Source organism: Onychostoma macrolepis, chromosome 11 (assembly GCF_012432095.1).
Source record: "Onychostoma macrolepis isolate SWU-2019 chromosome 11, ASM1243209v1, whole genome shotgun sequence".
Taxonomy (NCBI): domain Eukaryota; kingdom Metazoa; phylum Chordata; class Actinopteri; order Cypriniformes; family Cyprinidae; genus Onychostoma; species Onychostoma macrolepis.
The window spans coordinates 23399909-23688266 of NC_081165.1; the positions used below are offsets into that span (position 1 = coordinate 23399909).

Consider the following 288358-nt stretch of genomic DNA (forward strand, 5'->3'; position numbering starts at 1 on the left):
AGGCCCAGATACTTTATTTACTGTGTTCTGCTCACGTCTTTCAAAGTACTCCATTGAAAGCGATTGTGGATGAACACTTTCATAATGTGAACTACACCTAGTGGACTCACTCATACATGCAGTCACCCACACAGACGGGAAAAAAAATGCTGGATATCACATCCGTGAAATGTGCTGATTTCAAAAACAGTCCTTGAGACTCAGTGGAACGTATAGTTTGGGCTTTAGTTTATTGTGTAAGATAGAATTTTTTTTTGCAGTGTTACATTCTTACCTGAGATCCTATTCAAACAGACTCCACATACAAACAGACAAGAACACGATGAAGGCTTTATGCTTCTTTTATTGATCAAGAATAAATGAAGTCACCTTCAAAAGTAGTCAAACCAATAACATAAAACCACCCACTCCAAACAAATCTGCAGTAGGCAAAGACATTATATGAATCCCTTTTACAGACAAACGTGAAACATTTGTGACATAAGTGTAGTGACTAAAAAAAAAAATGGTACAAGCAACGGAGACATTATTATTAGCATGACAATCACAAAGAGGAAAATTACAATATTTACACATAAATATAGACAGAAGGAAAGGTTTACATATAGAAGTGATTCTGGAGAATAAATATGGCAGGTAGACCGCAACAACTCTCTTTTGACTTGTAGAAACCAATACCCCTAAATCAACAATAAAAATCACTTCTAAAAGTATGCAAAAATGTAAGGCTGCGTTTAAACCAGACCTTACAATGGCAGCTCAGTGCATTTCCACTTATATGCAACAGCTAGATGTGTATAGCTTTATAAAAGCTGACAACTAGATTAGTTTAGATTTTATTATATTATCTTATAAAACATTAAGAAATACTTTCAGTGGTTAATAACTGTGTGAAAACTCTACCCATCTTATTAAAATCAGAACCTGTCAGTTATGTCTCTTTAATGTTAATTAAATGTGACCAGACTTTGACATCAACACAAGCTGTCCTTCATTTGCTGGGTTCTGGACCTGTAAATTAAACCCAGGTGGGGGGCTTGGGCTGGAGGCGTCGGGCAGACGTGGTACCGTAGTGTGGAAATTAATTACAACACTGGACGCAAAGTTCAGAACAGGTGAGTTGTGGATCGGCTGAACGTATGATACTTCCTCTCAAAGGCGGAGGACAGGTTGATCATAGATGGGGAATGAGCAGCCTGGAAAAAGAAAACGGAAAATAAAGATGTAATATAGTGATGAAAGGAGAGTTTTAGGGTTATTCTAGGTTATTTCCATTCTAGTCTGTAATTAGTTTAAGACTCGAGAGTGCTGAATTGTAAATGGTGGATGTGTTAACCTTTGGTGCATTTTCATACCCAGAAGACCTTGTTAAAGTTTCAATGCGGAGTTGAAGTGATGGTTAAAGATGTAAAGCACTTAGGGCTCTTTTTACAAACTATTTATGCTGGAGTCTAGGAGGGGGCGGTATGAGCTTAAAAAAAAAAAATTCATGATGCGAGTAATTTTAACACACCATCATTATACCATGATATAATTCAAATAGTTTATACATTAAATACCCAAACGCTAATCCCTATATTGGACATTCCAGCAAATTAGTTCATTTACGCATGTAAGATATTCATGTTTTAAAGCTTGGATGCAATCTAGAAGCTTATAAAAATTTAATCTGGCATTACTATGAAAATTTCAATTATGTAACATGACTTAAACAACTTAAAACAGCAAAATTAACATTATAAAAACCGATCAATCTAACCCTAAATTCTGATTAGTTGAGCTCAAGTTTTTGTAAAAGCAACCAAGAATTGAACAAGATTAATTGAATTTATATTGAATCTATAAACTGAAATATATAATAATGTGTCAAGATGACATTTCTACAATCACATGGAATCTGTCTCACTTTACTTTTTAATCGTCTTTTAGAGAAAAACATTAAAGTGAATAAATTACAAAATATTCAATATAACTACAGTGTCATTTATATTGGCATGTAATTTGGCAATAAACAGTTCACACACAAAAAAAGTATAACATTAAACTGTGAAATATACGTGTATAATATATATATATATATATATATATATATATATATATATATATATATATATATATATATATATATATATATATATATATAAATAATCTGTCAATATTTTGGAATTAATATATTTTTAATTTTTTCTTAGTATATAATTTACATAAACATTCTACATTGTTAGTGCATTAATATCAGTTACTTTTTACATTTCCATCAACAGTTCACTCTCATTATCTAACTATCATGACAATGCGCCATTTACATCTAGTCTTCATTTCCAACCAACATTTTATCTGTAAATTTGTTAAAGAATATATTTAGTGTCACACCGCCCTTCCCTGCTGAAGTCTACACGACTACAGCTCTTCTTCATGGGTTTAGGGTAGGAACTAATCATTAAACAGCTTTGAGATTTTCTGTCTTTTGACCAAAAGCCAGCGTTGAGCCTATTTGAAAATGGAAGCATTCTCGCAGAAGCCTGAGGTTCACAGGTTTTTGTGGGAGTTTATTCAAAAGAGGTGAGAAGAGGCGAGGAGAGAAATCCATGTTAATGATATTGGCTTTACAGCTCGCTGTGATAAGAATGCACACGATTGACCCTTGTTAAGTGTTCACCATTCAGAACCGACAGCATTACCCAAAGGAGTGTTAACCTCCAAGCAGAGGATAATACTGTATTCTTCACTATAAACAGAGATGTGAGGGTGAAAACGAGGTTAGCAAACCACAAACCCAATTTCTTTTGTTTTACTCTTACTCACAGATGTAACAAGCACCAGGCTGCTTTCACACTCGCACACCAATAATCCTATTGCTTAGCATTGCTTAATAAGAGTTAAGGTGGCCTTGCACTGCTGTTGGAGGCCTCAAGATCAATAAAGGCGGCCAATGGCAATGAGTGGAAAAAAAGCCATTTGATGAATTGCCTTGAGTGTGCGAAACGAAACATTAAAACGCTATGAAACGCACACACACCAGTATACGGATGATAGTTAATGGGATCAAATTAGAAATAGGAGGAGATTAAATCACGGTCATAAGCCAAATTTACGGCTGTCACACCCATAGAATATGCCAGTACCACAGTAAAAATATGAGATCACATCATACACCACAGCAACAATTACGTCTTTATATAAGAGCCGTCATTATACTGAGAATTATAGAACTATAAAAGCATCTGAGATCTCATATTTCACCCTGCATAAATGATCTGATGTCAGTGTTAAAGGGACGCTTCACCAAAAATAAGTCACATTACTTCACACTTTTTTGGTGAAGCAAAAACTATAGTTTTTATTCAATGGAAATCTTGTTTTTAGTTAGAACAAGTTGGATGACAATTTTTTTTTTTCTGAGTGAACTTAAATTTATTTTCTTTTAACCCTCATGTCAAGCATGAATGATGTTTTTTTTTTTTTTTTTAATTTTGAACACTCTTTTCCATATAATGAAAGTGAATGGAGAATTAAATGAAGCATTATACAAATACTGTTTCGGTATTATAAACCGTTTCATATGACTTATGCTACAGTTAAAATTAAGTAATATAATCGTTCTGAGCTAGAAACAGACAAATATTTGAGTCATTTTGACAGTTTTCCTCTGCTGTCCAAATCCCAGAGTTGCCATGTTAAACTATTAATCAATTCATTTAAACAAAAGAAGTTAAATGAAATTTAATTATTTTCAGCAGCATTATTTTTTGGGTAACACTTTAGTATAGGGACCAATTCTCACTATTAACTAGTTGCTTATTAGTATGCCTATTAATGTGTGACCCTGGACCACAAAACCAGTCTTAAGTCGCTGGAGTATATTTGTAGCAATAGCCAAAAATACACTGTATGGGTCAAAATTATTGATTTTTATTTCATGCCAAAAATCAGTAGGATATTAAATAAAGATCATGTTCCATGAAGATATTTTGTAAATTTCTTACCATAAATATCAAAACTTAATTTTTTATTAGTAATATGCATTGCTAAGAACTTCATTTGGACAACTTTAAGGGCGATTTTCTCAATATTTTGATTTATTTGCACCTTCAGATTCCAGATTTTCATATAGTTGTACCGCGACCAAATATTGTCCGATCCTAACAAACCTAACAATTTTGAAAAATTGACACTTAAGACTGTTTTTGTGGTCCAGGGTCACATATATTGGCTGTTTGTTAGTACTTATAAAGCACATGACCATATTCTACATCCCTAATCCTACCCAATACCTAAATTTAACAACTACCTTACTAACTATTAATATGCAGCAAATTAGGAATTTATTACGTCAAATGTCGTAGTTAATTGTTTGTTAATAGCGAGAATTTGACCTTAAAATAAACTGACCATTTTTTGTTTAAATACTTAATAATAAAAAAAATAGCTAAATAGAAATAAATAAAAGCACATAAAATTATCAAAATTTAAACTAAAATTAAAAGCTAATTTATAACATTAATAGATACTATAATTTTATACAAATCATTCTAAAATAAAAGCAACAAGTCAAATTTGAAGACATGACATTGATATGATGTGGCCACATGGCGCACATTTGTCAATCACAGCGTGGCAAGTGTGAATATGCAAAATACAAATGAGATTATAGCTTCTGCGTATAAATTGGGTGAGGATAGATTGTCAGTTTAAGCTGAGTTACTATTATGGAGCTTTATTTGTCATTTGATGGATCCCCATTCACTTTCATGATGAGAAAAATAGTGTAGTACTAGTAAATTTCTCAACTTGCTTAAAGTCATTCTTAGAAAGGCCAGCATGAGGATGGGTAAATGACATAATTTTCATTTTTTAGTGAATAATCCCTTTTGAACAGGTCTTCAGATCATCTATAAATGAGTGCCACCACAGCCCATCCGTGCGGTAGTGAATTAGTGTCAACACCGTCCCCAGATGTGAGTTAGTAAGTCACAGTGAGTCAAGAGGCAGAACTGCTGTGCTCACATTTAAGAGTCCTACAGGAGGGTCTCCCGCCGCGGGGACCCAGGGAACCTGCGCTGCGGCTTTGGGGGCGCCAGCAGCTCTTGGCACAGAGCTACGGGCTGGGCCGCTGGGAGGGACAGGATGGATGGTCTGAGCTGGGTTTCGGGAGCCGCTGGTTCATCAGCCCTCTCTGGACTGCACGGAGTGCGGACACACACCGGGACCCTGGGCCGCGGGGCATGGTCCAGAGAGTTTGACCGCTGAACCACTGCGCTTTTAATAGAGCCCGTCAGACTGAACGTAGAGGCAGAACGAGACATCTACACTCACATGGAGGGAAGAGAAAAAGAGAGAGTGCATTAACCTCGTCTTGCACCGCCTTTATATCGCACACCCTCACAATCATTCACTTTAAAATTGAAAAAGGAAGTGAAAAATTTGAGCGTGATCTCGTTACGAACGTAGGGATTTCTCAAATATTTAGAAGTGCATGAATCACCTTAATGAAAAAGGTAAAAATATCCCTTTTCAAATGGAACAAAGAGCACAAGACCCCTGATGCTGAAGGAAAGAAAAGCATGAGTGAATTACAGAGGCAAACTGCAAGTCCTCTGAGAGGGAAATGCAAACCAACCAAATTGCCAAAGGTTCAACTGTAGAAAATGAGATTAAAATGTGCAATTTGACTGTATGAGAGATTTGAATTCATGCAAATGCCTGTTTAGACCAAGTGTGATGTGAGTGAATGACAAGTACGCAATAATTGAACAATTTACGTGGCAAAATTATTCTCTACAGTTCAATGAATAGTCATCATTCTCTGGGGGAAAAAAGGTGCCTGAATAAAAGAAGGATCATTGTAGTTTAATAATTTGGATTCAAGGCTTATTCACACCAAAAGTGAAAATTTGCCACAAAAAAGATTTTCAGTGGAAACAATACACTCCCTGTGGACCCATTCACACATGACAGAATTTTATTTTTATTTTTTTCCTTCGTTTGACAAAAGAAAAGCACCTGCCAATAAGCTTTTGGGTCATATGTCTGGCACTGGTATTCACTGGTCTCACAGAGCACACATATACTATCATTAAAAAGTTTATGGCGAGAATGTTTTTTATTTTTTTATTTTATTAATACAGTAACACTGTATTTTAAGGTGTCTTTGTTACATGCATTACATGTACTTACTATTATAAAAACTCTACATTATGCATAATTACATGCAAGTAACCCTAAGCCAATCCCCAATCATAACCCTCACCATTTAGTAAATACATGTAGTTAATTAATATTACTCAGTACAGTGTATAATTAACAAGGACACCTTAAAGGGGTCATATGATGCGATTTCAAGTTGTCCTTTCCTTTCTCTTTGGAGTGTTACAAGCTGTTTGTGCATAGATAAGATCCCTGAAGTTACAAAGAGATATTCTTTATAAAAGTTAAGACTCGACCACGCCCCCCTAAAATGGCTCATTCAAACACGCCACCACATGTCTACGGTGTGGGAAGATTTGTAAAACACCACTCAAATGTGGAAAAGAGAAGAAAATGTGTGAGAGCTTGTGGACTCACAGCCAGTGTGGCGCTGCTGCACATTCGGCCCATGTGATCGGCATCTGGGCCAGGACTCCTCTCATCTGGGGTACCATTGGCTAAAAAGGCCCTCTGGAGCACACGCTTGGGGGTTTTAGTGAAAGAAAATGCTCTCGTGACCTAAAACACAAACATGCACAATTAGCCTGTGTTTTCTACTTTATGATGTCATTTTGAAGAAAGCGCCCTGAACGTTGACATCAAGACCAAATCTGTATGCGCATGGTGTCATTTTCGATACTTTCAAGTTCCTCTCCCTACCTTCTTTGACGTTTTTTTGATGGCCCTGGACGCTCGGCTGAGCGTGCTGTCCATGTCCTTTGTGCTCACTTGGACAGAGTCAGGATCGGTGCTTTGAATGAGATCTTCCTGTTTAAGACACAGAAAATTAAATAAATACACAGCGATACTGCTGGCCTGTCAAAATGCAAAGAGAAGCATCACTGTTCAGCCTTCCAAACAGCTGGGGCTTCTTGATATTCACAGGAGCAGAGAGAGAGTGTGGCTGCATTTCACGCCGGTGACGTGTGGGTAGGTCACCACCTCATGGCCAGTGGGAGAACTGCAGGCCAGGCCGAAATGCATTTAGCCGCAGGGTTTGGTCTGGATGTTTAATTATAAAGGCAAATACATGCATCCGTCTGCCTGCGCCAATTACATGTGCCGTTTCGGAAGGCCTGGGCGGGACCTGCGGTTCTGCAGCATGAAGATAAAGACGTCTGCGTCTGAAGTGTAAAGTTCAAGTACAATTCCACTCTTAATTACATTAATCTGCCTCCCAGTTTAACCACACAGGAGCATCTAATAGGATTAGCCAACACCAAAAGGCCCACACAAACCTCCTAATTTATAGCCACAATAAAAAGAAAGCAGAGCTAATAAAATAAATAATTGAGTTCTGTTCCAGACCTGAGGGGGGATGATCTGAGAAGGAAGTGGCCATGTTGCTATGTATGTGTGTGTGTGTGTGTCCGCTCACCGCATCAGCTCGGCAAATCGTGTTGGCCACTTGACGACAGAGAGTTTTGAGCCAGGCAGATTTGAGCGTGTCTTCGGCCGTCAGCTGGAAACTGAATAACAGGTTCTCCTGTTCCGTAGGAGGACGTACCACCAGGGCAAAGGCGTTCTGACACTCTATAAAAATAAATAAATAAAAAAAAAAAAAAGGAAGTGTCAACTGGTGGAGTTTTTACTATACCATCAGCTGGCTACTCATAAAATTATGCTCTTTATGACCTTTCAGCTTCAAATCCGTGTTTTGATCACCCTGTCAGGTTTCATTTTCTGATAATGACCAGCTGGCTGTACATTAATACTTACATTTTATTTGTGTGCAAAACCAAATCAAATGAAATGAAATTTCTTTGTAAAGCATTTAATTCAAACATTTTAAAAGCTGCCTATAACTACATGGTTATAAAACAATTTGGGGTAGAATTTAAAAAAGGTAAAAGATAATGTAATATCATCCACCAAACCTATATAAATGACGTTTTTATTAATATGCATTTGTTTATACAAATGTTAATTGGTTTGTGTCAAAGCCAACATAAAACAACATTCACACGCCGTCTTGAATTTGTTGTCTTTCCAATTGAAACAATATTCAGTAGGAAACAATGTAGGGCAGGAGTTCATTTTATCCATTGCGATTTGACAGGATCACCACAAGTGCACTACAGGGAAATTAGCTGATTTGAAACATGAAATGGTTTCCAGTACAAGGAGCTGCTCTTGTGGAAGCACAGATCTGAATCAGAGTCAAATTTCCAGGCTTCACAATGTGATCTTCATCAATAATGTGCTATTATGGTGTAAAATTATTGCTTTCCTGTGTCTTTAGCTCATCGAAATCCGGTAAAGTAGGGCTGAGTGATATATTAAATATGCACAATATATTCTGCTGGCAATATAAAATAATTCTGTGAATATTGCTAGCTAAGATATTATGGGCTTTTTATGTGGCCATTGAATTTCCTAAAGACCATGGAATCATTAGTTTTGAGATTCTTTCGTTTCCTTGTTTGGCATGAAAGTGGTAAGCCAGACGGTTTAATAGCATATCTGCTTAAGACAATAACAAAAACCCTGTTGGACCTGTTTAAACAAAAACACGATTCTTAAACTACACTGAAAATTACTGTAAAATTTTTTTTTGATTGAACAAGCTTAAATTTACAATCAAAACCTGTATATTTCATTAATCGATACACTGTTAAAAAAAACCTACTGAAATAATCTGTTTTAATTGCTGACAACCACCAAAGCGCAGATGGAAATGAGAAAGACACATGATAAATCAGAGCTCATTACAAGTAGCTTTTCCACAAGCTGAGGTTAATATTATTATCAGTACACAGGGTGCACACGGTGTCACGCATACCAATACAAAACACCATCATTATAACACACCACTCTAAAATCATGTAATAAGTACTCATTTTAACAACAGACGTAACATAAAACCCTAATGTACAAAACTGACTAAAAAGAAATTGGTTATTTCAATGAAAAACCTTCTGGGAATGTCAATTTACGTTTTTGTTTGTTTGTTTTCCCAGTTAATTATAAGATGGCTTCTTATTTTTCAATTCTAAAAAATGTAAATGTAACAATATTTCATAAAATGCCCCGTTAGATTTATTACAGTAAGGGAACTTACCATTAACCAATTTTACCAAAGCATTTTTACAGTCTTTTACCTTTAAAATGATGTTAGAATTTTCTTAGTGTGTATCCTCCTGGGCAGCTCTAAAGTGACACACTTACACATAAACAGACTTCACCTCCCTCTCCAGGATGCTAATTCAGAACACAAAACTAAAAAATGCATGAGTGCACTTGATGGGATGCATGCAGCATGCCATGTGGTCCCCTCACCTTCTGTGTCTTGGATGTCAAGGACTCTTCTGATCTGGGACAAAGGCATCAAGGCTATGTGTTTGAGCTGGGCGGGCGGCCGTGTCTGACCCAGTGGACTCCGGAACGTGGTTATCACCTTGTGTCTCTTCCTGGCGATCTGAACATGAAGACGCAGAAAGGAAAAAACAAACACACAATTAAACTCTTAATACATGCATCTTTCTTCATAATGCAGGAATGTAAAATGTTCTCTCCTGTGCTCTGGTGGAGCAGTGGGGAGACCTTCAGGTGCTTTAGAGGAGTCGAACTATGTAATGCATATTGGGGTGACATATGCATGCAGAGGACTTCCTAAAATGAATAATTGATCACTCCGAGTGTTCCCTTCTCCCTGCTCTCATTACCAGCCCAGAGCCAGCATTGGGCAAAGAGGACCACAGCCGCGTGCCGGCACACGCTAGCAGCCCCCTCCACAGTGCTTAAACGCATCCCCTCACTAATTGGGGAAACAGGCCAGAGAGTCGAGTCAGCAAGCACAGATTGCACACGCATTAATTATTCCCTTTTACTGTACACCCATGAACTGAACAAACAATTGTTGAGGTTGCTGAAAATTTGAAGACGACGACGGAAGGAAATTTAGGGAGGAGACAGAGGGAAGGGAAAACCTTGTCCACTCAGGTCTATGACATAAAGGACCCTAAAATTTTTAAATCAATTTTAAATTAAGTTGTGGCTTAATGGATAGAGAGTCGGTCTTGTAACCCGAAGGTCGAGGGTTCGAGTCTCAGGTCCGGCAGGAATTGTCAGTGGGGGGAGTGAATAACCAGCGCTCTCTCTACCTTCAATACCACGACTGAGGTGAGACCCTTGAGCAAGGCACCGAACCCCCAACTGCTCCCCGGGCGCCGCAGCATTGGCTGCACACTGCTCCGTGTGTGTGTTCACTACTGTGTGTGTTCACTACTGTGTATGTGCACTTGGATGGGTTAAATTCAGAGCACAAATTCCGAGTATGGGTCACCATACTTGGCCACACGTCACTTCACTTTCATAGCATTTGCTAGTTTCTCAGAAAGGTAATATTTCAAAATGTTCATAGATTTATGAAACATTTTGATTTAATGAAAAATGTCAAATGGTGTAACCATCAAAATTAATAACATTTTTCTGACACGCTGAATACATGCGTATATCAAGTATATCAATTTGTTTTCAACATTTTAAAAGTGAAAAGTATTTTACAACTATAAATACTTCAATCATGAATTTTCTGGTGTTTTCTTGGTAAATTTATTCGATTTTGACATTTTAAGAGACTTTTGGTCTTTTTTTTTTTTTGGTCAAATACTTCATGTTGGAGGAATAGGCAAAATATTAAAAAGGTGCAGGACTACAAGAAAACAATTATATAACATAGAATTTTTAATAGCCAGAAAGCATTTTAATTAAGAAAAACATGATTATCACTGAAGAGGTGTATTCAAATTAGTGTCAGTATTAATTTCTAAGTTTTTATTTATTTATTGTATTTTTTTTTTTAATATAAAATGTAAACTGAAAACGACTGGAAAGATCCAGATACATAACAAACAATAATAAATGTCGCTTAATAGCTCTACAAACCAACTGTGAATAGCTCCAAAGTGCAGTCAATCTGATACTTGACATTCACTTAAATTAAATCAATTTAATCGTTTATTCAAATGCAATGTGGGTGTAATAACAACAACAATATAGAGAAACTCTAGCTAGCAGCTTGACATCATAAGGCTTTCATTAATCTAACACCATAAACAAGACCAGAAATCAAGATTAATGTCTTTCATATAGTGGCACTGCTTTGGGGAACCTGATGGAGAATTTGCATTATGAAGAAACTGGGTGGGTGTGTGTGTGTGTGGGGGGATGGAAATACTGCCCATCTGTAGTATTTCCAGAAACACATTGAGAAGAGTAGTAATGGTACAGTGACAAAGACTGAGCTTTACCTCCAAACAGTCGTTGAACAGAAAGAGTGTGACGTGTTCTCCCCGATCGCAAGGTTTGTCTCCCAGTGCAATGGTTTCCACCCTGTGAACCAGACTCCGGTGTGACGACAACAGATTGGCCTGCAGGCGCACACAAACATACTAAAAAAATCAGTTTCCACCTTGCAAAACATTTGCAAGCTTTTCTGCAAATGAATTAATTATAAGTGGCTGGTGTGCAGAAGTTTGTTCAACCAAACACAGCGCCCGATAAACATGCTGCATTTCCTGTCCCTGAGCCTGCAGATTCCTCAGAGTGCTGTTCCTGGATCAGCTTCTGCTGTGTCCATGCCGATTCAGTTCCCACGAGCTACAAAAGCCAAACTGATCCAGGAAAAGCACTCCCATCTGCGGGCGATCATTGGTTTGGCAGCCCCGTCTCCAGACGTAGCTGTTCTGGGGCGAGTCTGACAGGAGACAACAAGAGCTGACTCACTCTGATCCATTTAGTATTGAGAGAAAGTTTCAGACAGCACGTCTGCATCTCTTACCGCAGAGAGAGGAGGGACTGCAGCCAACAATACAGTGTCACACTTTACAGTTTACTGTTAAAATAGCCACATTTGTAGCATTTATATTTAGTCCACTTATAAATGTTAGTCAAGGTTTCTAGCAGCAAAAACCGTCAAGTTAGTTTTACATGACCATTTAAAAACAGGCTGTTTCTGCTACTGTAGCTTTAAATACACTATAATCTCTCTCCTATGATTGGCTATCTTCGGTTTCAAAATTGTCAAATAATAAATGGGTATCAGGGTGAAAATGGACAGTCGTGTGTTATGCTTTCTGACTACGATGATTTCTGAATGACCTGTTTTCATGGTTGGGGTGGACTGGCGAGGGAGATTTGCTTGGTGAATGTTGAAGTATGCTTACATCATACTCTTCTTTCAAAAGGGCAAGAAGAATCCCATTGGTCATAATATGGTCACTTCAGTTCGTTTGGTTGGGGCGTAGAAATTACGTGAAGCTATTTGAGAGCTGTGACAGAGGGTGACGACTTTCAGAATATAACATCTTTTATTGCGATTTGTTGACTCAAAGACTTGGAAAATTGCACTACTTATATAAAAGGCAAGCAAATTACAGAATTGGGTGAATCATTTCTTTGAACTCGACTGAGATGTGTGTAAATCTAAGATATTTCTGGAAAAATGAAAACAAATTACTCACAGGGCAGCCGTCCACCTCATAAACAACATCAAAAATCTGCTTCTGTCCCTCGGTTTTCCTTTTATCTTCATTTATGTGGCTGTGAAAATTAAAAGAGAGAGAAATAAAGAAATCTTTGTATAAACGTCACCGTTTTAGCACTGAAAAGCTCTTTCAGCTAAAACTGAAAATACATTTTCGGCCAAATATTTTTGGTTGCATCATTAGTTTATGTTAAGGAAAATTTGAAATCGCAGAACTTACGTCATCACTTCCTTGAGAGACTCGATGGCCTTTTCCAGGGTCACTTTATCAGGGTTGTCATCTGATGTGTGTTTCTTTATATCTATAAAGAACACAATTCACTGTAATCATGTTTTCTTTCATCAGCATACAGAGGTCAAATATAACGTGTTAGTATTTTGATTTTTTTTTTTTTTTCCATGTAATGGAAAAACATTCATTTTTAAAACTGAATTGAACAAACTCCAAAGTATCTTTTTAAACTATTTAAATCACCTGGAGTCAGACAGCTTTACTGAATAGAAACAGCTCCAAGCTCGAGCTAACAGCCATATTTATGTGAATTACCGTTCAATAGGAGGGCAACACTGGGCAGTCTCTGCACAGGACGAATCAAAAGCTCAGCGAGAGTCTGACGGCCACACTCAGGTTTAGCCTGATTAATCTGGACAACAAAATCAAAGAAAAGATGTGAATAAACGACATTCACAAAAAATGCCCATACAAACCCACTCAAACATAGAAAAGGTTTTTTTTTTTACTGTTATCTCAAAAAAAATATCAGAGAATAGAAAATGGGCACCCTGAGGTTGAAATTCCATTAATTTGGCTATTTCTGGCAAATATATCACTTTCTATATAAAACTGAAGTCTTTATACACACTAAAAAGAGAAGATAGTACCTTCAGGAACGCATGAAACCTCGGCTTCTGTCTCTCACATCTGACTATAGTCTCTTTGCTCATCTCAAAGAAGTTGACAAATGGTGGGTAGGCCTTCACCAGCTCTCCAGACTGAGAGAGAATTTTAAAAAATAAAGAGAGATCACAAAAGCTGCCATTCAGTCTTTGACGGCATTGTGAGCTTCACGCCGGAGGAGGTCGAGTTCAAAGAGTCATCACACTCACATATTTCAGGATAATGTCTCCTACGCTCCTCTCTTCAGACCAGTTCATCACCAACTCCTCGAGATCCGCCTGTCAAAGCACATTTATCAGCCAACACGTTCAGCACAACCTTTACTCAGCGTTTTGGAAAGGTTATTGCCTACCTTTATTCTCGTGTGCACGTCATAGATGTCCGGAATACTGCCAAAGATGGTCTTGATCTCTTCCTGAGCTAGAATGGGGCCGCCCACCTGCCCCTCTTTGTCCAGGGGGTATTTGAAGAGCTAAAAAATAAAAAAAGAACAAAAGGAAATTAGATCACCAAGCAAGAATGGACCCCGAGACTGACCAGCGGCGCAGGACTTGACAGCAGTGGTCTGCATTCCTACGGGATCACTAAAGGACCTGATTAGATTTGTTGCAGCGCAGGACTAAACCTCTGATTTGTAGGCATGGGAGGGTGCTATTTCTAAGAGATGTCAGCCAAAGCAGACAGTTTGATAGTAGAGTGGAATGGTAGTTTTAAGTATTTTTCAGCCTATTTTTTTCAGACATCATAAAATAAACCCTACAACAGAAGTTTAGAAACTACCCCCCAAAAGCTGGAACTGTTAAGATTTCTTAAAGTTTTTGAAAGAAGTCTCGTGTTCACCAAGGCTGCATTTATTTGATCTAAAATAGTCAAAACAGTAATATTATGAATTTTTTAATTTGATCTATTTTAATCTGGATATACTTTAAAACGTAATTTATTTCTGTGATGGAAAAAAGTTTAATTTATCCAATCAAAGCAGCCATTTATCCAATCTTTAGTGTAAAACATCCTTAAAATCGTATTAAGGATGAAAAATGTATTATATCGTAAAATAATTAATTGTAATGATTATAATTATTATCCTTTAAGAAACTTAAAATATAAAATAGTTAAATATTTAATTAAAACATACATATACACACACACACACACACACACACACACATATAAACATGCAAGTTTAATAAACTGCAGAGAATATTCAAAATGGAAACAAAGTACAGTTCTGCAGGAGTGGAATGAAATCATGCAGATCTCTACTTGACAGCTACTCCATAAACTTAATGAAGATCCAGTGGACCACAATGGAAAGGTCAAGCTATTCAGTATTGCCTGATGATCTGACTCCACTGTTCAGTGAAATTTGCTGGGCTCTGATTGCAGGCATATGATGTGGCATTTACTACGCAAGCAGACACAGAAGTATGTGTGTGTTCGTATGAGCTCCACATGTAGGGGTACAAAGCAAAGCTCAAATGTTCATGGCATTGGTGTCCAAATCTAATTTGTTTTTCCACCCTACTGGTCAGAGGCACTGGCTCAGTTTGATAAGGCCACAGCCAGGTACTGTGGATTGCCACTTTCCTATGTGTGTGTGTGTAAGAAGGAGAAAGACAGACACACACACACACACACACAGAGAGAACACAAACCTGCAGGACCGTGGCCAGGATATCAACGTAGTTGCTTTCGGTTTGGTAGAGCTCCTTGGAGACCTGCCAGCGCGCGGACTGCTTAGAAAGGGCAGGAGTTGAGCTTTTGGGAATTTTGGCATTCTCTGAAACATATAAGCAGAGATTCAGGGATAAGCAGCTGTAAATCGCACACTGTTACTTCTTATCCTCAGATGTGTTTCATCTCTTTTCTCAAAATATCTGTTCGAAAATCTGATAAAGGGAAAAAAAATAAATAAAATTGTAATATAAATCTCGTGCCAAATTGCGCAATGTTTCAAGTACAAAGGAATGATAGAGAAATTAAAAGCAATGTCCCATGTTCAACAAAATAAAAAATAAAAATCAATCAAAAAAAACTTAATTTTGAAGAGAAATTGACATGAGCAACCATTTCTACATTTAGTGAAAAGACTACGTTAATGGCATAGATTAATGTTTGTATTCATCCTGAACCCTGAGCTAAAGTTACCATGAATATCACCTGTCTGGTCTGTTTCCTTTCTGCACACAGGAGTGCTGATACGCTGCAGTGGCCTCTCTTTCTCTGATCTACTCTGTCTGGCACTCCTCCGCCTACCGCTGCTCCTCCTGCGCCTGCGCTCTGCAAAAGACAGCGGCCTCACTCATCTAAAACACACTCTGACTGCTCTCCTGGTTCATCTCAGCCCTGGCTGGGATCACTCTGGACCTCTGAGATCAAAGTCTGGAGAGCTCTGGAACACTCTCACATAATGCAGTGGGAACTCTGCAAACTTTTCAGACAACCAAACCAGTATTTTTTCTGAGAACCGAAGGATAGAACATTCTTCTGTTCGTTTGTCTAACCCAGGGGTGTCAAACTCAGTTCCTGGAAGGCCGCAGCCCTGCAGAGTTTTGTTCCAATCCTGCTCCAACACACAAACCATCTAGCCTGAATGACTCAATTAGCTGGATCAGGTGTGTTTAATTAGGGTTGCATCTAAACTCTGCAGGACTCTGGCCCTTCAGGAACTGAGTCTGACACCCCATGGAAGACAGGGGGAGTGTCATATTATTTGGTTGCTATTCACAAGTCATATCAGAACATTCATTTCACCTCCGCTGGATTTGCAGGTGTCAGGTGTGTTGGAGATGTCCAGCAGGGAGCCCATGGAGAGGGAGTGTTCAGCCGAGGGTCTTTTGCGTGGTGGGAAGGGAGAAATCTCAGTCTCCTTGGTGAGCTGAGCCAATGTTTCTCTAAGACGGCGACGTTTCCGGCCACTGTTGGGTGTCGTAAGAGACAGCAGAGACACGGCCTTCTTCATCGCAGGACTCTCCGGCTGAGAGGTAGACATGGTGATAAAAGATATGAGTGTATTGCTTTTTATGAAGCTGTAAAAATTTTTTTTTTTTTTTTACCAAATCTGACCATAAATTTAATTGTATTCAGAAAACCAAATACTGACAAAAAACAAACAGATTATAACTATTAGTGAATTTTTTTTTAAAATTCCTTTAAATAATTCTTTTAAACCTTTCACTTGGTCTAAACTTGTGAGCTTCTTTCTTCTATTGAGCACGAAAGATGATATTTTGAAGAATGTTCTATGGAAGTCAATGGCAACCATCAACTGTTTGGTTACCAACATTCTTCAAAATATCTTTCATGCTCAACAGAAGAAAAACTCAAGTGGAGCATAAGTAAACAACAGCATCTTCCCTTTTATGAAGTGCAACATGGGATACTTTTTAAACTATACTTAAAGGTGGGGTATGTATTTTTTCAAAAACGCTTTGGAAAACTGAGTCGGGGTCAAGTAGCAAAACAAACTTCAAGCCAATCAGCAGTAAGGGGCGTGTCTACTCATGATGCAGAGGAGAGAGCGCTCAGTGCACATGACGGACATTAGCCAAGCGACGACAGAAAGATAGAGATGGTGGATAAAAAAAATAAGAGGAAAACATCTGCAGAACAAAAGACGACACACCGTGTCTACACCGGACGCGACAGTTGCCCTGTCGTGGTCCGTCTACACTGGATGAGACAAAACGACCATTGAAAATCATTTTAAATTTGTCTCAATATGTCATAAATAGAATGCGGCAGCAGTTTACTGTCAGGGATTTGTCGTGTCCCATCCAGTGTAGACAGCATCACTGATTATAATAGGGCTGCAGCTAACGATTATTTTTATTGTCGACTAATCCATTTATTATTTTCTTATCAGTTGATGAATTATTTAGTTAAACTATCAATAAATAATAACAGTAACTTCTGCAATTAAACTTTTAATATTTTATTCAAATGTTTTCTCATAATTAATAATTTACAAAAATAAAAGAAAGAATAATAAATACAAAAAATAAGAAAAACAACAAGAGAGAAATTAATAAAAAAGAAAAAGAAAATAAATAATAAGAAAAGAAAGAATAATATTAATAAATAATTATTATATACTAAGAAAGAAAGAAAGAAAGAAAGAAAGAAAGAAAGAAAGGATGCAAGAAAGAAATAGGCTAACAATAACAAGAAAGAAAGAAAAAGGAAATAATTACAGGGCAGCGATACAAACAATAGAAATGCACTTTATGGCTGCATTCACAAGTTACTGTTTGGGACTGACAGCATTTGCTTACAGGTGAGAGACTTTAAATGTTTTATTTATTCAGCAGATTAAAACATATGCTTGAATATCTGTATGAATGAACAGCTGAAGTCACAACCGCATTCAGGACACTAGAGCGACAGAATCAAAAATGATGTCCTAACCCCGGGAAGTTTTATCACAGTTGACAGCCTGTTTTTAAATAAATGAGCCCAGTCGAGGCTTGTCCTATCCATCACAAACTTAAACAACTTACAATGACTTTAAATGCTTTGTTAGCGAGTGCAGAGAGCGCGTTTGGTGCGCGCGTCTGAGAGCTCGCGCAATCGCGCCCACGGCACGGTTGTGAATCCTGACAATGTAAAGGCGTCAGTTTGGCTATATATATATATATATATATATATGGTTCTGATGGTCGTATAATAATAGAATGCTCCATGTACGCAACTCTATGAAGTGATGTCGCCATACTAGCCTTTACCTTCTGCTCTAGTGTCTTGTTTTGTGTTAAACATGACAGAAAAACAGTCTTAAGTAGGGATAACTGCACATTCACGCAATGGGCGTGGCTAAAGGTGTGACTCGTCGACGCATTCCTTGCTAATCAACTTATTTTCATAATCGACGACGTCGACGAATCGCTGCAGCCCTACATTATAATGAGTTCTATAGTATTTTGTTGCGCCGCGATACTTGCATCCGGTGTAGACACGGTGTTAAGATAAGGCAAGAAGTAGGACCTGTGTAAATATCGGATCAGCTTTCCAGCGCTGGAGAGAACTGAAGGAGCGGGAAGGTCTGCGATCGGGCGCCGAGGTTGCTTTGTTTCTTCTCGATAGGAGAGTAACATTGGTTTTGCTTTGTTTCACAGAACTAATCGTTGCGGTACGCATGTGTGGGGCATAGCTATCAAAATAGGGGTGAGACCCTTTTGGGGTAGGCGTGTGTTTGTTTTGGTGACTTCAAATGTCAACACTGGCTTCCAGAAATCACTTACCCCACCTTTAAGGAATAAGGTCCATAATTTTTGTCTTTAATTAAAATTTAAGTTTTGCATTATTATGCAGAAAGAAAAAAAAAATTTAATTTGCTTTTTAGTTTATTTCCGCAACCCAAATGCTGTCATTTTCCTGGTTTCCTCACCTTTTCGTAAGAGTACATGGTTTCCCCAGCACGGGCGTCCATTTGTATACTGCCCCAAAACCACTGCAGAAAGACACAGAATGAGAAATAAAATGAGAAGGTAATATACATTCATCTAAAATACCTTTTATTAAGACCTTTAAATACACACTGATGCATTTATGATCGTAACTGAACTACTAAATCTCCTGACGTGTGCCAAAAAAGACTCCCACTCCTCGCAACCTACCAGATACCAGACTACAGACAGGTAGCAGTGTAAAATAACAGTTTTTTTTTTTTAAACACTTATTAAGGAACCACACAAAGCCCAGTGTGTGTTTCTGTGTGTTAGCTTGTGAGACTAAGTCAAGTTCATACCTCCTGCTTCACTACATAGAGTCTTTTGGAGGGAGTAAAGGGCAGTTCTTTAATGGAGTTCTCCTCAACTACCAAGTGGGTGCACCTTTCATCACCCACCGCCTGGAACCGTCCACCTGGACAAAACAAGCAGCACACAATCCTTTAAAAATCCCCCTCAAGCAGAAGACAGGGGTCATTTGCTTTAACAGAGAAGGTCTAGCAATAAAATACAGAAGTATATCCTGGGGTCAACATCTCAGATGAATAAGAGTGAAAGGCTTTGGTTAATCGAGAATTATTTAAGTAGAGGTTTTTTTGACATTTCAAAACATGAAACGTTTCAGACTTGTTTCAGAAAGGACACTGATACATGAGAGTTCAGTACCATGTTTCTGTGTCCTCTCCTCCATGTTGGTTCTGTCCTCTTCAGAGAAGCCCAGAAAGCTCAGCATGCAATCCTGGAACGGAGGGACTTTAAATTCTGTGCGGAACTCCTCATTGCCTGCATGGAAATTACTAAAGCAAAATAAAAATCAATCAATCAATCAATCAATCAGACACACCACAAGACCAAAATATGCAACAACAAAAAAAAAAAAAACCTGAACATAGTTTGGGGAGTTTCTGAAAACAATTCTGACTAATAAATTTGAGCAGTGTAATTTTGTTTTGTCACAGTTCTATTTATGCAACTTAACATGTGGCACAGACGCGCTATACAATTATCGAAATGGACATGCCACATTAGAATGAAGACAGACCTGAACCAGGATACGAAAGATGAAAGCGATGCTGAACATCCTGACTCTTCTTTTTTAAAATATATAATTTAGTGTTATTGTTAAAAATACAAACAGCAAACTTTTTAACACCCAATTATGAACCCCTTGTGAGGAGACCACTTTGTAAAATACAAAGACAGCTACATATTTTCATGTTTATAGATGCGTTTATATTTTATACAGCGAAATATTATTATTAACTTAATATTAGTCAATTTTATCATTAGTTAATATTTACATTCATAATATTGCTGTTTGCAAATTAAATTATTGGGCAAATTAAAACATTACTGTATTTAAGTCAGAGCAAATGTTTGAAAATAAAGATTTTGTAAAGCTTATGGTGGACCGTGGATCCCCTAGGAAAATAGTTCCCAAACTTTTTGAGGCCAAAGCCCACCTTTGTCCAAGACAATATTAGCACTGCTAATATGTACCAGTACATTTGTTGCAATAAAAATAAACAAAAAGGATGCCCATTTAATGTTAGACATCTCTAATTTTAGTGATTAAACATTTTAATTAAGATTGTGTTAATATAACTGCATTCAAGTCATTTTAAGACTAATTGAGGCCCCTATGGAAGTCAGATCCCATTTTTAAAAAGCCCTAGCATTAAACTATAACCAAATAAATATCTGGCTTTTTTAAGGTTTCTGCAGGTTTTATGAAAGCAAATTTAATAAGTGTTCAGATCCCAATTACAGATTTGAATTTCTCAGAAAACAAGACTTTAATTTAATTTAAAGATGTTTAGATATTTGTATTGGAAAACAAGACAAATACTGATGATTTTATTTATTAATTTTATTTATCATCAATTCAAGACTTTCTGCTCTGATTTAAGACCTTTTAAAAGGCCTTAATCGGTGAACAGGTGAATTAAGACTTTTTATGACTTGCAGAAACTCTGTTGTTGGCCAACAATAACCAATAGCCTGTGCAACGTAGGTAACATCATTCAAAAGGGAGCCATTTCAGAGGAAATGTCATTTTGACGAAAGATAAATTTTTTTCCCCCCTATGGAATAACGTGCACTGACGCACCATGAGACCAGAAACAAGGACAGTACAAGGTCAATTTTGACTTCGAATTGACTTCAGTCAACGGTGGCAGGTCATTAATGTGAAAGGTCAGGTTCAGTGTTCAATACATGTGTGGAAAATGTCACAACCCGAGTGCAGCGGAAACCGTTTTAATATGGAAGCAGGGAGGCGTGTGCACCAGCGGCTGGACACTTCAGCCTCATCATTCACAGTTTTTACTCCTCTACACTCACAAAGCGTGGGGGATTGACACAAGGGGTAGTTTTATGCCTCACACACACTATCTTACATGTCATCTCTGTGCTCCCATGCCTTGTGTATCCACTCAGGGGTGAGGATGGGTGTGCCCATGCAGACCGCCAGCTAAAAAGAAAAAGAAAGAAAAAGCAGTGAATAGCATCTGGAGGGAAGTGATCCTCTCACCAAAGCCTGGTCCATGCATTATGCATGAGACTAATGAATGATTCAGCCCAATTCAGCATGCTGTGAGGAGAGATACATGAGAACTGTTTTAATCAAAACCTCTCTAAATAACACAGACACGTCAGCTGCAGACAGTAGACCCTGTTACGGAAAGCACACCTGGGGTTGGAGGAACCACCAGGAAATGGCCATCACTGACTAAAAGACAAAAGACTCTTCATCTAGACTGATTTTGAAGAATTAATATATTATTAATGAGAAAATAAAGGTCAATCACTTAACAGCTTTGGTGACTGACTTTCCTCAAACACAGAAGACTACAAAGGTTTCTGGGATTCGAAAGTGAGATGGAATTTAACCAAAATCTACTGAAGCGGCCTGATCAAGTTTGTTTTAATATAGTGTTCAGGGGCGGGTTAATTATTATTATTTTTTTTTAAATATTCACATGCCAACAATATAGAAATCAATGGAAAAATTTAGAAAATGTCTAGAGACTATGTAGAAAGAATTTTTCCATTTCATTAATATAAAATAAAATTCTCAGTATACTTACGCCAGTCTTCTGTGTCACATGATCCTTCAGAAATCGGTTTAGTATGCTAATTTACTGCTCAAGAAACATTTCTTATTATCTACGCTGAAAACAGCTGCTTAATATTTTTGAGGAAACCGTGATGAACATTATGAATGCATTTACTGTCACACTTGATCAATTTAATGCATCCATGCTGAACACTTAATTAAAAAAGAAAAAAAACAAAAAGAAAAACCTTACTAACCCCTAAACTTTTGAACAGTACATGTTCCCATGCTACAACTTACAAGGACCTCAAACAAAACTCAGGACATCAGAACAGTTCCTCAAACTGATTTTCATCCGCAATATCAAAAAGCACATTTATACATCTGTATATTGCATGCACATATACTGTCTCTTACACTTTTATGCATATATTTCGCTCTCCTGTAGCGAAGTGTTTAACTCATCTTTTACTCTGGTGGATATGGTGGAGTAAATAAGTGATTTGATATGATATGATATGATATGTGGCAAGTATAGCACCATTACAACAGGGTGAGTCAGAAAGAATTTCACAACTGAAAATCTGTTTCTTTTTGGGGTTTTTTGATTCACTATACACAAAAATCAGTGGCTAGTAAGGATGATGTATACATGTGGATGTGGATGTGGTGGATACATACTCTGTACTTTTCACCATGTGTTGAACGGGCAATGAGGTGTGTGACTTTAGTGCTGTCAAACTCTTTTCGGATGGTGCCACCCATGTGATGGACAAGATTTACCAGGGTAACCTGAAATAAAGCACAGTTAATTAGAGCAAGTAATCTGACAGTGATACTATGAGCTGTTTTTGATTCAGACGGGAGGACATGCAGAACTCACCACTTCATCTTTTTTACGGAATCCAGTGAAGCAGAGAGACAAGTTGAGCATGGTCATAGAGTAGAGAGGCCTGGAGGAGAACGGCAGAGGCTACAGACGAGGACATGGAGAACATCATTAATATGCATCAAATCAGAGCACAAACCTGAGAAGTGCACATAACAAACAGACTGAAATCACCAGATCCAGATTTGAAGGTTTATCAATCAAAACAGAAGGTCATTTGCATATAGAAGTCTTAAAGGTACAGTAGCAGAAATGAATTACAGCCAATGTTCCCTCTCAGCAGACACTTAGTTAATAATTATATTTTTTTAATACAGAAAAAAAAAAAAAAAAAAAAAAAAAACTTTAAATGCAATGAAGTTTCTATTCAGCAAAGAATCCTGGAGAAAAAATTCACAAAAATATTAAGCAGCAAAAACATTTTAACATTGATAAGAACTATTATAAATAACTGAGCACCAAATCAGCATATTAGAATGAAAAAAATAAATAAAAAAGGGATACTTCACCCAAAAATGAAAATTAAGTCATTATTTACTCACCCTTGTGTTGTTCTAATGTTGTACACCAGTCTTCCTTTTTCGGACTACAAAAGGAGATTTTTTTTATTTATTTAATTATTTTATTAATCTTGATTTTTCACAATGTGTGCTGTTCCTGGGTGAGTTTAGAGTGAACAGCGGCGCCAACAGAGTCTAATGAACGTGCAGTCATGCACACAAACCGACAGCCAAGTCAGGATATTCAATACTTTTGCATCTTTTTTAAAAGCTTGATGCCATTATACAGACAAGCCATGCCATTACTCTACAAAAAAGAAAAAAGGGCATACAGCATTAGAACAACATAAGGATGAGTAAATGATTACATTACCATTTTTGAGTACTATCCCTTTAAAACTTTTGCCTGCCAGTGTAAATATCATTTTATTGCTTGTATTATTTTTTTATAATACATTTACAGATTTTTAATTCTATATTTTAAATGAATATACCTATGAATAAAAATCATATGTATACAAAAATACCATTATTCATGAAAAATATTTACATTTAGCTTGTGTATATGAATACCATGTGTGACTTCTCACAAGGCTAGACTACGCGCAGTGGCAGCGAAGCTGTGCACCACAAGATTTAACATCAATAAGACAAGGCTTCATTTCTCACTGGTGTGGAGTGTTGTGTAGTCGTATCTATATTCTAGTGTTCGTCAGACTTAATCTTTCTGTCTGGTACCAATCGCTGGCCAGCCAAGTGTTCATTTCACTTTGGAATATCTGAGGGAGTCAAGCAGACACTCCTGCGTACACTCAGATAAGCCAGCGACATTTTTCAGGCTTTACAGGAGCAATCAAAGCTGCTTACGAATCCGTTTCAGTTGGAAAAACAACTTTATTTCAACAGGCTTTTACTCAAGCCGTGACGGCATAGTAGTATCAAACTTTTTCACCGCCTCGGGGAGAAAAAAAACCCGCGAGATGGCTGTGATTCTGTGTGTGCTTGCGATGTTTTATTTCAGGTCTTACCTCTCCCTTGCTGGCGCAGTGCATCACGGCAGGAGGCCCCAGGATACGGTTGTCATTCTTGTACAGGAAGCTGTATTCGGGAGCCAGGAAGTCTTTCAACACAAACACCGTCTCGAACTCGCAGTTCTCGCCGTCACCAAAATCTCTGACATTGTCAGTCTTGATATAGGGGGCGTCTATATCCTAATAGGGATGAAGAGGAAGATTCATAACTAAAAAAAAAAAAGATGACAATGAGAATCTTAATAAACACATTAGCTGGATTGCGATTAGTATTTCTCTCCTTTCAGAGATCTCTCTTATGGTAAAAGAGATCTCAGAGATGTTAAAGTGTTCTGACAGATGATACGCTGGTGAAAGACGGCAGTCATTTGTCCAATGTAGATTCAGCAGTTACAAACACAAGTGTCAGTTCAGGACGGTTCACACAGGACAGTTAGATGATACAGTATGAAACCAATCACACTGTATCCGCCAATATAGGAGATTTACTCGTACATGTTTATTTCTGCCTATTTTTACGTTTTATTTTCTTTGCCATTATCAAGCACTCACTTACTCTTTTTTTTTTTTCTTTTTTTTTTTTAATACTAAAAGTTCTAAAGCCAAACTAAATTAGTACATCTGACATATTAAATATTTAAAATGTTATTTGTTTTTAATTTATATTTAAAATAAGTTAATACTTTTATTCAGTTAAAGACACAGTAAAGACATTTATAAGGTTACAAAAGATTTCCCTTTTTATTATTCTCTATTAAAAATATCAGTTTTCCACAAAATTAAGCAGCAAAGCTATTTTCAACATTTCTGTTGAAATGATAAATTATAGTAATTTTATATTACAATACTACTTTTTAAACTGTATTTTATGCAAATAAATGAATCCTAAGTGAGCATACGAAAGAATACGTCCGCTGTGAACAGCCTGTTAAGTTTTTTTTAAGGGAACTGAAGGGAGATTTGTTAGTGCAGATATTTCCATTAATCCCATCATTCGATTATTATTGTCATTTAAATTACTATTGTGACTTACCTGTATGTGAAAATAAAGATTAAAAGAAAAAAAAAATTAAAAACAGGGGTTAATCACCAAAGGATTGATAACATAACTAATTCTTAATTTAATGGATTAAAGGCCACCTGCTGGACAAACACAGAAAAAGTTGTTAGAACACACTGTTAGAACTTAGTCCAGACCACCCATGTGAGAGAGTTTGATATTAAACAGCACAGTGCCACACCGAATCCCCCCTTAAAACACCATGCTGTAAATCCCCCGGTGCTCTCAAGCATGCAAAGATTCCAGGTGCCGAGACGTACCATATTGACTATAGATTTTATCAATTTCTCACACGCCTCTGTGCCCGGCTGCCCTTCTTTAATCTTTACCACCGGTACTTCCATTATTGTGATGGCCTGTAAAAATGAAGAATTCGACGTCAACCTGGCAACCCAAAGCTTAAATTTCCCAGGCAGGAGGGCCTTACAACCTGTCAGAACCGAGATGAGAACTTCAAACAAATGTCAAGAAAAGCCCAGGAGGAAGTTCTGCTATGTTAAGTTGCGTAAGAGCAGGGAGAATAGATTACTAAAAGAAGCAGCTACATCTGAAGTCTTCTCACATCGTGTCAAGGGCAAAGAGAGGAGACTTTCAGGAACATCCCCATCCTCCCCTGAGCACTACATGAGAAGTTTTCATCCCAAATACACACATTTAACCTCATTTATCAAGCTCTGAGCATAAATGCCCCATCACTGACCTGCGTTCCCTCCAAACGCAACTGTCAGAGCAAGTGAAGGAACATTCATAACCTTTCTTTCGCCCGTTAACTCCCAATAGCCACATACCACATGTCAGTGGAAGAATGTGGAGTAAAATGTATATCAGCATCAGAGAGAACACAGTCCTCAAAGCTGCTGTTCAAGCTACTGACACACACACACACACACACACACACATCTGTTCAGGACTCAAACAGCTTAATCAAACATTGCATAAAATGAAAAAGACCTTCTAAATGTCTACTGTTGTATAATAATCATAAAAACATACAAAGCATAATAAGATAAAGGAGAAAAATAAGTAATTTTTGTTACAAGTGGCATTTCAAGGAGCCTGATTCAATGATTTATCACTGCATAACAAAAAACAAATAAATGAATAAAAAAAATAGCAAAACAATTCCATTGTCATAGGCACATATGGGAATATTTTTAATTATAATTTACCCACCATTAGTGGGTGCTATAGAAACTGCTAAAATGAATACACTACTGTCAGATTTTGGGGTCAGGAGGAGTTTTTAGGGGGAAAATATTATTCAGAAAGCATGCATGAAATTGATTAAAAGTAAGACTTTTATATTGCTACAAAAACTACTTTAAATAAAAGTTATTCTTTTGAACTTTTGATTCAACATCACAGTTTCCACAAAAATATTAACAGTTATAATTGCTCAACATTAATAATAATAATAATAAAAAATAAACTTTAAAAAATAAAATCACCAAATTAGCATATTAGAGTGATTTCTGAGGGATCATGTGACACTGAAGACTGGCGTAATGATGCTGAAAATTTACAGGGGAAAAAAAACAAACTTTAAAATATTCAAACAGAAAATAATTGAATAATACAGCCTTGGTGAGCATAAGAGACTTCTTCCAAAAATATTTGAAAAATTGTACAGACCTCAATTTTTAACGGTAGTGACATTTTTGCATGTACACTGCCAATATTTTTGTAGCTCAGGTAAACTTTAATCGGTCAAGGACAGAAGCGATTCAGAATTTAAACTACTGTTTTATAATTTTTTTTTTTTAATGCCAAGTCAGCAGCAAGACTTCTGTCTTCAAGGCAAAAACAGAAATAAAATTCAGTTAAAAAACAGTTTCTGTCAGGCAAACGGAAGGATTTCATTTGTATCTTTTGTGTACCAAGCACTAAGCTGACCAGCACAAAACTTCCTTCCTGTTAGCAAACTGATTATTTTTAATCAGATTAGAAGATTTTAAAACTTTTCTTCTCCAGCTGAACTCACAATGAACTTGAAATACTTCAGAAGGGTCTGATATATTATTTTACCTCATTAATGTAGCTCATCTTGCCTCAGTGCAAATCTATATAAACTCAACTCTCTTCTTTGGTACCTGAAGAGCTTTCTCGAGTTCTGCAATGTTGCCGGCCTCCCCCACCAACACCACTCTGGTCTCAACTTTGGGCAATACATCTGAAAAAAAAAAGAAAATAAAAAATAGAGTTACAAAAGACCACAGGCAAAGGTGAACCTCTATGGAAATAGACAAAATAGAGTGAGAGAAAATAACCTCTTTTGTTATGCTCAGTAAAACAGACCACCCTATGGAAATGTCAGTTGATATAAGGTTGATGGAGATGGAGGGTGGTTCACTTACCCTCTGACTCGTCTGCCTGTAGACCCATGAAAAATTGTTCCTTTGAGGTCTCAGCCATCCGGGAGTCGTATACGGAGGAGTCCACCAGCAGGCTGCGGCCCGCCCCTAAAGTAACTATGCTGCTGTCAGCCATGGCGCTGTGACAAGGGGTGGCGACCCAGTCCTGTCCAGAATATCAAAAGCTGGAGGCCAGAGAGAAAGGAGTGAACAAGTGCGGCACAGAAATAAGAGACAAACAGTTGAGTTTCTAGGAGGGAATGATGAAGGTTAAAGGGAGGAGAGAATCATACATATACATATATACACATATATATATATATATTAAATCTACACCGAAGTTTATCAGAGTTTACTCTTTAAGGTCTTTTAAAAACACTGCAGCTGCATAAATGCAATGAATAATTAATCTGAATGCAACATTACATTAATAAAAAGCAGTTGCAGTTCATTAACGTCCAAATGAGAAACAAAACATTAAATATGTCTATATGTATGCATTAGAACGCACATTTTGACAGGTAAAATGAAATAAAGCATCAAGTATTGTAAAGATCGGTCAGGTTTTTAGAGAGCAATGCGGTGACAGCTGATTGATTGGCAGATGCAATGCGCTCCAGTGTTAACGTTATGGGGGCTAGCTCAATAACGTTAGCTAGCTAACTTCTAAACAAAAGAAATTCTTTCCAACAGAGTCTTGCATTTAGAATTAAGCAGATGCGTGATGAAAACTCACCGTATGAAAATCGGATAGGTCCAGATGCTGGAAAGGTTTTGATGAATGAAGAAACAGACTTCAGCTGGCTGTTGAACCAGCTGAGCAATCTGGTTTTATGTCAGCCGAACTATTGATTAAAACTAAAGTGTACGCACGTAAACACCGCTGTCCTCGCAATGACACGTAAAGTTTGTCTAAAGTGCAAAATAAAACGATTAAGTTAGGAAAATAAGTTTTGATAGAATATTAAGCCCATTGTATGCGCTCTTTTGATAGGCGGCTTCGTTCAACTCACTCACTGAATTCAAAAAAGCAAGCAAACATAAGAGCCCAAAGCCGATTGGCCGAGAGTGAAGAGCTCGGCGGAAGTTCTAAAGCGACGCCTCTGATTGGCTGATGAATTCAAACGGCGATGCACGCTGTGGAGTCAGCAGCTCTGTCCGTGAATGAATGATATACATGTTTTAGTATTTAACGTTATGATTAAAACACAAGATACTGATGAACACACTATACTGCAATGCGACTCATAAAACATCCAGGAAAAAGTTACACGCGAATTAAATGAGAAATTTATTATTCGTCATCAACGTTACGTTAAACAGTCTCCATCGAAATGCAATTATTGTAAATTGTCATTAATATAATATAATAATGGGTTTTCAAGTGTAAAAGTATTAGTATTATAATTTATTATATTATATTATGCTTCCACACTTGAAAACCCCACGGTATTTTAATCATATATAATACGGGATTTTCAAGTATAGAAGCAGCATTAGTAATTTATATTTATATATTAATTATATTATATTTTTTATATATAGTTATTATTTAATTATTATTATTATTTTTAATTGAGATTTATAAATCATCTGAAAGCTGAATAAATAAGGGCCATTCCACTGAATGAGTGCCATTTGTGCACAAACATGCATAAAAATTAACTATAAACTACATTTTACTATTAATAAAAGTGTCCTGCACATTAATCTAACAGCAAATTTAAAATATATAATTTAAAAAGTTATTAAAAGCTACCTAAAACACTTGTACATGTATTTGTACATGTCCCCAGTGTCTAAAGCTACATTTTAACGTGAAATATAATGTTTAAAATCCTTCAGAAATCATTTTTATTTTGAATTTTTGTGTACCTCCATATCCCCTCTGTGCTTTAAATACATTTATTTCAAATTAAATGTATAATATTTTGTATAAAATACACATTTAATCATGTCCCCAGGTTTTCCTTCAGTCCTGTTACCCTAAAACATTCCCCCCTCTAAAAAACTGGGAAAATTCCACAAGACACATTTTCAACATAATATTGCAACATCTGGATCTTCTGAAGGCAATGAAATAATCGGAAGCATGTGGTCTTATTTTCTTTTCTGTATATTTGATGATATTGTAGCAGTGGCTAGGTGCGTCATTATAAATATACTGTCCTGTTATCTAAATTATTTCTTAGATGTTACTTGTTTATTTTAAAAATACAAATCTTTGGTGAATCACTATAATTTGCTGAGTATTCTCATAATATTAGCATGTGGCTAGATTATATGTATTTGCTAATTTTATCCTAAAATCTCAATCCTGTTACTTTCAGTCCCGTTACTCATATACTCATATATCCTATACTTATATATAGAAACTGAGTAATAGTAACAGGAGTGAGTAGTGTCATCAGATTTATTAATGTAAATATTAGGCTACATCCATACTAATCTGGATAAATTTGAAAATGCATCTTTTTCTCAACGTTTTGGCCTTCTATCCACACTGAGACAATGCTTTTGCCCAGAAAACCTATGGTTGTTCCTGCATTGTTGTTTTATATTACATTCCTGCAAGTATGACAGAAAATGTACTTTGTACTGTCCTGTGGCAATTATGTATTAGACTCATTTATGGAATGGTGTTTGTGAGTTGCGCTAAGAAAACAATATTCACAGAAAATGGAAAAGTTTATTATTTTTAATATCAATTTTAATGTAATATTTATTATTTTTTCATTATTTATATCTTATCTTATAACCCGTCCTCTACCCCTAAACATAACCCTAACAAAAACCACTAGATTTAAATAGAAACATGATTTGACCTTTTTAAGCAGTGAGGTCAGCTCACTAATCGATGTTCAACACTCTTCACTATATCAGTGAAGACATTAACACCTCACATGTGTAGTCAAACCTGTGTACTAATATAATGGATACTCCTTCCTGTTACCCATTTCATTCCTGTTACTAAATAGTTTTTTCTTTAAAATAAAGTTAAACCATTATTTTTTAAATTAAGTTTGGTCCATAATTTATCCCATTGTTTAATAAATGAATAGAAAATTGATAAGCTTGAGATCTGAGTCGCCATTAAAATGAAAAACTGAGTTCATGTACTTGAGAAAAATACACCTTGTGTCGGTAAATAGTGTTTTTTTATTTATTTATTTTTTTTTAAATGATAAAAATAATATTTTTTGACCAAGAAACCAACAATGTCTTTAAAATAAACACTTGCCTGAGGGGGAAATGAAGGAATTTGTTGACATATTTTTAAACATGCTTTTTAAAAGACATTAGAGTTTTGGTAACAGGACTGAGAAAAATGCATCCATCTTCCACTTCAAAATTGTGTAAAAAATAAAATAAAGTTACCTGAGATGGTTCAATACAGATTTTGAATAGCTACAGTGGGGCAAAAAAGTATTTAGTCAGCCACCAATTGTGCAAGTTCTCCCACTTAAAAAGATGAGAGAGGCCTGTAATTTTCATCATAGGTATACCTCAACTATGAGAGACAAAATGAGAAAAAAAAATCCAGAAAATCACATTGTAGGATTTTTAAAGAATTTATTTGCAAATTATGGTGGAAAATAAGTATTTGATCAATAACAAAATTTCATCTCAATACTTTGTTATATACCCTTTGTTGGCAATGACAGAGGTCAAACGTTTTCTGTAAGTCTTCACAAGGTTTTCACACACTGTTGCTGGTATTTTGGCCCATTCCTCCATGCAGATCTCCTCTAGAGCAGTAATGTTTTGGGGTTGTCGCTGGGCAACACGGACTCCAAAGATTTTCGATGGGGTTGAGATCAGGAGACTGGCTAGGCCACTCCAGGACCTTGAAATGCTTCTTACGAAGCCACTCCTTCGTTGCCCGGGCAGTGTGTTTGGGATCATTGTCATGCTGAAAGACCCAGCCACGTTTCTTCTTCAATGCCCTTGCTGATGGAAGGAGGTTTTCACTCAAAATCTCACGATACATGGCCCCATTCATTCTTTCGTTTACACGGATCAGTCGTCCTGGTCCCTTTGCAGAAAAACAGCCCCAAAGCATGATATTTCCACCCCCATGCTTCACAGTAGGTATGGTGTTCTTTGGATGCAACTCAGCATTCTTTCTCCTCCAAACACGACAAGTTGAGTTTTTACCAAAAAGTTCTATTTTGGTTTCATCTGACCATATGACATTTGCCCAATCCTCTTCTGGATCATCCAAATGCTCTCTAGCAAACTTCAGACGGGCCGGACATGTACTGGCTTAAGCAGGGGGACACGTCTGGCACTGCAGGATTTGAGTCCCTGGCGGCGCAGTGTGTTACTGATGGTAGCCTTTGTTACTTTGGTCCCAGCTCTCTGCAGGTCATTCACTAGGTCCCCCCGTGTGGTTCTGGGATTTTTGCTCACAGTTCTTGTGATCATTTTGACCCCACGGGGTGAGATCTTGCGTGGAGCCCCAGATCGAGGGAGATTATCAGTGGTCTTGTATGTCTTCCATTTTCTAATAATTGCTCCCACAGTTGATTTCTTCACACCAAGCTGCTTACCTATTGCAGATTCAGTCTTCCCAGCCTGGTGCAGGTCTACAATTTTGTTTCTGGTGTCCTTTGACAGCTCTTTGGTCTTGGCCATGGTGGAGTTTGGAGTTGGACTGTTTGAGGTTGTGGACAGGTGTCTTTTATACTGATAACGAGTTCAAACAGATGCCATTAATACAGGTAATGAGTGGAGGACAGATGAGCCTCTTAAAGAAGAAGTTACAGGTCTGTGAGAGCCAGAAATCTTGCTTGTTTGTAGGTGACCAAATACTTATTTTACCAAGGAATTTACCAATAAATTCTTTAAAAATCCTACAATGTGATTTTCTGGATTTTTTCCCCTCATTTTGTCTCTCATAGTTGAGGTATACCTATGATGAAAATTACAGGCCTCTCTCATCTTTTTAAGTGGGAGAACTTGCACAATTGGTGGATGACTAAATACTTTTTTGCCCCACTGTAAATATGTGTATTACCAGATTCAGTCTTTAAAAATTCAGTCTTTTTTTTTTTTTTTTTGAAGAGTTTTGGAAGCAAATGGCACCCATTCGGTGGAATGGCCCATAAGCTTTCCATGGATGTAGGATTTGTTAGGATAGGACAATATTTTCTACCTAGAATCTGAGGGTGCAAAAAAATCTAAATATTGAGAAAATCGCCTTTAAAGTTGTCCAAATGAAGTCCTTCCTTAGTAATGTATATTACCAATCAAAAATTAGGTTTTGATATGTTTACGGTATTTACAAAATATCTTTACGGAACATGATCTTTACTTAATATCCTGATTTTTCGCATAAAAGAAAAATCGATCCTTTTGACCCATACAAGGCAATAGTTGGCTACAAATGAAGAGTTCAGATGCAAAAGCGCCATTTGAAATTTTCTTCTAAAATGAGCATTTTTATCAGGCTCCGGTGTGTAGGTTCAGTAATTTCACTTTAATGGCAATGAATAGGTTCTTTGCATTGCCATTAAAGTGAAAAAACTGAACATAAACATAGGAGCCTGAGAAAAAAATGCAAATTTTAAAAGAAAATTTCAAATGGCACTTTGAGGCTTTTGCATCTGAACTCTTCAAATATACCTGTGCTACTTATGACTGGTTTTCTTTACTTCTACTCTTGAAAACCCCAATTTATTATGGTTTATTATGGTAGCAAATACTGTAGTAACAGTAATATTTTAATGGAAACTATGATTACATGGAGTGAATCATACAAAATAAAGTCAATGTTTTATTGAACAAGTGAATGCATGATTTAGATTATTTCCTTCTCATTCATTCACATCTTAAATCTGAACACTCTTGTCCAAAAAAAGCCATGTTCTAAAAAATAAAACCCATCATCCTGCACTGTCCCGATGTGATGTCACTCCATTAACTTCCATTGAACCCGAGCAATGAGACTCAGCCTGCCCTCCGTTTATCCAAAAGAGCAGCCCCTTTCCCGCCGACAGAAGTCTCCGTCTTTCTTCTGCCCGGCCTGCTTTCAGCGGACAACGACTCATGATAAATAGACTGCCAGGTGTCTTCAAAATCTTTAGACACCTGAAGCCAAACCCAAGGACAAAGTGAAGGCAGTGCACTTTTTTAAAATTCAGTTTCAATGCTCGTCACATCTCCCCGGGTCTTTGTGTCCTGCTCTCTCCACTCTCTTTCCTTCTCATCTGCTTTACTCTCCTGCCGCCCTCAGGAGATTTTGGGAGTTTGAAAGACACCCTCTGTAGAACAAAGCCCAGTGAATCTTGCCTGGCCCTCTCTCTCGTTGCTGTCCTCCTCTTTCAGATGCACACTTTTGTGTCACAAACTCTCTTAAAAAGCTTCTAATTACAACCAAAAACAGCCTGATGGACCAGTTTTTGGAAGAAGTCCATGGAGAACATTTGAAAGATTTCATTCCATCTTCATGACATTGCTAACCATCTAACTTATGTTTGGTTGGGTTTAATAGTCTCCATATGCAAAGTCACAGACATTGTTTTATAATGAATGTATTTCATTATGCATTTGGAAATGTACAGTTATGTAATACATATTCACATCAGCTGGAATACCGTCCGTAAGGAAGCTGTGAAAAGCAAAATATTCACATAAGCCATATATGAACAGAACGATGATACTACCATGAATCACATCAGCATTCAATATCAAATCTTTGTGCTTAGATATTTACATTTAAGAACCTATCGGAAAGTAATTAAACTATCGTTAAATCGCAATCATATGTGGATATTGACGGTTATGAGACGAAACTTTTGGCATCATTACTACATTCACTGTCATCCAGTTCTTCATGTCAAAGCAGGAAGGATACAGTACATCTGATTTCTGTATTCGTTTTAGCACAAACAGACAACATTCATGAGCAATACTGTAAAATAACAGTAGCAGATGCTTTTACAGTACAGCTGGAATATTTATGCTACAACAATCATATTTTCTGAAATGCATATAAAAACATCTCCGGAGTAAATATCCCACGTTTTTACTATGTTTCGAGATTATTTATGTACAACCAGACCATGATAGAGATTAATATATCAAGTAGAGGCAAATATTTGAAGAGGATTAAAGATATTACAAACAGCGAAGGAACGAAGATTTACAGATGGCTTGTACAACTTTCATGTCAGAATATAAAAGAGAGTATAAATATTGTACATTACATTAGAGAATATTAATTCATCAAAAGTGCTGTGTTTCTGACCAACAGTCTCATAAGCAAACAAGCAATAAACAACAAAACAATCAAGTATATTTAAAGGAACAGTTCACCCAAAAATGAAAACAGTTGCTGGTAGCCATTGACTTATACAGTACTGGGGAAAAAAAATACTATGGAAGTCAATGGCTATTTCTTGAAGAAGAAAAAGTTCATAGAGGTTTGGAATAACATGAGAGTGAGTAAATAATCAATTTTGGGTGAACTATCCCTTTAAGCATTTCAGTGAAATTTTCAGCAGGACAGAAAAGTCTCGAGTCTCTTCTTCTCAGTGTTTTCAAATGACAGCCTCGGTGCAGAATCAGCGTCCGGCGTTCACAGAGATCCAGATATTTATTTTCGTTTGCTGCTAAGGCACAGCAGAGTGAAAGAACGAAGGCTGAATGCTGTATTTCTGACTCACGACTACAGGATGTTGTCAATGTTATGTCAGCGCTGGAGAAGGCCAGAAATGACTGGAATACGTTCTGATCGGTCAGTTCACCTATTCCTTCAGCGGAGCAGATGTCTGTGTAGTATTACAAAAGATATGGAGCTGTTGTCGAGTATGGTGTAGAAGCACGGCGCTACGGCACGTTCAGCATGCAAATCTGCCGTCCTGAGCGGTGCTGTCGTCTGCCTCCTCTGTGTCGGTGAGGGCAGCGGTGCAGAGGTCACTGAAAATATCTAAAAAGCAGAGAATGAGAAGATAAGTAATGTAATATACAGGTTTTTTTTTTTTTTTTCATCGAGAGCAACAGAACACGGGTGGCAAAATAAAACCAGACCTTGCAACAGCCCTCAATCACAGCAAGGACAAGATCCGTACAAACAAGACAAAAGAAATGGCATGACAAAGACGCAAACCTTCAGAGTCATTCCTGTGCTTTACATCTTTTTAAATGGGATGAGGGTGTTTTGTTTCTGCCAGTAAGCACAGGTGGAGAAGCGTGAAGCGCAACATGAAAAGCATACAAACACAATCATATATTCAGCTCCAAACAGCTGCAGGGCTCAACAATAAGGATGAATCTATGAGATGATAAGGATGAAGCAATAAAAATATTTTTGTAAAGAAAACCCAACTTTAATTTTAGAAATATTTTTCATTTTAAAAGTATATATATATATATATATATATATATATATATATATATACTATATATTCTTATATATTAGTTTTAGTATCATATTTAGGAAAATGTTAGAAAAATATATACATTTTATGTATAATATATATATATATATATATATATACACTAAAAACTAATGGCAAAATCACAGGAATTATATATATATATATATATATATATATATATATATATATATATATGGAATTATACAAGAATTATATATTAATTATATGAGTATGTGTGTTCTGTGAAGAAAGCGTAGCTTTTATTCTGATTAAAATATCAAAATATATTTAAATGTTTTTCCTGTCACACATATAATGTAATACTTTTTTATAATGTAATATAATATTTTCCCCTAACACACACACACACACGCGCATTTTATTATTTCTACATTATTATAATAAAATATATATGCATCAATATTATCACCATTTATACATTACACTACTGTTCAAAATGTTTTTTGCATAAATTAATAATTTTATTTAATAAGGATGCATTAACATTATTACATAAGATTTGTATTTCTAAATAAATGCTGTTCTTTTGACATTTCAGGTTTTACATAAAATATCAAGCATTTCAACTGTTTTCAACATTATCAGCATGATTTCTGAAGGATCACTTGACACTGAAGACTGGAGTAATTGCTCCAAAAATTTTACTTTATTTATTAATTATTATTTATATTATATTTTATATTTTAAATTAGAAAACTATTATAATTAATTATATTTTAAAATAGAAAACTACTCAAATAGAAAATATCATTTAAACTGTAATAATACGTTGTATGCATGTCTGTTGTATATGTAAAATGCCAGCAGGGCAAAAATCCTTATAGTTGAGTCCAGAGCCTCCGCACTTAGTCAAAGCTTTAAAGGAATAAGCAGAATCTTGTTATTATTGGAGAGCAAGAGTTTGAGAAAACCAGACAAACAAGACCGAAAGTGGCATTGTGAGCATGCCAAGTTTTCATGGAATGAAGTGCATGCCAGTGGAGGTGATGCCATGCACACCTCTTAAAAACTGCAGACTGTCTCGCCGTCTGCTGACCTAGATCTCAAACTACAGCCGGCTTGTCTCACGACGGTGTCTTGTGTGCAATCACATGTAAGGTACAGTATGTGTTTGAGTGAGAAGGGACTGAGTGACATCAGAGGTCAAAGTGCATCATCATCTAAAGCAGATGTAATCCACATATAGTGCAGCAGCAAGCAGTGTATGTGTCCAATAGCTATGAATGAATTTTATGGTGACCATCTGTCCAGACTAAGTGTGTCCAGAGTGAGGATGTCAGTCATGCCCTTCTGCTGCTCGTCCTGGGATTGGTGTGCGGTACCAGAGTTACTGTAAAGGTCTACTCCCTCTGCTGTGGACTGCAGGACAGTGGGCGGCACCAGTCCTGTCTTCTGAGTTCTAAGGTTCTTGACTAGCCTAGAACATGAGAGACAGTGTTCATCTTCAACGGCAGCATGAACTTACAGCTTTGTGCTAGAGAGGGTTCAAAATGATCGGCTGACTGCTTGGAACTGTAATTCAGACAACAAAAAAAGGTTTGATGGACCCGTTACATGTGCTGGCCGACAACACAAAACAATATACCAAACAAAAAAAGTTCAAAACACAACAAAATTAAGCCGCAACGCTACTGAAATGCAACCGACCACCAAGAAGAGTCGCTATGGAATTGGAGGACAATAGTATCCGTATCTGATCCAATGGACAAATTAATCTATAAACTTAAATCTATACTATTGATTTTACAAGTTCTGAAAAATCTTGATTTTCCAGATTGAGACTGCCCTCTTGTGGTCAGGAGTATTTCTGCTGTTCTGTGGCTTAATTCCGTTGTATTTTGAAAATGTCTTTGCTTCTGTAAATGTTGTGTTGTGCACCATTGGCCACCATAGTTACACGTTTAGCTACAAGTTTTATTCACTTGTTATGGAGCACCTAAAGGGACATGGAAATGGAGAAATTAAATGAGAGGAAAATGTCCAATTCTATGCCATTGCATTTTCTTGCAAAACCTTCACATTCCTAACACTGCATTTGCTCGCAAAACGGTCACATTTTCTTGGGAAACAAATGTTTGGTGAGAAACACAAAAGCAATGAAATATATATTTTTTTATCATCATGTACCCTTAGAGGCTCAGTAACTTTTACCTGAAGAAGATACAGAGAAAATACGAGCGATTATATCGTAAGTAATGTCATAACGTGTAATAAGTCAATAATGTTCTGAGTACTGCAAAGTCAATATTGTAAATTAAATGATTACACTTGATGATCTCCATGCTAATTTTTGAAATGGTGCAATTACATTTCAGAGCTGATCATAAAATAGCTTGTCAATTAAAATAATTGCTGATTATTCCCTGAATTTTCAGACCGGATCTGAATAATTTTCCAGGACCACGACAGATTGATAATACAAGAACATATCCTACTCGGGGGAAGTTTGGTGCACTGTGAAAGTTGAACAAGTTTTTGTAGGGTAAATCTTTTAGGTTTATTGGTTATACTGTGGGACGCTGGGATTACGTTGTGATATTGGTGATCAGTATCAATGCAGAAAAAACAGCACAACCACAACCAGTTTCTTGACTGTATATATTATATCGCATATACTCCTGACACAACTGAGCAAACTCAGTGGCTCAAGACGTGAAGCCAGCTACCTAAACTTTAGCTCAGCTCTGCACAATGTCAAAACATCCACATCCATGAAAGCTTGAAAACTTCTTATGAAGGGTTTGAGGGGGTTGATTGGTGAGCAAAGAAAACTTTGAAACACTTTACAAAGCAGAAACTCAAGCACTGAAAATGACTGGAGACAGTTTCCAAGATTAAATATGTATGAGATACTTCAGCATACTGCTGGCTTTTTCATTTCATTTTAGAAATGTTACTAAGTGCATATTAGGTGGTATTCAGCATCATCAGACCCCTGTGAAACCTCTATTTCATCTTGGCTTTTGGAGACAACTGAGTAAAAGAAAAGAGTGGCCATGATGGAAAAAAATAATAATAATAAAGCATGTGCCTTAGTTCTTAGAAATGCACTTTTAATGTGTTTATGAAAAACCTTTTCAATTTAACAACTCTGAAAATGTCATGTGGCGTAATAACACAACATACTTTCATTACACCTTATTCATCTTAATGAATTTTTTAAAATATATTTTTAAAGATAAACAACAAAACTTATATTATGAATTATTAATTCACAAATATCATGTTATTTGGGGAGTCTCACCACATGATATTTTACAGCATGAACAACCTTGCCTTGACATAAAAAGGTCAAATTATATCTTCAGGGATTTTAGATGGTCTGCAGGGGTCACTGTGATATAATTTCCTGTTTAATGCTTTTTTTTTTTTTCACATTTCTGCATGTTGATTTCTGCAATACATGCCTTTGGGTTTTTCCAAATATTAATAAGCAGTGAAGCAGTTTTGGTAAAATATTTATTCCTGAGGAATGATACATCATAATGCCCAACTACTTAATAAGGTCTTCTTTTTAAAAAGCAAGAAAAGTATTATTTTAAAATGCCTTTTTTTCTTCAGTATGACATCAGGACAGCTGTATCACCCTGACAAAAAATTATTTTCATACAGAAATTGACAACAGACTCATTATAAAAGAGGTGAATTCAATTCATTACATTTTTAATTTATTTTTGAATAAATTAAAAAAGAAAAAGTGACACAAGAAACAAATCACATCATTAACCCAATTTCTAAGTTGTCCAATAAGCCATCTTTTTTTAGAAAATAAATTGGTTGAAATAAATCAACAAAATAACTGATTCTGATCCCATTTAAAAATTGTGGGGTTTCACTAATGACTGCCAGGTCTTTAGGAAAGGCCTCTGACTGCAGCATGTGACACCTGCAGGAACATACAGTATCTGGATGAAGACTGTACTCAATACTCACCAGTGGCCATTCTCCGACTCTTCTAGGAACTGTACTAAATCTCCTGCCTCGACGGAAAGTTCCTGAGTGGTACCTGACTCGTATGTCAGCTGCACCTGATAGCGATTATTATCCCCCTTAAGAGGAGGAAAAAAAAAGAAAAAAGAGCATGATTTATTTCCGGGTCATGGCACCAATTTTTGGCTTTACTTGTAACAGGACAGATATGGGTAGGAAAGTTAGATTCAATCAGGGATGTGTGTGTTTAGTCAATAGAAATCTTATCTGTTGTTTATTCAAGGATGCCCTCTGGTGGTAGGAACCAAGTACGTAACGTTTAAATCCCTCTGGCTGCTGTTAAATAGGTTCTGACTGAATTTGCTCTTCATAGCTGTTATTAAGCCTCTTTACTGAAGCTCCTCTCATGCATCAAGCAGAAGGATTAAACAAAGAAACTCCTCGGGGTGTTTAAGAGTCTAAAATAATCTGACCACCTTTCTGTGTTAATTGTCAAACATTGCTAGACCTTATCTTTTATCTGAGCTCTCGTAAAATCGGTCAGATCTCTCAGTTGTGATACTTTTTTGTTTGTTAGTTTCTTACCTGAAAGGGACATTTTAACCAAAAGTGAAAATTGTGTTACTATGATTTCAAACTATTGGTATTCTTGCAAAAAAAAGAAAAGAAAAGTGTATTAAAGAAAACTTAATAGGCTATGAAAAGATTTAATTTGTGTGTGAAAAATAATAATAATAATTAAAAATAATTATAATAATATAATAATAATAATAATAATATATATATAACATGTAAAATTTATACTTTTAAAATGAAAATGTGAAAGTATAAATATTTTGAAGAAAAAAAAGAAAGGTCAAAAAGACAAAAGAGTTGCATGTGTGTGAAAAATATTAAGTAATTCAAAAATATTTAAAAATACATATTAAATAATAGTACTTTTAAAATAAAATTAAAATGTAAATGTATAAATATTTTTAAAAAGAAAATTGAAATGAGGTCCAAATTATGGTGGACCTGGAGACATTTTTTCAAAATATCTTTACAAACTGTTAAAACTGTATAATTTCAAACTATCGGTATTCTTGCAAAAACCAGAGCAAAGAAAACATAATATTCTATGAAAGTATTTAATGCGTGAAAAAGTAATTTACAAATACGTATGAAATAAATGTAAAAGTATAAATAATTAAATTATTATTATTATGGTTATTTAGCATTTTACAGAAGAAAGTCATAGTTTGGGATGGCATGAGAGTGTTTCCCCCTCCATATGAATGAAATATGTGGCCAGAACGTGGATAAAGACGTTGTAGACCCAGACACATACGTTTTTGTTCTGTCCTTCATCCTCTCCGTCTGAGGAAATGGAGAGTTCTTCAGCACTTGATGGAATGGTCTCAAAATCCTCAGCGTCCATTGATGGCAGACGCCGTTGACTCCATCCTGGAAAATAGTACACATGAGTTAACATCCTTCAGTAAAAACCTTATGAGAGATGATGCTCAGGGAATAGTCTAGTGCTCGGGTTTGCCAGAAAAATCTTCTGTGAAAGGAAGACAAGATGCTGAAGTACTCAATGAAAATAACTCTGACGGATTCTGTCACCGTCAGGCATCGAATGAGGAATGAAAATAGACGAAAACACCCACGAGAACCCAATATGATTGGCATATCACTGCCTCTTTTCACATGATTACCTGGTTGAGATGCAGACCTCGGCACAGCGGGCTTGGTACCGGCAGTACCTTTACTTTTGCTCTCAGCGGGAAGTGCACCTCGCATGGTGTCTGTGAGGAAATTCACTGTCTTATCAAACATGACCTCTTTAATGGCAGCATTGCAGGTGAAACGGAACCTCACATTAGCATGCATGAATCAGTAACAGCCAACCGCTGAAAAAATAACCACAGGACGTCTCTCGCACCAATAGAAATCTACATACAGCCTTATCTGAACAAGAGAGAGCATGATAAAACAAGGTGCAGCTCAAATTCAGAGGGAAAGGAAACAGGATAGATTTGGAGGATGATACATGCTTTAGATGAGCTGAAAACCACCACCACCACAGTGCAAGAACACGGAATAGATAAACAAAACAAGCATCAAATGACATCTGGTAGCCTGATGGTTAAAATTAATGCAGGTTCAGCAACACATGATACGAAATTGGTAAGAATGAGCTGGAAATGACAAATCATTAATGTATACCAATTTATGGCTGCCTTGCAGTTTCTTGTATAATTATACTAACTGTGGAGTTTAAACCTATTAATTAATTTATTAAAGTAAACCTACTATTCAGTGACAGAAAAAAAATGATTAAAAAAAAAGTAAAAATATATATTAAAATGTAAAAAATACATGTAAAATGTTTTTCAAATGAAAAAGTATTTATAATTTTTTTTATTAATAATAATAATAATAATAAAATGATGAACACTTGCTAAACTAATGCATGTTAAAATATATAAACATTACATTATTAAAAAAACATTTAAAAATATTTTTGAGCACTTATGTATATGAAAAATATATGAAAAAGTAATATTTACAAAATTATTCAAGAAATAAATATTAATAAATGTGAAAAATATAATTTTAAACTAATAACAATAATAAAATGATAAACACTTGCTAAATAAATGCATGTAAAGATAAATTAATAAATATTACATTATCATTAATAATATAATAAAACAAACACATTTTTAAAATCACACATTTGCATTGTACCCTTATCTCCAAATTGTTCCAGAACAATTGTCCTTGCAACCAGTGCAACCGCTTTGAATAAAAACCATCTGGCCACTTATTATAAACAATAAATGAATAAAAACAAACCCACAACCATCTTACAAGAACTATGTTCAACATGCAGCATGCCGTACTGTCCACGTGGTACCTTCAAAGCCAAAGGGTGTAGGGTCACTCTTGATCTGATGCCTCTTGCTCTTAAGGCTAGAGGAGAGAGGAACTAAGCACAAACATGCATTTCTTTTAGAAAAAAAGGCCAGCTCATCTATCACAATCCCTCAACCTATCAATCCAAGATTAATTATCACAATAATCTTTCATTATTCCCCTGCAGTTTCATTACAATAAAAGGGAATAATGAGGCCACAAGAAACAAAAGGCTCATGTGCATCTAAATTCTCATTTACATTCCCAGAGCTGTGCAGCAGCGCTACACTGCTAAATGTCACGACACATCCCAAATGTCAGCTTATCAAGTCAGTATTTATTATTCAATGCAGCTGTCCCTTCATGTTTTTAGGGGATTCATTTGCTGTGAAGTGCACAGTTTGATTTCATATGAGCTGTAATGAAGAAGCTTGGGATGTCAAAGGTTCATAATAAAATATGAAAAATGTAACAATGCCAGTCTCTGTGTAAAAGGTCTGGGTGTAATGAGCACCACACGACTTTCAGGGCAGGCCAGAGAATTGGGAAACTGAATGCTCAGCTTTTAAATACGCGGGACAGGCCCACCCCGACCTCCTGTGGAGCAGGACATTCAGTAACGGTACACTGTTAAAAAATAATAATAATAATAAAAAATATTGAGCAAACATTTAAGGCAACCAGCTTCAGCAGAACTTTTTGCTGTATAAACTTAAATCAACAAGTTGAGAAAACTCAAAAATCTGCTGAAGCTGGTTGCCTTCAACTTTTAAGTTTGCTCAACTTTTTTTTTTTTTTTTTTTTAGTGTAGTATCGATAAGAGTTGAACAATGACTATATTTGGAGTGACAGGTGGCTACTTTGAATGCTCGCAGTTTCTCTACTTGTTTAAGGTTTGGGGTCGGTACGATTTATTATTTAAAAAGAAATGAATACTTTAATTCAACAAGCATGCATTAAAGGGGTCATATAATGGTACATGCACTTTTACAAGTTGATTGTACTGAAATGTGTGTTAGCAGTGCCTGTACACAACCATCATAAAATGATAAAAATCCATCCAGTGTTTTTTTTTTATCTCCTTATTTGTTTTACCCTGTCTCAAATCAAGCCGTTCGACCGTGTGACGCCACACGGTCAGACGCCCCTCCCACGATGGTTGATTGACAGCAGTGTTTCAACACAGACCCGCCCTTGCTCGTGAGCGAGCTGTCAATCATAGTCCGCGCGTCATTGTTGATATACGCTGGAGCTGTCTATGAGCAGAATGGCGTCTAAGCGATTGTGGTGTTCTGTTCTCGGGTGCAATAATGAACACAGCAGTCATTTTGATGTTCCTAAGTCCGAACCGCTGAAGACACAGTGGCTGAGTTTTGCTTTTGAAGGGAATATTCCCCACGAGCAACGTCAATGTTTTCATGTTTGCGCGAATCATTTTCACCAGACTGCTTTATAAATGAAGGTCAGTATAAAGCTGGTTTTGTTAAGAAGCTGCTCCTGAAAAAGAATCGGTACCAACTATTCGTGTTCCTGCTGAACCTCCAGAAGAAGTGAGTGTAACGTTTAATTAACCTTTATATTAATCTTTATATTAATCTTTGCAAATCGCTAGCACGCTTCACGATGTATGTGGCTAATGTTTACATTCAGGGTACATGCATGTTTTCTATTTACGACATTCTCAATATAATTAATAATCCCACGTTTATAATGAACAAAACGTTATGGTTATTGTGTTATTACAAACTGTGTACGCAGGTATTAAAGTTAACATGATAACACTACACTAAGCTTACTTTTGTAGATGGTTTATAACAGTGTCTGTGAAGAAGTAATGTAAAAAATTTAAATAAATAAAAAACAGTTATAACTGCATGAAAATTAATGGTAACACAATACCTGCAAAATACTGTTTACATCCTGCAAATGCATATGATCCAAGACTATAAATACTCTAATTGATGTTTTTCAATATTATGCCAGAATAAGTTATGTTATCTGATCACATATTTACTTTTGTATAGGCAAGCACATCTGAAGAATCAAAAACACCCCACAGAACAGAGGGGCGGGGCGAGCAAAGCTCATTAGCATTTAAAAACACACGCACTAAAACGGTGTGCTGAAAACAGAGCTGTTTTTGAGCAGGTAAAATGAGTGTTTTCTTTCAATACTAATGAGAATTTTTAATTAAAGTATATTACAAACTTTCAATTTAGACCCTAAAGAATCATATTAGCTTGTACAAAAATGGCATTATATGACCCCTTTAAACTAATGAAAAGTGACAGTAAAAGCATAATGTTACAAAAGATTTCTATTTTAAATAAATGTTGCTCTTTTAAACTTTCTATTCATCAAAGAATCCTGAAAAAATGTATTACAGTTTCCACAATAACATTAAGCATAACTATTTAATATGCCGCACAAAGTCAGCATATTAAAATGATTTCTAAAGGATTGTATGACACTGAGGAGTGGAGTAATGATGCTGAAAAATATATTAAAATAAAAAAAGTTATTTTTACAATACTGTAAAATTGACTTGGTGAGCATAAGGGACTTCTTTCAAAATCTTTGTTACTGTATTATATGCTGTATTATTGTATATATGAATAAAACATCAATACTGACAATAAAAAAGAGAAGATTACTCTTAAACTACTAATCTTAATTGATTCATTTTATTTAAAATTGAGGTGGGGGGATAAAATGTCACCTGAACTGGTATCAAATACTTTTTGGTCATTTTGTTATTATGACCACAGAATAGGTTTTATCAAAGAGATTTAAAGCGGCATGCTAACAAAGCAGCAAGCAAACTATAATACGCAAACATTGCACGCTACTATTATAATGGGAGTGCTCTACGTTGTTGTGTCACTTGTAGGGGTTTTATGTCTTCTGACCCCGCTAAAACAATTTAGAAACATGCTTAGAGGTGATCCTGCACCAAATTAAAACCACAAGCAGTACCTTTATTGCGCGGTGCAGAGGCGGAGCTGACAGTCGAGGCTAAAGAAAAGCGGCGTGTGGCCTCTGTCTCCTTAGGTGTGGGTTCTAAAGTGAAAGGCAGGGATGGGTTAGTAGTTAGTCTGGTTAATATGAAAACAAGATGAAGTGGCCAGATGAGAGACAGAAGGTTGATTGCGAAAACCTATTTGAGGTGAACTGAATTTAACTTTGTTTAGCAATCAGTATTGTCTCTAATTGCTTATTAATTGCTAATAGATAGATAGATAGATATATGACAGACGGCTAGACAGATAGATAGATAAATAGATAGACAGATAGATGACAGACGGCTAGACAGAGATAGACAGACAGCTAGACAGACAGACAGACAGACAGATAGATAGATAGATAGATAGATAGATAGATAGATAGATAGATAGATAGATAGATAGATAGATAGATGCCAAAACACTGAAACACATTTGTAAGCTTCACTTTGGCCTTTAGGCAATTCAAGTCAATGGCACCTATGAATCGGGTGAACATCCTACTCGAAAATGCCATTACTGTTTTGAAAATGTTGGTAGAATAGTGTAAGCTCAGTGTAACACTACACTATGATGTTTGCTTGAGCTTGAAGTGTCTCAGTTCTTGTGTTGTCTTCAGTGGAGGCTGACCTGCTTTACACACAATTCAGATTCCTCTGAGAATTCAAATATTCTGCGATGGCAAAGCTCTTGAGGGTCCCACGTTTCTTTCAGAAGTCACTCACGTCGGAAAAAAGGCTCAAGTGATCTCGGAGACGACTGACAGAGTGATGACAATGAATTTTTAACAACAGGGACAACAGGCACACACCAGGATGAGATGATGGATGAGTCTGAATAGAGACGAGCCATGATGCTGTGCTGTTACCTGCAGGGAGAGACCTGCGGTTTGACAGGCCCTGTAAGGTGAAGCGCTTTCTAGCGAGAGCAGATCGCTCCGAGCCGAGGCTGGCGGAAGCGTCAGCTAGAAGAGGAGAGGAGCACAGGGCTGCGGTTAAAGCAGCAGGTAGAAAATGGTGGAGGGTGAGGTGAACAGCAGGGAAAAGGATCTGTCATGAAAAATAATCGTTTTGTCTGTGACGGAGTGGCCCATATATGCTGTTTATGTTGTATTAACCCCTTCAGGTGATATTGGGTGTTATGTTGCACCTTTTATCCAGCTATTAGACCATCTTGGAAACAAAACAAGATTCAGGATTTCATTCTACATGTATAAGTCATGTCATACTGTATACAAACCTACAGCAGAAGACACATAATTGACATATTCAAAAATAAAAGTTCCTGGAGGTTTGATTGAACGATAAAACTGGGCTCAAAAAATAAGTAAAGACATTTATTATGCTACAAAGTTTTTTATTATTATTATTATTATTATTATTATTATTATTATTATAAATACTGTTCTTTTGAACTTTCTGCTCACCAAAGAATCATAAAAATAAAAAATAATAATAATAATATATATGTATATATATATAATGGTTTCTGCAAAATGTTAAGCAGCACAACTGTTTGCTTGATAAAAATAGGGACATTGATAATAATAATAAACATGTCTTGAGCAGCAAATCAGCACATTAGAATGATTTCTAAAGAATCATGTGACAGTGAAGACTAGAGTAATGACACTGAAAATTCAGTGTTGGCATGACAGAAATAAATTATATTTTAAAATGTATTAATATAGAAAACAGTTATTTTAAATTGTAATATTTCACAATTTGCCATTTTAATGCATTTTGATCAAATAAATGCAGTATTGGTGAGCTTAAAACACATTTTTCAAGAGCATTTAAAAAAAATTACACTTTTAAAAACCTTTATATTTTGATTTTAAGGATTAATAGCAAATAAATAGTACGCTACTTTATCTAAAAGTACAATTATCCTAAAACATATTTAAGTAAATAAATATCTCATGTTCATTTCATTTGTGTGATTAAATCGTACAATATCTGCATTACATTTATGCTCTCTATATATTGCAGTGGCAGCGGCCTTTGAAAAAATCATCAATCTATACCATAATGGATGTATCAGAGGCATCAAGGACTAAGGTGAGACATGTTTAGAAGTGTAAAACATCTCCAGCTCAGGTCAGAGACTCATAATCCTCTGCCTCCAGGCTGGGTTTGTCAGGGGCGCTGGGTCAGCACAGAGAGGACTTCTATCCTCAGAGGAACTAAACACCTGTCACAATCCTTTACTCACTCAGAATCTGCAACCTGACAGGACAGCAAGACCAAACAGAGCGATATTTACCCCAAACCACCTCCACAAGAGCAGTCCAGGTCAGACCGACCGACAGACACAGCAGAGGACTCAATAAGTTCGTTCAGCATTATAACGGAGCTACATTTCAAAAATACCTTGCCAAGGGGAATAGAGCTTTGAAGTGCTTACCAGTAACCAATTACCCGTTGGCAATTTTACAGCCATTACAGCAGAGATTAGAGATAATGGCCCAATCAAGGAAAATGCACTAAATGGTTAAAAATTAAGTAGGAGAGAAGAAGACCGACAACACCCTGTGATAAATAACCTTTCACTACAAATGAGTAGTGAACATTATAGTCCTTGTTGACCGCTGCAGGCTCTGAAGGGTAAATACTTCTGCTTGTTTGGTTGGTTAGAGAAACGGTAGGCTTTATGAGAGATTTATAAGGGCTCTCACCTCGTTTCTGACGCAGATTTGGGCCTGCATCGCTCCGCCTGTAGCCTGTTTCGGGACTGGAAGAGTCAGACTGCCTGAGAGCTGTTTTGCGCATATTTCTGTCAATAAAAGCAAAGTCAGCAGAACACAACGGTAAAAAAACAGATGCAAATGTCACAAGAATAAGCGTATGCATGCTTACGGTGGCCCCATGCAGAAAGAGAGCACAAGCAATTTTCAATCAAAGTATTTCACCAAAAAGTTGCATTTAAAACTATATATGCATATGTTCACAAGTTTGGGTTCAGTAAGTTTTTTTTAAATGAATACTTTTATTCAGCAAGGATTTATTCAACTGATCAAAAGTTATGAATAATAAATACTTCTCTTCTGAACTTTCTATTCATCAATGAATCCACAAAACATGAAGCAGCACAATTGTTTTCAATACTGATAAGAAGAAATGCTTCTTGAGCAGCAAATCAGCATATCAGAATGACCTTCAAGTGACCTTGAAGACTGGAGAAATGATGCTGAAAATTCAGCTTTGCCATCACATGAATATATTATAACATGTATTAAAAGAAGAAAAAACTTTTGATGTTTGGTTGACAAGAACACTGACTGCATTTAAATACACAAGAATATTTCAATATTAATAAGGATTTAGTCATAATCTTACATTATATCAAGTAAATGGATTAGCCAAATTTCCATTAAACAATATTGTAGTTTGTAGAAATCTAAATAAGACAGATGTGCTTAGTACAGCATTAATCGGAAGTGTGAGTCACAAACACTCCATTATATCGACCATAAGTAAATATTCATATGTTCGCATGAACAAACAGAGTAATTTGGTTTGTTATTAGATGCAGACAGCTGTGAAAATAAAGCTACCGAAAAGAGACATTTTTGGAGCGAAGAGGAGATAAAACTACAGTATTATAGCAAAACGATATGCTGTTTAAAATATACAATTATTTATTAAAACTTTCTGGGTGTCAAACTTTAATGTGAAGAACTACACCCATAGTTACTCAACTACTATGGTTACTCAACACTTATGTGTAAATATAAGGGAAGTTGACTTTATAGTACATCCACTAAACACCACATTGGGGCCAGTTAGATAAAAGCAAATAAAAACAGCTATAAAAATACCTCATAGGAGCATGGTAGATGTTCTCTGTAATCTTCTGATGGAGTTGACTTGCTTCTATGCCATGTGAGAGAGAGCGGGAGAGAAGAGGTCACACAGAGGTTATTCAATGTTCACACAGCACACAAAACACCTCCAGGATTCGTTTGGTCTTTGATGTTGATTTCAGTGCCTTTACTAATCAACCATGAAAGCTAAAAACTTGAGATAACATCATGTCATCTCCATCCCATAGACCCACATCACAGCCCAATTCTCTCTTTAGGTGTTTCGAAGCTCTGTGTAAATATGTTTATGCAAAAACAGTTAGTTGTTTCAGTCTGTCATTGTGAATTCACGATTAATTTTGGCTGTACGTGGCAGATGAATCATGTTTTCTCCAGGGTAGTTTGTAACAAGTTTTTTAGTAGACTGAGTTTGCGTGAAGGGAGAGTTTAAGGAGGTTTGCTCAGAAGTACCTCGGCAGGCTTCCAGCTGGCTTGTTAAGACTTTGCGGATCTCTGACACCCACGTGTTCTTCACTTCCATAGACGGGGCCTGACAGAAAATTTAGGACACGTTATAACAATGGGAACCTTTCTGCTGTGGGACAACAGTTCCCTCTCATGGTCAACAGATGGAACAACACGGTGCTTTCAGAAAATACAATAGATTAGATGAAATGATAAAGGCTGACAGGGCACTTCTAAAACACACAGGAATTTTCACAACAGCATACAATATGACAATAGCCTCACATTTGGTCAAAAGAAACATTTTTATATGTTTGGACACAACTTTGTATACTCAAAATTATTTATGCTGTTAATAAAACACAATTTTTTGTGTCCTGTACCTGAACGATGTAAACTTCCTCTCTGCCATTGTACCAGATTTCAAACTTCTTGATGTCTCCCTTTACATTTTCTGTGATTCCCACCGAGCTCATCTGAGAGAAAAAACAAACCGCTGATCAGTTTCTCAATTTAACAAATGTAATTCCTGTTGAAAAAAACCTCAAAAGCTCAAACCAGCTACCAAGCTTCAAAACATGCCTAACTAGCTTATGTTGTTTTTTTTCCAACAGGGATATGATCTAAAATGTATTTATTTTTAGCTTGCCCCAAATATAATTCACTATTCATCATTTTGATACATTGATAATGATGATTTAGAATAGATGAATAAAATTTTTGCTCTACAGGTAAGTCCTGCAGGTAAGTAAATGCAAACAAGGCCACTCTACAGGGAATTGTTTTTTTAATTCATGTCAAATGTCACTATCAAGGTGTCAAATATTTGCTCTGAAAATAAATGAGAACTTAGAGCAAATAGGAAGTTGCCACGTTGTTCAAGGACAAAATATGTCTTCAGTGTAAGATATGAAACTCATTCTGTATATTAACCATGTTAACCATTTCATTACTTCCATGCATAAATCTCTGATGGTGTCGGTCCCACCTTTAATGAGTGTTTGAAACTGTAGGAGGGGGATTTCTCATGGCCATCAGATGTCTCCTCGCGTTTCTTGCAGAACAAAAGCATTTTGTGGTAGAGGAAGAGGTGTCTCTGCATGGGTTTGAAGCGTGCCAAGTCCTTCACTTTACTGTGACCTTTTTTATGGTCTGTCCAAACATTAAACGACCCCTGCATAAGCAGTTTTCCCAAATCATTCAGATTGCCCTGTAATCACATATAAGACTTAAATTAGCACACACACAAAAGCAGGTGCACAACATGCAAAATACTGACCTTTAAATACCGTATCTGTTCAACATGCAAACTATTGTGATATGCATAATGAGATGTGCAGAAACCTCAAAACCAGTAATGGCGATCTGATGCATGGAGTCATTGACTGATTTGATGATATCCAGCATTGTGGCCAGAGCTTCCTCCAGTTCTGCGGTGCCCTCTGAGTTCTTACTGCACTTCAGCATCTCCTGTAAAATGAGTGGATCGAGAAATGTGTGTGAAAAAGCGATGTCTTACTTTACATGTAGAATGGGTGAAATTTAAGGGTTAGTTTATTAGCGTAATTTAAAATCAATAAAAAGTCAACTGAGAGATCTCCACCTTGATATACAAACAAACAAACATATGCAACAAACTGGAAAAAGATGAGGAAGGACTTACCTTTAACATCAGTTGGTACTTGGTGATTCTTTGCACAGGCTTCAGCAGATACGCATCTAATGAAAGCTTGTGGTCCAATCTTTTCTGACACTCCTACATCCAAAAATCATTAACGATTCTTTTAACATTTGAAAGGTAGCTAGTTTTCTACTACTATAGAAGGGACTATTGATTAGTTAAAAAAAAAAAAAAAAAGGTTTGGGGTCAATAAATAATTTTTTAAAGGGGTCATCGGATGCCCATTTTCCACAAGTTAATATGATTCTTTAGGGTCTTAATGAAAAGTCTATAACATACTTTGGTTAAAATTTCTCAATGGTAGTATAAAAAACATCTATTTTCCCCTGTCAAAATCAGCTCTGTTTTCAGCAAGCCGCTTTTTAGTCCATGTTGCTTTAAATGCTAATGAGCTCTGCTGACCCCGCCCCTCTCTTCCCTGGAGTGACGAGCAGACTTTAAACTTCAGCCACGAAACTGGCTAACTAGAACATTATTAAGAAAGGCGATTTGCAAAGATTCATAAAAAAACGTTATACTTCATGTTCTTCTGTACATGAAGCTGGATCACAAATGATTTGCGTGAACATAGACGCATTTAGGCAGATCGGGGATCGGCGCATTCACTTAAAAACGAAAGCAACGTTAATCCTCTGCGTCTTCAGTGGCTCAGATGTCGGGAGTAAATGACGACTGCTATATTCATTATTACATCCAACAACTAAACACCTCAATCACTTAATCAGAGACATCTTGTCTTCCCCTGCACCGGAGTCGACAAAATGGTGGACAGCTCACAGCTCACTCAGGGCGGGTCTAAGGTTAGACGGCCCTGTCAATCAACTATCGTGGGAGTGGCCTGTACAGAACCACATCATTCTGACAGGAATCTCAGAACAGCCTGATTTGAGAAAGGGGATTTTAAAATAGGGATTCAAAAAAAAAAACACTGGGTGGATTTTTATCATTATAGGATGGATGTGTACACACACTTCCAACACACATTTATGTTCAAACAACTTGTAAATTGAATTTTGCATCCGATGACCCCTTTAAAAGAAAATGTATTTTATTTAGAAAGGACTGATTAAAAGTGACGATATATATAGAATCCTGAAAAAAAAATTATCACTGTTTTCCACAAACATATTACACAGCACAACTGTCTCCATCACTGACAATATTAACAATTGTTTCTTGATCAGCAAATCAGGATATCAGAATGAACCTGCAATACTAAAGACTAGAGCAGTGATGCTGAAAATTCAGCTTTGCATCAGAGGAATAAATTACATTTTAAAATAGATTTAAATAGTAAACAGTTATTTCAAATTCTAATAATATTTCACATTATTACTGTATTGTTGATTACATAAATGTAGCCTTGGTATACAAAAACATTAGGAAATCTTACTGACCCCAAACTTTTGAATAGTATACTGTGTATATAGGTGTGTTTATATAAGCCTCACCTGAAAGAACATACTGTCCCCACACTGCCGCCATAAAGCCTCCGATCGTGGCTTATTCTGACAATATTTCTCATAAATCTGTAACTCTTCCTTCTGTAAGACAGCAGATGGAGACAAGCCTTAGAATCCCATTTCACATACTGTAGTTGTACTGTATTTCAAGTTTAACAAAAATTACATGTTTAGGGCTCAATGAAATGTTTTATTTTTTACAACCTTATGTTTTATTGTCACCAAATTTTGTGTTTTAGCATTTCTAATTATTTGAAAGCATAAAAACAAGTTTCATTTATTCTTACAATAGCCTTATGATTTTTTTTCATTCAGAAATTCTTTGTGTATTTACATTTTTTAAGGCATAAAGCATTAATTTAATTTATCTTTTAATTAATGAAAATTAAACAAATTTTATTTTGTGGAAAATAAAGGAAATTTAATATTACAATTAAAACATTGAAGAAATATTGTATGATTATTCCTTAAAAATAAGGTTTTAATAATTTTAATACTAGTAGTAGTAGCCTATTATGTACATTCTACTGAACAACAGTAATGTAATTCTGCCCCGTCTTCAAGTTAAACCGAACTTTTATTTTGACGGGTTGCCGTGAATACCTTTACATTTCTGTGTGTATATGATATGAGGCTAGTTTTATTCAAATGAAATGGTCAAATGCTCATGAAGCGACTCTCAGAGCAGTTCTGGAGATGTTGTTCATGTACTTATGTCCTCATTAGTGAGACAGCAGACGTTAATATCACCGGTAGTGTGAGTAGTAAACAAAACCACGCGTCTGCGCCATTAATTAACACAGAGACACACAGAATTCATATTTAAATAGTAATGACATGCCGTCGTGTAAATAAGATAAATAACATAAGGCTATTTAGTTTGTTTAATAAAAGAACAAGGTATAGATCTGTTCTATAGGAAAGGCAACGTTAAATGACTTCTGTTGTGATCTGGCGCTATAGAGAAAATAAAATTAACTTGACCTTCAAGGGGGTCAACCTTCAATTAGGTCCCCCTAATAAAATGGCAGGGGAAACACTGCAGAGCACATCAGCATAATGTCACTCACCCGCTTCAAAAAACATGTTCCTACTAACTCCGGCTTTTCCGCAGAGTTTTCTAGCTCTTTGAGAAAAGTCCTGTCAAAATATAATGGAACAAATAAGTATAAAAACAAATAAATGACTGAAGGTAATGAGAGGACAAAAGGCAGGGAAAAGCAGTCCACACTACTCTTTTCCAGGACCAGTGGACCATATTATAATATTTTAAGCCTAATTTTTGGTCACCATTCACTTTCATTATATGGAAAAGCATAGCATTAACATTCTTCTAAACTTCTCCTTTTATTTTGCATGAAATAAAAATCATGCAAGGAATGACACAAGGGTGAATAAATGATGAAAAATTTTCATTTTTGTGAGAACTATCCCTCTGCTCTCCTTTCACTGAATCATTACATGATTATTTCTAAGAAAAGCCTGTTCATATTTCATCTCTGTCAAACAAATCAATACAGAATATCCAATATCAACAACAAACACAAAAGCCTTTGAGGACTCACGCTTTTCATTACTGACATGATGACATGTTTCAGTGATTGTAAAAGCACAAAAACAAGGCTACAGCTGGGAATGATGGGCAATGATAAGCGGCTGTTTATCTGCACTCGATTGACGCGGTAGAAACAGGTGCTGAGGAAAGACATATGGAGAGACACACAAACCCACTATGGGGGTTGTTATAGTCATAATCCTTGACTTTGCTGTAACTCGACGCCAGGTGGGAGACAATGAACTCTACAACAATAATCAGAAGCATGAGGCCAGCCGAACAACGGGCCAGCCAACCCCTATGGATTTTTAGTGACAATCTAATATCACAAGCCACAAAACCCACCACACCCCCCGTTCCCGGCACACTATTGTTTGTCTCTGACTCACTGTACAAAAAAAACCCTTTCGGAATAAGATGATTTGGGTGTGAAGTTTCCTCTATAAGGAAGCATTGGAAAAGAAACTAACCTAACCAGTTGTCCTAAGAGCCTCGTCAGGAATGTGGGGTCACGTTGGGGGAGGGTCTGGCTAATACTGGACATGGGAACAGTCCCTTCTGGAAAATCCAGCTTGAGCTGCTAGCGGGTTTTGAAACATGGCAGCTGGTTTCTACGTAGCTGGTGCAAACTTGTCATAGGTGGTCTACCTTAGTTCTGAGCAGCTAGAAACTGCCTATAATGTCCTTAAATTGGAAATTACGACATGTGTCAGAAAATCAGTCTCCTTACTTCTGGTGAAATTCATAGATTTCAGTCAGATTTCCGAAGAGTACTTCCTTCTTGTTTTCCAAAGATGGTGGGATCAAATAGATCAGCTCGGGGTCATCCAGTGCAGCGGCATAACCCTGCACAAAAATAAACACGACAAACAAAACCACAGTCAGATATTTCAACACTGCACCACAGATATTTAACTGATACAATTGATGCACTTGTTTCGACATACATTTTCATTACATGAACAACTGAACTTCAGCAAATACTTATTAATCTCACAAATCACAGACTAGGACCGACTGCTACAACATTTTAATGTTTTAAAAATGTAATTTATTCCTATGATGCAAAACTGAATTTTCAGCATCCATTACTCTATTTTTTCGCGTCACATGATTCTTCAGAAATCATTCTAATATGCTGATTTTCTGCTCAAGAGACATTCTTATTAATGTTGAAAACAATTGTGCTGCTTCACATTTTCGTGGAAACTGTGGTGCATTCTTTTTCCATGATTCTCAGATGAACAACGACAACAACAACAAAAATCAAAAGAAAATCATTTGACTATACTGTCAATGATCAATTTAATGCATCATTGCTAAATAAAAGGGTCCATTTCTCTAAAAAAAATCTTACTGACACCAAAATTTTCAACAGTACATTAATTTACAATGTGTGCCAGCCAAATTGCAACCACAGTTGCCAAGTCCGCGTATTATACGCGACTTTGGGCTTCTTTTTTTGTAAAGTTGCGAGGGAAAATCCCTGGTCGCGGGTTGCGGTTTTTTGGGTTTATTTAAAAAAATATGGTTGCTTGTTAGGGAAATCTGACAAGAAACTTTTTTTCTTTTTCCCCCCCCCCTGCCGTATTCTCCAATGCATTGATTGACATTCTGTCTGCTCGCAGTTAATAGCCAACCAGTGCAATAATATAAGTGCTGTAGTGTAATGTGCCATGTGTTCCGCCCCCTCATTGGAGAAAAATCACATTCAAAAAGAAGGCGCGTGCCGCTGTAATCCAAGCGCTGATAGAAGGAGACGTAGAGTGGGATGACTTTCTTTTAGCCTAATTTTTACAATGTTTTTGTAATATATTAATTATCACGGGCTGTAATAAAAAAAACAAGTAGTCATATCCTAATACTGAGTAAATGCATTTGGTTCTAATAGCCTGGTATGGCAAGATGTCTTAAAATGTATTTCTTGTTTTAACATTTAAACTTAGACCACATTAATAGATTACCTTTTGACAAAAAAATATTGGGCTTGTTTTTGAAGCTGCAGTTGCTTATTTGTCAAATAAGCTTGTTGCTTATTTGGTAACTGTGATTGCAACATTTCCTGTTTCTTTCATTTCAGACACGTGTACCTCTATGATGCTCTGCAGCTCTTCCACGTACAGCCTCTCCGTCTCAATCAATTCATTCATTATGTGGCTGTTGAGAAAGGGCAAAAGAAAAAAGCTTTCAGTATTTTGGCAAACAAAAGTCAGAACTTTGGTGTGATGAGATGAGATACACTTTGTCGCTTAGAGGATTAGAACGTTCAGTGCATCACGTGATCAACTGCTGAATTCAAATCTGCTTTCGCGAATTCTCGCTTTGGTTGGCGCAGAGCCAGATCGGACGCGCTGAGCGCTTGTCATATTATCACAGATATTCGGTGTTTTCAACCATGTAATGCTTATTTTAGTTTTCAGACATTTAAATACACATAAGTACTAGATAAACCAAACATTTATAGTTTGTAAAATACACGCGGATGTTTATGGAAACAGCAATAATGATCGTTACAAATATAATCTTGACGACATGTTTTATTGATATCATATACAGATTGTGTAGGTAACTATAAAGTTTACTCTGCTCTTCTCCCAGTTTACCGGAGACTTTAACGTGTTTCGGGAGGAGAGGATGAATTTACTTATTGTATTCAGCGAACTAACATGGCGGCGCCCATTACCCAACTAACACGGTCATTATAAAAGTGTTAAACACTGTACCAAATACATTTACTTGCACATATTTCAGAATCGGAATATCAGATATTTCATAATAACATAATATATGTTTGTGAATATTACTAATAAAAAAAGTAAAAACGATCCATGTGTTTTTGTTTGTTTGTTTGTTTTTTATTTTTTGTTTGTTTTACTACAACAGAACTACAACAAAGAAAAATATACAATTATATCAAGACATCCAAAAAAATAAATAAAAAATAAATAAATAAACGTGGGTTTACAGCCTACATTACAGAAAACGATCCATGCGTGGCTGCGGTGCGTCACATGACAAGCATGACGAGTCGCCATGGAAACAATAAGGCTAAACATGTAAGGGATAATCAACGGCTAGCTGTGCATTAAACGATTTGAATGCACGACGTGGAGGCGAAGAACCGCCCGACGCGCAGCAAGGTGAATCAATGAAGCTACCCGTTGATTATCCCATTTATACCATGGTCATTTGCCAGCATTCACATATTAAAGATGTTAATAATATTTGCGCTTCAATATTTGACAGGAACGATAAAAATGATGTAAAAATAGCGTTAAAAATAACCGATAAAAATGACGGTTATTTTTGTCTGTATTACTATTTAACTGTAACTGTATGTTACTATGGTTACCAATGTTTATAGGAAGCACATTAATATACTCACAACCGGCGCAACGTCATAGAATGTCTCTGAACAGGTTCACGCCCACTTTTGGGGGGAAAACAAACCGCCATACGCACTACCGGCACATCCGGGAACTTAACTGTCAATTTCGTCACCGCCCCTTTTTGGGGGAAAACAAACTAGACTTCCCATAGGCTCCAATACAAAATAGCGGCAAAAAGCAACGTCCGTACACAGCCGACAGACGTGAATAACTTAAGAAATCACTAGGATTAATCATGTCAAGTAATTATGTCCACCCTGCCTGCCATAGAGCGTGAAAGATACATCCACAAACTTAATTTGGTCAATTTAAAAACTCATTCTCCCAGCGTCAAATTGGTGTAACAACCCCACCCAGTGGCCAGAGGTGTCTTACCGGACATTTACTCGTACCTAATCTAATCACCAGGTAAGCCAGTGAATGATTTTACTTCGTTTGAAAGTAAACATCTTTAAATGTATATATTATGTCCTTATATTTAGAGTACCGAGTGCACTTTTCTGTCCAGCCATACAACTAGCCTGGCTTAGCTTTCGATAGCATCATCCGTAATTCATGATATTTCCATAACAGCAAGATATGGATGATGATGGCAGGTAGCCTGGGCTAAATTTGGGTTTTTACAAACATTATTGGTGCACCCAACCACACAACAACTCTTTGGCATGTTGTAAGGTTAGTTCACTTCCTCGATCCGATGCTGTATGGCGGTTTGTTTTCCCCTAAAAGTTGGCGTGAACCTGTTCAGAGACATTCTATGACGTCGTGCCAGTTGTGAGTATACAGCATCGGATCGAGGAAGTGGACTAACCTTACAACATGCCAAAGAGTTGTTGTGTGGTTGGGTGCACCAATAATGTTTGTAAAAACCCAAATTTTGCCCAGGCTACCTGCCATCATCATCCATATCTTGCTGTTATGGAAATATCATGAATTACGGATGATGCTATCGAAAGCTAAGCCAGGCTAACGTTAGTTGTATGGCTGGACAGAAAAGTGCACTCGGTACTCTAAATATAAGGACATAATATATACATTTAAAGATGTTTACTTTCAAATACGAAGTAAAATCATTCACTGGCTTACCTGGTGATTAGATTAGGTACGAGTAAATGTCCGGTAAGACACCTCTGGCCACTGGGTGGGGTTGTTACACCAATTTGACGCTGGGATAATGAGTTTTTAAATTGACCAAATTAAGTTTGTGGATGTATCTTTCACGCTCTATGGCAGGCAGGGTGGACATATAATTACTTGACATGTTTAATCTGAGTGATTTCTTAAGTTATTCACGCCTGCCGGCTGTGTACGGACGTTGCTTTTTGCCGCTATTTTGTATTGAAGTCTATGGGAAGTCTAGTTTATTTTCCCCCAAAAAGGGGCGGTGACGAAATTGACAGTTATGTTCCCGGATGTGCCGTTAGTACGTATTGTGGCTGCGGTGCGTCACATGACAAGCATGACGAGTCGCCATGGAAACAATAAGGCTAAACATGTAAGGGATAATCAATGGCTAACTGTGCATTAAACGATTTGAATGCACGACGTGGAGGCGAAGAACCGCCCGACGCGCAGCAAAGTGAATCAATGAAGCTACCCGTTGATTATCCCATTTATACCATGGTCATTTGCCAGCATTCACATATTAAAGATGTTAATAATATTTGCGCTTCAATATTTGACAGGAACGATAAAAATGACGTAAAAATAGCGTTAAAAATAACCGATAAAAATGACGGTTATTTTTGTCTGTATTACTATTTAACTGTAACTGTATGTTACTATGGTTACCCATGTTTATAGGAAGCACATTAATATACTCACAACCGGTATAGCGTCATAGAATGTCTCTGAACAGGTTCACGCCCACTTTTGGGGGGAAAACAAACCGCCATACGCACTACCGGCACATCCGGGAACTTAACTGTCAATTTCGTTACCGCCCCTTTTTGGAGGAAAAAACTAGACTTCCATAGGCTTCAATACAAAATAGCGGCAAAAGCAACGTCCGTACACAGCCGACAGGCGTGAATAACTTAAGAAATCACTAGGATTAATCATGTCAAGTAATTATGTCCACCCTGCCTGCCATAGGCGTGAAAGATACATCCACAAACTTAATTTGGTCAATTTAAAACTCATTATCCCAGCGTCAAATTGGTGTAACAACCCACCCAGTGGCCAGAGGTGTCTTACGGACATTTACTCGTACCTAATCTAATCACCAGGTAAGCCAGTGAATGATTTTACTTCGTTTGAAAGTAAACATCTTTAAATGTATATATTATGTCCTTATATTTAGAGTACCGAGTGCACTTTTCTGTCCAGCCATACAACTAGCCTGGCTTAGCTTTCGATAGCATCATCCGTAATTCATGATATTTCCATAACAGCAGATATGGATGATGATGGCAGGTAACCTGGGCAAAATTTGGGTTTTACAAACATTATTGGTGCAACCACACAACAACTCTTTGGCATGTTGTAAGGTTAGTTCACTTCCTCGATCCGATGCTGTATGGCGGTTTGTTTTCCCCTAAAAGTTGGCGTGAACCTGTTCAGAGACATTCTATGACGTCGCGCCGGTTGTGAGTATACAGCATCGGATCGAGGAAGTGGACTAACCTTACAACATGCCAAAGAGTTGTTGTGTGGTTGGGTGCACCAATAATGTTTGTAAAAACCCAAATTTTGCCCAGGCTACCTGCCATCATCATCCATATCTTGCTGTTATGGAAATATCATGAATTACGGATGATGCTATCAAAAGCTAAGCCAGGCTAACGTTAGTTGTATGGCTGGACAGAAAAGTGCACTCGGTACTCTAAATATAAGGACATAATATATACATTTAAAGATGTTTACTTTCAAATACGAAGTAAAATCATTCACTGGTTTACCTGGTGATTAGATTAGGTACGAGTAAATGTCCGGTAAGACACCTCTGGCCACTGGGTGGGGTTGTTACACCAATTTGACGCTGGGATAATGAGTTTTTAAATTGACCAAATTAAGTTTGTGGATGTATCTTTCACGCTCTATGGCAGGCAGGGTGGACATATAATTACTTGACATGTTTAATCTGAGTGATTTCTTAAGTTATTCACGCCTGCCGGCTGTGTACGGACGTTGCTTTTTGCCGCTATTTTGTATTGAAGCCTATGGGAAGTCTAGTTTATTTTCCCCCAAAAAGGGGCGGTTGACAAAATTGACAGTTACGTTCCCGGATGTGCCGGTAGTGCGTATAGAAGAACATGATTAAACTGTCCTGGAAGTTCAACGAATTTAATCAACACCTGCCAGCCAATCAGAATCGAGTATTCAGACAGACCATGGCATAATCTAAAATAACCGTCGCCTAAAAAAACTCCCCCTGGGGTCTCAGTATATCTTAAACTCACATGTGAAAGGGTAAAGACTGAAGCTTCAGTATGAACCACAGACTGTATGGTATGAACATGACTCTCATAGCCATTCAACTATATAGCAGAAGGTAACATTTGTAAAATATTTTAACTGTTTGGCATTTTTGCAAATTTGGAGCACTGAAACATCTCTTCCATCTTTATTTGAACCTCTTAACTCTAGCTCTCTCTATTCTAATTATATTCTTAAAAAAAAAAAAAAAAAACTAACACTAGCTTTTCTAATCTTTTTGTATTCTATCTATATGTTTTCTTTTTATTTATTATACGATTAACAAAATCAAAAAAGGCCTCTAACACTAGCTTGCGCTATTCTTTTTCTATTCTATCTGTTTTATTTTTATTTATTATATAATTTAATAAAACAAACCTTGCTATGTGTACTGCATTAAGCTAACTGAGACTTGTTATAGCACTTGAATATCATTGCTCTTTTGTTGATTTTGATTACTTCCATTGTCCTAATTTGTAAGTCGCTTTGGATAAAAGTTTCTGTTAAATGTAAATAAATGTAAATGAAACATCATCTGGAAATAACAAACAAAAGGGCAGCTCAGTTTTCACTTCTGTCTCAGTTACTAGTCTTAAAGGGATACTCCACCCCAAAATTAAAATTGTGTCATTAATCACTTATCCCCATGTCGTTCCAAACCCATAAAAGCTAGGTTTGTCTTCGGAACACAATTTAAGGTGATGCAGAGGAGACGTTACGGTGCCTAATTGTTGAATAAAGTCGTTATTTTTGTTTTATTTTCTTACAAAAAGTATTCTCGTCGCTTCATAACATTACGATTGAACCACTGATGGCAGATGGAGTATTCTGACGATGTCTTTCATACTTTTCTGGACCTTGCAGTGTAATTTACTTGGCAGTCAATGGAACAGTCACAAGCCTCCTGGTTTTCATCTAAAATATCTTAAATTGTGTTCCGAAGACGAACAAAGCTTTTATGGTAAGTGGGTAAGTGATTAATGACACAATTTTCCTTTTGGGGTGGAGTAACCCTTTAAACATTTTGTTCTTTCTATAACATCTCAAATGACCCTTCAGAAATTGCATCTTATTTGGTCTTATCCACTTCTCTAACACAGATGAATTGCATTTATTGTGCTGAGGTGTAGCCTGCTTATGTGAATCAGATGACCCAAATTCCACCATTCTGTCAGAGAAGTCTCTCTTTTCACAGCTTGTTCGTATGATAACGTTGGCCAATGTTTAAAAAGAGGCATGTACTTTTACCCCCTCCCCACCCATCAGGAAACACTCCCATTCAAATACAAGCTCCACCAGCAGCTACACACTACTGCTTTCAGTACAGCTGCCACAATACAGCTGAGGTCCAGGGCTTAAAAACAAATACTTTTGCACATTTACTACATCATGGATGGGCCTCAATGGTAAGTCATATGTTTTTGGCTAAACAGAGTTTCTGTGTGGAGATCTTTCTGAAAAAGAGGCAAGAAATTTAACTTTTGGAAGCCAAGTACAAAATGTCTTTCCACTGGTATGTCGAGCCTTAGAGACCTCATGCTAAATTTACACTGTTACAGTGGAGTATGAGTATTGAATGTGATTTTTCGGGGGAGAAAAAAGAATGATAACACTAAGACTTTTTTCCGATGAAATCAGTCTGTTCTTTTAAACATGCTGTCAGTGTCATATGATTGACTGTGCTTTTAAAATATGAACTGGAGTGTTTTTCATAGGAGTCACTTAGAGAGTGTTTTATGACATTTAAAATGCAAATGAAATATACACACAGCTGAGAATAGTTATTGATAACATGTCGAAAGAGACAGATTGTGATCACTGCGATATAGTGGGAGAAACTGTTAGCTAAGGTGATGTATTATATTAAACAGGTCATAAAGATTAAATTGACTTTTTAAAGGCATGTCAGCACGAAACAATGTTGAAAGTGACTGCTGAATAAATTCACATGTGAAAATGAAAATAAAGTGATGGTTAGAATAAAGAAACCAGTTTCACTGGTAAAGCTACATTAAAAATCTACATTAACAATCTTTTTACATATAACTTTATTTGTAATACATAATGAAATATACATATTTCATTCTCAGGCAAGTTTTGATCAAAATGACTAACAATGGGATGGACGGTCATGCAGATTAATGTGAAACTAATAATTGCACCAAGCGGCTGGTATGAGCAGGTGATCCAGTTTGTCAGATGATCCCTTCTGCTCCTGGCACTCAGCTGTTTAGGGTGTGGGATATTATGACATGCATTGTTGTTGTGTTGCGCCTTTTGAGTAGATTTGCTGCTGTAATGATCTTTTTGCGGTCGTGAATGTTTTGTACTGCACTCAGCACATCAGCGTGTTCAGTGGTTTAAATCCTTTTATTCAGTGTAGCGCTGAGTCGACGATTGCTTTCATTCACAAGATCGATTCGCCGAGTCTCCCCACATGGTCAAGGTTTTCAATGAGCTCTCGCAACAAATGATGCAAACAGGCAGCATTTGTTAAAGAGGAATGTTGTTTTGAAAGCAAATGGCTTATATGTGACTGATATGAAATTTTTGTTGAGAAATTAAAACTTCTGTTAAGCAAGGATGTATTAAATTGATCAAAAGTGACAGTAAAGTCTTCAAATGATTTCTAGTTCAAATAAACACAGTTCTTTTGAATTTTCTATTCAGCAAAATATCCTGAAAAAAGGATTGAGAATATCAGAAATTATTTCTGAAGGATCAAGTGACACTGAAGACTGTTGGCTGCTGAAAATTCAGCTTTGCCATCACAGGAATCTAATATATATATATATATAAGAAAACAGTTATTTTAAATTGTAATATTATTTTAGTTTATATTTTATGTTTTTACTGTATTTTTGATCAAATACAAGCAGCCCTGGTTAGCATCTAAGAAGCTTCTTTCACAAAAAAAAATCTTGTAAATACACACACACACACACACACACGTTTGTTTTTGTGAAAAGTGGGGACATTCCATAGGCGTAATGGTTTTTATACTGTATAAAATGTATATGCTATTGCCCTACACCAACCCTACCCCTAAGAAACTTTGTGCATTTTTACTTTCTCAAAAAAACTCACTCTGTATGATTTATAAGCGTTTTGAAAAATGGGGACATGGGGTTATGTCCTCATAAGTCACCTTCTCCTTGTAATACCTATGTCATACCCATGTCATTATACAAATTTATGTCCTCATTTGTCACAAAAAAACGCGCGCACACACACACACACACACACACACACACAGACACAATGTTTAGAGTTTAAATATATAATATATACATTACATTTTTATCATTATTTTTAGTTTTAAATTGTTGCAATCCCTGTTTTTAAATAAAAATTGTCTTCTTTCTTTACAGAACACAAATGCAGTGTTAATGCCATACAGTGGATTTTCTTGACCGACTGACGTTTTGTGTAAAGTGTAAGAAAAAGGACACAAAAAGGCAGAAAATGTTTTGGGTTTCCAGCACATCTGCACTGAGATGACTACAATGGAACTCAGGCAAACCCAGTCCTGGAAAATCATCGAGAGCAGTACATCTGGATTGCATTACTGGACTTGACAAGAGAGAGGGGTTGAGCGCGTGCGCAGCTAAGCAAAATGTTCATGAATTGCAGAAGGGTGAGAAAATGGCATTTTCTACAGCTTGTCTCCATGTGCTGTGTCATGTCAGTCCTTATGGTTTGCTGGGACCACGTAGATCACAGCGTCGTGAGCCACATGAAGTCATACTCCTACCGCTACTTAATCAACAGCTACGATTTCATCAACAAAAGCCTCAACGTCAGCCCAAAGGAAGCCGCCAGATTTGGTAGCTTCCCTTATTTGCTAAACAACAAGGATGTTTGTAAAGACAAAGACGTGCTGCTTCTCCTCTTCGTGAAGTCCTCCCCTGGAAACTTCAGAAGACGACAGGCCATTCGCTCCACTTGGGGCAATGAGTCCTACATAAGCCACGAGCTGGGCGTTATCGTAAAAGTAGTGTTTGCTATGGGAGTTCACCCTGTGGTGCCCTTTGATAGCTCACTGCAGAGTAAATTGCACAAGGAGCACATGAACCACGGTGACCTGGTTCAGCAGGACTTCCTTGACACATTCCACAACCTCACTGTGAAACTGCTGCTTCAGTTCCGCTGGACGCATGAAAACTGTGCCCATGCCCGCTTCCTCATGACTGCGGACGACGACGTCTTCATCCATTTGCCCAACCTGGTGCACTACCTTCAGGACCTCAGAAGACAGAACGTGCGCAACCTTTGGGTCGGCCACGTTCACAGGGGGGCGCCTCCCGTTCGCCGCAGGGACAGTAAATACTACATGCCCTTCGACATGTACCAGTGGTCTTCCTACCCAGATTACACCGCCGGGGCGGGGTACGTGGTCTCTGGCGACGTGGCAGCCAAAATCTATCAGGCCACACTGTCTCTGAACGCTTCTATGTATATCGATGACGTCTTCATGGGTATCTGTGCCATTGCAGCGGGTGTCTCGCCTCAGGAACACATTTATTTCTCGGGTGAGGGGAAGACGCCCTATCACCCGTGCATCTATGAAAAAATGATCACCTCTCATGGACACGAGGACGATATTAGGTATCTGTGGAAGGTTGCGACCGCCCCGCAGGTAAAAAGTATTTCGTCTGGACTGGTTGGGAAACTATATTGTACGGCTATGAAAATGACACTGCTTTGTAAGCCGTACTTTACAAACACGTATTCATGCATGGCAGCTTTTACATGACGCACTATGAAGTCCGAGCAGTATTTCATTTTTTTGTTTATTTTTGCTTTAAATGTTAAATATTTTGTCAGTTCCCAATAAAGTTCAAAGCTGTGCGCCCTATGCATTTGTTTCGCACTTTTCTTTTTCTTTTAATTTATTTATAATAAAAAATTACTGAGTAAACATAAAATACAAATGATAAAGGGATTCTGAAAATATTAAGACTTTTCCACCACCGACCTTACTACCATAATTTACTCTGTATTGCAATACAAATAATGGTATATTATTTAAAAAGAATTTATATGTCATTGTAGAAACAAATTGTGTCATATTAATATTGTATGATTACAGTTATGAAAAATATTAAGAATTATCATGAACTGAGGCTGAGAATTAAAAAACTAAAAAAGGATAAGGAGAAAATGAATAATAGCATTTAATTAATACTTAATACTAGTAAAACTAATATTAAAAGCAATATTAACATTTAATTAATTCATTAATTTTTTTTTGTCATCATGAACATACTGCCCACTTGGCAAAAAAAAAAAAAAACATTTACGGCCCTAATAACAGCCATCATTTTAGCATATTCTTAGTTCAGTTCCTATGTATTAAGAGTGTATTTAGCTGCTAGGAAAGTATATGTTTCACGGTGGCATGCTATTAGAGAGAGTGTCTTAACTTTCTTTCATGTTGCAAATGTCATATGCTTCTGCTTAAAGCTTTAAAACATTTTAATGAACTGATGGTGCTATTTGTGAAGGAAGATTTTAACAAGTTACATTTTGCTAAAATAAATCAAATCCTATTGAGATTTATTGCATTGTGACATTATTACCATGACAACTAACCCTCAATCTCATCAACCAAATACAAACAATATTATTCTTCATACTGTAATGTGAAATTACTGTATTACAGAATATAATAAGAATCACCACTGAGAATAATTAGAATAAGAATGAAGCTTTAGAATGAGAAAACACTGCCAAAAATGTACATTGCCATAAGTGTTTTTATTTACCACTATCATTCTGAATTAAAATCAATTATAAGTGTTAGTTCCATCATTTTTAAAGCAGTTTGACTCTTTCTTTGACTCCTCTTGACTCCTAGCATATTCTTACGCTAGGCCTACATCATCTACTGGAACGTCACTCTCTCATGTACACGTGACAGTTAGCGGAAACTAGAGATTACAGTTTATAAAGTTTAAAATATGGATATTTTTCTTACACATACGCATCAATTCACTTCAGAAGGCCTTTATTAACCCCCAGATCCGTGTGGAGCAATTTTTATGATGGATGGATGCACTTTTTTGGACTATTGAATCTCAACACCCATTCACTGCCATTACAAAGCTTGGAAGAGCCAGGACATTTTAATATAACTCCGATTGTATTCGTCTGAAAGAAGAAAGTCATATACACCTAGGATGGCTTGAGGGTGAGTACATCATGGGGTAGTTTAAATTTTTAGGTGAACTATCCCTTTAATGGATAATGTCCTGGTATAAGTTCATATAACTAAAAACCATTGAGTAAGTGCAACTAAAAATGTATATGTAAAATTGAGATAATTTTTTAATAACTCCAATACAATTAATACAATTTCCTATGGAAATTCGAATTGTTGGGGATTGGGGAAGGGCGAGGTCGTGGTTGGTTAGCTTGTTTGAGTGCATCAGACAAGATGACGACGAAGAAGAAGTGCTGCTGTAGCTTCAAGTGTTAACCATGTCGAAGAAACGCTGTGTTTTTTTACACTCCTACCCAAACGTCTTTTTCCTTCCTGAAGCGAATGACATCAGGAAACAGTGGTTGCAATTTATTTTTAACTCTGTTTCTGAGCATCATTACCCCAATTTGGTACTGTGTGCTGCGTATTTTACTGAGAACAGCTTCCACAACACGAGGGAGTACAGTGCTGGTTTCACCAAAAAGCTTTTGCTGAAAGACAGAGCAGTTCCCACTTAAACTGGTGAAAGTACAATACTGGACAATGATGTAATTGCAGAATTTACACTTCAGTTATGAGACTATGGTATAAATAAATTCAACTGTATAACAGTTTCACTGCAATTCATGTTATAATGTTAGAATTAAAGAACAATAAACATAATACATATTACTTTTGCACTTATCTGTACATAGTAAATGCAGTTATTTTTAAGCAGTTGTTGACATCGTATCTAAAACGTGATTAAACAAAAAAATTTAAAAAAATAAAAACAATAACGTTACCTCTCTAATATATTTTGCAATATCTGTGCGTGCGCAATCCTCTTGTTCAATATTCTCGGGGTCTGAATACGGCTCAAATTGATATGCCAATATTGACGCCATCCTTAACTATACCGGAGCAGATGGAGCTTGCTGCTTTGGCAAGGGGCGGAGCAATACTGAAACACCATCTAAGCTGTTCGCCAATCACATCGCACTGGGTCAGCTAACCAATCACAACACATTTAGTTTTTCAGAAAGCGGGTCTTCATCAAACCCGGAACTAATCGAGCCGTTTGTGCCAGACTGGGGAGAAAGGCATTGAAATAATGTAAATTAAGTGAAAAATAATGCATTTTTCGAACCACCGAGCATGAGCGCATGTTCTAGTACACCCCCAAAACAAAATCAAGACTTTGTAAAATAGCATAATAGGACCCCTTTAAAGGTGGGGTATGTACAGTGGACGTGACAAAGCGACCGTTGAAAATCATTTGAAATTTGTGTCAATACGTCATAAATAGAACGCGGCAGCGTTTACTGTCGGGATCCAGTGTAAACAGCATTATTAGTGATTATAATAAGTTTTATAGTATTTTGTTGCGCCATGCCACTTGCGTCCAGTGTAGACACGGTGTTACGATAAGGCAAGAAGTAGGACCCGTGTAAATATCGGATCATCTTTCCAGCGCTGGAGAGAACTGAAGGAAATATCAACATTGGCTACCAGAAATCACTTACCCTACATTTAAATGAACATCTATTAAAACCGAGTCACCAATTATAAGTTTGCATCCCGGCAAAACATTTTCAGGAAGAGGTCATAAGGTCAGTTGCTTTTACAGACATCAGTATGCACATGAAAAAGTATGTTGCGCCAGATACCAGCATGAATACTGATAGTTTGGTAAACCATCACTGACCAAAAATCAGCTACAACAAAATCACACTTTGGTTTTACAAGGCAAAAATGCACTACACCAGATGTTTCACAATATAAAATTAACAACTTACACCGCACTACAGAAACTACCTATATATGGCGGAATACAATGTAAAAAGCAGAAGCAGCAAGTTGTGAAATTAGAGACCATTGTCGTGGTAGTGCAAAATACAAGAGAGAGTGCATCATGCAAAGTAACAGTATTGGAGACCCATCAGCTAAATGTTCCTTGACCTATTTGATGTTAACAATGCTGTGTCCTGAGACATTAAGCAGATATGTGATGTACTGTACTTTATGTTCTGAGTGAGATATAAGACATTGACCAACTAGTTAATCCTGTACATTCAGAAATGGCATCAGATGTGTGAACAAATGTGTGTCATCACAAACCATTAGAGTTTGAGTCACTCTTTTGGTGGTGTCACAGTTTCTTATGAAAACATTTTGCCCAATTAGCAGAATAGGCCATTTTCATAAAGATGAGTGTTGTTGAATGTGTTTGGAACAACCTGAGGTTGAGTGAATTGTGAATTTTCATTTTCGGGTGAACTGTCCCTTTAAGTCTGTGATAATATATCTTATATAACTAAACCGAAAAAAATAAATCATTAATTGAAAAAAAAGGCTTAATAAAATATATAAATATTGTGTTCATATTGATAAAGTAATTAAAATGAATTGATTTAAATTTACAGGTTCAAGACACATTTTAATCTAGCTATAAAATAAATCCCTGAAAATCAATTCAAGTGGGTAAAACAGTGTTGTACTTTTCCTAAAGAGAATCTCTGACGCCGCTTAATATACTTGACCTTATCTTGTGAGACGCTCTTTCTCAGAAGACATGTTCTTACCTGCGTCTGTTTGAAAGCGACTCTTCCGTTTCGTTGTTCATGAGGACAAGACTCGATCCCCCTTGCCCTCCTTCATGCATGACCTCAATCTGTGAGAAACCACAGGAAGACAGAACACACTGGTCAAAAACTATATAGGATTCAAATGAAGGAAGATGGCTTTATGTTTGAGCTGAATGTATAATGTGTAATAATGATATATTTTTAAGGCAAGCTCTAATCCCAGGCTAACTAGGTTTTTATACATACAGATGCTTATTAGATGTTTGAAAAAAAATATTTCTATCATGACAACTCTCGGAAGATTTTAGCATGATAATCGATAAGACAATGTACAGTATTTGGTCTTGGCGGAATAGATTTGCTACGCTGCTGCTGAATTGCTGCTGCTGTTGGTTATTGCTGTAGATGTAGATTATTTCTGCTGCTGCAAAGCAAGTACAGGAACTTGCTACTGCTAATACATATGCAGATATGGTGCTGTGAGTATTTAAGACATACTGCTGCTGAACAAGTAGCATATATAATAATCCGTAGCAGATCTATACAGGTGGAGCTGGGGAGGTGGAGGGTTTGAGAGGAACTCTGAAAGCGTGCTGCGAAATGCTTTAGTGGATGCTAACGAGCCATTTAATAGTAAAGCAGCAAGCTCATTGGCTGCGTATGCAACATGAACCAATCAGCTTGTGCCAAGTAGTTTAACGCTGGAATATCATCAGTTTGAATTAACGACCCATCAGCATGCACCATCTAGTGTTTCATGACAGAACTTGGCATTTATTTCAGATTTGACCGTGTAAATGACACAAACTGATATACCTTGATGCCACCTTTGGCTTTGGCTCGAATATTCTTCCTTTTTGCCAGCTCTGTGTCACTGGGCTGCTTACTGGCGCAGGAGTTTTCTGTAGCTTTGCGATTTGATGCTGTTGAGTTTAAAACAGAGTTTAAAAAGCTGGAATGCATTCGTATTTTCCATTTAAAGTGAGTAATTCAGGATACAAAGCCTGAGCATTTAATCCTCAGGTTATGAACCTGAAATGAGGACATGCTTCTGGAAAATATAGGTTAAGTGATAAAATGACAAACAAATATCACAAAACCACTAGTGTTCTGGACATGTATGCATTTCAGTCAACATACACCTGTTGTTTTTTTTAAACTTACTAGGTGCAGTGTGATGTGGGATTTTAGGTGAAGTGCGTTTTGGTGAAGATTCTGGTCGAGGTGCAACTGGTTGCACTGGCCTTGTTTGCTTTGCAGAAAGCTTTTTCAGACTCACGTGTCTTTTCTCAAACATCTCTTGAACGTCATCCAGCCTTTTCAGAGCGGTTTGAGCTTTGCTCTGCATGGGACGAGATAAAAGTGATTATACAAATTATACAGATGATCGGTATCATTACAACTACAGTGGGCTCCAAAAACCTCAAGCCCAATTTAAAATCTTGGATTCATCTTGTTTTAACCTTTTAAAAAAATTGAAACCAAATTTGAAATAAATTATAAATATTTAATATTCAGTACTATTTCTAGGTCAATCACTGAATAATGAACAATAAGGCAGCATAAATGCTGCAGTCACCAAAAGGATGATATATCAAATACATTATAAATTCTGAGATGTTAATATTTCAATACAAATTAATATAATTTGCAATATTTTTAATATAATACTTATGTAATTTATAATATTTTATATTAAACAATTTGGTAACACAAAAAATATATCTTTATTAATGTTAGTTAATAAAAATGCAGCAGTTCTTTGTTAGTTCATATTACCTCAGGTTCATTAAATATAATATAATACCATATGATATAATATAAAAGTTTTGATTTTAAAAATCTATTAGTACATGTTGAAATTAACATTAGCTATAAAAGTCTTTATTAGAAGAATTTTTAATTGTTAGTTCATGTTAACTAATATAGTTGAAAAATGTAGACAAATGGAATCTCATTTTAAACTGTTACCAACAATTTGATTAATTAATAAAAGTAGACTTTTGGATTTGACTGTAAATATATTCAGGTGTAATCTGCTTCATTTGTACCTTGACCCACTCTGAGAGGACGATCTCATACTGGTTGCTGAGGTCTTTGAGGTGACTGAGCTGCTGCTCTTTGGCTGAATTCATGTACCGCTCGATGTCCTGCAGCGCTGCTTCTGCACCTTCCTGTGTCTGGCATCTGTCTACAGCCTGAGAGGCCAACAGATACACTCCACTCTCACACCACTGGTTCACCTGCCAACACACAAACACAGAGGCACATCAATGCATCTATTTCTCTTGGACCCAACTTAAAATGAGAAAGGAAAACAGTGCAGGTCATTTAATTTGGTGATATTATATCCATAAAAACTATTAAAGAAAGGTGTTATAATATATATTTTTTTATTACACACACTGATCAAATTTAAGTCACCCACACATGGTGTTTTATTTGTTATCTACACTGAAAAAAAAAAAAAAACCTGTAGAAACCATATTTATTATTGTGTAAATTTCACAAATAGTTACAAAGAAGTAACACACTGAATTAAACAACATTTTAAAGCAGAAAAATTTGTATTTTCTTGTAAAACATACTGTAATAATCCTGGTTTTGCTTGAAAAACCATTGTTTACTGCGTAAAACTAAAACTAATCTGTTTTTGTTAAATGAAACAGCTGAAAATTTAAAACAAAAATCAGATTAAACCTGAAAAACATGAACAAAAATGAAAAATGTTGCCTTAGCAACTATCTGAAGTTGAAATTTAAGTACTAAAACTGAAATAAAAATAAAAAACAACAGCACATAGAAAATTATTAAAACTTCAATTAAAATTAAAACTGAAAATATAAAAATGAGCTAATTCAGAATATTAATAGATAATATAATTGTATATAAATAATATACTATATACAGTGCATAAGCACAATTGTGCAATTTTTACCAAGCCACACTTCTGACATGCACTGCAAAATATAATTTTGTTAAGTCGTAGTTTTATATTTTTTGTTTATTTTCCTAAACCTTTTTCTTGTTTTACTCTTATATGAAATAAAATTTTCTAAAATGGTGAAAAAATATGTAATCTCTCAAAATCAAACCTTTGTCACGTCTTGAATCAATCACCCCAAGGTAAAAACTCAATGTTAAGATGCCTGTGTGGTAATTTGACAGGATGTGTTGTTTCACGAACCTCGTCGATTCGTTTGTGGATTTCAAGTGATTTGGTCAGAATGTCACGTTTCTTTTTGGCCTCATTGCTGAAGTCGTCACAGATCCGACGGAGTTCGACACACTTCGGCCGGATGGAGTCCACGGCGTAGTGGTTACTTTGAATCAGCTGGTCACCATGCTGAGCATGAAGCTGAGCTTTCTCCAAAGACTCCTGTACAGATCAATAAACAAAATAAAGCTCAACGTATGAGGAATGATTTGCAATGTTATCTTGACTGTTACTAGTAATTGACTTGCAGTGTCATAACAACAACAGCAATGGGTTATGTTTGTGTCTTCTATTCGTTCTTGAAGTTCAGTTCTATTTACCGCATGCTTTCACACAATACCTGCACGTGGTTGGCATTCTGAAAAAGGCCAAGAAAAACATGCTTTATCTTTCTAGACGAGCTGGTTGCTTGGTAGATTTATGTTAGTTAAAAATCTTGGCAGTGACACCAGCACACCAACATTCCATGTTCAGAACCAGCATAAAAACATGCCCTGGTAACCAGTACTTCTGGTCTTTTCAAGATAAACTTGTGTTTTTAATTCCTGGAAACATATGTCTAAACTAAAGCAAAATAAATATTCAACATTTAATTTGATTAAAAATGCAAATATATATATGAACGTGAATAAATGAAAATATACAACGGTGAATAAATAGTCTTTTTTAAATATGATAAATGTCACTTGACTTAATCCAAACGTTTGAATGCTAGTCTTTCATGGTTTCAAGAAAAACATTAAGCAACACAACTGTTTTCAACATACAATAATAAGAAATGTTTCTTGAGCATCAAATTAGAACGATCTCTGAAGGATCATGTGACACTGAAGATTGATGAAAATGAATCCTTGCCCTCACAGAAATTATATTTTACAATATATTAAAATTATTTTACAGCAATTTCATTCTGTTGTACTTTTGATCAAATAAATGCAGTCTTGGTGAGCAAAAGAAACTTCTTTCAAAAAAATATGCATTATTCAATTATTCATTTATTTTAATTAGTAATTTGACCGGTAGTGCATAGGATTTATCCAGTGATCGGGGGATTTATACAGTTACTGGGGAAACTACTGGTTCAACCCAGCCAGCAGAACAAATGGCTATTGTTAAGCCCACTATGTAAACTCAATGGACTGCTTTGCATACCAGGCCTGGTTTTAGACTCAAAAGATTTTGACCTGAGCTTTGTCCTCCAAAGTTTTCAGATCCCCCAGTAGATGTTCCACCCGAGCCACACAGTCTCCAGTGTCAGACAGGCCCAGCAAGTTCTCCGTCAGGCCATCCAGAGAAACTTTCACCTGATACAATAGATGCAACAGACCAATTTCAGCTTGGTTGGCTACTCAACCGCTCCAGGGATATTTGGTATAATGGCTGCCTATTAAGTATACAGAGGCACATCCATTGCATCGCACCTCTCTGAAGTCCTGCTCAAAGTGGCGTAATTGTAAGCACTGCTCTAATTTGAGGTGATGCCTCGACCAGAACTGTTCAAACGCATTCTCCGTCTCATCGAGCTGCGCTAACAACCTGAGAGAGAGAGAGAGAGAGAGAGAGAGAGAGAGAGAGAGATAAACAAACAAACAAACGCGTTTACAGTGTGCATGTCAGAGGAGCTGAAGTGAATTAGATTTCACAGAGGAACATGAGATGACACCAGGCTTTAAAGAATAATAGCACAACTGTAACAAGAACTACCCAAGTCTGGTTAAAATAGAGGAAATGACAGTAAATTCAATATGAAACCCAAAAATACTTTATTAATGTTCCTATTGTGAATGATTCATGGTAAAAAAAATTACAAGTAAAAAAAAAATTTATCATTATCTTTCATCAGTAACTTTTAGATTTTCTTTATTCGCTGATGCCATCAAGATCTTTATTTGCATTCCTGATGGTTAAAATCTCCAAGAAAGTCAATATTCTGTTCTGCTTACCCATGTCATATTCTGAATGCCACATAGCCACCCAGAAATGCGTTATGGCATAATTCCAGCTAACAAATTACGAACAAATGTTCTTGCAGTAATGATCATAGAACGCTCGTTCAAAGTTATCAGGTCTGTAATAATGTTAGCACAAAAAGGAAGAACTTTCTCTGAAATGTATTAGTTGGAAATTTGTCTGGCATTTTTAAATATTACTACTTATTTTGAACATTCAAAGACTCAAAAGTAACGTCTCCATGATGTTTGCAAAATTATATAATGGAATGTTCCCTTAACGATAACTTCGGTGGACTTAAACTTGAAAAATGGTGTGTTCCGCGGTTGAAATATAACATTTTCTGATGTTTATTCATGTTCATTTCGTGCTTTAAGTAAATATGAAAAGACGATTGGTTCACGTGTTTGAACTGGAGTAATATGGGCGGGTTTTGCGAATGGTCAATTAATTGCGTAACTTCCTGTGTTCTGTAAAATCTTTTGACAAACCTCTCAACAGTTGTTTGGTTCTCTGTCTCATCTGGGTTCAAAATGTGGCTCTCGGTTTTGCTTGCCTGGTCTTTGATACAGGACAGCAGAGTATTTCCTTGCTTTATGGCCAATTTCAGCTCATCCTGTGCAGGGAGAAGGAAATGTGACATATGAATACTGAAATAATTTGTATATATGCAAAATACAGTACAGTCATGATACTGTTGCCATGTCTTGTTGTTCCACACTATGTTAGAAACAGTTCCTGAGGTCACGGAACCAATAAAAAACAACTGACTGATTTCACATTAGGCAATAAAATAAAGGACAAAACTATAACGACATGCATAAAAGAAATCGAACGACAACATTATAACTAACATGAACTACTGTTTTATAAATGTTATGTGCTACCTTGAGCTTATCGTGTTTTTCGGTGTGTGTGATGAGCAAATCTTTGGTGCACTGCACGTCATTGGGAAGTTCGGTTTCTGCCAGGTCAGTTCCAAACTGATGCAGCATCTGTGCTGTGCTCTTCACCGTTAATGCAAAGTTCTCAATGGCCTAGGGCACAACATTTTAACACAGTCTGAACAGATAATATATAGGGGAGGTTACATACCTTGCTTATACAAGACTGAGCCTTTTTTGCATTGTACATACAGCACATTTATGTTTTTGTCTGTCTGTAAATATGACATTCATATTTAACTTTCGTACTGTGCGATGGTGAATCCATTGACTGTGGCAGTAGTCAAGGGTTCCCCCGAGATCGCAGGTCAGCTGGCCTTTGTCAATGTAGCCATGCAAGTCTGACAGGGAATTTAGCATAACAATCTACAAGAGAAGAGAAAAGAACAAAGAATTACCCATAATATACACAGTAAAATCAACAGTGTAATATTTGCAGTGTTAAAAGTTATTAATTCCCAAAGAGTTGAATTAGCAATCTACAGTGTTAAACAGTACTGGTGTTCAGTGTTGTCACACGGTGTAATATTTACGTAATTTAACATTTACACTGAAAGTGTAAAAACCCCAGTCGAATTGATCTGACTCCGCCCCTCAAGCGCCGCTGCCTCGCAAAGCGACGACGCCATTTTTATCTTCAGGCGAACGAGATCAGTAGCCCCTCACTGCAGAACAAAGATCCAGGGGGCGGAGTTGGATCCACATCCAGGGGGTGGAGATTGGTAGGTTTAGGGGTGGGGATGGGTGGGTTTATGGATCAGGGGGTGGAGACGGGTAGGTTAAGGTCTATGTAAGGTGGGAGGAGATCCACCCCCTGGATCTTGTGTTCTGCAGTGAGCAGTGTTGCCAATTTGGGGATTTTGTCGCCAAATTTAGCTACTTTCTCATTGTTGCTGCGACTTGTATTGATTTTTTGCGACAAGGAGCTATTTTACTCAAAATTAGTGCTGGGCAACGATTAATCGCGATTAATCGCATCCAAAATAAAAGTTTTTGTGTACATAATATATGTGTGTGTATTGTGTGTATTTATTATGTATATATGAATACACACCCATGTATATATATATATTTAAGAAAAATGTGTTATGATTATATATTAAATATATTTATATATCATATAAATTATATTAATAAATATATACATGTAAATACATGTAAATCTTTTCAAAATATATACTGTATGTGTGTGTCTTTATATACACATAATAAATATACACAGTACACACAGATATATTATATAAACAAAAACTTTTATTTTGGATGCGATTAATCGTTGCCCAGCACTACTCAAAATATGATTGGTGGTGAACACATTTAGAAATGACTTAACTGTGAGTTTTTTTTGTCAGGTTTACAGTTATGTTCGTGAGGTGTAGAGATGTTAGCCTACAGAAGAGTGAAAGTTTCTCAGGCCGTTTTCATTTCCTGAAATAAGGTGATTTTATGTGTAAAGTAATTTTTGGAATGTGTTTACAATTTATGTTTTATATATATATATATATATATATATATATATATACTTTTAGCTTCTTTCATTTTGGTTCGTTGACAGATCCTCTCGCCTTCATTCCCGCCGAGGCCTAGTTTTACTAACGTTACGAGTCTGAAGCAGCCACATTTGGGCGGTTTTCTACTCAGAGGAGAGAATTCATCAAATGGTAAATTTATATTTGTTTTTGAAAAAATTGAGTGCTTTGAAACGGTAATAGTGGGACTGTTAAACATTTAACTTACGCGCTAACAATTTCGTTTTTGTGACGCATAACACCGTGTTGAAGTGTCGTGTCGCGTCAAGTCTTTCTACAGACGGAGCTGTGTAACGCGAACATTTACCAAACTGTGAAATTAGAGCGCGTTTAAAAACTTAAATCCGTCAGTCTTTCAGTTTCCTTCAGTGCCCATGGGCAGAGCATGCTTGAAACCAGTCTTTATCAATTCATATGGCATGCTATTTTGGGTAAATAATGTCCTAAATATTTCCAGATGTACAAAGTTAAGTTTTAATTTAGAAAGATATGTCTGAATCTACCTGTATTTTCTTTTCACATTATAAATAATAAATTATTAGTAAGATAAATTCTAAACGTGTTAATTTATTCTAATGTAGTACACTGTTCATTTTAAGATGCCTTATTACTCATGTTACTCATTAAAATTATATAAATGTGTTTAATAATCAGATTAAATAAATACTTAAATTGTTTCAGGAATGCCTCCATGTGAATATACGCACTACCGGCACATCCGGGAACGTAACTGTCAATTTCGTCACCGCCCCTTTTTGGGGGAAAATAAACTAGACTTCCCATAGACTTCAATACAAAATAGCGGCAAAAAGCAACGTCCGTACACAGCCGGCAGGCGTGAATAACTTAAGAAATCACTCAGATTAAACATGTCAAGTAATTATATGTCCACCCTGCCTGCCATAGAGCGTGAAAGATACATCCACAAACTTAATTTGGTCAATTTAAAAACTCATTATCCCAGCGTCAAATTGGTGTAACAACCCCACCCAGTGGCCAGAGGTGTCTTACCGGACATTTACTCGTACCTAATCTAATCACCAGGTAAGCCAGTGAATGATTTTACTTCGTTTGAAAGTAAACATCTTTAAATGTATATATTATGTCCTTATATTTAGAGTACCGAGTGCACTTTTCTGTCCAGCCATACAACTAACGTTAGCCTGGCTTAGCTTTCGATAGCATCATCCGTAATTCATGATATTTCCATAACAGCAAGATATGGATGATGATGGCAGGTAGCCTGGGCAAAATTTGGGTTTTTACAAACATTATTGGTGCACCCAACCACACAACAACTCTTTGGCATGTTGTAAGGTTAGTTCACTTCCTCGATCCGATGCTGTATGGCGGTTTGTTTTCCCCTAAAAGTTGGCGTGAACCTGTTCAGAGACATTCTATGACGTTGCGCCGGTTGTGAGCATTGCACAAGGTTTTGTGTCTATTAACTTTAACAGAATTAAGGATGTAAATAAAAATAAGTTTATGATTTGACACCTGTATTATAGACAGCTCTCAGCATACTCAAAATTAGGGGTAATCACAATTATTTTACCATATTTACACTCTTAATGTAAATTAAATGACTGAAATAAGTGTTTTTTATTTTTATTATTCTTTTTCAATAGAATTGGCCCAGACTTCTGAAGTGAAGGAAGCTCCTCATAAGATTGCAAACCTGGAGTCTGATGATACCGAGCGAGAGCGATGGAGGGAGCAGAATGATGAAGATGAAGCCAGAATTGTGAGTCTGTGTCATTTATGTTATTCTGTGTACAGTAAAAAAATTTAAACACACAAACGAATATGAAAAATTACAATTTAACTGGGCAGCCACACAATATCTGCTTATGTTCACACCTGGAATTTACTAATTATTAATTTAAGATATCAAAAAACATAAAGCCCAAAAATGAAAACTTGTCATCATTTCTCACTCTCTGCCATTCAAACCTGCAAGACTTTCATTCATTTTCAAAACACAAATGAAGATATTTTAAATGAAACCTGAGAGATTTCTGTCCTTCCATCGACAGTCTACACAACTACCACTTTGATGCTTCAAGAAGTTCATAAAGAGATCATAAAAGTAATCCAAATGAATCGAGCGGTTAACTCACAATTTTCTGAAGAGACTCGATCGCTTTATACAATGAACAGATTTAATTAATTTTTTTATTTTTTTCACATTTAAACATTGATCAGGGATCATAAACAGAAAATTTGGACTAAACCACATGATACGTATGGATTAGATCTCTTTATGAAGTTTATGAATTATCTAAGTGGTAGTTGCGTGGACCGTCAATCAAGGGACAGAAATCTTATATTCTATTAAAATATCTTTCGTTGTGTTTCAAAGATAATGAAAGTCTTGGTTGAGTAAACGATGGAATTTTCATTTTTGAACTAACCCTGTAATAAAAGAATGTGGCCATATGCGTCTTGTGCTTGTTCACTTGTGCATCACCCAAGATGCATGCTAATGCCAGGTGTGAACAGAGCCACTGTGTGACTACACAATCAGTTTAGCAGAATGGTTCCTGAGAGAGATTGTCATTATTTATTTATTTTTTTTTTCCAAGAAGCCAAGTTCCTGGCTTTTCCCAAGACATTCAAGGACACGATTGACCTCGGAATCAGCTGTAAAGGAGGATGAAACCGAAGTCTAAGGTTAGACTATATTTCAGAATAAGATTATCTATATTAATTTATTATCTATATTCTGTGTTCATGCATTTTTTGCTGAAGTTGTCATATCTGTTATTTAGAATGGGACAGCGATATTGCATCAATTTGTCTCCTTCATTTGATTCCACCATCATCACAAGGCTGCAAGGGACCTGGAAAAATGTCCTCCTATCAAACTGAAAAACATCTTCAAAAAGGTACATTTCTGTCACTACCTATTGTCTGCCTCAAAATATTGCCAGATGTGTTTTATATGAAAGACTAATAAAAATGAAATCAATTGGAGAGCTGACCTTAATTGTTATTTTTGTCTTTGATCTGCAGGCACTAACCAGAAGATAGGACAAATATCGAAACTCTTTGGTCATTTTTGAACGCGATGCTACTGGTCTAATCGGATTCAATGATCTATGCTAAGCTATGCTAAAAGTGCTATCGCCAGACCTGGAGATCGGCTGAATGGATTCAAAAACGGTAAAACTCAACTTATTAACTCTGGGGGAGTTGGAGAATGAGCCTATTTCCAAAAAAAGTGGAGTGTTCCTTTTCAACTTGAAGAAACGCTCTGAGCTTCAGAAAAAGACGCCGGCGGTGGCGTTTTAAAAAGCGCTCAGGACTTTTTTGAAAACACGGTTTACTCCATAGGATTATAATGTAAAACAGACGCCGGCAGTTTAAAAAAAGACGCCAAGTGTGAACACGGCCTTAAGTGTCATTTTTCTACACTGTGAGGTGCTATATTAACACTAAAAATTCAACACTACGAATGGTGTACTTTTAACACTAGTAGTGTTGTCAAAGACCAGTGCCGGTACCAAGTCGGTACTAAAAAGTGAAGCGATCACGGTACCAGGTTTTTAAGTACCGGTGGTACCGAGTACCAGTCAACCCGGTTCTTGGCCAGCGTGCGGCCCTATGATTTCGCGATGCAGAAAGCGCGGACGGAATCTCGGAATCCAGTTATAAAAGCGGAATTTACAGTTTAGCACGGAATATCACGGAATTTGTCAAAGTTTGGATGAATTAATCAAAAGTAGGTCATTGCACTTAAATCAAATCGCGGCGTGGACTAGTATCTGTAAATATTAAGCTGCAAAAGTCGATTCAAATATGAATCCCGCATGTTCTGCGAGTCTCTGTGTGAGTGAATGAATGGCAGAGGCAGCGGTTTTCTTTCTTTACTAAATACACTAAAAGCGCGCCTGGCGCTCGCGGTGATTCATCATCTGCCGTCTCAATGAGGACATAAATACATAAACAACATCTACAGAACTGCTCTGAGAGTCCCTCGCGAGCATTTTACCGTTCATTGAGTAAAACCAGCGTCATATCATATAGCTACACACAGAAATGTAAAGGTATTCACGGCAACTCGTCAAAATAAAAGTTTATCTTAAAGACATTGTGCCAGAAATATAATTTTATATATATATATATATATATATATATATATATAGTTTAAATAAAGTATAAAGAATGGCATTGATTTTTGTACTTTTTTTTTTTTTGCTTGACTTTATTATTAAAAATATTGTGTTTTTTAATTAGCATGTGGTACCGAAATTGGTACCGAGAACCGTGGATTTTGACTGGTATCGGTACCGAATACTGAAATTTTGGTACCGTGACAACACTAAACACTAGATAGATTGGGACCATATATGATCTTTAGTAGTGTTAAAATTGACACTTTAAGTGTTAAACTGACACTGCGTTTTTTACATTAATTGTACTTGGGGTCCAGAAACTAAATGTTTGTTCTACATTACTACAATGCTGCAGGTGAAGACTGCATTAACAGTCGGGCCTGACAGCCACTCATGCTTTCACAGGAAAGCACACTTTGCAACTTTGCAAACTTGTGTATAATTAAAGCTGGAAAACTGCTGAACACCATAACAACCATTTTATGGTCGTTAGGGTGTTGCACTGCAATGGCAACAATGTTGTAAAATCGGGCACAAAATAGGTTAGTAAACAGATGTTCACACTAAAATCATGTCTTCACACTAAATTCACTCACACGGTTCACGGCTGTACTATTAAAACAATGAGTATGTTTAATGTTTACGGATTAGCCCCATTCATTTCCTTTGTAAATTCCCCACTGATATCATAGACTAACTATCGAGCTTTTAAAGTAAAAGTATGTACATGGCACCACAATCTTCATTTCCTTAACGTCACAAGAGTAGCAGCATGCAGATGATAATCTCATGCAGCAGCATATGCCAGCCATAGACACATGAATATGGGAGAAAGTTGCATTACACACATTCACCACCACCGCATTGACGTATGAGCAGCGATAAGGCATCGCTTTAATGCACAGTGCAGGAACCTCAATGTTTTTGTAACACTGTACCCTGGATCTTCTAAAGTGGTGTTAAAACAGGGTTAGTGATTACCTGTAGGTTAACACCCTTTCAGACATGCATAATGCAACAGGGTGACTGGCTGTGTCAATAATTTAGTGGATGAGTGATCATGGTTACAAACACTTCAGCCATGCGCATCGTATGGTCGAATGAACGTGAATGACGTGCCGAGGGTCCAGACAGACAGAAGCATGCTTACCGGTACCTTCAATTTGAAGTCATCCCTATGTAACCGCATACTAACATCGGCGATGGCCCTCTGAAGGAGACGTGAGGGTTTCAGAACCAGAACGAGCTGAAGATTTCCTGGAAAGGAGCCCTTCAGGTCATGAAAGAAAATTAAACACACAAGTTTTGACTTCTTTCTTTGACAATTCTGTGACATCAACTATATGTGACCCTGGACCACAAAATCAGTCTTAAGTCGCTGGGATATATTTGTAGCAATAGCCAAAAATACATTGTATGGGTCAAAATTATTGATTTTTCTTTTATGCCAAAAATCAATAAGCTATTAAGTAAAGATCATGTGCCATGAAGATATTTTGTAAATTTCCTACCGTAAATATATCAAAACTTAATTTCTGATTAGTAATATGCATTGCTAAGAACTTCATTTGGACAACTTTAAAGGAACCACATGAGTATAAATAAATGATGACAGAATTTTCAGTTTTGGGTTAACTATTCTTATATTGTAATTGATACTTGTCCTTGACATTTCACCTGATAAATGGATGTGAAATAATCCTTTTTGTTGTGTTTTTTTTTTTCTCCTATTTTACAGGAGCACTTTTGTGATGCTGCAAGTGGGAGTTGGGTATCTTGCTTGGCTGAAAGCTGCAGAGAAACACATCTCGTCTTGCTGAAAACTACTCTTTACAAGGAGGTCCAAACAACATTAGACACTTTGTTCAGTGAGCATTAACATGCATTCTGCCTGGATGCTAATGAATGGGATGCTGTTGTTTAAGCTGATAAATGTAAGCATTATAAACCTTATGACATTAAGTGTACATATGGACCAAATAAGAATATGTATTTTGTGCCTTTGCACTGATTTGCTTTGACATTATGATGTTTTAATTGTTGTAAGAACATGTTCTTTACATGCATTGAAAACATTGAATGTGAAAACATTTTGACTCCGGGAAAAAGTACAATGTTTCAATTAAAAAATTATAATTGTAAAAGTGTATTGTTTTGTGGGTTTATTTTTTAAATATTCTTACCTGAACATTGGTGCAGTGTTCACCAGTTGTGGGAGTTAAATTCACTCTTTAGAATTTGCAGTGTAGGTATATGTTTTAATCTGCATTACCATTTTAAAATAAGTATTTACAATATTTAAATTAAGTCAACATTAAATAAATATACTGGGTGTGTAGGATTAATCACTATAAAGTGTTTACTGTATACTTGCGAGTAATAATTTCTTAACACCCTTAGTGATTAAAATTAAACACTAACACGTTGTTTGAATAATTAACACTTTCGTCAGTGTTGTTTTAACACTAGCAAAGATGGACCTGTATGTTCACCAGGAAAGTGATCATTTTAACACCCATGGTGACAAATCTCCCATATATATATATATATATATATATACACACACATACATACATACATAAAATTAGAAAAATATAAAGTAATTTAATAGTCCAACTGAACCTAGCTTGTTCAACTTGATTTCAATTGATAGGCCTATCGATTTTTACATCTTGATACTGTACATCTTGTTCTTTTTACTTGTATCTATAAACATCATGTTAGCTTCATAAAGCTTCAGCAAGAGCATGTACAAACCGCTATCCGTGCCAGAGAAGTGATTGCTGAGTTCCACTTGTCCTTCCTGCGGTCCAGGATGATGATGAAGCCAATGCTAGCAGCATCCATGCTGAAGGATGAAGGACAGAAACAGACAGGTCAAGCATTAAAACCAAAACCACCAGACAGAAATCAAGCAGAAAAGCGCATGTTCTTACAGCTTGTTTCACTAAACATTTTGAAAATCATTACCAATTGCCTTAAACCTTAGAAAAAATAAATGAGGTTTCACCTTGGTATGCTGGTCAGGTATGTGACAACATTAACGAAATCCTCATCGGTCACTTCATTAAATCCTGAGAACTCTGGGAAGGTGATGATGGGAGATCCATCTTTTCCTCTTCCTCCTGCAAAAATGTTAAGGAGTTAAGTGCCTATTTTTAAATAGTGAAAAAAAATACAATAAAAAAAGTTTTAACATGTTAAATGGCACTCTGGCAATTTTATTTATGTATTTATATTCGCTAATTTATTATATTTCTAAAAGCATAATATATTTATACTTAAAATAAAATTAAACTTGCTTAAAATACACGACAAAATAAAAGAGGACCCATGCATGACAATGTTTCAGAGTCTTTTTTTCTTTTCTTTTGCAGTTTCGTTTGATGTCATGACAGCACACAGTTTCTATGCACCATTTACACCTAAACAGAAACTGCACATACTGATGCATGCCGCAGAAACCAGGTGTGGGCCTGTGAGAGCATTATGACCTACATAGGTTTTTTGTTTTTTTTTAACTAGGCCATTACCTATAATATCCCTCTAACATTTCATTCTTCTGTCATTACCCTTCAAATGATTCTCAAGTATTCGTCGCACCTTTTTTACTTTTATTTGACCGAAGATGTTTAAATATGCATATATGCATTCAGTTTAGGAAAATAAGAACCAACTCCTTTCAACCACAAGGGGGCAACAGTGGAATCAGAGATATTTATATGTTAGATAGTTCTAACACATTCACAAATTATCTGACTAACATACTATTTAAAAAAAAACCCATATATATATATATAAACCAAATAAATTTTAACTGGTTACAAACGTTTTTACATACTATATAAAACTGATACATTTTCACGCTCGCATATTCTTAGTTATTATGATGCTTACTCTGCAAATACAATATTACTGAATTAAATTTTTTAGTCATGTACTTGTATGCTACATTTGAATTTTATTAGATACAATTTAATATGGTAGGGGCAATATTAAACCACAGGTTAAAATTTTGTCATTTTTAAACATATATTGTCATATTTTCATCAACAATTGTGTTTGAGACAGTATAGATCACACAGTTAAACCGCAACGTCTTTAAATAATGGCATATCTTTAGAATTCCTCTGATAACCGATAATAACATAATTTTTTAATAATTCATATTCTCTAGTCTGAATATGTAATCGCCTCTTTAACAGGGATTCTTCTTGTGCATTGTGCTCATTCCTGAGGGACATCTGAAGAAAGATGTGTTTGTTTGCAGTAATGAGGCAGATCCACTCAGAGGTCACATGTTCATCCATTTTTAGACTTTAGAAGCCACAATGCTTCACCACTTGGGTGATGTAGGTGATTATTTGGTAACACTTTACAATAAGGTGTCATTTGTTAACATTAGTTAATGTATTAACTAACATGAACAAACAATGATCAATACATTTAGTACACTATTTATTCATCTTTGTTAACGTTAGTTAATAAAAATACAGTTGTTCATTGTTAGTTCACAGTGCATTAACTAATGTTAACACGCAACTTGAGATTTTAATGATGCATTAGTAAATGCTGAAATTAACATTAACTAAGATTAATAAATGCTGTAGAAGTATTATTCATTCTTAGTTCATGTTAACTAATGTTGTTAACTAATGTTAACTAATGAACCTTATTGTAAAGTGTTACCGATTATTTTAATAGTCTCCGACTGTAGACATAAGGAAGTGCGTGTTTCCATTTTCTATTTATATTTATAATACACAAATCAAATCACAACCCACCCCCAGTGTTTGGAACTAAGACTTCACTGGAAAATTTTCACCCACCTTGTTGTGGTCAAATGACTTCATTATGACTTATCGTATGATTCATATATGTAGCATCGCCTGGTGGCTCTTTTTCTTTTGATCTAGTAATACACTCTAAAAATGCTGGGTTAAATATGAACAAACCCAGCGATTGGGTTGTTTTCAACCAACAGTTGGATGAAATGTTTAACCCAACTTTTTATTACAGAATGTAATAAAAATTAACGAATTACAAAAAAATCTATCTATCTATCTATCTATCTATCTATCTATCTATCTATCTATCTATCTATCTATCTATCTATCTATCTATCTATCTATCTATCTATCTATCTATCTATCCTTCTGGCTTTGTCTTGCTTGAACAGACAGGTTTATTGTTTGGTGCATCGCTAGTGAACGAGACACATTTGCAATCTATTCTATTAAATTTCTGATGGTCCCCTGTGATTCACAGAGTCCTAATGATTGACACCGTGCTTTTCAGCGGAAAGCAGCACTTAAGACAAGAGGAGCCAGCTAAATAGATTGCACAAAATATGCTGGGATTGTTTTTCAGTAACATTACGTAACTGGTGCAGTTTTGATGGCTGGTGCAGGCGTCTTGGCAGATGAGGAGACAGGGAGGCAGGCCAGGCCTCAGGAGATCTGACTGGGGTGGGAAGGAATGGAAAAGCTCTCCAAGGAGCAGCGAGTCTGTAGTTGCAAGGTCCCTCCCACTTACATCAGTTCAGCGTGTAAGTTTTTCCACCCTGTTTTCAGAGAGCTCTGTGTGCGCTGAAAGCGGTAAACACTGCTGTTTTATTAGCTAATATGAATTGTTTTGTATAGTTAACTATGCTTCAGTACCACCTGGCAACTTCACCACAAAGGCTTGTTAAAAGGACTTATAAATAGAGTCAAATTCATTTTATATGTGTCGCAAACAGTAGTCACCAGCTCGAGCGGTTGCCTAATGGTTTCATTTTCATCTGAGACATATAAAGCAGGACTGTGGCGTAGCCTAGTGGTTAAAGACCTGAGCTGGTAAACAAAGAAGTTTCAGTTTCAAACAGGGTCAAAGAAAGCTCACCAAAGCCGTTTGTAACTGTAAGTGTTAAATGAAATAAACTGGCTGGTAATTTAACGAGAAACTATAACATAAAATATGGTTTCATTAAATCAAACTATAAGAATGAGTCTGATCTTGCAGACTTGAGAAATGCAAGCGAATTACATAAAAGACTTACAAACAATCTACTAAAGAAAAACACGTTTACTTCATTGGTCACATGTACCTTCAAAGATGTATCTAGCATCATCCATGTGGCGACAAATATGATTTCTGGAAGCTACTAAAATGTGTTGTAAGGATGATGTAGCAATATTAAAATGATAGCTTACAAAGCTATTTTTACATATAATAAACGCTGGTATTACAATTATATACTGTTTTGTATAGATAAACATAAGGAATCGTAACATTATAATGTACAATATGAAAATGGATATTGGTTTTGGGATTTGCTAAACAGTGTTGCGTTATTAAATTAATTTGAAAAATATGAAATTATTTTATAATATTTAATATAGATTGTAATTATTTTATAATTTAATTTATAAAATATTATAATTATTAAATTAAATAAAAAAATGCACTTGCACAGTTAAATATCCAAAATTGACCAATACCAATAAACTGAAAAATCTTTAATATTGTCAGCGATATGGAATCGATATATTTTGCATTCTGAAACATTTTGCATTATGAATTTTATTTTATTTTTAAATACAGACTGGTTCATTGTGAATCAAACAAAAGCAATAAACAAAACATTCAATGTTACAGCCAGTAGGAAAATTTATGGCTGGTATATTTTCTCACGTCAGTGTCACTAAAAGTTAATTTTGGATCCTGGTTTCATAAACCACAAAGGGAGATTCACCAAGGAGCCCTAGGATATTTCTCAGTTCATTATTATATAATATGCATCATGGGAAAATGAGACAGCAGAAGTCTATTTTCTCTGACTGTAAGCGCTAATGAGCATCTGAGGAAATGGGAGGGCTGGGAATTGTACGACAGTACTGACATGAGTGGATGTGATTTGCGTGCATTAACATCAATTAGCGCCGCCACAGAAACCTGACCCACATTCAAACAAGAAAGGGTCAAAGTTCAAAGGCACCACCAATAGCAGCAGAGTAAAGTTGACAGCTTTAAAAAAAAAAAACAACCTAAATAGCAAACAGACACATCCATTTCTCACCTGAAAGAAGCGCAAACTGCCTGTGAAGTTGTTCGATTATGTCGACAGCCAGTAACGGCCTGATGTCCTGCTGCATAATCTCATCTGTGAGGAAAGAGAAGAAAGCACAGGAGCCTTAGATATCACAGCCACATGCATATAATTCTGCAAAAATCACATTGGGGATATCTGTAAGACACCGAGTCACAAAGTGCATCAGTAGCCCGACCCTTCAGAGTGACCGTCTGTACAGCTGCTTCCTTAGAGACGACCTTTAGCCATCAACACAGCCTCTGGTTTGTATCCGTTCATCAGGGAAGCGCTCCTTCAAACAAGCCATTCTTTTATGCCCTTGGCTTTACAAAAGAGCGCTCGAGTGCTTCCATTCTCTGCTGATCTACTGAGGGTCACCCTAAAAGCCCGATGAAGTCTGCAGACGAACAAAAGTTCCTCTGTACACGTACACAAAAGACAGCATTAACATTGACTTCTCTTTATCAGACCCTGTTAAGTCTTGTGAGGAAACTTGCTGTGGGCTACAAACAACGCCGATGAGTAACTACTGAAATTTTGGGGATGTATTTGGGATGTGCTGCTGTAAATCTGAAGCTGATGAGCTGAAGTTAATATAGTCAAAATGTTTGACAGGCAGCGTGCCGTAGAACAACAGAAATGAGTACTTTTTTTCTTTTCAAGCGCACACACATCCTTGTCGAGCGTGTTCTACAGGAAGAACCATGTGCGTCAAGGAGCATGTGAAAACCAGATGTTATCAGCTGGCTGTGGAGTCGCAACCATTGACATGTAGGCAACATGAATTACAATAAGAAGCCAAAGACTTCCCCAGAGGAAAGTCACCATGACCGGATCATACAGGACCGCTCCTACCGACCGAAAAAACAAACACTGAAAACATACTGTACTGAAATTCATAGAAAAAGCAATAAGCAAAATAAAAAAATATATGCACACATTCATGCAGGTTGATCATAAACTCAAGTTTGATCTTACAATTTCTTTTTTTCTTTTCTTTTTTTTTGAGTGTGAAAACAATATACACTATTGTTCAATATACACTATCATTCAAAAGCATGGGGTCAGTATTTTATTTTTATACTTTTTTTTTTTATTAATACTTTTTAATTAATACTTTTATTCAGCAAGTATGTGTTAAATTGACAAAAAGTGATAAAGATTTATACTGCTAGAAAAGATTTCTATTTTGAATAAATGCTGTTCTTTTTAATTTGTTATTCATCAAAGAATCCTGAAAAAGTATCATAGGTTTCCAACATTGATAATAAATCAGCATATTATAATGATTTCTGAAGGATAATGTGACACTTAAGACTGGAGTAATTTCAGCTTTGTATCACAGGAATAAATGATATTTTAAAGTATATTTAAATAGAAAACCATTATTTGTATAACCAAAATTGTAATAATATTTCACAATATTACTGTTTTTAGTGTTGCATTTTTGATCAAATAAATGCCTTAAATAACGTCTTTAAAAAATCCTTAGTTACTAATACTAATTATTTTACTACTAATACTACTAATTTACTACTAATTTTACTACTAGTACTACTACTAATTGTTTTAGTTTTATCAAATTTAAAATAAAATAGATTTGATCAAAAAAAGGTTTTAAAGCCAACTGAAACTAAAAATATAGTGGTTTTATCATCAAATCTCAAATTCTAACAAGTGTTATTCAAATAAACTAAAATGATCTTTTTGAATCAAATATACAAATCAACACAATTTAAAATAGCATGTAATAAACTTCACTTTAAGAATGTTTACCTTTATGAGATATGATATGAATTACATTTGAAAAAAAAAAAAAAAATCAGCTTTTTACCGAGGGTAAAATGTCATTGGCCTTAGAAAGAACAAAGTCGTCTGATCTAACACAACATCATCATCATTGTTTTTTATTAAGCATTAAATTCCCTATGTACAAGCAGGTTTTCTGTAGCAGGGCAGATGATGGTCAGCATGCCAAGAGATTAAACCCCAAAGAAAACCTGCTGTTAGTTACGGGCTTAAGCACACAACACGTGCAAATAAAACACACACACAGTTCATGTAGACTCATGGTCCACTGCCCTCTCTGTTCAGTGAAGCTTGCTAATTGTCAAACTAGACCACAAATCCCACTCTGACCTGCACAAGTTTGGAAAGCAGGGCTGCGCTGTGAAAACCCAACCCAAGCCAAACCACAAACCCCCTAATCTTAAATGGATGGTGTTAGAATTTGTTTTCTCCTGTCCCAGCTTAGCAATCTTTAAGACATCTGTAGGTTGACAAATATCTGTGTCACTATCAAAACACTGCTCTGTTTGTTTGAACATCCCAACTAGGCTGACAACAGCAACATTGGCTCAGTCAATGAGGTGAGTTTAGGGGCGGGGCCAATCTGTTTGCCAACCAATGGAAGACTAGATCTTCCACACTTCACATTTAAAAGAAAACTGTCCGAACAAATTCATCAGAAGCACTGAACGATGCCAAAACAGCTGTTTTTGGTGGATGGCCCGTATTCTTAAAGGAACACTCCACTTTTTTTGAAAATAGGCTCATTTTCCAACTCCCCTTGAGTTAAACAGTTGGGTTTTACCATTTTTGAATCCATTCAGCTGATCTCCGGGTCTGGCGGTAGCACTTTTAGCTTAGTTTAGATCATTGAATCAGATTAGACCATTAGCATCTCACTCAAAAATGACCAAAGAGTTTCGCTAATTTTCCTATTACATTGTGTACTAAGACCGACGGAAAATGAAAAGTTGCGATTTTCTAGGCCGATATGGCTAGGAACTATACTCTCATTCCGGCGTAATAATCAAGGAACTTTACTGCCATACCATGGGTGCAGCAGGCGCAATGATATTACGCAGCGTCTCTCACAAATGTCTCCATGCTCCATGTTCCTTTAAAGATTCAGAGAGCTCCTAATTTAGCTTAAAATGTCTAACTAGGAGTCTTAGCTGGAAAGTGATTCAGGATCAATCTGAAAGCAATTCTGAACGAGGAAAAGACAAGAACTTTTATCTTAGTGAGGAGGCGGGGCTGACCCTGTTGCTAGCTACACCACTGTCTTTTGAAGACTCCGATTGGTTGGTTGTCCAAGAAGGAAATAAAAGAGCGCTTTTACGAGTAGGGTCTATTATAAGCCTTCACTTTGAAATTACAGGCGAATTTTTTTCTGTTTTACCGTACTCTCTCTCTCTCTCACACACGTTAATGTAGTGATTACTTCCATTTCTGGCGCTATGTCATTTCTGCGCGGTGTCTGAGATGTTAGCATGTCTCTATTAAGATCGGTCACAAACATGATCCCTGCACGATCTAATGTGTAACATCTTTATTAACTCACTGTCATGCACTGTGTGCAACACATTTCTTCTCCCTCTTCATGTTTCGTCCATTTTCTCCACTGCTAAAGAAACATTGTCCGTACTCCTAACAGTTTTGGACCTTAAGACCTCTTTTAAGGGTTAAGATGTTTTCTGAATTACTTTTTTCTTTACTAGGATCTTTTCTTTAATTTTAAGAGGAAACACCCACATTTCTAAGAATTTTGTTACTAGGAGCAAGATTTTTCATGACTACGGGACCCGATCCGAATTTGTCCAGGGGTGCTTTTGAGAGCAGGAAACGTTTTACAAACAGGTGAGTCTCTCAAATACACATTTCAATATGATACCAAGAGTTTGCTTACATAACAAGCAGTCAATCTTCTATTCACAGAGTTTGACAGATGAAGATCACATTTCATAGAGCAGATTCAGAATAGTATTAGTATTGATCGCAATAACCCAAGGACACACAATGTGAGATGCTTTAAATACACTGGCCTTGGTTTAGAAAGAAGCTTTACTCAGGATGTCAACATATCGAAGGGAAATGGGTCTCTGACTGCTGTAGCTTTTTTGATCACTGCGATTTGAATTTAAACCACTTCATCCAGAGATTCCCACTATCAATCACATCTCTTCAGTTGTGTTGAATGCAGCTGCATGACCAATGGAGAGAGGTTGAAATTTGTGGAAAGACTCTGTATTGTCTGCACTCACTTTTTCCAGCCACACGACTCTCTGTCTCAAAAGAGTTTCCTCCAAGGAGAACTGAGAGAACCTACCAGCTTCTAGCAAAAAGTCTCCAGTGAGCATCTGGTTGGGGGGGAAGAGGTGGTATAGATGAAAAGGAAGTTTTGAGTAAGATGTATACCATGCGGCAAAGCTTTAAAAAAAGAAAAAATGTCTGGAATCCAGCTGGACTGAGCATGAACAACCTGAGAGAACAACTATGTTTATGTACCAAGAAGAAGCATTTCCCCCAAACATTAGTGTTTTCAGCTCAGGCATTGTATGGCCTTTCTGTGCCTTTCCTTCCCATTGTGCACCAGTTTACAAAACTGCAATGTTCAATGGAGAACTGAATCCCACATCGTTTTGGTTTATATGGTCACATAAAGAGCAGGACACACCTACATTTCTGTAAAGTCATTGTTTCAATAGGGTACACCGTGCACGTTCATAAGAAGCTTCATGTTGATTGTTCAGGCTTGTTTGCTTTGGGCCACTGGGTCCTGTTAACCCAATCAGAGTATCTGGTTACCAAGGGATGATGAATGGGACTTCATCCAATCTGTCTGGGTAATTACAGAGCTCGTTAATCACTCAGCCCATCAGCAAGTCAGATGATCAAGTGTCAATCACCTGTGCCGTCCCCACCACAATACTTGCTTTTGTTCCAGCATGGGTCAGGATGTCAGAATAAATATGTTAAACTCACTTACAATTGCAATTGCTAAACACACTAACTTGCACACTTAGTTCAACACTGATTACATTCACATGCAGTGAGGAGTTCATGTAGTGGGGACACTGTGACCAAAATTAGCTGAGAGGCATGAGACGAGCGAATGAACCTGAGGGTGGAGATCTGCAAAAAGCCTTCTGTTAGTGTCCAAAAGGCCATACAGCATAAGACAGGTGAGAAGAAGCCAACAAGATATTCCAACCTGATTTTCTTCTGATGGGTCAATGACATGATGCTCACTGTTTATCCAGATTAATATATTTTGAAAAACAAATCATACAATGACTTGATTGCATGCTTTTATAAGCATTTTAATTTCTGAATTTAAATACATTTTAAATGCAAAAAATTTAATGTATTTCTAAAACAAATATGATATAAATCCTGATTTTTTTTGTGTGGTTTTACCATGAAAAATGATAAAAAATTATTATTTTTTTAAATTAAGATACATTGACATATATTTACGGTGTAAGAAATTACTGTTTACTTGGAATTACTATTTACGATGGTTAAACGACATGACATTGTTACATTTTAAAGTATTTTTTTGTCATTAAATGATTATAAATGCTATAAAATGTTTTGTTTTGTTTTTTCCCAAAACTATTTGAAATATACACAAATATAAAGAGTATATCTGAAAGAATGTGACATGTCTTTATGACATTTGCAGGTTGACAAATATCTGTGCCACTATTAAAACTGTGGACAGTCTTAAAGTTCATTGACCTTGACACCTCTTGCCCCAGGGCCACTGGTATGGAAAGCACCCTTATGTATTAACTAAGTGAGGACGAACTGTAATGGATTCAATCATCAGCTGCTGGAAGAAAAAACACAAATCAGCTCTCAGTGGTTTCATCTTCCTTTTTCTGAAGCATACTCATGGTTTAATTTGGGGTCAATGCATCAAGGGTTGCAGTCAAACAGCGGACACTGCTGCATATCATGTAAACAAATCCAGTTTGGAACTCGATCATGAGCCGTAGGGGGGCTGAAAGTGGTTCTGAACACCTACAGTGCATACTCTGAGAAACTTGTACCTGCTCTTCCATGACACACTGAGCGACTATAACAGAATCGACACAATAGCTTCACTTCACAGCCTGTCTGAATCCCAATGGCAGATGTTTACCATTTTCCCGCTCTGCTTCCCTCTGATCTTTATAAATTAGTACTGCTGTATGAGAAAGGAATCTCAAGACAAGGCTGAACAATTGAGTCTCAGGCAGCAAAATAAAATAATCATAAAATCAAAGCCCTGTGAGCTTAATAATGTCAATGGTTGCAGTAAAGCTTCATCAAAGGCTCTGCTGTTCACAAATGGATCTCAATATTTTATGGCAGGCAAGACCCACAATCTATCAGATTTCCCCTAAAGAAATCACTGAAAGTAGGGGAAGAAGTCCCAGGGCTCCCAACACTCACACATACACCCCCACACAAACATTTACATTCCTGTAGGCATCTATTTCAAAGCAATACAAATTGGATAAGCCGATTATTGCTGGTATAAGTACAGCATGTGCACATGATGTTGCGTACTGAAGAAATAAAAAGATTAATTCCTCATTTAAATGAATTTGTAATAGTGTTTTAAAACGTCTTGGTTACGTATTGTAACCCTCTTTCCCTGAGGGAGGGAATGGAGACGTTGTGTCAAGTGTACGACACTAGGGGTCGCACTTGGGAGCCCAGACACCTCTGACATCTTTGAGAAAAGGCCAATGAAATTCGGTGTGCAGAATTTGCATAGCTGGCCACACCCGGATATCTGGGTATAATAAATAGGCTAGCTTAGCATCTGCTCACTCGTTCTGTTCTGAGGAGTCGAGAAGCATCTCAACCCACTCAGAGGCAGTTCGGTGTTGTGGCAAGAAGGACACAACGTCTCTGTTCCCTCCATCAGGGAACGAGGGTTACCATGCGTAACCAAGACGTTTCCCTTCTGTCGTTCACTTTGACGTTGTGTCGAGTGTATGACACTAGGGGTCCCTATACCAAACGCCACAACTGCCGAACTGTGTCACGAGTCTACGGGGGCACAAATGTTGACAAGCCAGCGTGTCACGACCAAATACACCTCTCCTCCTCGTAACCTTCCAAAGACCTCACTCACCAACATCTGGGAGAGCCGCCATAATGGCAAAGGTCCTATCAGCCGGTTAGCCTTTTCCCTATAGTAATACTCACCATATTTATATATCAGCTGAAAAGTCTTGGTGGTGAACGTTGGGACAGTGACTATTCCCTCATGGGGGAAAGGCACTACGGAGATAACATCCTACCCGATGTGAATATCCAGCTATGGACTTACAGAGGAAGTACTACATAGGGATGATTCTGAGGTGGGCTCAGCATAAGGGGAGAACTACCAAGATTCAGAGCCCGTTGACAGATTGAATGTCTGTCTAGGGGTACACTGAACCTCAGGGGTTACTCAGTGGAGAATACACACATGGGGCCTCAAGAGGAGCCACTACATGTGCAGCACTAACCTAATACAAGAGTTCACTCGAGGGAACTTACCTCATAATGGGATCTAATAGCAAGTTCCTCCGCCGAACTTGCTAAGAAAAAGTGCTTATGTGATGGAAGGGTAGAGTTCATGAAAGGAACCTGAGCTGGACTGAATAAGTGCATAACTACCCTGAGGGGAGTGGCGTTGGTATCAAGCTCTACACTCTGCCAGTCTCCTGAGTTCAGAACTCTAGGAAAAACTGGTTCCATTCGCAGATTATAAATCTAGCAAATGTATTAGGTGTATCCCAACCTGCAGCTCTACAGATATCTGCTAGAGAGGCCTCGTTTGCCAGGGCTGCTGTTGCAGCCATGCCCCTGGTAGAGTGAGCCCTCACTCGCAGTGGGCAAGGTAAGCCTCCGGCCTGATAGGCCGTCAGGATCGCATCCACAATCCAGTGGGAGATCCTTTGTCTGGAGACAGCATTCCCCTTCTGCTGTCCTCCAAGCAGATAAAGAGCCATTCAGAAAGTCTGAAACTCTGAGTGCGATCCAGGTATGTGCGTAGGGCTTGCACTGGGCACAACAGAGACAGGTCAGGGTCCCCTTCTTGGAAAGGGATAGATTGCAATGTCACCACCTGATCCCTGAAGGGAATGGTGGGAACCTTGGGCACATATCCAGGCCGAGGTCTCAGGACAACGTGAGAGTCTGCCAGCCCGAACTCCAGGCATGATTCGTTAACGGAGAGGGCTTGAAGATCCCCCACCCTCTTGACAGAAGTGAGCGCAGTCAGGAGGGGCGTCTTCATGAAGAGGGCACTGAACTCGACTGACTGAAGGGGCTCAACGGATCTCTCTGTAAGGCCTGTAAGACCACAGAAAGATCCCAAGAGGGAATGAGACGTGGCCTCGGAGGGTTCAACCTCTGGGCACCTCTGAGGAACCTAATAACCAGATCATGCTTCCTCACCGATCTGCCTCCCACAGTGTCATGGTTAAACGCGATCGTGGCCATGTACACCTTAAGTGTAGAAGCAGACAGGTGCCTGTCCAGGCCTCCATGGAGGAAGGAGAGTACAGATCTGATGCCATAGTAGACCCCTGGGCCAGCTATGAGCCAGTGTATCTGTGCCGAGGGGAGCCTCGGTCAGGGAGTACCACGACTGGCAATGGGTCGATTCCGACGAGGCAACAGGTCTACCAGTGCCTGGCCAAACCAACTCCAAATCAGCTGAACCGTTTGGGGGTGAAGCCTCCACTTGTCCCTGAGCAAGACATGTCGCGAGAGGAGATCCACTACACGATTGAGGTCGCCTGGGATATGAGTGGCATGCAGAGACCTGGGTCTGTGCTGGCTCCAAAGTAAGAGATGGCGGGCGAGTTGTGACATGCAATGGGAGCGAACACCAGCCTGGTGGTTGTTGTATGCAACTGTCGCTGTGTTGTCCGTGCGGACCAACACGTGCTTGCCTTGGATCAAGAGTCGAAACCTCCCCAAGGCCAAAAAGCACTGTCAACATCTCGAGGCAATTGGTATGGCAATGCAGTCGTGGGCCTGTTCAGACCCCTGATGCTGCATGCCCGTTGCACACGGTGCCCCAGCCTATCTTGGAAGCATCTGTTGTAATAACAATGTGTCTGGACACCTGTTCTAAGGGTACTCCTGCCCGTAGAAGCAGTGACGAGCAATGACTTTTTTAACCGGGTATTGCCAAGTAACGTTGCAAACAACAATAAAATCACAGAAGGACTTTAACTGTAAGCGACACAAGTATACGGAAAACAAAGGTATTGTTTCCTATTTTTTCCTGATGTTTGTTAATATTTCAAATTTTACATACATTTTTATAAACTTTTATTTATTTATTTACTACTTAGGCGTGTTGACAATAACGTCTTCAACATTGTCTATGACCAGATATGTTTTTAGTGGACTTTCAAAATTTGCTTTGCTTGAGAAAGCATGAAAATATACAGTTATGATGTTTTTTTGTTTGTTTTTTTTTCATGTGATTTTGTCGGGTTAGTTTTGCATCAAACACAATGTAATTTTCGGCAATCGAGATCTGGCAGCAACAGCGCATTTTTCCACTTGGGCGAGCGCTTCGCGGACAGCTTACCTCGTGCATGAAATCAGCCATCTACCAGCTAAACACTGAGAACGCGCTACAGTCCTGACGAGTCATAGCGAACAGAGCGGAGGCGCCAAAGCTGCGGAGAATCCGCTTACCCGGAAGCTTCCGTCACTGACGCAGATTTACAGAAAAATGACCATTGTTTTCAAATAAATGATTTTACATACTTAATTCCCAACACTTTATTAAGCTTTAAGTCACATCTCAAATGACAAGGGATCAACTTATAATCATGTTTATATTAATTAGCCCGTGAACTCATTCTCTCAGACGGCCTGGGTATGTGGCGCATTCGCAGCTTATATGGACGGAACGCCACTGCGTAGAAGAGAGATGTCCTCTCCGGGACTGAAGGTACGGCGACACAACGGTGTGATGTTCACACGGTGTGAGCCGTGACGCCATGCCCATTTCGGAACTCGGGTTCGAAGCCAGTGCTGAAGCGGTCTCATATGCATCAGCCCCAGCGGCGTGACCGCAGCTGAGGACGTCATATGCCCCAGGAGCCTCTGAAGTTTTTGAGAGGGACTGCTCAGAGCCCTCAACCGAGTCCACTCCGAGAAAAGAGATACACTGCACAAGGGAGAGTTTTGCTCTTTTCCCAGTTGACCCGAAGTCCCAATCAGGCTAGGTGGTCGAGGACCATGTCCCTGTGTGCGCAAACCAATTCTCGCGAGTGAGCCAGGATCAGTCAGTTGTCGAGGTAATTGAGAATGCGAATACCCACTTCCCTGAGAGGGGCAAGGGCTGCCTCTGCGATCTTCGTAAAGACGCGAGGAGACAGGGACAGCCTGAAAGGGAGGAACCTCATACTAATATGGCCGCCCTTCGAAGGCAACCCGCAGAACGGCCTGAGCCTTGGAAGGATCGAGACATGAAAGTACGTGTTCTTCAGGGGGACATGCTCTATCGCACCCTTTGCCGAAGGGTGGCAATTCTCCGCCTGAAGAACAGCAGCATTCCTGCCTCGTAATGAGGCAACAGAATGCCACTGAACTTCGAGATCAAGGCGAATCAAATCGCATAACCGAGCCGAATGGTTCTGAGAGCCAGCTGGAAAGAATGGAGAGGCTTAATCTAGCATCCAATCACCTCACCAATGGTCCCAAGGGAACCCCATTCGATGTACCTAGGGCAGGTTATCTGCAGCTGAGCGGAGCACGAGGTGCTGTGGTAGGAGGTAAAAACGTTCTGTGATAGAGCACAGCACCTTGTCCACTAGGTCTGTCAGACCTGCCACCGACAGATGAGGGAACAGTAGTTTGCCAACATGTGTCGTGTTGGCTGGTGACAGACCTGTTGCATCAGAACATGAGGAGACAGAAGGTCTGTGTCCGAGCAGGCTCTGATGTATGATTTCAGCATCTGACCGTCACAAGCTTTGAGGGCCATAACTGCTGTGTGTGACCCAGAGAAGAAGGAAATCGACCAGGTGATGGCTGTCTGCCAATGGCAGATGGCCAGTGTAAAGCCGGATCCACCTCCCGTCCCCCCAACGGATGTGGATCCGAGCTGGTCAGATAATCCCTATCGCGTTCTTTTTTAAAAAAGAACGCGAGCCATGAGCGCAACGCAAGCGGGACATAAACCATCTACGAGCGCTGTTTCAGCGTGAGCATGACCCAACACTGAACACAGCACTCACGCCGGTCGTTTAGGAGAGATGTGAACCCGCACCAGAAGAACATGGACGGAAAGGTATGTTTGTCGACACACACAGTTCCGCCCGTGAAGCCCTTTTAGAGAAATTGGTCTTTTAGAAGAAATTTGCTCTTAAAGATCGCTGCTGAAGCACCCAGGGGTACTTTCACGACACTTATCTGTGTATGAGAGGGAGAGACCGCTGCCTGTGCCGTAGATCCAATGATGAGGAGATCAAGAGGTGAATGAGTGCTGCTTCTCACAAAGAGACGCTGCATCGGCTCTGAAAAACAGAACGAGTGAGCAGATGCTACGCTAGCCTATTTATACCCGGATATCCGGGTGTGGCCAGCTATGCAAATTCTGCACACCCAATTTCATTGGCATTTTCTCAAAGATGTCAGTGGTGTTTGGGCTCCCAAGAGCGACCCCGAGTGTCGTACACTCAACACAACGTCGAAGTGAACGACAGAAGGGGATCAACAGTTCACTCCAAAAAAAAAAAAGAAAGAAAGAAAATTCTGTCATATTTTCCTCACCGTCTCATCGTTTCATTCTGTATGTAAGATTATTTCTTCTGCGAAACTTTTTTAATTATTTATTCTTCATTTATTTATTTATTTTATCATATTAATGCAAACACTTTGCCAAAAATTTGTATTTTCTTATTGAAATTTTATTATTTCATTATTATTTACTTTCATGAGTCTATTTTACACTTGGTACAAAAAAATTACATAGTTACATAATGTCTCCACTGAAACATATTAAAACGGCAATTTTTAATCCTAGTGCCATTTTTTGTTAATAGGCTCCCATTCAGTTGTCAAGGCTTCAACATTTGTATTATTATTATTATTATTATTATTATTATTTTACATCCAAAGGCACATTTTATTTTTTTCCCATTTTCTGCTTCTGCTGAAAAAAAGGCCAACTGAATTATAATATGTAATAATAATTGTGTGGACATATTGGTATGATATCAGAGTGTATATCGGATATCAGAGTGATATTAGAGTAATCCAAAATAAATTTCTGCTTAGCGTTTACTATATGGAAACTAACAGATGTCACCCCCTATTAACACAAAACAGTGGCATTATGTAAACAAACTGGCATTTAAAGGGTCAAAACCCTGAAAATGAATTAATTTTTGGTAGTTATGTTTAGGACTGAAAAACAAAAAAAACGATATCATTGAAAGCAGAAAAAAATATCAATATATTATATTTTTATGACCGTATATTTTTATTGACACAGACAGTTTTGTTCTCAGTTTATCTTTATTAAATTGATGCACAATGGTTAGGTCATAAGAACACTGGACCTCATTGACTTTCATTATATGGACCAAAAAAAAAAGACACAATTTTCAGAAAATCTTATTTTGTGCTTATTTTGTACGGATGAAAGAAAGTCATACAGGTTTGCAAAACATTTCATTTTTAGTTGAACTACTGCTTTAAAAAAAAAAAAAAAAAAAAAACATAATGTGAGCTGTTTGAAGTTCACACAAAAATAAGCATTCCAAAACAAATCCAGCATACAGTATCTAAATCCCTCTCGATCCACATCCCTACGGAAAAGGAAGCTGCCGCACATGGATATAAATCAGAATGTCAGACAGGATCCTGTATCTGACCAGAACAACAAAAACTCTCTTAAAATGATTAATATCATAGAGCCTGTCACCTGGAACAATCAAGACCTCCACCCCACAACGCATGACACGCAACAAACAAGTCATTATAAAGTAAGAGAGTGTTTGGACTGTAAGTGCAGAGGCGTTTTTCTGCAAATAGAAAGTACTCCAATTACTCCAAATTATTTTGTATTGGAATGAATGATGAAAACAGCTTTGATTAAGCCAGCTGGCCTAATTCAGAACTGTTCGTGTAAAAATAATCACTATGCACAGGACCCACATCCACAAAAATGTGTTTGACTAGGATGTTCAGATGTGGGCTGTGTAAAGCTACGTCTGACCCAGTCTGGACAGGTGCGTTTGATTACGCTGGCATGCTTTAAAGGGGCTCTCGAGGGAGACTTTGAGGACACTGGCCTCTGAACTAATCGCACATGTGCGTGGATTTAGTCTAAAAATATTTCCAGAAGGCGAAAGCATATATGGATACAAACAATGTCAGTTATTTTTTTTACTTACAGCACATTTTTGAAGCAACTTTTTTCTTTAGTGGCATAGGCTGGAAACCAGTCTGGCATCTGTGAGGCATCTGTACAATAGCAGAATAATGGCGATTCAATAATAATAATAATAATAATAATAATAAGGAGTTGTTATTAGAAATAATATTATATTAATAATTACTATTAATATTGTTATTATTAGAATTAATATTATTTTTAATAAATTCAATTCAATTCAATTCAAAAGCTTTGTCTATCCCAAATGGGGTAGAAAATGGTCTTTAGACAAAAGGCTCAACACACAAACGTATCTAATTATTAAAATTATTATTATTATTACTATTATTGTTGTTGTTGTTAATAAGATTAACAACAATAATATAAAAACATAATATATATATATATATATATATAATATCAAATAATATCAAATTTGATGCATGTATTAAATAATAATAATAATAATAATAATAATATAAATACAATATAAAATTATATAAAACAAAAATATAATGAATATAATAAAACACATAAAAATATAAAGTTAAAATATATTTTTCTTTTGACTGTGCTATCAGTTCATAATCAAAATAATGATATAATTTTGATTATTTTTGATTATTTTATCACAAAATAATGATATAACATATATAATCATAATGTATTAGTATAAAATATGTGTGTGTGTGTGTGTGTGTGTTATGTTTTTATTTTGTTATGGTTCATAATAATGAAAATAATAATCATAATCATAATGTGTTCAATACAATTAATATAAATAAAAATAAACATAAACATTTAACTTCACTGATAAAAAATGGTGTAAGACTTACATTTAAATAAATTTAACTCAGAAATTGCTAGTAAATTTCACAAATAATTACAAAGTTTACAACTTATTTCCAACCTTGAAAAATGTTTTGCAATTTGTGCATGATTGCTTTAAGGATGTTTAATGTTTCTGGTGGAAAGTATTACTGATAATAAGAAAATGACTTTTGCAGTGCATACTTAGTATCCTCTGCATCATCATAATTCATACTGCCCCTAGAGACTCTCTGCAGCATACCGTACTCTTGGTTTAGTGTGTGTGTGTGTGTGCCATTCTTGTGCGTGCTTTTACTAAATTTTAATAATAAAACTACTATAAATATATCAAATCAAAAATATATTAAAAAAAAACATATAAATATATTTTTTCTTTTACTTTGTGCTATCATTTCATTGTCTTCTTTCACGTCTGATAGAAACAGTCTGATTGCCGACCTCCCCATCATTTACAGTTCCTCTTTTAAGCTCAAAGAGGTTCATGCACACAAGCAAAGCTGAACATACAAAAACAATTAAAAACCATGAAATATAAAACTTGCTCTGGCATTTCTGTTTTCACAAGCAAATTAGCCACAATGATGAATGAAGCAGCCAATCTGACCCAGCCATTTAATCCTCTTTAAGAGCGTCTGGCAGTTAACACCGCAGCTCACACACACACACACCCACCACACTAAAACATCACACTTCTCTAGATATCACTGCAATAACGCTGAAGTATGTTTTAGCTGTAGTTGCATCAGAAGCAAACCAAAGTGAAAGAGGAAGGTGAGGACGTATGAGGAAGACATACTTCTCCTCGATGCTAATTCGGTTTCCAGACACACTCCCAGCAAACGATGATAGGACTCCATTTCTCCAGCCGAGATGTGGACCAAGGAAAAGGACGCTCCCCGTGAGTGCCGTCCACATACCGAGCAGCAGGACGGGACGGTCTGATAGCACCGGGAGCCTTCCATACTGCAGCACAAACCCACAATACCCCAACCTGCCTCACTACGGCTCGCTGGACGAAGGTCACAGAAGAGTAAGGACAGATCAGAGCAAGTGGACAGAAGCGTTGCTGTCTCTGGATTAAGCGAACTATTCTAGTACACTTCTCCTGTGGTGGATATACTTACACACACACCTCCACCTGAGAGCACCATCTCTCCCTCAGAGCTGTCAGTACACAACATCCTAACACACAGCCTTACTTATCTAAACCAGAACATACTATACATTTCTACAGTGTACTTTATCTATCCCTATAGAGTAGGTATATGTACAAAGTTAGTACTGCTGTTGTGTCCCTAAATGTAAAATGTTTTGCACTTTTAGTTTTTGGAGAGTGTATTGTAGTAATTTTATTTATTCATTTATCCATTACATTTTTAGAATTAAAATGGATATAAAATGAATACAAAATAAATATTTAATATATTTTAAAAATATTTAGCAATATTTAGCAGATATCCAACAATGTTATATGATATATAGCTACGTAATTAAATAGATAAATAAATAATATTCAACACATATTCTCAATGAATTGTAAATTGTAATCAACTTTTTACATTTCAGAATTCTTAAGACTCAAAGTCAAACTGCTTGTTTTTGTTTTGTTTAAGTATAAATCTAATGTAGTAAATCTAAGCTATTTAAAAATCTAATTTTGGATTAAATTGAGGTTAAAACTGAGCTTTATGGCACAAGAAAAAATATATTTTCTAACAGGGCAAGAAAACAACTCAATTCTCTAAAGATATATTCTCTGAAAACTGAACTCACTGAAATCTTCACTGAAGAAGTCAAACATCTGGTGTAAGATTCACTTTGAAGCAAGTATCACTTGCTAGTAAAATAAACTGCTAGTAAATTTCACAAATAATTACAGAGAAATTTACAACTTTGAAAAATATTTTTCACAGTGTATGCTATGTTTTTGCAAAATTGTTTTAAGGATGATATGATGTTTTTAGTGAATAATCCTTATACTTAGTATTGTATACTATTGTACTAAGGATACATTTAGTATCATAATAATTCATACTGCCCCAGAGACTTCCTGCAGCATATAGTACTTTTGATTGACAGTGTGTGTGTGTGTGTGTGTGTGTGTGTGCTTTTACTAAGTGAGCTCTCAGTGTGTTACAAAGTCTTACTATTTCTCACTCTGATGAAAACATTTGTCTTCCTTTATTCACTTTAATGTCATTCTAAAGCTGTACATGGAACACAAAAGGAAAAATGACCACTGTTTTCCAACTAATAAAAACAGGGCTTTCAAACTCCAAAATGACAATGTCAGATTCATGACTTTTCTCTTTTTGCAAGTAGCTTTTGGATAAAACCATCTGTTAAAGAAAAATAATTATTTCTTTTGAATCAGATGTTGTTAATGAATCAGCTGATTCAATTACATAAGTTATTCCAGTGATTCAGAACTTCTTCACAATCCTGCTCAGTGTTTGGTTTGGTCAGATACTGATAAGAAAGTGCTGTTCTTGGTTAACATGAAGGTCAAGCGGTGAAAGAAATGAAAAGTCTGTTATTGTTTATTCAAGCAGGTTATTCCAAACAGCCTTTTTAAAGAATATCCTGTCCATTTTATGGATGTAAATGAGGACTGGGACTGTCAAGCTCCAAAATGACAAAAATATGCCATAAAATACCATAAAAATGGTCTGTGTGACTCAAATCTTCTGCAGCCACACGCTTATATGAGGAACAGAGAAAAATCTTCTCATAAGTTAACTACTGGCAAATTTTTGTGCTCACATTGCTGTGTGTCTAATCATTATTAAGCTCATAAACCTCTTTTTCCCCTCCAGAAACACCTCACAGCTTCCAACCAAAGCCAACAGAGCTGTAACTCTCTCAGAAATGACTCCATATATCACTCTCAGAAATACAGAGGACGAGAAACACAATGTTCTTCCTCAGGCACAAATGCTGTTAAAAACAGCTTGAAAAGACAGAACGCTGACTTACACATAACTGAACCCATTGTGCCGACGGTCCCGCGCCGCGCAAGAGGTCCCAAGAGCCGCAGTGGCCCGCAAACTCAATTACTCCTGGGTGTCTAACAAGACGTTATGAGAGGTGCCTGTGCCTCTGAAGCGCAGGTAACACACTGACATGCTTTCTACAAATATCTCTGAGAATGCCAGAAGCACCGGTAGTTTCCTCTTCCTCTCTCTCCCAGCGAGACATTCATCACTGCGCAGCGCTCTGTGGTTAAAGTACGTCAGGAAGAAGTTCTCACAAACACGCAGATTCCTTTTCCCCTCTCCACCCCAAAACAGAGCCCTGCTACACTCTCTCTCACACACACACACACACACACACACACACACACATAAACCCCTCCCCACAATCCTCACACATGAGACGGCATCATGTGGCACTGACTGTTAAATCTAAACCTAAGGACTTTTTTCAGTCACTTTCACAGTGGAAAACAAATGTAACGTGCTAAATTGAGAAGCAAAAAGTGGGAAACCAACCCAAACTGTGATTTCATGGATGTCTGAGCTCTCACTTGTAGGTGAGCTAATGTTTCATGGATAACTTCAGACATTCCTGTGGATGGAAACCTTTGTGCGTGTAAAATAAGGCACTCTTTTACTCGGGAACCGTCTGGATCTCTGGAAATCACAGTCAGCCTGACACACACTCCCATTTGTAAGCATATATGAAATGTCCTTGAATTGAGAAAAGAATTGTTTGAAATTATTCATTTTCAAAAAGGTACACTCAAGCAGCATGGTCACATCCAATAAATGCCTGAAAATTCTCATGATCTTTGGAGCTAGGAGGTCAGTGAATATTTGTGTAAAAATGTTTTTGAAAAAAAAAAAAATTATTAGTAGTAGTATTATTTAATACATATATCAAATTTGATATTATAGTATTCATGATTAATTTTATTCTATTGACTTTACATGGTTTTATGTTTTCTAATATTGTTGTTGTTGTTATTCTTATTAACAACAACAACAACAACAATAATAATAATAATAATAATTAGATAAATTTAATAATAATAATAATAATTAGATACATTTATTACTAATAATATTAATTCTAATAATAGCAATTATTATTATTATTATTGTTGTTGTTAAACATTTACCGACTTTTATATTATAGCATTAATAATTTTATTGGCTACTTTTCATTTATTGACTTGCCATAGTTTTACTTTTTATTATTATTATTATTATTATTATTATTATTATTGATTTTATTATTATTATTATTAACATTATTAACAACAACAACTAAATAAAAATAAAATATTACCATTATAAAATATTATTAATAATTATAATTATATATATATATATATAAAATACACAATTATATAGTATATTATATTATATAATTATATTATAACATTAATATTAAATATGAATACAACAATACAAATATTATCATCATATAAATAAACAAATAAAACAAACAAACAAACAAACAAACAGAACAAAATTGACATTATGATAGTTTAATTCTAAAAACTAGTCATAAATTATAGGTCAAAGCGACTTCGGATTAAAGGACAATGCCAAGATATTGAATAGTGTATCCTGAGATGCATTCATTCTACACCTGCATACTGTACCTAAAGCACTTTATTAACGGCAAGTAAAGTTCTTCATTGAATAAAGTAGTATTGTACAACAGTAGTACAACAATTTTGGATACAAATAGTCTTAGATTGAAAAAATTGACCCAAAGTCCTGTCTATGGACCCTAGCAACCACATAGCAACATGCAACAAAAGAAAAAAAACACTTTATCAACCAAATAGCAACACACTGGCAACCACCATCAACATACCAGCATCATGATGCTTGCCTTTACACAGGCAACCACCATTCAAAAATCTAATGCCTACTATGCATTAACTTCTAATCTGAGACCAATACTTACAGTATGAGACAAAACAGACAGATGTAAAATGAATTGATATTGTATGTCTGTGGCTTCAGATTATGACACCAGGGTGTGTTTTCAGATAACGTCTGCCATATAAAAACAGCATGTAATCTGATTATAGGACTCTATTTTAAGAGGATTTCTGTGGTAAACCTGATATGGATGTCAAATAGTGGCAAATACTGGACACTTACTAATGCCTACTTCTCTGTCTTCCTCTATCATACAGGATTCAGCATCCATGAGAAAGACTGCAAAACACTCCTGGCACAGTGAGAGTGGATGAGAGGGTAATGTCATAAAGCTTCAGTGACTGACAATCTAATGGATTCCATTAGCTGAGAAAACGTGTTTAACGGTGCAAGCTCTTCCATACGACTGAAGAATCACTCCCACACTGAGCTTGTGATAAAAATGTTATGCTTGTGTGTAATGGGACAAGACCTCCCCCATCAAAATGGCTTATTTTAAAGCAATCCAGATAAAAATAATGTAATAAAACGATCACATGGTTTCTGCAAAGGTACTGGATGTCACCAAGGCCTCGTTTGATTTCTGGAACTAGACTGATCTGGAAGGAGATCTTCCTGTATCTGAGCAACCTAACCTAGCAGTGTGAGTATACAATATTGATTGACATGAGTGCAGCATTGAAGCTATAACAGATATTATACAGAGGGGCACACAAAAGCAGACGGGGGCGGAGAGAGGGGGGAGGGGTTGGTGTGGAGGGAAGGAAGTACAATGACCTTCCTATTGTTCACCTTTTTGGATTTGCTGTTGAGCGTCACTGCTGCCGTTTTATTGTGAGTCCAAGTCTTTGGAGATACTGTCTTGTTGAAGGCAGATTGGAATGAAGCCCAGTTCAAGGCTTTTTATAGAATTTTAAGGAGCAAAATGCAGTATTTATCATGTTATAAAACATTTGGTTACACTTTATTTTAAGGTGTCCTTGTTACAGTGTAATTATACATTTAAGTACTGAGTAATATTAATTAACTACATATACTTACGATATGGTTAGGGTTAGGATTAGGGTTCGGTTCAGGGTTACTTGCATGTAATTATGCATCATTTATTGTAAGTACATGTAACACATGTAACAAGGACACCTTAAAATAAAGTGTTACCAAATATTTCTATTTCAAAAAATGCTTTTATTTTGAACTTTCTATTCATCAAAGAATCCTGAAAAAATATATATCACGATTTCCACCAAAAAAACAACTGCTTTTCAAAATGATAACAATAAAAATGTTTCTTAAATTAGCATATCAGAATGATTTCTGAAGGATCATGTGACACTGAAGACTGGAGTAATGATGCTGGGAATTCAGCTCTGCATCACAGCAATAAATTATATTTAAAAATATATCAAAAACTGTAATTTAAAAAATTTAATAATATTTTAAAATATTACCCCTTTTACTGAATTTTTGATCACATAAATGCAGACTTGGTGAGCAGAAGGGACTTCTTCAAAAACATTAAAAAGTCTTAACTTTTATACAGAAAAACAGCTTCGGTGAAAAATACTGCTGTGATATGAATGATACTGATTTGTGTTCTGAAATTCAGACTATGTGTGTGTGCTTAAGTTTGTGTGTGTGATGCTGTGTGTTTTATCTCTGTACCCGTGCCCAGTTTTTAGCTTGTTTGTGTTAATCCCTTTATCCTGATTAGTTTAGGATGACCGAATAACACTGTTTTTTTTTTATTATTTTAAACATCTTTTAAGCAGCACTGGAGTCAGAATGACTGTCTGATTAAAGTGCAGACTCTCAAAGTGAAGTCAGTCTAAAAAAACTGAACAAAACAAAAACAACTTTGTTATAAAGTCACCAAAGGGTCTTCGTAACATTAAAAAAAAACAGGTTATACTTTATTTTAAGGTGTCCTTGTTACAGTGTAATTTATATATTTAAGTACTGAGTAATATTAAGTGCATGTACTTACTATATAGGGTTTGGACGAGGGTTTGGTTTAGGGTTACTTGCATGTAATTATGTATAATTTATTGTTTTTATAATAGTAAGTACATGTAACATGTACAAGGACACCATAAAATTAAGTGTTACCAAAAAAAAAAAAAAAAATGTAATGTTGTTGTGATGTTGTTAACATGTCAAACCTGTAACGTTTAGCATCACCAAAAAGCCACATTTTTGCCACATTCATCTTTAAAAGAAAAACTGGTAGAGATGAAATATACTCCAATTTCTCTTTTTACTTAAAACTTGCATTTAAAAGTTTGTGGTTGGTACATTTTTTTATGTTTTTGAAAGAAGTCTTTTGTGCTCACCAAGTCTGCATGTATTAAATCAAAAATAAAGTAAAAACAGCAATTTTATGAATGTTTAAAATAACCATTTTCTATTAAATATATTTAAAAATATAATATTGTGATGCATTTTCAGCATCATTACTCCAGTGTTCAGTGTCACATGATCCTTCAGAAAAATTGGTGCTTAAGAAACACTTCTAATTATTATCAATGTTAAAAACAATTGTGCTGCTTAATATTTTTGTGGAAACCCTGACACAGGATTCTTCGATGAACAGAAAGTTCAAAAGATCAGCATTTACAGTATTTGGAATGAAAATCTTTTGTAACATTATAAATGCCTTTATTATCCATTCAATGCAGAGGAAAGCTACTAATGTTTTTAATAACTTTTTTAAAGGCTGTGTAAATATGAATTTCAGCTAATATATGCAAATGTAACTGCATTAGGCTCAGCTGCTGTTATTTTATAGAATGCTTGACTGCTCATCAAATATTCATGAGCTCTATACCGAGAAACATGCAATCTATATCACTTAGTTTTGAATTTAACAGGAGAGTGATGTCACATCTGACCAATCAGAGCGCGGAAGCTCTCGGTGTGTTTAGTCATCTTGCTGTTACAGCATCTGTGAATCACTCAGAGAGGTCGATGCTCTGATGGATCACTGGAGATTTGCTCTGAGCAAAACAGAGCCAGAAACAACTCTATCATTTGTCTGTTGTTTGCTCAAAACCAAAGGCATGTTTGAGAGGCCGTCCGATAAGTTAAACATTTTTACAACGTTTGGATGCTTCTAACTTCGAAAGTCCAGTTCAGTGCAGTGAACCGAAAACAAATGATTGAACCATTGTTTAAAAAGCCTGCTGGTTTTCAGTTGGCTCAAGCAGCGGTGTGTTATAATGCGGATAATGAACTTAGGAAGCAGCGAGTGTGTGTTTAAAGCACGGAGTGTCTACGTGAATCAATATGGCTGAACTGGCCCATCTCAGTTTCCATGGCAACGGTCTTTACGTCCCCCGAGGGCTGCAGTGGGGGGCGGCAGCAGCGCCTCTCTCTCATGCAGGACAGCGGGAACAGCAGCATGGCACAATAACCTACTTTGCTCACTGGCATGGGGAAGCACCTGGATATTCCCGTGCTTTTTATGGTACAGAAAGATGAAAAATACAACTGTTTGGAATAAACACGTCCCCAGAGCGAAGATGGGTTTAAAATACACACATTTCCAATTCAAGCAGATTTAACTAAGCTGATTTTTAACAATTAATTCAGTGAATTCCCTCATTCATTGCCGCATTTATTTTCTGAATTTATTTTTGGAAAATATATCAAATTAAGGTATGTGGTTCTGACACAAACAGGTGCCTTAATCTTATAATCTTAAATGATCAAATCTAACTAATACAATACAAATGCATTTTTGCACTTTGATACTCTAAAACCTGAGCTTTTTATAGCTTTTAAAACTTGTTATATTAATATTAATACTAAATTCTATTCTATTCTATCCCATTCCATTCCATTATATTGTACGCATTATTTATATTTAATTTAATGATATAGCCTACTATTAATAAATACATAATGTGTGATACTACTAACATTATTATTATTATTATAAGTAATTAATTTGCTTTCTTTTTAAAAAATATTAATGTTGGTTCTTTGGGCTGGTAATGCAGTAGCAAATTTAACCATGAAAATATTTAAATCCTTGTGTAAATCTATAAGTACGCACAAATATGCATTAATAATAATAATTAGTAGTAGTAGGAGGAGGAGTGATAATAATAATAATAATAATAATAATATATATAATAATTAATAATATCTATTTATTTTTCTAAGGAGCTATATCTGAATAATTTATTTTCTTAATTTGCTGAAAAGGCATTTTTAATTTAATTAATTTAATTAATTGAAGTATGTGATTTTGAAACAAACAGGTGCCAAATCAGAAACAAAATTAATTCCTATGCAAAGACATAGCTATAGCCTCCACAATGTAATGAAATCAAAATAAATAGCAGTAAAATAAAATAAACCAATAAAATTCTGCAATTTCCGCTCTGAATGGTTCATGTTCACATTCGGTGTGTAACAGCGTGACATTTAACGTTAAAATAAAGCACAGAGGTTTAAAAATCCAGCTTTATTCCTATCACTGGCCATCAGGAAACCTCACCTCACGATTTCCCCTAAATTCCAGAATTGTCGGACTTCACCTGAATCAGCGCTGGACAGATCAATCGCAGCTGTAACACACCCCCATCAGCCTCAGCAGTGAATAATCTAATCTACTCACCAACATGGGTGATGATACAGTCCACCCTCTGCTGTAGCTCCAGTAGAGACATCTCCTCTTCCTCCTCCAGCCTGCAGAGCATCTCAGGGTGTGAACGGTGGCCTCTCTGCTCTCCTCTCCTCCGCAGCTCACCCGAGGGCTTCCCCGCTCCGCTCTCACAAAGACAGCAGCCACTCCCAGCTCTTGATGGAGACTCCGATGGAAGACACGAGAGCGAGCCGGTGACACCGGCAGATGAATCCGGCTCTTTTGTTCTACAGCGTGGAGGTGCGGAGAGGCTTTTGTGATGTTAATCATTCATTCTGAATCTCAGTGCCTGAGTGATGCTGGCTGGACTTTACCCGGCTCTCACACCAGCTCTATGGCTTCTATCCTAAAGACTGTGTCAGGCACCAGGAAGGGAATCAGAGGGAGGCTACAGCACCTGCCTTCAGAGAGACACGGAGCTCCTTTCACACAAAACCTGGAACAATGGATTCAGTGGAACGGAGCCTTGTCCATACAGCCTGCAGTGTAACAGTCCTGTACTTGTGATGTTTCATTAATTAAACACTATTACTGTATATTATATCATATTATATTATTCATTTTTAACTTATTTTAACATTTAACTTATTGATATATTAATAGAATATATTATTAATACATTTTAAGGCATTAACGCATATAGGCTGTACCGTAATAGTAAAACAGCTCTATAAAAAATTTAAATAATGATTTTTATTGTTATTTTATATATATAATTTATTATATTATATACATTGTTAATATAAAACTATATAATAAAAATAAATAATAATATAATAATTATTACATTTATTATCATTAATGCAAACAGCCTATATTACAGTAGTCAAACGTATATTATATTCATTGTTGTCATTAAACTGATCAATTTGTTAAATTAACGCATTAATAATAAATGCACAAAAATAATATTTAATATTATTACCATATTAAACAATGTAATTCATTAAGTGTTCCTTTTTTAAACATTAATTTTGGTGCATAGGACAGGTAATACAGTGATAAACTGTACATAAACATGTACATATTTGAATCCTTAATAATTATATGCAAATATGCAAATACACACAAGCATGCATTAAAATAATAATAATAATCATCATCATCATTTAATTTCACACTACTACTACTAATATATTTAATTATAAAAGCAATAGCAATAATAATAATAATAATTACAAATGGTATTATTATTATTATGCATATGTGAAAAGACTGAATGTCAATATTTGAAATATATCAATCCATTTCTAAATATTATAAATATCATTCTATACAATTATGTTAAATGCCATATTTTCATTTTTTAAATTTTTTTATTTACTTGCGTTCTTTGTTGTTGTTGTTGTTGTTGTTGAGGAGCAGCATCAGCGTATGACTGAGCTGGGCTCTTTTCCACATTTTGATGTGAGCTGATGTGCTGCTATCATCTTTCTTGACGACATTGCCCTTGGGAGCCAGATCATCTCCTTGGAAACTCTCAGTGATGGGACGCCATCTGTGCTCCTGCCATAACACGCAAACTTATTGCACATGTATTACTCATTAAAACAAATGAAGTATAGTGCTGAGCGTTTATCTTGCTTTTATGATGATACCTGCAATTTATTCTTGTTATTTATTTATTTTCCCAAACAGCCACTTATAATTCTTTCAACATCCCTGCTAAATGTGTTCTGCGCCTCACAGCGTCACTCAGAATAATTACATAAAACAAGACTGTTGGAAATGGAAAAGTAGCTGAAATAAATGTTTAGATAATTGCATAGAGACAATGTCAGCCTAATTTAGAGCACGATAAAAATTGACCTACTAAAGTTTCACCGCCAGATGGCGATGTAGGTCCACTTACTGACAAGAGAAATAAATAAAGCCTGTACTGTAGCGCCTCCTGCTGGACACACTGACTCAAAATACTGTATATGATTTGATATTTTATTATTTTTTGTATTTATATTAAATCTAAATTACATATTGAACGCATGATGTGCTACAAAATTACATATGTTAATACCTTACCAATTAGCTTACCGAGAAATTATCCACCATTATTTAATCCAGCTGTTGAAACGAGGAAGATAAGGAGGCTGTTGTCATTTTTTTGTAATTTATAACTCCTTCTCCAGTCCTCTCAGCAGATTAACTCACATGAGCGTAAAAAGAATAGCATTGCATTTTATATCGTTTTATAAATGTACAATGTCAATTTAAAGGTGTTCTGTGACTTGTCTGAAATGTTTAGCATAAACAGAACTCACATTGTGGTAGTCGTGGTCCTTATTTAGCAATATATTTTATTTAGGTGTTTCGTACATTTCACGATTGAGGTATAATTGCGTGTACCTTTATAAAACAACGTTAAAGAACTGTTCAAAAAAACACTCAGAAATCCAAAACTAACTTTTAAGCTCCAAACTTAACCTTTCTTAAAGGCGTAGGAAATTTTCAAAATGCTAGGCCTAATTCTCTTCCAGGTTTTAGGACTACATACTGCATGGCTCTATTGAAAATATGGTGCTCACTCAAAGGCAAAATATGAAACAAGCAAAACTGATTTCTCTGATCTTTTATAGTTTAGCTTTGATCAGGCCCGAATGCTTCAGCTAAACAGTATCATTTCTATGCATGCCCTTGCGGTAATAGGCAACAACCTGAGTAACGATTAATAAACTTTTGTGACAAACCATGTTTCTACAGTTTTCATTGTCTTGTCTCTGTGTCCTCTGTGTGACACCCGAACAGAAAATGTGACTAGTTTCATGTGAAGATTGGTGGACACTAAAAGATGTTGGTCAGTAACACTGGATCTCTGACTATTAACCCTGTAAGGGCATCAGCTGGGAGTTTGGCAAGGTCATCTTGGGAAAATGACAGCAGTCAGTTCTTTAATCGACTGGATCAGCTGGAAATGGGGTTTGACTCTGTAAAGGTTTGGCCACAGCAAATATCATCATCTCCAAGGGATGCTAAATTATAAACTGCAAAAAGAGAGCAAAGCAAACCAACTGTACACTAAACATGTAGCCATGCAGAATTTAGTGGAAATTGTAATTCTATCATTTTATTGGAGAAGCAACTTAAATTCATAGCGTAAATGAAGGATACAAGATAAAAGCCGTAATATCCTTTCTAACACTGTAAATGAAGAAAATAATAATCTATCAAGGTTTTATCAGTGTGAATGGATAAATTAAAGAATAAAAGTGGTTTATGGTCCTCTGAGGATTTAGGAGTCCCTAACCTTGAGATGGTAACCTTCAGAGATCTTAATTGTGAAATTGCTTATCAATATTAAAAAACCTCAGATTAAAGCAGTTTCTGGCCTCAGAGACACTTTCCTTTAAAGTCAGTCAGACCCAGAACAAAGACACGAGGAATGAGTTTCTGGAGTTATTTTTGCAAATATTTTTGCAAATTTGAGTTATTTTTTAATTAATCCTAAATTACAAACAGAGCTGGACTTCAGGATGCATCCCTTATACACATGAACATTTGAAAAGCTCGTTAATTATGTGTTAAACTTACATGACACTTTAGAGACTGATACAATTTTTCCTATTGACTTGATAGTAAATATAAACCATTGCAAAAACACACTTTAGCATCAGTTTATTTGCAGTCACATTTATTGTGATGAAATTGATCACAGTTGTAACGATACATGTTCATTTGAATGAATAATTTAATAAACGACAGAGGCTGTTTTTAGGAAGTAATGCTTATTTTACAGTGAAATCAACAGAACTTTATACTGCCGACTTGTGCATGACATAGATGTGCGTGTCGTAGTTTTGTGAAAATGGTAAAACACTGTAATAACACTGACAGTAACATGAAAACAATCATCCCCCCCCCCCACAGTCTATACATATTTAAATCTATCCACATATTAAATAACTTTGTTATTTAGGATTATACACATAGACAAAATACAGAATCACATGTACATGTGTTGATGATAAATGGTAGATTTGTCTCTGGTTAGTGCACGGTATAATGCCCCTCTTATGAAAAGGAATATTATTGCATTTCTTGTATGATTTTTGTATTATCGGCAGTACTAGTATAATTCGTTCGTTCGAGCGATGAGGTCTTTTCTTGGCTTGCAAATGAGTCTTGTAGAGGAGACAGATGCCCTGCCACTCAGAAACATTGTGAAAACGCAATATACAGTTATATTATTTGCAATGTTTTAACAAAATATATGTTTACTATTATTTGCATGTTTGAGTGCTACACAAAATGAATAAAAAATATATGTAAAAAAAAAATAATAATAATATAGTCCAGATCAACACATGAATTTCTGAATATGGATGTGATTCATATCAAGAAGTTCAGGAGAAAATGTTGTAGGCTAAAATGAGCACAGTCCTGGCTCATATGTTTGCGTTTTAAGGGAAATCGTACCGTAAGATTCACAAAATGAGAAAACTGTTCATAAAAGTACTTTTAAAAATATTGGTCACTGTTCGTAAGTAGTAAATGTTAACATCAAGTATCTTATGAAGTGATGAGGACAACATTTTGATGCACAGATACTGAAAAAGCTGATAGAACTACATTTGCATCTTCTGTCAGAAATTGCTTCTTACTATTTTGATATTTTAACTATGCCAGCAAATTAATATTTATCATTTATGCACAATAAAAAAGAATGGATTTTATATAATAAACATATTCAGACAAGGAATTTCAATAGGATCTACTTTCAAAAAAAATATAAAACATACAAAAAACACTCTACCCGGTTGAAAACAAAAGTAACCTTACATTTTTTAAACTTCTATAGGTGAAACTACAATTTGACTACAATTGGACTGGAAAAACACACAACCCAACAATCCTCCTTGTGGGTGGCAAATTCAAAAACACATATTCGAATGTTTGAAACAAACATCTCCATACACACACACACACACACACACACACACACACACACACACACATAAAAACATGTAAATATAACAAGGTGCCTTAGCACAGACTGGCACACACAGACCTACAGAACAGAAGCATTTAGTGGTGTTTGCAGTGTGGCACGATACAGAGTGTTTCGAAATACGTGAACTCACAAACTCGTCTCTCTATCCAAATCTGCCTCCTTCTTTTCATCGCCTCTTTTATGTCCAATGGCAACTTCAACTGTTGAGCTGCAGAATAACAGAAAAAGACTCACATCACCACGGAGAAATCAGACTTTGGTAGTCAAAAAGCTGATAAGAAACTGTGAGCGACTAGAGTGTGCTGTTTTAACAAAAGAATACAAGCTGTTTTGTGTCAGCTCATTCTTTACGATCAAAAGGTAAAACAAAATTGATTTATTAGTGCTGTCAGTTGATTAAAATATGTATTGATTATTGTAATTAATAACTAAATAATTAATATTCAAATTATTTAATTATTAATCATTTAATATTTAAACATTTAAATATGTATCATATTTAAACCATTTAAATATTAATTAATATTGAACATTTATTTCACAATTAACCTGTTAATGCATTTGTTTCTTTTTTTGGAAAAAATAAATAATTGTGTAATTATTGTGTTGATGGCTCTCATAGCGGAACATATGCATATGTATAATCATTCTAGACTTAAATTTCATCCTCTGTTAAACAGACCATATGAGTTTGATTAATAAAAAATTATATACTTCACCCTCTAACACTTGCACTCTCTGTTCTATTTTTAACTACTTGTTTTCTTCTTATTTAAAAAAAAAAAAAAAAAAAAAACCTGCAACACTAGTGTGCTCTATTCTTTCTCTATTCTTTTGACTTATTTTATTTAAAAAATTTGACCCTCTAACACTAGCATTCTCTATACATTTTCTATTCTACTTTTTTCTTTTTATTTATTATTAAAAAATGATAATAAAAACATGTACTGTGTTAGACTAACCAAGATTTGTCACAGCACTTACATATTTTTGCTCTTTTGTTGGTTTTGATTGCTTCTATTGTCCTCTTTTGTAAGTTGCTTTGGATAAAAGCATCTGCAAAATGACTAAATGCATATGTACTGCATACAATATTTACTGAGAAAAATTACTGGAGTTCCACAAGAGATTGTATGTGTGTGTGTATTGGTTTGACCTACATTATAGGGCCAAAATTGGCTTCACAATGACTAACTGTACATTATGAGAACATGCTAACTATCCCCATAACTCAAAAGGCTAAATAAACATACTAAACAATTTTAAACATTAAAAAAACCCTCACTAGTTCAAATCAGCTCTGAATATTCCGATTCACACAACAAAATGAAACGGTTATGTCCAATTAAATAAAAGCATTACCAATGTTAAAACAAAAAAAGAAACAGCATGAAGTGCATTTAATTAATTGCATGTGTTAACTTTTACAGCCCTATTTTACATGACTACAGTACCTGACCTCAGTGAGTTGAAGGAACAGTTCACCCAAAACTGAAATATACTCACCCTCAGGTCATCCAAGAAGAATATGAATTTGTTTCCTCATCAGAACAGATTTGGAGAAATGTAGCATTACATCACTTGCTCACCAAAGGATCCTCTGAAGTGAATGGGTGCCGTCAGAATGAGAGTCCAAACAGCTATAAAAACATCACAATAATTCACAAATAATCCACACCACTCCAGTCCATCAGCATCTTGTGAAGTAAAAAGCTTTGTGCTTATAAGAAACAAATCCATCAAGGTTTAAATTACCTTTAAATCGTCATTTCTGGCCAAAATACGAGTCCATAATCCATACCTCCATCAAAAATCCCAACTTGTCCTCTCACATCAAAATACACCAACATGCTTGTTTAGAACTGTTTTTGCTTGTAAGGTGTGCTTGATGTGTATATATTTCTGTCCTGATAGATGATACTTTATATTTTATTCCATATTCCATATTCCATATTTTAGCTGGAGCCAACAAATTACTTGTGGATTATTGTGATGTTTTTATCAGCTGTTTTGGCTCTCATTCTGACGGCACCCATTCACAGCAGAGGATCCATTGGTGAGCAAGTGATGTAATGCTACACTTCTCCAACAAACTCATTTACATCTCGGATGGCCTGAGGGTGAGCCCATTTTAAAGTGCCCCTATTATGGGTAATGAAAGGTTCGTATTTTGGTTTTGGGAGTCCCCAACAACAGGTTGACATGCATGCAAGGTCAAAAAACACTTTCATTATCTTACAATATGCATTTATTTTTTACCTTACTTGCTCAACGACTCCAAAACGGTTCGCTCAACGATTCATTTTCCTAAACCCCTCCTTTGCGTGGCGCTAATCTGCAGTGATTGGTCCGATTGGTCTCATTTTCATTTTGGTCTCATTTATCATGCCTGTAATGCCTGATAAAGCAGCTTGTGAGCACAGTGCTGCTTTGTGTACAGCGTTACCGGGGAAACAGCTATTTTTACCGCTACAAAAGCTGCACCTAGTGGCAAAGAATGAATCTGCATTTTCATTCAGACCAACACGAAAAGACCAACAAGTGGGCGGGCATATGCTAATGTTTCATGTTGACGTCAACATAAAACAGCTTGGGATTTGTTTTAAAAACGACTCGTTTCAATGATTCAGAGTCAACTCTTTCTTTTGAGAGACAATAACTTTATACACAGTGCACTTTCAAATTTAAAACTTTGCAGGATGTTTTCATTCACTTAAAGCTGTGTTACACACTGCATGAAAGGACATTTTCTAAAATCCATAATAGGGGCACTTTAAGCAAATTTTCATTTTTGGGTGAACTACTCCTTTAAAATTGTGCATACACTAAAGCTTGACCTTTGACCTATCAAAAAAAATCATGCTTTTCCATGCATTTAACATTCTCAACAAATACACACAAACATGCACACAAAGCCTAAAATGCTCTGGAACAAAGAGCTTGAGTCTCACAATGTGATGACAGTGTTTTTAGTAAGATGCCCTTTGTAAAGCCTGGAATTATTCCACTGTTGTTAAACTCTGATGAGAAAGACGCAACATTTTTTAGAAAAGGAAAAAAGGTTTGAAAATATAGGAAACATGAACCATAAGCACCAAAAGATGGAGGCCAGACACCCACAGCACTAGTGTATATACAGTGATCGTGCACAGACGGGTTAGGTTGCGTCTTACCTTTGGAAATCAGCATCTGAGACATTAGGAGAGGGAGCTTATGAGTGACAGGGATGAAAAATTCAGTCATAATATGAGCCTGATAGTCACACTTCCATTTTACAGAGAACAGCATGTTTGAGGAGTTCACTAATGGAATGACTTCATAATGTAGTTGCATGAAAGTCCTTAAGTAATTTGACTTAGGAGTATCCCTGAGGGGAAAAAATTCCCTGAGGCAAGGGATTTCTTTAAGAGCGTTGCAACAAACGTCTTAACTGTCACCCTTACCTAAGTGTTTATACTAAGCGTTTAACGCTAGTTCCTGGCAACATACGGCAATGGGTGCCGCGGTTGCTATAGTTCTACATCTCACAATAAACTGTATAGATATGTATATCTCTGACAATAAACAGAACATAACAAAATATAAACCTAACCAACTAAAACACGAACAAATAAACGAGCGCTACTGTGCTGTTTTGTGTACAGTCGTTACCGAGGAAACCGCTTTGTTTCTAAAGTGAAAGCGCCTCCTGCTGACCAATGACGGAAATGTTAATAAATGTGAAAATTAACCCATGTTTTGATGCTGCAAACACACAGAGTTGTAAATGTGAACAGGTGGATCGACAAGAAGATAATGCATTATAAAAAGTTAAACAGTTAAGGCATACATTACATTTATATTGTTATTTAATTAATGTAGGCTAATAGTTGATTAATTATAATTGTTTAAGTTAATATAATAATTGATACAACTCATCCATTTTCTTAAATTATATTTTTTGTTTTGTTTTGTGAAAACCTGTAAGTCATGCATTTTACAGTCATTTTTCAGTTTAATATGTTACCATAGTCATTGCCCTACTATGCTTATATGATTTTTTTTTTTGTGCAGGTCTTACAAAATGTCTTATGTCTTACATTTGAGCTTAAAAATCTTAAAAAATACTGAGATTAAGATGATTTAAGGGAGCTGTTTTGGTCCCTTAAATGTATCGAGGTGAAATAGTTACTAAGGACTTTGTAGCAACGCTTAAGGGAACACTTAGATAATTCAGGGGATTACTTAATGACAGCCTTAAGTTTCCTTTAAATTGACCTTTAGGATTTTTCTAGCAACCCAAGTTTCACTAAGGGTTCCCTTAACCTTACAACTAAGGGATTTCTTAACTTAAGGGCTTTCATGCAACCGGGCCCAGATCCTGAATGATGCCACAACTGGATTACAGATGAATCTACTTTATTCAGTTATCTAGGAATTTCACTTTATCCACTAAGATTCTTATTTAATTCTACTGGGAGTTGATTCCAAATTGGGATAAAAACATTTTAGCAATCCTATATATCCATTAGCATTTTATAAATAAAGCTGAAGGGGCTCAGATATGACCAAACTCTGATCTGAGAATGAAAATGTAGGTTTCTGGATCTTTTTAAAAGTAGGAATTCAGTTTAATTTTCCATAGGAGGAGTAAAACTGAACATGTCCCACTGTAACATAAACTACTATGTATTTTTTTTGTCCCAATGCATTGTTTGTAGGTGTGTGGTGAGATTAAAGTGACATGTTTGAATATTGTCATGTGCACGAGAGAATGTACTGAGGGAATATTCAATCCAAACCTTTTGGAGCTTTGATCTTTGTTGGTGCTGTCAGTGTTGAGGCCTTTCCAGATATTTCCAAAAGACGACTTTGTCATTTCATCTGAAATGTTGACCGTTGATGGATCGTCCCTTGATGAACGCAAACACATTTTTATGCATTTTTAACCACAGACTATTGCTGTCATATCTACTGTATTTTGAAAGAAATTGTCCTTCAAGAAGAAAGGAGGCCACCTAAACACTTTTACAAAAATTAATGACTGCAAGCTGTATAGCTCTAAATGAAATATGTGAAATTACATTACATTATATTAATATTACACTAAAAATGTTTCATAAAAAATAAATACACTACTGTTTAACTGTTTGCGTCAGTATGAAAAAAAAACGTTACAAAACAGTAATGTTGTGAAAAAAAATTATAATTTAAATTAAGTTTTTATTGTAATGTATTTTAAAATGATTTATTCCTGTCATGGCAAAGCTGAATTTTCAGCATCATTACTCAAGTCTTCAGTGTCACATGATGCTTGAGTAATCATTCAAATATACTGATTTGCTGCTCAAGAAACATTTGATGTCCAGTTGTGACACTTAGTATCTTTGTGGAAACTGATTTTTTTTTTCTTTTTTTCCATAATTCTTTGATTAATAAAAAGTTCAAAAGAACAGCATTTATTTATATCTGTTTTATCAGCATTTATTTTATCTTTTGTTACATCATAAATATTTGTATTGTAACTTTTGAACAATTTGCTGAAAAAAAAAAGCATTCATTTCTTTTAAAACTAAATCTTACTGACCCAAACCTTTGAACGGTAGTGTATGTTTTCTTAAAAAAAAAAAATTTAATAAATACATACATACATAAATAAGTAAATAAATAAATGTGCTTTGTATAATATCTAAATTAATTGGTTAAATTAATTATTCAATAAAATATTTATTTCAAATCACTGAATCAATATAAATAATCTAACAAAGCTAGATTTAAGGGCTAGATTAGATAACAACAGCAGGTTGCCCATTTTACAGTCTACATACACAGATTTTTTTTTCTACTTACTTAAAATGCCCCTCTAAGGGCACTTGTACAATTCCTTCATCCTCCATCAAGACACACTGATTCTCCTAAAAGTGAGAATAAAACATGTTGGTGACCTGTCCTTTTAAAACATTGACTGCAGTGATTGGTCATTGCCGTCCAATAGCAGTATGTGATGGGGGGTGGTGGTACCTCTTGCTGTGCGTCTTCCATTTTTTTCTTCTTGCTCTCGGGCATGAGGTCATCAAGCCAGCTGAGATCTCGCTTAGAGAAGACAAAATCCAACAGCTTACGGATGAACACAAGGGCTAAGACCTGCAAGAAAACACGCAGACATCATATGAGATACACGCATGTATTGCACACACAATATATATATATATATATATATATATATATATATATATATATAGTATCTATCTATCTATATAAACATAAACACATATCTTACCATCATAGGAAAGACTATGGCAGCTCTGGAAGTTTTAATGACCCAGAGAAGCACCAAGCAGCTGAGCTGGATAATGGTGAACAGGTGAACCTTTCTCAATGGGACGTGTCTCAGGTAGATAAAATCAGGCTGGTGTTTCGTCGGCATCCCAAACAACTTCAGACGATCAAAGAACTGAACGGCAAACACAAACACAACTAACACTGTCAAAATTGCAAATCAAAAATGTCAATTCAGTGTCGTTAACAAAAAAATTCAAGCTAAAACTATTAACAAATATTTTTGTATATATATATATATATACAATACAAACACAATATTATTTAAATGTAATATTCATATAATATTTGAATATTAGATTTAAAAAAAAAAAACTTAAAAAGTTAGTAACTAACTGAAATAAATTAAGATGAAGTTGGGGTACTAAAAATAATTAAAGCAAAAGCCTAAAATATTATAAATTATTATATTATATTATTAGATAAATTATTATAGATTATTAAATATTTTAATCATTAAACCATTAAATTAAATTATAAAGCTAAATGGAAATATTTAAATAAATTATTATACATTATTATATTATATTATGATATAAATTATTATGATAAATTATAATAAATTATTAAAATATTTACATTATTAAACCATTAAATTATAAAGTTAAATGGAAATATAAAAAAAATATATAAAAAATTACAAAAGCACATAATATTATTAAAACAAACTCAAATAAAATCTGAGAATATAAAAAATAAAAGCTAATACAAAATATTAATAAATGCTATAACAGTATATAAACAATACTAAAATAGCATAAGCCACTCCTACAAACATCTGAATAAACAACTATCAAGCACAATATTCAGCAATTATATAACATAATTCAGCAATTGCAGTACCTGTATGCCCCTGAGAGATGACGCTCCCATATAGAGGAAAACGCCATATAACACAGGCATTGGGATATTCTGAGGACAAAAATATAAAATAATAGCCATTAAAAAGGATGAAATGTCTCAAAATATTAATGCAAGCAACATGTGTTGATCAAACTTGGCAGCCTGACTCAATCTGAGCCAAAGATCACTGACCTTCAGTACGGAGGTCATAAACACTGAGCTGCCCATGAGGACGAATATCATGAGGCCGGTGAAGCGCTGCTCTCTGATGCCCAAGAACTTGGGCTGTTCTCCAGGCGCGGAGCATTCGGACTCCAGCTTCAGGCTGTTCACGTGGGAGATTGACAGCACCGTCGCGGCCACGAACCACGGCAGGCCCATCAAAGAGCAAACGCCCAGCATCACACCCACCACAAACAGGTCCAGATGATACCCACAGCCTTTCTGTGGAGACACACGGACACAACAAAGGACATCAAGTCTACAAGAATATTTGCTTACCAAATGAAGCATATTGTGAAGGACTTAGCAACACACCTTCAGCTTGTGTTCCTTCCTGTTAATAATAACGGCAGTGATTTGTTGGTCCATGAAGATGAGGATGGTGCACAGCAGAGCTGGGATGAATGTCACAATAGTGGTCCACCATGGGTTTGGTCCTAATGGGCTGATGAACCAGCCACGGTCATCTCTGGTTGGCTGTGAGAGATCATCTGATTAATTAAGTATTCATATGCAGAGGATAGATTTATGCAGAAATGTACAAATGAAAAGGATACAGTACTGTAAAACCTCTCTAAACGACTCACTTTAAACTCATTAGGAACCTGTAGTTTGGGGGACGGAACCCCTAAAGCGTAGTCGATCAGAACCATAGTCAAGATGGTAATGAAAACAGCAAAATCACTGATAATGGCCCTCACCTGTTTAGAAACACACAAAATTAGAGTAAGTGCTAGAAAATGAACAGAAATCTATGATCTTTAAAAATGTGAATGGCTTTGCAGTGCCTGTTGACTACTGGCCAGGTATAATGGGTCTAAATAAATTTTGATTATATTATATATATTAATTACAATTATTATAAATATATAACTATATATTTATATACTATTTATATATAGATATATAAAATAAATATACATAGATATTATATTATATTATTAAAGATAATTATTTTTATCTTAATATAATAAATTATTTTTATTATATTAAAACAATAATAGTGATGATAATAATAATTATTATTTTAATTATATAATATAATATAATTTTAATTATATTAAATTGTTATTTTTATTTATGAAAATAAAGTTAATTTAAAAAGACTGCTCAGACAAAACTTTAATTTGAATCAAAGTAATATTAAGTTAAAGAAATTAAAGAAAACAATAATTGTTATAAATATTATTCATAATAATATAATAATAATATCTAAATATATTTTAATACATATCTAAGACATAAAATGAATATGCAATTATATTATATTATTAAATATAATAATCATATCATCATAATAATTATTATATTTATCTTTAATAATATTATATATTTAATTGTATTATACTAAAAAATATTCTTACTATTATTACTTTATTATTATTATTCAATATGCAGCATACTATAATTATATGTTTTATTTATATATGTTATACTTATATGTTGCCGCTAGATAAACACACACACATAATTCCACACACACATATATTTTCACAGTTGTCTGTACTATTCTATACTGAACCACACACAAGCTTCTTGCCTTGGTTGGGAAGTAACGGCTAGTTTTGAACTCTTTAAGGAAGGAGGACATGGCAACCGTGGAGAAGAAGAGAATGACAGACCAGAAGAGGACATCAGGGATGTATGGACCGTGATGACCACAGGCTCTGCCCACAAACTCACCCCTGTACTCCACACAGCCCTGAGATTAAACAAAACACACAATAATCACATCTGCTTCTGATGAAGAACACAGACAAAAAAGAGGATAAAATCATATACGGTCGTGTGTAACTGTGGAAATATCACAAGAATTTGTTTATAGTGGATTAGATTGTGTGTTGTATATTTGTGTGTGTGCAGGAGCTTAAATATAAAGCAGAGGGAGGGGAACTGAGGTGAATGAGAAGAGGATTTGCTTTTATTAAAGAATGAGTCACTGAAATGTATTAACCCATATCTGAGCCACAGAAATGAGAGGGGCGTCTGTGGGAATGTTCGGAATGATACACTGGTTTTACCAGAAAGTAGTATGCAGTACCGTAAACTGTATGCAAATTTTATGTATAAAATAATTGCAGTATACAAACCAGCTGAGTTTGTGTGGAACATACAATCCCACAATGCAATGTGCTTACTGATTAAAGCATTTAACGTCCCCACCCCGCTCTGTACGTCATTACATGCAATTGCTAACAAACACAATGCAGGACGACAACTGAATGTGTGATGTAGCCATAAAATTCAAGAAATTAAAGGAAAAAATGCCCCTGTATAGGTTTTTGTCTTACACTTATATCACATGATGAAGTTTAGCAATATCACACGAACAAGAGAGCTGTTTATTTCCTGAATATCTGAACAAATTAATATGTAATATTGATTTTATACAACAGTACAATAAACAAGTTAATATTGTAACATTTTTGACACAGTATTGTCTGTTTTCACTCAATTTTGCCAATAAAACAGTTCCAAAACAAAGTTTTGTTGCAGAATAAATCCACGTTTTTGAATAAATCGAGTGAGCCAATGATTCAGCGACTCCTTAGTCTCGCGTAGCCAGACCTTCAGACTGACGGCTGAAGGTCTGGGAACTTTGTCCGCTTTGAATGGCCAAGGCCCGCCCAAGAGGCCATTTGACTGACAGGTAAATCAACCAATCACGTTTCGTTTTGTGGTGTGTCATGTTTAGGGGCGTGGAAATGTCGCCACAATAACAGACCAGTGCGTAAAACTCTTGGACATATTTTAAAGATTCTATGCCGCGAAATTTAAATATTTCACAATTCACATACTTTTGAAAATCCAGAGTTTAGTTGATACTGATAAGCGCTCATTGTCACAGTTGTAAACATGACAGCTTTCTTCTTCGATGAGGGATTTTGGCGTCACGGCATCTTTGTTTCCAGGCGGAACGTTAAAGAACGCAACACACACGTCTCCTGGAAATCCTGTATAATCTAACCAATCCGATGATGACTTTCGAAACTCCTGAAGTGATTCCAGATAAGTGTGCCATATGCATCAGACATTTAGACAACGTTCCGTGGGCGTGACGTCTGAGGCTGAGACTAGTGACTCCTTAATAAAGATCAAGTCACTTGCTTCGTTTTTGAATGAATCAACCATTTGAGCGATTCAGTTGAATGAATGACTCTCACATCAAGACAGTTACTTGCCACCACCTACTGGTGTCTTTAGTTTCATATTTAGAGTATGTTATGGCCACAATGCAGCCATATGTGTAATAAATTCTATGTTGAATCAAAATATTTCTTCCTAAAGCTACTTTTTAAAAATATCTATTCAATGCTTTTCTCATTTAGCACAATAATGACTACATATTTGGGGGGTAATTTCACAGCACAAATTAATGTGCCCTCATAAATAGTGCATCACTTTTTGTGCAAACTAATCTGCAATTAGATTAATTAATTGGCACGTCATGTAATTAGATTAACATTTTTGGTAACACTTTACTTAAGGCCTTTAGGTATTATAAAAGTAGTATTAATGTATTAACGCACATACCACCACAAAGCATGTTTATTCTGAGCATTCATTAAGCCCTGACTTTCTGAGTTGAAGGCAGTTATGAGTCTTTACTGACTGTAAATTTATTGAAATTAACTTTTTTCCATTTACAATAAAACTAGCTATATATAACTAGCTATCTAGCTATGTCACATGTATAATTTCTTAAAGTTGAGTTAAAAAAAATCAAAAAGCTAAATTTTTGGTCGAAAATGTACGTCGCCATCTTTGCTCCAACCAAAGTAGCTTAAATGCACCTGACATTTACGAATTCCCAACTCGTAAATACAAACTTCCCAGGAGGACACCAATAGTCGCACTCACCTTAACATCCAGGCCTAACCAGTCAATCTCAGATGCAGTCATGTTTTTTTCCTGCCAGTAATTCAGTGTGGCATTGCTGGGCTCGTTAGGCATTGTGCACACACACCTGCAAAACACATAAATACATCACAATATTTCATGTTGATAACTTTATCAACACGTACAACTGAATTTATAGAAGTGACCTTGAGGAAGATCGATGTGTTTGTGTATCAGTACTCACGAGTACTGAGTAAGCTGGTTGAGGTCATTGTGCATGTTGAAAGCGTACGTCTCTCCCAGGTGAATGAGTTTCTCCAGAGCCTCGTAGATGAAAATGATGCAGATGAGGGAAGCGAAGGCTTCCTCTGTGAATCGTGTGATGTAACACACCAGCGAGCTGGCGTCTGTGGCAACCAGCACAAGACACAAAAAGGCCGTCCACAGACCGATACACACGCGTAAGGAGAGGTAGGACAAACCATACTCTCTGAGGAGAAAAACACAGATAAAAATTAGTCTTTATTTTATGGTAAAATTATAAAGGACACCTTGGGGGTGAATTCACTAAATAGTGTAGCACTAGTGAATTCCCCTGAAGAGACTTAGTGCAAATTAAAGGCGTCTCACTTGCAGAATTTGAAGAGGATTTTCTCAAAGACCAAGACAGGTCCCGTGCTGCCCAAGATAGTGAGGGGCTGCCCAGCAAACAAAGAATACGCTATACCCGTCATAGAGGCTCCAAACAGAGACTCTATCGCACTCTAAGAGAGAAATGGGAAGAACAAATCATCAGTCACATCATAATCAACCCATCAGTTTTAATATACGTTTTTGCACGTGTCCTTACTATGCGTCCTTCTGTAGCTTCTCCCAGCAGACCTCCAAAAGTGATAACAGGAGACATGCAGGCGCAGTACAGGAAAAGAAAGGAGGCAAGACACTGCAAACTGATGGCATCTGTGTAATCTGACAGGTAGTGAGGAGCCTTGCGCTTGATGTCCATAAAAAAACCACCAAAAAACCTGACAATCCAAATAAAAGGTTCCCTGATTTACAGAATTCACGAACACTAAAATATATGGACAGTACATATTTGCAGATTACTCACTTCCCTGTGCGCTGTAGCTCTGGTCCTCCGTGGCCTCCGTGCTCCTCGGCCTCCCCCAAATCAGCCCCTCCATTGGCCAGAGGAGGAACCTTCCGTTTCTCCTGCAAGATGGAGACACAAAACCAACATTACTACTGATCTCAGGCCGGAGATAAAAATATGTCTATTCCAGTTAGTGATGCACTAAAGTGAATGAATATGTAATATACAGTAGTTCATATATTTAGCAAAATGTTCCTCTCGTGTTAATTTTTCTAGCTGAGTTTATGGACAATGAATAGCTTTCCTGAGGTAAATGTAACATTATGTGAAATTGTTTACAAGCTGTTTTACTGACGTCTTTCCATTATTATAAGACTGATTGAGTGATTACATGAGACATTATATATTTTAGTAAGTTGTACTATTTCCTTCAACATAACTTCTAATGTTCATTCATGATTATACTGTGCTATAATAACTAGTAGTGAAGAGATGATCGGTTCGGTCAATAATTTTGTTTTTTTAACTGAAAAATTATTTTTGGTTGAATATTTTTGGTTGCTGACATTTCTGTGCATCACTTATTCCAGTATCTGTGATGAATCATTGCATGGAGTTTGAGAACTCAGTCACCTGTGAGGGCACGTTTTTGGGCGGCTCTATTCTGATGGTAGGATCCCACTCGCCTGGGGGCAGCACAGTCACTTGATCCAAAAACTCATCGATTCCTGCCACAAGGTCAGAACGATCCTTTGCTTTATAAGCTACATCATGGAACACCTGGAGAAAAGACCATCAGGTGAAATTAGCAAAAAAAAAACAGCCTGCTGCTATATCATCATATATAGAAATAAACACAGTGTTGTCCATAGTACTGACCTCGTCTGTCATGAGCGTGGCAATAGAGCGGCCAATCTCATGATACTGAGGCCCTTTCCCCATTGGTCCCAGCAGAATAAAGAGAAACCTGCAAAATGACATAGGACTTAGTAGTGAACTCTGAGGCACACCGCTCGATAAAATTAACTTGACCAACTGAGACATTAATAGTTTCATGTGTTTTGTGCTCAGATATCTCTGCTCTTACCTGGTGGTGATGGGGACCTCTGCCAGGCCATTGAGCAGCACAGCGGGGGACAGACGGATGAAGGCCACCACAGGTTTCTCTAGAAACTCCAGTTCACCCACCAAGATGTTGGATGCCTCAGCTCCGGGTGGGATCTTCTTCATGAAGTGGAGGTCTATCTGCAGACACAAAAACATGCTTCCTCAGCAACACAACTTTTTTTTAGCATGCTTATAAAGCACAGTGTTGTCCCTAAATCTACCTGAATAGTTTCATGTTTATTTATCATTATTTAAATAATTTCATTTAATTAAAGGAGTCTCTTATGCTCACAAATGCTGCAATTATTTGATCAGAAATACAGTAAAAACAGTAATATTGTGAAATATTATTCTGATTTAAAATAACTGTTTTCTATTTTTAATGTATTTTAACATTGAATTTATTCCTGTGCTAGCAAAGTTGATTTTTCAGCAGCCATTACTCGAATGGCTCCTTCAGAAATTATTCTAATATGCTGATTTGATACTCAAGAAACATTTCTTATTTGTTATCAATGTTGAAAACAGTCATGCTTCTTAAATTCTGTCTTTAAATCGTGATGCAGCTTTTACAGTTCTTTGATGAATAGAAAGTTTAAAAGAACAGAATTTATTTGAAATAGAACTCTTATGTAACAATACAAAATTCTTTACTTTGCTGAATAAAAGTATTAATTTCTTAAATAAAAACTTTTGAACAGTAGTGTATATTTGTATATTATAGGATTAATAAGATTTATTACTGTCTGGAAGGTGATTCTTACTTTGCTGAAGTCAACAGCACTGTTCTCACGACTGCCATCCGCACGTCCTTCTGTAGTGGTGGGCTGAGCCTGAGGAGACACCATCTGACCTGGAAGCAGCGCAGCAATCATACAAAACAGAGGAAATAAATAAGAGACCATCATACAACAGATTCGATCATTTTAAAGAAAGACAAGTGATGTCACGGTCATGGAGATTAAGACCTACTGTAGGCACACTTACCTGGTTAAAAATAGTCGAAAGGAACATGTTAAGAGGACTATTACACACATCTTAGCCTTGTCTAAATCTAATTCAAATTTAAAAACTAAATCAGAAGAAGAAACAATTAGATGAGGTTGGATATGTAAAAGTCTACTACAAATCCCAGTACTACTTCCTAGGTGGTTAAACGCAAAGCTAAGTGGTTAAATGCTACACTAACGCTATGTTTATAGTTGGTTAGAGCATTGATTTGGAATACCTAAATAACTCTGTATAAACAGTTGGTAATTACCATGATACATTTGCAAGTCCACCATATTGGAAAGGCCAAGATAATACACATGCAAATGAACTGACATGGTATCATCCAACAGTGATATCTAGATATTCCATATCTATACATTAAGGTACAGTCACACTTAGTCACACCTGTTCGCGAATTTTTGTAAGCAAAATCCAGTCAAACATGCTCAGGAATTTCTTGTGAGGGAAAAAAAATTGATGTTCCATTTAAGTTGGTCACACAAATTTGCAGCATTGACCAACAGAAAGCAACTTGGTTTGACGGTGACTTCTACACTATTGACAATGGACCTTTTTTGCTATCAAAATTTCGCTAACGTGACTGCTCCTTTAGAGTACAGGCGAATCTATGATCATATTGCCTGATGTTGTCTCTTCTTCAGGGTCGAAGGTAGGGATGACGTGGTAGCCGTAAGGCGGGCTTAGTCGTTTGCTGAAGGGGATGCAGGGTTTTTTGGGCCGGATGAGGGGGTTGTCTGGGGCAGGAAGGGCAGAAAGGGATGGATGGGGTTTATGGGGAGCTGACAGACACTTGGTACAGCGGAGGGACCAGGCTGGACATAAGAGCACCTGTCTGTTTCTCACACTGTGGCTGAACCTAGACCAGAGAGAGGAGAAGGAACTGGGGGGCGATTGGGTCGTGATGATAACTGGGACACACAGACAGACACACCATAAAAAAGGATGATAAGACAGATGCATGGCAAAAGCAGAAGAATGCATTTGCTGGAGCATGTGAGCAGTACCATTCTTATCCATGGAGTGTGGTTCGGACTGCTTCCTGCCAATATCTGCGAAAGAGCGTACGATGGGGATCCGGTTAGCCAGTTTCTTCTGGTTCTGATGGTGGTGCTGTTTAAGGAGAGCATTTCGGATCTTCTTCCTCACCTCCTCTCCCAAAGAACCTGACGTCTCATGCTGGTCCAAAACCATATCTTAAAAATTAAAAACAATTAATAAAGCAAATTATAAATGATATATATATATTTGTTATCTACTCAGCTGCAAAACAAAACAAAACAAAACAAAAAACAATTCCTAAGAGGGCAAGGGCAAATTAACCTGTAATTATTATGGCAGTGCATCAAAATTCAGTGTCATCAGTTTGCCAAAAAGAACACAGAACGTTTTACGCACCGTTCACACCTGGTAGGGAGCAGGTGTACATTTCTTTCGTACCAACGAACATTTAGAAAATACGAACATTTTCATGAATTTGAAATTTTACGTCAGAACGGCTTTACGAACGATTTACACAAAATTAGTTCTGCTCGTGTTTCATGAATGAGGCCCAATGTGTTTTTGATCAAATAAATTCAGCCTTCATGAGCATAAGAAACTTCTTTAGAAAACATTTAAAATCTTACTGGTGTGCCATTGATCGCTACTTTAACTAAAAAAAGGTTGAAAGAGAACCATCACAAACTCCTCTTTTGTTGTGTTAAGGGTTGTTGGCATGCATTAGCATATTAGTTGAAAAACATGCACAGATTGTGAAAATCCACCCTAAAAAGTAAATCAATAGCACCTGTGGCACATTATTTTCAACATACTATTATTTGTGATGCACAAATCTAATACTGCAAGCTATTTAATTGTGACACATGCTAAATGGTGCTATATTTCTGAAATGAGCAAACAGCTAATTCTAGTAAATAAAATGCTGATTGCTTTGGATCTTTAAGGAAGGCCTTCAGAAGATCTAGTCTGGACAATGTTTTCAGACTCAGTGTACCTGCGATCTCCTCCAGTGAGTTGGCCCTCATGTCCAGCATGACGATGCCGTTGAGGATGCAGCTCCGCAGCTCAAACAGACTGTGAAGGGAAAGAGTAGCCACGTATGGCTTACTCCACCTCTCCCCTCCATCCTCCACATCCTCCTCAAACTTCAGCCATCTAAAGGCAAACAAGGGACAGGAGAGGGAAGATAAGAGGAGGAGTGGGAAAAAAGAAAGCGTGAATGAGAATGACTGTTACATTAGTTCTCTCATTTAGCTGCAGTACCACAAACTTGTATTGCATTAGCTGTAATGGATATACGCCTAATGGATATATGATGATGACAAGCTATCCTACTTTCTTTGCGTCAAAATTCATGTTATACTATAATACCATACTATAATATTGATAACAATATAATTTAATTTTTTTAATAACTGCAATAATAATTTGAATAATATTTAACATTATAATTGTATCATATTTGATATAATACATTTATATTTTATAGCGTGTGTATATATACAGTATATAATAAATAATATTTTAAAATGTATATAATACTGATAACAGTATTTTTATGATAATATCTATCTATCTATGTCTATGAAAAATATATAATTATATTTTAATAAGTCACATTTAAAAAGTAATTAAGATTTGTTATTAATTATTTTTGTATATTTTATAATTTTATTATATTTCTATAATATTGGTATATTTATTGACTATATTGATAACAATGTAATTTAAAAAATACTTACAGTATATAAAATAATTGTTTAGTTGTATTATTAATTTTCCCCCCAAAATGTCACTGCTTCTTTGTGTATCCTCTGTGTGTGTGTGTGTGTGTGTGTGTGTGTGTTTGTACCTTGCCGTCTCTTTCCATTCCGCATCCTCTCCCTCTTTCAGGCAGATTTCGTCCAGCTCGGTGAAGAGAGCGTGAGGAATGTGTTCCTCGTCATCCTCCATTCCCAGCAGGAACTGTACACGCTGAGACGGTGTGTCTGCTACAGAAAAACAGAGACACGTTTTATTATTTATCTCTGTCCTTTTTGACTCAATCAAATTTTCATTTATCCTTGTAGAATGACAGTCTTACTATATGAAGGTGATTCTCTGCCATCCTCGGTTCCAGAGTCTCTCTCCCGTGACCTCTTCCTGTGGCGATGTCCATGGTGACGATGCCGTCTGTGTGACCTCCGACCCAGTGGTACATGCACCCCAATGTAGAGGGTACGGTGGCCTGCCAGGGAGAAACAGAAGCTATAGAGCACTACAATGATAACATATTTTTTGTAGGCCAACCCAGAAGTTAGCATCAATAGGATTTATCCATTGGCTTCTGGATTATTGCAGAAAAAGAGCTTACACATTTTGTTCATTAAGATCTTCACAAATGAACTAAAATAACATCTTTTCTGAATAAGTTGGAAAGTTTGAGTTAGAATGGTTTGTAAGAGTGCAATTATTAACACAACGAGGCTGTGAAATCGGACGAGTGAGGAGCTTTCCTGTTCAGCGTACTGATGTTTAATGGATGAAAATGTTTTTTGGGGTAAACTGTTCCTTTAATGAGAAACACTTCCTTAATTATTTCATCTTAAAGCGTCTAACAGATGTAGAAGGCTGTTGTGCAAGATCCAATCTCTGCAGTCATATAATCAGATTCGGCGGTTCTGTACTTTGTGCTTCTGTTCTTGTTTACAGTCTCAGATTAAACTATAGCATTAAATCCCTCTCTCCCTCTCTCCCTCCAGCTCTCTGAACTGAGATCCACTCTAACAGTGTGTGTCTGTGTGCTTCCAGCCCTTGGCACTGACGCAGAGAAGCCACTAAACAGACCTTTACATCACGACTTAAGTGTGTGAAGCAGACAGATGGCGATCAAAAGCAAATATGGTCCATGCTGACAGTGTCTTCTGAATCACTTCATCAGTTTTTAATACCACCACTGTCTCACTCCTTAGAGATACACACTCTAATGAGCTTTAGTTTCACTGGCTCACTCAGTCGTGCAATTTAGCATCTAAATAAGTGATAAAGACCTCCAGGGCTGAAACAAACACACACACACACGTGTGCTTTTATCTCATTACCTTCACTAGTATCTTCCCCCAGCAGCCTTGAGGTGTGGGTTTGTGTGGCCATGTTGTAGTTCATACAAAGATGAATCACTTTCTTTTACATCAGTGAAATATCCTCTAAACACCACAATTCAGAGCAGATACAAAGACGTAGATAAAATTCAACTATCATATTGTTAAAATTCAACTTGGGGGTCTTTATAAAGGGTTAAGTAAGGATGAGGATGAAACAGAGAGGTTCTTTAGGCACAGACACAGACTGGCTCCAAGTGTGTGTGTGTGTGTGAAGTAACTGGAATGAAATGTTTCTCTAAATGGAATATTTCCTCAGGACTAAGAACAGCTAATGTCAAACAGCGGATTTATTTCCTCTCTGCTTCTCTGTTGTCTGAAAATTAGGGCACCATTCTACAAAACGTTTGAGAGCCTGTGTTTAAAGCATGCCAAATGTCTGTTGAAAGCAAATTTGGTGTGCAACATATGCTCTTTTGGAGCTAATGATGTTTAGAATCAACTTTATGCTGCTTCAATAACTAATATTGGGATAGTAAACAAAAACTGTAAGCACGAGAAAGAGAAAGCAATTCATTGCTATTGCCTAGATAGTGTTAGCTTTAATAATCTAATCTAAAAATAACAAATTTAGGCCTAAAAAAAGAAGGTGTATGGTTCTAAGAATTTCACTTATTAATTTCTATGTATTTGCTGCAATTTTAGCTAAGGTTTAGAAAGGTTCTACTGCTTTAAGATTTGAGTTACATGATGCACACAACAAAAATAAATAAAAAGCTAAAAATGGAATATTATAAATATATTGTGTTTTTATATAATGTTTTTAAAACATAATTTAATTTATTTTTAAATATTAATGCATCAGGCAGTGCGTTTGACTTCCAGGTTTAGAGTGTGTGTTTAATAAGCTTCAATTACCTTCCAGCTCCTCTTTCTCGAAATTGGTGTTGAGCATGGACCGAGTCCCGCCCCTGTCCAGCACGGCTTCCTCATCATTTCTCTACAAAACAGAACACATTTATTAAATAGTCACACATACCAATTCATGTTCTCTTATAGATGATAACTAACAGATAACTCATCCTACAATCCATTCTATGAAATACGGCAAAGCATATGGCAAGCAGAACTTCACACATACACATATAAACACAGACAGTATTGTTCAAAAGTTTGGGGTTGGTAATAATAGTATTAATATATTTTAGAATGTAGTTTATTCCTGTGATGCCAAAGCTGAATTTTCAGCAGCCATTACTCCAGTCCTTAGTGTCACATGATTTATTTATTTTTGTAAAATTATAAATGTTTTTACCGTCACTTTTGATCAATTTAATGCATCCTTGCTGAATAAAAATCCAAAGTTCTGTCATGAAACTCTAAAACAGTCATAAGGGTCAATTTTTTGAAATTGAGATTTATACATTTATACATCGATTTATACATATGACAGCTGAATAAATAACCTTTCAATTGATGTGTATGGTTTGTTAGGACAGGACCGAGTTACATCTATTTGAAAATCTGAATCTGAGGATGCAAAAAAAAAAATCTAAATATTGAGAAAATCGCCTTTAAAGTTGTCCAAATGAAGTTCTTAGCAATGCATATTACTAATTAAATTTTATATATATATATATATATATATATATATATATATATATATATAAGATAGGAAATTTACAAAATATCTTCATGGAACATGATCTTTACTTAATATTCTAATGATTTTTGGCATTTAAGAAAAATCTATAATTTTGACCTATACAATGCATTGTTGGTTATTGCTAGAAATATACTTAGTTTAGTTTAGTTTAGTTTATTTTCTTATATAGCACATTTCTACTGCCTTCTGAGCAGCCCAAAGTGCTGTACAATGCATTCCAGCAAAACCAAACACGTAACAATGACAAACACAACATCTTAAAAGAAAACATACATTACGTCTCTCCTAAGTCAGATTCAAACACCATAACATAAAAATGCTTCTTCAAACCCGTTTTAAAAGCGGACACTGTGGGGGCATTCCGAATGTCTAGAGGGAGATTATTCCATAGCCGAGGACCGGCAATCGAAAAGGCCCGATCCCCTTTTCGCTTAAGTTGGGACTTTCGCTTAAATTGTACCTGGAGCAATTATTTGTCAGCAGATCGCAAGTTTTTCACAGGTTTATGCAAATTAACCAGATCTGACAAATACAAAGGTGCGAGACCGTTTAAAATTTTGAAAATTATTACTAAGGCCTTAAAATCAATCCGGTATCTAACAGGTAACCAATGCAAAGATGCTAAAATTGGAGTTATTCTATCCCTCTTTCTCCTACTAGTCAATAGTCTGGCAGCAGCATTTTGGACAAGCTGTAATCGATTTATCAAAGACTGAGAAATTCCTAAATACACAACATTACAATAATCCAATCTTGATGATATAAAAGCATGGATGATTGTCTCCAGATTTCTAAATGAGAGCATTGGTTTAATCTTAGATATTAACCTTAAATAGTAAAAACTAGTTTTCACCACAGTATTAACTTGTTTGATAAAATTCAGCTCTGAGTCAAAAAATACAAACAGGTTTTTTGCGAATGGATGAATATTCCTAGAAAGAGGCCCCAAATAACTAGAAATAAGTGGCGAAGAGCTAAGAGGACCGAAAACAACCACATCTGTTTTACTCTCATTTAAATGGAGAAAATTCTTAGCCATCCAGGATTTTACATCCTCGAGACACTTGACGATTGTAGCACAAGACTTATCAACTGAGTGTAATGGGACAAACAACTGAGTATTGTCAGCGTAACAGTGGTATGCAATCCCATGTTTCCTAAAAATACTCCCCAACGGTAGCATATATAGAGAAAACAGAATTGGACTTAAAGGGGTGGTTTACTGCGATTTCACTTTTTTCATTTTAAATAGTGTGTAATGTTGCTGTTGGTGCATGAACAGTATCTGCAAAGTTGAGGCGCTGAAAGTTCAACGTGGCGGAGATATCGTCTTTAAAAATCAGGAAGTTTAATGCCTACAAAAACGACTCCTATGGGACTACAACGAGATACTTCCCGGGTTGCATACGTAAAAAACCCATCAAACCCCTCCCTCCGGAACATGCCAAAGAGGGGGCAAGGCCATGTTCTGCGGCTTTGTCGAAGAGGAAGAGTTATAGTGGAGAGTTGTAGCCATGCCGTCGAAACTGTGTTATTTTCACCCAGCTGTCAGGTCTTCTGTGTTCGGGCTTCCTACGGACGCTGTAGTTCGTCAACAATGGTTAAAATTAATGTTTGATTATGTTCCTGACAATTACAATCGTAATTCAGCTCTCTGTGCTGCGCATTTTACTGAAGACAGCTTCCAGAATCAAGAGAGTTCAGAGTTCAATGCCGGATTCACACAGAAACTATTACTAAAACATGGAGCAGTTACAACTTTAAAACCAGAGGCAGCAGTTGTTGGGCCACAACCTGTAAGTAAGATTTCATCATATTAAATGTATTTGCATGTATAATTTCAGACGTAATGTTTTAGTTTTATCAAGGACGTAAACAAATGCCAACGCTGGCTTTAGTAGCCAGTTAGTTAAATGATGTTTCGTGTGTCTTTGACAAACGCGTACAAACATTTTGAACCCGAATTTGTAATTATGTACTAATTTTGTAAATGTATTTTCCATGTATACTTTATGACGTAATTTTTCGATTTGATCAAGACTGTAAACACAAGCCAACGCTGTTTGGTTATAGTAGCCAGTTAGTTTGATGCTATTTTGCGTGTATAAGACAAACGTGTACGAACTTCAAAAATTTATATGTAATCACAACAGCAAACTTCATTCAGAAACGTTTGTAAGAGCCGTGCTTGTGGAAGTTCTGCTTGACTCTCTTCATTACCGCTTTCTGGGTCTGATTCTGGCTCAAACTGATACGGCAATATTGACACCATTATTTACATTTGACCGCAGCACATGCAGCGGTCGCCCGTGAAGGGAATGGGCGTGATGTTTCCGGACAATGTGCAGTACGCAGTTTAGCCAATCACAACACACCGGCCCAACTGACCAATCTGAGCCCGTCGCGTGTTTCTGAGGGAGTGGTTTCAGAGAATCAGGAAGTCAACCGGTCGTTCAAATGACAGGGGAGAAAGCTGCTTACAATAAAGGTGAAATATATAAAAAATAAGGCGTTTTTTAACAAACGAAACACGAAGACGTGTTATATTGCACCCCATAAACACAATCAAGCAAAGAAAAAAAGCAGTAAACCACCCCTTTAATATGGATCCTTGTGGGAGCCCACAAGATAGAGGAACTGCAGAAGAAGAATGATTACCCACTGTAACCGATACAGACCTATTAGACAGATAGGAAAAAAACCACTGTAAAGCACTACCACTAATCCCAACCTCCTGCTGTAAACGATCTAACTAAATTCTATGGTGGATTGTATCAAAGGCGGCAGTTAATTCGAGCAAAATTAAAATAGCAGAGTTGCCAGAATCCAAAGTGAGCAAGAGGTCATTTGACACTTTAAGAAGAGCCGTTTCGGTGCTATGGCGGGCCCTAAATCCTGATTGAAAACGGTCATGAATATGGTGGTCTGATAAAAATGCAGACAATTGGAGAGAAACCGTCTTTTCCAAAACTTTCGACGGAAAAGGCAATGTGGAAAATTGCCCATGCTACTTAAGACTGGTTTTGTGGTCCAAGGTCACATATGTGCAGCAGCAGTATTTCTTACATGCTCACAGCAACATGTCTGTGGATGTATTGACAGTAGCAAGTCTTGGTACTTCCTCTGCTGCAGCGTAGCAGATCTATTCTGCCAAGACCAAACACAATAACATCGTCATGTACATTACCATGCTAAATTCTCAAAGAGTTGTCATGACAGAGCTATTCATTTCTTACTGATCTTATTGTTTTTACTGGTTGTTAGTAGTCAATGCAGCACTACTTGAATATTTTCAAATCAGGAACTTTAACAAATGCTGGTTTAATCTATTATTTCAGACAATCACTGCATCTGAAATCAAATAGGCTACTGTATAGTAGGTACTACATTTGGTTTAAATATTACTTTGCAACCTTTAAATAAGTGTGTTTTACAGTGTATAGTGTGAACGTGTAGTATAAATGAAGAGAGTGCACGCATACACTATGAGATGTAGGTTAGACTACTGTGCGAATACATTTAGAGTTCATTCTTTTGCTGCATGATTTAGTTTATTAAAATACATTTAGAATTCCCCCAAAATTTACCCTGTATGACTTTTATACGTCTTTTAAATGTACATCATCTGATATAGTTAATATCACATGAAGAGTGACATTTTTCTCCAAATATCAGCACAATTACAAATATGATTTAATGAACAACTCAATAAACAAGAAGTTAATATTAAATGACTAACATTTTAGATGCAACAGTTCTTGTTTTTACTGTGTTTCGACAATGAAAATAGTTCCAAACAAAGCCACAGCAGAACTGTTTTGTATTTCTGAGCAACACACAATGGTGTTTCATTACTGAATCAATTAACCATTTGAACGAATCGGTTGAATGAATGACTCAATGACTCACTCATGCAGTGATTTGCTGCCACCTACTGGTGATTTTAGGTTTATATTTAAAGTCTATTTTCCCATTTTCTCCCCAAATTATTTCAATATTAGTCTTCAGTGTTTTTTACAAAACATCACAACATTAATTAAGCATTTTTAACTGCAGGTTAAATGTATTCATGTCCTGCATGAAACAGTCAAATGGCACTTGAAATGCAGATTCAGATTCTAATTAAATGTAAGAATTTGACACAAAAGATGCTGCATACATTTAACTAGGTTAGAAAAACTTGGCCTTATAAAGGTAAAAATGCCCATAAAAGGTAAAACTCAATTAAAACTTAATGCAAAAGTTCATTTCTGTTACTGCTTCAAACAAACCGCAGCACAGAATATGAAGAATATCAAAAGCTTTGGGAGTCAACTGTCCATGGGAGTCCTAAACCTGCCAAAGTATCAGCACAATAACACGCTCGGCAAAATATCGTCTAATAATTATCGACAAAATTCCAGAAAATACTGAGCTATCATTTTTTGTCATTATCGCACACCCCATGCCTACTTGCAAAGCCCATGTTCATGTTTTACTCCTATTAAATGCCATACTGCTGCAATAACAGATCCTTTCCCCTCTCACACCACCAATACATGACATCCCAAAATAAGCAGCCTGAGCCTAACCTTAGCAGACAGTTTCCATGACAACTAACGTGGCCTGCCGCTAGTTGTCCTCAGAACATAAATGACATTGTTTTAGTCCCATGTAAAACAGACAAAGACTCACCAGCCTGTGGCTCAGAATCCAGATCAGCCACAGTCTAGTTTGGATGGAGAACTCATTCATATGTTTTAGAAGCTCGCATATAATCAGTTGCACAGTTGCACAAACACCCTCATCTAGCGCGATCTGACACTGGCTTTATTCAGCAGAGAAGATCATTTATGTAATTTATTCTTACCTTACCTACATTAGTTAACGTGTTGTTTTTACATAAACCTGAACGGATTTTACTAGTTGGGCTTTTCCTGAACATTTTGCCAAACTGAAATGTATTGTTTAACTTTTCTTAAGCTTTTTTGTTATTCAGATATTTTGTTATTTAGAGTATTTCTATTTGTTAACCAAAGAAGGTTACATTTTTTATAAAAAATGTTTAAGTATTACAGTTGTTTTAAAGCTAAAAGGCTAAACTATTCTATGTTTGACTCAAATTGAAAGAATAATTTGATTTCTATTAAGGTTTATAGGGATTTTAAGATGTAGCCTAATTAGCTATTTGAATAATTAAGTTACTTATTGAGTAACTATGTTACTTTTCAGACAGAGTAATTAGTAACGTAATTTAAATACAATATTGATGATGTAATTAGTAATAGTAATTAATTACTTTTAGAAAGTAACTTACCCAACACTGCCTGAGCGCGTTCACAACAGCCGGCGCGTGACGCTTACTATGCAAGAGCACGTTGCTCGTGCGTGCAAGCGAACTGCCGTGCATATACATCACTCATCACTCATTGTTTACACCGTCATGCACCGGCTGTTGTGAACGCGCTCAGGACAGTTGGACATTGCGGTGGATCAGAGGTAAAAAATGATGTTCAGTTTCTTGCACAGACCGATCGTTTCGTGTGTCTTAAGACCTCAATGTATCGTCACGAGCCACAGGGTTTAATTTGGTTTTGTCTGTGTATGTTTTTTTTTTACTCTCAAAGCCGTGGGTCCCATTGACTGCCATTATATGACTGACAGACTGCAACGGTTTGAGTTAAAAATCTTTGTTTGTGTTCTGCTGAAGAAACAAAATCACCTACATCTTGGATGCCCTGGGGGTAAGCAGATAAACATCAAATTTTCATTTTTGAGTGAACTATCCCATTAAGTTGTATTTTCAGTGTCGGTCACAAGCACTTTTTAATTGCTGTTTTGGATCCGGCAATTATTCATTTACAAACTAAGCACTGGTAGTAACTGATTACACAGTCTTGCCCACTGACTAAGAAATGATCAGTCCATAATTTGAATAGTAAAATGCGTTTTTCTGGATGTTTTTGTTCTTATTCTGTCTCTCAGAATAAGATTATTTGGATTATTTGATCCTCTGCTGATTTTGTATGTTTGCCCACTGACAAAGAAACGATCAGTCCATAATTTTAATAGTAAAATGCGTTTTTCTGGATGTTTTTGTTCTTATTCTGTCTCTCACTGTTTTATTAAACCTACCATTAACATTATAGACTGATAATTTCTTTGTCAGTGGGCAAATGTACAAAATCAGCAGGGGATCAAATAATGTAACTGTCTGCTATTTTATTGTATATGTTATGTATATAAGTTGTTTACTTTTTTCTAAGATTATTTTCGTTATGAAGAAAATAAGTTACATTTATTATTTGTGAATTTATTTTTTGTTATTTGGTTTGGGACTTTTATTTTGAAATATCGCTGGTTGTATGTAATGGCTGACTAGCAAGCCAGCTGCAAACATGAACGTTACACATGTGCGTGTTAATGGATGTCTCTTGTAAAGGATTTGAATGTGAGATTAAGGAGTATTCAAGTCAATTTCTTTCATATAGCATGCAGCCAACGAGTTTTCACGGTGGATTTAGGGGAAAAAAGCCATCAAATAAACCACTTGTGCCAGCGTATGCTTGAAGGGAATTACAAATAATTTTTTCCCCCACTGTAGAGAAAGTGTATCTTGTATATGTTTACACACACACACACATTACTTCTACTCTCTGCACAACTCTGTATACACTGGATTGATTTAAATAACTTTAATGTACTTGAATTGTGCATCAAACACTAGGACTACACAAGTATCGGACCAGGAATCAGTATCGACAGATACTCAATATTCAATGGCTCAGATCGGATCAGGGAACAGAAAACCTGATCAGATATCCCTAATCAAAAACATCTTTGATTAATTGATTTTATAAAAAATATATATTATTATTTTATTTATTTATTTTCCCAGAAATAAGCTACTGTTTCATGTATTTACATTCGTTTTGCTAAATAAATTATGTTAAGTAATTTTTCTGGTAAATGTTCCTTAAAAAATAATGTTGTAATTATAATTTTATTAGCAGTAGTAGTAGTACTATTACATTAATATATTTCTGTTACAGTTTCTTCAAGCTAAACCAAACTTTTATTTTGACAGGTGGCTGTCAAGTTTGTTTGTACAGTGCCGGGAAAAGTTTTGGCCCCCTTCCTGTTTTTAAATTTTTTTTCATATTTGTCAGACTTAAAAGATTCAGATCATCACACACAAATTTAATATTACACAAAGATAATGCAAGTAAATACAAAATGCAGTTTTTAAATGTTGATTTCATTTATTAAGGGAAAAAAGCTGTCCAAACCTACCTGGCCCTACGTGAAAAATGAATTGCCCCCTCTTGTTAAATCATGAAAGAACTGTGATTAACCACATTATTTTAGAAAGCTGAGTTAAATTTCACTAGCCAAACCCAGGCCTGATTACTGCCAGACCTGTTGAATCAAGAAATCACTTAAACAGAACCTGTCTGACAAAGTGAAGCTTGCTTAAAGAGCAACACATCATGCCGTGATCTAAAGAAATTCAAGAACAGATGAGAAACAAAATAGTTGACGTATCAGTCTGGAGAGGGTTATAAAGCCATTTCTAAGGCTTTGGGACTCCAGCGAACCATGGTCAGAGCCATTATCCACAAGAAAACTTGGAACCGTGGTGAACCTTGCCAGGATTGGCCGGCCTACCAAAATTACTCCAAGAGCGCAACAACGACTCTTCCAGGAGGTCATAAAAGAACCCAGAACAACATCTAAAGAACTGCAGGCCTCACTTGCCTCAATTAAGGTCAGTGTTCATGATTCAACAATAAGAAAGAGACTGGGCAAAAATGGCATCCGTGGGAGAGTTCCGAGGCAAAAGCCATTGCTGACCAAAATTTGACAAAAAAATCTTGATTATCCCCAAGACATTTGGGCAAATATTCTGTGGACTGATGAGACAAAAGTTGAACTTTTTGAAAGGTGTGTGTCCCATTACATCTGGCATAAAAACAACACAGGATTTCATAAAAAGAACATCATACCAGCAGTCAAACATGATGGTGGTAGTGTGATGGTCTGGGGCTGCTTTGCAGCTTCAGGACCTGGATGAGAATGTCCGGCCATCAGTTTGTGACCTCAAGCTCAAGCGCCACTTGGGTTATGAAGCAGGACAATGATCCCAAACACACCAGCAAGTCCACCTCTGAATGGCTCAAGAAAAACAAAATTAAGGTTTTGGAGTGGCCAAGTCAAAGTCTGGACTTAAATCCGATTGAGATGCTGTGGCATGACCTTAAACAGTCCTTTCATGCTCGAAAACCCTCCAATGTGGCTGAATTAAAATAATTCTGCATAGAAGAGTGGGCCAAAATTCCTCCACAGCGATGTGAAAGACTCATTGCCAGTTATCGCAAACGCTTGATTGCAGTTGTTGCTGCAAAGGGTGGCACAACCAGTTATTAGATTTAGGGGGGAATTACTTTTTTACATATTGTCAGGCAGGTTTGGATGGCTTTTTTCACTTAATAAATAAAATCGTTATTTCAAAACTGCATTTTGTATTTATTCGGGTTATTGCTGTGTAATATTGAAATTTGTTTGATAATCTGAATCATTCAAGTGTGACAAATATGCAAAAAAAAAAAAACAGGAAGGGGGCCAAAACTTTTTCACAGCATTGTATATGATATGACGATAGTTTTTCTCAAATGAAAGAAAGTTGCTAGGATGTTGTGGGTGGTTGCATTTTTAAATGCAGTTACTATGCAGACTCAGGGCTGCACCCAATGCGTAAAAGCACAGCATTAGTAATAGTGATGCTTGTCTAATAAAAGAAACAATCTCAGAGCATCACTGCCACGGTGACTCATTTTTCTTGAGCTGTGATGTGTGTGTGTGGCCACACTCATGAGTGCAAAAAAAAACATAAATGGGAATCCAGTGTGATCTATATAGATAACCATGGCAACTTAGCCCAGCAGGCTCATGGGAAGCTCCATTCAGTCTGCCTGTGATGTCATCAACATGAGCCTAATCTCTCCATCTTGTTCTTGGAGGAGAGATGAAGGACACACGTGCACACAGATATTCTGATAACTTATTAACACGTCTGTTGCACACGTCATTAGTACGACACATAACAACATAGAGACTTGGAGGGGAAAAAACTGTTTGACGGAGATAACACCTGTGCAAACATATGAAAACACACACACACATGTTCACACCCCCTTGTGTGTTCAGACCTCACTAATGAAAGCTAACAGTGGGTCCCGCAGGCCTGATTCTTTTTATATTAATAAGCAGCTTCCTGTCTGCAGCTGAGGTGTGACATTATATCTGAGATCCCCCACGTTCATCATCCCTAATCTTTCACACTTTGTTTCTTCTTTATACATTTCCTATCTTTGTATTCCATTTTATATCCTTCCGTCATTCGGTCCCTCTCAGCCTAAGTGGCACGCCGAGTCACATGACGGCGGCTGCTTGGGTTGAATAATGATGAAGCAGATTCGCACATGTGGACACATTTACATACACACATGCAGCGCAGAGGTGGGGGAGGGAAAGGGGTCACTCTCACATGCTGGTTTCATACAGAGCAGAGCAATTTAGAGCTTTATTTATTTTATTTTTATATAGAAGCTGTCAGTTGATTTACATAATATGCAAATCGATTAACTGCAATTGCAATCGGATCAGAGAGCATGAATACTTTCTGTAATTTATATATATATAATATGGTGGGCGATATGACCAAAATCTTATATCACGATATGACTAATTTTATATCACGATAACGATATATATCACGATATAGTAATTATTTTTCTTTTAAAAAGGTTTTTATGATATTAAAATCTTTGATACCATAGAATTTTCATAATCCTTGTCACCAATGTCAATATCAAACTAATACAAGCCTAAAAATAGACAAAAAACAAAACAAAACTCAAGCTCACTGAAAATAAATAAACAGTCAGTGATGAAATAAGTATAAGAAACTAACTGCAAGCAATAGGACAAAAAAACTACAATAAATAAGAAACGCTACATACATTGTGTAAATTAATTAGTCTTCACTGTGTTAATTATATCTATCTATCTATCTATCTATCTATGATAGATATAATTAACACGTGTATTATGTATAGATTCTATACATATATATATATATATATATATATATATATAATTATTATTTTTTTTTTAATTATTTCTTCTTATTAAAGTTACAAAAGTGATTTAGTCAAGAGCAGTGAGAGATTTTCTAGCAATGTTCTATGATTAATATGAATGGCAGACAGAACGAATATTTGACAGCTTCCCCTTTAAGACCGAAGTACGGATCCAATATACTGTTACATATGCGTTTTCTGTTTCAGCTCTTTTCTCTCTCTTAAGACCTAAATCGCTGTCTTTATGAGGATATTTGCCAAGATGGGGATTCTGACGCATATAAGTGTGTTTATGTAATCGTTCAAAGTCAATAAATCGGCAAAAAAAAAGAAAGAAAATGTGCGGTCCTCTCACACAGAAACAGAGACGGCGCATGCACATAGCTCTGTTGTTTGTGTTTCAACGGCTTAAAATCGGTTGTTTTAAAACTGCAGTGCTTAAAAACGCGTGCCCATGCTACAGATGTAGTCCTTTGTTTAGGAACGAGCTCCTCGTTTTGTTCTGGTCGTTCCCCACCTGGTTCTGTCTCCCCTTCACGCCCCGTGGTGGTGTGTAAAGATCGCAATCATCCAAATGATTAAAAAGTATTACCGTAAACAATGTATTTTGCGACACCACAAAATAAACGATAGAAAAGTGCTTGCCCCCTAAATCTAATAACTGGTTGTGCCACCCTTTGCAGCAACAACTGCAATCAAGCGTTTGTGATAACTGGCAATGAGTCTTTCACATCAGTGTGGAGGAATTTTGGCCCACTCTTCTTTGCAGAATTGTTTTAATTCAGCTACATTGGAGGGTTTTCGAGCATGAATGGACTGTTTAAGGTCATGCCACAGCATTTCAATTGGATTTAAGTCCAGATTTTGATTTGGCCACTCCAAAACCTTAATTTTGTTTTTCTTGAGACATTCAGAGGTGGACTTGCTGCTGTGTTTGGAATCATTGTCCTGCTTCATAACCCAAGTGCCCTTGAGCTTGAGGTCACAAACTGATGGCCGGACATTCTCCTTCAGGATTTTCTGATAGAGTGCAGAATTCATGGTTCCATCAATTATGGCAAGTCATCCAGGTCCTGAAGCTGCAAAGCAGCCCCAGACCATCACACTACCACCACCATGTTTGACTGTTGGTATGATGTTCTTTTTATGAAATGCTGTGTTGGTTTTACGCCAGATGTAACGGGACACACACCTTCCAAAAAGTTCAACTTTTGTCGCATCAGTCCACAGAATATTTGCCCAAAAGTCTTGGGGATAATCAAGATATTTTTTGGCAAATGCGAGACGAGCCTTTGTGTTCTTTTTGGTCAGAAATGGCTTTTGCCTTGGAACTCTCCCATGGATGCCGTTTTTGCCCAGTCTCTTTCTTATTGTTGAATCATGAACACTGACCTTAATTGAGGCAAGTGAGGCCTGCAGTTCTTTAGATGTTGTTCTGGGTTCTTTTATGACCTCCTGGATGAGTCGTCATTGCGCTCTTGGAGTAATTTTGGTAGGCCGGCCACTCCTGGGAAGGTTCACCACTAGGGTTGTAACGGTATGAGATTTTCACGGTATGATAATCGTCTCAGAAAATATCGCGGTTTCACGGTATCACGGTATATATTAAACAATAATTCTTATCAGTAACAATGACTCTTAAAAGAATAAGAACAAGTTATTTGAGTGAACAAATCCTTTATTACAACAAACTTGAAACCATTTGAATGAAAGTAAGTCTCCCTTGTGAATTATTATTTATTTTATTTTTTTAAATAAAGCTACAAGCCTTATGTATATCTATAATCACACTGTAACATTTTAATTAATGTTTTAAAATGTTATCAAATTAAAATTTAACAACTTTTATTTTTGGCAAAGTGCTGCACAACAGAGGTATACTTAAAACATGGACAAACATGATATTCCTTAAAAATAATGTTTAAATTAATTATTATAAAGAATATTATTATTAATGTTGTTGTTATAAGTTTTAAGTACATTGCACAATGATAATACATTTCTGTCATGACTTCAAGTTAAATTGAACTTTTATTTTGACGGGTTGTAGCGGAACTTTGAGTTTCAGAGTGTATTTGACAATGGTTTGTCTCAAATAAAACTGGGAAATGTTTATTTAGGTTTTCTCTCAGAACAGCTCTGCTGATGTTCATGTTTATGTAGATGCTGAAAACACCATTAGTGTCATGCATGCATACTTCAGTATGTAGTAGATAAAACGGCGCCACTCATATCTTTTGATTTATCCATCCATCAGATTGCACGTTTTACGTGACAACCTCGTTAACATTATACTGTAAATCTCATGTTCATGATTCCCTCTGCATCACGGAAATTATACAGCCTTTTAACTTGTTATAAATGCGACATACCTTTATTTGCACGGAGGGATGGTGTCCGCGAATATGAGCGAACATGTTGGATGTATTGCCTGCTTTTGCAGCCACTTTGTGTCCACATATTTTGCCAATTGGATCCGTCCTCATGGACAACCCCGTGTTCGTGTTTTTTTTTTTTTTATATCCGAAGTATTCCCATACTTATTAGATATTATTAGATATAATCTCTGTCTCTGCCATTTAGTCCACTGCAAGTGCGTGTAAGCAGCCACGTGAATGCAGAGTGAAGAAGCCGAAATAAATTGCATATGCACGGGTGAGATTTTTATTTTTTTCATTAATTTTTTTTTTTTAAACCGTAGATATGCAATTGTTTACGGTATGATAACCGTGCATGTTCAAACCGCGATAGACCGTCATACCGGTATATCGTTATAACCCTATTCACCACTGTTCCAAGTTTTCTCCATTTGTGGATAATGGCTCTGACCATGGTTTTCTGGAGTCCCAAAGCCTTAGAAATGGCTTTATAACCCTCTCCAGACTGATACATGTAAACTATTTTGTTTCTCATCTGTTCTTGAATTTCTTAAGATCGCGGAACGATGTGTTGCTCTTTAAACATGCTTCACTTTGTCAGACAGGTTCTGTTTAAGTGATTTCTTGATTCAACAGGTCTGGCAGTAATCAGGTCTGGGTTTGGATAGTGAAATTTAACTCAGCTTTCTAAAATAATGTGGTTAATCACGGTTCTTTCATGATTTAATAGGAGGGGGCAATTAATTTTTCACGTAGGGCCAGGTAGGTTTGGACAGCTTTTTCCCCTTAAATGAAATCATCATTTAAAACTGCATTTTGTATTTACTTGCATTATCTTTGTGTAATAGTAAAATTTTTTGTGATGATCTGAATCTTTTAAGTGTGACAAATATGCAAAAAAATTAAAAATCATGAAGGGGGCCGATGCTTTTTCACACCACTGTATATACACTCTAAATTAATAGGTTAAATTTACAGCTTTACCAAAATCACAAATGATCAGAATAATGATTTTGAAAATACTAAATATAATTGTGAGTGCTGTTTCATAGGAAGTTTAAGAGATTCACTATCCCAGCACATGAAATCCCACTGCAGTTTTTCCATTAAATATTTTAAAAATCCGCTCTGACCTCATTTTATACTTAAACACAGATTCCCCCCCTGTCTTCCACAAACACAAACAAACCAGCATTTCCACAGGCTTAAAGACATGAATGTTGCTTAAGTCAATATGACATCAACATGAAATCAAAACTGACCTTTTTTGTTTGTTTGTTTTTTAATACATGCATTTGGTCTGTTTGTGCACAACTTATCATTGAATGTTATTCCGAATTAAATATATATATATATATTTCCAACCACTTTCCTAAAAAAAACCCTCTCCTCTCCACATGACAACATCAATAAAGACTAAACTTAAACATGAATAAAGACATGAATTGACATAGGAAAGCTCAGTATCTGGAGTCGGTTGGAACAAAATAATGTTCAGGAAATTATTATACCACTGACCTTTGGAAAATTTCTCATTATGCCTTATTACTGTTAACCCTTTACTACCAAATTGGAAATTTCCAGTTTTTCAACTGACTATTTTTATTTTAAATAATATATAATAAAATGTTTATATTGACTATTTTTATTTAAAAAATTAAATTAAATTACATTACATTAAAAAATATCATGCAGGCTGAAAGCTTCCAAGTCCAAAACCTAGCCGTCCAACATCTTCCAGAACCTGAAGATAACAGCTGCCTATCTATCTCCAACAGCCGGAGAGTATCTCCAGCACTTCATCCTTGCCAGAGACACCCTCTTGCTGTCCTCTCATGCACCATTTAACGATGACAAAGAAGGCCACTGTTAAAAGCAGAAGAGGAACGACGGAAGAAGAAACTTTGGGACACTTTGAATGAGGATATATACAACCCACATGCACAGAGTTTTCAAACAATACTGTTCAAAACAAATCAACATAAATGCAAGACAAATGTTGTTGTGAATGCATTAAGCTTCCATATATTTTATTCCTGTGGTTTGTGGAGTCATTTTTTCCTGACAGATTGGATATCTTACAAGAAATTCCAGAGCCAGAACTGTTCGTATTCTCTAAACAGCATCCATTAACTGCAGAAGTGCATGTGCATGTATATTCACATTACATTCCTGAATAGCAATGGATCTCATCAGACAGCAGACTGAATAGTAAGAGTTCCTGCTGTGAAAGGCTCTTTTGTGCCTTCCGGTAAGAATTACGATCTGAATTTACACTAACATCTTCATTCTCCAGCCCTGATAGCATTCTCAAAGTCTTCTCTCTGCATCTAAGGAGACCTCGGTCAACTCTTTCCACTAATAACGCAAAACTGCATTGAGACAAAGAGGCATTATGAAGACATGAGGATGTATAATCCTTCATCAAATGCATGTTTTTACGATGATATCAGATCAAGCATTAGATCACAACGGCCTTATGGAGAGGGTTAATAGCGGATAAAAAGGTCATACATATATATATATATACAGGTGCTGGTCATATAATTAGAATATCATCAAAAAGTTGATTTATTTCACTAATTCCATTCAAAAAGTGAAACTTGTATATTATATTCATTCATTACACACAGACTGATATATTTCAAATGTTTATTTCTTTTAATTTTGATGATTAGAGCTTACAGCTCATGAAAGTCAAAAATCAGTATCTCAAAATATTAGAATATTACTTAAGACCAATACAAAGAAAGGATTTTTAGAAATCTTGGCCAACTGAAAAGTATGAAAATGAAAAGTATGAGCATGTACAGCACTCAATACTTAGTTGGGGCTCCTTTTGCCTGAATTACTGCAGCAATGCGGCGTGGCATGGAGTCGATCACTCTGTGGCACTGCTCAGGTGTTATGAGAGCCCAGGTTGCTCTGATAGTGGCCTTCAGCTTTTCTGCATTGTTGGGTCTGGTGTCTCTCATATTCCTCTTGACAATACACCATAGATTCTCTATGGGGTTCAGGTCAGGCGAGTTTGCTGGCCAATCAAGCACAGTAACACCATGGTCATTGAACCAGCTTTTGGTACCTTTGGCAGTGTGGGCAGGTGCCAAGTCCTGCTGGAAAATGAAATCAGCATCTCCATAAAGCTTGTCAACAGAAGGAAGCATGAAGTGCTCCAAAATTTCCTGGTAGATGGCTGCGTTGACTGTGGACATCAGAAAACACAGTGGACCAACACCAGCAGATGACATGGCAGCCCAAATCATCACTGACTGTGGAAACTTCACACTGGACTTCAAGCAACATGGATTCTGTGCCTCTCCACTCTTCCTTCAGACTCTGGGGCCTTGATTTCCAAATGAAATGTAAAATTTACTTTCATCTGAAAAGAGGACTTTGGACCACTAAGCAACAGTCCAGTTCTTTTTCTCCACAGCCAAGGTAAGATGCTTCTGACGTTGTCTCTGGTTCAGAAGTGGCTTGGTAGCCCTTTTCCTGAAGACGTCTGAGCGTGGTGACTCTTGATGCACTGACTCCAGCTTCAGTTCACTCCTTGTGAAGCTCTCCCAAGTGTTTGAATCAGCTTTGTTTGACAGTATTCTCAAGCTTGCGGTCATCCCTGTTGCTTGTGCACCTTTTCCTACCCAAATTCTTCCTTCCAGTCAACTTTGCATTTAATATGCTTTGATACAGCACTCTGTAAACAGCCGCACCTTTCAGTAATGACCGGCGTCAATGTTCGTCTTCTGGATCATTGCCAAGTCAGCAGTCTTCCCCATTATTGTGGTTTCAAAGAACAAGAGATACCCAGAATTTATACTGTAGGGATGGTCATTTATTCAAACTCAAATGTAAATATTCTAATATTTTGAGATACTGATTTTTGACTTTCATGAGCTGTAAGCTCTAATCATCAAAATTAAAAGAAATAAACATTTGAAATATATCAGTCTGTGTGTAATGAATGAATATAATATACAAGTTTCACTTTTTGAATGGAATTAGTGAAATAGATCAACTTTTTGATGATATTCTAATTATATGACCAGCACCTGTATATATATATATATATATATATATATATATATATGGTGCACGATGGATGTGGCTTTTCTGCTCCATCCGGAGTGAGTGAGCTCTGTAATAAGGCTTTAGGAGATTGGTGCCGGATCGCTTTACGCTCAGGGTTATCAAGGAAGCTTAATGCGAAGAGTAATCGCCAAAGTACAACAAGCCAAGAATTGTGTTGGGGTTTGTATAGCACCACAAATTCATCACAACTCCTAAAGGCTCTACAGGAGATGAAAGAAGATCAGATACTCCTGGACTAATGATTCTCACTCCTAAAATCAGAGCAGACAGAGTCGCCTCTGAGGAGGAACGTCCAGTCAACTGTGTCTGAACTGAAGCTGAGGGCCTGTAGGCTCCTTCAGGCGATGTTCTCTCAACAGTACAGCATAAATATACAACGGAAGTTTAAAGGTGACGCACACACAAATGTTGAGTTGAAGACCCCACGAAATGGCTTAATGAGTGCAGTTTTCTGTCCTTTGTTGATGCATTTCCTTTTGAAACAGGAAATTGTGGTGCATAGATTCCAATGCCATGGGGGCTTTAAGTCATATTCATTACAGATCAGAATTTATGACACACAAACATGATTTTTAAACAAAACAAAGCATCTCTGTAAACTACTTATATAACATTGTACTGAAATGATCCATTATTGGTTAATGCAGGATAAACTTATTTAATATATTTATTAAATACATTTATTATGGAAGCCACAGATATTAAATTTATTTCATGTTATAGTAGATAACCAATCAATTAAAATTATATAATGTTTTGTCTAAATGAATTATAAATAAAAGACCAAAAACACAGAATTATTAATAGTGAATTTTGTAATGTACAGTATGAAACATTGATATTAATTTTGAGATTAGCATAAAATAAAATTGATAGATTATAGTGTTAAATTTTAGGTGTTTTAATGATTAACTTGTAAAAAATAAGAGAAATGCAAAATTAAAGACCCACCATTGATTAACAATTTATTGTTATCATTAAAACTATTACAAAACATTTTTGTTAACTGAAATAAAGCTGAAATAAAATATACTTGTTAGATGCATTTAAAAAAAAAATGTTTTCTAGGCAACTAACTGATATATTTAAGTACTAAAATTAGCCTAGTAACTTAAATGAAACGGAAATAAAAAATAAATTAAAACTATTTAAAAATATATTAAAAACGGCAAAAAACAAAAAAACAAATAAAAGCTAATTCCAAATATTAAAAAAACTATGCAAATAATACTAAAATAACACTGATATTAACCAATATCATTGAATATTTAAAAATAGAAGCAGCACAAATCATTTTGGTGTGGTCATTTTATAATTTTGTGTCGCTTAGTCGCACTGGATTTGCCGTAAACAGGCCTTTGTACACTGAAATGCTATCACTTCCTGTTAATCTTCTTCAGCACACAAAGCTCTGCGTGCAGTTTTCTGGGTCACGGTAGCTTGTGACCCAGTTTTGCCTATGAAACTTTATTAAATGATAACGTGCATTTGCTGCACGCAGTCTTTTTCATAGAAGATCGCTTTTCAGCACAGCGCCAGATCACGATGCCAGACCCTTTAAACAACCGAAACAGAAGAGCGTGTCACCAGCCATCAGTCACATTATTCACCCAATCTGTTCATCTCTCCAAGAGATTTCCTTGCATGTAAGTCGTCAAAACCATGTGATCGCGCAGTAACGACCGTGAGCGGTGAGAGAAGGGATTATTGGGGTAGCTGAAGAAGCTGAGGGGGGATAAATGGGATCTGAGTCATTCGATTGGTCGAGAGCGGTGGGACTGATCCCTACAGATGGCTGTGGTTACCATGGCAATGGAAGGATCAGCATCAGCATCCTTCCAGAGAGCCGAAAGCGGCACACACTAGCATGACGCTCACACAAACAGCCCGTGCCTCATCAGCATAATTAAAACACACATTTTCAGCTTCGTTCGTCATCGACCTAAATATTTTCTGCTGTTGGATACAATGTTTTCTTCCTCTGACCTTGCTGTCCTCCTCTTTTCTCTCTGTATATGCTATTTATGTCCTCACATTTACACACACATCTGCTCCTTTATTCCTTCTAAAGCTCATCCCTTCGGTTTGAATCAGATTCATCCCCCCCGACAACCAGATACGATTCCTTTCCCTCAGAGATGAAAGATGAAAAGGACATGAGGAGAGAGAGGAAAAGACGAGAAACAGAGAAACCGTGGGAAGGCGGTACTAAAATAGCTCCAAGCACACAAACAGGAAGGTTGAGAGAAAGAGTGTAGGAGAAGATAACAACCAGAATGAAGAAGACATCTTTAGCCATTATATAACAAGAATCCAACGCTGAATCAACCACATCTCAACAGATGCACACAAACACTCTCAAGGACACACCAGAGACGCCAGGCTCTAGGGACGCTCTATCCTACCTGACAGTTAAAGCCAGTATTCTCCGAGGATCTGTGCTGCATGCTGTCTGCAGCGAGTTCCGACGACCGTCCCTTATCCCAAGGAGAGGAAATGTGCGGAGAGGACACACTAAAGAGCAGCTGAGGTTCCTCTGCGCACCTCTCGCTGCGCTTCCCCTACTGACACGGCGGGAGCCCTGTTCGCTGGGGCTGTGTTGTCCAACTGTTGAGAATGAGACGTGCAGCCTGTGTTTGACAGGCGTCTGTCCACCAATGGGAGTGGAGATTAGAGCGCCGACATCACTGGCTGCGTGGACTGGTATCTGAGCTCGGGTGTATGAGCGCGTGTGCTCGGTGATTCACGCTGTGTGTGTGAGTGTTTTGAATGGTGTGTGCAGCTCTGAGCTCCCTCCTCTCTGTATTCCAGCTAAAACATCAACATCCTAATGTGTCTCATGCATGATGGGAAATGTAGTGTTTCAACCTTTAGCTGTTTAAGGATACACGGAGTGCTGTTTAATTTTTAGCAGCCAGTTAAAGCTCATATTACTTTTTTTGTTCTATCAATCAGTTTTTAAGGGGTCATAGGACGGCCATTTTCCACAAATTGATATGATTCTTTAGGGTCTTAATGAACAGTCTATAACATACTTTGATTAAAATTTCTCAATGGTAGTGTAAAAAGCACCTTTCTTACCCTGTCAAAATCAGCTCTGTTTTCAGCAAGCTGTTTTTTAGTCCATGTCGCTTTAAATACTAATGAGGTCTGCTGACCCCGCCCCTCTCTTCCATGGAGTGACGAGCAGACTGTAAACTTCAGCTGCGAAACTGGCTAACTAGTACATTATTAGGAAAGGCGATTTGCAAAGATTCATAAAAACCCTTATACTCACTTCTTCTGTAGGTGAGGCTGGATCACGAATGATTTGCGCGAACATAGAAGCATTTAGGCAGATCGGGGGCGCATTCCCTTCAAAAACGAAAGTAACGTTAATCCTCTGCGTCTTCAGAGGCTCAGATGTCGGGAGTAAATGACGACTGCTATTTTCATTATTACATCCAACAACAAAACACCTCAATCACTTAGGAGTCATTCTAGTCTTCCCCTGCAGCTGAGTCAACACAATGGCGTCATTAATTACTCACTCTCTTGTTGTTCCAAACCCTTTGTTCATCTTTGGAACACAAATGAAGATATTTCTGATGAAATCTAAGAGCTTTCTGACCCTGCATAGACAGCAACGCAACAACCACATTCAAGGCCCAGAAAGGTAGTAGGACACCGGTAAAATAGTCCATGTGACATCAGTGGTTCAACCGTAATTTTATGAAGCAATTTATTCTCGACTGGGTCAATCCGCAGTCACAAAAAAGTATTCTCGTAGCTTCATAAAATTACAGTTGAACCACTGATGTCACATGGACTATTTTACCGGTGTCCTACTACCTTTCTGTGCGTTGAACGTGGTAGTTGTGTTGCTGTCTATGCAGGGTCAGAAAACTCTCCGATTTAATCAGAAATATCTTAATTTGTGTTCTGAAGATGAACGAAGGTCTTACAGGTTTGGAACGACATTTTTGGGTGAGCTATCCCTTTAAATTAAATTCAGCCATGGAATTAGATTTAAAATTGAAAAGATTCCGAGTCAAATTTCAATTTTGGCTATAAAAAAAAAAACGTTTTGAAGGTAAAACCACAAACTAACATGAAGAGAGACAAAAAATGATAGATAGATAGATAGATAGATAGATAGATAGATAGATAGATAGATAGATAGATAGACAGACAGACAGATAGATATATAAGATAGTTAGTGCTGCTGTTCATTTAACTGCTTCATCCTTCAATAACAGCTTAGGGATGTAACGATATTAGCAATATCGTGATATTGCGATAGCAAAACTGTCTCGATATTATCGTGGTCACATGATGATATGAAACGATAGGTCTTCCGGGCAAAAAGTGTCGTTTTTTTAAACTATTTAAAATTCTTATTCTAACATAAAAGGTGTTTAAAGTTTTTTTGGGCCATTATGCTTTACCACAGTATCTCTCAAATGAACTAAAACCGAAAGCACAATATGGCTTAATCCTTTGCTTCATCAACTAGATCAGCTCATGATCCGGTGTTTTCCAAGCCTCAGAACTGCTCCGTTCACAGTGAATGAATGCAGTGAACTCGTTTATTGCACATGCTGTGAGAAGAATTTAGCACACGTTTGGGAACGCAACAGCCACCAGTTATGCTTTATTTTTACGACAGACGATTACAGCATTTCACTCATTTGTAGTGAGATGTGTTTTTGTAAACATGTTTTAACTGAAGCTGGAGTTTTCCTTCAAAATAAAAGCTTTACTGCCATTTCTGTCAAAATAAAAGTGCAGTACGAGTTGCTGACAGCTAGCGGTTTAAATGCAGTCCAAAATCAAAATATCTCTTTCAAAAAATTGGGAATGAAGTATTGTAATTTCCCTAGTGTAGTGTAAAGCAAAAATAATATACCTATGAAATATTCATTTTCCTTTATTTTACAGTGTAATTGTTTTACAATATACAGTGCATCCGAAAAGTTTTCACAGCGCTTCACTTTTTCCACATTTTGTTGTTACAGCCTTATTCCAAAATGAATTAAATTCATTATTTTCCTCAAAATTCTACAAACAATACCCCATAATGACAACATGAAAGAAGTTTGTTTGAAATGTTTGCAAATTAATAAAAAAAAAAAAAAACGACAAAAAAATCACATGTACATAATAGGGGTGTAACGATTCATCGATATGGATCGATACAACGATACGATTTCTGATGATACGATGCATCGATGCCACGCGTAAAATATCGATATCTGTAGTATAAATAGGCACCTATATTTTGGCACTGTCCACATTTTTACATAATGTCCGTCTATGCATTACCGCCAACGCATGCATTCTCGTTCAAACTCACGTATCAGGACTCGATATAAGGACTGCCCGAAGGCACAAGGCGAGCATAAAAGACGCTCGGGATTAGTGTTGTCAAAAGACCCGGTACTTCGGTACCAAGTCGGTACAAAAGAAATGAAAACGTCACGGTACCAAGTTTTTTTAAGTAGCGGTGGTACCGAGTACCCTTTCGACCCGGTTCTTGGCGTATGATTTCCGCGATGTAGAAAACGCGAACGGAATCTCAGAATCGAGTTATAAAAACGGAATTTACAGTTTAGCACGGAATGTCACGGAATTTGTCAAGTTTAGATGAATTAATCAAAAGTAGGTCATTACACTTAGATCAAATCGCGATATGGACCAGTATCTGCAAATATTAAGCCGCAAAAGTAGATTCAAATGTGAATCCTGTATGTTCTGCAAGTCTCTGTGTGAGTGAATGAATGGCAGAGACGCGCGGTTTTGTTTACTATACCCTGAAGCGCAAGTGTGACGCTCGCGGTGATTTCAGCATCTGCCGTCATAAACAACATCTCCAGAACTGCTCTGAGAGTCACTTCACGAGCATTTTACCGTTTCATTGAGTAAAACCAGCTTCAATTTAAATGTATTCACAGCAACCCGTCAAAATAAAAGTTCGGTTTAACTAAAGACATTGTATCATTAGGCTACTATTGTTTAGTAGAATGTATGTGATAGGCTACTACTGTTGAAAAAATTAATAAAACTTTTTAAATTTTTTAAGAAATACACGCATGTGTATCAGTAGGCTATATTAAATCCGTGCTTTCAATCTTAATGTGAAAGCAAACTAATAATAAATCTAATGCTGTCAAAGAAAAATACAAGTGCTCACTGCTCCTGACTAAATAACTTTTGTAACAGGCACACACCTGTCTATATAAGGTCCCACAGTTAACAGTGAATGTCAGAGCACAAACCAAGCCATGAAGTCCAAGGAATTGTCTGTCGACCTCCGAGACAGGATTGTATCGAGGCACAGATCTGGGGAAGGGTACAGAAAAATTTCTGTAGCATTGAAGGTTCACAGAAGGATGTAATCTCTCTCTGTTACCCTTAATGGAAGAAGTTTGAAACAACCAGGACTCCAGGAGCTACCCAAACTGAGCAATTGATGGAGAAGGGCCTTGTCTAGACTGGTGACCAAGAACCTGATGGTCACTCTAGTTGAGCTCCATGATCATATGTGGAGACAGGAGAAACCCACAGAAGGACAAACATCATTGCAACAACTCCACCGATTTGGGCTTTATGTCGGTGTAGTCAAACTCAATTCTCTCCTCAGTGAAGACGCATGAAAACACACTTGGAATTTGCAAAAAAAAAAGCACCTAAAGGACCGTGAGAAACAAGATTCTCTGGTCTGATTATCCTAAATTATAAGCATCACGTTTGAAGGAAACCAGGCACTGCTCATCACCTGCAGAGTACCATCCCAAAAGTAAATTGTACTGGTAGCAGTAAATATGAACGTGGATTGACACAAAAATGTAGTAATTACACTATAAATGCATATAATTAAAGTCTACTGTGTTTCACAGTCAACACATATGGCTTTTTGGCTAGGTTTAAAGGAAAAGAGCACTTTTAGATTAACAAGGCAATAATAGATGGGAGGATTTATAAACCGCAGGACTGTTTATAATAATGATTTAAATGCAAAAGAAAATGCAGTAAGGCTGACTGTTTCTGTCAGTCATAAGTTAATTTAGATTGTTTGTGATAACATAAGAAAAGTAGTTTAAATGTTTTGCTACTTGCTTGAGCAACTTAATATATAAATCTAGAACTAATTGCAAAAGTAAAAAGCATTGAGTAATGTGTTGCTTATATTGCATTTAAACATGTCTTGTCTATAAACTATTATTTTTATATTACTGTAAAAAAAACTAAATTACAATGAAAAAGCATTTTCAGTAACAATGTTTGCATTTGAAATCAAAATAATGGATAAATGTTGTGTTTGTGGTAAACAGATGGATCAGTAGCGCACTCCTGTGTGAAATCAGGCTTGTGCTGTGTGTAAGATTTTCTGCAACAACTGTGTGATTATAAAAACAAAAATTCACTGGATGATCAAACATTTAGGTGAGATAAAAGTATATTTTTGAAAAAATGTCTAAAAAATGCCTCCCTCCACCCCTCAAATTAAAAAAATCCTCTCTCACAAGGGTCACCTAAGAGGGGAATTCCCCCCATTTTCAAAAATGAAATTCAGGCACTGAATAAATGTCTAAAAATACTGATTGGAGTATCAATATAAATAATTCTACATGATAAAAAGATGGCTTTAAAAAGATCGCCAAATGATGATGATCAAAGCTTATTCGCATCATACCCAAAAGGATTTGAGGCTGTAATTGGTGCCAGAGGTGTTTCAACAAAGTATTGATATTATGTACATGTGATTTTTTATATATATATATATATATATATATATATAAATTTGGTTAATTTTTTTCATTGTAGTTTTAGCTAAAGTTTTAGCAATTTAGTTGTGTGTTTTTGTCATTTTCATTCTTTTTTTTAATATATATATATTTGATTGAAATAAAAGAAGTTTAGTTTTTGTATATTTTATCTTATTTCAGTTAACTTTTATTTTGTTTCTTATGGTTTTAGTTTGCCCATTCATGTCATTTTTGACAGCTTTCACATTCACAAGAATCAACATTTCCAGCAAACCTCTCAGGAGCATCATTTGACAAACCAGCACTTGGATGCTAACATTCTCACGAGCACTGTGGGCTTTTAAGCAGGGTGTGTTTGGTTACTAAAGAGATGAATCGAGCATGCAGTCCTATAAATCTCTGCTTATAGAGACATGTAGCAGACTGAGTTTCCCAACAGGTCTCAGAGCTCTATGTCCTCCAGAGCAGCATGCTCCCCCGGTCACGCCGTCTGCTCACACTGGCTCCTCTCCAGCTCACTATATGACCAACACTTCATGCTGTCCTCTATCTCTCTCTCTAGGCTCACAGCCGCTCTAAACTAAACAAAGATTGGTGCTTAAAACATCTCAATATCTCTTAAACTCTCCCAGTGACCGAAAGCTTGTGGATGGAGATTTGAATTAACAGCTAGTGACAAGCTTCACTGCATGCCTACAAATATCCAGTCAAGCGGCATCAGTCTCACACGGAGAGATTAAAAATTGACTGACAATCAGTCACAATGAATCGCATCATTTGGATGCATGAAAACCAGACATTAGCTCACTCTCGCAAACAAAACAGTAATTAAATCCAAAGTCCACTGCATTGTGCGCATGCTGTGAAAAGCATAACATAGGAAATGAAGAACTGGGACTCACCCCGTTATCACTAGCAGGACTCTGAACCTGCAGAGGAGCAGAAAGGCAATAAAATCACTAGCACCATCACTGAGTATTTACATGACACACATCATACAGTCAGAAAGAGCTCAGACTTTTACAACCTACACGCAAAGTTTTTTTTTAAAGCATAAGCATAAAAAACCTGAACCCTAATGCTGTGTTCTGGTCATTTTGACCCATAGAGTTGTCTTTTCCCCAAAAATGCTAGTTAATGTTGTTGCATTGGACTAATATCTAAACTGACTTTGCTCATGCAGGGTATAACAACTATAATCGGTTTTGTACTGATTGAGATTTTCCCCACCTTGTAACACTTGTGATTTGAGTTTATGCACCTCAGTTGTGGAGTTAAAAAAGCATTATTCGTGGATAATTTTAGCAATGTTCACTCAAAAACTGAGGTGCATGAGTTCAGATCAATGTGGCTTAAAACAACCCATTTAAAAAAGAAAAACAAAACCTGTGCTAACTGAACAAAAATGTGTTGAAAAAAAATGTAATCCAATATTTGATCAATGATAGCATAACAAAAAAATTATGAGCAATTTTTTGTAGGCCGGCAATTTTTGACCGGGACATCCAAATTAGGTAAAGGATTTTATAACACAGCACAAGGGTTAATAAACTAGTATTACAACATATAAGTTCTTATAAATTCAATCTTTGTATTCATGTTGATTTCATGTGGTTTTGAAACTTTTCTGTACCATTTTCAAAAAATGCTGACATTACAGTAAAACCACACATACAAGGTGTAGTCAAGCAAAAAATACTATATTTTCCTTACACCTTATGCATGTGAGTTTACACATCTTAATCAGTCATTATTTATAAAAACTTTATTATTTTTAATAAATATCATAAATACCATGACATTCGCCTTGTCATAAAATGTAAAATTATTCTATATTTTAGGAGACTTACTGACCTCGACACACATTTAAGACGGTCCACTCTATGATATCATATCCTGTTTTGTTTTTTGTCTGCACCACATCTATATTTTAGATCCCGAAAGACAACAACTGTACATGTATATTTGCAGAAGAACAATTTTGTCAAGTTTTACTGAAATATACATGGTCTCAATGTTAACAGACACGCACTAAAAGCCACAAAACTCTCATTTTGATTTTATGAGGTCTTAAAAGATTAACCACAGAGTTAAAGACTGAACACATGATTCAGAAGATCAAATGAAGGAACAGTACAAAACATGAAGAATATTTTTTTTGTTTTGTTTTACTAATTCCTGTGTTAAGGCTGATAGACAAAGATTATTCACTCTTCTTTGACCTGTTTTATCACACACACACATCAGCATTCAGGGCACCAGCTGCAGCTAAGCGGGCAGTGACTTATGATGGTCAGAAAAGGCCCTCTGGGACTCAGATCACTGGCATCGGTTCAGCTCACATTGAGAGCTACAGTGAAATGTACCAGCCCAGTGGATTCAACCGGCGCACCAGAAACAATTCAACCGACCGCTGGATCTCTGCCAGCCCAGTGATGATGTGTTCAATCTGTCCCTCAGCTCAGCCAAATGATCACAAAAAATATATTCTTATTTTTTTTAGATTTTGGATTTGAGCAGCATTTTTCACCCATTTCAACTTGCTGTTAAATTTTTCAACCTTTATGCCATGTATAATCTCAGGGGGAAAAAAGAAAAAGAAAAAAAATACTTTTAGCTTAACTGGGGCAGTATACTACCATTCAAAAGTTTGGGATCAATAAGATTTTTTTGTAAAGAAATTAATACTGTTATTAAGCAAGGATGCATTAAAGTGAACAAAACTGACAAAGACATGTTTAATGTTACAAAAGATTTCCATTTCAAAAAATGCCGAACCTGAAAAAAAAAAAAATGTAACGCAGTTTACAAAAAAATGTTAAGCTGCACAACTATTTTCAACATTGATGATAATAATAATAATAATAATAATAATGATAAATGTTTCTTGAGGGGCAAATCAGCATATTAGAATGATTTCTGAAGGATCATGTGACACTGAAGACTGGAGTAATGATGCTGAAAATTCAGCTTTGCCATCACTGGAATAAATTGCATTTTTTTAAAATATTAAAACAGAAAACAGTTATTTTAAACTGTAACAATATTTCACAATATTACTGTTTTTACTCTATGTTTTATCAAATAAATAAAGCCTTAGGCTGGCCGCACACTAGACGATTTTAAGGCCGATTTTAAGCCCTATTTGCACCACTGAACGATTGGGGGGTGTGGCCCAATCCGAGGCTTGTCACAAACTATTTTTTTGTCCAAAAATCCTCTATTGCGTGGTGTCATTATGACTATATATGTGCTCCCGATCGAGACAGAGCATCCCCAAACTCAAATTGTAAAAATCAACATGTTTGATATTTACGACTCTTGATCGAGCTGCGTCTGACGTGATACCCATGATAGCCAATGAGAGCGTGCAAGCGTCACCTACCGGATGTTGTGTGCACTTGGCAGCCAAATACATGCCACGAAAGCAGAGAACATCATCCATATTCTTTTTTATACTTTGTTTTTCACTGTGAAACAGAATGCACGCCAGGAGAGCCAGCTGACAACATTGACTATCCTCTATTTGTTTTTCTTCTCAAGTCACGTTTGATCTCGCGAGTCTCCATGAGATCACGTGTCACTGTAAAATCATTCCAACAATCGACAAGTGTGTGGTCTCGCGGTCTGGTCGAATTGCCCAGTGTGCACGTTCAGAAGATTATACGGCTAAAAATCGGTTGAACAGTCTTCATGCCTGTGGTCTCCTATGGTTTTAAAATCGTTTAAGATTTGAAAAATGTCTACTGTGCAGCCAGCCTTAGTGAGCATAGAAGTCTTCTTTCAAAAACATTATTTAGTCTGACTGACACCAAACTTTTGAACAATAAAGTTCCCCTTTTTGCCTATTTATATTTAGCAATGCTGCATATTATCAGTCATTAAAAGCTTGGCTCCTGGGAATATAACAACTTCATAATGATTTTGGCCCAAATCCTGAATGGAAACTTCCAATACATTCCTCAACACTATGAATACTCTCTTGGTGTACTTCCGAGGTCACCATCTGCTTTTTGTCTTGCACTACACTGTTCTAAAACTCTGGTTTTCTGATTAATTTAGTGCATGGATAAAGTTCAAATCGGTGTTCAAATGGTGGAAGTGACTGATAACGCCTTGCTGCTGCATATGCACAAACTGTACTTAAGGATTTTGTAAGTGTACACTGCTCTTAGCAACGCCTGGAAACCTTTGAAATGTGCACGTAAGGGATTAGACTAGGGAATGCAAACCACAAACACAGTTTGTATGGCTGTGAAAATCTTCTGAGGAGCTGAGTGAGTGTGTGTGTCTGCTCAAGACTGAACGGATGGCAGAATCAATAGGATGTGGGCCAACTCTTCTCAACTCCAGCACCAAACTGTCAGTGATGAAGGAGCAGAGACCCTGGCTCTGAGCCCATATTAAGATGGCTGCTGCTTTTTTGGGTTGATCCAATCAAAAACATTTTTTTTTTACATAGATGAAAAGCAATTACAGTAAGAGGCTAGAGAGTGCTGCTTATTTTGGGGTCACTTAACCAACAGATTATGAAACACAGGCTGGAAAAGCCATGAAATATGCTGCGATTAATCAGGTGTTTGGGCTGTAAACCAGTTCTGGACCCTCATGTCAATCCAAACCTGTATGACTTTCTTTCTTATGCTGAGCACAAGAGAATTTATTTTAAAGAACATTTTAACTGGTTATGTCCGTACATCGAAAGTCAATGGGGTCCAAAACAAATGTTTTACTGTAAAAATACTGTATACTGTAAAAATACAAAAAAATACTGTAAAGACTTTTTTTTAAATGTTCTCTTTCCTTTATTCTATAGGGAAAAAAAGCTATGCTGGTTTGAAACGATATCAGTAAATAATAACAGAATTTTCATTTTTGGGTTAACTATATCCAAAACAGGCTCATTGGAAAAATCTGCCAGTTGCGACATTTCTGCAAAATGATATTATGTGACAATTTCTATCTCTGAAAGAGATTAACATAAATCTGGCAAAGTTTCATTACACTGGTTGTTGTAGATATTGTGGCAGGTCAGAAATTAAATGCCTGATGAATGGTGCTGAGAGTTATACTCTATTGCATTTGATTTGAAATCAACATACAACCTACACTAAACCTAACCAACAATGTTAACAATAAAAATAATTTGCTGAAGCAACCATGCCATTTTAGCTTGCTTTTATAAGTCTTTAAGCTCTTTTATCATAATTTATGTATCACAGGACTCGTACGCCAAGCACTTCACATCGCAAATGCAATACCGTACCAGGTGAGCCATCAAGCAAGTTTACAAAATTAGAAAAGTCATAGGCTTACAAATGGACATGCATATGTGATGCAAATGTCAAAGTGTATTAGTATAAAAATAACTCATTGTAGTAAAAGTGTTTTGAACTACACAAAAATAAGTCTTTGTTAATCGATAATCTGTTCCGTAATCATGAAAATAAATCAATATTGTTGATGATTTTAAGTTTAAATCTGAGTTGGAAAATGCAGTGAATTGTATGCTATTTTGTTTGGAGTTTTGCAAAAATGTAGGTAAAGGCTCACTTCTCCAGTGAGCCTATGTTGGAACTATCTCTTTAAATTTTTATACAGTATGGACTCCCCAACTGTAGATACCCATGGCAATACATAGTAAATTAGGCGAATAGCTGAAATCATATGTCACACGTGAAGGCCTCATCAAATTCAGGGGAAATTTAATGTATGCAACTCCTGAGAATGCTGAACGCCCACACATGCATCTAAACACCATACTGACTGTCATTACACATTACTAAACGTGTTTAATTAAATTCATAATCCACGGAGCCGGTGTGAACCTACTCACACTACAAACGCCGTATCCATGTAATGTGAAGCCATTTTCCCAGCAAATGAGTCTGTATTAAAGGTGCAATGAATAATTAAAACACACTGTCTTCTAATGGTGGTGGGTTAATGATGGCCATAATGGGCTCCAACCCAATGCGGCTCGAACCACCGAAACCCGTTTTCCTCCACACACCAGCATCATGTCATTGTTCCTTACTGACGGACCCCACATGAAAGATGAAACAGGTTCTTACCGCAGGAAGCAGCGGCTCCATCTGCGCTCCTTGATCTTTCACATCCATCCCTGATATTCCGCCTTATACTGTCTTGTTCGTCTATGAAGGGTTTTCTCTGAGATATTGTTAGGAACGTAGAGAAAACGTCATATATGTTTGTGCGGCTTCGGTGGCGGTGTAGTAAGCGTTGGGTTTTTCCCTCTTTCTTCACTCGCGCGCGCGTCCGTGCCTGCGCTCCTTCGGCGTGTCATTTGCGCTCGCGTGACGCAGCTGCGACCGGCAGCACGTGAGTTAACAGAAATCCGTTAGATAAACGGATGAAACTCTCCGGAGACAAACGGACACTTGAGGCTTCGGTTTACTAAATGTGAGAATATCGTTTATAGAGCGCGCCGAGTTAAAAAATAAAAAATAAATATCCGAACTAAAAAAATTCGCTTCTGGTTTAACATCTAAATGATCTGGATTTAATTTAGTCAAAATTGTTTTAATAGCCTATCACTGAATCAAAAAAAGCTCACTTTTTATAGTCTTTTCAAATGATTTCTTTATATAGGGACACGGGGGCTAGTTGTCACTAACTTTAATTTCACTAACATTTTTAAATAAAACGTGTGTATTTTCTCGTATGTTTTTTTTTAAACACACACACACACACACACACATCTGGTTTGCTATCCTTGTGGGGACTCTCCATAGGCGTAATGGTTTTTCTACTGTACAGACCGTATATTCTATCGCCCTACACCAACCCTACACCTAAACCTACCCCTTTACAGGAAACTTTCTGCATTTTTAGATTTTCAAAAAAACTTCATTCTGTGTGATTTATTAGCTTGTTTACCCGTGGTTCTGCTGCCAGCGTGACACGAGTCCCCATGAGTCTGTATTCAGGTTTAAGTCCCCACCTGAATAGAAAAACAGGTACACACACACACACACACATATATATGTCCCCTAAACTAAGATTTCAATAACAGAATACCGACTAATATGTGCATGTTGTCACAAAATCAACTGTACCTATTTTTCCTGGCCAGTAAAGGTGGAAATGTCCAATGGCACCATGGGTAAGAGCCCAGAAAGTGACTTTCAAATCCATGACGGATTTATATTTGAGAGACAGGTCAGTACCAGCAGTGGAATTACATTTACAGCACGAACAATTTATACTACATTATTTTTCAGGTGAAAAAAAAAAAAAGTGTTGAACATTTACACCTCTTAATTATATGTAAACAGTTGCATATAGTGCTTTGCTGCTGGACTTTAACTGTGTAGTCAATAAACTCTTCATTTGGCGCCACCTTGTGTGCATTTATTTTTTTATTATATATATATATATATATATATATTAATTATCAAATAGAATTTTTGTGCTGGAATAGTAAAGGAAATAGTTCCCCAAAATACTTTAATTATTTACTCACCCTTATGGTGCTCAAAATCCACAGTCTGTTATTTTTCCGTGGAACACAAAAAGGAGATATTTGTTAAATTTTAAAGCGCCAAAAAGGTGGGGATCACATCACATTAAAATCACCATAAAATTCCCTTATTTACTTGCACAACAGTCCACTCCAAAGCTTATAAATCCACATTATAGCTTTGTGTTAAAAATAGTAGGCCTATACAGAACGCGTTACGTCGTTTAGTGAAAATATCCCTAACCACATTCATTCCACATACAAAGCAAGTGGCACTTTCTACATCAAGTCAAACATAGCTGAAAAAATTGGCTTACTGTTTAGAGTATTAATTTATTTATGCAAGAAATGCGTCAAAAAATACTAACGCATGCTTTGGCCGGCTCTGTGAAGGTGGTCTCTGGTTATTTCGGGTTCAACAGCTGCTGAAGGAGCTTCATTCTTCTCTTGATCCCTTCACTGTAATGTAGCCTACACTAAGATAGTTTGTAGTTGTATTTAGTGATAGATTCTGCTGCCGTGTTTAATCCTATTGCTTATGGGAGAATTAAACTATTATTTCCTCTAGGTCAAGGACACATAACCGGTGTTCCAAAACCTGGTGAACTGCTTACATAGACATCTTGCATTCGCCGCTAGGTGTCAATGTTGTAAAATATTTTAATACACTCACACCAACTTGCAGTCTTGTAACTACTACGTCAATAAAAGAAGTAACCGAATGTAAACTGTAACTTAAGTCTTTATGGGATTTATTTATACTCAACCTCTGACAATTTATATAGGCTATACATCAAACATTCTGACAGTAGCAGAATGTCATGACTTCACATTATCATATTCTATATTTCACAACAGGCATTTAATTAAAAAAAGACCTGTTCTTTTTTTGTTTTTAGCAAGATGGCTACTGTTTTGATACATCACAATCAATACATTTTCACATGAAACAGCTGTGATTTTAAGCTAATGATAATTTATTTAGATTCTTTATACTGGGAATGCATAACAAATACAGACATGTTAGTCCTAATGTATGTTTTTTTTTTTTTTTTTTTATAATACCACCAGATTATAGCCATATAAGCAGTCAAATACATTATGTTTAGATAGTTGGGGATGTCAGTTCTCATATTCTACCATCTTCAATGGTGCAGTGTAACATGAAAATAAATAAATGCTGTATACATAAATCATCGCCATAATAATATTTCCATATTAACAACATTTTAATTGCACATATGAGGCAGGCAGGTTTACGTTTGAGTGTCAAAATGAAAAAAGTCAGATTCTTTATTGCCATTTTTGGCCCTGTTCTGCATGTCTTTCACAGTCTGAATGTCTGAATCTGGACTGATAGAAGGATTTTTCAGATGAGCCTCCTCCGAAATCCTTAAAACACTGGAATCGACAGATTTAATGGAAGACTGAGTTTCGGTCCATGTCGAATCCGTGGCATCTTCACCTTCCAGCTGCTTAGAAACTCCAAGAGCTGACTGGTCTATTTCCAACATCTCTCCATCCTCAGGCATGTAATTCGATTGTGTTGATCTTTCAAGACCTGTATCTAGAACCCAAACAGGCAGATTTGAGCTGGTTTTACTGCTGTTCTCTAGCGAACCCCGTGAATCCCATCCAGCGGCACTGGTGTAGTAATCCAGACTTGTACTAGTGCCACCAGTGAAAGGCAGACCTTTGACCCCCGCTGTGGCGTAAGAGAGCAGAGCTGCTGCGTTAATATCGGCTTCGTATGATGGAGCAGCAGTGGAAGACACAAGCCAGTGCTGCCCAGAGGCCAAGCTGCTCTCTTGGGATTGGTTTGAGGTCACAAGGCCAGGGTCAGGGCTAAGAGTTGGAAAACAGGACTTTGTGTAACTGTTGACAAACTGCTCCTGAAATAAGGTGCTTGTCATTGCGTACCGCGAGCCGGGCAGCATCTGAGAGTGTGGAGAGTCACTGAGTGTAGGGGGCAATCGGTCAGAGTCATAGCCACTGTAACATCTGGAGACAGAAGAAATTAGGTCATACATTTTACATTAGAATGTCCATGTTACTGTTTGTGACACTGGGTCTCATTCACTAAGCATGTGTATGTACAGATTTATGCATGAACAAATTCTATTTCACCAAAAACTTTTATGCTAAAATGTTGTCTAAATTTATGATAAAATGCAGTAACAACTGAAACCCCATCTATGCAAAAATCACATACTCTTCTGGGTTTACTAAACATGTTTGAGCGTGAAATCTGCAAACAAACATTTTCATCAAGCCATATTAAAATTTTCATATTCAAATTTGTGAAAAATGTAGGAACACCTGAATCCACACATACACATAGTAACTCTGGGTTAACTAAGCATGCATACATTTGTACGTGAAATCTGTGTGAGAACATTTTCACTAAAAAATCATGGATTCACCAAAAACTCTCTTTCTAAAATTTTTCAAAATTTATTTAGGAACAACAAAACCACATGTATGTAAAAATTGTACATACATTCAAACATTTCTACCAACAAATCAAGATTCACCAAAAACTTTTAGGAACACAATCACATAAAAAGCACATACTCTGGGTATATTTTATCTTGAATATTTTAATATATACAGTGAAAGAAAAGCTGTGTTGTACAGCTGGCTAATGAGAGGTCTTGTGAGTGTTGTATTTATGCTGAGAGTGACGAAAGTCTGTAAGGTTGTGCGGAAAGCCCTTATATGGAGATGGTTTGGGTGTGTTTTATGCAAATGACTTAACCTTAGATCGATTACAAAACTATACGGGTATTCAAGGGCAGGCTTTAAGATGGTTTAGACCCTACCTGTCCGACCGCTACCACTTGGTTTATTTAAACGGGGAGTCATTTCAATTATCACCAGTAAAGTATGGAGTGCCACAAGGATCTGTCCTAGGTCCTCTGCTATTTTCAATATACATGTAAACAAGCTACAGGTAGTCCAAAATGGAGCGGCTAGTGTCCTTACCAGGTCAAGAAAATATGATCATATTACCCCAATTTTACAGTCTATGCACTGGCTACCTATTAAGTTTCGTATTATTACTTACCGATAAGGCCCTTAATGGCTTAGCTCCTGCGTACCTAACTAGTCTTCTAGCTCGCTACAACCCATCTCACTCCCTAAGGTTGCAAAACTCTGGACTTTTGGTAGTACCTAGGACAGCGAAGTCCACTAAAGGAGGTAGAGCTTTTTCGCATTTGGCTGCCAAACTCTGGAATAGCTTTCCTGATAACGTTCGGGGTTCAGACACCCTCTCTCTGTTTAAATCTAGATTAAAGACACATCTCTTTAGCCAAGCATTCATATAATGCATCTCATAATCTTGTACTGCAGTTATATCTGATCAAATCCACATTATTGCACATTATTATTCTTTAGCTTGGGTTGAACAAATCATTTAGTCTCTATTTGTTTCTCAACCCTTGTAAGATCTGAGATGACCGAACACCTGAGAAGAGATGATGCCAACCCCTCAGAGGACCTCAGATGATGCCAACCCTGAAACACCACATAGAACTACCAAATTTTGCTATAAATTTGATTGCAACATATAATCATTGCTGTTAATAGTGTTCATCGTCTGTTTGATTACGTCATTAACTGATTTTTACTGTACATTTCCGCCATATGTACATCAATTTGACAGTCACCACTGATAAGCTACTACTAAACATATTGTAGAAACTTAATTTCCTTTAAAGCTGCTTTGCAACGATTTGTATCGTGAAAAGCGCTTTACAAATAAACTTGAATTGAACTGAATTAGGCAAGTGGTCACTCATTTAGAAATTTTGCATTGACAGTACAACGAGGTTAAAAACAAATTCATTTGCATAGGCATGTGAAATTTTTCATAAGAAGTTCTCCTGTGTGTAAAAATACGCAATAATCCAAGCAAGTGTTAGTGACTGAGACCCATTGCCTTTGTAATTAATTATTTTAATTTGGAATATGTGTAACATGCACATTGCATGTTAAAGTGCTACCAGAAATAAATGCTTTAAGATGTTGTTAGAAAAATGTAAAAATCAAATTACCATTGTTATTATTATTATAAAATTACATTTAAAATACATTATCCCCCGGTTTCACAAACAAGGTTTAGGCCTAATCCCAGACTAAAATGTAAATCTGAGCTGTTTCAACTGAAAGAAACTTGCACTAACTGATCTTAAAATATGTCAGTGCCTTTGTTTTGTCTCAAGATGCACACCATATTGTTTTTTTTCCAAGGCATGTTTATAAAAACTACTTAAATGTCCTAACTGAACTATTGCCTAATCCTGGTTTAAGCCCTGTCTGTGAAACCAGGCCTATGTTAATTTCTGTAGGCAAATCAAAATTCAAATTCAAATCTGAAAACCTGCAAGAGAATAATTATCAATGCATTAATTTGCATGGTAAGGCACTTACTTATCATAATTATCCCGAAATCCTTTAGCAAATGGATTGTGATCAATTTTTAGTTGTGTTATCTGAGGAAATAAAGAAACACATTCATTAAATCAGTTCATGTTACATTTTTTGTAATGTAAATGAATGCAGCGATAGACTAGTGCTTACATCTGTGTTCTGGTAAGCTGTGACAGCTATAAATTGTGTTTCAGGAAAGGTAAATGTCTGTACTCGATCAGGATCACTCGTATCTTCATCTCCACTCTTGTTTATTTCCATCACATGCACCCTCGGCTGATACTTATGGAGAGAATGTAGGACGATCATCTTGAAGGACAAAGAAAAAAATCTACATAAACAAAAGGTTATTTTTGTTTCCCATTCCCATAAGAAACTTCGCAAACCGTATATAATAGTAATGAATATACTTACACACACATACGACATGGCACATTACATTTGATCTCATAATAGTGATAGTTAAAAGGTTAGTTCACCCAAAAATGAAAAGTCTGTCATTAATTACTCACCCTCATGTCATTCCAAACCTGTGAGATCGTTGGACACAAATTAAGATATTTTTGATGAAATTCAACAATTTTAATGATGTCCTTACTACCTTTCTGAGCCTTGAACATGGTAGTTGCGTTATTGTCTATGGAGGGTCAGAAAGCTCTTGAATTTCATATAAAATATCTTAATTTATGTTCTGAAGACGAACAAAGGTCTTATGGGTTTGACACGACATGGGGGTCAAGTCAAGTCACCTTTATTTATATAGCGCTTTTAACAATACAGATTGTGTCAAAGCACTTAACAGTATCAAATTGGAGGATAGAGTGTCAGTAATGAATAATAAGATAAGATTAAACACTCAATTTTCAGTTAAAGGCATTTCATTATTGGGGTAAGTGATTAATGACAAAATTAGCATTTTGAGGTGGAGTATCCTTTAACATAAAAGTGATTGTACCCTAAAGTAATTCATATAGTTTTGTGAAGGTAAATTGTATTGTTTTATATATGTTAACATTTGCTGCTGATGGTGATTGCAGGCAAATTAAAAATTCATTAAATTATTGCCAATTACTCAGCTCATGTTTCTGAACTCCCCCTGTACTAAAATACTTCTACTGATTCTTATCATGAAGAGAAAATGAAATGAAATAAGAAATCACTTGAGTAGAGTTGCTGGACGCTCCCTTGTTGTTCGTCAGCTTCAGTTTTCCAAAAGAGATCTCCTGACGCATCCAGTGCGCGCCGGTGTTTGGAGAGTCCGGGTGCATGTATGCTCGGTTTCCTTTAAAAATAAAAAAATATGCTTTACATACGTTATCATTAAACGGAAATAACTAACATTATAATAACTTAATAACTGTACTATATTTATTAATATTTGAGTTTGGTTTTTTTTTGTGTGTGGGTATTTATAAACTTGGTCTATTTGGAAAACGGAGCAAAGCTTTACGTTAAATTCCCCTTCAGTCGGTTGATTATTAGTTTACCCGTAACATTAGTGTCCGCTTTGCCGCAGGGAACCCATTTTCCGCCCTGAAACCTCCAGTGGGTCGGATCCGCCAGAATCACATCCACAACAACATTATAAAGGCACGTCGGGTCAAGACCAGAAACACTAAAACTCAGAAACGGAAACATCCGGCTGCAGGAAAAGGAACCGAAAAAACAAATCACTTTTCCAAAAGTAAATTGTCATTAAACAATTAGGCCTAAATTAAAAATAAATATAAACGACACATTGCAAAACCAGAAACAGACCAATAATCTGAAAAGAAAAAAATACAATTATAAAACAATTATATTGGCATTAATAAAATTAAAATATTACAAATTAACCCAAATTATTAATGGTCACTTTTTTTTTTCTTTTTTTAAATAAAATAACCAATCAAAATAAAAATACATTTTAAAAGTAGGCTATAGTGTAAAAAAACAAAACAAAACAAAAAACTGAAAAACTAGACTTACCGCCCCTGTCTGGTAATGATCATTTCTGTTTGGTGTCTGTGGAATTTGAACCACAGCGCGCGGTTACAGAGGTAAACCTGGGCTTTTCCAGGATAGACGGCGGCGTTTGGGTAAGTTTGTCCGTAATGCTGTGAGTACGCGTAGCTCAGCCCGTTGCTGATGACCGGGTGAGGTGTCATGTAGGGAACGGAGAGTGGCGGGAGCGCGGGCAAAGGCTGCCCCGAATACGCGAACATAGCAGAAGAGAAGGCGAAATCCGTCCGCGCTTGGCTTGATTCGGGCAAATTACACTCGTCCGCACTTTCACTGCCATCCCGTGCCGCGGAGACGTAGTCCAGAGCGATTGAGGGGTTTCTCATCCCGGTGAAGAGTCTTTTCAACGGTGGCTCGTTCTCCAGGGTGTCACCGGAGGAGGAGACGCGGTCGTCCCCGGAGGCGATGATGTGCGTAAAAACGTTGTCCGCACTCGCCGGTTTGTTGGACTGTGACGGTGAGGGAAGTTGTTGCAGGTGCATAACTCACTGAGAAAGTTGTCGGAGTTAAACGCGGGTTCAGACCTCAGACATGCCCTCTGCTGCATGGGCCATGCTGTCAAAGCGTGTTCACTCCGAGCTTACTATAGGAGTATGACGTTGCTCCGCGTTTGATAACAGCACAATGGGCTGGTATTTACATTTAGAATGGCATTAAAGCAGAAAGCGTTTTTTTGTTGTTGTTTTTTTTGGAATAGGTAACAGTGTATGAAATGTCCCTATTATCTGACAGCTGTTTTTAAAATAGCTGAAACATCACTAAAAAACTGTAAACTGGGGAAAGAAAAGAAAAAAAGAAAAATCTGCGCGCGCGTTAGCCAATCAAAAATCACAGCGACTATTTGTCAAAAGGGTCTTGGTTTTGTTTTCAGCAGCATTTGCAGACTATTTTGAGTATTAGCCGCTTATTATTTATTAATAGACAGTAGCCTATTTTTGCAACTTAGCTTGATGCTACAGAGAATTTTAAGTTAAACAGCTTTACAGTTTTTCCACACAAAACACACACACACATAATACTTGAATTTGTGGTTTACGGGGACTCTTCATAGGCGTAATGGTTTTCATACTGTACAAACCGTATTTTCTATTGCCCTACACCAACCCTACCCCTTACAGGAAACTACTGGCAATTTTTGAATTTCATAAAACACCGTTTAGTATGTTTTTTAAGCCTTTTGTTTTACGGGGACACAGGAAGTGTCCTCATAAACCATGTTTACGTTGTAGTACCCATGTTATTATACACATGTGTGTCCTCGTAAACCATACCAGTACACACACACACACACGTACGTCTGTTTTTGTGAAAAGTGGGGACATCCCATAGGCGTAATGGTTTTTATACTGTACAAACTACACCAACCCTACACCTAACCCTACCCCTTACAGGAAACTTTGTGCTATTTCAGATTTTCAATAAACTCCATTCTGTGTGATTTATAAGCGTTTTGAAAAGTGGGGACATGGGGTAATGTCCTGAAAAGTCACCTTCTCCTTGTAATACCTGTCATACCCTGGTCATTATACAAATTTATGTCCTCATTTGTCACAAAAACGCGCGCGCGTGCACACACACACACACACACACAAAGTCATAGTGTTTAAGGGACGAATTCGGATTCGTAATATTTCAGTCCCCTAGACTTTTTAAAGTGGTGGTTCACCAAAATAAAGTGTTAAAAGCTTTTCACAGTACTTTGCTATTTCCAATATAATTAATAATAAAAGAAAAAAAATTATTGCATTTAAATATTTTTTTATCATAAAATAATGTCTTTCTAATCTTACACTAAGCATTTTGTCATGTCCATGAGGCACTTAATTTGTACTTATATAATTACTGGCAAAATTTGCACAGTGTTTACAATTGCAGTGTTTACAAAACGTTGTGTATTTTATTAAAAAACAACTTTAAAATTATGTCCCTCAGGCACACTAACCATTCTACGCTCATAGTAATTAGACTCCATCCATATGTGATATCATTTACCAGAAATGACATAATTCGGATCTTTAATAATAGTGAAAAAAAGATGATAAAAGTAGTATCATACTTTTAGGTGTATTACAGGTCTTTAATGCCCAAGATGGGAAAACATGTTTTGCTGGAAGTTTGATATGTGCCTAATGATATGGGTTATTTAGAAAATTAATCATATGTAGTTGAAAAAAAAATTCCAAGTTGAAATATTACTAAATTCCAGGAATGACCCTCAAATATTTTTGCATAATGCCATGATGTTGTGCTATTTTCATAACTCTTGTATCTCTCCACAGACTTGTTTGAGACGTACACTTTAAAAAAATGCAACTGCGGATTTTTCAGTTTACAAAACCTTTTGAGTCTCAAATACTAAAAAATGCGATTTTCCTGAAACTAACATAAAAGTCCTTGTCGGGCCAACAAAATTACCCCAAATGTTGTTCCAACACAGTTGTCTGAACAAAGAATTTCATATTGTTGAAATGTTAAGGCTTTGGGAGTTCCCAGCATGCATTATGCAGTTACTGTTATAGGATTATTGCTTTGCTGACTTAATTTGAACTTTTTTGTTGTTGTTGTTTTGTCATTATTGTTAGTTATTAGTTGTACTGAGATGTAAAGAGCTCATCTTTTTAACATCTTGAGGTTAGTGTGTCTAGTTTTGAGGCCTAGAGAATGCATGGTCAGCCACTTATGTCCATTTCTTGGACATCTTAGTCTTGCAAGTTGTTTTACAAGCAAAGACAATGTTGTCTACATAAGACTAAGTAATCCATTAAGGTTTATCATTTGAAAATAAATATAAAATCAATGTGGTAACATTCTTTTATTTTTCCAGGAAACAGAAAAAAAATGAACGACCTCAACAACATTAATTGTTGTTTCAGTTGCTGAGACAAATTTTTTTCTTGTAGACAATCAGCATTGCATGAACAAACTAATTTACATTGGCTAAACAAAGTATGCTTACTGAGAAGAACTAAAATACTATTGTTAAGAGAACTCAAGTGTTTTTTACGTTTTCTCAACTATTCATTTTTTTAACAGTGCACTTGCGTCTTAAAATAGTTTGCAGTAAAATTGGCTTGAACGCCTTCAGTATTGATTTTAATATATGAGGCGAGCATAAAAATTCATCTTTAAGGCAGTGATTGCGCAATATTTGCATTTTCTGAGAAAATATAGGAACACCGAGATATATAGAAACAGATTTATAGAACTCTCAGATTCAAGGAGTTTGAAAAGAGGTGACTTCAAAATATTCCTGAAATCATGTGAAACCTTTATAGACATGAACAACCGTGTTTACCGAGCACACAAATAAATATTTCACACTGATGCTCACTTAAGCTACGTCCTGAAGTGCTGTCATCTTAAATAAGGTGTTTCAGTGTTGTTCTCTGAAAATCTCCCTTGGAGCCTGAACTTCAAGGAGAAATGCAAGGACAACTGATTTACACTGAAACTACAGTACATCCTTTAAGATCGACATTGTAAATCCATAATGAATCAATGAATGTGTTTTTTTTTTTTGTACATTTATATAGTTTAACAGTTGTTTTTCTTCACATGTACAACCTTCCCTTGATGTCCATAATGGAAAGACAACGGCATTACTGGAATTTTGTGTTTATTTCTTAAAAAGACAAAACAGTTGTAGAATATGAACATTTATGCACAGACAGAGAGAGACTGGAATCACTGGAACACAACTGTGTCCAACATTGCTGCGAGGCACTGAACGATATTGGATGTCATAAGAACATCCACATGCTCTTCCAAATGCCGTTTGGGATCCTACAAAGAGAAAGAGAATAGCAGGTCCATGAAGTCCTGTAAACCTCTGAGGCTACAAAAGTACGGCAGATATTTAGAACTGCTGCCACTGATGAGTATTTGCCAGGTCACCAACAGTTTTACAGTAAATACAGCAACAAACCACCAACTAGGGGTGGACGATTTAGAAATGTAGAAGTGTGTCAACCGGTAGAGATTTTAAACTATCGTCTCTATTACTATCTAAAACGTATCATTTGCATGCCTTTTAGGCTTTGCGGTTTAAAAACAAATAATTTTAAGCTGTTGAAATGCAATCATCAGCAAAAGAGAAGATGAAGCGCAGGAGTATTGAGTTATTATTGCTGCTTTATAGGCCTTGAAAGTTAAAATATACATACTTTTGTGTGTCAAAATTCCCATCTTTGAAAGTATCCTCGGAAACACAGTAGGTCTAACAGAATCCGGGCAGCTCTTAAAGTGACAGCAGTCTAATATTCCTACTGTCTGTCATCCACGTTAATCAAACAACAAAAGAGAGAAAATCTCTCACAGCTAAATCACTTTTGTAACTTTATAATAAGAAATGTGCACTATAAAAAATGACCGTGATTTTAATGGTAAAAAACTGTGAAAATGCCACAGTAAAAACCTGTTAAATGGTTAACGGTAAGTTCCTGTAAAATTTACAGGGGAAAACCGTAAATTGACGTTCCCAGAATTCCCTGCGTTGCATTTAAAATTTTGTTTGAATTTGATGTTTTTTCTTTAAAATAACTATGCTGCTTCTCAGTTTTTTCTTATCAGTTAGGTTTATTAGGGTTGTATGTTACATCTAATTTTGTTAAATTAATGTTTATAGCATATTTCAGTTTAATGAGTCTCACCATGATGGTGTTTAGTGTTTGTGTGAATGGCACTGTGCACCTTCTACATATGTTATTATTTAAAAGCTGCTTGTGATGGGCTATGGTTCATCATGTGACTTTCTCATCACCACCTGCATTTGGTGGTTATCAGTGTATTTCAAAGGTACAAAACAAACAGTTTTGTTATCAGTACTTTAATAGGTTGGTATATCAGTTAATGAAATTACGGTATTTAACTGTAAATTTAAGTTAAAACCGTAAAACCTAAAATGTTGTTACCGTATTTTTTATGGTAGAATTCCGGCAACCACAGCTGCCATTTTTTTACCGTAAATTTTACGGAACTTTTTTTTACAGTGTGTGTTTAATTTACACAGTGAAGAATATGCAGTTAATTATTTTATACAATGTATTTAGTATTTCGTATTTATTTGTTCTACAATGTTTTTGTCCTATTGCTTACATATGCTTATTTAATCACTGACTGTTTGCTTGTCTTCAGTGAGTTTATTATTATTTTTTTTTAATTTAGGCTAGTATTACACTGGTGACAAGAATTATGAAATTTCTATGGTATCAAACATTTTGATATAATACATTATTTAAAGCAAAAATAAGTATCTTGTGATATATATCGTTACCATGCAATACAATTATTCATATCGTGACATTAAGATTTCGGTCATATCCCTCACCCCTACCACCAACAATATAAAGATAAAAACAAGAACGAACTAATAACCTGTTTTCCAACGTTCTTAATGGCAAGTTGCTCAGGAGTCATCTTGTCCTCTTCCTCTACAGCCTGAGGGACAAAAACAAAATAGGAAAAAAAAAAAAAAAAAAAATTATTATATTTCACAAAAACTTTGAATTAAATAAACAAAAAATATCCTACAGAAAAGCTGCATTTCAGACTTGAGAACAAGAATCCGATGTTCTTGTGCTTTTTCTTACCTTGTTGTAGTTCTTGGCCAGTTCAAGCATCTCTTTGACGATGGTCTCGTTAAGTTTGCAGTGTTCACTGTAATCCTGCAGGGTCAGACCCTCCATCCAGCTTTTCTTATGGAGGTTCAGCAACATCTGAACACAAACAAACACTATGACTGTCTAGTTACAACAAATGAAGAACGAAAAGCATGTTTAAACATTATCTACAAGTTCAAACCTTCTGTTCCAATTCATTCTTCCTGTAGTTAATGGTAATGGAGTAATAATGTCTGTTGAGTCCATGAATCAAAGCCTGCAGAAGAGAAACAACTCTTAATATAATAAAAAAACAATATATGACAAAAACTCCACTTTTTAGAAAAAAGTAAAAATACTATTTATTGTACAGAGGCGTTTATAAAATGAACCTGAATAGAGGGCTTGTTGAGGTGTCCAAGATTAGAAGTGGTTTGACGTGGCTCGTGACCCAGTACCATCATATTGGCATTTATTAGCCTGAAAGCATCAATCACAACCTGGAGAGGAACAATAAAATGTGGCATTCATGTTACTTCAGCAAATCAATGGTTTATAAAAAATATGTATTTTTAATGCATTATGGGAGCTACAAAGAAACCTCACTCTGTTTCTAGAGAGTGAGAGGACACCAGCAAATAAAATCTGATCTAAAATCTGATTTAATCCAAAGAAATAAAAGATTTACAATAAGAGCATAGGCTTTGCAACAACAGCTAATGCTTTGTGCTGTCACATCACATATGCGATGACAGCACACCTGAGCTCACACACAGGTCAGATCTGCCCACGTGAACGCTGTACAGCAGAGCAACCGTCACACACAGATACATCACAGCCACACACATAATAGAGGAGAGGTGACAGATGGTTTAAGGTGGTGACAATATAAACCTCTTTTCCACCATCGGGCCGAACAGCTCTAGTTGCAAAACCATTCTCAGCCAGTTTAGATTTCTCCTGTGGTTCTACAAATTCAGACTGTATATTACTTTTAAGACAGCCTGATACTGTACACAATAAAACATTGAGTATTAATGAGTTAGATAGCGTAACATACCTTGCTGATGGACAAATGGTGTGACGAATAATAATGAACTATACTAGAAAAACCATCATTTCGTCGCTACAGGCGTTCCAACAGCAAGGTTGGGGACTCTTAACTAACTGTGATGGGAAAACTGTGCTGGGAATGGCTTCTAATTGTACTGTGTGTTAATTAGATATGCAAAGCTTTAAAGCACTTACAGAGGTATACAAAAGAAAAATAAGTGGATGAGAGAAATAAAATAATACAAATGTTTAAAAAAAGAGAAGGAAGAAAAAGGAGGAAAAAAAAAACTCCCTTCTATTTAGTAGATAAGTGATGTTTCAACAGTCTATATTCAAGATGACAGATACATAATTTATATAATATGTGACCCTGGACCACAAAACCAGTCATAAGTGTCAATTTTTCAAAATTGAGATCTGAAAGCTGAATAAGCTTTCCATTGATGTGCGGTTTGTTAGGATCGGATGATATTTGGCTGAGATACAACTATTTGAAAATCTGGAATCTTGAGGGTGCAAAAAAAATCTAAATATTGAGAAAATCGCCTTTAAAGTTGTCCAAATGAAGTTCTTGGCAATGCATATTACTAATCAAAAATTAAGTTTTAATATATTTACAGTAGGAAATTTACTAAATATCTTCACGGAACATGATCTTTACTTAATATCCTAATGATTTTTGGCATAAAAGAAAAATTTATAATTTTGACCCGTACAATGAATTTTTGGTTATTGCTACAAATATACCTGTGCTACTTATGACTGTTTTTTTGCTTTAGGGTCACATATGTGCGTGTGTGTATTGTGTAGATTTTTATGTATATATAAATACACACACATTATACGTATATATGTAACTATATACCTTTACATTTATATAATCATTTTACATTTATATAATCAGAAAATATAACTTTAGATATTAATTATATTACCGTGGCCCATTTCCAAAATTAAAGAGATTCTGATGTGGACAGGTTTTTTCAGCATAAAATGACCAGCAATACAAGACTGAATAAATTAATAGAATGAATAAAGAAGACTAAATAATAAAGTTGCATTAAAACTTTTATTACTTCAAAAACTGACTCATTACATCATACCTTGTATCACATGCATAGTAATCAGTTTATAGACCATTTTTAATTAGACTCTTCTCACCAGAAGATCTCAGGTACACAAAACACCTAAGCTACTGATTTTAAATAATTTTATGAAGAACACAAAAGGCCGTTTAAAAAAAAAAGCCCTGGACCAAATCACAATGATGGGATTTTTGATGGAGTTCTTGTCTTGGACAAAAGAGTGTTAAATAGGGAAGCGGATTGTGTAGAAAGTACCGATCACACACACACACACACACACACACACACACACACAGTAACACCTCTTGAACCCCGGGGCCTTGTTAGATCCTGACTGAACCAACTGGTGTAAAATCCTGCAGTGTCCCACATCTGTGTTAAAGGGGACGTTCCCTTTGCCGGTGTTCTGTCGATTTGTGCTACACAGTCAGATTTTGCAACCTCCCATTAAAACAGTAGGTAGTACAATTCGACAAAGAAAAATGCTACCTGAAAAAATTATGGTTTATTAACGCCTACACCTACCCCAACCCTAAACCTACCCTTACGGTAATGCAAATACAGTAATTATGTGTTATTCGCGGTTGTGGCTAGAAGTGATACAGCTACGGCCGGAAACCAACAATAAATGATTTTTTCTACCTATTAGATTGTGTTTTATTAACGTCTACACTAACCCTAAACCTATCCCTTACAGTAATGATTGTTGTTCGACATGAGAAAAAGGACGCAATATTGATGTGCGCATGCGCAGTAAGCCCTGGTAGGACAATCTGATGGGTAGGATAAAATGTCAGGACACCGGGATGTGTGATGTGATGCTCGGAGGGTGTATTATCATCAAGCACAGGAGAAAGACAGATAGGCCATGTAGTGCTGACACCATGAAGAACTCACAACACTCATACTGTGTTCATAGAGAGACGAGATGATACTCGGAGGTGTGGGATATGAATATTTTAAAATGGAAAACAAACAAGTGCAAGGCAGCAATGAAACCTTTCAGGTCAAATGCTTCAACCAAAGTTAAAGTTCAACTAAATGTTTTATTGCCTATCACCATCCCTGACTAAATATGATTAAATAAAATAAATAAAGATAAAATAAGTAAATTAAATTATTAGTCAATGACTCTGCACATAAATAATAATTATTATTTTAATAGATTTAGAATGTAAGCATCATTCAATAAAATGTACACTGCCTTTTGGTGTTTTTTCTTGTTGTTTTGGAAAGAAGTCCCTTATGCCCACTAAAGCTACATTTATTTGAGCAAAAACACTGCAACCAAAAATAGCATTATTTTGAAATATTAATACTATTATTATCTATCATAATATACCTTAAAATGTCATTTATTCCTGTGATGCAAAGCTCAATTTTCAGCATCATTACTCAAGTCATCAGTCAGTGTCACATCATCCTTCAGAAATCATTCAAAATATGATGTGCTGCTCAAGAACTATTTCTTACATTATCATATTTCTGTTTATTCATTTTTTGCAGTATTCTTTAAAGAATAGAAAATTCAAAACAGTTGTATTTATTTGCAACAGAAATTTTATAATGTCTTTAATGTCACTTTTGATCAATTTAACGCATCCTTGCTGAATAAAAAAAATTTTTTTTGTTTTTTTTAATCTTATTTACCCTAAACTTTTGAACAGTAAATGCATTTATACATGCAAGTTATTATTGGTAAGGCTTGAAAAATATTTACATCAAATTGATATCATAATGCCTTTTTTAGGGCATGTAATAAATACTGAGTATATCTGCACAGCATGTCATTTGCTGCCTCTCTTTTTATTATTTGGTAATGCCCCTATCCTTTTGCTATAATGCCTTCTCTTATAATACCCTCTTTTCCTGTTCCTATTCCCTACTCAGGGCTGATGGGAGAGATGAAGTCCTCACACTATCTCACGTGCTTCAGAAGGTGCTAACAGAGCTCAGCGACAAACAGTCCTGGAACAGACTTCCAGGCATTCTCACACCCTGACAGGAAGTGTGAGCGCACATTCACACATACAGAAGAAAAGAAAGTTCTCTGAATTTCTGAACAATGCGTGTGTGCGAAGCATTAATATATGTAAGGAGCAGGTGACCCCAAAATAAAAAACACTTTAAAATAACGATCAATTTCTTTAAAATAACTGTATGTTCATGGACTGTTACCTTTCCCTTGACACTCTGGATGGGATCGACCACTACTGCGACAGCGCGTTCCGACAGCGCCTCAAAACTCTGCTGTGTGTTAATGTCCACGCCTGACAACCAGCAGCCAAAACCAGGGTGACTGTGGTACCAGCCCACCACCATCTCAGGCCTACAACACAGAGATCACAAACCCTCATCATCTGACATGATCAAGATATTCATCTCAAAACAGAAGTTCGATTTTCACCTTCACTCATCCTCTCACCTTCCTGTCTGCTTTAACATGTCCAACATCTTGGCTTGAAAAACAGGGTCCACGGCCTCAACGCTCACACCCTGTCAACAGAACAAACACCTAGAATCATTATAAGAATAAAAAAAATATATTCCTGTATGGGTTCTGTATGAGTGATATCACACAAGCAAGTGTGCGGTTTTCCTGAATATCAGCATGTGAGCGTGATTGGAAATGTGATATTGATTTTATGCAACAGTTCAACAGACAAGAAGTTAATACCGAGTGAGTTATATTTTAGACAATATTGTCTGTTTTTTTCCTGTTAGGCCAACAAAAAGAGCTCCAAACAAAGTCGGAGCAGAACATTTGTGCGTCTCAGAGCAACACTGCGGTGTTTTTAAACAAATCAATTTAATTGGTCACTCATTAAATGGCAGTTTTAGTGTCATATTTATTTATCCATGACAGGTCTAACCAAAGTACCAGCACAAAAACCCATGCAGCAAAATACTGTTTAATTATTCCAATAATATAGAGACACCACTTTTTGTCGATATCGCACACCCCTAGTTGCTAAGCAATTTCTCACTCACCGTTCCTGACTGCGGCATGGCAAACACGTCAATCACACGTACGGTGTAATCGTCCACAAACTCTCCCAGCATCAGACCCATGACTTCCATGGGCACACCAGCACGGCCATGTTTCAGCATCTACACACAAACAAAGACATGGATTGAGAGAGTGAAACAAATTGCAGTGCTTCTTCTGATAATGAAGACATTTAACTTAATGCTTGTGCTCAGACAGCAATCACAGGGCAAAAAATGTTTTTGGCCTCAAATGAGTCTAATCATACACCCATAATAGCAATATATGGTATAAATATGGTATAAATGCAGTAACAGAATGAAACTAAAACTGTGACAACAGCACCATGATATAAACCAAACCAGGAGAAATTAACCATTACAGTTAAACTATATTTTGCAGTGTGAGAACAGGTGAAGGATAACGTGTGAGAAAGAGGAACCATGTGTATCCTGACCTTCAGCAGGGCGAGTGAGGAGATGTACACCTGTTCAGCTGTGTCCACAGCGGGGGCATCTGTGGGAGGACCCTGCAGAAAATACACGCTCCAGATGAGTCAAATCTCTTCAACAAGACACTGCTTATATTTGTCACAAGCCGATTTGACCAATCAAATCAAGCCAATCATTCCAAAGATATGGATTTTTGATTTTAAAGTAAAGTAATCCTCTTTGATATCAGGAATGGAATTGTTACTAGTGAAAATGGCTATTTTTGATTTTAAAAAAAACAACAACATTCCATAAAAAAAAAAAAAAATCTTACCAAAACATTTCCACTAAAAAAGAATTTCTGATATCAAAAATTCTAAATGTGAGTTCCTGATATAAAACACTCGCAGACATGCAGTTTTTGAAATGAAAAACTGAATTTTATTTTATTTATTTTTAATTATTATTGATTATCAAATACTAACTAGTGAAACTGAATAGTTAATATCAAAAATACATATCCTGGCAATTAACCTGCATTAAATCCATTTACCGTTTACTTTCTAGCTAGATACAGGTTTAAGACCCATCAGTAGAGCATATGAATTTAAAATCATAGTGACTCAAATTAATACATGTAATAATTACAAAATCAGAGACCCAAACTTTGACGCATTGAAGTGGATGTTAATACCAGGTGTCAACAGCATTGTTAATTAGTCTGCTTATAAAACACCTACTAAAACAGTTAGAAGGCTAATGTGACCGGTGGCTCTTAAAGAAATGTGATGGTAATGAATGCAATAAATTTGTAAACAAATTTAATAAATATAAATATATATAATAAAAAGAAAGCCTTTTTTGTAAACAAATGGTTATTTTTTGTTGTAGATGAACAGTTTTTTACAGATATTTTATATGACAAAGCTGTTTATATCCAAACAATTTTTATTAACAGAAACTAAGAGTGTTGATAAATTAACAGTTATTTAGAAATTTAAAGAACCGTATGTTGTTCAAAAATTGAAGGTAGAAAATAGTAGAAAAATAATTGCGGTTTACTGTGCAATTTAATTCCATATAGATTTGAGATTGATCGTTTGAATATATTAATAATAATTTATTTAGATATTTAAGTTATCCTGTAGAGGAAGGAATATATTATCTGAGGGGGAGGGAATGAATCAAATCAAAAGTGGCAGGAGATCTGGACACAAGTGCAGGTGCAGGACATGTTCACAGATTGAGAGATGTCGACTGCTATCATAGTCTGATTGACAGCCGACACCAAAAGTGTAGCATTGATGCCGTGGAGATGCTCGATTAACAGATGGATGAAAAGCTATCTTGCAAAGTCTATCCATCAGCTTGGGGAACTTGTTTTTGAGATTTAGTGACCCTTGAGTAATTGTCATGTACACATTATATGTACCTCAATTATCATAAAATACACAAACATAAGACCATATGGATGTGTGTGAACATCAACCAGCCAATCAAAAGTCTAGATGAATCCAATCAACACTTTACGACAATCAATTTTGTGTGAAATATTCTCATCTTTTAAACACAAAGCATGTGCGCAGCTGTAGACGGAAATAGGAGTATGAGAGCAGCACGATTGAATAGAAAGGAATCATGGGTGTTTTTTCCTCTCACTCTCTTCTGTGCTGACTGCTGGAGTGGGGTGTGAATCAGAGGGAGGCAGCCTGTTATTGGAAGTGTTAATTGGCAGAGAGAGCTGAGAGATGTATCTCTACCCATCACGCACACAGACATCTCACATACTGCCTCCCCCTCAACGACACCACCCAAAAAAAGCACCTGACACATTTATGCTCACATAAAAAAAAAATCAGCAGCACAGGATTTTCTCTGCTATTTTCAGCACAAAATAGTCTTATTCTTTAATTATATTCACTACCGTTCAAATGTTTGGGGTGGGTAAGATTTTTTTAGTGTTTTCAAAAGAAGGCAAAAACAGAAGGTAAAAGTAATTTTGTGAACAATTATTGCAATTTAAAATAGCTGTTTTTATTTTAATATATTTTACAATGTAATTTATTACTTTAGCGGCAAAGCTGAATTTTCAGCTTCATTACTTAGTTTTCAGTGTCACATGATCCTACAGAAATCATTCTTATAAGCTGCTTAATATTTTGGTGCAAACTGTGACCATTTAAGGATTGTTTCATGAATATAAAGCTCAAAAGAACAGATTTATAAAAAAATTTTAAAAAATGTTTTGTAACATTGTAAATGTCTTTACCATCCTGTCATTTTAATGTATCCTTGCGGAACGTAACTATTAAATTCTTTTAAAAAATCTTTCTGACCTCAAAATATTTGAACGTTAGTGTAGCAGCGTATTTTCTATTGACAGCAAGCTGGGCAGGACATATTGAAGGGTCTTTTTAATGAAATGTGAACTGTGAAAATGAACTGTGTGTGATGGCAGGTGTAGTAAACATCAGTGTAGATATGCTGTGTGATGCAATCTTCAGCATTCAGCCTGTCACTCACAGATGCTGCTATAGAAAACATCATGTTTATTAAATACATCTCTATAAATATTACCTGGCTGAGTCCGGGCATTCCCCCTCCAAGCCTCAAAAGCCGGTCCATTCTTTAGATCTAGACAAATATAAACAAGCAGTTGTCTTTAGTTCACAAACTTCAGTCTTTTCATATTAAAAGACCTGGGCACGTTTCTGATTGTTGCTGATTCATGAATATTCACATTGTGGGTATTGAAAAACACCAAAATTTCCTAATGAACTGTTTTCAAAGTGTAACTTACAAAAATATTCAGATGTCAACTCCTAAAATTAAAATCACTATGAGCTTTTTTATGATATACAAAAATCAGAAACAGAAGGTTTTCACTGCCAAACCTCAGACTGCTAGCATGCTAAGCTATTTAGCATAGTGCTATTTACACATACTCCTATGTAACCTGTGAGCACATAAACAACAGGAAAACGACCATTTGTAAACTTAAAACAGGCTATGAAATAATAGAAAATAGCTTTGAGTTTACACATTTAAAACTTCATTTAATCTCCAAACAACTGTAAGAGGCTAATAATGCTACAGAGACTAAATCACTCAACAACATACTAAAAGTGTTTAATCACAGAAACATCCTCTCGGACAATACTATATGACACAAAAAAATAGTTTTATGACAGTAAATATGTATTATTTTTTACCTGTGCAATAAGAAAGAGATAATGTGTGAGCGCCTTCTGAGTTTCAGCCCGACTACAATGAATCAGCCAGAATTACCACCGTGAAACGTACCACAACATGGTTATACAGCGCAGAGACCTGGGATTTTCAAAATAAAAGTTCCTTAAACACTTAAATCATTTTCAGAATTTAGCGCCAGATAGTCTATATTTCAGTATATTTAATAATACAAATTAAAATATGATGAAACACACACACACAAAGAAATTAATATATACAGTGGTGGAAATGTCCATAATTCACTGGGGACTCAAGCTATTTGGGGGATTATAAATAGATTATTTATAATCTATAATAACATTTATTAACAACGTATTTAATATTTTCTCTAAAATATCTTGTATATTTAGACAAGCACCTGCAATTCTGGCCAAATTAAAGATACGTAGTGTGTGAATTTGCACATATTACTTTGCAAAAACGTTTGCAGTTAGTTTTTAATATTACATTCTTGAGAACTCTATGCTTACATTTCTTTCCTACTTAAAAAAATAAAAAAATAAAAAATAGGAACAGACCTTCTGATCAATGACAGGAGGGTCATTCCTGGGATTCGGTAACATTTCAACTTTTTCAACTTCTAAATACCCCACATCATTAGGCACATATCAAACCTCCAAAAAATATTCATCATATTTTAATATATCATATTCAAAATATCATATTTTCCCACCTCGGGCATTAAAGACCTTTTATCAATTTGAGTTTTTTCCAGCTTTTTTTTCTCAACCCTGTAACGGACAAAATGGGATTGGTTTAAAAAGGATTTTATACAGAAATTGTTATAAAACAAACATCTACCTACTGCTCTTGTGTCCCTGATAACAATTTAGTGATAACATTTATCATCATTTTCACATTTTTATAGGACTGAAGCTAAAAATACACAAATTATGTGTCTACAGTCTCTTTATTTTTGTAAAAAATATTTTTAATTTAAAATTTTAACTAAAAACACAATTTTATTGTTTTAGCCCTTAACATGTCAGATGGTAATCAGCAAGAAATACTTTTGTTCTTAACTGTCTTCCCTATATTTTTCTAAAAATATTAATGTGACAAGGTATGATGGGGTTGAAGACTGTAACACATTTGAAGAGATACATTGCCTTAAATTACAATTTTTGGTTTTGTTTCTCTCTCATATTGTCCCCTTGTTTCTGGGTCAACATATCTGCATGGCCAACATTGTCTTTCTGCTGCAAATGTGGGCACAATTTCTGATGTATGATGCTTGTCCATGTTTAAGTGGACATATTATGTCAAAAATTCTATTTAAAACAAAAATATGAGTTGTCATGATTTTGAAGTATATATATTTACTGAAACCATAACTATTTTATATTTTTTCATTAAAATTATTAATAAATGAAGCAAATAACTCAACCCTGTCACAAGTTTACAACCCTGTAACAATGAGAAATACATATATTTGTGACAGGGTTGTGGTTTTTCAAACAAAATGGCCACTGCTGCTCATGTAGCATAGGAGAGTAGACCATATATGGCAGCAATAAAATAAACACATTGCATATACTTATGAATGAAAATAAAATGTTGTAAAAGTAATAATTTTCCATCTTAATTTTATATACCGGTGTTGAGTTGTTAAGCTTGACAGTACCCTCCCTGACTATAACATGCCTCAAAAATATGAATAAAAAGTATGATATCACTAACCATTTGCTGCACCATAAAGAGACCTGGATGAAGTCACATATGAGTGGAGACTAAATTATTATGGGCGAAGAATGGTTAGTGTGACGGGGTTGAGTTCAGACTGAGAGACATAACTTTACAGTCTGTTTTGTTATCAAATATTTTGCATTTTTTTAGAAAATATTTTTTACAAGAAAGGAACACAAGTAAATGCTTACATTGTTGCCAAAAATCACAGACACTATTGACATTTTGTTATTAATTTTCTAAGTACAAACTCAGGGACATTACAAAATGCTTGGTTCACAATAGATATAAGACATTATTTTATGCTAAAAATATAAAAATGCACTAATTATTTTTATTAATTATAATGGGCATCCCAAAGTTTTGTGAAAAGCTTCTAACAATTCATTTTGGTGAACCACCACTTTAGAAACTCTGGGGGACTGAAATATTACCGAATCCCAGGAATGACCCAGAAATTAACCTTTCTATTGATATTTGAGTCCTTAAAGTTTTTTTTTGTTGTTTTTTTTTGTAATGCCATTTTTCTAACTTTATTAAATGTATGTCATCTTTTGTGCCAAAAAAAATAGATTTATAAACGTATCAAATTTTTTTATTAAATAATAAATTAAATGAAAATAATAAGATATAACAGAAGAATAAGTTTCCAGTCAAATGAAATCAGCATCAACAATTCATCTTTGCATGGCACAGAAGAGCACAAATGTGGCATTAAGCAATATTTACAGAATTTAAGAAATTTTTGACAAGACTCATTAATGCATCTCATAATAACAATGTTATGAGATTAATGTTTTAAATATATAAATTTCAATGAATTAAATGACTTTAAAAATTAAACAGAAACCGCCAGTAGGTGGCATCAAGTCACTGTCTTTGTCACTGAATCATTCATTCAATCGATTCGTTCAAACGGCTGATTCATTTAAGAACGAAGCAAGTGACTCTCTTTATGAATGGGTCATTGAATCATTGACTCACTAGATTTGTTCAAAAGCAAAGATTCATTCATAAACGAAACAGCGCTGTGCAGAGGCTCAGCTGTGACTTTGTTTTTTAAATATATTTTTGTTGACGAAATAGAGCAAAATAGACAACAGTGTTCCTAAAATGTAAGTCACTTAATATTAACTAATTTGTATAAAATCAAAAACTGTTGTATAAATTCAATTTCACATTTGCAAACTCTCATTAAAAAGCTGTTACCCTCCGTTCGTGGCTATCTCACAAACTTCTATTTTAATGAATGAAGCTCTCTACACTGCACACTTAATATATTATTTACATCTCTCTACACTTTGTTTGTTACAATGAATGACAACAACTGCAGTCTGCCTTCACGGTCTGTGCTGTGAGGAGCAGGACGCGCAGCGATAGAGGAGCATTTCTATTGGCTGCAGTCTGCAGGTATTAAATGGCAAAAGACAGCATTGCGCAGCGAACCATAAACACAGCGCTACGTTTATATGCAGAACTGGGTTCGCTTTCGTAGTCTTTTGAATGAATAAAATATAGAAATCACTTTAATTTCCAAATAGTTGGAAATGAAACGCCGTTCCCCCTCGAAATTCTCTAATCTTCTATTCAATTCTAATTGTTTACTATATTTCGCTGGTTTTTACAGAGGCACATTTTCACTTTTGTTTCCTCTTCTCCATCCAGGCAATTTTGACACCTAGCAGGACATTCAGCCCCCTGCTTCGCGACTCACAATCCAGCCGCACTCATCCACTGTGAGGTTCACATGACCTCAGATGATCAATGCAGAGAATAACATCTAATAATTGCGTGACAACAAAGAAACATCTGTTCATGATGAACCATAATCAACAACTTTATATTAGATAATTTAGAATGAAGCTTAAAGACATTGTTTGTTGTTTCACTTGGATGTTATAAAGTGTAAAACGATATTAAAAATATGAGAAATTTGTTATTTTATTTTTATGATTTTATTGTTTTTATTTTGAAACTGGAAACACAGGAAATATTGTAGTATTTTTCAACAACATTTAATTAACAAAATATATGATCTAATATAAAATATACATATATTTTGTGATTTAAGATTCTAGTTCAATTAAATATCCAAATTCATGACATGACAATACATTTGTTGCTACATAAATTAGATACACAAATTCCATTCATGTTTTTGCTGCATGTGTCCAATACAGTTGAAGTTCTTAAGATATTATTTTTGTCTCACTCCAGTCTCAAATATGAACAACGAGACAGTTTCCTCACAAAACAGTGACATTCAGCTCATTCGGTGATATAGATGTTATGAGAAATAAAAACCACTAGATGGAAGACTTGAGATGTGATTAAGTAGGCTGTGTTTCCCTTTGCTGGCTAATGTGAGTGTAGTGTTGTGTTTATCTGCACTAGAGGGCGCTATGAGCAGCAGGTTGAGCAGCAGCGCTGAGACGCTTGGCTCTCGCCGGGTTCAGTGGCGGAGCCTGTAATCCAAGCTACTGGGAGGCTGAGGCTGGCGGATCACTTGAGCTCAGGGCTTCTGGGCTGTAGTGGACTATGTCGATCGGGTGTCCGCACTAAGTTCGGTATCGATATGGTGCTCCTGGGGGAACTCGGGACCACCAGGTTGTCTAAGGAGGGGTGAACCGGCCCAGGTCGGAGACGGAGCAGGTCAAAGCCCCCGTGCCGATCAGTAGTGGGATCGCACCTGAGAATAGACACTGCAGTGCAGCCTGAGCGATACAGCGAGACCCAGACTTTTCTTAAATAACTTACAGGATAACTAATGTTTTAATGCAAGGGTTCCCAAACTCGGTCCTGGAGGGCCGGTGTCCTGCAGAGTTTAACTCCAACTTGCCTCAACACACCTGCCGGGAAGTTTCTAGTATGCCTTGTAAGAGCTTGATTAGCTGGTTCAGGTGTGTCTAATTGGGGTTGGATCTAAACTTTGCAGGACACCGGCCCTCCAGTTCCGAGTTTGGGCACCCTTGTTTTAATGCAACCTTCATAACAATAAAATTTGATGACAAAAATGTTATTTTAAATAAAAATTGTTCCCATGTATTCAGCGCCAATAGCCTCACGGGCAGCGCACAGACATATAGGAGTTGCGCTTCGGGTGTCCTGAGTTCGAGTCCCAGATTGGGGACTGTTCCCGATCCCGTCCTATTTTGTCTCACACTTCACTTCTGTCAATACTTAACCGTCATATCAAAATAAAGGCCAAAAATAAATTTTAAAAAAGAATTATCCCTAGGTAAACTCTTTAATTAATACATTTTTCAATTCCATACAGCTGCTTTTGGATTTACCCCAATTTTTAGGTTTGCATAATTGATTCTGTTAAGTTCCTGTTAAACACTCTGAAGCTGCTTTGAAACAATCTGTTTTGTATAAAAGACTTAAATAAACATAAAGGTGTCTTTAAGATGTGCAGGTTGTTGCATCATTTACTTATTGTAACATGAGCATTAAGCGATATACTATACAAATCTCAACTGCTTGATTGTTATTATTCTTAAAAATAAATATTTTTACCATGAAAAATATATTTAAAAACTTTTTTGAAAATGATTAAGATTGTACAGACATTTATTCAAGGCCGGGGACCGTTTGCATAAAAGGTTAAGACTAGTCTTAAAAGTTAGTCAGCTGATTTTTTTCTTCAAGACTGGTCATAATGTTTTTTAATTCAGTTACATAAAATGTAGATTAGTCTAAGTTGAATCCAAAAATAAGAATGATCGCCTTGACTAATTGCTCAGACTAGTCCTTAAGACACTGTAGAGGCTAAGTTTATGCAACTGGCCCCTGGCTGTTGTCGTCCGTTGCCTGTCGTGCTCTTCAGTTTTACCTGGTATTGTCATAACATTGGACTTTTGATCCTCAGATATAGCTCTCACGAGCTAAAAATGTTTTTAAATGTGGATGAAAAAAAAAAAAACTCTTCACCATCAGTTGCATTTTACCGTATTTAATTTTAAACACCATATTACTGTAACAACAAATACTGCTTAATTCAAGGATGCCAGAAGTATTTCTCATTGTTCACCAGTGCTTGAGTCCTCGATATCCACAGACTCTAAAGTAAGTTGTGATTTGATAAACTGAAAGAATACCGACCTTTATCTTGGAGATTAAAGCTTTGAAAATCTAACACTTGTGAAAATACAACAAAGATATCTCACTAGTTGGCTCTGCTCAGGCAGCTAATGTGAGTGTAGTGTTATGTTTATCTGCACTAGAGGGCGCTATGAGCAGCAGGTTGAGCAGCAGCGCTGAGACGCTTGGCTCTCGCCGGGTTCAGTGGCGGAGCCTGTAATCCAAGCTACTGGGAGGCTGAGGCTGGCGGATCGCTTGAGCTCAGGGCTTCTGGGCTGCAGTGGACTATGTCGATCGGGTGTCCGCACTAAGTTCGGTATCGATATGGTGCTCCTGGGGGAACTCGGGACCACCAGGTCGTCTAAGGAGGGGTGAACCGGCCCAGGTCGGAGACGGAGCAGGTCAAAGCCCCCGTGCCGATCAGTAGTGGGATCGCACCTGAGAATAGACACTGCAGTGCAGCCTGAGCAATACAGCGAGACCCAGACTTTTCTTAAATAACTTACAGGATAACTAATGTTTTAATGCATCCTTCATAACAAAAACTTGCTTTCAGGTAGTCGGCGCCAGTAGCCTCATGGACAGTGTGCAGATATATGAAGCTGTTGCTCTTCAGGCGTCTCGAGTTCGAGTCCTGGCTTGCGGACTTTTCCCGATCCCGTCCTATTTTCCCTCACACTTCATTTCCTGTCAATACTTAACTGTCCTATCAAAAGAAAGGCCAAAATGCCAAGAGTAAGTCTTAAAAAATTATCCCCAAGTAAACTCCTTTAATTAATCAACATTAAAAACTCCATACAGCTGCTTTTAGATTTACCTCATTTTTGAGGTTTGCATAATTGATTCTGTTAAGCTCCTGTTAAACACTCTGAAGATGCTTTGAAACAATCTGATTTGTATAAAATGCTAAAATAAACATGATGTGCAGGACATTGTATAATTTCCTCGTTGTAACATGAGCATATTAAGCGACATACTACACAAATCTCAACTGCTTGACTGTTATTATTCTTAAAAATGAAAATTTTTACCGTGAAACAATACATTCAAAAACTTTTTTGAAAATGATTAAGATTGTACAGACATTTATTCAAGGTGTGAGGAAAATGTTACACCATGTGACTTGTTAATAATTCTTAATACTCCATCCCTGTAGTCCCTCACTTCAGTGCACAATACTGTCAAAAGTGTGGCCAGATGATGATGTTTATTTAGTTTAGGCACATCTGGCTGTTTTCGTCCGCTGCCTGTCATCCTCTTCAGGTCGACCTGGCGTTGTCATTGAACTTTCAGTCTTTAGTTATTATCTCTCACAAGCTGAAAATATTTCTGGAGGGAAAATTACAAAAAAAAAAAAAAAAAAAGAAGGAGAAGAAGAAGTTCTTCACCATCAGTTGCATTTTACCATATTTCATTTTAAACACCATATATTAACAGTAAATACTGCTTTATTCAAGGATGCCGGAAGTATTTCTAATTTTTCACCAGTTCTAACTGCTTGAAGTAGTCCAAGGTATCCACAGAATCTCTCCAGTAAGGTGCGATTATTTGATAAACTCAACGAATCCCGACCTTTATCTGAGCATACTCCTCTCTTTCTGCAGTGGAACACAATTCCTCCCGTTTCAGTTCCTGCAGAACACATTTAGTTTGAGAGATGGATGAAATGACACGCATGTATGAAGAAAAAGATAAGACAGAGCTAAGTTATGGATGAGGCTCTAAAATGCATGTTTCAAATGTACAAAATGAATACAAAATACAGCCCTTGGTGGTCTACTCTCACAAATTATTTTGGGGGACTTCATTGCAAAAGTGGCCCTCTAGAAAATTCACAAACCAACAAAGATATCTCACTAGTTGGCTCTGTTCAGGCAGCTAATGTGAGTGTAGTGTTGTGTTTATCTGCACTAGAGGGCGCTATGAGCAGCAGGTTGAGCAGCAGCGCTGAGACGCTTGGCTCGCCGGGTTCAGTGGCGGAGCCTGTAATCCAAGCTACTGGGAGGCTGAGGCTGGCGGATCGCTTGAGCTCAGGGCTTCTGGGCTGCAGTGGACTATGTCGATCGGGTGTCTGCACTAAGTTCGGTATCGATATGGTGCTCCTGGGGGAACTCGGGACCACCAGGTCGTCTAAGGAGGGGTGAACCGGCCCAGGTCGGAGACGGAGCAGGTCAAAGCCCCCGTGCCGATCAGTAGTGGGATCGCACCTGAGAATAGACACTGCAGTGCAGCCTGAGCGATACAGCGAGACCCAGACTTTTCTTAAATAACTTACAGGATAACTAATGTTTTAATGCATCCTTCATAACAAAAACTTGCTTTCAGGTAGTCGGCGCCAGTAGCCTCATGGACAGTGTGCAGATATATGAAGCTGTTGCTCTTCAGGCGTCTCGAGTTCGAGTCCTGGCTTGCGGACTTTTCCCGATCCCGTCCTATTTTCCCTCACACTTCATTTCCTGTCAATACTTAACTGTCCTATCAAAAGAAAGGCCAAAATGCCAAGAGTAAGTCTTAAAAAATTATCCCCAAGTAAACTCCGTTAATTAATCAACATTAAAAACTCCATACAGCTGCTTTTAGATTTACCTCATTTTTGAGGTTTGCATAATTGATTCTGTTAAGCTCCTGTTAAACACTCTGAAGATGCTTTGAAACAATCTGATTTGTATAAAATGCTAAAATAAACATGATGTGCAGGACATTGTATCATTTCCTTGTTGTAACATGAGCATATTAAGCGACATACTACACAAATCTCAACTGCTTGACTGTTATTATTCTTAAAAATGAACATTTTTACCATGAAACAATACATTCAAAAACTTTTTTGAAAATGATTAAGATTGTACAGACATTTATTCAAGGCCGGGGACCGTTTGCATAAAAGGTTAAGACTAGTCTTAAAAGTTAGTCAGCTGATTTTTTTCTTCAAGACTGGTCATAATGTTTTTTTAATTCAGTTACATAAAAATGTAGATTAGTCTAAGTTGAATCCAAAAAATAAGAATGATCACCCCTTGACTAATTGCTCAGACTAGTCCTTAAGACACTGTAGAGGCTAAGTTTATGCAACTGGCCCCTGGCTGTTGTCGTCCGTTGCCTGTCGTGCTCTTCAGTTTTACCTGGTATTGTCATAACATTGGACTTTTGATCCTCAGATATAGCTCTCACGAGCTAAAAATGTTTTTAAATGTGGATGAAAAAAAAAAAAAAAAAAAACTCTTCACCATCAGTTGCATTTTACCGTATTTAATTTTAAACACCATATTACTGTAACAACAAATACTGCTTTATTCAAGGATGCCAGAAGTATTTCTCATTGTTCACCAGTGCTTGAGTCCTCGATATCCACAGACTCTAAAGTAAGTTGTGATTTGATAAACTGAAAGAATACCGACCTTTATCTTGGAGATTAAAGCTTTGAAAATCTAACACTTGTGAAAATACAACAAAGATATCTCACTAGTTGGCTCTGCTCAGGCAGCTAATGTGAGTGTAGTGTTATGTTTATCTGCACTAGAGGGCGCTATGAGCAGCAGGTTGAGCAGCAGCGCTGAGACGCTTGGCTCTCGCCGGGTTCAGTGGCGGAGCCTGTAATCCAAGCTACTGGGAGGCTGAGGCTGGCGGATCGCTTGAGCTCAGGGCTTCTGGGCTGCAGTGGACTATGTCGATCGGGTGTCCGCACTAAGTTCGGTATCGATATGGTGCTCCTGGGGAACTCGGGACCACCAGGTCGCCTAAGGAGGGGTGAACCGCCCAGGTCGGAGACGGAGCAGGTCAAAGCCCCGTGCCGATCAGTAGTGGGATCGCACCTGAGAATAGACACTGCAGTGCAGCCTGAGCGATACAGCGAGACCCAGACTTTTCTTAAATAACACAGGATAACTAATGTTTTAATGCAAGGGTTCCCAAACTCGGTCCTGGAGGGCGGTGTCCTGCAGAGTTTAACTCAACTTGCCTCAACACACCTGCCGGGAAGTTTCTAGTATGCCTTGTAAGAGCTTGATTAGCTGGTTCAGGTGTGTCTAATTGGGGTTGGATCTAAACTCTGCAGGACACCGCCCTCCAGTTCAGTTTGGGCACCCTTGTTTTAATGCAACCTTCATAACAATAAAATTTGATGACAAAATGTTATTTTAAATAAAAATTGTTCCCATGTATTCAGCGCCAATAGCCTCACGGGCAGCGCACAGACATATAGGAGTTGCGCTTGGTGTCCCGAGTTCGAGTCCCAGATTGGGGACTGTTCCCGATCCCGTCCTATTTTCCCTCACACTTCATTTCCTGTCAATACTTAACTGTCCTATCAAAAGAAAGGCCAAAATGCCAAGAGTAAGTCTTAAAAATTATCCCCAAGTAAACTCCGTTAATTAATCAACATTAAAAACTCCATACAGCTGCTTTTAGATTTACCTCATTTTTGAGGTTTGCATAATTGATTCTGTTAAGTTCCTGTTAAACACTCTGAAGCTGCTTTGAAACAATCTGATTTGTATAAAATGCTAAAATAAACATGATGTGCAGGACATTGTATAATTTCCTCGTTGTAACATGAGCATATTAAGCGACATACTACACAAATCTCAACTGCTTGATTGTTATTATTCTTAAAAATAAATATTTTTACCATGAAAATATATTTAAAAACTTTTTGAAAATGATTAAGATTGTACAGACATTTATTCAAGGTGTGAGGAAAATGTTACACCATGTGACTTGTTAATAATTCTTAATACTCCATCCCTGTAGTCCCTCACTTCAGTGCACAATACTGTCAAAAGTGTGGCCAGATGATGATGTTTATTTAGTTTAGGCACATCTGGCTGTTTTCGTCCGCTGCCTGTCATCCTCTTCAGGTCGACCTGGCGTTGTCATTGAACTTTCAGTCTTTAGTTATTATCTCTCACAAGCTGAAAATATTTCTGGAGGAAAATTACAAAAAAAAAAAAAAGAAGGAGAAGAAGAAGTTCTTCACCATCAGTTGCATTTACCATATTTCATTTTAAACACCATATATTAACAGTAAATACTGCTTTATTCAAGGATGCCGGAAGTATTTCTAATTTTTCACCAGTTCTAACTGCTTGAAGTAGTCCTCAGTATCCACAGAATCTCTCCAGTAAGGTGCGATTATTTGATAAACTCAACGAATCCCGACCTTTATCTGAGCATACTCCTCTCTTTCTGCAGTGGAACACAATTCCTCCCGTTTCAGTTCCTGCAGAACACATTTAGTTTGAGAGATGGATGAAATGGCACGCATGTATGAAGAAAAAGATAAGACAGAGCTAAGTTATGGATGAGGCTCTAAAATGCATGTTTCAAATGTACAAAATGAATACAAAATACAGCCCTTGGTGGTCTACTCTCACAAATTATTTTGGGGGACTTCATTGCAAAAGTGGCCCTCTAGAAAATTCACAAACCAACAAAGATATCTAACTAGTTGGCTCTGCTCAGGCAGCTAATGTGAGTGTAGTGTTGTGTTTATCTGCACTAGAGGGCGCTATGAGCAGCAGGTTGAGCAGCAGCGCTGAGACGCTTGGCTCTCGCCGGGTTCAGTGGCGGAGCCTGTAATCCAAGCTACTGGGAGGCTGAGGCTGGCGGATCGCTTGAGCTCAGGGCTTCTGGGCTGCAGTGGACTATGTCGATCGGGTGTCCGCACTAAGTTCGGTATCGATATGGTGCTCCTGGGGGAACTCGGGACCACCAGGTCGTCTAAGGAGGGGTGAACCGGCCCAGGTCGGAGACGGAGCAGGTCAAAGCCCCCGTGCCGATCAGTAGTGGGATCGCACCTGAGAATAGACACTGCAGTGCAGCCTGAGAGATACAGCGAGACCCAGACTTTTCTTAAATAACTTACAGGATAACTAATGTTTTAATGCATCCTTCATAACAAAAACTTGCTTTCAGGTAGTCGGCGCCAGTAGCCTCATGGACAGTGTGCAGATATATGAAGCTGTTGCTCTTCAGGCGTCTCGAGTTCGAGTCCCGGCTTGCGGACTTTTTTCCGATCCCGTCCTATTTTCCCTCACACTTCATTTCCTGTCAATACTTAACTGTCCTATCAAAAGAAAGGCCAAAATGCCAAGAGTAAGTCTTAAAAAATTATCCCCAAGTAAACTCCGTTAATTAATCAACATTAAAAACTCCATACAGCTGCTTTTAGATTTACCTCATTTTTGAGGTTTGCATAATTGATTCTGTTAAGCTCCTGTTAAACACTCTGAAGATGCTTTGAAACAATCTGATTTGTATAAAATGCTAAAATAAACATGATGTGCAGGACATTGTATAATTTCCTCGTTGTAACATGAGCATATTAAGCGACATACTACACAAATCTCAACTGCTTGACTGTTATTATTCTTAAAATGAACATTTTACCATGAAACAATACATTCAAAAACTTTTTTGAAAATGATTAAGATTGTACAGACATTTATTCAAGGTGTGAGGAAAATGTTACACCATGTGACTTGTTAATAATTCTTAATACTCCATCCCTGTAGTCCCTCACTTCAGTGCACAATACTGTCAAAAGTGTGGCCAGATGATGATGTTTATTTAGTTTAGGCACATCTGGCTGTTTTCGTCCGCTGCCTGTCATCCTCTTCAGGTCGACCTGGCGTTGTCATTGAACTTTCAGTCTTTAGTTATTATCTCTCACAAGCTGAAAATATTTCTGGAGGGAAAATTACAAAAAAAAAAAAAAAAAAAAAGAAGGAGAAGAAGAAGTTCTTCACCATCAGTTGCATTTTACCATATTTCATTTTAAACACCATATATTAACAGTAAATACTGCTTTATTCAAGGATGCCGGAAGTATTTCTAATTTTTCACCAGTTCTAACTGCTTGAAGTAGTCCTCAGTATCCACAGAATCTCTCCAGTAAGGTGCGATTATTTGATAAACTGAACGAATCCCGACCTTTATCTGAGCATACTCCTCTCTTTCTGCAGTGGAACACAATTCCTCCCGTTTCAGTTCCTGCAGAACACATTTAGTTTGAGAGATGGATGAAATGACACGCATGTATGAAGAAAAAGATAAGACAGAGCTAAGTTATGGATGAGGCTCTAAAATGCATGTTTCAAATGTACAAAATGAATACAAAATACAGCCCTTGGTGGTCTACTCTCACAAATTATTTTGGGGGACTTCATTGCAAAAGTGGCCCTCTAGAAAATTCACAAACCAACAAAGATATCTCACTAGTTGGCTCTGCTCAGGCAGCTAATGTGAGTGTAGTGTTGTGTTTATCTGCACTAGAGGGCGCTATGAGCAGCAGGTTGAGCAGCAGCGCTGAGACGCTTGGCTCTCGCCGGGTTCAGTGGCGGAGCCTGTAATCCAAGCTACTGGGAGGCTGAGGCTGGCGGATCGCTTGAGCTCAGGGCTTCTGGGCTGCAGTGGACTATGTCGATCGGGTGTCCGCACTAAGTTCGGCATCGATATGGTGCTCCTGGGGAACTCGGGACCACCAGGTCGCCTAAGGAGGGGTGAACCGCCCAGGTCGGAGACGGAGCAGGTCAAAGCCCCCGTGCCGATCAGTAGTGGGATCGCACCTGAGAATAGACACTGCAGTGCAGCCTGAGCGATACAGCGAGACCCAGACTTTTCTTAAATAACTTACAGGATAACTAATGTTTTAATGCAAGGGTTCCCAAACTCGGTCCTGGAGGGCCGGTGTCCTGCAGAGTTTAACTCCAACTTGCCTCAACACACCTGCCGGGAAGTTTCTAGTATGCCTTGTAAGAGCTTGATTAGCTGGTTCAGGTGTGTCTAATTGGGGTTGGATCTAAACTCTGCAGGACACCGGCCCTCCAGTTCCGAGTTTGGGCACCCTTGTTTTAATGCAACCTTCATAACAATAAAATTTGATGACAAAAATGTTATTTTAAATAAAAATTGTTCCCATGTATTCAGCGCCAATAGCCTCACGGGCAGCGCACAGACATATAGGAGTTGCGCTTCGGGTGTCCCGAGTTCGAGTCCCAGATTGGGGACTGTTCCCGATCCCGTCCTATTTTGTCTCACACTTCACTTCTGTCAATACTTAACCGTCATATCAAAATAAAGGCCAAAAATAAATTTTAAAAAAGAACTATCCCTAGGTAAACTCTTTAATTAATACATTTTTCAATTCCATACAGCTGCTTTTGGATTTACCCCAATTTTTAGGTTTGCATAATTGATTCTGTTAAGTTCCTGTTAAACACTCTGAAGCTGCTTTGAAACAATCTGTTTTGTATAAAAGACTTAAATAAACATAAAGGTGTCTTTAAGATGTGCAGGTTGTTGCATCATTTACTTATTGTAACATGAGCATTAAGCGATATACTATACAAATCTCAACTGCTTGATTGTTATTATTCTTAAAAATAAATATTTTTACCATGAAAAATATATTTAAAAACTTTTTTGAAAATGATTAAGATTGTACAGACATTTATTCAAGGCCGGGGACCGTTTGCATAAAAGGTTAAGACTAGTCTTAAAAGTTAGTCAGCTGATTTTTTTCTTCAAGACTGGTCATAATGTTTTTTTAATTCAGTTACATAAAAATGTAGATTAGTCTAAGTTGAATCCAAAAATAAGAATGATCGCCTTGACTAATTGCTCAGACTAGTCCTTAAGACACTGTAGAGGCTAAGTTTATGCAACTGGCCCCTGGCTGTTGTCGTCCGTTGCCTGTCGTGCTCTTCAGTTTTACCTGGCATTGTCATAACATTGGACTTTTGATCCTCAGCTATAGCTCTCACGAGCTAAAAATGTTTTTAAATGTGGATGAAAAAAAAAAAACCTCTTCACCATCAGTTGCATTTTACCGTATTTAATTTTAAACACCATATTACTGTAACAACAAATACTGCTTTATTCAAGGATGCCAGAAGTATTTCTCATTGTTCACCAGTGCTTGAGTCCTCAATATCCACAGACTCTAAAGTAAGTTGTGATTTGATAAACTGAAAGAATACCGACCTTTATCTTGGAGATTAAAGCTTTGAAAATCTAACACTTGTGAAAATACAACAAAGATATCTAACTAGTTGGCTCTGCTCAGGCAGCTAATGTGAGTGTAGTGTTGTGTTTATCTGCACTAGAGGGCGCTATGAGCAGCAGGTTGAGCAGCAGCGCTGAGACGCTTGGCTCGCCGGGTTCAGTGGCGGAGCCTGTAATCCAAGCTACTGGGAGGCTGAGGCTGGCGGATCGCTTGAGCTCAGGGCTTCTGGGCTGCAGTGGACTATGTCGATCGGGTGTCCGCACTAAGTTCGGTATCGATATGGTGCTCCTGGGGAACTCGGGACCACCAGGTCGCCTAAGGAGGGTGAACCGGCCCAGGTCGGAGACGGAGCAGGTCAAAGCCCCGTGCCGATCAGTAGTGGGATCGCACCTGAGAATAGACACTGCAGTGCAGCCTGAGCAATACAGCGAGACCCAGACTTTTCTTAAATAACTTACAGGATAACTAATGTTTTAATGCATCCTTCATAACAAAAACTTGCTTTCAGGTAGTCGGCGCCAGTAGCCTCATGGACAGTGTGCAGATATATGAAGCTGTTGCTCTTCAGGCGTCTCGAGTTCGAGTCCTGGCTTGCGGACTTTTCGATCCGTCCTATTTTCCCTCACACTTCATTTCCTGTCAATACTTAACTGTCCTATCAAAAGAAAGGCCAAAATGCCAAGAGTAAGTCTTAAAAATTATCCCCAAGTAAACTCCTTTAATTAATCAACATTAAAAACTCCATACAGCTGCTTTTAGATTTACCTCATTTTTGAGGTTTGCATAATTGATTCTGTTAAGCTCCTGTTAAACACTCTGAAGATGCTTTGAAACAATCTGATTTGTATAAAATGCTAAAATAAACATGATGTGCAGGACATTGTATCATTTCCTTGTTGTAACATGAGCATATTAAGCGACATACTACACAAATCTCAACTGCTTGACTGTTATTATTCTTAAAAATGAACATTTTTACCATGAAACAATACATTCAAAAACTTTTTTGAAAATGATTAAGATTGTACAGACATTTATTCAAGGTGTGAGGAAAATGTTACACCATGTGACTTGTTAATAATTCTTAATACTCCATCCCTGTAGTCCCTCACTTCAGTGCACAATACTGTCAAAAGTGTGGCCAGATGATGATGTTTATTTAGTTTAGGCACATCTGGCTGTTTTCGTCCGCTGCCTGTCATCCTCTTCAGGTCGACCTGGCGTTGTCATTGAACTTTCAGTCTTTAGTTATTATCTCTCACAAGCTGAAAATATTTCTGGAGGAAAATTACAAAAAAAAAAAAAAAAGAAGGAGAAGAAGAAGTTCTTCACCATCAGTTGCATTTACCATATTTCATTTTAAACACCATATATTAACAGTAAATACTGCTTTATTCAAGGATGCCGGAAGTATTTCTAATTTTTCACCAGTTCTAACTGCTTGAAGTAGTCCTCAGTATCCACAGAATCTCTCCAGTAAGGTGCGATTATTTGATAAACTCAACGAATCCCGACCTTTATCTGAGCATACTCCTCTCTTTCTGCAGTGGAACACAATTCCTCCGTTTCAGTTCCTGCAGAACACATTTAGTTTGAGAGATGGATGAAATGACACGCATGTATGAAGAAAAAGATAAGACAGAGCTAAGTTATGGATGAGGCTCTAAAATGCATGTTTCAAATGTACAAAATGAATACAAAATACAGCCCTTGGTGGTCTACTCTCACAAATTATTTTGGGGGACTTCATTGCAAAAGTGGCCCTCTAGAAAATTCACAAACCAACAAAGATATCTCACTAGTTGGCTCTGCTCAGGCAGCTAATGTGAGTGTAGTGTTGTGTTTATCTGCACTAGAGGGCGCTATGAGCAGCAGGTTGAGCAGCAGCGCTGAGACGCTTGGCTCTCGCCGGGTTCAGTGGCGGAGCCTGTAATCCAAGCTACTGGGAGGCTGAGGCTGGCGGATCGCTTGAGCTCAGGGCTTCTGGGCTGCAGTGGACTATGTCGATCGGGTGTCCGCACTAAGTTCGGCATCGATATGGTGCTCCTGGGGGAACTCGGGACCACCAGGTCGTCTAAGGAGGGGTGAACCGGCCCAGGTCGGAGACGGAGCAGGTCAAAGCCCCCGTGCCGATCAGTAGTGGGATCGCACCTGAGAATAGACACTGCAGTGCAGCCTGAGCAATACAGCGAGACCCATACTTTTCTTAAATAACTTACAGGATAACTAATGTTTTAATGCAAGGGTTCCCAAACTCGGTCCTGGAGGGCCGGTGTCCTGCAGAGTTTAACTCCAACTTGCCTCAACACACCTGCCGGGAAGTTTCTAGTATGCCTTGTAAGAGCTTGATTAGCTGGTTCAGGTGTGTCTAATTGGGGTTGGATCTAAACTCTGCAGGACACCGCCCTCCAGTTCAGTTTGGGCACCCTTGTTTTAATGCAACCTTCATAACAATAAAATTTGATGACAAAATGTTATTTTAAATAAAAATTGTTCCCATGTATTCAGCGCCAATAGCCTCACGGGCAGCGCACAGACATATAGGAGTTGCGCTTCGGGTGTCCCGAGTTCGAGTCCCAGATTGGGGACTGTTCCCGATCCCGTCCTATTTTGTCTCACACTTCACTTCTGTCAATACTTAACCGTCATATCAAAATAAAGGCCAAAAATAAATTTTAAAAAAGAATTATCCCTAGGTAAACTCTTTAATTAATACATTTTTCAATTCCATACAGCTGCTTTTGGATTTACCCCAATTTTTAGGTTTGCATAATTGATTCTGTTAAGTTCCTGTTAAACACTCTGAAGCTGCTTTGAAACAATCTGTTTTGTATAAAAGACTTAAATAAACATAAAGGTGTCTTTAAGATGTGCAGGTTGTTGCATCATTTACTTATTGTAACATGAGCATTAAGCGATATACTATACAAATCTCAACTGCTTGATTGTTATTATTCTTAAAAATAAATATTTTTACCATGAAAAATATATTTAAAAACTTTTTTGAAAATGATTAAGATTGTACAGACATTTATTCAAGGCCGGGGACCGTTTGCATAAAAGGTTAAGACTAGTCTTAAAAGTTAGTCAGCTGATTTTTTTCTTCAAGACTGGTCATAATGTTTTTTAATTCAGTTACATAAAATGTAGATTAGTCTAAGTTGAATCCAAAAATAAGAATGATCGCCTTGACTAATTGCTCAGACTAGTCCTTAAGACACTGTAGAGGCTAAGTTTATGCAACTGGCCCCTGGCTGTTGTCGTCCGTTGCCTGTCGTGCTCTTCAGTTTTACCTGGCATTGTCATAACATTGGACTTTTGATCCTCAGCTATAGCTCTCACGAGCTAAAAATGTTTTTAAATGTGGATGAAAAAAAAAAAACCTCTTCACCATCAGTTGCATTTTACCGTATTTAATTTTAAACACCATATTACTGTAACAACAAATACTGCTTTATTCAAGGATGCCAGAAGTATTTCTCATTGTTCACCAGTGCTTGAGTCCTCAATATCCACAGACTCTAAAGTAAGTTGTGATTTGATAAACTGAAAGAATACCGACCTTTATCTTGGAGATTAAAGCTTTGAAAATCTAACACTTGTGAAAATACAACAAAGATATCTAACTAGTTGGCTCTGCTCAGGCAGCTAATGTGAGTGTAGTGTTGTGTTTATCTGCACTAGAGGGCGCTATGAGCAGCAGGTTGAGCAGCAGCGCTGAGACGCTTGGCTCGCCGGGTTCAGTGGCGGAGCCTGTAATCCAAGCTACTGGGAGGCTGAGGCTGGCGGATCGCTTGAGCTCAGGGCTTCTGGGCTGCAGTGGACTATGTCGATCGGGTGTCCGCACTAAGTTCGGTATCGATATGGTGCTCCTGGGGGAACTCGGGACCACCAGGTCGCCTAAGGAGGGGTGAACCGGCCCAGGTCGGAGACGGAGCAGGTCAAAGCCCCGTGCCGATCAGTAGTGGGATCGCACCTGAGAATAGACACTGCAGTGCAGCCTGAGCAATACAGCGAGACCCAGACTTTTCTTAAATAACTTACAGGATAACTAATGTTTTAATGCATCCTTCATAACAAAAACTTGCTTTCAGGTAGTCGGCGCCAGTAGCCTCATGGACAGTGTGCAGATATATGAAGCTGTTGCTCTTCAGGCGTCTCGAGTTCGAGTCCTGGCTTGCGGACTTTTCGATCCGTCCTATTTTCCCTCACACTTCATTTCCTGTCAATACTTAACTGTCCTATCAAAAGAAAGGCCAAAATGCCAAGAGTAAGTCTTAAAAATTATCCCCAAGTAAACTCCTTTAATTAATCAACATTAAAAACTCCATACAGCTGCTTTTAGATTTACCTCATTTTTGAGGTTTGCATAATTGATTCTGTTAAGCTCCTGTTAAACACTCTGAAGATGCTTTGAAACAATCTGATTTGTATAAAATGCTAAAATAAACATGATGTGCAGGACATTGTATCATTTCCTTGTTGTAACATGAGCATATTAAGCGACATACTACACAAATCTCAACTGCTTGACTGTTATTATTCTTAAAAATGAACATTTTTACCATGAAACAATACATTCAAAAACTTTTTTGAAAATGATTAAGATTGTACAGACATTTATTCAAGGTGTGAGGAAAATGTTACACCATGTGACTTGTTAATAATTCTTAATACTCCATCCCTGTAGTCCCTCACTTCAGTGCACAATACTGTCAAAAGTGTGGCCAGATGATGATGTTTATTTAGTTTAGGCACATCTGGCTGTTTTCGTCCGCTGCCTGTCATCCTCTTCAGGTCGACCTGGCGTTGTCATTGAACTTTCAGTCTTTAGTTATTATCTCTCACAAGCTGAAAATATTTCTGGAGGAAAATTACAAAAAAAAAAAAAAAAAAGAAGGAGAAGAAGAAGTTCTTCACCATCAGTTGCATTTACCATATTTCATTTTAAACACCATATATTAACAGTAAATACTGCTTTATTCAAGGATGCCGGAAGTATTTCTAATTTTTCACCAGTTCTAACTGCTTGAAGTAGTCCTCAGTATCCACAGAATCTCTCCAGTAAGGTGCGATTATTTGATAAACTCAACGAATCCCGACCTTTATCTGAGCATACTCCTCTCTTTCTGCAGTGGAACACAATTCCTCCGTTTCAGTTCCTGCAGAACACATTTAGTTTGAGAGATGGATGAAATGACACGCATGTATGAAGAAAAGATAAGACAGAGCTAAGTTATGGATGAGGCTCTAAAATGCATGTTTCAAATGTACAAAATGAATACAAAATACAGCCCTTGGTGGTCTACTCTCACAAATTATTTTGGGGGACTTCATTGCAAAAGTGGCCCTCTAGAAAATTCACAAACCAACAAAGATATCTCACTAGTTGGCTCTGCTCAGGCAGCTAATGTGAGTGTAGTGTTGTGTTTATCTGCACTAGAGGGCGCTATGAGCAGCAGGTTGAGCAGCAGCGCTGAGACGCTTGGCTCGCCGGGTTCAGTGGCGGAGCCTGTAATCCAAGCTACTGGGAGGCTGAGGCTGGCGGATCGCTTGAGCTCAGGGCTTCTGGGCTGCAGTGGACTATGTCGATCGGGTGTCCGCACTAAGTTCGGTATCGATATGGTGCTCCTGGGGGAACTCGGGACCACCAGGTCGTCTAAGGAGGGGTGAACCGGCCCAGGTCGGAGACGGAGCAGGTCAAAGCCCCCGTGCCGATCAGTAGTGGGATCGCACCTGAGAATAGACACTGCAGTGCAGCCTGAGCAATACAGCGAGACCCAGACTTTTCTTAAATAACTTACAGGATAACTAATGTTTTAATGCAAGGGTTCCCAAACTCGGTCCTGGAGGGCCGGTGTCCTGCAGAGTTTAACTCCAACTTGCCTCAACACACCTGCCGGGAAGTTTCTAGTATGCCTTGTAAGAGCTTGATTAGCTGGTTCAGGTGTGTCTAATTGGGGTTGGATCTAAACTCTGCAGGACACCGGCCCTCCAGTTCCGAGTTTGGGCACCCTTGTTTTAATGCAACCTTCATAACAATAAAATTTGATGACAAAAATGTTATTTTAAATAAAAATTGTTCCCATGTATTCAGCGCCAATAGCCTCACGGGCAGCGCACAGACATATAGGAGTTGCGCTTCGGGTGTCCCGAGTTCGAGTCCCAGATTGGGGACTGTTCCCGATCCCGTCCTATTTTGTCTCACACTTCACTTCTGTCAATACTTAACCGTCATATCAAAATAAAGGCCAAAAATAAATTTTAAAAAAGAATTATCCCTAGGTAAACTCTTTAATTAATACATTTTTCAATTCCATACAGCTGCTTTTGGATTTACCCCAATTTTTAGGTTTGCATAATTGATTCTGTTAAGTTCCTGTTAAACACTCTGAAGCTGCTTTGAAACAATCTGTTTTGTATAAAAGACTTAAATAAACATAAAGGTGTCTTTAAGATGTGCAGGTTGTTGCATCATTTACTTATTGTAACATGAGCATTAAGCGATATACTATACAAATCTCAACTGCTTGATTGTTATTATTCTTAAAAATAAATATTTTTACCATGAAAAATATATTTAAAAACTTTTTTGAAAATGATTAAGATTGTACAGACATTTATTCAAGGCCGGGGACCGTTTGCATAAAAGGTTAAGACTAGTCTTAAAAGTTAGTCAGCTGATTTTTTTCTTCAAGACTGGTCATAATGTTTTTTTAATTCAGTTACATAAAAATGTAGATTAGTCTAAGTTGAATCCAAAAATAAGAATGATCGCCCTTGACTAATTGCTCAGACTAGTCCTTAAGACACTGTAGAGGCTAAGTTTATGCAACTGGCCCCTGGCTGTTGTCGTCCGTTGCCTGTCGTGCTCTTCAGTTTTACCTGGCATTGTCATAACATTGGACTTTTGATCCTCAGCTATAGCTCTCACGAGCTAAAAATGTTTTTAAATGTGGATGAAAAAAAAAAAAAAAAACCTCTTCACCATCAGTTGCATTTTACCGTATTTAATTTTAAACACCATATTACTGTAACAACAAATACTGCTTTATTCAAGGATGCCAGAAGTATTTCTCATTGTTCACCAGTGCTTGAGTCCTCAATATCCACAGACTCTAAAGTAAGTTGTGATTTGATAAACTGAAAGAATACCGACCTTTATCTTGGAGATTAAAGCTTTGAAAATCTAACACTTGTGAAAATACAACAAAGATATCTAACTAGTTGGCTCTGCTCAGGCAGCTAATGTGAGTGTAGTGTTGTGTTTATCTGCACTAGAGGGCGCTATGAGCAGCAGGTTGAGCAGCAGCGCTGAGACGCTTGGCTCTCGCCGGGTTCAGTGGCGGAGCCTGTAATCCAAGCTACTGGGAGGCTGAGGCTGGCGGATCGCTTGAGCTCAGGGCTTCTGGGCTGCAGTGGACTATGTCGATCGGGTGTCCGCACTAAGTTCGGTATCGATATGGTGCTCCTGGGGGAACTCGGGACCACCAGGTCGTCTAAGGAGGGGTGAACCGGCCCAGGTCGGAGACGGAGCAGGTCAAAGCCCCCGTGCCGATCAGTAGTGGGATCGCACCTGAGAATAGACACTGCAGTGCAGCCTGAGCGATACAGCGAGACCCAGACTTTTCTTAAATAACTTACAGGATAACTAATGTTTTAATGCATCCTTCATAACAAAAACTTGCTTTCAGGTAGTCGGCGCCAGTAGCCTCATGGACAGTGTGCAGATATATGAAGCTGTTGCTCTTCAGGCGTCTCGAGTTCAAGTCCTGGCTTGCGGACTTTTCCCGATCCCGTCCTATTTTCTATTTTCTATTAATTAAAGTAGTAAACTCCTTTAATTAATCAACATTAAAAACTCCATACAGCTGCTTTTAGATTTACCTCATTTTTGAGATTTGCATAATTGATTCTGTTAAGCTCCTGTTAAACACTCTGAAGATGCTTTGAAACAATCTGATTTGTATAAAATGCTAAAATAAACATGATGTGCAGGACATTGTATCATTTCCTTGTTGTAACATGAGCATATTAAGCGACATACTACACAAATCTCAACTGCTTGACTGTTATTATTCTTAAAAATGAACATTTTTACCATGAAACAATACATTCAAAAACTTTTTTGAAAATGATTAAGATTGTACAGACATTTATTCAAGGTGTGAGGAAAATGTTACACCATGTGACTTGTTAATAATTCTTAATACTCCATCCCTGTAGTCCCTCACTTCAGTGCACAATACTGTCAAAAGTGTGGCCAGATGATGATGTTTATTTAGTTTAGGCACATCTGGCTGTTTTCGTCCGCTGCCTGTCATCCTCTTCAGGTCGACCTGGCGTTGTCATTGAACTTTCAGTCTTTAGTTATTATCTCTCACAAGCTGAAAATATTTCTGGAGGAAAATTACAAAAAAAAAAAAAAAAAAGAAGGAGAAGAAGAAGTTCTTCACCATCAGTTGCATTTACCATATTTCATTTTAAACACCATATATTAACAGTAAATACTGCTTTATTCAAGGATGCCGGAAGTATTTCTAATTTTTCACCAGTTCTAACTGCTTGAAGTAGTCCTCAGTATCCACAGAATCTCTCCAGTAAGGTGCGATTATTTGATAAACTCAACGAATCCCGACCTTTATCTGAGCATACTCCTCTCTTTCTGCAGTGGAACACAATTCCTCCCGTTTCAGTTCCTGCAGAACACATTTAGTTTGAGAGATGGATGAAATGACACGCATGTATGAAGAAAAAGATAAGACAGAGCTAAGTTATGGATGAGGCTCTAAAATGCATGTTTCAAATGTACAAAATGAATACAAAATACAGCCCTTGGTGGTCTACTCTCACAAATTATTTTGGGGGACTTCATTGCAAAAGTGGCCCTCTAGAAAATTCACAAACCAACAAAGATATCTCACTAGTTGGCTCTGCTCAGGCAGCTAATGTGAGTGTAGTGTTGTGTTTATCTGCACTAGAGGGCGCTATGAGCAGCAGGTTGAGCAGCAGCGCTGAGACGCTTGGCTCTCGCCGGGTTCAGTGGCGGAGCCTGTAATCCAAGCTACTGGGAGGCTGAGGCTGGCGGATCGCTTGAGCTCAGGGCTTCTGGGCTGCAGTGGACTATGTCGATCGGGTGTCCGCACTAAGTTCGGTATCGATATGGTGCTCCTGGGGGAACTCGGGACCACCAGGTCGTCTAAGGAGGGGTGAACCGGCCCAGGTCGGAGACGGAGCAGGTCAAAGCCCCCGTGCCGATCAGTAGTGGGATCGCACCTGAGAATAGACACTGCAGTGCAGCCTGAGCGATACAGCGAGACCCAGACTTTTCTTAAATAACTTACAGGATAACTAACGTTTTTATGCATTCTTCAAAGCAAAATTGTAATTTTATATGTTTGCTAGATTTAATTTTCTGATTTTTAGGTTCAATTATTCTAGATGTATTATGCATTTCGCAATGCATGCATTTAGTTAATAGTCACATTGAATATAACAGCCATCTCTATCTTGATCAATATTTACAAAAGCATTTTACCTGGTTCATTTCGACTTTTATGGCCTCCATAATCAAGACAATTTAAATCTCTAATATCTACAATCATTTAATACACGTGATGTTCAAGGATTCTTTTTTTATTTGCACATGTGAGCACAGGAGGTTTTTCTTCTCAGTGGAGGTTATAGGGGCCTGGAGAAGGTGTGGAGGAGCTGTGTGCTCTTTCTTCTGTGGAGGATGACAGAAAAACTTAGCATCACACTATTGAACAATGTTACAATATTTGATAAAGACAAAAGCATAAAATATATTGCTGGTTTCACTGGATGAGAAAGCTCTCTCTAGTCTTTTCTGCCTCTGTTCTGCTAGAAATGCTTTTCTATTCCTGCTCCCTGTGAAAAAGATAAAGCAAGAGTGAGATTAGCAAGAGGTTTTAAAGAGCCACTCAATCCTGCAGTTGGCCATTATTCTGACAGCACTGCAGTTTTAATAAAATTATAACCACTGATGATCATCACATTAGCTTTATCACTCTGTGTCATAAAGATATGCATTTTATATCTTACCTGATTTCATGCTCTTTGCAACGAGGTTCAGCAGAGGTTCTCATTTGTCATATTTTCAATCATATCTAGAGAGTCAATGGAATTGTAGCAGCATTACAAATGGGCAGCAGGCCCATAGCTCTTGGAAAGATTATGACTGTGAATTTAAACTTACTTACATCTTATCTCTAGGTTATTGATAAAAAAAATGTATATGAACAATTATGCTAATATATAGGCATGAGCCACATGGCCCAACGTAAGCACCTTGTTTGTCTGCGTTGACATACTTTTCTGTTAGAAAATGTACATATTTAAATTAAAACTACATTTAAAAATGATTAGTGTTACACATTAAAAGTGCGGATCACTCCACTGTGGCGACCCCTGATAAAAGGGAGCAAGCTGAAGGAAGAGAGAGAGTGTTACACATTAAAAAATGTGTTGCTTTTAAATCTTTTCATTGAGTTATTCTGTTAATATCTGTCTTGTCCCACTTCATTAAGTTTGGTTAAAGACTGTTCTTGGCTCATCAGCTGATTAATGTATTTAAGTAAAATATATTAAAATTATACAGTTAGGTCATCATCAGCATCAGAGATGCTGGCTTTTGAACCGAACGCTGATAATACGCTGGAACGTCTCCCTCCTCTTTAACCCGGAGGACACGGCGTCTGTGATTTCCAACAAGAATGTCAAATTTGGACTCGTCTGATCATAGAACACTTTTCCACTTTGAAACAGTCCATTTTAAATGAGCCTTGGCCCACAGGACACAACGGTGCTTCTGGACCATGTTCACATATGACTTCCTTTTTGCATGATAGAGCTTTAGTTGGCATCTGCAGATGGCATGGCGGACTGTGTTTACCAATAGTGGTTTCTGGAAGTATTCCTGGGCCCATTTAGTAATGTCAATGACAGAATCATGCCGATGAGTGATGCAGTGTTGTCTGAGGGCCCGAAGACCACGGGCATCCAACAAAGGTCTTCGGCCTTGTCCCTTACGCACAGAGATTTCTCCAGTTTCTCTGAATCATTTGATGATGTTATGCACTGTAAATGATGAGATTTGCAAAGCCGTTGCAATTTGACGTTGAGAAACGTTGTTTTTAAAGCATTCCACCTTTTTACTCACTCTTTCACAGATTGGAGAGCCTCTGCACATCTTTACTTCTGAGAGACTCTGCCTCTCATCCCTTTTATAGCTAATCATGTTACAGACCTGATGTCAATTAACTTAATTGGTTGCTAGATGTTCTCCCAGCTGAATCCTTTCAAAATGTCTTGCTTTTTCAGCCCTTTGTTGCCCCTGTGCCAACTTTTCTAAGATCTGTAGCAGGCATCAAATTTGAAATGAGCTCATTTAGTGGATAAAAGTGTAAAATTTCTCCATTTAAACATTTGATATGTTCTCTATGCTCTATTGTGAATGAAATATTGGCTCATGTGCTTTGAAAGTCTTTTAGTTTTAATTTTATTCAAATTTAAAAAACGTCCCAACAATTCTGGAATTCGGGGTTATATTTCAAGTGTCTGTGAGCTATGAAGGAAAATGTAAAAATTTTACAATTGCCCCCGATCTCCCCCATATTCTTCTGAAACAGATTACAGTAATAGAGCTGATTATGAATAATGGTATCAGAAGCAGAATCTGCACTGTTAGGATGTGCAGAAATAGAAACACATAGATCGAGCACATTAACATGACAGTGCTATTGTGCTAACCTTGCAAAAGCTGTTTCTTCTTTTACTAATTTTAGCTTCTCCACAAACAAATCCTTAGTTCTGAAACATGACAACAAGAACCTAAGCATCTGGCAATCAAGGGTTACAGTATATAAACTAAAACTGGATTATTTAAAAGCATGGCTTTAACATATAACAATGTAAAAGTAATTACTATTGTTTGGCCTTCAAAGGATTTGAATCAAGGAAAGAGGCTATAGAATTGGCTGGCCCAGTCTTGTTTTGCCCTGAGCTCTCTTTGGGACATGTACTTTCCTCCTGAGAAATCTGTTGGGCCCAAGTACACAGGATCTCCATTTTATTCATTCTATCAGTCTGAGAATGGAACAGAGAGAGAAGTTATAAGAAAACAGATGCTACACACAAATAATAAACCTAATCCACAGAATTTTCAAGTAGTAGATATTTCAAATATTATAAAAAGTTTGTACAGTGGTCGGAGGACCATCATCTCATTGTAAATACTAAGAAAACAGAAGAAATGATTTTTGATCCAGGACACTTAGGGGGAACACTCTCCATTAGTGGTCCATAACATTTGTATTACCCAGGTTCATTCTTACAAATACTTGGGTTTATCCTCCTTTTTCTTGCCATAAAAATGGGCGTAGCCATTTGTAGATTCTATGGGTCTAGCTTCCAGTCTATTTTTAGCTGTACAAAACAGTTTGTTTTGCTGCTTGAAATTGAAAATTGGTGTGTCTTACCATATTATTTTACTGTATTATCGTAATTAAGAACACACTGGTTTGTAGTGCAAACAGTTTTACCGATTACTGCACGTTGTTATTATTCTCGTTATTTACCTATAGCGGCTAATGAACCGGAAATCTCGCACATAGGCTTTCTTCCGCGTTGAAGAAAAAGGTGGATATATGGACTGTAATTTATCTTGGAATGTCCATGTGAGTTCTGTATGCACTTGGATCCAGCAGTGAATATTTCTTGCGAAGACTCAGGGTGTTTGGGGTTGGACAGGGGGTATCCCTCCCTCCAAACTCTCTTTGAGAAGACCATAGTTTAATAATACAGGAAAAGACACCTGAACAGGTATAAAAACTCTTTCATCCCTTTATCAGTGAATTTTCTAAACTCAGGTCATAAGGTGGGTGTGAAATGAGGGTGGTGCTGTAAGTACTAAATGCACTTTTGTCTGTACTTGTTTCTGTGTCTGTTACTGTATTATAATTGTATGTATTTTTATGTGGCAGCCTTTGCAAGACAAAGTCATCTTGAATAATATGTACTGTATGTTGGCTCAATGGATAAAAACCTGCAGGCTGGCGTTACAAATACCCCATCAACAGGGGGCCTGGCAGCTAAAGGTGAAAGAGTTCAGTTGTAAATAAGATTGTGGCCAAAACCTGGATTTATGTGTATAGATACAGTGATTAAATATAGACACAACAACACCAACAACAGTTTAAAAAAAAAAAAAAAACAGTATTGTGGAGATACTGTTTTTTTGTGGTTTCCAGCACCACTTGTGGGTAAATATCAGTGCAGACATTATTTTGAAGATTTTGGAGTCGAATTAAAACAACTTTTAAAATGAAAGCCACATTTCTCTGGTTAATAACATATAATACTAACAAATAATAAACTGATAACGCTGTTTTTGAGAATAAAGCTACTGCGGAACATAATAGCGGATATTTTCTTTGTATTGTCTCAAATTCTTAATTTTTGTTTGTTCCATCAGCTAGCTAAGCATGCAGTCATACTGTGAATTTACTCATTCCTAAAAATCACCAAAAACACAAATTTAAGCTCTTTTAATTAAAAAAATCTTTTCACAAGAGAAAAAAAATAGAAATAAAAACAAACAAATTCTGGACGTGCAAGTGGCAGGTGTTCAATAAAACAATTTGAAAAATTCAGTATTTCAACAACAGTCCTATGTTTATACACTGCGTGAATGATTGCTGTTTGGAAACCTTTATTTTGACATCTGAAATAAAGACACTGTATTTCTCCAATGAAACTATGATGTGCTGCTTTTTGACACGTTAGTCACTACGATAGTATTTCACTTTGGTTCTTCAGATTAGACCTCTAAAAACGGAGAGGCTACAGCAAACTGCAAAAATTTCCAGAGAAGGTAGTTTATGTGGATTTTTGTAAAAAGACCAAACAAATGCAGGAAAAATTACACAAGCCTCTCCTTTTTTTTTTTTTTTTTGCTGCACCTATCAGGAAGAAAATGGACAAAAAAGAAGACCATAAAGAAATTCTCCACACAGTCAAGCTCAAAACATCACAATGCAATGTAAACAAAAACAAACAAAAAAAAAAAACACCAAAAGAAAGACATACCAATACAAAACATAGAAGTTTCTTTAAAGAGGAGGACAAATAGACGCATTAAAGATGAAGTTTTGCATGACACCAGCTCCTGAGCTAGCGATTTTACATCTGATTGGACAGGAAAGACCTGCAGCCCAACCAATCAGACAACAGATACAACTCTGAGGTAGATCAAAGGCCAAGCTGACCTGGACATCTAAATACACAATCACACACAGACACACAGAAATCTGCTTAACTAACTGTATGACAGACAGATGAAAAGCTTGTTTACAACCGCGTTATGAACCTGTGATCAAGTCTTCCCTCCGTCCAGCTGCTTAGAGATGTTCATGTGTCCACACTTACGAACCAGATTAAAGCCGAGAGCCAAGATTGAGGAAAAAAAGACACAAACTACAATTCAATTTGACCAAAACCCACTGCAGTAGTCCATACTATTGTGTTCAACAGTAGGCAGAAAAGGTCTTTGGTGGAAAGTGTCGTAGTTGCCTTGAAGTTGCATGTTTGTTTATTTATTAAATTGCAAGGACGAATGTTTTAATTACATTATTTATTCAGAAACTTTGTGGAGTTTCTCTTTTGGAACGTAGTTTTGCAAAACTGTGCTATTGTGTGTCTATAAATGTATCTGTTAGGCCACAAATGTAGGTTTAATTTACATAACGAATGGCATTACTGATATTTTTTTTTCTATAATCGATTTACATTTGTCAAATTTCTTGCTTTCTACCTAAAGAAACATTGCACTTCTGCCTTTTTTTCTGAGCATCAAACAAAATCCTGAAGTGTGTTAAAAAAAAAGAGAAAAAAGGTCAAATAAATTAAAAATGGCACTGTAAATAAAATCGCAATCATCCTGTGAACAGAAGGAACAATGTAAGCTTTCCCAAATCCACAATATCCCTTTTATTAGCCCCACCCACATACCTCATCTAGCTTGACCCCACCCACTCATACCACTAAATCCCACCCACCCGCATCTCGACATCCACTTCTACACTTCTACATCTACAGAAAGACTGTACACACGGATTCAGTGGAAAGAAGATTCATCCACGACAGACGCACGATCAACAAACGTGTTTGATTCAGAGTGACATTTAAAGTCAAACAGAAAAGCCTTTGCTTTGAGAGGCAGGAGCAAGGACCAATAGCCAGCAAGCATTGCATCAGCCATTCTAAACCCCACCCACCTTATTTAAAAGGTAAATATTTGAACTACTAAAAAGGCAAAGTGGAAGACCAAATAAGCAAACAGAAAGCTCTTCATTTCGACTCCAACCGCAAAAAAATGGTTTCTTTTGTCTGTTTGAGAAACAGTCCATAAAAACGTAATAAAAACCATACTTAAAAAAACATCATGCATCGAAAGGTGTCATCACCATCATCATCATCACAGACATGGTCTGTGTTAATAGTTCTTGGTAAAAAATAAGCATTTGTCATCTTCTCCTTCCTCTTTCTAGCAAAATAAAACTCTGCTCCCTTCCGTCGTCCATAGTTGGTGTAATATTGCCTTGTCGTGGTTTGTTGGAGAAAATGTTTGCACAAGAGTTTTCTGAGGTTTCTTGTTGATGATTAAATCATGGACAAATTTCCTGCAACCCGTGCATGCGGGTCACTTCCTTTCTGATGTCACTTCCTCTAAAAGAAAGCAAACTTTGTTACGGTATTAACACTCAGCAGAACGTATCTGTTTCTGACCTCAGACGGTAAACCTGTAAGAAAAAAAAACAGCACTAGTCAAACACTGAACACTAGTGGTGTCCTGGCATATTAAAGGACTCGATTCAATGGAATGGCTAACCCAAAAATGAACATGTGGCCGTCAAATTCCAAAAATGCCAAAAAAGGACCATAAAAGTTGTACATACAGCACGACTTGTGTGCTTTATTCTTCTGAAGCTTTTTGTTCAAATTAAGCTGCTGTAACTATAAAATCTCATTCAAATGTTGCACAAATCAAACCAGGTTTGACGTCGATGAGACTACTTTTTTTTAAAGTCATTTTTTGTCATTCATGGAGCTTTTATTATATGGTAAAGAGCACCCGTCAACATTCTACAACTTCTTGTGTTCAAAGAAGAAAGGAAGTCATATGGATTTTGCAAAACCTGAGGGTGATTGAACAGAACACTGATCCTCACAAGAATAAAAACACGGTAATTAAATACCGTTTTATTGCTTGTTTGGTTGGAAAGGGTACGACGAAGGATCTGAAGAGGACACATCTTGTGGCTGTACACCACTTTCCTGCTGAAAAGACCAAAGGCAGAAATTATATATTTGAATTTCATTAAGCAAATATCCCAAAATATTTAAATTTTGTGTGGTTAGCACGTTATGCTAGGCACGTTAGCTCTAGCATTCTGCCCGCTTCAATCTGACACAGAGATGAATTAGTGTGGTAAGATCACATTTATTTGAATGAATTATAGCATGTATTTCAATTAATTATTGATCGATCGATAGAGAGAGAGAGAGAGATGACAGTTGTGTGTACCTCTCTCTACAAACAATTACTTCAAAAACAGTAATTTTACCATAGTTGCTAAGGAATATAATGTAGCAATCTAGTATCTAGGCTATTTTATTATAAAAATCGCAGGGAAGTGTTGACAACAAGTTTATGTGTGTGTAGCGCAATCTGCGATCACTCTCTCTCTCACTTTCTCTTTCTGTGTGTGTGTGTGTGTGTGTGTGCGTGCATATAAAGATTTATACAGAATTTTATCATTTTAAAAAAATACACTTCATTTCAGATAAATTCCCTGAAAAGCTTTTTTTAGTTAGAACGGTAACGACATCTAGACAATTCAGAAGACTGTAGCAGCCTGTGGTATAACTGTCACTGATAACCTGAGTGTGGGACTGACCTCAGGAGGGATGGCAGAGGGCTGAATGTGGGCATATTGAGGGATGTAAGCTCCTGGCATTGCTGTGTTGGCAGGAATAAACTGCAGGAAAGCAGAACGATGTGGCTTTATTAAAAACACAGGTGTAAATATTACTTATTAATTAGCAGATACGCTTGTGCCATATATTAGTGCAATCTGTGTGAGAGGATCATACGGTTGCAGTGCCGCCCAGAGAGAGATGGCCCATCTGCTGGGTGAGGGGAGCCAACATAGCGGACGGCTGCAGTGACATGGGATGCTCCATAGAGGGCGACAGAACGGCTCCCTGAGTTAAGAAAACACGAGTACAACAACCATAATCAGCAAATGCAGAGAGAGAGTGAGAAATCCAGCTATTAATATACATCAGCACTAAATAACAGAGAAATCCTGCCCACAATAGGGCAAAAACAGGAAATACTGTTATGACTCGTGTAAGAGTTTGGAAGGAGACGTGAATAAAAGGAGAGATGGCGAGAGATAAAAGAGAGAATCTTTTGGCCTTACCGGGTGTTGCATGATGTAAGGATGATGTGGCATCCATGAAGGATTCTGTACCTGGAGACACAAACACAGATGTTAGCAAGCAAGCAGGTGCTGGTCAGAAACACTCACGTCAACACCATGTGACCGTGAAGATGAAGTAGAAGATGAAGAGCAGTACTTGGTAAGTAGAGATGGGAGACATGTATGGAGACACTCCTGGCTGAGCCATTAACCGGTTCCCCATGGCATAAGGAGCAGCATAGTACCTGTAGCATCAGGATACAGTGTTTTTGAGGGTCTATATGACATCTGCACATCATTTTAACTATTTAGTCACTATTACACAATGTACAAAAAACATCTTTTAATCGGATTTAATTATGATTTCACCAAATTAAAACTTGTAATCAAATTGGCCCCTAAATAAATAATGCATTTATTTCATGATAAGTATACTACAAATACATTTACATATTCATGTACTTAATAAAATACCCTGCATTTGTACTTTTAGTATACTAAACTGGTATAATTAAAAGTCTGCTAAATTGGAACAAATAATTTTGTGCTTAATGCACTTTAATTGTGTGGAAGTAGTGTTGAAGTCCAACTAAAGATATACTGAAGTACATTTGATTGTGCTAAAGTGAAACTATTGCAAGTATACTTCAGGTACACTTTAAATATCTTGCATTTAAGGACCAATATTATTCAAAAATCAAACAATTTAGGCTTAATATTAAGAAATGTGCATTGTGCACAGATAGTACTCCAAATAGTTTAATTATAATTTTTCTATCAGTAAGTTTTTGAGCGAAATGTCAGTAAAGATGTTAATAGATTTGAACTATATTTAGTATAAAACAAATGTATTTTAAATTGATTACTTTTTTACTAGGGGTACAGCATGGCCACGACTGAACTAAAACAAGGGGTTTAATTAGTACAATGTGCTCATGATTTATCTAAAACGTGGGAACAATTCAGTGCAATGTGGCCACAATTTAACTAAATTAAAACCAGCAAACAAATTTGTACAATGTGGTCTCCATTAGTACAACATGGACACTATTTAACTAAAACTAAGGAAAGAGTTAAAAAGTAATGGGAAGAAATTTATAATTTGTGGCTCTGATAATTATTGTTTTTTTTTGTTTGTTTTTTTTGCATATCACATGCAGGACTCTATAGAATACGGTAGACAATATACATTATGCATATAAATTAGCATTTTAAGACACGTTCAAGCTGTTCTTACCCATTCTGAAGGGCGGTGTTAGGGTCATATGTCAAGGTCATTCCACTCTAAAGAAAGCAAAAGAAAAGTTGAGCATTACTGGCTTCATACACATGATAAAGGCAGTTTCACTTTACAATTAAAGAATTAGTTCACTTCCAGAATAAAAATTTCCTGATAATTTACTCACCCCCCCCCCAATGTCATCCAAGATGTTCATGTCTTTCTTTCTTTAGTCGATAATTCGAAAATCGATAATTCAGTCGAAAATATTCCAGGATTTTTCTCCAAATAGTGGACTTCAATGGGAGCCAACAGGTTAAAGGTCCAAATTGCAGTTTCAATGCAACTTCAAAGGGCTCTACACAATCCCAGCTGAGGAATAAGGGTCTTATCTAGCGAAATGATCGGCCATTTTCTAAAAAATAAAATAAAAATGTATATGTATATAGCCTATATATACACGTTGGAAAGGTCACGCATGGTTAGTTTTTCGTCCGTGTACTCAGTTCAAAAAGGTAAGGTAGGGTAGAGCAAAAAACTCCATCCCATTTTCTCCAACTTAAAAACCGTCCGACATCGTTGTTTTACCTTTTTTTGTAAAGGGGTGTTTGACTTTCTTTGCACGTTAACTTTGTAAACACTGGCTCAGTGCTTCCGCCTACGTCATGCGTGACCTTTCCAACGTGATTACATAATGTGGGAAGTTGATTTAGTGCAAGACAAGCATTTGTGGTTAAAAAGTATAAACATTTTTAATTTTTTTAAGAAAATGACTGATCGTATCGCTAGATAAGACTGTTATTGTAACTGCAATTTGCACCTTCAACCTGTTGGCTCCCACTGAAGTCCACTATATGGAGAAAAATCCTGGAATGTTTTCCTCAAAAATCTTAATTTCTTTTTGACTGAAGAATGAAAGATATGATCATCTTGGATGACATGGATGAGTAAATTATCAGGAGATTTTTATTCTGGAAGTGAACATTTAAACATTTAATCCTTTAACATTTAAAATATGTTAATAATCTGATTTAAATGGTTGGAAAGCAAACAAAGTGTGACGTATGATGCCATGTAAGAATGGCAAATTTTGCTTTAAGCCACAAACACACACCCATTCACCTGCCATCACGTCACACACACACACACACACACACAATTATAAAAAGGACTTACTAGTCTCACCTCGGCGTCTCGTGTCCAGGTTCGTCCATTGGGGACGTATTTAGCCTGACTCTGTCTCTTCTTCTGCCCGCCGTCAGCAAACTTACACAACAAAGGTTCTGATGCACCTGTAACACACACACATTTCACTTACAATACAGCAAAGACTACATAATCTATAGCCTCTAGTCTACATATAGAACATATATGCATTGTAGAGAATATTGTGCTGAACACTCACCCAGCATCCCAGAGGAGGACTTAATGAACTTCCCATTGAAGTGAGAGATCACGGCGTCGCACTTCTCTGTTGATTCCATCCTTAAAATAAAGCAAGAAAATGAAACATTTCACAACACATCCATACAAATAGTGTATTTCTGACACCGATTCATAACTGTACACACAAAATCAGTACCCAAATGTCACTGACCTGGCAAAACCCACTCCCCGACTCACTCCGTTACTGTCACGGAGGATTCGGGTGGAGACGACCTGTCCAAAAGGTTTGAGGAGGTTCTCCAGCTCCTGCTCATCCATGGACACGGGCAGGTTGGACAGGTACAGGTTAGTCGGGTCCTGCTCCTGTTGCTGTATTCAGAAAACATAAAACACATGGCACATTACACGCATTATTAAGCATCCTTCATGCGTCTATTCAGAGGATAACAGCCACTGTGAGGCTTGACTGAGTCCAAAGACATCATCTTAAATGTGCTTCGTGTAAATGGTCAAAGTAAACATTTATTGTTGCTCAGGTTTTGTTTTTTTCTGTTAGCTTGTAAGCTAACCTACTGCTAGCCTGTTCATGTAGCATACTGCTAACTGATTAGCCTTCTAGCTTAGCATACTGTTGTTAATGTATTTAAATGACTACATATATCACAGTAAATTAAAGTGTAAAATGGACAAATTAAACATTTTCCATATGTTTTTTTGTCAGTCAGCTTAAAAGCTAACCTTTGCATGATTTTCCTGCTTGGTTCTGTGGCTGGCCTGCATGCTTACTAGTTAAACATGATACTAGCTAAACATGGCCGATTAATTTGGATCTTTAAATTAAAAATGATACAAAATTATTTTGTGGTGTAAACAATACATTAATGTATTAAAATTATGTCAAATTAAACCATTGTCATTCTGACTGATTAGCATGCTAGCTTAGTTTTCAGTGAATAATTCTGATAGAAAATCACTTCGCAATGTATTTAGTGTTAATCATGACAATAAGTTAATGTATTTAAATTATGTCACATACCACAGCATATTACAGAATCTATAAACGGTCAAATTAAACATTTGTTGTTATTTGTTTTTTCCCTGTAAGTTTACAAGCTAAACCTACAGCGCCAGGTGATTAGCATGCTAGTTACATGTTAAATGATTAGCCTGTTAGTTTAGCATATGGCTAGCTAATAAACCTGCTAGCTTAGCTACCACTTCCACTGAAGGATTGGTAGAAATGCTGATTATGTGAAAGATATTACAATGACATATTCATTTACATCACTCCCTACCATTCAATTAATTGAGAAGCAAGTTGTCTGAATAAGCTTGAAACCTGTATTTTCAGACTAAAACACATTGAGCAGCTATCACAACACACTGCAATTGTATTCCTCTTCTTTAACTATATAAAGCAACACCATCTATTCATTCATTTTTTCCATTGGAATCATGTGTCTAGTGTTTCAAGGGTGAGAACTTCAGGCGGTTTATACTCTGCCTGTGCTGTGATGTGGTGCTTGAGTACTTTGTGAAGCCACAATACAATGCTGTACTCGTCTCTCAGCTAACAAGGACACACGATATGCTACAAGCTGCATTTCAGACTGACATTCGATTGGCTGAAGGCACAATCTCAGCTTGCTATTCTAGATGCCTCAGCAGAAATGAGGGCGGGCCAAAAGAAGACGTCAACATTCCTCAACATGTATGCGTCAGACATGTTTACACAGTACACACACACACACACACACACACACAAGTAACGGGGAAGTGGAAGAGTAATATGCTGACAGTAGGGAGGAAGATGAAAAAGAGGGCAGATTAAAAATTGAAGATGCAGGCAGAAATGCTCAGCAGAACCTAGGAGAAGGTCACTGCAGGATTGTTACACACATACTTCTCTGAGGCACAAAGACACACAGGAAATGCATGTGTGTGTGTTTGTGTGTAACTGGACGAGAAACGGAAGAGAGGAAACGTTGAAGAAATGCAGATACATAGACACCGGAGGTTAAATTTGAATGTTTTATATTAACATTTCCTGAATCGTCCTAGCAGACAGGTCATGAACCAGTTACTTTTAAAAAGGAAGTGATGTCACAAACAGATGACTCGCCTTGGCCATTTGAGCCTGAACTCCGTTGGTCTTTAGTGCTGCGACGGCTTTTTGTGCAGATACAGGACTGTCAAAATCCACAAACCCATACCCTACGAAGAAAACACAGTGCATTAACACAAACTAATCTACAATCTAATCTACAACCAACCACTAGACCAAACACACATCTTTAAATAACTCGCTCATCACACCACGTTACCTGGGTCACAATTTGTAAGTGGTTTTTAAAATCGGTTAGTGATGGTATCATGATAATATGATAGTACTTAGAAATATCCAATATTACTAAATGATTATCATATACATGTATCATGGTATTTACATTACTGTTCAAAAGTTTAGAAAAAACGTAATACTTTATATTCAGCAAAGACATTAAATTGATCAATTATAATTTTAAAATCCATTTCAAATAAATGCTGTTCTGAGGGATCATGTGGCCTTGAGGACAGTAGAAATGACTGCTGAAAATTCAAAGAAATAAAATAAATTTTATAATTAGTGCTGTCAATCGATTAATCACATCCAAAAAAAAGTTTGTTTATATATTATGTGTGTGTGCTGTGCATATTTATGTGTGTGTATATATATATATATATATATATATATATATATATATATATATATATATATATATATATATATATATATATATATATATATATACACACACACACACACATACTTGAATATATTTATGAAAAATATGTTGTTTATATATTAAATATATGTATATAATAAATAAATAAATTATATGAATACAAATATATACACGTAAATATTTTCAAAATATATACTGTATGTGTGTGTTTTATATATACATAATAAATATACACAGCACACACACACACAGTACAAATTTTTTATTTTGAATGTGATTAATTGCGATTAATCATTTGACAGCACTATTTAAAATACAGTCCAAAACATTTATTTTAAATTCTACTAATATTAATATAGACTTGCTGAGTATAAGAGACTGGATTCAAACACAATAAAAAAATTACATTGACCCCAAACTTTTAAACAGTAGTGTATATGGTCCTGTTTTAAAAATACCATGGTAATACCAACTGATTTGTCAAAGAAATATGGTATTACCAGAGTACTTTTCACACAGGGTTAAAAAAAAAAAAAAAAAAAAAACATAAATTGATATGAGAGTGTTAACTGTAAGAATTAAACGTGTAAGAAGTGTAAGAATAAAATTACATGACAAACCTTTGCATTTGTTTGTAGTCTTGTCAAGAATGGCTTTGGTGGACACGATTTTACCATATCTGCTTACAGACAGACAAAAAGGGAGAAGTTAGCACAGGCTCAGCTCACGAGTCAGTCAATGTGTCAAATGACACAACAGCACAGGAATTCATGACCTGTAGGACATGAAACACAAGATCTACCATAATCCCTGAGCTGAGAAAAAAAAAACACCACCCAAAAGTGCTCTCAAAGTCTGTTCGAGACATTTAATAATTCAGAAACAAAGAGTCACTTGTGACAGAATCATTGACAGACACTTGATGCCGACAGCCTGGATGCTTTAGAGGGTCACTGTGTGACAGGCGAGGATTGAGTGGTTTTAATGGAGTGTCCATGAGAAACCTGTTATTACAGCACACAAATCAACACGGTTCAAAGGAAACACTTGTCTTAGCATGTGTGTGTGTGTGAGAGAGAGAGAGAGAGAAAAGTAACTCCCCATAAACACTGGAGTAAGTGAATGGTTATCTTTCCATTTTTTCATACTCATGTACTGTTAGTATAATAAAACCAGTAATATTGTGAAATATATTTACAGTTTCAAATAACTGTTTTGTATTTTAATATATTTTAAGATGCAATTTATTCCTGTGATGGAAAAGCTGAAATTTCAGGATCATTACTCCAGTCCTCAGTGTCACATGACCCTTTGGAGTTCATTCTAATATGCTGATTTGCTGTTCAAGAAACATTTCTCATTATCAGCGTTGAAAACGGTTGTGCTGCTTCATATTTTTGTGGAAACTTCATATTTTTAAAAAGCATTTATTTGAAATAGTCTCCTTTGTTTGATCAATTTAATGCATCACTGATAAATAAATCTAGACCTTACTGACCCCGAACCTTTGAACTGCCACACCACAGCTATGAAATGACTGCGTTTTAAGTGCTAAAAAATAAAAGTATTCTCATGCCAGCTTAGATTTACTGGCGTCCCTCTCAGGAAGGCTGCGCAGGAAAGAGCCGTGACAGTAGTGCTGACTGGGAAAGAGCTGTTTTTCATTCACCTTCACCGAGGACTGCTGAAATTTAAATGCGCTCATATATTTATAATCCTTTTCCTGTGTCATTAAAACTCTGGCTGAGATGAATAAATATTTATTCAGCGTGATGTTTAGCATAAGCATAAGCAAACGCTAAATAACATTTTGGGGCGCGTCCTGGGCCGTGTCGCAAGGGAGGGAAAAGCGGAGCCAATCACATTTCACACACAGATCACAAGACTCCACGCGCCAGAGGACCGCGCGACCTTGGCCTTGACCCATGCGCTTTGGCGGGGAGGCCCCATTTCCTGCCCCCGCCGGCAGAATTCTGTCAGAGTCTCCCAGAGCGACGCTGTTTTTCAGCCTGATGCGGATCAAGGCAAATCAATCCGCGGCTCTGCCCTGAACGGTCACTCTCTGTGATTAAAAACGGCTCCGGAAAGCGAGGTTACAATCTCACCGCAATACCTCAAAGCTGAACTGACACATTCCTCATGGTTTTAACCAAAATATACTGTTGTGATTATAACCGTGAAGTCTGTAGTATTGTGTCTAGTTATATGTACATATGACCTCAGCTTCACTTTTAACCAGGATAGAAGCCAAGAGGATTATGGGCCCCCCATCTGACTCTTTACAATCAATTTGAGGGATTACCATGGAGATGACTGGTCTCCTGGAGGCAGAGAGGGGTAAATTAACCCACGGTGGGAATGTTTGAAAGGAATACACATGGGATTGGGACACCTCTGCACAAACAAGCTCTCTCACGTGAATATAAACACGCACGCATATATGTTTGTACGAAAGGGGACGATGATACGTAATAGCATTACCAAATATTCCATTGTGTTCAGCAGGATGAAATTAGTAACAGCCGTCTCGCAATATTTTAGGGAACTAAGCAACGCACGAATATTTGGAAACGAAACCCCTGACAACGTCTGCAGATCCAATAGACTTGCGACTTTTCCTGCTCTAGTAACTGCTGAATCATAGCTGCTGGCCTACTACTGCAGGCAGAGCGTCTGTTATGAACCAGAGGATCTCAAACAAACACCCACTGGTGTGTGTGTTACGAGCTTCAGAGGCGGTGAGAGGGAAGAACTTGTGTCGATTCTCGATTTTATTTATTACATTCAGTAATATAGTTACAGAATATAGTTTTACTACATAATTCTATTAATATTTCTAAAAAATTAACAGTAAACATCAGATTACAAACAGTGAATTAATAAAAATAAATTAAGAGCTAAAGGCTTGTATTTTAAACCTATTCTTTTTTGTATAGGGTCCTTTTTTTTTTTAACAATAATAAGGCCCTATAAAATGTTTTTCTTAATTTTTCTAAATGATGGCATAAAACATTCATATAATTTATCCTAATCAAATGAAAATTAAACCCTTATATTTTTGGCAAACAAACTGCTGCACAACAGAGGTTTAATGATAGACTAATGAGAAGGTTCACGTTAATCAGATCTTGTGTGAAATGTTTGCTGAAATAAATACCGGAAAAGATCGATTCGCGGCTTTTGAGAATCGATATCGAATCGACGTCATTTAAAAAAACGATTAATCAAAAAGTCTATTTTTTTGCCCAGCCCTACTATAAATGCTAAATAATTAAAATAAATACTAAATAAAGTCAACATGACATGAAAACAGTTGAGTTGCGAAAGTAAACTCCTATTCATTTTCTCCTTTAGGGAATTGGTTTTTAACGACAAATACTGTAAGATTCAAGGTTGCTTACGTTATTGCATTATTTTAACTTATTTCTTAAATAATCCTGTTCAACAGGAGAATTCCTGGTGGAAAAATGCATTACCCGTAATTATGCAAAGAAATCTCCAAGAATCAGAGAAATGTGATGAGCAAAACACGCTAAAGATCCCCCATGGAGTGCGCGCATGATGTAATTGACCTATCGGTAAGCCCGGTACTGTTTACTGGTAAATAGGCAAACAGTAACCCCTTAGTTACTGTTGCTCCATCGGAAAAACAAACAAACGGAGTTGCTCACTGTCTTTCAATGACAGCTGCAGTGTGAAACCCTTGTCCCACGATGTTTTTGCACAATTTTGGACACAGAAGGCAACCAAATGGGAATTAAATATTCCATGGAGGGATTTATAAAATATTTAAAAATAAATACGGTAGGTAACTGGAAGCGAGAGTTTACAGATCACAATGCAAGCGGGAGAAGTCTCATATTACGGTCGGTCATCACGATCGCGGATAACAACATGCAGGATCAACACTGTTCATGTATCGCAGGGTACGATTAAATTAATGTACTTTTAACCAGTTTAATATGGCGAGGCACTGAAATGTAGACTTTCGTTTATGTGTTTTTGACCTACACTGTACAAGACGCGAGAACAGTCCGCTATTTAGGTTTGTACGTTAGCATGGACTCACTAATTTTAACGTTAGCTAGTTTTCGCCAGAGATACCTTGCTAAAGCACAAGATAACATTAACGTTCTGCTTGAGCAGATGAAAACTGTAACTTAATGAGTGTATGACAACCAGAAAATTAACGTTTTTGTCTTCATTTGTATTGGGGTGAATACTTAGGGACATTTTGCTCTGTTTTGTTTGGATTCAGGAAATGTAATAAAATAAATTATATTGCCCATCCTCTCAGGATACCTGGAATCAGTGTTACAAGTACCCCAGACACATCGTTTTTCCATTTTTGAAGCATAAACCCCATAAAACGAAGTGAGCTCTATGGCGCTGAAACCTAAAGATGTCCGAGTTCCGCTCCCTGTGCAACTGATACTGGACTGCCATTGGCTAGTCTGCGTTTGAGGGGAGGGGCTTACCGATAGGCCAATTGAGTCAGTCTCCATACACTCTCAAGCTAAAACATTTGTATACATGTGCATATTTTGAAATAAACATAAAAAATATATTAATTCTTTACACGTAGTCAACATCTTTAAATTAACACTTATATATTTCCTTGTAGATTTTTCTCTCTCAATAAAGCCATTAAACCAGTACACAGTTTTGCACCTTTGCTTCGAATCAATGTTTGTAATGTTGTAATGCACCTCATAGCTGCTTGGTTTGGTTCAAGGCTTATAACTTGATTGAACTCAAATAATTCATCAGTACATATTCCAAACAAAAAAATGTGTTTGTCTTTGTAATCCTTACTTGCTCCGCCTCTGAAACAACTATAATATTTCAGCGGATGTCACCAATACCTCTACAACATTCTCCATTGGGGTAAGCAATGCCCACTTTTCATGATCCAATCAATTCCTAATAAATAAAAATCGAGCCCCACCCTTTTTTTTTTTTTTGGCTAAATATCCCATTTCACTCGTAAATACGTATGATGACAGATGTCAAATCACTGAATATCATTGTAGGCTAACTTAAAAAAAGCATTGTGGGATACTATGCAGTGTAATTGAAAAATGTTCTATGCTATGTTTTTTAATTAAATATCCTGTTAAACTTAGAATCACATTCGATTATTTAAGTAAAATCAGGTTGTGAACACCATCTCATGTTGCCTTCAACCTCAACCTTAGATCAGGTGACAGACTATAATATCATTAACATGATTGAGGTGGTTTTAACTGGTTATTAGTGGTATAGTCTTGAAAAAGCTGATTGTGGCAGATGTTTGTGGGGTAAACAGGGGCTCATGAGGGTTTATCCCAAAACTTGACCTAATTCTGACAATCTCACATGTTCAAGTTGTCAACAGACGCCAACCCTGCTGTGCTCCAGAATCTCACAGCAAGAGGAGAACAGAACAGGAACTGTATTTATTTGGTTGAATGTACATCCAAGACTCTAATTAACATTGCTGGTGGTTTTGTCATGACATAACAGCCAATACTCACGGCTGGCAGAGCTTGACCAGGTCGTGATCGGTGGTTCCCGGCGGTAACCCACGGATGTAGAGGTTTGTTTTGCTGAGTTGCTCCCAGCCGGTCGTGCTGCTGCTGCTACTGCTGTTGTTGGTGCTGCTATTGGTGCTCGGGCTGGGCGGGGCCATCGGAAGGGTGGGCGGAGCAACAGGAGGCTGTCATGGGAGCCGAACAAAGATTTCATTGATTTGACAAATGGAAATGTGTTGAAGATGACATCACATAATGGCTGCACTGAAACACAAAAATAGCGACTTCCAAAACAAACCACGGACAAACTTCTCTTTCTTCTACACTGTATGAGTTTCTTAAAAAGAAAATATCCACACTAACAACATAAAAAGAAAATACCCCCACCTCACTCTCCCCTCAAACACGCTGTGGCAGGGCTACTCCATTCATCATGATGATATCTTTAACTCTATCTGTAGTGAACTGGTGTTATTATTACACAGTCAGTCATCGCCAGCGAGTCTGCCCACATCCACAGCTCCCTACAGTCTAATTCCTGTTAAAGCGAAGCACAAACAGGCCTAGAGGCACAGTCGGTCCTTCAACTCTCATATCAGTCCAATCTACGCATTCTTCCAGAGCTGAATGTGTTGGGATTATTTCACTGGATGAAAGCCCATATAACTCTGGAGAAGTTCCTAATGCGGCATCAGCTCCTTTCAATGCTTGCCACACGGCAGTGTGCAATGATTAAAGGGAGAGTTCACACAAAAATGAAAATCATGGCATCGTTAAGCTACACACCCTTATGCCGTTCCAAACACATATGGGTTTCTTTTTTCTTCAGTGGATCACAAAAGGAGATGTTTTAAGAATGTGCTGGCTGCTCTTTTCACTCAATTATATTCAATGGGGTTGGAAGCTTTCAAGACGGAAGCTCTTCAAACAAGACGGAAAAGTATCATAAAAGTAGAAATTGAAATCGTAAATCTTAGACATATCTTTACTTGTGAATGAATTGCGTGATTTTTTTCTTTTCCCAAACAAGCCTCGCCTCTCAGCTAAAAATGTCATTGGTCATGTCAATCAGAGTGCCTACCAGAGTATGTGAGCATCAACAATTTGCCCTCCACGCATTTAATAATCGCTCCAGCTTCACCATTTCCTGCTCCACTCCTCACTCACTGATATCAGAAACACCGCTCTGCGTCTAAAGTATTTCAGTAGGTTTGAAATATCACAGTTCTGTTCATAACGTATATTAAAAAATAAAATAACAGGAGCGTTTCAAAGTGGCTTATTGGAACACTGGTGTGCAAACTTTTCACCACGTGACAAGCTAATAACATGGTTGTCAGCATTAAAAGGTATAATCGCTGCTTTTTGCAGTGCAAATTTAGTTTGTGATGAAAATAACAGTATGTTTTCTTCAGTTATTTTACGGATCGATGCATGTCTTTCAGATTTCTGCTCATTCAAAATCGGATACAGATGAAGTAGCACTGTAAGACTACATTTGTTTGAATGCATTATTGAGAGAGCGATAGTACTTGTTTAAATCATGCTTTCAGCTGAAAATATTCAGTATCTAGAAGGAACAAACTAATTCCTTTATAACTTCCCGCTGACGTCCATTGCCATCATCATAGTCTTCACATTCTTTCTGATTTGAGTGATCCTTCTCTATCAAGCTAGCTAAATATGTTTGACATGAGAATTCTTGCTAAATATGCAGTTATATTACGGGTCGTTGGCATGAATTGTACTTGTGATGGAGTGGTGGTGGAGCGCTCTTGGAGCGAGTGAAAACCACGATGCTCCAACTTTTTTAAAAATCCGCTCCTCGCTCCAGTCAAAATCATACCACTCCGCTCCACTCACATACTTTGCTGCCTACATAATGCTGAAACAAATTTTAACCTCTAATACTAACCTTAAAGCTGCGGTCCGTAACTTTTTTTGGTTAAAAATGATACAAAATCAATTTTTGAGCAAGTACATAAGCAGCCAGTGTTCAAAACTATTGCCTTACTTTAGCCCGATTCACAACGGTACGCTAGCTTATAATAATGTTTTCTAATTTGAGTGGTACTGGTAGGAATTCGCGGGAAATTCAAGCATGCTGCTGCATCATTACGTCATGTATGTAAACAAAGAAGTTGCCCCGGCTAATAGGCTATATCACATATGAGGATCCTGCAGGTGGCAGATTGTTTATAGCCTTTCGCACAGCAGCTGGAATCATTAAACTTATAATTGTAATGGCAAATTGTAATCCAGAAAGGATTATGTGTTTATGAAATGCATGCAACTGAAATTAAATTATATTCCAGTTTTAAATGTGCATCTGATTACAAATACGTGGGATTACACAAATTTTTTATTTTAAAGAGAACCAGTTCTAAGGAAGAATAATTAGCTTTTTGGGTTAAAACAATTTCTTTATATGAAATTCGAGTGGTATGACAATTAGAGTTTAGACTGTACAGAAATTGAAATCTACATGCATACATGTAGTCACTCAATGCTGATGTTGTTAACATGAACAATTTGAGAACAAAGTATAACAGTAATAATAATTTGCACGGTTTGATGTGATATGAGCTAAGCGATCGTTAGATTTAAATCACCATTGCGATGTTTTACAATTCATTGTAATGCTTTTTTCCTCAGTTGGTCAGAACAAAAGTGTCAGACTTGTTGCTTACTGTTTGGAAGACAATATCCGGTGAAAATTCTTATTTGGGTCATATATTCCAGTGTTTCTCAAAGACTTGGACCCTATTATTGTGGCATATATGCAAATTCATTCTCTGCCAGTAGGAGGCGCTTTTAGAGAGCTGAGAAATAGCGGTTTCCCCATTAACGCTGTACACAAAGCAATGCTCCGCTTACAAATCTTTATCAGACATTACATGCAAGATGAAATGAAAATGACATCCAAAATTTTCTGAAGACAGTCGGTTTCCTTCAGAAATACAGTGAGATAAAAACACCCGCACCGTGTTTCGATTTTGAAATGTGCAGTGCTCGTTTGTTCAACGAAGTCAAAACTTTTTGAAAAAATCTATTTGTGGCCACCACAAATAAATCAATGTATGGGAAACACTGTATTCCAAGACGTAGAATCTGTGGTTGTTAAGTACAGTATTCACAGCAGTACAGTGACTGACAGCTACACATTAGATTAATCTGCGCTGGAGCCGTGCCGGAGCACAACCCACGCAAGGAAGATAATGCCGCAAATAACTGCCATTGCAGGTTTCAAACAGAGATGGCGACAAAGAGGCAAAACATATGGACTGCAGCTTTAAGCATACAGTAGTTTAGTGTAAATCCTGATAAACAGTATTAGAATGACTTGAGAATACACCCTAAACCGAAAATCTTCAGAGAATTAACTGAAATATGTGAAAATTATGCCTTTATTCACCTTTTAGTGCTCGTTTCTGTATTCAGTTGGGGTATGAGTTTGACTCAAGAGTCTCATTACCAAACCGCATTACCAAACTCACCACAGAGGCATGTTCATTCATACTGCGAGTAGCGTTTTCATCCATAAATCTGCTTTAGCAAAGAGGAAGGAATGTTTTCCAGAGAAAGATCACATGATGTAGGAGCGCTCTGGGACACAGGATGTGTGGGCCTCTCGCCCACCCTGAGCAGCGGCCACCACAGCCCACATCACTGACTCACTTCCTGTTTCTTAGTCATTCATTAAAACGGCTCCATTTCTCCAAGCCGTCACAAAATGGCTGCCTGTTAAACATCAGCGGGTGATTGTTCACAGAACCAAATCACCGCAAAAGCGACTGCAAAACCTCAAAACAGCAGACACGGTTAGAAAAGACAGTGGCTCTGACTGAAACTATTTTTAATAGTTTGCATGCATAAAAGCGCATGTGAATAAGTGTATGTGTTCACCTGACTGTAACTCTGTTAGGTTAGTGGGAGTTCTGTTTTTGACACACTGACCCATTTTCACATGAGCGGCTCACACACTTGTGCGCTGAGGTGAAACTGGACGTGGCCTCATAAGCTTGTTAGCGCCTGTTAATTACTGAGGCAAGAGATCAAGCCACTTTTCCTTCTACAGCATTGTGTAGCAGATTTATGAGAAGAATTTGTTGGAAAATACCCTAGGATCTCATGCAGCATATCCACAAAATGAAACGAGAAAAGTGAACAGGACAGACAGATGGAGATTTTCCTCTTCAATCTGTCAAATGACTGAAGTAGCTGATCATTTTCATGATTAAAATACACTGATTTCAAGTCCTGTATAAAAAGTGCTCACAGACTCACAGGGAACATGGTCCAGTTTTATCAACTGGGAAAATAACAAAGTCATGGAAGGGTAACTAAGACATAGAAAAAGCAATGGGAGAGGGAGAGAGGAGGGGGTCACATTCAATATCCAAGCCATCTCTCATACATCGGCGTGTCCCTTGGGTCCTGAGCTATGCGCTGTAGTCATCCTAGACCATATGGTTCCTATAAACTGTGAAATCCTGAAGCCCATTAACTTCTGCTGCCTCTATCACAGCCATCACTCTGAGCTCCACCACAAGAGCGCCTATGCAAATGCATGTGTAAATGTGTGATTTCATGCAGTGTGTGTGTGTGTGTGTGTGTGTGTGTGTATGCGACATCCATAAATTCTCACATCTACAGATTTGGAATGTACAAACAAGCAATGTTCAAATAGAATTCCACAGGCCACACCCTCTGCTGGCCCACCAATTGCTGGAAAACATTCTATTAACTCATGAATATTAATAAGACAAAGATTCTTCAGAACACACCCAATAATCTCCTGACACAAGTTGCCATGGGAGACTTTCACCACAGGCTTCTCTCATCCTCATCTCCCTTCACTCATTAACACAGAATATGCATAATAATCATCTTTTTAAAAAGACAGTAAGGTTAATGGGATACTACAAAATATCTTTAACGAGTGGAATATGACAGTATGAATTCACTGAAGTAGGTGTCTGATGCATGTATGTGATAAATGAGTGTTCGTAAAATAGACACTTCATTAGTCGCATTTCTATTTTTGGGCTCACTGTGACATCCCAAAGCAGGAAAAAGACACTTCCAGTTCCGTCAACAGACTTTATAAATATTACATTGTGCAAGTGCAGACGCAGCGGTGTTGTGTAATACACCAAATTAACATAAATAGATCAAATTAACATCCAAAAGGCCTAATGAGGAAAGAACTCACGCAAAATCGAAAACAGTTGCTTGAAAGGCAACGGTCGCGTTTCAAATCACAAACTATCTGTCTACCTAAATCGCATTTTTTTTTTTGGCATCATAGGTGCGTGCATCATTTTCGTCCATCATAATCCCGTTCCGAGTTAGCAAAGATCAAAAACGCCGCACGCTCCCTAAAATGCTGTCTAGGTAGGCAGCTCGCTAGATGTTGAGACACTGCCGCTGTACGTGTGCGCGCGCGCACGAGCGAGAGGAGTAAAATACATTCTGTCCCAGGTAAAGGATCTACTGACCCACTGTGAGTCCATCCTGTAGTCTTCATCATCATTACCTTTGCAATGTCTCACTTCACCTACCTGCTTTCGATATGACGGAGTTCTCATTGGGTTGGCCGTATTTGCGAAGATCATCCTGTATTCCTCTGTGTTATGCGACCCAACGATGAATTAAAAAATCTGCTCTCAAAATCAGTTGATATTAGATTACAGTAGAGAGCTGTAAATTTTCCACATCGCACACTTCAATGTTGGCTTCGGAGTGAAGTGATAATCCGTGCTTTGGGCAGATTAAGATTTCTGCTAAATAAAAACCTCGCTCTTGATAAGATGGTTTATTTCCACCTTGGCTTGTCTGACCAGTTTCGGTAAATCGCCTGGTTCATTGATCTCGGTTCTGTTGCCCGCAGCGAAGACCCACCTACTGAGGAACGATCCATTCTGCAGTCAGGTGGCAGGGTGGTGGCGTGTCTAATTAATCGCACGTGACGAGTCTTTCCGATAAATACAACCAAATTATAAACATGCATGATTCATACAAATGCATAAAGCGAATATTTTTAAACTCTGACACAAAAACAGACACAACTCGAGTGATAATTTGTTAGCGTCAAAAGATCCCCCTACTTGAGGTTTGGTTCAATCCCGCACGCATGCAACACATTCCACTACCTCGCCATCAGATCCCGTCTACAATACACACAGCAGACTGTCCCACTATGTCCTGGGTGCAGGTTCATGCATACAGATACACCCTAATTAACACTTTTATTCATATTTGAATAATTACAAGGTGCTTTCGGTATTTTTTTTTTTTTTGCTTATTCAAAAAGTTTCACACGTAAAAAATGAATTGCACTTTTAAGAAATGCACATAAAAATATGTGTTTTGTTCTGTTTACTTAGTGAGCAGGTCGACCCCTTATGGGCACTGCCATTTTTTATGCATCCAGATAGGTGTTCATAAACAATCCCAAATCATGTGTACTACTAGCTACTATTAATAAATGAGCACCAGCTACACCCAAACAAAACTGATTATGCACTGACTGCAAAAAAACTAACTTTCTAATGTTGTGAAATTGATAGACACAGACAAAAGTCCCGTGTGGTTTTTAATGGCAGGGGGGTGTGAACTAGTTCCCCCTGCAACAGTAATAACAAAACTGAAATAAAATGACACCTCCTAGAGGGTTGCCCAGGGCATGTCTTATATACTTTTTGTCATGGTAATGTTCCTCTGTAATCACACTTCACAGCTTATGTAACGATTCAAGGAACACCTAGTGTTATTCAATGACAGTTTACAATTTGGTGTAGGACAGATATTAAATTAACTGAAATGCCACACAGGTGTTTGAAAGGGAATGACAACGTGTTGTTAAGTTAGTCACTAAGTCTTTCTCGTGCTTCTGTGATTGAAAACTATTTTTTTTTCTTTTTTTTTTTCCTGGGTGTCACATTACAGTTTGCATGTTTACTCTTGAGTCTGTAACGAAAGCTGTTACAGTGATATTGCTAATTACTGGTGCCCAAAGACAATGTTGTGGACTGAGAATGATTTTATCTCATCAGACACCCGCTGAGTGTGATTTCTAGCTTCACTTGCGGTGTGATTTGTGTGAGAGTTTAGTGAGGCAGAAAGCCAGTGAATCAGGTTAGAGGCCAGAGCTCAAGCTGATTATATCAGAATTCAGAATCAGAATTAGCTTTATTCCCAGGTATGTTTACACATACGAGGAATTTGTTTTGGTGAAAGAAGCTCCACAGTGCGACAGAATGACAGTGACAAGACAAGACACAGATAATAAAGATAATAATATACAAAACAGACAATGTGCAAAATAGCACAAACACAATATACAAAAAAGACAATTTAATACGTACAGGTATGTTAGGTGCAAATTTGAAATGTAATAAGTATGTGTTTTAAATAAATAAATGTATGATAGTGTTGTGTGTTTCATGTTTATTGTTAAGTGTTCAAGTGTTAATGAGATGGATTGCCTGAGGGAAGAAACTGTTCCTGTCGATTTTTACAAATCTCATCGTTCTGAGAAGCGAGGTGTGCTCTCATTGGCCAGCTATCCAGTGCGTTGTGATTGGCCGAATACCTCAAGTGTGTAATGGAAATGTTACGCCCCTTACCATATTGTGATGCAGTGTCCCGGTGCGACGAGACCAAAACAATAAAACCCATTACAAACTAGGCATTTGTTGCATCCAGTGGGGACATAATTACTGATTAGAATGACTTATACTGACTTTTTACGCGTCGCGTTGCATCGTGCCACGTAAACATTACCATGTCTGCATTTGTGATCGGAGAAACGACAAACAACAAGCACTACCCTACACTGCTCAAAACTCGCGTTTGAATAGTCAGTGGCAAATTCTTCAAGTATGAAAACATACTTACAGGCTATGAGTCAGAAGCGCCAGACTGTCCTTGCAAAGTTGGAACTGCCCCACTTTATAAAACAGCCTTTGTGCACAGCTAGCATTGTAGGCTACTCTCCCAGGTTCAGGAAATAGTCCTCCATAAAATGCGCTGCACACACACTAATATTTGTGTTGAACTGTTCTGGAACAGTGTTGTAAATACAACTTAACCACTGATTTCTAGTTGTGTCCTCTTTTGGAAGCCCAAACAAAGTAGTTTCGTTTTCACAACGAAACACAGCATCTCCAGGACATGGCGGCAGCAACAACAATACTACAGTGAGAATAAAAGTCCCGCCCTCTTTCTTTGCGTAAACATTTGGGCGGTGTTTTGCAAATCTCCCCACACCGTGACGTAGACATGGGGGGGCGTGTTTGAATGAGCCATTTTAGGGGGGCGTGGACAAGTCTTAACTTTTAAAAAGAATATCTCTTTGGGTTTGAGACTTTAGTCTTTGCAACTTCAGGGACCCCTTTAAATAAAATATTATTTAATAAAAGTTTGTTATTGGATAAAATAACATGAATTTTAATATTGTTGTTGTTGTTATTATTATTATTATTATTATCATTATACATTGTTTTATTCATCTTGATTAATATAATATATTACTAAGTAAAACTTTTTTAGGTGATCTTGACAAACATTAAAAAATCACAATCTGACTTTCCACCACTGACCACAAAAACAACCAAAAACCACACCAACACACCACAGTCAACTTGACAACCCCTACTGCCAGCGTTGGAACAAACCACAACTTACAGACTGCATGTTTCATTACTTGATTTTAGTTGTATGCTTACATATATAGAAAGAAGCCTGGCACTCAGTTACAATTTGCTAACCAATATAGCAAAAATAAAATAAAATAAAATACTTTCAGTGACTGTCTTTATACTGACAATCATATATTACTTCCAATCAATCTTTGTTAGCTGTGTGTCATTATAGTCTTTTGGGACATCGCAGTTGCAAAGGGCCACATTAAACATAGTTTAATATTGACTCTGCAACGCTGAGCTCTGCTGAATGCATTTCAATGAGTAAGTGTACACTCACACACACACAACCCCTGCTGCGTATGCACCATTTTAACCACAATCTGCATTCATATCATAAGACCAATATGTGTGACCTTTTATAGCCTCTCATTTGCTGTCTAAGCAAGAAACATGGCTTAATAATTCCCGCTGTGATTAGTGTCATCTGTCAGGGCGCATTGTGAGTCTAAATCATGCAATTAGGCAGTTCTTTTCACCCCTGTGTCAATTAGGGGACTTGATGTAGACAAGCTCTTTTAAAGTGCTTGAAAAGCCAGCCATGTTCTGTATTCTCTGTTGCGAGTCCCAGAGTTCAGTTCAGCGAGGTGGCTTTGTTTGGCCTGGTCAGGTCTCCATTGGACGGATGAAGGGAAATTCAGCCCAGGCTTTGTATCTCTCCAGGGGTGAGTGCCTGCACAGCACAGGGTCAGTCACTGAACACCAGAGGTCAAACAGAATGAAGCCCAGCAGTCCATGAAGCTGCAGGGGAAAATTCAATAGGTCAACAGAGATGGGAAAGGAGAGGGAGAGAAATTGAGAGGTAGAAAGCTCTGATTCAGCATTGCAGGAGGTCATTGAGGAGAATCAGGTAGAACAGCAGATTATGTCTGTAACAGTTTGTTCAGTGTGTCACGTTGGCAGGTGAGCTACCGTATGCAGTAATATGGATATTTTGATTATTATGCAAGAAAAATATATTTTGTTGTTGTGTTGTTTTTTTTAATTTTAGGACTTTGATACCTTCATTTTAAATCGAATTTTATACCAACCACCAACAAAAAACATAATCGCTTAGAAAAGTAATGTCCATATCTTCCATGTGAATGAATTTCTTTCATTTGCTTTCAGTTTTCCTCCCCACAATGTCTGAAACTTTGTATTACAAGCACTTCTCATGTTTATTTGCCTCTTTTTTTGTGATAAATTGCTTGTATTTCTCATATGTATGTCACTTTGGATAAAATCGTCTGCTGAATGAATGAATAAATGTAAATGTTCAGTACTTAAGTTCAGTACTTAAAGGGAGAGTTCACTCAAAAATGTAAATTATTTTGTTAATTACTCACCCACGTCGTTCCAATGGCGGCAGACTGACCCAGAAAATAATAAATCGTTGAATAAAGTTGTTATTTTTGTTTTCTCTGTGCACAAAAAGTATTCTTGTAGCTTTGTTTTTTTTACGGTTGAAACGCATGGACTATTTTAACGATGTCCTTTTCTGGCTTTTGACCTTGGTAGTTCACTTGCTGTCTCTGCAAGGTCAGAAAGCTCTCAGATTTCATCAAAAATATCTTAATTTGTGTTCCAAAGATGAACGAATATCTTACGGGTTTGGAACAACAGAATCTTCATTTTTGGGTGAACTATCCCTTTAACCCCCCCACACAAGCTCCCATCAACATGGGCCACCTCCAGTGCTTTGTTGTTGTTCTAATCCATTTTTTTTACTATCAAAAATATGTATCTAAATACATAATAAGTGTATCTAACAATACTTTATTAAGTATCAGCAATAGAAGTGATTTATTCACAAAAACCAATAATGACTGTTTCCAAACAGATTTCCCAAACGCTATTCTCGTCTTTCTCGTCAGGAAGTCCCGCCCCACACTCACCACATTAGTTCAGCCAGAACATCAAGCAAGTATACTATTAGTTTACTAATTAAATACTTGTAGTAGCATTTTTAGTACACTTTGAAGTATAGTCTCAGTAAACTACTAGTTTAGTAGTTGTATACTGCAAGCAAGTATATTCGTAAGTTTTCTTTAAGTGAACTTTACATCATACTTTAAGTATACTGCCTATGTCCCTATTTAGGTATTAATTTGTATATATTTTGTTATATGAATATCAGAACATACAAAACATCAAAAGAAAGAACAGGGTATTTGCTTGTAAACAAAAACATTTTATTCAAGCTTCATGCATTCATTTTTTAAACACTTGAATGTGGGTAAGTTTCATAAATAAAAAATAAAGAAATAAACAACATTTTGAACAAAAAGCTGAAAAACGACTATGAATTGGATTCAGAATGATAATCAAAATGTAGATGGAGTTGATCAACACCCCAAAGCTTGACAGTCAGTATTACCTCTTCATTGGTCGACATTTTATTCCATAATGTTACACAGTCTTGATGCTGTTTTATGTCTGATGATTGTGTTAGATTACATGTGGAAGTATCTGTTGTTTCTTTTTCCTCTTCACTTGTGTTTTTTTTGTGGAAATTCTGTACAGAAGATGTGTACTAGCACCCCTACCATATAACAATGAAAACAGATTCTAGGAGCACAAGTATAGCTCAAATATATTTTGAATTTTTCCTAAGTATAAGTCAAGTATACTTAAATGTCATTTGAAGTATATTTCTGAGAAGTACATAAAGCCCATTTCTACGAGGTACATAAAAAGTTGACTAAAAGTAGGCCTATACTTTCCTATTTTTAGTTTAAAAGAAGTATACTAATAGCACACTTGAATAAACTTCTTTTTCGTAAGGGAAGTCAACCTATGAATAGGTTACTTAGTCATTAAACTAGTAGATTATTCACGATAGTATAAAAATAAAAAAAATCACATAATCTTTAATGTTATACTTAGTTAGATTTAAACTAAAAATGTTACTGATACATAGCCATTAAACACACACACACACACACACACAAACATGCACAGAATCATGTGGGTGTTCAGTCACTTCCTGTCCAAAAGTCATGAGTTTTAACATGCATTCCTCTTCCATTACACAGACACACAGAGAGACTTTTCCACACAGTTACAATGCTGCAAAACAAAGCAAAAGTGGCCCGTAGTGACTGGGCTGCTGCCGTTGCCATGCAACCGTCCAAACGGAGTCAGTAAACAGTGTGTTGAGTCTGCGTGCAACGAGAGTCTCGGCTCTCATGTTTGTGTAATCCCCTGTTGCGTTCATGTCCTTTTCCATAAATTTGCAGGGCTGCGCAAACAACAAACACGCTATGCTAACAGAGTTCACTCACAGGTAAACTCACACACCAACACATTCACAATACAGACTCACATTCACTGGAGACGCTTGACAATGGCGTATTTTAAAGGGCCGGTGGCCCCTCTCAAGGCCGAGGTGTAGCGAGTCAGAACGCTTGGCTTTATGCCCAGACACAAATAGAGCAGTTCAGCGAGCACGTGCTTTCTTTCTCTCTCTGTCTACAACACTCTAATCTCCCATGACACACTCATGAATGGCAGCAGAGGAAAGGTCAAGCCCACAGTATAGACACACAACTTTACCTAACACCTACAATTATTTAGATTTTAATTTGCTGCTCATTGTTTCCATTAAATAGCCAATGGGAAAATGTAAGCGTGACCCCAAAGCAATCATTTTTTTCCACATGATTAAGATCAGAGAAGAGCCAAAGACGTCATTTTTTACGTCTTTGAGAGGCAGATGTCTTTATTAAGTGAGGAAACAATGATGAGATTACAGCGTAAAAAGTGAACGCATAGTGAAAAGTTGTAAAATGTGTCATTTTTTTAATTCATATATATTTGAAATGCTTTAGTCTCCCGATAGCTTAATATGCAAACAACTAAGTGATTATTTGATTCCCTCAGATTGTTTTGGCTGTTTGTTTGAATGTTTTGAATTCAAAAAATACATTGTATGGGTCAAAATAATCGATTTTTCTTTTATGCCAAAAATCATTAGGACATTAAGTAAAGATTGTGTTCCATGAAGATATTTAGTAAATTTCATACCGTAAATATATCAAAACTTCATTTTTGATAAGTAATATGCATTGCTAAGAACTTCATTTCGACAACTTTAAAGGCAATTTTCTGAATATTTCGATTTTTTTGCACCCTCAGATTTTCAAATAGTTGTATCTCGGCCAAATATTATCCGATCCTAACAAAACATACATCAATGGAAAGCTTATTTATTCAGCTTTCAGATGATGTATACATCTCAGTTTCGAGAAATTGACACTTATGACATAGCAACAGTGCCTCAACCAATGGTGTACTTTGGGGACGGAGCTACTTGTTTTCCAGCCAATCGCAGGTGAGAAACCAATCTAAAACTGTTATTATTGTTTAAAAGTATTATTGGGTTAAAAATCCCTTTCATTTTCTCCACAGGGGAATTAATTTTGACCTAAAACTAAACCGAGAAGACAGGCCTATGAGTTACGAGTTTGATAATTGATGGTAAAGTATATGCTTTCGCTGAGTGTACAACCCACATTATTTCAATTTATTTTTTGAATAATCATGTTTAACAAAAGAATTTCTGGTAGGAAACTACATTACCCATAATTCTGCACCCACTCACAATCATGAAGCACCGAAAATGACATAATTGAGTCAGTCTCCCAAACTACTTAAATATTTCTATATGCATATTTTGCAGTAAACATAAAATAAATAATTTCTATATACACAAACAACATCTTTAGGCTAATTACAGATTATTTATCTATCATTTTTAATTTAATTATGTCACTCGCAGTGCTTCGTGGGATTGTGTTTTTTTCCCTTGTAGGCTATTAATTGCATAGTCTTGTACCTTTTACTTTTTAATTTTACAACTTACATTGTCTGAACACTTTTGGCTTCAGTGTTGCAGTGTTGTGATTCACCTCGTAGCTGGTTGGTTTGGTGCATGGTTTATAACAAGATAAATTTGTAAAGATAGAAGAATACTTCTAGAAACAAGGATGCTGAAATGTGGACAGGCACTATTTATACCTGTTCTGATGTGTAATGTTGCAGTTAGGAAAGGAAGGAAGGAAAGGAGGTGACTTATGGTGACCCATACTCGGAATTTGTGCTCTGCATTTCACCCATCCAAGTGCACACACACACAGCAGTGAGTAGTGAAACACACACACACTGGGCAGCCAATGCTGCGACGCCCGGGGAGCAGTCAGGGGTTTGGTCCCTTGTTCAAGGGTCTCACCTCAGTCGTGGTATTGAGGGTGGAGAGAGCGCTGGACATTCACTCCCCCCACCTACAATCCCTGCCGGACCTGAGACTCAAACCCGCGACCTTTGGGTTACAAGCCCAACTCTAACCATTAGGCCACGACTGCCCTCTTAGTCAATTTCCCCTCATTTTACACCTATAATAAAAGAATAACAATGTTAAAAATTGTGTTGTACTCTCACATGAGGTAAAGATTTCAGTCATTATTAAATTTCAACCTAATAAAAGCTTTAAAATGAATCTTTTAAAAAAATAAAAAACTGACATGAAACTGGTAGGCAGTCATCTTGATGTCACATGACCGGTCGGAAACTATATACATCTGTTTATCTCACTAATCTGACTCAATGCACAATCACTGTTTTAGATCGACTAACTGTAATACTGTATAAGATTTCCTTGTAAATTGAAACCACAAATCTAGGCTACACACTGCCAGATTTATCTAAAAAATATAAAGGTGAAAATGAAATAAAATAAAATGAAAATGTAATCATTAGCATTGCATTTTTCAAGTGTACTTGAAAAAATAATGCTTAGGCCTATATTGTGTTCAAGAAGCAGGAAGTGTCAAAAGTTACAAGTGCTATTAGACAAGGAATTTGAGGAATTATCCATGGCTGACTGCTAATTTACAGCTAAACCATTAAGTGTCATTATTAAAGATGACTTACACTATAGAAACAAACATGAGCAAAACAAGTGCCTCTTTAAAAGTTATTTTCTTTAGTGTAACTTAATGTATTCAAGTTATTCGACCATACTAAATAATAAATTCAACCTAGTTATCTTTATAGATATCCTTCTTGGTGTGAACGGGCCTTTAATCAGAGCTAAATGATATTGTTTAACTCATGAAGTTTAAAATTTCACTTTGTTTTCTGTAACCTCATAACCTGTTCTATTGCATAAAGCCAAATGACCACAAGTTTATTCCTCTCAATACTGCTGTGCAACTGCCAGGTTTACTGCGCACATTTTATATAATCTAGTTCATCAGTCATATGTAGCCTGTCAAAGCTTTCTGTCAAGAGCCGCAATTACAAACACTTTGGTTAACACACCCAACCACCATCAAAGGTCACACAACTGAACATTTCCTAACATCATGTGCATTAGCAAAATCCACAGATATGTGTCTCAAGAACGAAGTACCAAGTATGTTGATCAGGAGATTTAACTGACGCACAGCCTGGTAATGTTTGCCTATTTTGTAGACAGAAAGCGTTTCAAAGACGAACTGAATTTGGCTTCTTCAGTGTTATCAGCTGGAGGTGCTTTATGTCTGATGGGATGGATCATTTTTCACAAAGGGGGGTAAATAGCTTATATCCGACGGTGGGGATGTTCTTGCATTGCCTCTTTAATTATTCAGTCTGAGAAAACGATCCATTTGCCCAGCCAAATCCTGATATGGAGAGCTGTGCGACCACACGTTGTACATTTATGGCACATCTTTGTTGGCTCGTGTTCAGAGGCCTTGCCTGGAAATGCTGGATCTACTTCTCTCTCTTTTTTTTTTTTTAATTTAAAACACTGCGGTTTGGAGTTTTTCCGAAAGCGATTGATCTACAGCAATTCTGCTGCATTAAACATGCATGAATTTTAATGACTGATCTGAGCCAGGCGAGCATGTAACAGTAAAGCCTGTTTAGGCATATTAAGCCAAGAGAACTGGATGCTTTTACAACCACCATGTTAAAGTCCTAAAGGAAACGGTTGTACTCAGCTGAAAGCAATTTAACATACATCATAGGCCTGACTCATTTGCTTCTCATAAATGGGGAATGGGATCTTAAAATATGTCTTGGAAATAACAAAGTCTGGATTGTTAAAGGCACCGATCATAGTTCGTAGGCATGGCGCCATCAACATAAGTTTTTGTTCAACACGGCATGGAAGAAAATCATGCACAAGTTGTCCCCTGAAATGTATTTATTTTTATTCAATTGCACATTGTTTTTTTACATTGTAGCGGTCAGCAAAACCTGAACTGCATCTATTTTAGGAGCAGAAGAACAGGGTATATTTCACCGTAAGCTGTGCCCGCGTCATCTCAAACCCCATTGCTGAATAATAGATGGGATGTGCTGTTCTCTTGTTCCCAGAGGAGCTTCCTCTTCCCTCAGGCCCACTGCGATCACCTACTGGGAGGCTCCTGAACACGGTTCACTTATTGGCCAAATGGATCCCAGTCACCACTGATGTCCCTTTTTACTGCTCCAAAGACCCGGTCAAACCACACAAACTGTGCTGGAAGGAAAAGAGGAATTTGGGGTTGTTTGCAGCATAGGAAAGAGTATTATTAGTTGTAAAAAGAAAAAGACGTTCAGTATTCAGACGTTTCTTCAACTATTTGACCTTGTGGATTTTTAAAAAAGAAACTCAATAGTCACACTCTAGTGTATTTAATTTGCCCATATTAAAAATGCATTGCACATAATCATGTATTGTGTTTAAGAACATTCTGTGATGGAAATGACAGTGATAGAAATGTCTTATCTTAAACTTTGCTGCACTAAAATTCTTTTTGATGTCTTGTGTAAAATATATACTAAATATACACAGTTAATTCATTGTTTCACCATTTATTCTCATTTATTTTCTGAAATTATGCATAAAAAAAACTTTGTTCACAAGTTATCTTTAAATTGTATTTTTTATATTCACATCTCATATTTCATCTCAATCTCATTAATGACTTTTGATGCAACGACTAAGAGTCATAATTTGTATAAAAGTTCATATAAATCCTTTAGACACATTGACATTGTGTTTTGTGAATTTTAAAAAAGAACTTTAAGGATAAGGATAAAGCATAAAATAATAAACTAATAGAATAATAGAATGAAAGGCATTTAATATATATATATATATATATATATATATATAATGTGACAATTTAATGTGATAAAATTATTAGAGGAATTTCTGCTGGTGAAAATAATGTCACAATTGAGGGACAGCTGTAAATTGTAAAAATATTATATAAAATATTATTATGTATATATATATAAACAGAGTAAAATAATCATAAAACGTTTCACACACACACACACACACACACATATATATATATATATATATATATATATATATATATATATATATACATAATGTATATATGCATAGGAGTAATTAAATGTTTTATGATTATTTTGCTAACAGTCATTTAAATATAAGTCATTTAAAAAGCAGCAAAAATAAAGAACTACAATAACATGGCCTTCACATAACAAAAAAGAAATTGAATTGAAGCATTTTATGAATTTCCACTGGCTAAAAACCAGAAGGCAGTTTGATGGCTGTTTCCTCTCAATGTTTTTTCCCCTGTGGTTTCCTTCCTGTAATCTGATCTATGAACTTTTACTCTCAGCATTCCAGGAATGACCCCCAACCAGCACCATCAAAACACACATTCTCCACCGCACGGCCGTGACGAAATTCTCCACATATTGACCAAATGACTCACATTCCAATCACTTCCACATTGGTGAACTACGATAATGCTGTTCTGATCCCAAGCAGCTCCATTAGCGTGTCCATGGAGGCGAGCTGCATAATACAGCACTGCATTTTTATCCACTCGAGAGGCCCAGACTCTAATGCAGCAGTAACATGATCGCAGAACGCAAGCTTGCTCGCATATTGAGCCAGTTTAGGGCTGATCTGCAATCTTTAATTGTAGTCTTAAGTCTTATCTCCAGCTGGCCAGAGGGAAAAAGCTGTAACGGGATCCTGTCCTGCAGGAGAAGGGTGGGTAGGTGGGTGGTCGGAGAAGCTGGAGGCATTTATGGGCGAGGGGGCCAAGGGGTCTGAGATTCCGCCAGATGAACCCCCTCACTGGATTGGGGGGGGGGGGTCGCATTTGTGTTTAAGAGAAAGGGAGTGTGTGTTTGGGATGGGGGTCACAGCGCATTACTGACATACCAGTGAAGAGGTCTGGTTTTCACAACCATTCCCATCTTCTCTCGTTCACGCACACCATCCCCCCTTTTTCTCATGCTAACTGTTGTATGATATCTTACTCTCCCCCCGCCAGGGGTTTATGATTGCTTTTAACACATTCTTGAATGTGCTAACGCAAGATCGGTTTCACATGCTTAAACTCGTAATCTCTGCTGGTAACAGAGATGAACCCGTTGGGTGAATGACTAACACGCTTGATGGAGTCTGTGGTTATGAACACACGTTTAGCGATACGGATCGCTGTCTTACAGCTGTATCGTATCACTTCTTGAGTGCTGAGAGAAGAAGTTGGAAAAGGAAGTGCTGTTGGGTCAGTTTTGCTGTTTTCACATGCTATATATCCCATGTTTCTCTCTGTTTCTTCTCCTTGTTGTGCTGTTCATGAGACAGATCTGATCATTCTACATGTGTGTTGGAAAACATTATGCAGTCATGAGCACACAGTGGGTCTCGGGGTTTACATGGGGGTTTGTCTGCATGAACATACTTGAAGTTGCATTTGATAAAAGTAAATGTACAAATGTTTGCAAAAGGAAACATAAGGAATTGCATGGCTTCGTGAAGTGAATTATTGACTGCTAAGAGCATGAAACCATCAAAATAAGAGACAAACTAATAATAATACTACTACTAATAATAACAACATTATTATTATTATTGCTTTCTCTCTTATTTTGATGTTCTCAGCTGTCAACACCGGTTTTATTTAACTGTAGTAAATTATATTCATTGTATTTAATGTAGTAAATATAATAATAATAATAAGTCTTATTCTTATTATTATCTAATTAATATATTCATAAAATAATATTATGTATTTATTACATAAATACATTGAGGAAAAGCAGGAATGCATGGTAAGTTGCATTAAGTGAAAGCATAATAAATGTATAAATGTTTGTAAAAACAACAACAAAGAGATACAAGAGAGACATACATAAGTGACATTTGAAAACCAATAATAATAATAATAATAATAATAATACTTATTATTGTTATTATTATCATCATTATTATCGCTGTTATATAATTAATATATTTATTTACTACTACTATTAATAATAATAATAAGTATTATTATTATATTAACATCATATAATTCATTTACTACATTATTGGCTGTTGAGAGCATGAAACCACCACAAGACAGACATTTAGAAACCAACAACAACAAGATTATTATTATTATTTCGAATAAAAAGCATTTTGATACGGTGTTGATTTGCCACTCTGTCCTACAGAGCTAAATCTGTCCTGAAGCAAAAGCAGTTGAGAACCACCCAGTACTTTCTCTGACTACTTCTGAATGATAAACAGGAAGAGAGGCAGTCTAGCTTCATTGACAGGTGGTTCAGATAGAGTCCGAGGCTCAGCATATCTTATTCGATTAGAAGAGAGATCCATTTCCACAGGAAGTCATCCTACACCTCTCACTGTACCACTTCCTGTTGGGGGCTGTAGCAGAGGAAGCTGCTCAAGTTTCACATCAGAAAGAGTTTCACACAAGAAACTGATAATGATCTAATGTAAAGACAATTTAAAGGCTATAAGGCTTTAGGTTGTCATGTATCGTGACTGACAGCTAGCAAAGCTGCTTGCTCTGCCCTGAATTGGGTGTAGTATCTGTTTCACGCCCCATATCTCTCCACAGGAGGTTTCAGCGGGTGATGCCACCCTCTGGAGAACATTTCGTTTTTGTCAGGACAAGAGGTCTCCTTTGAACTTTGCCCTGGGGTCATGCCTGACTCTCATAAGCGCTGAGTTCCTGTGGGGATAATTACTAGAACAGACGCCTCAGCAGCCGTGGAAACACTCCGCTGTGATTGGTGGACGGGCTTCTTTCTTGAGCTCATATTATGAACTGTGACCTGTGGAGATTTTATTGTGAAGCAATTAGTAACGTCACTGTAAAATATGCCGTAAATGGTATTTTTAATTCAATTCTGAAGCATTTTAAGAATTGCTAATGTAATGCACCAAATAATAAGCTCATACAAAATAAATGTAGGATTTTAATTAGTGGAAACACGTTTAATTACATTATTCTGAAACAAACTAAGAATTATTGTGATGTACTTCACGAATATTATATAATGCCAAGAACTAGCTGCACTGTTATCATAAAATGTTGTTTGATATTTTATATGCATAAAAACAGGCCTATGTGAACAAGTGTTTTTATTTCAAGTCCAGAGTTCCACCTAGTGGTCATTTGCAGGTCCTGCAGGGTAAATTGTGGCGCATTTTTAATTTTTGACGGATCATATGAACTTTATGATCCTTAAACATCATATATGTTAGCAATATTAGGTAATAGCGTTAAAAGTAATGCTCTATGTAACACTTCATATAGGCTATATTTTATGTGCACTCTGGGGGTCCCTGAGCAAAGTGAACAAAATATTTTAAATATCTTTGTTGTATTTTCTGAAGTGTTACATTTATGAATGATGCATTCAAATGTTAATTGTCCTGTAAGTTATTTAAGAAAAGTCTGGGTCTCGCTGTATCGCTCAGGCTGCACTGCAGTGTCTATTCTCAGGTGCGATCCCACTACTGATCGGCACGGGGGCTTTGACCTGCTCCGTCTCCGACCTGGGCCGGTTCACCCCTCCTTAGACGACCTGGTGGTCCCGAGTTCCCCCAGGAGCACCATATCGATACCGAACTTAGTGCGGACACCCGATCGACATAGTCCACTCAGCGCTGCTGCTCAACCTGCTGCTCATAGCGCCCTCTAGTGCAGATAAACACAACACTACACTCACATTAGCTGCCTGAGCAGAGCCAACTAGTGAGATATCTTTGTTATATTTTCACAAAGCTTTAATCTCCAAACAGATCATCAAAAATTAGCTTTTTCAAATGTTTGAAAATATTACTAAATATTTTTCTCACCACAGTTGTTCTCAACCTGTTCTCATTTATTTATCTGGCTATTATTTAATTCAGTGTATCTTGTAAATTAATCACCTTTGGACTTTCTACAGGCTTGATTATTAAATGTTTTATTATATGTATGTTTGTAAAGTATCAAAATTACATGTGTAAAACAGGATAGCCAAACATAATAATTTAATATAATAATAGACTTATCTTACAATCAAACTATAGCCACAGTTGTGTTATTTACCATGATGTTTGTGAGTGAATGTTCTAGAGGGCCACTTTTGCAGTGAAGTCCCCCAAAATAATTTGTGAGAGTAGACCACCAAGGGCTGTATTTTGTATTCATTTTGTACATTTGAAACATGCATTTTAGAGCCTCATCCATAACTTAGCTCTGTCTTATCTACTTTTTGATACATGCATGTCATTTCATCCATCTCTTAAACTATTGATGTGTTCTTCAAGAACTGAAATCGGAGGAATTGTATTCCATGTGGAAAGAGAGGAGCTCCAGTATGCTCAGAGAAAGGTCAGGATTTATTCAATTTATCAAATAATCGTACCTTACTGGAGAGAGTCTGTGGATACGGACTCCTTCAAGCAGTTAGAACTGGTGAAAAATGAGAAATATTTCTGGCTTCCTTGAATAAAACAGTATTTGTTGTGGTGTTTAAAATGAAATATGGTCAAATGCAGCTGATGGTGAAGAACTTCTTCTTCTTTGTAATTTTCCCTCCATTTTCAGCTTGTGAGAGATAATAACTAAAGACTGAAAGTTCAATGACAACGCCAGGTCGACCTGAAGAGGATGACAGGCAGCGGACGAAAACAGCCAGATGTGCCTAAACTAAATAAACATCATCATCTGGCCACACTTTTGACAGTATTGTGCACTGAAGTGAGGGACTACAGGGATGGAGTATTAAGAATTATTAACAAGTCACATGGTGTAATGTATAACATTTTCTCACAACTTGAATAAACGTCTTTACAATCTTAATAATTTTCAAAAAAGTTTTTGAATATAGTTTTTTCATGGTAAAAATTTTCATTTTTAAGAATCATAACAGTCAAGCAGTTGAGATTTGTATAGTATATCGCTTAATATGCTTATGTTACAATAAGTAAATGATGCAATGACCTGCACATCTTAAAGACACCTATATGTTTATTTTAGCATTTTATACAAAACAGATTGTGTCAAAGCAGCTTCAGTGTTTAAAAGGAACTTAACAGAATCAATTATGCAAACTTCAAAACTGAGGTAAAAAAAGCAGCTGTATGGAGTTTTTAAAGTTGATTAATTAAAAGACTTTAGTTGGGGATACTTTTTTAAGACTTATTTTTGGCATTTTGGCCTTTCTTTTGATAGGACAGGTTAACTATTGACAGGAAGAGAAGAGGGAGAGAAAATAGGACGGGACTGGGAAAGGTCCCCAAGCCTGGACTCGAATTCGGGATGCCAGAAACGCAATGCATTATATGTTTGCATTATATGTTTGCACACTGTCCATGAGGCTACTGGCGCCGACCGCCTGAGAATTTTTTTTAAAATTAAAAATAACTTTTTTGTCATAACAATTTTTGTTATGACGGATGCATTAAAACGTTAGTTATCCTGTAAGTTATTTAAGAAAAGTCTGGGTCTCGCTGTATCGCTCAGGCTGCACTGCAGTGTCTATTCTCAGGTGCGATCCCACTACTGATCGGCACGGGGGCTTTGACCTGCTCCGTCTCCGACCTGGGCCGGTTCACCCCTCCTTAGACGACCTGGTGGTCCCGAGCTCCCCCAGGAGCACCATATCGATACCGAACTTAGTGCGGACACCCGATCGACATAGTCCACTGCAGCCCAGAAGCCCTGAGCTCAAGCGATCCGCCAGCCTCAGCCTCCCAGTAGCTTGGATTACAGGCTCCGCCACTGAACCCGGCGAGAGCCAAGCGTCTCAGCGCTGCTGCTCAACCTGCTGCTCATAGCGCCCTCTAGTGCAGATAAACACAACACTACACTCACATTAGCTGCTGAGCAGAGCCAACTAGTGAGATATCTTTGCTGTATTTTCACAAGTGTTAGATTTTCACCGCTTTAATCACCAAACAGATCATCCAAAATGCGCTTTTTCAAGTGTTTGAACATATTATTTCTCACCAGACCAAACAGTTGTTCTCCTCCTGTTCTCATTTATTTATTTGGCTATTATTTAATTCAGTGTATCTAATAATAAATGAATCATTTGCTGCACCTTTGGATTTCTACAGGCTTGATTATTAAATGTTTTACTAGATGTATGTTTGTAAAGTATTTACATGTGTAAACAGGATAGCCAAACATAATAATAATGGATTGATCTCACAATTAATCTGCGAAATTCAAAGTTATTTACCACAATTTTTGTGTGTGAAATATCTATTCTAGAGGGCCACTTTTGCAATGAAGTCCCCCAAAATAATTTGTGAGAGTAGACCACCAAGGGCTGTATTTTGTATTCATTTTGTACATTTGAAACATGCATTTTAGAGCCTCATCCATAACTTAGCTCTGTCTTATCTTTTTCTTCATACATGCGTGCCATTTCATCCATCTCTCAAACTAAATGTGTTCTGCAGGAACTGAAACGGGAGGAATTGTGTTCCACTGCAGAAAGAGAGGAGTATGCTCAGATAAAGGTCGGGATTCGTTCAGTTTATCAAATAATCGCACCTTACTGGAGAGATTCTGTGGATACTGAGGACTACTTCAAGCAGTTAGAACTGGTGAAAAATTAGAAATACTTCCGGCATCCTTGAATAAAGCAGTATTTGTTGTTAATATGGTGTTTAAAATGAAATATGGCAAAATGCAACTGATGGTGAAGAACTTTTTTCTTTTCTTTTCTTTTCTTTTTTTTAATTTTCCATTCAGAGAAACATTTTTAACTTGTGAGAGCTATAGCTTAGGATCAAAAGTTCAATGTTATGACAATGTCAGGTGGAACTGAAGAGGACTAAGTTAAAGAAACTAACATTTTTGTCATAACAATGAAGGATGTTTAAAACATTATTGGATTGAGAATATATCTATCAATATCCAGCATAATTTAACCTATAAAAATGTAAAAAAATAAATAAATCTAGCAAACATATAAGATTTATTGTTAGATTTAAACCCTCCATTAAATGTTTATTAATAATGTAATAATTTAAATAATAAAAAAATAATAAAAATTGCATACTATTGCATTCTCGTCATGAAGTGCTTTGAGCGGCTGGTCCTGGAACACCTAAAAGACTCTCTACCATCCACATTGGACTCACACCAGTTTGCCTACCGTAGCAATAGGAGCACAGAGGATGCAGTTTCCATGGCACTGCACTCTGTGCTCACTCACCTGGACAATAAGAACACTTATGCACGTATGCTGTTTGTTGACTTCAGCTCAGCATTCAACACTGTCATCCCAACCAAGTTAATAGCCAAACTTGGAGACCTGGGCATCAATACCTCAATGTGTAACTGGATTTTGGACTTCCTGACCAACAGACCCCAGAATGTTCGATCAGGATTCACCTGCTCCACATCCATCACACTTAACACTGGTGTACCACAGGGCTGTGTGCTAAGCCCGTTTCTCTACTCCCTCTTCACCTCCGACTGCAAGCCTGTGTATGGATCTAATTCCATCGTCAAGTTTGCAGACGACACCACGGTGATTGGCCTCATCAGTAACAATGATGAGACTGCCTATAGGGAGGAGATCCAGCACCTGGCCACATGGTGCACTGAAAATAACCTGCTCCTCAACACCACCAAAACGAAGGAGCTCATCGTGGACTTCAGGAAGGAGTCAAGAGGCACACACGACACCATCCACATCAATGGAATGGCTGTTGAGCGTGTCTCCAGTTTCAAGTTCCTGGGGATCCACATCTCGGCGGACATGTTGTGGAAAACCAACACCTCCAGCCTGGTCAAGAAGGCTCACCAGTGCCTCTTCTTTCTGAGGACACTGAGGAAGAATCAGCTCTCCTCTGCTATCCTGGTGAACTTCTATCGCTGCGCAATAGAAAGCATCCTGACCAACTGTGTCACAGTATGGTATGGGAGCTGCTCTGTTGCGGAGCGCAAGGCACTGCAGCGGGTGGTGAAAACTGCCCAGCGCATCACAGGGACTCCACTACCTGCCATCGAACATATCCAGAGGAAACGCTGTCTGCATCGAGCTCGCAGCATCCTTAAGGACTCCTCTCACCCAGCCCATAGACTGTTTTCTCCTGCCCTCCGGCAGGCGTTTCAGGTGCCTCCGGACCAGGACCAGCAGATTAAAGAACAGTTTCTTCCCAGAGCTGTCTCTTTACTGAACTCTAACCCCCGTTGATCCACTTCCTCATATACTATTAACTCTTCTCTCCTACCTCACATCTGCCTTATTTGCACTACTGAATGTAAATTTTTATTACAGTAACAACTGTTTACTTTTGTATCTTGCACTACCATACCTAAATTGGACTATGCTCATTTGCACTGCCGACTGTTGTTTACATTATCAATGTTTACATTAACATTTTGCACCGTATGTCTAATTGTAATATGCAATCACTTCCACTGCACTTTTACACCTTGTTTATAGTAATAGTCATCTGTATATATATTATATTGATAGTACATATCACCTGTAAATTCTGTTTATAGTAATAGCCATCTGTATATTTATTCACTATACATATTCACCTGTAAATTCTGTTTATATTAATAACCATCTTTCTATATATATTTATACATATATTCAGTACATATCCTTGTCCTGCACTTATTCAACCATTGTATATCCTGCACTTGCTGCTATTGCACTTCTGGTTAGACCTAAACTGCATTTCGTTGCCCTGTACCTGTACTTGTGTAATGACAATAAAGTTGAATCTAATCTAATCTAATACTAATTTCTTTCAATAGCCTATATGTAGGCTATTAAAAACAAGTCTCATGGCGTAATGTATTAGCTAATAACATTTTCTCACACCTTGAATAAATGTCTGTACAATCTTAATCATTTTCCAAAAAGTTTTTAAATATATTTTTCATAGTAAAACTGTTTATTTTTAAGAATCATATCAGTCAAGCAGTTAATATGCTCATGTTACAATACTGCAACAACCTGCACATCTTAAAGACACCTATATGTTTATTTTAGCGTTTTATACAAAACAGATTGTGTAAAATGAGCTTCAGATTGTTTAACAGGAACTTATCAGAATCAATTATGCAAACCTCAAAAATGAGGTAAATCTAAAAGCAGCTTGTATGGAGTTGAAAAGAATTCACCTTGGGATAATTTTTTAAGACTTATTTTTTTGGCCTTTCTTTTGATATGACGGTTAAGTATTGACAGGAAGTGAAGTGGGAGAGAGAATAGGACGGATCGGGAAAAGTCCCCAATCTGGGACTCGAACTCAGGACGCCCGACGCGCAATGCGCTATATGTCTGCAGGCTACCCATGAGATTACTGTCGCCGACTACCTGAGAGTATTTTTTATTAAAGATAACATTTTTGTCATAACAATTTTTTGTTACGAAGGATGCATTAAAACGTTAGTTATCCTGTAAGTTATTTAAGAAAAGTCTGGGTCTCGCTGTATTGCTCAGGCTGCACTGCAGTGTCTATTCTCAGGTGCGATCCCACTACTGATCGGCACGGGGGCTTTGACCTGCTCCGTCTCCGACCTGGGCCGGTTCACCCCTCCTTAGACGACCTGGTGGTCCCGAGTTCCCCCAGTAGCACCATATCGATACCGAACTTAGTGCGGACACCCGATCGACATAGTCCACTGCAGCCCAGAAGCCCTGAGCTCAAGCGATCCGCCAGCCTCAGCCTCCCAGTAGCTTGGATTACAGGCTCCGCCACTGAACCCGGCGAGAGCCAAGCGTCTCAGCGCTGCTGCTCAACCTGCTGCTCATAGCGCCCTCTAGTGCAGATAAACACAACACTACACTCACATTAGCTGCCTGAGCAGAGCCAACTAGTGAGATATCTTTGTTATATTTTCACAAAGCTTTAATCTCCAAACAGATCATCAAAAATTAGCTTTTTCAAATGTTTGAAAATATTACTAAATATTTTTCTCACCACAGTTGTTCTCAACCTGTTCTCATTTATTTATCTGGCTATTATTTAATTCAGTGTATCTTGTAAATTAATCACCTTTGGACTTTCTACAGGCTTGATTATTAAATGTTTTATTATATGTGTGTTTGTAAAGTATCAAAATTACATGTGTAAAACAGGATAGCCAAACATAATAATTTAATATAATAATAGACTTATCTTACAATCAACCTATAGCCACAGTTGTGTTATTTACCATGATGTTTGTGAGTGAATGTTCTAGAGGGCCACTTTTGCAGTGAAGTCCCCCAAAATAATTTGTGAGAGTAGACCACCAAGGGCTGTATTTTGTATTAATTTTGTACATTTGAAACATGCATTTTAGAGCCTTATCCATAACTTAGCTCTGTCTTATCTACTTTTTGATACATGCATGTCATTTCATCCATCTCTTAAACTATTGATGTGTTCTTCAGGAACTGAAATCGGAGGAATTGTATTCCATGTGGAAAGAGAGGAGCTCCAGTATGCTCAGAGAAAGGTCAGGATTTATTCAATTTATCAAATAATCGTACCTTACTGGAGAGAGTCTGTGGATACGGACTCCTTCAAGCAGTTAGAACTGGTGAAAAATGAGAAATATTTCTGGCTTCCTTGAATAAAACAGTATTTGTTGTGGTGTTTAAAATGAAATATGGTCAAATGCAGCTGATGGTGAAGAACTTCTTCTTCTTTGTAATTTTCCCTCCATTTTCAGCTTGTGAGAAATAATAACTAAAGACTGAAAGTTCAATGACAACGCCAGGTCGACCTGAAGAGGATGACAGGCAGCGGACGAAAACAGCCAGATGTGCCTAAACTAAATAAACATCATCATCTGGCCACACTTTTGACAGTATTGTGCACTGAAGTGAGGGACTACAGGGATGGAGTATTAAGAATTATTAACAAGTCACATGGTGTAATGTATAACATTTTCTCACAACTTGAATAAACGTCTTTACAATCTTAATAATTTTCAAAAAAGTTTTTGAATATAGTTTTTTCATGGTAAAAATTTTCATTTTTAAGAATCATAACAGTCAAGCAGTTGAGATTTGTATAGTATATCGCTTAATATGCTTATGTTACAATAAGTAAATGATGCAATGACCTGCACATCTTAAAGACACCTATATGTTTATTTTAGCATTTTATACAAAACAGATTGTGTCAAAGCAGCTTCAGTGTTTAAAAGGAACTTAACAGAATCAATTATGCAAACTTCAAAACTGAGGTAAAAAAAGCAGCTGTATGGAGTTTTTAAAGTTGATTAATTAAAAGACTTTAGTTGGGGATACTTTTTTAAGACTTATTTTTGGCATTTTGGCCTTTCTTTTGATAGGACAGGTTAACTATTGACAGGAAGAGAAGAGGGAGAGAAAATAGGACGGGACTGGGAAAGGTCCCCAAGCCTGGACTCGAATTCGGGATGCCAGAAACGCAATTATATGTTTGCATTATATGTTTGCATTATATGTTTGCACACTGTCCATGAGGCTACTGGCGCCGACCGCCTGAGAAATTTTTTTAAAATTAAAAATAACTTTTTTGTCATAACAATTTTTGTTATGAAGGATGCATTAAAACATTAGTTATCCTGTAAGTTATTTAAGAAAAGTCTGGGTCTCGCTGTATCGCTCAGGCTGCACTGCAGTGTCTATTCTCAGGTGCGATCCCACTACTGATCGGCACGGGGGCTTTGACCTGCTCCGTCTCCGACCTGGGCCGGTTCACCCCTCCTTAGACGACCTGGTGGTCCCGAGCTCCCCCAGGAGCACCATATCGATACCGAACTTAGTGCGGACACCCGATCGACATAGTCCACTGCAGCCCAGAAGCCCTGAGCTCAAGCGATCCGCCAGCCTCAGCCTCCCAGTAGCTTGGATTACAGGCTCCGCCACTGAACCCGGCGAGAGCCAAGCGTCTCAGCGCTGCTGCTCAACCTGCTGCTCATAGCGCCCTCTAGTGCAGATAAACACAACACTACACTCACATTAGCTGCCTGAGCAGAGCCAACTAGTGAGATATCTTTGCTGTATTTTCACAAGTGTTAGATTTTCACCGCTTTAATCACCAAACAGATCATCCAAAATGCGCTTTTTCAAGTGTTTGAACATATTATTTCTCACCAGACCAAACAGTTGTTCTCCTCCTGTTCTCATTTATTTATTTGGCTATTATTTAATTCAGTGTATCTAATAATAAATGAATCATTTGCTGCACCTTTGGATTTCTACAGGCTTGATTATTAAATGTTTTACTAGATGTATGTTTGTAAAGTATTTACATGTGTAAACAGGATAGCCAAACATAATAATAATGGATTGATCTCACAATTAATCTGCGAAATTCAAAGTTATTTACCACAATTTTTGTGTGTGAAATATCTATTCTAGAGGGCCACTTTTGCAATGAAGTCCCCCAAAATAATTTGTGAGAGTAGACCACCAAGGGCTGTATTTTGTATTCATTTTGTACATTTGAAACATGCATTTTAGAGCCTCATCCATAACTTAGCTCTGTCTTATCTTTTTCTTCATACATGCGTGCCATTTCATCCATCTCTCAAACTAAATGTGTTCTGCAGGAACTGAAACGGAGGAATTGTGTTCCACTGCAGAAAGAGAGGAGTATGCTCAGATAAAGGTTGGGATTCGTTCAGTTTATCAAATAATCGCACCTTACTGGAGAGATTCTGTGGATACTGAGGACTACTTCAAGCAGTTAGAACTGGTGAAAAATTAGAAATACTTCCGGCATCCTTGAATAAAGCAGTATTTGTTGTTAATATGGTGTTTAAAATGAAATATGGCAAAATGCAACTGATGGTGAAGAACTTTTTTCTTTTCTTTTCTTTTCTTTTTTTTAATTTTCCATTCAGAGAAACATTTTTAACTTGTGAGAGCTATAGCTTAGGATCAAAAGTTCAATGTTATGACAATGTCAGGTGGAACTGAAGAGGACTAAGTTAAAGAAACTAACATTTTTGTCATAACAATGAAGGATGTTTAAAACATTATTGGATTGAGAATATATCTATCAATATCCAGCATAATTTAACCTATAAAATGTAAAAAATAAATAAATCTAGCAAACATATAAGATTTATTGTTAGATTTAAACCCTCCATTAAATGTTTATTAATAATGTAATAATTTAAATAATAAAAAAATAATAAAAATTGCATACTAATTTGTTTCAATAGCCTATATGTAGGCTATTAAAAACAAGTCTCATGGTGTAATGTATTAGCTAATAACATTTTCTCACACCTTGAATAAGTATCTGTACAATCTTAATCATTTTCCAAAAAGTTTTTAAATATATTTTTCATAGTAAAACTGTTTATTTTTAAGAATCATATCAGTCAAGCAGTTAATATGCTCATGTTACAATACTGCAACAACCTGCACATCTTAAAGACACCTATATGTTTATTTTAGCGTTTTATACAAAACAGATTGTGTCAAATGAGCTTCAGAGTGTTTAACAGGAACTTATCAGAATCAATTATGCAAACCTCAAAAATGAGGTAAATCTAAAAGCAGCTTGTATGGAGTTTTTAAAACTGATTAAAAGAATTCACCTTGGGATAATTTTTTAAGACTTATTTTTTTGGCCTTTCTCTTGATATTACGGTTAAGTATTGACAGGAAGTGAAGTGGGAGAGAGAATAGGACGGATCGGGAAAAGTCCCCAATCTGGGACTCGAACTCAGGACGCCCGACGCGCAATGCGCTATATGTCTGCAGGCTACCCATGAGATTACTGTCGCCGACTACCTGAGAGTATTTTTTATTAAAGATAACATTTTTGTCATAACAATTTTTTGTTACGAAGGATGCATTAAAACGTTAGTTATCCTGTAAGTTATTTAAGAAAAGTCTGGGTCTCGCTGTATCGCTCAGGCTGCACTGCAGTGTCTATTCTCAGGTGCGATCCCACTACTGATCGGCACGGGGGCTTTGACCTGCTCCGTCTCCGACCTGGGCCGGTTCACCCCTCTTTAGACGACCTGGTGGTCCCGAGTTCCCCCAGGAGCACCATATCGATACCGAACTTAGTGCGGACACCCGATCGACATAGTCCACTGCAGCCCAGAAGCCCTGAGCTCAAGCGATCCGCCAGCCTCAGCCTCCCAGTAGCTTGGATTACAGGCTCCGCCACTGAACCCGGCGAGAACCAAGCGTCTCAGCGCTGCTGCTCAACCCAAGTATAGGTCTCTGCAGCAAAGTAATGGGCGTTACCAGATCGGGGCGTTTTTTGACCATGTTACTTGATTGGCTGACGTCATAGTGACGGTAGGTTTAGGGGTGGGGTTAGGTCAGGGGGATCATTTTGATTGCATGATTTAGAAACACCCAGCACCTTGAAAATGTCTAGCAATTCAGAAACACCCACTTTTGCTCCGCAGAGACCTCAATCTCGCTCAACCTTCTGCTCATAGCGCCCTCTAGTGTATAATATGATCAATTGGTTTCCTAAAAATCAATATTTATAATAATAAGACTACATATTTATTGAGCACCAAATCATATTAGAATGATTTCTGAGAGATCATGCGACACCGAAGACTGGACGCTGAAAATTCAGGTTTTCATCACAGGGAAAAAATACAAGTAGGATGAAAAGTCAAAACATTATTTATGTTTTATATGTGGGTCAATATCACAGTAGGGTGCCTTTTGGTGTCCTGCACATAAACAACTCATTTGCCATGATAACATAAAAATTACTATGAAAGGGTATGTTATATAGGCTAAGTTTTTACATTCATAACAAAAGCATTACTTGGCTCTTTAGATACGTTTTCTAGATTTAATTTTTTTATTGTTTTTTTTAGTTTTGTGTAGGAGGATGTGTGTTATTTTGCTATGTCCCATGCACTGCTCATTAAATTTGAGTGATAGTAGAATACTGTCAAATTATAAAATTTAAAAAAAAAAATCGTTTTCCTATTAATATTTATTTAAATAAGAGATTACTCAATTTGAGTGTATTGATCATTTGGTAATAAAAATTTAATTTTTATTCAATAAAGAAGAAGAGTTTGTCCGTGTCCCTTGAATGTTTGTCCACCTCGTCGTATTGGGGAATCCGCCCCTTTAAGAAAAGGCTTCAAATAATGGCCCATAATTATCTAAAATAAATGTGTGGGAGCTCAGCTAATATGTTTCTAGTACTTGAGTGTCTACTATTTATGACATGACATAAAGCAAATGGGAAATTAAAACCAAAATTTTTGATTATTGTGAGGGTTGAAAGGCACTCTATGGTGATATTGACCCATATATATATATATATATATATATATATATATATATATTGTTTTTTTGTTGTTGTTTGTTTGTTTTTTACACTACAATGTTACTGTTGAAAACGTAAATTATGTCATCATCTGTCCAAACCTGTGTATTTTCCTTATTCAGTGGAACACACACACACACACACTGTAGGGTGCCTTTTGGTGTCCTGCATAAACAACTCATTTGCCATGACAACATAAAAATGACTATGAAAGGGTATGTTATATTAGGCTAAGTTTTTATATTCATAACAAAAGCATTACTTGGCTCTTTAGATACATTTTCTAGATTTAAAAACATTTTTTTCCCTGATAACACACGTACATCTCGGAGACGTCTATTTGACGTCTGCATTTACATCTGCAAGACGTATTTTTCAGGGTGTTTGCTCATCTGCAATACGTCTATAGGACGTCTCCTTTTAGATGTCAAATAGACGTCTATTAGATGTCTTTAAGATGTTTATGATTTAGAATATATGTAAAACTGACATCTTACAGACGTCTGTCAGACGTTTGTAGACAGCAGATGCTTTACAGATCATGAGATCTTTAACAGACGTCTTGCAGATGTACGTGTGCTATCTGGGTTAGTTTTGTGTAGGAGGATGCGTATTATTTTTCTATGTCCCATGCACTGCTCATTAAATTTGAGTGATAGTAGAATATTGTCAAATCATAAAATTAAAAAAATCTGTTTTCCTATTAATATTTTGTTAAATAAGAGATTACTCAATTTGAGTGCACTGATCATTTGGTAATAAAAATTATATTTTTATTTAATAAAGAAGAAGAGTTTGTCCATGTCCCTTGAATGTTTGTCCACCTCGTCGTATTGGGGAATCCGCCCCTTTAAGAAAGGCTTCGAATAATGTGTGGGAGCTCAGCTAATATGTTTCTAGTACTTGAGTGTCTACTATTTATGACATGACATAAAGCAAATGGGAAATTAAAACCAAATTTTTTGATTATTGTGAGGGTTGAAAGGCACTCTATGGTGATATTGACCCATATATATATATATATTTATTATTTTTTTTTTTTTTTTATTTTTTATTTTTTTACACTACAATGTTACTGTTGAAAACGTGTAAATTATGTCATCATCTGTCCAAACCTGTGTATTTTCCTTATTCAGTGAAACACACACACACACACACACACAATGTCCGTTGTCTCAAGCACACGCCCACAATATGAATATACCAGGCGCCACCCAGTGGAAACACATCTAAGGAACTGAATGCATTGTAACGCCGGTAAACGCTATGGCGGCAGCTGATTTTCAGAAACAAACATGCGACGTCATACACTGCCTCTTACAATATAATGAACTACATTTTGATATGGTGGAGTCTGATGGCCCTGAAGATGGTAAGTGTTCGTCTTTGATCGCTGAGCATTGTTCGAGCCATTCTATGAAAATAACATATCTTAAGAACATATGTGTAAACAATGACTTGCTAACACTTTGCACGTAATTAGCTGACTCATTGGGCAAGCTAACCTTGTTTTCGAAACACGTCTAGTTTAGATGAATCATAACTCAAATAAAATTCACATGAGGCAGTTTGTATATCAACCTATTAATGATAAAATTGTTTGTACTCCAGTACGACGTTCAAATATAATGTTACATAAACGTATTAACATGTTTTCCTGACAGATTTTTTTCCTACATATGGTAGATATCACTTAGTAAAAGTATGTAATGTAGTGCATGTATTGATTAAAATGGTCCTCACTAACGTTAGTTACTTGTTTTTTGTTAACTACCCTCAAGATTGAGTGGATTTTCTGAGGTAAATGTACGTTATGTGACATAATTTACAAGCTGATTTTATGATTTTAAAAATGATGTACACAATTTAAAAACCTGCTGTTATGACAACATCCTAAAAATTTTCTTCTCTTGTTGTTATTTTGTCTTGTATTTTGTAAAAACATGTAAGCGCACACAACCAAGTCTTTCAAAAATTAATTTTAAGTTACTTGTTGTGCAGAAAACTCATTTGACCCTATAAAAATAGCCTCAAAGCTCAGGGAACTGGGTGACGATTATGATGAGCGAGTGATCCAGCCATTGATGAAGAATGTACAGAAAGCTGCAGCCGATCAGGTGAGTCCAAACTGTTCATCTTCAGACACCAATTGACTAATCTGAAGAAAGTTTGTGTCACTTTGTGAACATTGGATATTTTATCAGTGTTACTTTGTTCTTGGTCCACTCATAATTACTGTAAAAGCCGCTGTAAAGCAGTGCTGTTTATGTCTTCCAGTTTCCTTTTCTTCCCTGAAACTAGTAAAAGTGAAGCTCTCAATGAATGAAGTATTTCCTGTTTGGCTCTGATAGCTAAGACTTCTTGTGTTAATTTCACAGTAACCACGTGTTTGACCGCAACCGTAGCCTCTGACGCGTGTTTGTCTTCTAGGTGATGACTGCCTTCAGTGATAGTGTGGAAAGCTTGTGTAAGATGTGGGTTGTGGAAAGGGCAGAAGTGGCCTCAGAGAAGCAGCTTCTCAAGGCCGCCATCACACTGGGACTCTTTATGACGAAAAACTGCCCTGACAAGACGAATGTTGTCGAGGTCGCTATGATGGGATTCATCAACAACCGTCTAACAAACTGGATTGCAGAGCAAGGGGGCTGGGTGAGGATTCTTCTATCAGATTTACATTAACTGCTTCCTTTGTATGGAAGCATATGTGTAGCAAAATTCAATTTGCAATGTACTATGCAAAAAAAGCCAATGCAATATGTAAAATTGCAATGTATTTCTGTATTTAAATTTACATTTTCATATGTGCAACATTTAGTGCAAAATGAAAATTCAATTATATAATTTAAATTTGCCATTTTCTACACTAGTTTTAATATGCAAATTAAAAACATATTTTAAAGCCTTATAAGTTGCAAAATTAAAATGAAAATGTAATAACAAAATTGATTAGACATGTTTAACATGTCCAAGCAAAAACTGTAGCAAAATTATCATTTAAATGATGTTTTTACAAAATGCATTTAGATTTATGGGTGGGACACTTGGGATTGCATTTTCATCGTGATACTGCGGGATAATTACATAATTCATCAATGCCTGTTTGTCATGTATAATACACCAACCAATCAGGATCTGGCTCAAGTTCAAATTTCATTGGACAATAATGTGAAGTGGAGCAGTCATTTTCCGTTCTTATTCATAAATCGGCAGAAAATAACATGGGAGAGAACAGCTTATTTGTGGAGCGATCTGGATCTGCAGTTTGTCTCATTTTATAAATCAAATTGCATCGCTGAGAAAATAGATGCAGAATGACTACAAAAGCACTGCACGCAATAATGGTAATCCGTAGGCTGTTCAATTCACTAAACATGTAAGGGATAATCAACGGCTAGCTGTGCATTATAAATAAAAATTATTTGAATGCATGACGTGGAGGCGAAAAACTGCCCGACGTGCAGCCTCCGCATATCCCGTTTATGCCATGGTCATTTGCCAGCATTCACATATTAAAGATGTTAATGCAGAAAAGGTTACAGTGGCAGATAGTTTTAACAACTACTTCTCATCAGTTGCTAGTAAACTGGTGGAAAAACTACCTGACCAGTCAGGGCAGTACAGTGAAAGTCACTTTGTTGACTTTTATTCTCAGCAAGGGGTGAAAACAAATGGTTTCTCCTTTGAAAAGGTGTCAGAGGCAGTCGTACTTGAGAAGCTTCAAAATCTAAATGGCTCCAAAGCCACTGGCCTTGACAATATTCCAGCTAGATTCTTAAGAGATGCTGCTGAGGTTATCTCCCCATGTATTACCCATATCATAAATATGTCTATTGAGCAAGGACATTGCCCCAATGATTTTAAATTTGCCAGAGTAATTCCTTTATATAAGAAAGGGAGTAAATTAGAATATGGAAACTATAGACCTGTTTCTATTTTGTGTAGTCTGTCAAAGATAATTGAAAAAATTATTTGTGAACAGATTGACAAATATTTAGCATCACGTAATCTATTATATGAGTTCCAGTCTGGCTTTCGTAAATCTCATTCTACTGATACCTGTGTATTGTATCTAACTGACCATATTAGGAAGGAGGTAGATAAAAGTCATTTTTGTGGTATGGTCATGTTAGACTTACAGAAGGCCTTTGATACAGTTGACCGTGGTATTTTGGTATGCAAATTAAAAGCCATTGGTTTTAATGACTTAGCTGTCAGATGGGTGAGTTCTTATCTGAAGGATAGAAAGCAGGTGGTGGATATTGGAGGAACAATGTCTCAACCACAATGTATAGAATGTGGGGTCCCTCAAGGGAGTGTTTTGGGTCCACTTTTTTTCCTTATATATATATATATATATATATTATATATATAAATGACCTTAAGTCTGTATGTTCATGTGAACTTTTTTTATATGCAGATGATTCAGCGTTATTGGTTTCACATAAAGATAAGAACGTAGTTGAAAGAACCCTCCGTGTAGAACTATCAAATGTCAGTAGGTGGATGTCAGACAATAGGCTATCACTTCACTTAGGGAAAACGGAAGCCATACTGTTTGGGTCAAAAATAAGATTGAAAAGATCTCCTGGCTTTAAGGTTTTAGTTGGAGATAATGAGATCAATGTAAAGGAATCAGTTAGTTTCCTTGGTTGTTTGTTGGATTGCCACTTGTCGGGAGTGGGTCAAGCGCAAAAGGTTATTACCAAGGTAAATCAAAGAGTTCGTTTCTTGGCCAGAATCTCAAGGTTTCTGGACAAGAAAGCGATGTTAACTCTGGCAAGTACTTTAATTCAACCTTATTTTGACTATGCATGTTGCTCTTGGTATAATGGTGTCTTAAAGCACCTGAAACATAGGCTTCAGACTGCTCAAAATGGGGTTATAAGGCTTATTTTGAACCTCCCCATGAGATCTCATCTTGATATTTTTTTTCATTTTGAGACTATAGGGTGGCTAAAAGTAGAAGATCGAATCTCTCAGATTCACCTGTGCATGGTACATAGGACTGTGCATGGGGTTGTCCCCAAATATTTGATCAATTATTTTAATAGTGAGAGATGTTCACAGCTACTCCACAAGGTGCAGCCTTACTGATTTTGTACTTCTTAGAGTTAAGAGTAATTTGGGTAAAGAGTCCTTTTTGTATGTAGCAACAAGCTTGTGGAACAATTTGCCAGGAAATCTAAAAATGATTAGAAGTTTAGGAGGTTTTAAGAAGGCACTGAAAAAATGGCTCAGATGCCAATCTTAGTATGATAATGTTGTTTTATTGTTTTGTTTTTGATAGATCTATTTAATATACAGGTGCTGGTCATATAATTAGAATATCATCAAAAAGTTGATTTATTTCACTAATTCCATTCAAAAAGTGAAACTTGTATATTATATTCATTCATTACACACAGACTGATATATTTCAAATGTTTATTTCTTTTAATTTTGATGATTAGAACTTACAGCTCACGAAAGTCAAAAATCAGTATCTCAAAATATTAGAATATTTATATTTGAGTTTGAATAAATGACCATCCCTACAGTATAAATTCTGGGTATCTCTTGTTCTTTGAAACCACAATAATGGGGAAGACTGCTGACTTGGCAATGATCCAGAAGACGAACATTGACACCTTCCACAAAGAGGGTAAGTCACAGAAGGTCATTACTGAAAGGTGTGGCTGATTACAGAGTGCTGTATCAAAGCATATTAAATGCAAAGTTGACTGGAAGGAAGAATTTGGGTAGGAAAAGATGCACAAGCAACAGGGATGACCGCAAGCTTGAGAATACTGTCAAACAAAGCCGATTCAAACACTTGGGAGAGCTTCACAAGGAGAGAACTGAAGCTGGAGTCAGTGCATCAAGAGTCACCACGCTCAGACGTCTTCAGGAAAAGGGCTACCAAGCCTTGAACCACTAATCCTATCTGAATGCTTTAAAAAGTGTTGTAAAGCAGAGATTCTCCGCTTGTCTCAGTTGGATATTTACGTGATCACATTTTGACAACATTGATTGGTCAGAAGAAACCAATGCATTTCGTCCCTCTGAGCCAAACAGGAACGATTGTTGATGCTAAGTCCCACCCCCATGCCCAGATTGGTTCAAACTGTCACATATTCAACCAATAAACATAGGTTTTGATCTTTGATCTTTGATCTTGTTTAGCGTGTTTCTATGGGAATTTGAGCAAACGCAAAGTGAAAGTAAAGTCTGTCGTGCGTGCATGAAAACAAACACAAAATAACACATTTGCATGAGAGCACTCTCTGAAAAAGCCCAGAAAAACACATGATGGACCACTTTGGCATAAAATAAAACAAAAGCAAGGATGAAAAAGCGGTACATATCGGATAAAGCACTGGAATTTAGGTATTTGCGTCGCGAGGCAATGTCCCGGTAAAATCAATTCTGACGCAGAGTGCAGCCAGTGGATTGATCCATTTGGCTGTTTTATTATGTAAATAATACTTATATAGTTTATAAAGATCATTTGCACTATTTTCTTCTGTTGCACTCTATATATTTCTCACCCATTTTGTGTGTAGTTTGTGAATCATTTGCACTGCTTGTATTTTTGTTGCACAAGACAATTTTTTCACAACTTGCTGCACCGTTTGTGTTTGTTTGTTTTCAATACTCAGATTGAAAATATATTTTTTCTGGGGGAAAAATAATTTTTTTACTGTATTTTGTTATTATATAACACAGTTTCCATTTTCTTTACTCCCTAAATGTTTTTTTGGATACATCTACATTGTTAGTAAAGTAAATAGACTGTTATATGTAGACAAAATTTCATTTTGAAGTGTAAAACACACAGATACAACTTTTTAAAGAAAAAAAAAAAACTTCAGGAGTTTCTGTTTGAGTACACAGTAACAAATCACCCAATCATTGCTTGCGTTTTTCTTAAAATTCTAAAACAATTTGTTAATTCGAGAAAACAACGGGAAAATTGGGACTTTAAATTAGCTAGACTGAAACTTCAAGTTCTCCTGTTTATAATGATATATGGCGCTTGATGCTGACTGTTAGAATAGGTCTAAAAAAACAAAGAAAAGTACAGGCGTGTCAGGTGCCCCCAAAATGTTCTAGGTCTTTAAGGGTTAATATACTTTAAAATATAATTTATTTCTGTGATTCAAAGCTGAATTTCCAGCATCATTACTCCAGTCTTCAGTGCATGGTCCTTCAGAAATCATTCTAATATGCTGATTTATTATCAATGTTGGAAACAGTTGTGCTGCTTAATATTTTGCTATTTATTTATTTTGGAACCTGTGATACTTTTTTGTAATGTATCCAAACTTTTGACCAATAATTTTTTTCAACCCCCCTTTTTTTTTTTTCTTTTACATTTGAGCCCCTGCCCCTGCGGAACTCTCTGCACGTCCCTGTTCAGTGTTCAGGTGCCACGGAACACGCGCTATTAATATAATTAATATAAGTAATAAAATATAAGGTAAGGTAGTAAATAAGTGTAGAATAGCACTGTCTGTTGGCTTATGTGCATCAATCGGAGTGTAAACGGTGAGAGATGTTCAGGCAGGTGAAAGCGTTTGATTAATGGTGATTATTGACCTATCGTGCGTCTTGTTGCCGAGCCCCGCCTTGATGTAATGATTGACAGGTAGGGGGTGTGCTCGGCTCGGAATGCATTTTCAAATCCACAATGACTTAAACTATATTCATCGCGGGGTATTTAATGAAAATGCAATTGAAACGTCATATGTAAGTCATGCATTTAAGAAAAATAAAAGACATGTAAATCACCATTTTGCCGCCCGTTTGCTGCAGCTTTGGCTCAGAATGCATTTTGAAACTCTCATTGCATTTTGCTACAATTATCAGGCGGTATCACAATGAAAAAACTAGAAAAAAACCAGCATTTAAATGATAATTTTGCTACAGTTTTTGCTTGGACATGTTAAACATATCTAATCAATTTGGGTAATTTAATTTTAATTTTGCAACTTATAAAGCTTTAAAATGTTTTTAATTTGCATATTAAAAGTAGTGTAGAAAATGGCAAATTTAAATTATATAATTGAATTTTCGTTTTCATTTTGCAATAAATGTTGCACATATGTATGGGAAAATGTAAATTTACATACAGAAATAAATTGCCATTTTACATATTGCATTGCAAATTGAATTTTGTTACACACATGCTTCCATACCTTTGTAGCGAAGACCAAGAAACTTGGGTATGTCTTCAGCAGGATTGGTGATTTTCACAACAAGCAGCTTCCTGTTGGTCAGCATGGCAAATTCACATGACCAACTTGAACATGTGCGAAATCTGCATGGGGAACTTTTTTTTGCTCTCGTGTGGAACTCCCAGTCGCACAGATTCCTATTAAAATGAATGTAGGGCCCTATGAAATCCGATTGATTCTTTTTTTTCCCCAAGTTCTGTTTTATTTTTTTTCCAAATTCCGTGGAATTGGATTTTCTTTCTTTCTTTCTTTCTTTCTTTCTTTCTTTTTTAAGCTATTTTTTAAAAGTTTAACAATTTTTATTTTTATTTATTTATTTGTATTAATTTTTCCTCAAATTCAGTTTTAGTTTTACCGAAGTCTGTTTTCCATTTTTAATTTTCTGGATTCCATTTAAATGTGGATTCCAAAAGTAAATGTGACCTCTTTGTGACCTCTTATCATAACTCATATCATAAACAAACACAATCTCTACTTTATGAAAACTGGTGAAACTCAAAATCTGTTCTGAAAAGCTAAAACAGTGGCATTCCTAATATCAATTCCACTAACTCAAAATTATATTCACACATTTTTATTAAAACAACAACAACAAAAAAGACTCACCGAAAGAAAATACTGATGTTTTGGATATTGATTTTTTTTTTAACTACATTTTGGTCTGGTCATTTCTGTCAACAATATTGCAAGCTGATACAGTCACAGTTAGTGCGTAATGATATCTCGTTTTTGTCATAGAAAAAAGGTCATCAATGAATAGTTTAATTGATTTTCATCAGTTTTAATTAACGAAATTACATCTAAACCAAAGCATCTGAAGCAGGGGTGTCCACCTTTCAGCAGAGTTTAGATCTAGCCCCAGTTAAACACACCCAAGTCTTCAGTATCACTAGAAACTTCGAGGCAAGTGTGTTTGGGGCTGGATGGAGTTCAGCTCTGCAGGAAAGTGGCCCTCCAGGACCAGGATTGGACAGTAACATTATCCCTAAATGGTTTAAGCAGCACTTGGTTATGAGAACTAGAGACATGTCAACATTCACACGTAGTTTTAAATAGTTAGAACCCATTCAATTAAAACAACTGAATCTAGTCCGTAAACTGACGCCATCAAGTTCACCTCAAATGCCCAATAGTCAGGTTAGACGCCATATTCAATTTAACACAGTTGTGATGGATAGACTTAAAAGCTGTACAATGGCACACACCATATACACGCCTATATCACATAATTTTCAGTCTTGTTTTTTACATTCCTGTCAAAAAATAAAAATATGGCATTACTCTGACTGAGGTCTATGCAGTTCATGTCATAACAGATTCTTACATGTGTATTCCCTCACTTTTAACAAATAAAGCTATATGTTTTTGGCCCCAAATCCCACCACACACTATTTTACTTGACCTCAACAAAAAAGTATTGCAGTCTGTTGGTTTTTGATTTAATTTTGGGATGCTTAATTTCGTAACGCAATTTGTGTTTTTTCCCCCCACTATCAATAATATATAATCGTTGGCGCAGATAGACTTGTAGGCCACTCCGTTGTACTATGGGCGTCCCGAGTTCGAGTTCCGACTGTCTGATCTGTCCTGTCATAATAAAGGCAAAAATTTACTTTGCTATTGTTAAACATGCAAACTGTCTAAAGTTGTTTTGTTTTTTTCTCTCTTCTTTTCCAGGTCTCTTTCTCTAAGAACAGCATGTGATGAGATTGGAGCTCATTGTCTCGTTCTCTGAGAGACCCTCAATCATTCCCCTGAAGTTTTGATTTGTAATGCAGGGTGAACTATAAATGTCAATCATTTGCCAAGGTGCTCTTTTCAGACAATCACAATCATTTTTAATGTTTACCTTTTTATTCTAATACAGTTATTTGTTTTGGAGTATTGCAACTGATGCGGGAACTGTCTTATGATGTAGTGAAATTTCTTTACATCACTGATGTGGAGTAAAACTATAATGTTATTTTAAATATTTTAAAATGAAGCACTTTGAACAAATGTGTTGGTCTAATAGGGACATGCATGTTGTAGTAAACATTAGTGAAATATTAGACTTTTCTCTCATTAGAGATCAATAAACATGAAGTGGACATGTTGAGACATATTATTGTGGTTTCTGGTTTTATTGCAACCTAGTAACAATAAGGAAATAACATCATTGCTCACTAATAATGACTGGGCTACTTTAAAATTAAATAAACAAGCATGCTTAATTTTTACTTAAATATCAAATAATTTTTATGCCTTACTTTTTGTAATGAGGCCTTTAGCACTTTTTAAAACCATCACAGGGGGGCACCACAGTACCGAGTTCCCATCTGCTGTTCACACTACAGAGAGTGATTCACAACTGAAATTTGTTGGCTTTGTTGTCAGTAAACAAAATCACACATATGCGGAAGTGGCCACCATGAGCTGTGATAATATCCTTATCTGATTACACTCTATTAAGACTTTGTTCTTTCCTCACAGCATGCTATCATCATGGCTAGGTTAAAGCTGCAGTTTTTTAAAAGGTATTAGATTAAGACACTCGGCTGATCTACACTATTCAACATTTGAAGTGGATCAAAACCTTTCATCAAAGTTGTCCTAAAACCAAAATGGTTTCTTGTCTTGATCCACTTCAAACGTTGACCACTGCATGTAAGTAATTGCAGCTTGTGAGTCATTTGAACTAGATATAAAAATAATAAATCCAGAGTGTTAATGCCCTTGAACTTAAACTAGTTCAATTCTCCAGTTGGCACCCAGTAAAGGAGAAACAGAGGTCGACTGTATACCATTGATGAGGCGGAAACACAAGTCGCTGCGTCAGCTTTGATCTTACCTCAGTATCAACCCAGGATGTTTGAGAATAGTTGTTTCATAGGAAACACCACAAGAATTGTGCCACTTGACAGGCCTGAAAAGGTCAAACCATTTATCAGAGCTAGTTCAAAGGACACTTCACTCACTCCCACCTATTTCAAGGACGTAGAGTCAAAATCAGGGTCCATTCAGAGGACATCAAAATTTCAGTGATGCTTCTGTTCTTCTAATACACTTGGAGAAATGAGCAATTTCAGGGAAAGCTTTGAATGTACTTGCCTTATTAGAGGCCTGAATATTTAAGAGATCCAACACAGGTTATGCATCATTTATTTTAACACATCTCAGTAAACACACACACGACCTCTTGCAGTATGATTCAATCTAGATTTATTCATGGTTCCTTCCTGTCTATCTTTTCATATTTTTGTAAAGTAAAATCATGCCGTAAAATCGAAAGCTGCATTTCCCCAAGCAAAAAAATATGAGAATGCATCAAGTCAATTTTCAGCAGTTATTCTGTTAAACACACAGTAGAGATGGGTATTAATAAGGCAAACTATTTCATTTAGACTGAAACATCTAAAAAAACAGCATAACAAAAAAAAAAAAAAAAGTGTCATAACACAGCAAAAGCAACATCGCTGATATTGGACTAAAAGGATCACGCAAATTTCTGCTTAAAGGGTTAGATCACCCAAAGACATTTTAATGAATGTTTTAGCAGTTTTTAATGGAAGTCAGTGGGGTCCAAAACAACTCTGAACTCATCTGGCGTTTGTTCTATTAACATTTTTAAAAACATCTTCTCACATGACAAGAATGATGACAGAATTTTCAGTTTTTATAAACTATCCCTTTAAGACAATGTGGGCCTAGCTGCCTCCTATTTGCGCTCGTCATAAAAAGCAGCAAATGGCAAATATCTCCATATCCCATACTTCTCAAAACAAATTAGCTGGCATATAAAATTGACCTCAGATCACATTTTCAATGTCCTTTTTACAAAGTCCTCAGACATGTTTATGCTCCTGACTAAAGACGAGTGTAGTTTAGTGTACTCATAAGCGCTGACATTTACGAGTCTGCAGTTTTGCATTCATTATACGAAGCCCTTTATGTGATGACCACATTCGAATGAACCACAGCACAAAAGGAAATCATAATCGAATAAAGATTTTCCCATAGATGTCAATGCCAGTTGTACGGTGTGGCTATTTCTCTAAAACAGGCCATTTTCATTTATTTAATGGTCCCTCACTAACGATGCAATTCATTCTATGCACCATTGAACGGGTTTTCAAGGAAACATTGCCAGTATTGTTCGATCGTCTCCATTTCTGTGGAAAACGTATTCTCAAGACTGACAGCATACATCCCAGACTGCATTTTCCCTGTAAACTCATCTATACTGTCATACTTTAAAAAGTGCTTCTCGTGGAGGAGACCTGGTTAGCGTAGCATCAGATGTCATTGTCCCGCAGTCTTCTCTCTTTGCTGTCTATGCGAAAGCTGGGCCGATTGCCCAGACGCGGTTCCTCCGTGCAACACACATACTGTTTCCAGATCTTAACGAAAGCATTCCGGAATTTCTTAATGCGGAATGCATAAACGATGGGATTGACAGCGGAGTTACCATGACTGAGCAAGATCGCCACGTAAAGAAGGCACATTGAATTGTCACAAGTAGGGCAGAAGAGAGTGATGCAATTCAGGATATGCAGCGGCAACCAGCTGACTGCAAACAAGAAGAGCACCAGTGCGAGAGATTTCGCCAGCTTGAGTTCTTTCCCGTAATATCGAGTGGGGTCGGTCTGGTTGGCGGTGACCTTCTTGTTGAGCTGCTTGTGGATCATGTAGAAGATCTCAGCGTAGATGAGCAACATGAGGATGAGCGGTGGCAGCACCCATCCGAAGAAGTTGAAGTAGACCATGTACTCCATACTGATGACGTTCTCAAACTCACAGGTTACGAGAAGGTTAGCACCCAAGGTGCCGTTGCTCTGGCGTAGCTTCTCCAGATTGTTCCAACCCAACATGGGCGTCAGGCCAACTACGATGGCCACCATCCAGCATGCTATCACTGCGGTGCCAGCACGCTTTGGAGTCACCACTCTTTTATAGCTGTGAAAAAAAAATATATAATTTTTTAAACAACTGAGACTTTTTTTTTTTTAATGAATAAGCCAAAATTATGTTGGCTGATGGCTTTAACAAAACCAACAACCTTGTAGTTCACAGTAGGTCTGTCTTTAAAGGATTATAAGTTATTGTTCAAAATCAACTCCCTTATGGAGAAAATGAATGGGATTTTAACACACAGAGTAAAGAGGAAGCTTTGTAAAGGATACTGAACCATGAAAATGATTAGGCCTATTTCTGAGGAAGTACAAACATAAGTGAAATTTCTTCAAAATCTGTTTAGGAAGTGCGATTTTATCTGGAAGAAATAATTGAAATCCCTGTTATAAGTTAAAAAAAAGCGCTGAGCTGAGCCACTACACAAACTCTGCTGAGAAGGATTACATTTCGATTTAGTCACAATCCCTTCTCTGTAAAGAGTACAAGGTCTTTTCAGACAACACAAATAAAGCTAGTGAAGCATGCCATCCACTCAGCTGGCAAATTGGCACTAGTTGCTTGTTTGACAAACTATGCACTTGTCCAGTGTAATTACCTCAGACTTGTATGTTATAATCCTATTTAATCATTAAAATGAAGGAAAAGCACGTCATTCTAGCTGTTCTTCTACGCAATCAGAAGTAGCTAATGCTGCAAAACGGTCTTTCTGCCTAATTGTTTTGACTCAAATAAATGTACAAACTCTCTAACTCCAACTTCACATTCAAAGGGAGGCCATGGACAGGACAGGAAATTAAAAACTGTGAGAGAGTCATAGTTTGAAGGTGACTTTGAAAGTGGATTCCATAACACAGCAATAACTTGAGAAACACTGCAGCCCACGGCACACCCACCCAGGTCAAACATCACTGCATGGTCTGAAAGCAAAGATGCTACCTTAGTATTTCTCATCGTCACATTGTTTCTCAGTCTCTAAATTAAGTTTTTCATGTGACAAGTATGAATCCGTGCTAATTAAAGAATATGCATGATTGTTTTCTGTTTTGAGTAGGCCTAAATCTGCTATAAACGGATAGTTCATCCAAAAATGAACTCGCGCTCATGTTGTTTCAGTCAGCATGGCTTTCTTTCATGAATTGAAACGCTTGAATGCAATGGCAATGAATTGTAACTGAAGATGTCAGCGTTGAAAGAAAAAAAGCATAATAAATGTGGTTAATGTGTTCTATATTTTAAGGTTTCTTGAAATCATAGCTATTTTGTTTTTAATTTACAAATCCTTACACCACTACATCTCATTGACATGTTCATGAGAGTTCAAAACATTTTGTAATTTATGAACAAAACATTTACTGAATTCAGAAATGTATGCTACATTTGTACTCTTTTACCATATAAAGCTAAAATAGAAGTAAGAGTAGTATGCATTTCCGATTTCAGTCATTATGTAAGTCGGATCTTTCTAACGATTCAGTTGATCCAATTCACAACCGGCCTGAATGATTCATTCACGATTCGAACCGTTCCAGTCCTCGACTCAATGATCCGGTCACAGACGATTACGATAGCTAAGACTAAAATTTCGGTCTGTTTCTCACACAAAGTTATTGTATGACTTAAGAAGATTAAAATATGGTGCATAAATACATTTTATGACACGTTTGTTGCGGTTTGGAGTTCTTTTTAGACTTGGCAACATTACATTTTAATTGCATCAACATTCTTTAAAAGTTCTCCTTTGTGTTCCACGGAATGAAAAAAGAAGTCATACGTGTTTGGAATCACAAAAGGGTGAGTAAATTACCATTTTGATTTCATTTTGGGTCAAATAGCCTATCCCTTAAAAACCTACTTGTGGTAAGCATAATTCAGTCACCTCAACTTCAATACATCTTGACATTGATGACACGAAACCATCATGCATTCATGCAAATCCCAGTGAAATGAACAAGCAACCCACATCTTATTACCTCATTGGTATCTTGACCCTCAGATAGCGGTCAATAGCAATAGCCAGGAGGGCGAGTATTGAACTTTGCGTTAGCACCAGTACAGTACATGCAACGAGCAGACAGCTGTAAAAATGAGTCTTCAGTCCGATGCTTATGGTTATGGCCAGAGGGATGACAAGTGCCCCGACAGCAATGTCCGCCAGAGCCAGACTGACGATGAAATAAATGGTCGTGTCCCGTAGAGATCGGTTGATTCTCACAGCCCAGACCACCATCACATTCCCAATGACAGAGGAAAGGGCGATGAGCACCTCCATCCCAATGTAAAGACCCAGGACACCAGGCATCCTTGCGATGAGTGCACGTGCTTATGTTGAACAGAATAAAAGATTCCCCAGATTTTTTTTTTTTTTTTTTAACGAAAAGACTGCCTGTACATCAAACGAGTCCAAACTGTCGCTTTATTCTGGTTTACATGTCGGTGCCAAAGTTACATGGCGCAGGATGAAAACACAAGTGCGTTTCCTCTCCGAAATGCGTCCGCGGCACCACGATCCTCCTCCTCATCATGTCCGGGTGTGCAGTCCAGCTCCACAGTGAATTAGTATGAGTCACTTCAGACCGTCCACGACCAAATTTCCCTCACATTCCATGCAGTCAGTCACAGTTCATCAGAAGCGACCTGTGCGCCAGAGTCAGTCAAGACGGCTCTCATATGGTTCAGAATTAAACCCGAACATGTGTCTGTCGATATATCCTGTGAGGTCTGATGGTCACCTTAACTTTGAAACAGCGGAATAACGCGCACATTGGCTACACAGGCAGGCTCCTCGTGCACGATGTAAGTTTAACCAATCAGATGCTACGAGAGCGCGGCAGGCGCGCGCAACAGCTCCTGATTAACCTAATGAGTTGCAGTTCAAGTTGTTATTTACATCTGTTATGTTTGATTATATCTATCTATCTATCTATCTACAGCATAGACACAGCATAGATAGATGATTGGTATAGATTTTATAGTGTACAGATCTTGCAGATCATGAACCCTTACTCATAAATTACTTGTAAATTTCACAAACAATTACTAAGAAACAGCAAGTTACAGAAATTAAATGAATGAAATGTGAAATTTTTAAGGATAAAAATGAAAATAGCATTTTCTTGTAAAATGTACTCCAGTAATCTTTGTTTAGATCAACAAAGATGATACTTTTTCATTTTTAGAACTTAAATACTGGCAATATTTATGCTTGTGAATGGGAGATTTATGATTTCACTCTATAAACACTCTTTACTAGTATTCATTCTTTTCTTAAAATTTAAGCATACATATTTTTCTTTATTCGAGGTTAAAAATTCAGGACTTAAAAATCTGTGCCACACGTGTCGGTTTGAAAAAGCACAACACTTCTGCATACATGAATGACTTTTAGGCTAATAATACTGCTTACAATGGCTTGCGCAATGGAAACAGGAGTTGGTTCTCTTTCAGCTTTATTTTGAAGAAAAATGGTGACAAATATGAGGAAGTCTCAGCAGTTTTTAAGAATGAATAAAAGTTATAATGATTCCGATGGTAAATAATTTAGCTAGATACAATTGCTTGCATGCAAACACAAACAGAGAAAGGTATCAGTGGTATCAAGACCATTTTTGGGTCCGGCGATGTGTCTGAAGGAATTATTGCACCACTCCCTCAAATTCTAACCTACAAAAGATACACTTTTTATAGCTCAGATGTGATTTAGAAGGTCTCTAAACTCAAACTTGCACAAAAAGTTGGTTCATAAACTTACTTAAAATGAAGGAAATATATATAGGCCTATAGATTATATATATAGAAGCACATTTATTATCAAATCATCATCATCAGAGCCTTTGCAGTTTTTATGGACTCATAGCAGGTGAAATATGGAGATGTAAATATCATAAATAAAATAGTTTTTATTAGTATTTATTAGTTTTTCAGTGCATAGTATTAATCTATATTTATATTCATATTTTTTAGTTATTATTATAAATTATTGAGTTATGTCTGAGAACAAGTGGAGAGATACACAGACAGACAGAGACGTAGTTACTGACAAACATAATGGCAGGTAAAACTCTTAAGAACCAGTGAAAAATGGGAAGGGAAGAAAAAAAAACATTACCCTTTGTGCAGTTGATAAAGAGTGTTAGAAAAAGCTCAGAGTAGAGATAATGGAGACAACGGCATAGAGAAAAATCAATCTGTAAATTCCTGGTTGTGTGTGTTCTGTGTAAAGGGCATGAAAATACCAGTCATTCCTCATGTCTTTTCTCCTTCCATCAGTTCTAGAAAAAAGAAAAAGAAAGCCAGAATGACATCTATCACCAGCACACGCTTCTAGATTTCATGGATGTTGAGTAGAATTGATTATATGAGCCAATCGCTTTTCATGGATGGCAGGAGCTTCTGCCTGGTGCCCACATGGAGGTCTTACAATAAACCCCTTCTGAAAAGCCTCTATCACAGACAAACAGCCCGGTGTGTGCTGCCGTTCTTATTGTGACCACCGAAAATGAGATGTTTGGAGCCAGATTCCCTATTGAGCAGTCATGCTAAGCAGGGTTGCCTTCAGCGGGGTACAGATGAGGCACAGCGGGGCTGCTTATAAACAGAAGACACACATCATGAATTTACAACAGGATGTTTTCCTGCCATTCATTACTGTGCCTGTAAGCCCATACGGCAATGTGTTTATATTTTTCCATCCAAAATATATTGTAAATAAATGCTAAACATATGTTGTAAACATTGAAGGTATATATATATATATTTTTTTTAATTGAAAATATATTTAGTTTCAACCTTCACATACCAAAATATATTTCAAAATGTATTTCAAGGGCAAGAAAATACATTTCCAATCTTACAGTAATCTACATTTAGGCTAAATGCAAATGTGGATAGAATATCTTAGTTCTAGATTTAAATATTTATATTTATATATAGTAATATTTATATATAGTATATTTATGTATGTTTTTATTGTATGGTCCTTGCTGATTTTTCACAATATATGAAGGGCAAAACAATTTTAAATATAACAATATTTTTAAAATATTTCATACATATATTTTAAAACATATTTTAGCAAATATATTTATTGTCCCTTTTTGGTATATTTTGAATTTAAATAAATAAATAAATAATTTAGATTTAAATATGTGACCCTGGACCACAAAACCAGTCTTAAGTTGCTGGGATATATTTGTAGCAACAGCCAAAAATACATTGTATGAGTCAAAATTATCCATTTTTCTTTTATGCCAAAAATCATTAGGATATTAAGTAAAGATCATGTTCCATGAAGATATTTTGTAAATTTCTTACTGTAAATATATCAAAACTTCATTTGTAATTAGTAATATGCATTGAACTTCATTTGGACAACTTTAAAGGCAATTTTCTCAATATTTTGATTTTTTTTGCATCCTCAGATGTTCAAATAGTTGTATCTCAAATATTGTCAGATCCTAACAAACCATACATCAATGGAAAGCTTATTTATTCAGCATTCAGATAAACCTTTTGAAAACTTTCTGAAAAATTGACACTTAAGACTGGTTTTGTGGTCCAGGGTCACACACACACACACACACACATATATATATATATATATATATATATATATATTATTAAGATGATGCACCTAGACAACAATGAGCTACTATGGGATTCCTGTATTCTCCTTTTTTATACCAAAGCAATCAGAGATGCAATGATCTAACACAATGGACAGTGAGGATCAACAACATCACAGATATCATCAGAAAGGATTTTATGCGTTTATTGGTTCCTTGCTCAGTCAAACTGAAATTGTATTAAGTGGCTGAGAAGAGGAATAGAGGTTCATTTTAAGACTCTCCTGGGCAGGAAGACAACAGCTATTTGCTAGACAAAATGCAAGAAGGGTTCATCTGAAAAAAAAAATGTAGAGGAGGGGCTCACAATTATTCCTCTGTATGTCTCAATATGCCATGAATGTCAGAGGGGCTTTGATCGTATGAGAGGGAGAGGGCAGATACTGGTCTTGTGTTTGCCTGATGTCAGTCAGTGTTTTTCTATAGAGTGCTACATTTCATGTGTGCTATTTTGATGGATGGTGTGCAATTTGAGCTTTTGTTTCCGGGAATTTTCAGGTTGTTCTTTCCAAATGGACTGCAGTAATGGCCTGTAATAAGCAGAGCCACATATATTAAGTGGAATGGACTATTGCATTGATTGAAGCCTTAAAGGCACAGAAGCTAAAGAAAATGTCCATTGAAAATTAAGAGTCAGAGAGAAGGTATAGAATCTCAATGGGGAAAAATAAAAAGTAAAAAGTGAAAGTGACATGACATGTGACCAAGTATGGTGACCCATACTCAGAATATGTGCTCTTCATTTATCCAATCCAGAGAGCACACACACACACAGAACAACATAAGAACAACATAATTATCCAAGTGTTTTTTTTTTTTTATTTAGCACCCACCAGAGCAGTAATTTAATGCCATTAAATTATGTCTCCACTGATTTTCAAAAGAACTTGAACGACTTTTTCTTTATTAGGTTGTTTTCACCACCATTTGCTATGAAACAGCTTTCTACCTTTAAACTTTGAACAGAACTTTGAAAAGTCTCCAGTGGAATGTTATCTACATCAAAACATCTTGCAGTCGTTGAAGGAGGCAATCTGCTTCTCTTCTCTCCAAAACGGAATAATATTTGATAATAAAATCAGGTGACTGAGCTGCTAGATTTTGAAGTTCATCTTGGTGCTCCAGCTGTCCAGGTTTTATGATCATGACAATGGTGTCTGTGATTAAAGTCAGCATGGATATTAGCTTTGTGAAGTTCTCAGTGGTCTTTTATTTTTTTGGAAACAGGTTGAGGTTTGCTGTCACTTTGCTGCAGGAGTTCTGTGTTGTTTGGACACAGTCCTTCTTAGTGTTTGATGGTGCCTTTCAGTTTTTGCCCACTATTTGTCTTTGCTGATTAAGTCTTGCCATGCTTTGTGTAAGCGGTTTTAATTGAAAAGACTGTAAACACCAAACAATTGGGCTGTTAAGGTTACAGATGCTCCTGCTAAATGGTCTTCCATGATTTGCAATTTCTTTGAAAGTCTAAGTCACCCATTTCACCCAAGGCTTGTACTAAACAATGCTGAAGAAAACTTTAACACTGATATACAACTTATAGAATATAGGCAATAAAAGGATCAAATTCCAACATTTATTTTATTTTTATTTTATTCATTGTAAAATTAACCCCTATAATAATGTGTAGTCCAACTCTGTAAATGTTTATTTTTATTTTTATTTTTTCCCCACAATGGCTAATGTGTGAAACGTCTCTCTTAATGTTTGAGTCAGCCTCTGGGACTGTACTATGCTTCACTTTGTACTGTTGTGCAAATCGTGCCATCTGCCAAAACAAATATAAAACCTACGGGATCAGTTTCATCATACTATATCTCGGGTAATCTCTCAGTGGGATGCAATGAAATTCAGATGAGTCCCAAATGAACACTCAGATGACACATGTCTGGAAATTCAGTGTGTAAGCTTCCGGTCGGATAAGACACTGGACTTTGATCTATTGCTTGGAATACCTCAGAATTACTGTAAGATATCTATGAGTCCCACCATTGACTATTCATAGTGGATGCTGTTAAGCTGTAAATGTAGCCTAAGGAATTTTGTGGGTTAAATGCAAAAGTCAAAGTGTCTATGATAAAGAAAATGACAATTCTATAAAGTTCTTAGACAATTACTCTTTGTATTTATGCTGCCATGGTTACGGGGGAAAAAAAACTTTTATACTATTTTAAAGAAAGAAAAAAAAAACATTTAGTGCCAAGTTTGGGGTCACTAAGATTTTTGTTGCTGTGGTTATTGAAAGAATTGAATTCAAATTAATAATTTTATTCAGCAAACTATAATTCAAATATATGCTGTTTATCAAAGATTCATCAAACAATTCTGGAAAAAATTTATTAGTTTCCACAAAAATATTAAGCATGACAAGTGTTGTCAGCATTGATAATAATAAGAAATGTTTCTTGAGCAGTAAATCAGCATTTAGAATGATTTCTGAAGGATCTTGTGACACTGAAGACGGAAGTCATAATGCTTAAAATTCAGCTTTGCTTCACAGGAATCAATTACATTTTAAAACATATTCATATAGAAAAAAGTCAACTTTAAATTGTAATAATATTTTACAATATTACTTGATCAAATAAATGCAGTCTGCATACAAGAGACCTTTTTCCCCAAAAAACATCAAAACATTTGAACTGTATTTTCCTTACACACTGAATACATGAGTGTGCACATCTTTAAAACATTTAAATATATTTTGTATTTCTATATTTATATTTTTTACCAATAATGTGACTTAGAGAAATAGAGATTTTATATCATTAAAAATGGATGTGGTCCCATCTCACAACATTTTACAAACAAATAGCCTTGTCATGTCAATTTACAGTGAGGAAAAGAAGTATTTGAACACCCTGCTACTTTGCAAGTTCTCCCACTTAGAAATCATGGAGGGGTCTGAAATTGTCATCGTAGGTGCATGTCCACTGTGACAGATATAATCTAAAAAAAAAATCCAGAAATCACAATGTATGATTTTTTAATTATTTATTTGTGTGATACAGCTGCAAATAAGTATTTGAACACCTGTCTATCAGCTAGAATTCTGACCCTCAAAGACCTGTTAGTCTGCCTTTAAAATGTCCACCTCCACTCCATTTATTATCCTAAATTAGATGCACCTGTTTGAGGTCGTTAGCTGCATAAAGACACCTGTCCACCCCATACAATCAGTAAGAATCCAACTACTAACATGGCCAAGACCAAAGAGCTGTCCAAAGACACTAGAGACAAAATTGTACACCTCCACAAGGCTGGAAAGGGCTACGGGAAATTGCCAAGCAGCTTGGTGAAAAAGGTCCACTGTTGGAGCAATCATTAGAAAATGGAAGAAGCTAAACATGACTGTCAATCTCCCTCGGACTGGGGCTCCATGCAAGATCTCACCTT

General features: G+C 36.8%; 9 protein-coding genes and 4 long non-coding RNA genes across 43 annotated transcripts; 5 read left to right on the forward strand and 8 right to left on the reverse strand.

The window, feature by feature from the left end:
- Positions 1 to 342: 342 nt before the first annotated feature.
- ect2 (epithelial cell transforming 2) lies at positions 343 to 28963 on the reverse strand. 7 transcript variants are annotated; one of them, XM_058792174.1, is made up of 27 exons: positions 28644 to 28963; positions 27911 to 28092; positions 27647 to 27726; positions 25817 to 25912; positions 24494 to 24676; positions 22960 to 23049; positions 22758 to 22868; positions 21418 to 21491; positions 19685 to 19815; positions 19318 to 19433; positions 18958 to 19020; positions 16326 to 16548; positions 15732 to 15851; positions 15227 to 15351; positions 13924 to 14043; positions 13781 to 13849; positions 13556 to 13666; positions 13221 to 13317; positions 12894 to 12975; positions 12651 to 12729; positions 11439 to 11558; positions 9466 to 9604; positions 7565 to 7719; positions 6847 to 6954; positions 6565 to 6705; positions 5008 to 5306; positions 344 to 1196 (listed from the first exon to the last, which is right to left on the reverse strand). In XM_058792174.1, the coding sequence occupies exons 2-26, from the start codon at positions 28041 to 28043 to the stop codon at positions 5019 to 5021; spliced, it is 3054 nt and encodes a 1017-aa protein (XP_058648157.1). In that variant the 5' UTR covers positions 28044 to 28092; positions 28644 to 28963; the 3' UTR covers positions 344 to 1196; positions 5008 to 5018. The 7 variants fall into 7 exon arrangements, with proteins under 7 accessions (XP_058648158.1, XP_058648157.1, XP_058648160.1 ...); XM_058792175.1 differs by lacking the exon at positions 25817 to 25912 and having other exon boundaries at positions 343 to 1196; XM_058792177.1 differs by lacking the exon at positions 5008 to 5306.
- Positions 28964 to 33806: 4843 nt separating this feature from the next.
- Positions 33807 to 113528, reverse strand: mcf2l2 (MCF.2 cell line derived transforming sequence-like 2). 15 transcript variants are annotated; one of them, XM_058791201.1, is made up of 34 exons: positions 113062 to 113528; positions 89514 to 89597; positions 85464 to 85578; positions 85211 to 85301; positions 83604 to 83723; positions 77056 to 77172; positions 76750 to 76899; positions 76354 to 76478; positions 75334 to 75448; positions 75097 to 75216; positions 73883 to 74074; positions 72747 to 72938; positions 71860 to 72037; positions 71512 to 71618; positions 70693 to 70781; positions 57208 to 57274; positions 55848 to 55963; positions 54633 to 54702; positions 53551 to 53643; positions 52082 to 52174; positions 51763 to 51888; positions 51407 to 51628; positions 50802 to 50894; positions 50425 to 50503; positions 49969 to 50020; positions 48826 to 48923; positions 47017 to 47112; positions 46123 to 46206; positions 43148 to 43219; positions 41943 to 42032; positions 41573 to 41688; positions 40246 to 40361; positions 37635 to 37729; positions 33807 to 35840 (listed from the first exon to the last, which is right to left on the reverse strand). In XM_058791201.1, the coding sequence occupies exons 1-34, from the start codon at positions 113141 to 113143 to the stop codon at positions 35752 to 35754; spliced, it is 3744 nt and encodes a 1247-aa protein (XP_058647184.1). In that variant the 5' UTR covers positions 113144 to 113528; the 3' UTR covers positions 33807 to 35751. The 15 variants fall into 15 exon arrangements, 14 of the variants coding, with proteins under 14 accessions (XP_058647184.1, XP_058647185.1, XP_058647183.1 ...); XM_058791202.1 differs by having other exon boundaries at positions 49969 to 50023; positions 83610 to 83723; positions 113062 to 113527; XM_058791200.1 differs by having other exon boundaries at positions 49969 to 50023; positions 113062 to 113527.
- On the forward strand, positions 63222 to 66783 carry b3gnt5a (UDP-GlcNAc:betaGal beta-1,3-N-acetylglucosaminyltransferase 5a). The gene is made up of 2 exons (XM_058791215.1): positions 63222 to 63329; positions 65295 to 66783. Exon 2 carries the CDS (start codon positions 65540 to 65542, stop codon positions 66677 to 66679), a length of 1140 nt encoding a protein of 379 aa, XP_058647198.1. The 5' UTR covers positions 63222 to 63329; positions 65295 to 65539; the 3' UTR covers positions 66680 to 66783.
- Positions 77885 to 84861, forward strand: LOC131549229 (uncharacterized). Of its 2 annotated transcripts, none has more exons than XR_009273361.1 (7): positions 77885 to 78244; positions 78362 to 78467; positions 79964 to 80079; positions 80921 to 81008; positions 81107 to 81223; positions 81351 to 81500; positions 84192 to 84861. It is a non-coding gene; the product is annotated as an uncharacterized LOC131549229 (long non-coding RNA). The 2 variants fall into 2 exon arrangements; XR_009273362.1 differs by having other exon boundaries at positions 80924 to 81008.
- On the forward strand, positions 94273 to 108967 carry LOC131549230 (uncharacterized). Its single transcript, XR_009273363.1, has 3 exons — positions 94273 to 94495; positions 106359 to 107211; positions 108698 to 108967. It is a non-coding gene; the product is annotated as an uncharacterized LOC131549230 (long non-coding RNA).
- A 3135-nt stretch (positions 113529 to 116663) lies between the features above and the next one.
- Positions 116664 to 169158, reverse strand: slc4a10a (solute carrier family 4 member 10a). Of its 8 annotated transcripts, none has more exons than XR_009273314.1 (29): positions 168626 to 169158; positions 163454 to 163480; positions 137468 to 137549; positions 135553 to 135696; positions 135322 to 135460; positions 134464 to 134624; positions 133475 to 133663; positions 133091 to 133378; positions 132221 to 132309; positions 131437 to 131594; positions 131229 to 131316; positions 130983 to 131129; positions 130368 to 130468; positions 130107 to 130281; positions 129887 to 130020; positions 129501 to 129746; positions 129278 to 129383; positions 126957 to 127118; positions 126004 to 126117; positions 125732 to 125893; positions 125387 to 125638; positions 125195 to 125263; positions 124293 to 124466; positions 124034 to 124156; positions 123863 to 123927; positions 122815 to 122925; positions 121207 to 121222; positions 119540 to 119673; positions 116664 to 118241 (listed from the first exon to the last, which is right to left on the reverse strand). XR_009273314.1 is itself a non-coding variant. In XM_058790767.1 (28 exons), the coding sequence occupies exons 1-27, from the start codon at positions 168671 to 168673 to the stop codon at positions 121216 to 121218; spliced, it is 3561 nt and encodes a 1186-aa protein (XP_058646750.1). In that variant the 5' UTR covers positions 168674 to 169158; the 3' UTR covers positions 116665 to 118241; positions 121207 to 121215. The 8 variants fall into 8 exon arrangements, 6 of the variants coding, with proteins under 6 accessions (XP_058646750.1, XP_058646749.1, XP_058646745.1 ...); XR_009273313.1 differs by having other exon boundaries at positions 121207 to 121243; XM_058790767.1 differs by lacking the exon at positions 119540 to 119673 and having other exon boundaries at positions 116665 to 118241.
- A 1606-nt stretch (positions 169159 to 170764) lies between these two features.
- Positions 170765 to 179189, reverse strand: tbr1a (T-box brain transcription factor 1a). The gene is made up of 6 exons (XM_058790769.1): positions 176437 to 179189; positions 175956 to 176110; positions 175629 to 175750; positions 174619 to 174777; positions 174469 to 174530; positions 170765 to 172035 (listed from the first exon to the last, which is right to left on the reverse strand). Exons 1-6 carry the CDS (start codon positions 176949 to 176951, stop codon positions 171291 to 171293), a joined length of 1758 nt encoding a protein of 585 aa, XP_058646752.1. The 5' UTR covers positions 176952 to 179189; the 3' UTR covers positions 170765 to 171290.
- An 832-nt stretch (positions 179190 to 180021) lies between these two features.
- Positions 180022 to 190939, reverse strand: psmd14 (proteasome 26S subunit, non-ATPase 14). Its single transcript, XM_058790770.1, has 11 exons — positions 190837 to 190939; positions 190202 to 190258; positions 187651 to 187722; positions 187196 to 187315; positions 186630 to 186700; positions 186383 to 186533; positions 182459 to 182566; positions 182269 to 182343; positions 182058 to 182183; positions 181843 to 181905; positions 180022 to 180252 (listed from the first exon to the last, which is right to left on the reverse strand). The coding sequence occupies exons 2-11, from the start codon at positions 190247 to 190249 to the stop codon at positions 180154 to 180156; spliced, it is 933 nt and encodes a 310-aa protein (XP_058646753.1). The 5' UTR covers positions 190250 to 190258; positions 190837 to 190939; the 3' UTR covers positions 180022 to 180153.
- A 12144-nt stretch (positions 190940 to 203083) lies between these two features.
- On the reverse strand, positions 203084 to 204360 carry LOC131549875 (uncharacterized). The gene is made up of 3 exons (XR_009273509.1): positions 204279 to 204360; positions 203489 to 203635; positions 203084 to 203330 (listed from the first exon to the last, which is right to left on the reverse strand). It is a non-coding gene; the product is annotated as an uncharacterized LOC131549875 (long non-coding RNA).
- A 14842-nt stretch (positions 204361 to 219202) lies between these two features.
- Positions 219203 to 239915, reverse strand: rbms1a (RNA binding motif, single stranded interacting protein 1a). Of its 3 annotated transcripts, none has more exons than XM_058791404.1 (14): positions 239565 to 239915; positions 234004 to 234185; positions 229108 to 229166; positions 227884 to 227975; positions 225973 to 226130; positions 225781 to 225860; positions 225552 to 225667; positions 224394 to 224440; positions 223314 to 223401; positions 223157 to 223207; positions 222825 to 222935; positions 222629 to 222709; positions 221927 to 222005; positions 219203 to 221470 (listed from the first exon to the last, which is right to left on the reverse strand). In XM_058791404.1, the coding sequence occupies exons 1-13, from the start codon at positions 239616 to 239618 to the stop codon at positions 221931 to 221933; spliced, it is 1194 nt and encodes a 397-aa protein (XP_058647387.1). In that variant the 5' UTR covers positions 239619 to 239915; the 3' UTR covers positions 219203 to 221470; positions 221927 to 221930. The 3 variants fall into 3 exon arrangements, with proteins under 3 accessions (XP_058647387.1, XP_058647388.1, XP_058647386.1); XM_058791405.1 differs by having other exon boundaries at positions 221927 to 222008; positions 225561 to 225667; positions 239565 to 239914; XM_058791403.1 differs by having other exon boundaries at positions 221927 to 222008; positions 239565 to 239912.
- A 20492-nt stretch (positions 239916 to 260407) lies between these two features.
- Positions 260408 to 261832, forward strand: LOC131549936 (uncharacterized). The gene is made up of 3 exons (XR_009273523.1): positions 260408 to 260803; positions 261363 to 261427; positions 261644 to 261832. It is a non-coding gene; the product is annotated as an uncharacterized LOC131549936 (long non-coding RNA).
- A 5617-nt stretch (positions 261833 to 267449) lies between these two features.
- Positions 267450 to 276556, forward strand: LOC131549683 (bcl-2-like protein 15). Its single transcript, XM_058792066.1, has 4 exons — positions 267450 to 267607; positions 268237 to 268352; positions 268666 to 268884; positions 276129 to 276556. Exons 1-4 carry the CDS (start codon positions 267502 to 267504, stop codon positions 276153 to 276155), a joined length of 468 nt encoding a protein of 155 aa, XP_058648049.1. The 5' UTR covers positions 267450 to 267501; the 3' UTR covers positions 276156 to 276556.
- A 988-nt stretch (positions 276557 to 277544) lies between these two features.
- LOC131549682 (adenosine receptor A1) lies at positions 277545 to 282133 on the reverse strand. Its single transcript, XM_058792065.1, has 2 exons — positions 281315 to 282133; positions 277545 to 279386 (listed from the first exon to the last, which is right to left on the reverse strand). Exons 1-2 carry the CDS (start codon positions 281641 to 281643, stop codon positions 278726 to 278728), a joined length of 990 nt encoding a protein of 329 aa, XP_058648048.1. The 5' UTR covers positions 281644 to 282133; the 3' UTR covers positions 277545 to 278725.
- Positions 282134 to 288358: the final 6225 nt, after the last annotated feature.

What these genes read in the sequence shown, in the direction of transcription:
- ect2 (XM_058792174.1), bottom strand. Translation starts at nt 28,043, where the DNA reads ATGGCTGACAGCAGCATAGTTACTTTAGGGGCGGGCCGCAGCCTGCTG. An exon ending in CCATGTACTCTTACGAAAAG is followed by an intron (nt 16,549 to 18,957) that starts GTGAGGAAACCA and finishes TCTACCTCTCAG; the next exon opens with CCGGAGAGTCCTGCGATGAA. An exon ending in GAGACATTATCCTGAAATAT is followed by an intron (nt 13,667 to 13,780) that starts GTGAGTGTGATG and finishes ATTCTCTCTCAG; the next exon opens with TCTGGAGAGCTGGTGAAGGC.
- b3gnt5a (XM_058791215.1), top strand. Translation starts at nt 65,540, where the DNA reads ATGTTCATGAATTGCAGAAGGGTGAGAAAATGGCATTTTCTACAGCTT.
- mcf2l2 (XM_058791200.1), bottom strand. Translation starts at nt 113,143, where the DNA reads ATGCTCTGCAGGCTGGAGGAGGAAGAGGAGATGTCTCTACTGGAGCTA. An exon ending in CTGTATCATCACCCATGTTG is followed by an intron (nt 89,598 to 113,061) that starts GTGAGTAGATTA and finishes CTTTCCTCACAG; the next exon opens with ATGAGATTATGCAGCAGGAC. An exon ending in ATCTACCATGCTCCTATGAG is followed by an intron (nt 48,924 to 49,968) that starts GTATTTTTATAG and finishes TTTTATTGACAG; the next exon opens with AAATATGCGCAAAACAGCTC.
- slc4a10a (XM_058790762.1), bottom strand. Translation starts at nt 168,673, where the DNA reads ATGGATGTGAAAGATCAAGGAGCGCAGATGGAGCCGCTGCTTCCTGCG. An exon ending in GAGCTACAGCGCACAGGGAA is followed by an intron (nt 130,282 to 130,367) that starts GTGAGTAATCTG and finishes TTGGATTGTCAG; the next exon opens with GTTTTTTGGTGGTTTTTTTA. An exon ending in GGTTAGGCCTGGATGTTAAG is followed by an intron (nt 127,119 to 129,277) that starts GTGAGTGCGACT and finishes GTTTAATCTCAG; the next exon opens with GGCTGTGTGGAGTACAGGGG.
- tbr1a (XM_058790769.1), bottom strand. Translation starts at nt 176,951, where the DNA reads ATGCACCTGCAACAACTTCCCTCACCGTCACAGTCCAACAAACCGGCG. An exon ending in ATCATTACCAGACAGGGGCG is followed by an intron (nt 176,111 to 176,436) that starts GTAAGTCTAGTT and finishes CTTTTCCTGCAG; the next exon opens with CCGGATGTTTCCGTTTCTGA. An exon ending in AGCGGACACTAATGTTACGG is followed by an intron (nt 175,751 to 175,955) that starts GTAAACTAATAA and finishes TTATTTTTAAAG; the next exon opens with GAAACCGAGCATACATGCAC.
- psmd14 (XM_058790770.1), bottom strand. Translation starts at nt 190,249, where the DNA reads ATGGACCGGCTTTTGAGGCTTGGAGGGGGAATGCCCGGACTCAGCCAG. An exon ending in ATGTTAAAGCAGACAGGAAG is followed by an intron (nt 186,534 to 186,629) that starts GTGAGAGGATGA and finishes TCTGTGTTGTAG; the next exon opens with GCCTGAGATGGTGGTGGGCT. An exon ending in TTAAGAACGTTGGAAAACAG is followed by an intron (nt 180,253 to 181,842) that starts GTTATTAGTTCG and finishes TTCTCTTTGTAG; the next exon opens with GATCCCAAACGGCATTTGGA.
- rbms1a (XM_058791403.1), bottom strand. Translation starts at nt 239,618, where the DNA reads ATGATCTTCGCAAATACGGCCAACCCAATGAGAACTCCGTCATATCGA. An exon ending in CTCCGTCATATCGAAAGCAG is followed by an intron (nt 234,186 to 239,564) that starts GTAGGTGAAGTG and finishes CTCCCATGACAG; the next exon opens with CCTCCTGTTGCTCCGCCCAC. An exon ending in CTCCCATCTCTACTTACCAA is followed by an intron (nt 223,208 to 223,313) that starts GTACTGCTCTTC and finishes TTGTGTCTCCAG; the next exon opens with GTACAGAATCCTTCATGGAT.
- LOC131549683 (XM_058792066.1), top strand. Translation starts at nt 267,502, where the DNA reads ATGGCGGCAGCTGATTTTCAGAAACAAACATGCGACGTCATACACTGC. An exon ending in AGAAAGCTGCAGCCGATCAG is followed by an intron (nt 268,353 to 268,665) that starts GTGAGTCCAAAC and finishes TTTGTCTTCTAG; the next exon opens with GTGATGACTGCCTTCAGTGA. An exon ending in TTGCAGAGCAAGGGGGCTGG is followed by an intron (nt 268,885 to 276,128) that starts GTGAGGATTCTT and finishes CTTCTTTTCCAG; the next exon opens with GTCTCTTTCTCTAAGAACAG.
- LOC131549682 (XM_058792065.1), bottom strand. Translation starts at nt 281,643, where the DNA reads ATGCCTGGTGTCCTGGGTCTTTACATTGGGATGGAGGTGCTCATCGCC. An exon ending in AGGGTCAAGATACCAATGAG is followed by an intron (nt 279,387 to 281,314) that starts GTAATAAGATGT and finishes TTTTTTTCACAG; the next exon opens with CTATAAAAGAGTGGTGACTC.